The 288,358-nt window shown below is 41.8% G+C and overlaps 2 protein-coding genes across 5 annotated transcripts; both read left to right on the plus strand.

The window, feature by feature from the left end:
* Positions 1 to 27,463: 27,463 nt before the first annotated feature.
* Positions 27,464 to 83,946, plus strand: cacna1ha (calcium channel, voltage-dependent, T type, alpha 1H subunit a). 3 transcript variants are annotated; one of them, XM_085784644.1, is made up of 36 exons: positions 27,464 to 27,623; positions 29,021 to 29,154; positions 29,698 to 29,795; positions 34,277 to 34,436; positions 37,671 to 37,971; positions 41,967 to 42,059; positions 43,372 to 43,610; positions 44,179 to 44,744; positions 47,536 to 47,702; positions 47,952 to 48,146; positions 53,744 to 53,895; positions 54,638 to 54,823; positions 54,968 to 55,085; positions 56,828 to 56,983; positions 57,726 to 57,813; positions 57,930 to 58,213; positions 58,768 to 59,139; positions 61,270 to 61,373; positions 61,605 to 61,728; positions 61,894 to 61,962; positions 62,148 to 62,332; positions 62,559 to 62,685; positions 63,214 to 63,339; positions 63,518 to 63,607; positions 64,506 to 64,719; positions 67,490 to 67,641; positions 68,478 to 68,587; positions 68,950 to 69,083; positions 69,429 to 69,499; positions 70,831 to 70,909; positions 73,321 to 73,442; positions 74,354 to 74,512; positions 74,717 to 74,857; positions 75,103 to 75,271; positions 77,262 to 77,419; positions 78,249 to 83,946. In XM_085784644.1, the coding sequence occupies exons 1-36, from the start codon at positions 27,531 to 27,533 to the stop codon at positions 79,710 to 79,712; spliced, it is 7,200 nt and encodes a 2,399-aa protein (XP_085640770.1). In that variant the 5' UTR covers positions 27,464 to 27,530; the 3' UTR covers positions 79,713 to 83,946. The 3 variants fall into 3 exon arrangements, with proteins under 3 accessions (XP_085640770.1, XP_085640771.1, XP_085640772.1); XM_085784645.1 differs by having other exon boundaries at positions 64,506 to 64,698; XM_085784646.1 differs by lacking the exon at positions 78,249 to 83,946 and adding an exon at positions 75,973 to 76,029 and having other exon boundaries at positions 77,262 to 77,421.
* An 11,913-nt stretch (positions 83,947 to 95,859) lies between these two features.
* grin2aa (glutamate receptor, ionotropic, N-methyl D-aspartate 2A, a) lies at positions 95,860 to 236,583 on the plus strand. 2 transcript variants are annotated; one of them, XM_085784648.1, is made up of 15 exons: positions 95,860 to 96,047; positions 105,351 to 105,848; positions 187,447 to 187,613; positions 191,188 to 191,616; positions 199,973 to 200,087; positions 207,674 to 207,876; positions 211,587 to 211,758; positions 212,918 to 213,071; positions 214,093 to 214,218; positions 214,327 to 214,556; positions 220,432 to 220,592; positions 224,384 to 224,473; positions 226,052 to 226,149; positions 230,094 to 230,332; positions 232,270 to 236,583. In XM_085784648.1, exons 2-15 carry the CDS (start codon positions 105,354 to 105,356, stop codon positions 234,280 to 234,282), a joined length of 4,692 nt encoding a protein of 1,563 aa, XP_085640774.1. In that variant the 5' UTR covers positions 95,860 to 96,047; positions 105,351 to 105,353; the 3' UTR covers positions 234,283 to 236,583. The 2 variants fall into 2 exon arrangements, with proteins under 2 accessions (XP_085640774.1, XP_085640773.1); XM_085784647.1 differs by lacking the exon at positions 95,860 to 96,047 and having other exon boundaries at positions 105,345 to 105,848.
* Positions 236,584 to 288,358: the final 51,775 nt, after the last annotated feature.

A 288,358-nucleotide genomic window follows, 5' to 3' on the forward strand; every position in this document is an offset into this window, starting at 1 on the left:
AACAAACAAAGTAACACTGAGAACTGTACATTGCTGAAAATTGCTTTTAGAGGTAAACCATGCATGACTAATAGAAAATTAGGTAAAATATGTTCAAAAGCTGCGTTATTTTTCATTTAGGGGCATTCATGTTATGGGATGTCAGTGAGATGCTTTTACTCATACGTGAGGTGAAGAGAGTGAATGGGAAATCAGGGTCAGAGAGCAAGAGGGAGAAACTGAAAAAAAAAGTAGATGTGACAGAAATGAGGTGAAGGAGAGAAGTAGTGCAGCCATGGAGTGAAGTCAGGTGAATAACATTTAGTGTGAGTTGACGTTGGGTGAGGAGGGTGAGGAAGAGACACCAAGAAGAGAGAGAAGGAGGGAGAGAGAGAGAGAGAGGTGAAGTAATGGGTTTTGAAGGTTGAATGAACATCGTCAGGAGAGAGTATCAATCTGTGCCTCATCTCTTTCTGACCATAAAATACACGCCGAGGGCCAGACCGTGTGCACGTACACACACTCACTCACTCACCTATGCACACACACGTACACACACTCACACACAGTTGCTAATGCAGTGTGGAAGCAGCAGGCCATATGTGGTTTCTCTAGTGCTCAGTAACTCGGAGAGGAGAACATGCTGCCTTCCATTATTCAATCAAAACCACATTAAACCTCTTCCATACACACATCTCTCTCTGTCCGTCTGTTCGTATATCTTCTCCTGACGCCCCCCCCCCCCCATCCTCTGTCTCTTTAACCCTTTTTTTTAATGTATTCTCTGTTTAAGGCAGAGGTCGTATATTGCTGTGACACCACCGGCTAGGTCGCTGCCAAGTCCGCTGCGTTTTAAACGATTCCCCAGCACTAGCAGAAATGCTCATTCTAACTTTTAAAGTAATGGGCACAGAGATATGCTTTGGCGTCGTAAAAACGCGCTGTGTCCTTTTATTCACTGTGCAGGGAGAGAGTGATCAACGGAGAGAGAGGAGGAGCGCGAGAGAGTACAGCATCAGTTCATTCAGCAATAAGTGCCTGTGACAGAAAAGATAAATGTGACATTACAAATATACAACCATTTGTTTTGTTACAGCTTTAAACAAGTAGGCTGTGCATTTGTGTGTGTGTCTGTGTGTTTCTGTGTGTGTGTGTGTGTGTGTGTTTCTGTGTGTGTTTCTGTGTGTGTACCTATGAGCATGTGAGCCTGGAAGGTTATGGCAAATGACTCTCTTAATCATGTTCATTGCAGTGTTTCTTGTTCTTATTCAACTCTGCGGTGAATGCCACTCCTGTCAGGGGGTCTCTCTCTCTCTCTCTCTCTCTCTCTCTCTCTCTCTCTCTCTCTCTCTCTCTCTCTCTCTCCCTCTCTCTCTGTGTTGTGGTTTAGCATAAAGATGTACACACAGTGATGTGATGGGAGCTGATTTATCTCGGAGGAAGAGACAGGTCTGACCTTTAACTTCACTGCAAGGAGGGAAGGAAGGAGTGAGGAGGGAAAGGGATGGAGGAGAGCTGGAGGATGGATGGAGAGAGGCAGTAGAAAGTGAGAGGGAGAACGAAGCACACATTTTTTTCAGATGTCACTTACTTTATGTTCCTGTTGATATCTACCCAGTTCAGTGTTGATGTTGTCTGCAAACAGCTGTTATCTTACTACAGGGAACTGTGATGAATGTAAAGTAGAAAAATATACATTCATTTCTCTAAAAATGATACTTACTGTAGTTTTTGGAGTACATATGAGGGACGACAATTTTATGAATCAAGGGGACGGTTCACTTAAAACAGCAGTGTAACGCCCTGGTGCCGGTGGAGCAGGACTTGGTAAAAAATAAGGATGTAAGATGCTTGATCGCACTTTGACAATGCACAGCAGTTAGGGGAGGCTGCTGGTGACACCTTCAGATGGCTGTAAAGAGAGTTAATCAGCTGAAAGAGAAGGTCTTAATATATGCAAGGTGCTGTTGATGACAGGAAGTGCTTAGAGTCTGACGTTAAAGGAGTCATCACCCGGAAATCGCATTTTTCCTTGTTAAAACATGTATACTGGTGTTGGACCTCAGTGGAAACTTGCCTGAAAACCTGGGGTTTGAAAGTGGCTGAGTTTTTTGGTTTGGGCTCTTTGTTTAAGCCAGAGCAGCTCATGAGGCTGCGCACCACAAAATTACGAGATTTCGATTCTGCGCCTACGGTGACGTCACCGCGGCGCCTGCTTTCATAAACACACCTCTCTTCCACCACCCCGACTTCTGCCCTTCTGCCGCACCGCCATTACGGGTTGTTTTATTTCCCACTGTAGCGCTGTTATTTCGTCACTTTATTAAGTTTTAATAATTTTTCATGCGAGAAAGCAAGGGTTTAGATCCCCAATGTGCGGTTAGTTTATCCAAATGACGGCTGTTTAAAGTTTTCTCCGCGTTGGGAGAAGTGAGGTGCAGCCAGCACCAGAGGAGCGGAGGAGTGACTCCTCAACCCGCCTGCAGCGCTCGTTTACCTGGCCGAACGACATCGTCATGCCGCCGAAAGAAACTATCGTTAATTTATTAAGTTTTAATATTTTTTCATGCGAGAAAGTAAGGGTTTAGATCCCCAATGTGCGGTTAGTTTATCCGGATGACGGCTGTTTAGAAGTTAGCTCCGCGTTGGGAGAAGTGAGGTGCAGCCAGCTGCAGTGAGCACCAGAGGAGCGGAGGAGTACTCCTCCTCAACCCGCCTGCAGTGCTCGTTTAGCCGGCCGATAACAACGTCGTCGTGCCGCCGGAGGAAAGGGTCGTTAATTTATTAAGTTTTAATATTTGTTCATGCGAGAAAGTAAGGGTTTAGATCCCCAATGTGCGGTTAGTTTATCCAAATGACGGCTTAGAAGTTTGCTTCGCGTTGGGAGAAGTGAAGCCCCAGCGAGGCAGAGGAGCGGAGAGTGACTCGTCAGCAACCCGCCTGCAGCTGCTCGTTAACCGGTCAAACTACGTTGTCATGCCCACGGAGGAAACGGTCGTTAATTAACTTACCCGCAGGTTTGTAGAGGTTTACCGCCGACTGGTTCAATTCTTTTAAGGAGATAAATGTTTGTCTCATTGATGAAATCTAACAATTGTGGCAGTCGTATTAGTTTGTTTGAATGAAAAGTGAAGCTTCACGCAGAGCAGCAGCAGCAGCTTTGCACCGGGGCTCTGTAGCCTACGTACAGAAATCACCACATTTGCATCAATAAATACATGTTTTACAATGAACCGATACAATTTTGTTTTATTTTATTAAGTTATAACATGGTTACGGTACACGACAGAGCAGCATTTATGCGGTTTCCAATACAGCCTGCATGTAGCCCACAGGGCCAGCCACCATTCCGGCTCTGTCCTCCCTGCGTCCAATCAACGCGCGCCTCATTACATATTAATACAATGAACATCCGGACTAGTCAAAACCTCGCGCCTACTCTCACGAGAGAAAGTTGCCATATGAAAAAGTGTCAGAACAAGCTCTATGTTTGAATTTTTTTTAAAAAAATGTTTCCAATAAGTTTTAAGAACTGATTCAAAGCAATTTAAGGGGGATTGGATACATAAAAAACCAGGTGATGACTCCTTTAATCTTTGCAGCACGCCTTCCTGCTGTCGCTGCAATAATCTGATTCAGACATGGTGGTAGAGATACAGAAAAGAAAACTTAAATATGCAATGTAAACCCAAAAAACCCTGTTATATATTTGACAAGTACACATTAAACAGTGGGTTTAAAAAAAAAATATATATTCAGTTAAATTGAATTCACAGATCATGAGGAACCCAAAAAAAAAAAGGGGGGGGGGGGGGGTCATTAGGGGGGTTTTCAGGAGCCTGACAAGAAGTTATGGAAATGTGAGTTCAGGACAAGCTACATGATTTATGCATTTGAAGTATCTCTGAGAAAGAAGTAGCTACTAGTGCTAAAATACTCTGTATCTTCAACAAAAAAAAAGTAAACAGAAAAGTTGTGGTCATCTACTTGTGTGAATGTGGAGAGGTCTTTATGGGTGTGTCAACAGGGAGAGATGAGCTGGGCTTTAGGAAACGTGCATTTGTTGCATAGTAACAGAGCCTGGGAGTTCACTGTTCCCTGAGCCGACTGTTTTAGTACAGGTTGGATAAAAGAGACTAATTACGTGGATGATGAGTGTTTCCGTTTTTCGTCTGTGCGTGCTGGCGAGAACGAGTGAGTGTGTGTGTGTGTGTGTGAGGGGCAAAGTGAGTGTCTGTGTGCATAAAGGCTTTGTGCTAATCCTGTTGTATTCAGCTGGATCAAAGTTGGGTTTTGTGCTCTATTTGTAAAAAGTGTGATCCAGCTAATGGACTAATGTCTCCACACACACATGCACTGTAACTGCAGACACACACACCTCCGCCGAACAGTTGTGGAAATATTTGTGTTTACATGTTTGCACAGTGTATTGATGTGTGTGTGTGTGTGTTTGGTTGTATCTGTGTTTCTGTAATGTATTCCCATATGACCAGAAACTACCAGCCTGTGGCTGGAGTGGGCCACTTGTATACTGATATGCTCCACTAGTACACCCTGACAATAATTTATCTCTTAATACACACAGCAAACACACACAGACACACTTGCGCATGCACACATGTACAGCAGGAGGCTGTCAGGCTGGGCCGCTGTGTTCTGTTGGGCTTCCTCAAGCATGTGACAGCTCCCAGACAGGAGGAGAGCGATAAGGGTGGAGAGGAGAAGGCAAAGACGGTGGAGAGCTAGTGGATGGAGAGGGAGGCTGAAAGAGATCAGAATGAAAGAAGAGGAAGAGACAGGGTTAAACAAGAGGGGGCGGGGTTGATTGGATGGCAGCAGTGTTGTTGCGCTGTGGCTCTATACAGTGGCTCAATGGGCAGAGGATGGGGCAATAACAATGACTGTGAGGTTGAGCTTCTGGCATCCAGTCACATCTACAGTATATGTAGACTGAACAGTGCAGGGCTTATTTCTTCTTACAGACCTCCTACACACACACTCACGTAAACATACTATTACTGCATAGAGTATATACACTATACTATACCATGCACACATACAGTACATGTATGTTTGAATCTGAATGTATATCCCAGATTCATTGTTTGAGCAAATAGTTCATGATTTGAATGTGTGACAACTGACAACATGAATATTTGTAACAGTTAAATGGAAAAAAAAAACAACAACAATTTGCACCAAGACATATTGAAAGTAAGGCCTTGAAAAATATTTTGGTATTGTTTTGGTATCTGAGTGGAACTAGTTTCATCTTGTCATAGATCAGGCTCAGCGAGCAAGACAAAGAGGGAGACCACACAAGTTTGAAAGTAAATCAAGCCCAATATTTATTTGCAACTAAGATTAAATCAACATCGTACAAGAATCTGTAGTCTTTTAAGTCAGAGATGAATGCTGTGTTGTGTGTATGAATGGTGTGATGGATGAGAAAACCAAGAATAAGCAAACAGACCAAACAGGCAACAAGTGGTGAGAGAGAGTGAGAGAATGACCTGGGCCCAGCCTGCCCCAGGTGCATGTTATCCTATAAGCAGCTCCACCCAGGGTCTAAATCCAGTGTGCTGGAGGACAGAGATGTTTGCATCACATGTTTTTTTTAACTGATGAGCTATTGAGTTAAGTTGAAAAACTAAAATAACAGTAGGTTCCTCTGTCTAAAACCTGGGACCTGGTTGTTGGATAACGCTTGTGTTTCTAATATGAACAAAAGAGGCCGGATTGAGGACTGTCAGGCTGCAGTAGAGCTCCATCACTGATGTATGAGAAGATAAACAGAAAGGGTGTGCACCTGCAAACATCGGCGTGAAAAGCGAATCACTGTTTGGAAATACCATGTCGTCTCTGCTCAGCATGTTGCAACGCACTGGTCCCAGACTTGTCTAAGTCTTCCGGTCAACACAACTTTACTTAAGGGGAGATTTTATGCTCAATTAACTTCCGTTAGGGCTGAAATATCTCTGCACCAGCCAGGCTGCATAGATCTCTACGCTGACACCAGTGTAAGAGCAGAAAAGTTTTCTGGTGTCAGAAAAGATTCAAGTCTTCACATTAATAGTTTGTTTTCTTAGCTCAACAGTAGCGCTGAAAAGTTAACCTCAATACATTTTGCAGCAGATTTATTTGGATCCTTGTATTGTTTATTTTCTGGGTTAATTCAGATACCAGTTGTTAGGAGTCAAGAAGATGATAACTGACATTTGGAACCAATATACTAACCTGAAACTACAGCTACATTAATATGGACTTTGTCTGTTACTTTATCCTGAAGCAACACAACAATAATCACACAGTTGAATCAACAACGCAGCAGCAGCAACAACAGAGTGAGCAGTAAAACTTTCATGAAGGTGGCACGCTTCTTTTCATTTATACTGTATAGAAAGTGACTCTCCTAATGTTTATAGATAATTAATAACCACTGAAAGAGGCACCTTAGCTGAGTAGAATAATACAGAAGTGTTATGTTATTTTGGCATTACTTATACAGTATATCCTTATTATTGATTTTTTTCCCTTTTTCCTTGCCAAACAATTTAATGAAGTCATTAGAAAATTATTACACTGTGGATCCACTGGCAGCGTCTCCCACAGTGACAGGAAATTACATCAAACAGCAGAGTAATGGTGATGAGAAGTCTTGGTATTCTGACCTACACTTGGAGTTCATTAATGAGCCAGCCCCTACATGCTGTTACTGCATCACAGACATGAGTACTCAATCAAAGTTAATGAGTATGACACCCCCCCTTTTTAAAAAAAAAATATTTTTACCATCCCTTTTATTACTATCAACAGACTCCATGAAAAGACCAAAAGTAATCGTAATTGTATCCCACCAGCAGATACTGAATGTTTCCTGGTTCATCCTAATTTGTCCACTATCATGTACTTGTGAACAGCAAGCATCACTGTGTGTTTTGTCGTCTTAGTCTGACATGAGACACCAAATATATCAGTGAAGAGAGGTGAGGGAATCTACTTAGGAAAGAAAATCAGTTGTCTTTCATGGTAGAGTTGGATTGTTGATTTAGATTTGAAATGCTTGTTTGTCTTTTCCATCTCAGATAAGCACAGTTGTCAGAAAAAAAACACCAGACATCTCTATCTCTTGTCAGGAAATGGGGAAAAATAAATATATATATATATATATATGTGTGTGCTCACAGAGGCTGGTTCCATCAGCATCTGCAGCTTCAGCACAACCCGCAGCACAGATAGACTTTCTGTTTTGTTTGAACCCAGTGCTAAATATTTCTGTGGGAATGAGACGCTCCTGTCTGCTACAAAGTCGGGAGCATGCAGACAGAGCACAGTGCTGCACTTTGAAAAAAAAAAAAAAAACTCCTGCAGTTAGTGCCTGTCCGCCCACACCGGTTGGAGTATTATGGTATAGCTTCATTCACACAGATAGAGAGGCTAGTGTACATACTTTATCTGTTACTATGGAAACCGCAACTTGAGACGCAGTCAGCCAAGAAATCAATTCCACGTACCTGCCCCTTAGCCCGTCCTCCACTGTAGATGAAACGGCGTGCATGCACTGTATGCATGTGTACGCACGCACTTCAACACGGATGTAACAGAAACGGATGTGTGTGCACTTCCGTTCTCAAACACACACACACACGCACACCGACTGTACTGAGCACTAGACAGATTTGGTGCAGCAGTGCAGTCTGGTGTTGTCTCTCCACAATGTTTCAGCAAACTACTTCACATTATTGTGTGAAAAGGCAAAAAAAAATGATGTAACCTTGAAAACAATATAAGACAAGTCTGGGAGAGACAGAGGCATGTCTTTTAAGTGGGTGGTTCCGTCCTGACAGCACATCTAAGGGAAAAGTTGTTTCTTTTACATTTTATTTTGCAGAGATTTAGTTATGCAATTAAGTCAATAGCACTTCACCAGAGCAAGAATGTCCGATTGCGTAACACAGGAGTGAATAAGGATTACTTTTAATCACTACTGCCAAATAGCACTCATGTTAAACAATGCGGTATAAAGTGCTGAGGCGTTTTAAGATGTTAAGATGTTGGATATTGGAAATACAGGCTGCTACACTATAGTGAAACTAAATAACAGACTCAAGTACATCAGTCCTGGTCTGGGATTTGGAAACCTGGTTAAAATAGTCCACAGTTCCCTTTTGCTCTTGATGAGAGATTGTTCATGTATCATGTATGTGTGTGTGTTAGTGTGTGTGCTTGTCTGGGAGCTGGAGTGAGAGGAAGGGAGAATGTGGGCATAAGTAATGAATGTATTGTCACTTTCTATTTGCCATACCAAAGCTGCACTGCACTCTTTTCCCGCGGGAGGAAACGCTACCTACTTCGTTTAGCTCTGACGCTGGAGTGGAGGACTGAGGGGAGAGAGGGGGCGACAGGTGAAGCGGTGTAAAGATGAAACACAGAACGGCACAAAGAACAGAGGCAGAGAAGGATGGAAAAGGCTTTGGAGATGGACCAACGGCTGGGAAGAGGAGAGGAAACAAAAACAGAGGCGGGGGCAATTTTAATCTGGCATCCTTCACACAACTGTCAGATGTTTATGGACAGAGCAGGCAGGCATCTATTTGGGGACAAAAATGTTAACTTCACTTGGATAATAATGATAAGTGACACATAATATTTCAAATCAGGACACCAAGGAAAAAGTTAGCAGTCCCCGCCCTCGTCATGGATCTATTGGTCCTCGTCCCTACGTCACCACATTCACGCGCATCCCTTGGCTGCACACACAGAGAGGACCGCCCCTTTATGCCGTTCTCTCTCCTCATTGGATAAAGGTTGTAGGATACAAGGAAAGTTTTCTCCTCGGCTTACAGCAGAGCAGAGTGACTGACAGACCCGTGTTTCAGACCAAACACTCTATATAAGTGATTGCTGTCGGAAGATATAACTATTTAAGACTTATATTAACACAAATATTCTGCTTACTTCTGCTTTAATCAAACATAAAACAGAGACAAGTAAAATTCAATATCATCTAGTTACATACAAGACAAATTGAACATTCAACTGTTTAATTTTTAGCACAAACATCTGGTCTGGTTCTCCTGTGATACATAAATGACATTTGACTGAATCCTGTTCTGAGTCTTTTATTTTGCAGGGGTCAAAGTTGAATCATAACATGATGCGTGGAAACGGGGCCTGTATGTACAGTATGGCCTGTTCTGATCCACACCTTCCGCTCTGGTCATGAGAGGAAAACTCACATCTTATTCAAATGACCAGAACTAAGTAAATCACATCAGAAAAAAGCCGTTAACAGCAGGTGGTTGTCAAGGTCCAGATTCAAAATGCATCATATTTCCATGCACAGCTGTTCCGAATCTTTGTCTGGGATGCACACTTATTCATGTCTTTAGATGCTGCTTATAAATAACACTGCGTATCCCATTTCCATAGCAAGGATACGCATGTATCTTAATTTGGAAAATGCAAAACACAACAATTTTTTTAGCCTGTGATCCTGAAATGGCTTTTCCTGCTTTCTGTTCATTCTTGCAGTCCATGTAAGCTCTGTTTCCATGGTAATTTTCACTAGGCTTATGGCCTGTTTGTTAATGCAGAATATATTGGGATGTTTGTGATGTGGATGTAAGGAGGCATTTAAATTGTTCATTCTGCATATGAGCAGGAACAGAGCAGGAGGAGGCTCACAGACAGACATCAACACTTTCCTCTCTTTTATCTACACTAGTTAATATTAACGTCTGTACTTCCTGTTAACCCCACTCCCCCCGTGGCGCCATGGAGTGGTTACTATGGTAACCTGCGGTACCTGCCCCAGGTGCATCCCTTGTTGTCGGCCGTTGCCATGGTTACGGTAAATACAGTTTTACTATTGTTTACCGATCACTGTGTGCCAGCGAAGCCGAGCCAGGAGCTGAGATATGAGATAATTCATTTTCCCTGACCCTGGAAAACATTGAGTCACTGCTCAGAGTAAAATATTGTTGAAGCTGAGATGATACAGTAGAGGTCAGTGTGAGAGACACTGAGTTTTAAAGTAGCACATCAGGTAGGCTACATCCTTCTGCCGGTTTTCAATAATCCGATTAACAATATTAGGTGTGATCTAAATGTCTAAATGCCACTGTAATCACACACCCAGATTCAAAATATTTGAGATACAAAGGTGTTTAACATGAGAGGTGATAGTTGACATTGACTGTGTATCCACATTACACCTAGAACTCTAGGATACAGTAGAAATTCAATTGTTTTAGTTCCCTTTAATGAAAAGTGCTTTAGTTAAAGGGCCCAATTAAAAACTTGGCTCAGTTAGAGGCACATAGTTTAGATTTTGCTTTGGTTTAACATTAATTCTAAAGAGATCTAACTACGTATAAAGCTATAATAATGTCAAACTTCAAACAATATCATGAAAATTAATACAAATTAGGGAAGGAGGGGCAGATTTATGAGTAAATCCCCCGATTATTAAATGTAAATAATTAATATCCTGTTTGTGACGACAGTTCTGTCATTCTGTCAATGTCATTTTCCCATCATACAGAAGCCGAGACGGAGCATGAGAGGGGCAATGAGCATGTTCGCAATTTCTCTTTTGCACAGTAAACAGATGAAGGCGCACTTATCACATCGCACTCCATCTTGCACCTCAGACGGTACCTCAGCACTCTCGGAGGACGGGTCATTGTACATCAGAATCACCGGCAATGGAGCCCAGGGGGAAACTGGAGCGCACTCTTTCTTTAACTGCATTAATTGCACCTAATAAATAACAATTACAGGATGAGCTGTGCGCTCCAGTTTCCTCCTGGGCTCCCTTACCCGCGGACTGTGATCAACATTTTTTTTTTTTCTGTAATCTCACACCCACTGGATTGGAGGAGCGAAGACACTGTTTGTGTGTGCGTGTGCTGAAGGATGTGCTTTTATGGAAATGTGGTTCCTATGGTAACACGACCTCAAAATATGGAAACAAATTCAATTACTCTTTCTCTCTCTCTCTTTTTTTTTTTGCCCTTCACTGTCTCTGATCTCCATTTTGTGTGTGACGCAGTCGGTCCGTCTTCCTCCCGCTCCCCCTCACCCAGATATAGAGGCGATATGGAACCAGCTCGTATAGGAAGGAAGTTGTCACGTCTCGGTGCCGCAAATCTAGGCTTTAAATGAAAGAGAGCCTTGAAACGACACATTCGCCAATCTGTCTTTTTTCAGATTTTGGCGGTCTGTGTGCGTGTGTAGGTGTGTGTGTTTGTTTGTTTATGTTTGTGCATGCTTGGCTGTGCCGGGATGAGTGCAGTGAAGAGGAGTTATTTTACAGCTCTGAGGCAATAAGCAGAAAATTTTGTAGAGCGCGCCAAACCACGGTCAGAGTGTGTGTGAGCGTGTGTATGCGTATGCGTGCACTACTGTGTTACCACTGTGTGTTGGAAGCTCTTTGCTTTTCTTCTTTGTTCCTTTCTTGCAGTTTCCTTTCACATTTTTATCTCTCTGCAGTCTCTCTTGTTTTCTAGTTGGTCTTTCTATTAATCCAGCGTTTTATTCTCTGTCACTCTGCCTTTCTCCCCCTCCTGGCTCCTCCAGCTCCACCGCAGGACCGATCGTTTCTGTTCCCAAAATGAAAAACGAGGAGCCCAACAGAACAAGTTTTATGGAAGAGACAAATGTCATCTTTTAGTAATCCCAAATTTCTGCTGCTGGCTGGATTAATCCTTTCAATGTGCTTGTGATAAAAGGGACTTCATTATGCCTGAGGGCTTGTGTCTTCACCCTGTAACAGCAGAAGTGAAAGTGAGGTGCACACATTTACGGTCCACGCGCACACACGCGCAGGCATGCACAGGTGTTATCTGTGGTTGTGTTTTGCTTCACTGGTAAGGTCTGACACACAGTCGTGTCAGACTGAGTGTGGGATATTTTCAATTATGACTCAGCTGCAGCGCACACAGAAGTAAGAATGACTATATGAACTAGACATGCTGCTTAATGCTGCCTTTTCATTGGCTGAGCAGAGTCCTGTTCAGTGTTTACTGTTGTTCTCAGCGACTGCCAGAAGTCCACATTAGTCTGGTTGTTTCTGGCACTTTTTAATCGCTGCCAGTAATTGTGTATTTACTTACTTAAACCAAATTTGTGTTGCTAATCAATTTCAGCCAAACGTCTGCTTGGAATTTGATTTTTTTTTTTGTGTGTGTGCAACATCAGGTTATTGAAAATGCTTGTACAAAATGCAGTGAGTGATTTCACTGTTTAAGTGGCAGCTGTTGCAAAAAAAACCCCACCTCATACTGGTGAGTCGTTGAAAGGCATTGGAACCAGCGCCAGAACTGGAATAAAAGGAGATTTTAGTGCCTGAAACCAGCGGCCTGCAGAGCATGCAGCATTTTGGGTGCAACAAAAACTGTGCTTTGAATAAAACACTCAGTTTTCACAAACAGATTTTTGGCCACATGTTTGCAAGGTTCCCGACCCGAACAGCAGTAATGTAGCCTATCCACAGTTTTCCCCTCAGTCTCTGATCTCTGTTGACCAAATGCTGTTCATTTAGGTCATGAAAAGTCACAGTAAATAATATTATCAGCTCCGCTCCAAGCATGCACTCTTCAACACACTGGTTTCCTCCATATTGAAAGAAAAGTCTTATTGCTGAAGTAGTTGCATACAGCAGTGGATGCTGCTTTGTAGATTTTATTTAACTTGCATTTTTCAACTGTAAAAGTACATGATGAAACAGTTTACCAGATTTGGTGAGAAATGGTTATTGTATGAAAAGTAAACAAAAGAAATAGTGAGTAGAAGGACAAGGATTCTTAAATCTAAGTAGCTTGAACAACACACTTCATGTCACACTCTGTCCTTTACATAAAAGCAGTGGCTAATTGCAATTGAACATGTAACTCAGGCTAATTTGGTTCTACAGTGTGATGTTCCACAGTGATTATCTTCAGCACTAATGCACAACATAGACGTAAGATTAAAACCTGCGTGATGGAGAGAGGGGGGGGGTTATATAATAATTAAGTGTGATGGTAATGTGTTCGGCCATTAGAGGCTGTAGCCTGCAAGTGAATCAGGTGAGCTCACACACAAAGCTGCCAAGATGCCCCCCCCTCACACAGACACACACACTCAGACACACACAGGTTCACGTAGAGGATATATACACACACACACATACAGGTGAACACACAGATGCCATACAGGATTATTCTTGGATACAATATAGATTTTCACCCAGATCGTGGGCGCTGATTTGGATGCTGTGTATGTGTGTGTTTTTGTGCGGTTGGGTCACCTGGCAATGTTTGTTTGCATTTATTAATGGAGCCGTATGTTGTGCATTTGTGTGTGAATGAGCGGTGCATAATTATGAAGTGTTGATGTCGATATGCATGTTCATTTACATATACATGTTTGAGCATATGTATCTGCATAAAGGTGTGTGTGTGTGTGCGCGTGTGTGTGTGTATGTATGTGTGTGTGTGTGCAGCCCATGGTTTTGGTTTGTGTCCAGATGTCCATATGCTGCCAGGCAGGGCAGGGCATATGGCCATCTGGTGGAAGATAGAAATACAACCAACAAGCTTTGACCTTTTTATTTGGTTTCAGTAATGGAGCTTGTGTGTTTAAGGCTCATTTGTCAACCAGCTTCACATCATTGCAGTAGGCGGAGCCATCATTTGTTTTCCGTGTTTTCTGCATGTGCTCTGTTTCTGGGAGAAAATGAAATAAACTTCTTTATTTTTCTCCTCTTCAGATGTTTGAGGAGTTTTTACAGAATTACATGTGAACGCTCTGTTTTCCCTCTGAAATCTCCCAGACTGCATTTGAAGTAGTAATGCGGGGCAGATGCATGATGGGAGGCTTGTGCAATCCAGTGCTTTATGTTTCTCTAAGCTTCTAGACAGAACGATATAATAAAAGCCAGGAAGCGGCTCTGGCATCACTCTCCCTCGTCAGTCTGTGGAAGTCACTTTGACATCCAGGTCTTTGTTAGAATATTTTGAACTGAAAATCACGCAGCCGCCTCCTGACGTGATCCGTGCAATTGTTGCCATTGATTGCTTTAGGAACATTAGGTGTGTGCACTGTACAGGAGTTTGGTTTCATTTGTTTGTGCGCCCTACAGTACGTTTTCCAGCTAGAAAGGACCACACATTTCACACATTGTCTCTTTACACATTGATGTTCTCCAGGTCCCTTCACATTTGTTCATACATTGCTTTTTCAAAATGGTTGCTAAATACTAACATTTTAAATGCTGAACACTAATTCCAACATCACAACAAAAGCTGTATTCACATCACACACTGAACTCACATGACTTCTGTTGAGCATCTTTCTATTTTGCTGTATGATTTGATTTAGATAAACAGAAAATGGCTTTGAGAAGAATAAAATTATGTTTTTAGCTCAGAGGAGCTGCGCCCAACATTAATATTATTACACTTTTGATATCAGCAACATAAACAATAAAACTTCCTGTTTGTATGACTCCGTGCCTGCAACAGTCAGAGACAGAGGCATTTGGTTCAGCGTTAATTTTGACAAGAACTTTGATTTCATTTCAGTCTTAGTCACTCACCAAAGACTAGATTTAGTTAAAGTCACATTTTAGTCATTTAGTTTTGTTTGTTTGTAGTTAAAATGTAGTCCGTGGAAATCAGTTTTAGTTTTAGTCTTATTTAGTCTTTTGATGTAATTTGACAGTTTTGTTATACATAGATTTTGCAAAAACGATGTTTCTCATGGTAGTAAAAGCTCCATTGTAGGCATGCCTTTGTGTATAGTCATTTAAACTAAGAATGTACTATATTACTCTTGTATAAAAATAATGAATGTCTAAGGCTTGTTAGAAAAAGTGCAATACATAATCATGTCCTTCACAGGTTTATCATATCTGTTTATCATAGAACTAACTAACCAACTCACTCAGTACTCCTCCACACAGGCCGGCTCTGCGACGTGCTGTATCACTCCGCTGTTCAGCTGTTTGGATCATAGACATCATCAAGGTTATACATTAATTTACATTTGATCAAGTGAAATAAGGGTAAAAATCAACAGGGGGATAGATAGATAGATAGATAGATAGATAGATAGATAGATAGATAGATAGATAGATAGATAGATAGATAGATAGATAGATAGATACTTTATCTAGTAGTAGTTGGTTAGTTTCCCCATATGACACTGGTGATGTAACCTGAAGCTAGCAGTGAAGGCAAACAACCGCGAGGCAGTAATTCTATTTTTCTTCATCTCTGTGATTTGTTCTGCTCTCCGTCTGCTACTTTCCTCCCCTTGCAGCCACTGGCTCCATCGCATACAGCAGCCAGGGCGGCTGATCTATGAAACACACTGAAGCAGTAAAAACAATACTGTGGGGTCAGCACTGTGGTCCTCTTGAGAGCCATAAGACTCCAAAACAAACACTTGACTAGAGCACTGAAACAATGCAGCAAATGAACTGGACAAGTGCAGGAACTCCTTTTCAATTCATTATGAACTGGACCCCCTTTGTGTAATGCATTATCAGAGAGATTCAGTCCCCACAGTGTCGCTGTGATAGTGATGAACGATCCTCTGGAAGTTTAACAGAACAGTTTAAACAGGATTAACAGAAGAATACATTTAGGGAGAAGCTTACAGTGTTTTGTGTGCGTGAGACGAGATTAGAACTCATGTAATGCATTATACTTGGATTATATGACATGTATTGGTGACATGTAGTTGGCATGAGGAGGCAGGGAGTGGAGAGAAGAAAAGGGAAACAAGAGGGAGACGATCTTTCTCCTCCTCTCCCTTGACGATAGAGCATGAGACCCGTCCAGGGGGAGGAGGAGGAGCAGGCTGGGAGAGTGGAAGGACGGTGGAAAGGCTATGCATGGTGAAAAAAAACCCAGAGGAAACAATCATAGAAGATGTAAACATGGTGGCCAAAATGCAGACACAAAACACTCCTCCCTGTCCTCTTTTCTCTCTGTGGACACTTTGCCGGAATCCTTGGACTGTGGTCGGTTACTTAGCAACCACAATCCTGTCGAAACTGTGTCAGAGAGACGGGGAGAGAAAACCACACATGATAAAAGTGGCCCTCCTAATCGCTATAATCAGTCAGGATGTTTACGTCTTCCACGGTATGAATGTTGTCACCATTAACACACACCAAAGATATCATTTACACAGGCCCGAAGGAAATGCCTCCTATTACAGGAAGAGCATGTCATTACAGGCTGCATTTTACTTATTGTGAGCTACATTAGTTTCATTATAAGCAGTACTTTTTGAACCAAGCATTACTTTTTCACATGGAAATCAGTAAACCTATAGGTCTCAAATATGTGTTTCATTGGGAAAAAGTCAGTGTTATAAACCTGTGAGTGTATAAAGCAGCAGGACAGTGTTGTTAGTAGAGTCAGTTTCTTGTTGGCTCAGGTCTTTACATAGAATTTGTTTATTGTAAAAGTATATACAACATCAGCAGTGTTGAAAGAAATGGGTGATACTAACTTGTGTGTGGTGCATGCAGAGGAGCCAATACCTCAAGGTCGAGTTGAACGGTTGAACCATTTCAAGCATGTTGGGTAGCCTCCGGTGTGTGTGTGTGTGTGTGTGTGTGTGTGTGTGTGTGTGTGTGTGTGTGCGTGTGCGTGTGCGTGTGCGTGTGCGTGTGCGTGTGCGTGTGCGTGTGCGTGTGCGTGTGCGTGTGCGTGTGCGTGTGCGTGTGCGTGTGTGTGTGTGACAAGGTACAGGTTTAAGGCCAGGCCCCACCAGATGCAGCTGCTCTATTTAGGGCTCTCTATATCTCTCCTTCTCTTTCTTTCATACCCTTCTCCCTTTTTTTTCTCTTTGACACGCCATGTTACACACATGCACATGATGGGACAGATGCCAAAGGAAAGAGCGTCTCACCTTGGGATGCCTTTTGTTCAGGTGTGTTACGTGTCAGGATTGTTTCAGTCCACTACACCATCTGCACACTGCAGCGCAGCAGAGAACAAACACTTGTCTAAACTGTTTCTGTTTTGTTGCACCGGACTGAAAAAGACTGCTCTTTGTCAGAGAACACAGATTTTTTTTTTTCCTCCACTACTTTGAAATAGACATCTGAGGGAACCAGAAAAAGGAACTATCAGATCTATAGTTCATGTAAAGTTGCCCAGAAAACATTTCACCGTGAACAAAAACGGCCATAAGCGTGGATGATTAAAAAAGGCTGTGGAAATAAGTGGGAGATGAAAGAGCACACGGCGGAGAGACCATAATAGAAAGAGAGAGGGAATCCTGGTGTAAATGCGTCACTGCTGCCTCAGCCTCCTCTCAGGGGCGTTGGAGGAGGAGGGATGGAGGGATGCAGGGAAGGAGAGATGAAAGAAAAAAATAAAGAGACAAGGAGGAGAGGAGAGAGTTCAGGGACAGGCTGATTTATGAGTTTCTGTTTCTGAATCGTGCCGTCTTTGGGGACTTCGCTGAGACGAGCCAATCTGGAGTTCACACATACACACCGAGAACACGCTCACGCAGTCGACACACGAGCCGCATGCGGCTGTGCAACCAGTCATCCTACTGGCAAAACCCTGAAAGTAGTGGATCACAGCAAGGGGGGGGGGTCTTTTTATGTTTGAGGTAATGGTAGTGTGAGTGTGCACGTCTTGTTATCTGTGGCAGATGGTGAAATAAATGAACAATCATCCCCATCAAACACGGTTTGGAATCTGGATTGGAAGCACTCCGCTGCCATATCGACAGATTGAGACAGATCACTAGGAGGCGCAGAGGAGGAGAAGCAGAGATGGAGAGAACGGCAGAGTTGCCGAGAGATGAGAGAGGAGAGGGAGAGAGGGACGGAACATGATGGAGAGGAATGGCAGTTTTTGGTTGGAGCAGGGATTTACAGCTTTTGGGTTTTGATGGGAGCGATAGAGGGTAGAAAGGAGGAAAGGACAGCCGAGGGGGAACAGAGCTCATTAACAGGGGATGGAGTGAAGGAAGGAGGACAAACAGCCTATGATGGTCTTTAGGGTGATGCCAGCAGCTGGAGAAGCCCTGGATCCAGCAGGACTATTCATAGCTGCTGGGTGGTTGAGGTAGTAATAAGTTCCCTTGAGACTTTTTCATCAACAAATCACTGAAAGGTGTTTAAATAGTGTCTACAAGTGTCAATGTTCATGACACTACAAATACAAACAAACACATTTGAATCATCAGCATATTGTATAATGATACCAAAGTATTACAAATGACTTTCTCTGAAATAGGAGGAAGAATTTACAGATGAATAGATTTATTAGAAGTTATTGAAAAGCCAAATTAAAACTGGAGATATATCATAAATCTTTAATTTGGTCGTTTAAAATGAGTGTCAAGGAGTAATTGGCAGTATGAGTAAGCTGCTCAACATCTGGTTGGATCCCTGTTTTTCATTAATGTGAATTTTACCAACCTGATATACTCAGCAGGGCTGCAACTAACTGTTTTCATTACGGATTAATATGCTGATCCTTTTCTTGATGGATTGATAATATAGCAAGCTAAAGATAATAGCTTGGTCTGTAAAATTGTGAAATATGTCTCATTTTTTAAACCAGAAGTCCAAAAATTAAAGATGATTTGTCGACTAAATCACTTGTAACAAAGAAAAGCAGCAAATTTCCAATGAGCTGTTAATCATTAATTCAAGCAGTTACAACTCAAGTTTTCTGATTATCCACTAATGTCTTCATCAACTGATCATTGTGGTTCTAATTGTTTAATTCCCTCAGTGTATTCTTATTGTTTCTGTCTATTCTGTACAGCATATATTATATTTGTCAGAACGCATTATGTCAATGTGTTTTTGATCAAATTATCAAATTGACCATACTTGCACACCTTCATACCGAACGTTTCTGCCAAGAAAGATTGCGATTCATGTACAATATTCAGTCCTAGCAGCTAAAAAAGGATTAATGCTTTTATCATTCTGTTAAAGCAACTCGGACCTTCTGAGAACAGCATGGTCTTTACAAAGGTCAATGTGGAATGTGTTGACTTTTTTATATAAAACCAGAAACTCTCTCTTTCCTTTACCTTAAAGCAAGAGCCAGAACGACACTGGACTCTAAGAACTAACACCAGACCGATTCTCGATTTTGGACATAACTCAGCATTGGCCTAGGACTAGATGAGGATGTTTCTACTATTATATGTCTGCAAATTCCATTCCATTGATATTCCATGTCTAGATGCCACGGGTGTGAGACATTGGATTTTAATTACTTAGCAACACGAATTAGTAACCAACAAAGTGTCAGCACCATCTGCCGACAGTATTGTACAAAATTGATGTTGGCATTATACGTTTTCCTGACATGAATTGGAATGACTGAGTTTCAGTCATCTGAGGTCACAACCTACACTCATCCAAATATCAATGTCCAACGATGTTGGTGGACGGCTGCGTGCTGCTGGGTGGTCCCTGCTTTTTAAATCCTGGGCTGTGTGCACGCGACCATCCACCAACCTCCTCCCCATGGTTTGTGTGTGCAGTATTTTGGCATTTGACAGAGAGCATTACACTGTCAGGCAGATTTTATGACACCAGCTGGTACAAAGTAATAACATACACAGCTGATATGGAAAGGACAAATGACACTGCAGCTTAAATTGGTATGCTCAACATCACAAGCAACACGGATACATACACAAACTCACACTGCCGCCATGCTGATCGACCTGATTAGAGAATGTGATTAGATTATTACATCTGATGGGATTGAGTTTGCTCTCCTCTAATGAAAGCGAGATGGACTGTGGCATGAAAAACGAGGATGGGGCTGCAGAGAAGTGGATTGCAAAAGAGGGCGGAAGAAAAAGTACATGGAGGGGGAGGCAGAGATAAAGAGGGGGAGGTGAAAGGCTAAGAGGAGAGATGGAGAGTGGATAATGTAGAGATATGGAGGTGGCAGCAGGGGAAAGAAAGAGGGGACGGGGGGTGAAGGTGAGAGTCAAGGAAAAGTGGGAGTAGAGAGGGATGAAAAGGTTGCTGAGGAGGGGGGTGGAGCGTGGAAAAAAGGGGGAGTTAACCTTGTTTTCAGCGGGATGAGGTCAATATTCCTGCATGGTTTTGAATTGAAACCACCTATGACAGCAGCTGCTCATATTTGAAAATAAAATCAGCTGCACACAGGTCTCTGCATAGACTCAGAGCCAAGAGATAAAATGGATGGAATCGTCTGTTATTGGCAGAACAACATAAAAGCAAATATAAATGCTTATGTCACACAAATGGACCTCTTGGGAGAATCTGTTTACATGCAACGGTGTGTGTGACCCATTTCTGCTCTCTCACATACGGTAAATTCTACCTAAAGACGTTAGCGCAGTTTCACAATCCATCAGCTCAGCCTTTCTTCTCCTTTGTCTTTTTTTCTCCCGCTTGCTTCTCTCTGATTTATCAACGCAGTTAGCCAGAGAGCTCAGTTTCCCTCCAAACCACTTGAAGAAGGCGTTTAAGTTCTGCTCGCAATTCTGTCCCTCTCTCTGTCTCTCTTACGTTAGCTCGTACAGATGCATAGATTTGCTTCCACCAGGCCATCCGTCCCCATGGCTTAGTCAAGTGCTGTGACCGGTCACCAATCTTAATCTTAACACTGGCACTAATTACTGTACCTCTTTTAGGTCTAAATCCAGTGTAATAAGCCAAACACAGCAAAAACAAAAAAGACAATGGGTTGAAATTCATGCGCTTGGCTGAGAAATTTAAAGGGACAACGAGGAGTTATGGAAAGCAAAGTGTTTTCATACTACATTTACCATGAGCCTCCGCACGCATGGTGAAATTCTTGGACCAGGAGCGACGGCACTCTGTAAATTGGGACCACAAACTGTGACAAATGACGTCTGTAGAGAAACACTTCCTGGAGAAGATGCTGCTTGGACTGAATAAACAATGCAAAAGTGTAAAGCAATGGCATCACATGAGGACAGTTTTCTATGAGCACATCAAAAAAGAAAAGAGGAGGAAAAGGAAAGTTTTAGAGCTTTTACCAGGAGGGACGAGTTTAAATTGTAGCTTATGGTAGAACAAAGAGCTAAGCCGTGGAGCACAGAGGGATAAGTTCTGCTTGTGAGCTCAGACTTAACACTGTGGCTCCTCTGTAACACATATGGACACATTGAGAACCATGGCAGCTTGGAGGAGAGAAGGAGGGAGGGAGGGAGGAAGTCAGGGGAAGGAAGGGATGGAAGCAGGTAAATGGACTACACAGTAATACGGCCTTAATTTAGTTAAAGCAAAGTGACTGACTGTAGATGGACTGCTGTGATGGGAGACAAATGGACCTCTGGTTGCAGTGCGTCAGAGCTGCTGCTGCTGCTTACTGTTGACTGCACCCTCCTTCCTCCCCTCTGCGCTCCCTGGAGCCGCCTATTATGCACTGGCACCGGCCTGACAGCTCAACTGGAGTGGGCTTGACTGTGTGTGTGTGTGTGTGAGAGAGAGAGACCTCTCCAGTGTATTCATGCTTCTGTGCGTCCATGTATGCCTAAGAGCCTGTGTAGGGGAATTGTTGTTGTCTTGCATCAGCAGCCACTTGTGCCTAAATATGTGTGTGAGTGAGCCCAATGATAGTGAAGCTCTTTGGACCATGCAAAGGTGTGTGGTGCTACTGTGCCTTCCATGTCCAGCAAAACACACACACACACACACGCTGAGTATACACGTGTATACAAGAAGTAGTATGCATTTGTAAGTGTGTGTATGTTCACTGAGTGGCTGTGTGTAAGTGTTATCACAGTTGCTGTAGGTGTGAGACTTTGCTATCAAAGAGTCTGGTACAAATTTAACAGGCTCTTACAAATGCCTCATATTGAACTGTGGTATTCGTGTCTTGTTTACCTTGGAAGGCTTAAGGCTTGTATTGTTGCATATTTGCACAGCAGATGCCGACGACAAACACTGAGTCACTCATTACCCATTATACCGTACAGCGACAAACAAATGTAATTGATGTTTCATATCTGTCTTTTTCGGAGAGCTCTCCGTCCTCCACGCTGCAGTTTGTCTCTCCTTCGTCTCAAACTGTTTTAATTAGTGTGTGGACATGTGTCTGTCAGTCTGGTATGGATGATATGTCAATACTTGAACAAATGCAGTTTATAATTATACTATAATCATAATTATACTTTTGCTCCAGTAGATCAGCTAAAGAGCATTGTGGGGTGGGGGTGGGATAGTGAGAAAATAAACCAGTCGAGTAAAAATGTAAGTTTTGGCAACCAGGTGCTTTAATTTTTGCAAGACAGAAAATTAAATAGTCTATCGGTAACATCTGCTTCACAATCCTTTGCCTCTCAGTGGACAAATAAAGAAATAATCCTAGACAGAAATGAATTCAAGTTGTCCATGTTACAAATGTCTTAATGTTGTTTAAAACAGTTTTACGTCTTCAAAATCATTACCAAAGTTCCTGGCACTGAAATGTAAAGTAAAGCACAACAGTGCTCCCAATCCTAAAAGCAAATACACAGTACCAGTGCAATTGTGTCTTTTTTTCTATTAGCCATTGGTAGGAAACTACACAGGACAAGTGCTGTCTTTGTTGCTTTTCTACTTAAATGTTTTCACATTTCAACATGTCACATTTGTGAATCTATAATCATACTGTATATCCTGCTCTAGGTTTTATTTAACTTAGATGTCACTATTAGTCATGAGTATTTTCTTTCCCACTGTCACTGTTTCCCACAACAGGTAATGGATTTGTGACATGTAAACCAACCATATTTTATTTCAGACAAAAGCCCAACAGTAACAACCAAACCATAATGGGCCAGAACAACTGATTGTTAATGAGTACAGTTTTGTTTTTGAATGGATTTGCTTTGTCTTGATCCTGTGATTTTTGGGTGAACAACATTGAGGTGTATTCTATAGATGGGCAATAAATGGTTATATCGGACTCGCCCAGTACTAGACCTATGAATACCCACAATAGCCTACATCCGGTGTGACACGACAGAGGCCTAATTGGATTTGCTCAAAGTGCAGAGGCATAAATCGACCTTAACAAGTGAGGCCAGGAGCAGTGTGTTGCCAGGGCTGGATTTCTCACTGCCAGGGGAGAAAAGCCAGGCATTGTACACCATGTTTGATCTTGCCTATAGCAGCATAGGGCAAACACAACCCATACTTAACCATTTGTGTGTTTGGGTGCTTGTGTGTTTATGAGGCAGACGGCATACAGATTTTTAATAAAAAATCAGGATCATCGTTGTTTCCTGTTTACCGTGAACCGGTTCGTACGCAGTGCTGGCTTTGCAGTGTCGGACTGGATTGACTTTTAGGACTTATACATTACAGCTTATGTCTATGGATGCATACATCTGTGTGTGTGTGTGTGCGTGTGTGTGTGTGTGTGGGAGAGCTGAAGACAGAAGGGGGCTCAGGAGGTGTTGACTGCTGAGATTAAAAAGGAATTAGAGAAAGCAGAGCACAGGGAGGCACAGAGCGACAGGAGTGAGAGAGTGACAGAAAGAGAGAGAGAGAGATTCTGCGAATATTCAAATCTCTCATTTTAATTCTGCTGCAGATTACTGAATCTTTCATCTGTGAAGGAAGGATCGACATTACATTGCTTGACTTAGTATGTGTGTGTTTATATCTGTGTGTTTGTGTGTGTGTGTGAAGCACATACTGTATAGCGACAGACTGGCCCGAGGCATTTCCCATGTGACTGTAAATGTGCTTTTGTCTTTGAAAGAAAACACGTTGTAACTTAACACATTAACACAAGTGTTTTGTCGCTGCTCCCCTGAGGACGTCGCAATACATGTTTTACACCGATTTAATCTGTAAATACATATCTAACCCATTTGTAGACTGGATGTATATACAACACAACCAAACAACCCTAATGGCTCAGAGTGTGTGTGAACATGACGTGACCTCTGAACCGCACAGCCCCCTCAGAACACTACAAATACCTCACCCTGCCTGCTGCTTTTTTCTCTTTTTTTCACATCCTGCACCCTTCAAAACGGTCAATACTCACATGCCCATGGTTTATTTTTCCCCCTCATTCTTTTTTTTTTTATGTGTCTCCAGAGGATAAGCAGCAAGGGTTTGCATTTTTTCCACCTCGCACAGTAGCAGTGCTTCCGGTAACGTGAATATCCAGCTGTTTCATGATGAAGACCACAACGGTGGGAGTTTAGTGTATTGCCAGAAATCATCATTATGCATTAGATTGAAAAAAACAAAACAAAATATAAATTGATATGAAGTAGCTTGCTTTTATAAGCCCTGGATAAATATGATCCACATCATTATTAACAGATGTGCTTTATTGATGTAGAGATCCGTGTATTTTTCATCTCTGTCCTCAGAGCGGAGAGAGGAAACAGATAATCAGTGGAGAGAATAAAGGCGTTTGGCATTTTGTCAGAGTGTGTTGCACATTCATCAGGTTTGGTTAATGAAGCAGTCTGACATAGGTGAGTAGTGGCAGCCAGGGCTCAGGAAATCCTCTGTTTGACTTGCAAATGGGCCGGCATACAGATGATGTGTTGCAGGGAGCAGAGCAGAGGCTTTTCTGTGGAACATTTATTTCTGTTGTAGTATTTTAAATCACTCAGTTGGCAGTTTTGTCCTGTTGTTTATAAATTGTCGTAATATTAAAACCTCACTCATCGTTAGTCAATATGATCCATACTATAAAAATCTAATGAAAATCCACAGTGAAGCCGAGAAGCGTCAAGAACTCCATTGTGCATTCATCTCCATTACATCTTTGTGTGGCGCCTGCCTTCTTAGTAAATGCATGCGCACATCAGCATAATCAAATTTGAATATCACTATATATCACTCACATGTTGAACTGCAGTTATCTCTGCCAGCATGAAACCCATGTTTTGTGTCCATTAACTCTAGCACATCATAATGGAGGTTAATATTTCTCAGAGAGTTGGTAATGATCTTATGGAAATGTCTGATGTCTCATGCTCTCATCAGAAATTGTCGTAAGATCAGATGTTAAAACGTTAAAATCTCAAATGCTCATCAGTGAAAATGGTTATTACACAATTAGATTCACAGGAAATTAAAAGACTTACTGGAACAAACACTGGATGAAAAAAGTTTGAGGTCAAACTTTTCCGCTGATACACACTCCTGATCACAGCAGAACATCCCATCTGTGTGTGTGTAATAGATTTCTACAGCATCTGCCTGTATATTTTGTGGGTCTGTGTGTGTATGCCTCTGTGGTGTGAATAATGTAGATGACAGTGGTCACTCGTTTCTGCTGTATCTCCTTTTAATTAGAACAGTACCTCATCCCGGGAATATGTCAATAACACAAATCAGAGTGCACACCAGATCTCTGCTGTCTGTGCATGTGTCTGGGACAAAAGCCCAAGTAGAAAAACAGCAGCATCAGTATCTTTTTTTTTTTTTTTTTGTCTGAGTTGAGGAGACGTGATTTGCTCTTGTTCTCTTTTGTCATTTTCCTTCATCTGTTTTCCGCCTCACTCTCTCCCTCATCCTCTCTTTGCACTAACTGACTTACTTGCTTTGCACAGTATTATTTTTCTCATTATGATGATGGGACATCCTCTGAAATGACTTCAGCAGCAGAAGCCCTCTGATGCGCCGCCCATATACACTTTATTGCTTTACTTGTTTTTCTGTAGCATGATGTGAATTATTGTTTTGCATTGTGCTGTCAGTGATGGATTTATGAAGTTGTTAGTGCAGCCACGTGTTTGTCCTCATGATGAGTTTTCCCCTATGTTGGACTGGGTATAGGGCATCTCATCACTGGATTTTGGCTGTTTCATTCAGTCAGTAGAAATGAGGATGCAGATTTAGGTTCAACAATGTTGCTGCATTTAAACCACATCAAATGATTTCCAATGCAATACATAATATTCCAATGAGGCCACACTGTTATGTAGCACTCTTTCCAATAGACAGATGAACAGAACAGAGAATAAACCAAAATAAAGGAAAGAATGAAAGCAAAGACAATCTCACCAGTTAGTCCAAAACAGATAGGAAAGGAAGCAAGGGAGGAAGAAGTACAGAAGTTTACAGTTTCACACAACTCCTGCTGCTGCCATTAATCAGTATTAGCCAGCACTACAACAGGATATACAGTAGACATAGATCCATTAAAATGTTTATTTGTGAAACTGTGAAACTGCCTGTAATCAGATTAGCAGCCAGGCCCACTGGATCATTATTAGACCCATTAGGTGCATTAGGCTCGCACTAAACTTCCTATTGACATCCGCTTCCAGTGTTGTTAGTGAAACATTTGTTTACATGCTCTTACCATGGACCTAAGTTGCTTCATCCTCAATCTTTTCTAAAATGAGTTTGGATTAGTTTTATAGAAACATACAGTCATTTTAAGTTACTTTGAATTTTAAAACAGTCTTGTCTTTTGGGGGTTCTACAGTATTTACCTGTTTAGCTGGTGACCCCCTGTGATGATTCTGTAGCTCATTTAGTTGGATGACACTGTTAAACCACTGATGTTCAAAATGAGGATCAGCATCACAGGATTGTAGCTGTTCCCTGTGTGTCCACTCACTGACCGACACAGGTGGTTCCCCTTCTGCAACAACACCGTGCGACAGACACGTGGACAGGCCCATTTGGACCGTGCTGCCTCAGCGTGTAGCTCGCACCTGCTTGTGTCTGCACTGGATGCACCTGTGGTTCACACTCCACAGGTGGTGGTGGTGGAGAGAAAAAAACAACCTCCAGTCTCCAGCCATACCGATGAGGATGTCACATTAACTCATTGAGTGCCAGCCCTTTTTATCAGTGCCCTGTGCCAGCGTTTCGGGGCATTTTGAGTAATATTTCAAGACCCACAGAATATTTTGTACTATGACTCTGAAAACACCAAATAGCTCAAAGGAAAGAGGAGACTCTATATTTAATTAGGGAAAAAACATTTGTTTGTACCTTGTTCGATTCTTGATTTATCTTAAGTTGAAAGAGCCTTGTTGCACCAAAAAGACCACTTTTTTTCTAGAAAGCTGAGAAAAATGCATTTTTGTGAAAGTCTCTCAAGAAAAACAGTGATTTATCCGTTTTAATTTTGGCTTCAAAAACATGTAAGACATCTGAAAATTTCATTTCACATGCTTTTTCATTGTACAATAAAACAAAAAAAAAACAACTAAAATACAACAAGTAGGAGTCCAAGACAAGTAGAGTGATGCTTGCTCTCCTACTTCTCCTGCAGTTGCTGCCCCCTGACCCTCGCCCCCCTTTACCAGCCGCAGAAAACTGCGTTTGACGTATATATATGTCAATGGCACTCAAGCGTTGGATTGTGATTGACATATATGTCAATGACACTCAATGAGTTAAGATGGTTTAAAAAGGAGACTGGATTAAATAGTGATATGCAGTGTCTATTTGGATTTTCTCACTTGCTTTTCTTCCTTTGTGTTAAGAAAATCTTCTTTCTGTATTGTTGATCATTTCAAATCACATCCCATCATGGGTTTTGGCCTTAACCTTCTCTTGCACGTGGTTCGAGCATGTGTCCATGCTGGTGATCCTGCTCAACTGTGTGACTCTGGGGATGTTCCAGCCCTGTGAAGATGTCACCTGCCAGTCGGAGTGGTGCCGCATCCTGCAGGTTAGTGTGACCTCTCCCCTTTGCACCTGAACTCTTCTATCTTGTGGTTGTCTCCACACACGTACGTCACCACTTGGTGTCTGGTTTCACTGTAATCTTATCTTCAAGCAGCACACCACAAAATGTGTACAATTATGTTGTTATCATCTTAGAAATATTTCTAAAATCTGAGCATTTTCAACATTTAAAGGCCATTTTACACTGTCTTTTTAGTTGTGTCACCCAAAAATCCATTGATCGTCCTCTGCTGCCAGGCACATGATCGCCTCTCTACACTGGATCTGACTATGTTTTAGTATAGATTTTAACTTTTTTATTGATTACTTTCAAAGCTCTCCATGTATGGCATCTGTCCTGGTTGCATTTCTTTTTTTCTTTTTTTTAAGTATATTTTTTGGCCTTTTTGCCTTTATTTGATAGCACAGTGAGATAGACAGGAATGGGGGAGGCAGAGAGAGGGGGAATGACATGCAGGAAATGTCTGCCCGACGCGGGATTCGAACCAGGGACCCCTGCGTTGAGGACTGTAGCTTCTACATGGGGCGGCCGCTCTAACCACTGCGCCACGCACCGCCTGGTTGCATTTCTGACCTCTTAGTTTCCAATATACAACTACACAACTTGAGATCCTCGCGCCAAGGTCTTATGTCTGTCCTAGAGCCCTGGCTGAAAATGAAAGGGATTTTACAGTTGGGTCCCAAAGCCCTGGAGTCCCTTCTAAAAAATATACTTTTATCCCAGAGCTTTTCCTGGTTTGACTTTCCATTTTATTTCTCTCAACATGGCTCACTGGTTTTTATGGTTGTGATTGTTTGAATTGTATCTGTCCCCTTTGCTTTGAAATGCATAGATTGTATTGATTGTACTGTATTTCTGCTTATTATGATTCATTTTATAATAATGTACTTACTGATTATGAGTCAAAGTTTTGTTTGTACCAGGAACTGCTTCTGAATTCAATTTTTAGGTTGATGTGAGGAGTCCAGAAAAGCAGGTGGTTAATAAATGTTGATGAAAATTAGATTGATTTTCTTTTTCTTATCTCATTATATCAACATCATTATGCTTCAATGTGCTCTTACCGTTGAGCAATGTTGATTCTTGGCACAGTGAGATGTGCTCATTAAATACAGACGTTCTTTTTGCCATAGTAGATGTCTAATTAATTGAGACACAGCCATAACCGTGCTAAGCCAGAGCTATTCCCCGCTGGGATGGAACCAGCTAATGGAGACAAGAACTCTGATTCAAGAGCTCTTTTTCACTGTACTGATATGGAAACTCATCAAGGTCAAGAATGTGACCTTTTCCTTTTGGCAAGAAGTCGATTTCCTGTTGTTATTGTTGTTGTCAGTATCAAACATTAATTCCAACTGCACGTTTGTTTGTATAACCAGGTATTGGACGACTGTATCTTTGCTTTCTTCGCTGTGGAAATGATCATCAAAATGGTGGCCCTGGGAATTTTTGGCCCCAACTGTTACCTTGGGGACAAGTGGAACCAGCTTGACTTCGTCATTGTCATGGCAGGGTTCGTATCCCACAGTGTTTTATGGGCTCATCACCACAAATTGCTCAGTTCTCTCTGTCATCTGCAGCTTGATAATAGCAACATTTAATTTCTCTGTTACCCCGATGTTGAACATGAAGTAAACAAGCACAGAGGCAATCAACACACAATGTCAGTATATTTATATAATTGTACTATGTTTTCTATTTCTCAAGCCTCATCACACACCAATTGTGTCTTTAGTGGCATCGCCAACAGAACTTTTACCTGTAGAAAGAAAACAGGCAACAGAAATCTTTTGTTCTAAGTTGGAAACAAGCAAAAAGAGGAAGTCGGTTAACCTTTACTCCTGAGTTGATATATATAACACAACATTTAGCTGAGTAGCCTCAACATATGCTGCAAATGTTAGAGGCATAGTTATAAATTTTATGTTCTCAGTTTTCTTGTCTTTGGTTCTTTGTGTAGTGTGTGTGTGTGTGTGTTCTGTTTTGTTGACATAAATCACAGTACAATAATTAAACTTCCCTCTGCCTCTCTCTCTCTGACTGAAACTGTCTTCAGGGTGATGGAGTATTCTCTGGACGGCCATAACGCCAGTCTGTCTGCCATCCGTACCGTCAGAGTGCTCAGACCACTGCGAGCCATCAACAGAGTTCCAAGTAAGTTCATATTTTACAGTGTTTTTTTCTTTTCTTGTTTGATATACCTTTGGAGATTGTCCCAGAGCTCTACCTTTCCTGACTGATGGTGAGCACATGAAAAACCCACTTTACCTGTCTCTGTGATTATTTGCTCTTTTGCCTGTGCCCCAGAATCCTGACAGTTTTACACTTTAGCAGCTGGTGACTGAGCAGCACCTGAGATGTGACTGCAGTTAACTCAGTAAGATGGAGGCTTTTTGCATTTACTTTGAACTGTCTTTCATGAGCAACTATGAATATTCATCTGCTGCACAGTAAACAGTCTTTCATATCCCATCACTGTCTTACTACAACAGAGGATTATGCAAAGGTGTTTTAATATGAACTTGATATAATATTCTATTATTATTATTATTATTATTATTATTATTATTATTATTATTAAAAGTGTTCTGTTCTACAGAAAGTTATGCACTTCTCACGTAAAATTCTACAAGTCTCTGCAAGTTTTAAAATGACTCTAGCCACTTGTTATCCAGAAGTCTGTGTGGCAGCCTGAACCTGTTTGCTGGTATGTTTTATTTTGATATCTGTATTCGCACCACTTAACGGTAAGTTGACCAATGATCCGGGACTTCATGTTTGCTTTAATCTCACTTCCAGCGGTCGCACCGTGCCAGCATAGAGTGAGAACTCGCACATAGTTTGTCATTTTCCTAAAAGCTCTGTGACACAAGTGGCCATGAATCTACAGCTAAAGAGGATCACTAGACACTGGTGTCATAACAATGTACCAGATTATTAACCAGCATACATTAGGCAAGCAGCCAAGCTGTTTTTCAGACTCTGTCTGCCAGCAGCGGGAGCCATTTTATTCAATACAACTCTGTGACAGAGGTGGTTTTAAACATTTATTTTACTAAACTGTTTTAGTCTGATGTGAAGCTGATAGTGGTTAACCTCGTTTTATTGTTAATGAAACGATTGAAGTCTCTTCTTACATTAGAGAACCTATGAGAGGTTATTGGCACATATGAGTACTTGACTAAGTAGCCTATATGTTGTCAGGGTTATAGACATCTGGTTGCTGTCTGGCTGCAGTTAAAAGACTGTGTGTGTGTGTGTGTGTGTGTGTGTGTGTGTGTGTGTGTGTGTGTGTGTGTGTGTGTGTGTGTGTGTGTGTGTAGGTGTGTGTGTGTGTGTGTGTGTGCTTGAATAATGACCCCACTTCCCCAGAATATACCAGTTTTTAGCATGTGACACAGGTTGACCTGAGAGTCTCCCACATAGAGGATGACGTTATGTGTTGTGTGTGTGTGTGTGTGTTTGTGTGTGTGTGGTGGGGTGTGTATGCCTTAGGCGCTGCAGATAACCCAAACACAATCATAAAGCATGGCAGGTTGTCTGTTTCTCTCAAGCTATCATCACAAACACTCTCACACACAGGCACCACTAAAAGTCTATCTCTGTGAGAACCAGGGGGGAAAAAGGAAGAGAAAAAAAGAAAAGAAAATTTAACATTAACATTAACCTTAACCTTGTTGCTAAGCTAACAGCAGCCTTGAGAAACAATGTTTACAGCCACGGAGAAGATGAAGTGAAACATTTATTATTGTAACAAGTTTTCAGTCACTCCCTGAAGGGTCTGACACAGGGAGGTGGACGGAGACAAGCCGGAGGGAGAGAATTGCAATGAGGGTGACAATGAAAGAGGTATTACAGTACTTGGGGCTGGAAACTCAAGGTCAGTGTAGACACAGACAGACACCAACACTCCCTGAAGCCCACACACATGATAATCACAGGTACACACAACTAGAGAGACCTGTGGGATGGTTAGAACCAGTTTACTTTCTCCATTTTTCCCTCTCTTTTTGTCCTTTTGTTTACTTTTTTTTTACTTATCAGAGATCGAGTGTTCAAGGGTGCAAGCAAGCCAGGCTAATAGCCAGGCTTAAGTTTTTCTCTCTCTACTTAATGTCTCTGTCACACACCATCACCCTGTCCTGCCTGTTTGTCTTTCTGCCTAAGTGGAAGGGAAATATCTACCGTTGAACAGATGTTAAATGTGTTATTGTGCTGTATCTTAGATACAGTGAGCAGCGCTCTCTGTTTATTTCATGTTTACAAAGCTACAGTACTTCATGCAGGGGGTTCTGCAAACCCTCTGCCAACTGACACCGCATTCGCACGTGTGAACCGGCACGCACGGCACGGCTATGTATGATGTCACAATTCTTTTTAGCAGCACAAGGAGCTGGAGAGTAGATACTGTATTTTACCTGCCCGACAGCTTCACTGTGGACGACCTGGTAATTTACTTTATCTGTGTGCTGCAGCCACAGGTTCTTTGGCCACAGAGACATGGGTAATTACTCCGATATCTAATCTAAGAATCTGTGTTGTGGTTTTATCACAGGTTCATAGTTGAAACCCTCAGTCTGTAAATCCTGCTGCTTCTCGAAACGGCTCGACAAAGCAAACCCATTTTGATTCTGCTCTTTTTATTTCTTCTCAACAAAATAACAAGTCTCGTATCTTAGCAGCTAAAATAATATTTATCCTGTGTCAGTATGAGACATTGTGACCTGTGGAATCTTGGTTCCCTTGGTTTTCCTTTTTAAATGTTTTCAGTGGGCACCGTTACCCTGGGAGTAAATATGGTGTCAGTCTTTGTATTTTTGTCGTCTTTTTTTGTATTGTTCCAATCGGTGAAAGTCAGTGTATGGTTTCTGAAAAAAACAACAACATTATTCTGCGCTGGAGATGTCAGTGCTGTGAAATGTTTGTGTTTGCTCAGTAGATTTCTCTGCACACAGATGCATCCATAGTAAGGCATCTGTGTGTGTTTGCATAATGTATGTTTCCACGTGCTGGAATCACGCAGCATCTGAGCCTCTATAGTGCATCTCTGGGGTATGCACACAGATGTACTCTTCTCTAGCTTTATGATGAGAATTGAATACCATTTATATGAGTTTCAGGTTTACCCCATTTTACTGCTGTGTACAGTGCATCCTCTCTTGAGTGAAGAAGATAATAGTCAGTTGGCAGATATAAAGAAGCAGGTGTGTAACCTGTCACATTAAGAAAATCATAGGTGATCAATTACTCTACTGAACTATCCATGATTTTATAGTGCAACTTTGACCATTCCAGCTATTTCCATTCCTCTTCAAGTCTTGACTCTTGATCTGCAGCTGAACTGTGAATAATCCAGTCACTAAGGGAGGATCGATATGATAAGAGTAGACTACTTCTTAACTTTTCTGTCCAACGGATGTTGCGAAGAATAAAGCAAAAAAAAAAAAAGTCATCCCAGTGGATTTGATGCTGAAGCATGAAGTGTAGAAAATATGTCCCAGACAAAATCTTTGCAGCTAATGGGCGCACAAAGACGCACACATGGATTAACAAAACAAAAAGACACACACTGATGAGTCATTCCCTCTGAGCGGGAACAGTTAGTGCTCCAACATCAGGATCCTTTTCTACATTTGTGAACAAGAGGAGCCTTTCAGATCTTCATATTTTGTTTTCAGTGTTGACTAAATTTGAAATTGCAAGTCAATAATTATACATAGCGTTATTATATGTAATAATGCTGCTTTAAACATGTCATTTCATGAAGCCATTAACAACACATTTAGACTAAGTAACAGATTGCAATGTTCTGTCAAGATGAATAACTGCAGCTTTTATTAATTCAAAGAACAAGACAGTCAAGAATTTACATTATTGATTTCTATGTTTACTTATGTGCCTAAATAATTTATCATTTTCCACACAACTGAGTGAGAGTTCTTTACTGGAAAATAATATACAGTATTTAGCTTCTGACACAAAAATGAATAGGATCACTGGTGAGGTTATAGCGCGAATGTGACCCCTAAAATAAACCATTATGTCACCAATCATGAAACAATGGGGGGTTCAGACTTTTCTCCTGCAATGAAACAGCGCAAACTCTCTGGAGATGTTGGCGACTCAATGTTGGCGACTCGAGGAGAGCCTCGAAAAAAAACGCGGCACTGCCATGGAACGATATTACTGTACTGCGAGCGTGGTCAGTGCGACAGGGCTGTGATATATGTGAAAGGGGACAGAACACATTGTGAGGACCTCAGGGACTGGATCCCTGCTTCTGCTGACGCTGAGCCCATCTGACAGCTGGAGATAGATGCTGAACGCATGTGGTTAGATAATACTAGCCACGGGAAAGCTGCAAGTTCAACTCCCAGAGGATGAAATCATGTCAAACTGTCACTTTCACTATATTGTTAAGTGTATTGGCTGTGGGCATGAAGTTGTTAGTTCTAAGCTCACAAGATCAATAGAGGTTATCAGGGTGTATGGTCACCAAAGGGCTAGAAGAATCTCATGCCGTATCTATCATTTATGTCAAATTCAAACATGCATTTGCTCGCTCACGTGGTACAGTACAGTAGCACATGTCGAAATGATAACTGATGATTACATCTTTGTGTCCTGCTCCATAGGTATGAGGATCTTGGTGACACTGCTGTTGGACACCCTGCCCATGTTAGGAAATGTCCTCCTCCTCTGCTTCTTCGTCTTTTTCATCTTCGGCATCGTGGGAGTCCAGCTGTGGGCGGGGCTTCTGCGCAACCGCTGCTTCCTGGGAGAGGATATCAGAGCGTAAGGAATTTGGTTCTGTGATATACCATATTTTGCATTTCCTCATTTCCTGCGGTGGCTGGAGGTTGAGAGCAAATGGCTCGCAGGAAATTGCCTCTTCAAGATCTCAGTCAAATCCAGATTAGATTTGTGGGAAGAAGCAATTTTCTGATCACTGACAAATATAAACTCTATTAAACTGCCAAAGTCCACCAAAACTCTGCTTTGTAAGTGCCGTCCTCCACTTACATTCACATGATGACCGACTGTCCTTCCAGCGAGCACGTATGAAATCTTCCAACATGCCTCACTCATTTAATTCAAACAACGATCTTTCTTCTGGACTCTGACCCCTTTCCTTCTCTCCTTTCCTTTACGTCTTCCTTCTCCTCCTCCTCTCTGCTGCCTTCTTTTGCACTCTCTTTCATCATGTTGGAGCCTGTGCTGAGTTGTCTCAGGCAGTAAGCGTCAGCTGTTCCCCGTAGCTACAGTGCTGAAACTGTAACTTGTATGCAAACAGAGTCCTTTGGATGTATGTTGGATGTATGGACTCACAGATGTAGAGGAAAATGCAGATGCATAATGAGATGAGGATGTAATAATATCTCTGATAATACATTTTCCTGTAGTTCAGGAAAATCAAGAGGGAGTCATAAAATCTGTGTTCTTTGCAGATTTGTATTAGCTTTAAAATCATATGAAATAAAGCCTGAACATCATGAACAAAATTAATAATACTCCAGAAAAGTCCTGCCAGAGTAAAAAAAGATTGAATTAGCACCCAGGGTAATTGAAAAGAATAATATAACAACCCGGGAAATTGCTATAAACCGAAAGAAACACTTCAGACTTTGTGGAAGGATGTGATAAAATCCCCAAATCAATTTCATACTTATCCTGCTCAGGCCAGACCGTATAAAAAGGACAGACTGCTGAGACTGACCTGGAACGGAGAGAAATCTTAACAAGATACAAGCTCTGTCAACCTGAGATAGCAGCGAGTAGAAAAGGTTTGGCGCAGACAGACCTGTTGCCTGGAGAGGACAGCCTGTGTTCACACCTTCTAAAGAGACCTGGAGAGAAAGCTGTGGCTCCCTCCACACCGCACATGTTGTGAAAAATATTAGAAAAACCTATTTCCACAGGTTTGTCTTAGATCTTCTAGTGATGAAAGAGAGAGAGAGAGAGATGTGAAGACAATCATTCGCTCATAAATAAGGCAAACAAACCGTAATACAGACAGAGAAAAGATCAGAGTCATCAGTTTAGCTAAGGGGAGTGAAATTATACAAGAGACAAAGAGGAAAGAAAGCCACTTCAAGGTCCATAACCTCATGAAGCCAGAGATGTCACATTGAAATCTTTAAATCGTTCAACTATTTTCTTCTTTTTTCTTTTTTTTTTGATGTAATGGTACAAATTGTACTAGTGCTAATATGGCTGAATCCGTTCTGTGTGTAAGAGAGAAAGAGACAAAGACAGAAAGAGAACAGCGGCTTAATATTTCATAGCTCAGGCTGCTGTGTTGAACTCCTCCGGTACATTATGAATCTTGACTGTCTGATGAAGCTAATACACATGAATGCCTATAACCGTGCATTAGGTCTTAGTTAATTTTAGAAATCGCAAAGAAAACTAATATTCTCTACATGGCTGATCATATACGTCAGAGAGTTTGTTTTTTTCCCCCTGTAGCTAGCCTCTCAGATACTCCCCATTATATGCCTATTTAACTGTGCTACTGTGTGTTAGAGTGCTGTTGCTGCTTCTGGATATCATTTTACAAGATCCATCTCCAGAATACTACAAGTGCCTGGAGAGAAGCAACATAAATTTCTCTACCGGCAACAAGCAGGATTATGTGACCAGTTCAAATGGGCAAGATATGGATGCACATACTGTAGGATGCACTTTTCTTTTCTTTTTTTCTTTTTTTACAAAGATCAGCCCATTTCAGGAAGGCAGCAGTGAGATTGAAGAGTCTGGATGTAAATTTAAGGGTAAATAAAACCCAGAGCTTACAGGGAAAAAAGCAGGAATGGCTGTAACAGCAGTAGGATTAAAGCAGCAGACACTCACCAAGCGTTAGACCCTTTACTAAACCGGTCCCTCTGCAACTGTACTTGAAGAGCAAATGTCACTCTGCAGAAAGGCACTCACTGTGGTGGAGGGCTCTCCACTATAAGTGGGAGAATATAAATAAGCAGGTAAACTGTAGGGAGCATTAGCCACTGTCTACCATAAGTGGCAAACAGCTGTCACCATGGCTACTGCCTGATGGCTTGTTCACTGATCTCTTGACTTATGTGCTGTTTTCCTTAACGAGTATGATGAAATAGATGGTATGTTCACCATTTAATTGAAGCAAGACTGACTTGTGTTACGAAGTGATGGTTTCCTTTTTGCTATATTCTACTTTCTCCTTCAGAGATTCATACACAAATACACATTGAAAAGAGAGTATAAATAGATATTTTATATTATTATATTCTTCCGTTTTGGGTTAGAGCAGCTGTGACTCAGACTCCAGTCAGAGATGAATGTTCAAAAATCGTGACTCAACTTTCCAAGAATTTCCATCAACAACTTGGACTTGGACAGGGACTCATGGACTTTATGGTGTGATGGCTCATTATTGTGGTTTTGTATTTCTCTGTGATATAGAACAGTATATTAACAGAAGGAACATTATCTATCACAGTGTTTGTGCATCATCTGCACATAACTGGGATCTGTTTTCTGTGTTACATACAAAAAACTAATTTTGACTCTTAAAATGCTTTAACTTTTATCTACATGTTACTATGGCATTCAGATTCCCAGATTCCTTTATTAATTTGTCCATACATCTCAGTTGTGTATGAATAATGCCAAGACTCTTCTTGGGGACTCAGACCAGAACCTGAAGGACAAGAATTGGTGACTCAATGACACTGTAGGATGAGGAGCTGGTGACCAAAATGAGACTAATCCAAACTCTGAAGTTCCTGTACTCTATAATTTATTGATGAAAACTATCAACTAGGCAGTTTTCAACAAAACAAAGGATTAAATTAAAAGGATTAGATGTTAGGGATTTCTTTCTAGGGATTATAAAACACATAAGATACTGCTCAAGATCCTGCAAAGCTGCATTTTGGGCTACAATTAAAACCAAAGAAAATGAGTCATACATAAGAAATGTCTTATAGTAATGAATTGTGATGCCACAGTTGTGTTTTACACTTCTGATCTTGTTCTTTTTTCTCTCTTTAGAATCTACAACTTGTCCATAAGTTCTTACTACATGTCCGAGGAAGGCGAAGACAGCCCGTTTATCTGCTCGGCCCCCCGCGAGAATGGGATGCTGCGCTGCCACAGTGTGCCGCCATACAGCGAGGGCGGGGCGGAGTGTTCACTGGCTGCTGGGTTAGCCCCTTTGGTGGGAGGGGCCAGCGTCAATGGCTGTGTTAACTGGAACCAGTACTATAATGTGTGTCGCCCAGGGAACCTCAACCCTCACAAGGGAGCTGTCAACTTTGACAACATCGGCTACGCCTGGATAGCCATATTCCAGGTGAGCATAAAATACAAGTTTGTAAATGGAAGTTAAAGCACAGAACGCTGGGGGTGAACATTTCTTGTCCCACTTTTCAGTTAGCCAGCTTATATCCCAAGTCAGCCTGTCAGAAATTACTTAAGCCGTCAAAGGACATGTACTGTATCCTTACCTGAAAGCCTCTTCCTCTCCACACGCTGGCTCTGAGAATATGTTTTCCTTTTCCCTCTGTTGCTGATCCCAGCTCCCCATGAGACCGTGACAGGATTTTTTCCTATCACAGTCTTTGTGCTCATACTGTCTGCACTGTTGTGATATGAATTCCAGGCCTTCTAATAGATCTGTCCAGGACCCACTGATAGATCTGTCTCTGTGTGTAATGGGCTTTGACTTGCACAACATGACTTTCTCAAAGAGCTGTACCGAGTCTTACCTACAAATTACCCCAGAAATACTACACACACACACGCACACGCACACACACACACAAACAGACATACTAATTCCTGTTCTCAAAACTTTTCTGTGTGTGTGTGTGTGTGTGTGTGTGTGTGTGTGTGTGTGTGTGTGTGTGTGGAGGGTCTCAGCTCACAGTCAGTGGCTTTAAATATTTGAGTTGTCCTTTCTTTGTTTCTGTTGAGATGGGTTAGAAAGCATCATGTTGAGGCATGGATGAGATAAATATTCAAGTCATGTATGCATAAAATGAGATTTAATTTCATGTTAAATTTAATTTCTGACTCAGTTTACTATTTTATGATTCTGTTGTAGCTGCCAGTGTGGTAGAGGCAAAAGTTGCATTTCAGACACATGTGTAACACGATGAGCTCAGATCAGAAGTTTGTTTACATGCTTAGAAAAGGAGAGCTAGCATTTTCAGAGTGTTGTTTGAATATGCTGCAAGTGATAATATTTGGTTACATTTTCAAAAATCATAAGATCAAATGTTATTGCATTTTAATTATTTAATCTAATGACAGTATTGTATAGTATACATTATTTGTTGACATGAAAACAGTAGAAGATGATACAGAATAAGAAGAGGAATGGCGATTCAGACACAGAGAGATAGAAGGAATGTTAGATGTTAAATGAGGTGCTCGGCTTGTTATCCCAGTCTACAGCTTTACTCCCTCAGTATCTGTAAATATAAAGAACATGAATTATACATTTCAATGCAGGCTTTTGAAAACATTTCAGCCCTGGGCTCCAAATTGATTTAATTCAGGGTTACCCTGGGACTGCTGCCGAGTACAAGCTGTTAACGTGTCATGTTGGGTACCCAATACAACCAAGCCTGTGGCTTAATTGGGTCCCAACTAGCATTTGGCAATACACTAAATACACTTTGGCAGCTTCCCTTCTTGATTCCTTTGTTGACCTTAGAGGTACAGTATCTCTAGCACTGGTCTTTGGAGAGAGCCAAAGGAGTCTGGCATATCCAGGTTTGTTTAGGGTCAGGGTTTATGTTTTAGACCCTGTATTTCAAAACATTCTCTTGGACTTACCTTAATAAGGTGTTTGAGTCCTTTTAGCATTCACTTCATTTGATATTTTATTGTTTGTCATTTTTTTCTTGACTTCAGGGCAAAATTTCATTATGTGAGTCAGTGACAAATGTTTTGTTTAAATAAATGAAAATAAATGAATAAATGTTTTAAAAGCATGCATTAAATTTTGAATTCATGTTGGTTTTATGTCATTTGAGATGACATTTGAACCTTTTTAACAAAAGTAAGACAGAATGTCCCAGAAAATGTCAAATGGTGTAACCACAAAAGAATGTTAAATAATAAATATTTTATCCACTAGAGTGGATTTAAAGCCCCTACAAGGAACTTTTAACTGGGTATGGAAAAGTCTCTCGTTTCTGCTGATGTCTCTGTGTGACCTACAACAGCAAATGAGGACATCGGCGCTAAGATTTTTTAAATTTTTTAAATATATTTTTAGGGGCTTTTTTGCCTTCAATGGACAAGACAGTTCAGAGAGAGACATGAAATGGGAGGCAGAGAAGGGGGGGTAGACACGTATGATAGGGCCGCTCGACACGGGACTCGAACCAGGGCCACCCGCACCGAGGACAACCTCAACACATGGGGCGGGTGCTCCACCAACCGAGTCAAACACCGCCCCGATCGGCGCGAAGATTAGCTATAAATATTAGCCATTAGCTAGTGAAACCGGGAGGCAGTGGTCGGGTCGGTCCATGGATGAAACGATTTACGGCACTCATATAATCAGATTTAGTTACACCACTTGACATTGGGGTGCATCACATCATTGACCCATGTACTGCAAGTGACAGCGACTGATTTTTCAGAAGGATGTGAATTATCACTCAAACCCAGTCCTAACATATGGTTTAAACTCAGAGTGACAAAATGATTAAAAAAAGATGAGAGGAGAAGAAAAGAGAAAGGGACGTCACGTGAAGAGGTAGAGAGATAAGGAATGAGAACAGGCATCTAAAGGGTTAACAGGCCGGTGTTTCTATCAGCCTCCTGGTTAATGACTACTGACCTCCCACACACACAGACACACGTGTTCTCTGGCAGACGGTCCTTTAGTGTTCAAGAACAATGTGTTGGCTGAGTGACTCACCGTTGACACCTGAGAGCGTGCTCTCTGCTCCACACGCATGTCATTAGCATGAATTACAAGACCGAACGCTCCCATAGCTTCCTCTGATCTTCAGGGTGGGTCTGGAGCAGAGGATGAGGGTGAGCCTCGTGGTCAGAGAGTGATTTGTTCAGCTTATCGCCTCCGTCTCTGTTCTTAAATCACCAATGTCAACAGGGACTCTCTTCCTTTTCTTCACGATCATGTCATTGACAGTTTTACACACACATCAAGACTGACAGTCACGTTTACTCAACAGCTCACAGTCCTTCATGAACGGTTCTTTCTATTCTTTTAATTAAAAGAAAAAACATTTATTGCAAGTCCTTATTTATTGTATAGAATGAGTGTGTGTTTGTGTGATATGTTTGTTTTGATTGTTGTTTGACTAGAATGAATATATGCACGTTTAGAGGTGTGTTTGTATTAATCTAGTAGTGGATATTTCAGTGAAGAAGGGATTAGATTAGTCATCTCTTGGTCTGAGGGTGCACATGTGAGTGTGTGTGTGATATGAATGTGTGGTGTTTCTTTATGGTGTATTTGTGTGTGATTCTTTATCTACACACAGGTATGTATGCATGCGTTGGCAGGTGGGTTTTTGTTTAGTGTGTGTATATATCGGTATGTACTCATGCCATTGTTGTGTGTGTGTGTGTGTGTGTGTGTGTGTGTGTGCTCTGACTGTCTGTGCTGTCCGAGGTGTAGATGTTGAGGTGTGAGCGTATTATTGGTTTGAGCTGAGCTGAGCCACCGCTTTCATGTCTCAGCATCTGAACTGCTCATTAGCATTGTGGCTACATGAAAGAGCCGCGTCAGTCCCCTGGCAGGCGCACACACACACACACACACATTGGTCTTGCCACAGTTTCGAGGACCTCATGCATTACTGTAACTTGCCCCTTATCTTTAACCATCACAAGCGAACACCTAACTGTAGCCAAATCCATAACCTAAAATTAATTTGAACCCCAAAAAACCAAGTCCCAGCCATCAAACAGCCCTTTGAAGTTGCAAGGACTGGCCAAACTGTCCTTGCAATGCTAACATGTCCTCACAATGTTGGCTTCAATCCACGCAGCCACAGAAAGAGATGTGCACAGTGCACACACACAGAAAAACATATACTTACTACTAACTACTAAAAGGCTGGAGGGACACTACAAACTTTCTTCAGAGAAACAGTCATTAAAGAGCTGAAATGTCGTCCATTTGGCTGCTGTGTGCTTTGAATACTCTGTGAGCACAATTCAGTGCATGATTTGGGTGGCTTTGTCCCATGTTTTTTTTTTCTTTTTTTTTTGGGAGAAATAGCAAGCAACTTTGTTCTCTACTTCATTCAAGTCACTAATATTTTGTCTCTCTTTGTGTCTTTTTGCTTCTACCACCAGGTCATCACCCTAGAAGGATGGGTAGATATCATGTACTATGTCATGGATGCGCACTCCTTCTACAATTTTATATATTTTATACTGCTCATTATTGTAAGTACCACCTTGAGTTGACCTTTTCTGATATTTTAGTGTGTTTCTCAAAATAGCGGGAAAAAAACAATCTTTAGAGAATTCACATTAGATGTTGGAGTGGTTCCTAAATCTGTGCCAGATCCACGTGGACCAGCACGGTCCAAGCAAAAATCATTCCAGCATTTAATGAGCCCAAACCCAGCTCAGTTCAGTCTCTGGTGTAATCCTGACTTGCTGTCATTTTCTAAAACAACTTGGCTTTTTATTGGAGCAACAACTAACTGTAAATTTCACTCATGAATTAAAGGTGAAATTGGTTCAGAATTTTTAGTCATGTATGTGATTATACTTTAAATACTCACTTTGTAAACATAGCACACTCAGTACACTTTACAAGACTCGATTGATTAAAACTAGTCAGGATTTACCAAGACAACTTCTCAACCCAGTTGTGCACGAACCACTCATTTCTACAATCCTTTTCCTCTTCATACAGCTCTACAAAATTTGCAATATTTTGGTCTGAATACTCAAAAAAATGTTCATGTGTATGATGTGTTGTCATTTTTGTGTATTTGTACTTTAGAAAACCCAGAATAAGCCTGCTGAAATTAAGCACTAAGTTGTGCTTAGAGCTGAACTCCCTTCTGTCGGACCTTGTAGATGTCTTATCCTGTACAATTTCACTCTTATCGTGCTGTTGTGTGGGTTTACAAAGATCCCAGCTTAGGCTGTATTCTACTATTCTGTATGAGCTCCCTGCCCGCCTGTCGTTTGATGTAAAAGTGCTTATTATGCATTCAGAGGCAGAGAGGGAGGGAAAAAAAAGTGGGGAAAGTGAAGAGGGGGTGAGAAAGAGAAATGGCTGGAGGAGGGAAATGATGAACACAATGGTTCGTATAGAAACTGAGCTAGACAGGAATGAGGATATATGACAATGTCAGAGAGAGAAATCCTTTACAAAGATGGAGAGCGTGCTTGTCTAATCTCGTCTTGCGCTTTCAGTAACGCAGTGATAAGATGTTAGGTAGACGTTTCATGATACAGCAGATGAGATGGATGTTTCTAGCTTCCTGTTAAGGCAATTTCATCAGAGCATACAGTATTTCAAAACTCATAATTCTCTAAGTGAGTTTGATGACCTCAGTATCTGGTCAAACAGGCTGCATCTTCTTAATAGATAAATGATCATAACACAGCCTCTTATTACACTTTCAACACCTTGAAGTGAGTTGTTCCTTAAATAAATGGATTCACTGATGATGTTGCTACAGTGTTGATTTTCAGTTTCAGTTTTATCACATGAGCTGTTCTTTCCTCCCTCCACCAGGTGGGCTCTTTCTTCATGATCAACTTGTGCCTCGTGGTCATCGCCACCCAGTTCTCCGAGACAAAGCAAAGGGAGAACGCCCTGATGAGGGAGCAGCGTGCACGCTACATGTCCAACGACTCCACGCTGGCCAGCTACAGCGAACCGGGCTCGTGCTACGAGGAGATGCTGCGCTACATCAGCCACCTGTACCGCAAGTTTACACGCAGGCTGCAGAGGATATACTCTGGATGGCACAGGTTAGACACTAAAACCAAGGCGAATCACTTCTGCACTCAAAACAAGCTGAATGCGAAAGCTTCAATTCAAATTCAAATCAGTGTAGAGAGTAGTAGTTTGTCTCTCTTCCAATTTACATCATCGTTCAATAATTTTCAGGGTCATTCAAAAACAATTCAGAAATTGGCAGCACCCTCTTAATGTCTGCACCCCGCTGCCGTTGACATTACCAACTAGACCCATTTCACGCATGCTCATTGATTTTCTGTAATATTATGAAAATATCAAGAGAGGTTTCCCTTTATTGAAATAATAATCAAACATTTTCCCCTGGCTAAATTAATCATGGCTTTGCCCAGCAGTTCAGTCTTTGCAAGTCCTCTTGTGTCTGTTTGCAACACTTTATGGGTCATGTGGGGCAAGTAAAACGTGTTTTATTATGAGCATTTAATTTAGCCGGCTTTGGTAACTGTGTATCTCACGGAACTGTCTTGCGTAAATTATTTATAGAGATGCATTCAGATGTAAACGCTCAAAAACACAGAGCTGGAAGTAACAGCATGTTCATGTCTCGTCTATTCTGCCCAGTAAACGGCGTAAAAAGGTGAATCCTAATGGCACCGGCGGAGGCAGTAATGGTGGCGGTAATGGACACGGCCACGGCTCCAGCCGCGGCTGCGGAGCCTCGGGCCCAAACAGCGCATTGTGGCTGAGGCCCATCCACAACCTCCTGCAGCACCATCAGCACCAGCACTGTCGCCTCAGCAACGGGGGGCAGCACAGCATCAGCGCGGGAACCTCCGAGCACATGGACAGAGAGAGCGGTACCGGGGGAGGCGAGGAGCTCGAGATGAGGTCGCTTCCCGCGCGGAGAGGAAGCACGAACGGAAATAACGGCGACGGCAATGGTGGCGGCGGAGGCGGTGGCAACCCATCTGTTGTAACCCAAGGCATGGGGGCGTTGCTCGGGCGGCTGAATGGGGGGATGAACTATCCCACCATCCTGCCGTCTTTTGTGTGCAGCTACAGCAGTAAGACGCCACCACCTCACTCCCAGCAGTGCCGGCCCAGTCCTGAGCAGCACCCGCCAAACCACCCGGCGTCCGAGCACACGGAGACGTTGAATAAGCTCTACCAGCTCATGGGACAGCACAGTAAGACGACATACACATTGTACACATCTGTAATGTCATGGATCAACTTGAAAATATTTGAACGAGGCCCATGTCTGCTTGTAGTAGAATCATTTTAAATAATTTCCTTTTTTTTTTCAGGGTTTCTCTGTACTTTAATTTTCCCTCTGATTCTGAACTAGCTGCTCCACATTACCCTTGGGCTCCATTACATTTTTTGTTATCACTCTCACTTTTGTCTCCTGGTTTCATCTACATTTCTTCCTTCAAGTACCTCATCATGTCCTCTTCCTGATTTTGACCTGAGGTAGCCTGTGGCAACGTCTGCTGTGGCTGCGTGTGTGCGTTTGTCTCAAGCAGCACTTAGAGAGCCCTGACAGGAAATCCATGTCTCAAGTGTTACAATCATTAGCGCAGAGAGGTGGATAAACGGGAGGATTGAAGGGAATCAACATGGCGTGTGGGGAGTAGCAGTGGGAGGAGAAGTAGCCAGTGGAAAGCAAGATAAACAAAACACAGGTAAGAAAGGTAGAAGAGAGGCATAATGTATGAAAGATTCAAAGGAGAGGCTAAGAGAGGGAGACAGAGAGAAAAATAAATTAGATCAATAGTGAGAAAAAACTGAGAGAGCGGAGGGAGAGGAAGGCAAAAAGGAAGGTTAGCTCCGGGTACAGCATGAGGCAGAGAGAGAAAATGACAGAACAGGCACAGAGGAGACAACATGAACCAGTGTTTGTTGCAAAGGAAAATGAAAAAGCAGCAGCATTATAATAGACCTGTCTGTTCCGTCCCTTGTTCTTCAATTTTCTGGTGTTTTATTTGAGGTTTTGATGTTCATGAGAAGGTACATCTGGGGTTTGAAGTTCCAAAAACATGTACAAATAGTTTTACATCTCTTCTCTCATGCTTCTCTCTCGAGCTTGAGCCAGAACAAGATGTTTTTTGTTGGATTTTTTTCTCCTCTGATTGGCTGACTCTTTGTAAGACACGGATTTAAACATAATACTGCAGCATAATAAAACTCAGTCAGCATTGAAATCAGCCCAAATAAACCAAAGCCACTGCTCTCTTATATTAGTGTTTTTAATTAAAGTTAAAACAAAAAAAATAGTTGACCGATTAGTCCAGGTGAGCCATGTTAGAGGAGTGGCTGAGGACTGTGACTGTATCGTTGTGATGTCACAAAAGTTCAGAAAGTTTTGAAGCTTCTTTTACAGTTCTCAATATGGGCTGTGCAAATTCCCATGTGTTTTGATACTTTCAGTATTTACATAGAACTTAGTCCTGGTTAACAATAAAAAAAAAAGACAACTCACTTATATAGGACTTTTAATCGGGGTGAGACAACAGCAGCACACACACTCATACACAGACACTGATGTGTGTAAAAGATGACAAGATTTAGATTGACTCTCATCAACCGTGATTCAATTTGCGGCTGATTGAAAGTTTAAATGTATGCAAGGGAATGTCGTCTCCAGGCGCTGTCAGTCATTTTTGGATTTGTCCTCCAAATGTTTGCTTTTAGCTCTGTCAGATAAGTCGGCCCTAGCTAAATCTCGTAACGTAATCAAAGAGTTTGATTCCCGTTTGTTTGAATAGCCTCCTCAGAAAGCTTTCCCAGTGGTCTGAGGAATATTTTTCGAATTGGCGACTCTCAAATCTAATTGTAGCATAGATCTAATCGTATCTAACCTAATGTAATATAACATAATGTGGGGCTGGGTTGAATTTGACTGACCTTTATGCCAGACAAATCTTTTTTGCTAAAAGCATTTGTGAGCATGCAAACGAGCTGTGAAAAGTTGGAATCAAAATGCTTAGATCAACAGAGAGATTTATTCACAAAATAAAAGGCAATGAAACATAATTTCTTTAAACTGTCTAAAGTTTGTAGTATCGTATAGTTCTATAGTTCTAGGTATTATATAATGATGTAAACAGCGTGATGTCCTGTTTGAAGCTGCTTTTTGTGGAGCTGATGTTTCCAGGAGTCATGTTTTGCCTCTGTCTGTGTTCAGCTGTGCTCTGCAGTTCCTCCATAGTGATTTTAAGAGGATGTAGTCAGAGAACAGAGGGTGAGAGGAGTCAGCCAGGATCTCGTGGTGTGGGCGAGCTCACAGCACTCGCTGCAGAAACTTGTTTTGGCTCTGTACTGAAATAGGACATCCCCTCAGCACTGCATGTAAAATTTCACTGACATTATATTCCTCCAGCTTCATCATTAAACCATGGCGTCTCACTCATGTATTCCTCTTCCTCTCTTGTCCTGTTGTGCTCTGTTTTTTGTAACTGTTTTAAAATATAAAGTCTTTCCTTTGACACAAGTCAGAGAAACCACTAAAGCCAACATAGTCCAGATGAGAGAAGAGAAAAGTCGCCTTCAGTTATGCTGCACTCACAGAAATGAATTTAATGAGCAGCAGTGAGTGTTTTGCAGTGAATGATTTTCAGATTGTTGCCTCTCAGTACAAACAGCACGGTCTGCCCTACCTCAGTGCTAACGCTAGCTATGTAGCTCTAGCTATGTGGCAACAAAATGTACAATTATGTCTTTTAATATGATTCTGTTTGTAAACATTATAACCTAGTTTCAGATATAATTACTGCAAATACTGCATTTTAAAATGTGCACCGTTGGCTTGGATCCAGTGTAAACAGTGTTTGATCACAAAGCTGTATTTACACACAGTGACACATTGGTCCCGCTCAATAAAGCCAAACCATCACCATGACAAAAACATCACATGGACAGTACTAAGAACAATCCCTCTGCCATAGCTGATCATCTCCACTCATTTGCCCCCTTCAGGTCGCCAGAGGCTCCTGTACCAGCTGGCGGGCGTGGTGCCCAGCCCTCTGCTCCTGGAGCTGCTGAGCTGCCCTCTCTGTGCCCGCAGCCTGGAGACCTTAGAGCTGGAGCTGGGAGACCTGGAGGGAGGAAGAGGAGAGGTAGACGGACTGCACGACTTTCCCCAGGTCAGAATGCAAGCTGGTGCAGTGATAAGCAGTGATGATGAAGGTAGTGGAGGTAGTGGCTTAAATTAATGGTGGAATTAATGATGGAGGCCAAATTTCAGCATGTAGGTTTAGTGTGATTAGTATGATGATTTAAATCTAGTTGTTTAGCTGTTTGAAGGACTACTGCTCAACAAAACAATATTTATCCAACACATCACTAAATCAACATTTTCACCTTGGTTGCTTCTCTTTGAATGACTCATCCAGGGGGGGGATCTGAGAGGTAGAAGAGGTCGGTGCAGGCAGCGGGGGGTCGTGGAGTACAAAAACGGAGTGGTTCGGGCCTGGGTTAACTTCAGAGAAAAACTGAAGAGGATCGTGGAAAGTAAATACTTCAACCGAGGGATCATGATCGCTATCCTCGTCAACACTCTCAGCATGGGGATTGAGTACCACGAGCAGGTAAGAATACATACATACATATGTGCAGTGTGGGGTGAATGAAAGTTCTAAGCAGTAAAGATGAATGATAAGACTGACCTTAATGTCAAAATAAGCAGTTTGATGAGTGTTGATTGTCAGAAATAGTAATTGTGTGTGAAAATGGCATTTATCTCTGAGAGTCTAAATGAGAGGAAATGAGGGTATATTGGGGTGGAGGAGGCGGGGTAGACAGGGGTGGGAGACTGAAGGAAGGAATAGGAGGAATGGCAAAGTATTTCTTTCCCTTTTTTCTCACACACTCACACACAAATAGTCATCTAGGCACTGTCACACACTCCCCGGGATTAGGTTTCCAGTTTACCCTGTGTGGCCAACATCTGGGACGTATCGGCCTAATAATACCGCTTCCCAGTCCCCTGCTCTGCCGTCTCACACACTGACAAAATCTTGTGCGGTTGCACAGTCGCATTCATTTGAGGAGTTTTTACACCGAAGTCAATATATTTTATATGCACATGCACACACACAACCTTTTTCACTTCAAACCAGGAAAGCAGATGGATAAAGCCCCAAAAAGAAGATTCTTGTGCCTCCACTCAGTCCATCCCCTCCCCTCCTCTCCCCATCTCTATTTGCCTGCCTCTCCTCTAATACCCTCTCCAGAGGATATGTGTGTGTATGTGTGTGTGTGTGTGTGTGTGTGTATTTCTATCTTTGTGGTATAAACATAAGGAGTGACTGGGAGAGCCATGGCCTTATTGGGCCAATAACACACACACACACACACACACACACACACAGTCTTATGTAAGTTGTTCCTCCCCTCAGTACTCATCATCCCTCTTCTGTGACACCTAGCCAAACTTTATGAGACTATGAGTGTACATGTGTGTGAAGAGGTGAATGAATGTAGGAGGTATAGTGTAGACTGTGCGAGTGTGCAGAGGGAAAAAGAGGGAGATGATTGATGCTTGTTTTGGCTACGCTGATTTGGCTTACACTGATTCCAGATTGAAAATAGATGGTTGTTATCGAGTCTGCATGAAAGTAAAAGCCCACATGTGAAATGATTTATGTAAATTGATTCAAACCACATTGTCTGGCCACTTACATTTGATATTAAACTGCCTTTAACCTCACACTCTTCAGGACGTTGCAATTAAAGTTACATAAAGAGCATCACTAATTGGCCTTGACAACATAATAACATGACTCTGGGCCATGACATGCAACTAGACGTTGTTAGTTGATATGCAGATATTTTAATAATGTCTGACATAAGTCCAACTTGATCAATCATAAATAACAGGACAAGTTGTAAATCCTTAGACATGCCTGAAAAACTACTCAGATTTACCAGATAACCTAAAACAAAGAAATGCAAAATGTAGGCAAACACTACTGTAATTGTAGTAATGTATTATTTATGTTTAGTTGGGAGATCCAACAGGCAGCTTTTGTTTGTACTTACTTAACACTCACTCTACAGTATCTGTGTGTGCCAAACAGACTCAAGAAGAAAGGTTCCAAGTTTCTTTGTTCGAAGTCTGGCAGATTTACAATAGAATATTGCTCGGTACATATTGATCTTAATACCATACAGTAGTTAAGCATGTGTGAGTTTGATGCTATTTTGTTGAAGGTGGAAGTATCATACCCCTAATTTTGTTCAAAATATGTAGAAATTAAATATTTTACTCTGTCATCTAATTTTCGTGTCACTTACGTTTCATGGATTGATGATTAACAATAATAATATAAATAATAATAGGCTCTATTTGTCATAGATCTCATCAAAAAATACTTACTTTAAATTCAAAGGATCTTACATACACTACATATACACTCACACAACACTTAAGTAACTAGAACCAGAATTGAAACATAAAACAATAAAAAGTAAGTAGATAGAATAATAAATAAGCACAATAAACCATACCTTAGTGAGGGAGCTGTTCCTAATATTTTACATACTGTATGAATTAGGTTTGACAACGAGTTAAAGAGCAGCACAAATTCCAGGCTTCAAAATGACCATTTAAATAAATCAACGTCCTCTCCAGCAGATTGAATGAAAACTGAATATTATAATCTCCATTAGAGGATGATTTATTGCTGTCTGGCTGTAATAATTTATTTGTATTAATTTAATCAGCATGTGTCATAGCAACCCTTTCTGGAGAACTGGAGAATTTGTATTTTTACCGAAGAACTTGACTTGAAACTTCAATTAGGTACGGCATGGATTTACTTTACCACGGAGTAACATGCAAGAAGATTAAGGAAGTCGTTGGCAAATGTATTTTTACTTCAGCAAGGAAAATATTTGGAAACATTACAGACTGTAACAACAGTCTGTAATGTTAGTTTAAGCCATTTTCTCAGTCATACATGGTCGTTAAAGGAAACAGAAAATATACAACGTTAGATGATGCATGCTGAAATATTATGTGACCATAACAGCAGTGGTGCATAAATGACTTGTTCTGCCTGCTCAGAATCCTAATATATCAGGCCTTGGCTGGGGAGCAAAAGTAAACAAAACGGTGCTGTCTCTCGCTGTCAACATAGTGCTCTGGGATGCTTTGGCTTCAAGTGACTGTGCATAGCGGTTTTACTGCTGTGAGAGGCCATTTCCAATTTGCAAAGCATGGGTCTCTGTCTAAAATATTCCCACACTTCACATGATCCTGCACAGGTTTTGTAGCTGCAGCTCTACAAGCTCTGAGTGGGCACGTTGTTCATAACTGATGATGTTAGTTACAGTACATGGATATATCACCTCAGCCTTAATGTGGTAGCTTCTTTTTTATGTTTATCGAGAATTGCTCATCCAAAAAAAACTTTAAAATCAATACTGCACAGCCTTGGGTCATATGTTCACAAAGTTTGATCCAGAACATTAAAGGACAGATAGATGTAGTAGGGAAGCCACACTCCACTATCTATTGTTTGATGCACTCTGTGCAAATATATGCTGAAATATACAATTTGATTAACATTATCACAGTGTCTTTCAGGATTTTTTTTTAGACCAGTGTCCTGCTTAACAACCAAGGTTGTTCTTTTCTCAGCTCTGCCAGAGAAGCGGTGGTGTGTGTGTGTGTGTGTGTGTGTGTGTGTGTGTGTGTGTGTGTGTGTGTGTGTGTGTGTGTGTGTGTGTGTTTATAAGTGACTGTGCAACTCTCTGTTGTACTTTGTTTCCTCATAGTCTTAAGGGCAAGGTCATATGCTGAGCTGTATTCACCTACACAAACAGGGCAGAGCAGAGTATTTAATTGATTGATCACCTGGCCTATCAAACTTGACGACGGTTCAGTAAAAGCTGTGTCTTAAAGCTCTAGTTTTTAATATTCATTGGAGACCAGAGCAGGGTACATAAAGTAATTGACCATATGGTTAAGAGCTGATTTTGGAACCACTTAGTTTCTGATGATCAAGGCAACCTAGACCTCCTCCTACAAATGTGGTGAGGTAGCAACTCGAAGGCACCTAATGTAGATCAGATATACATCTGATCTACATTAGGTGCCTATGTGATCTACATTGTGGAGCATTCCCGTTCATTTTGCCCATCCACATTCTCCCACATCTGAACAGAACCTGCCTCTGTAACCCTTATGCTATTTTAACCAGCCATGTCTGGCATACATGACATTAAATTGTCACATGTGCTCTTTTGTTTCTGTAGTGTGGAGGCAGTAGTCTAAAGAGGTCATGAAAATACCACTAGTCTAATGTTAACTTAGTACTATATATGGGTATTGTGTTCAAGACAGAATAGCTGGCTGAGTGCTCTTTTAAAGCTTCTTCGAAGTGCTCTAAAATTTTTATGTGCCGCCTGACTAGTCAGTGAAACAAACAACCAGGGCAGTAAATGGCTAGTATCTATAGTATACTGTAGTGTGTGTTCAGCCCTTTGTGTTTTCTTCTTTCTTTTCAACCCATGGCTTTATTTGCTGAACACCACAGTTTACACTTCAGTCCCCTGACATCACATCTGTGTCCTTTTTTTACACTCGCGCACGTGTATCTGCTTCATGACTGTCCCAGTTCATTCAGAAGCTCATCGGCTGAAAATAGTAAACATGCAGCCATGTTGTATGCTTTTGATTACTCAGCCTAGTTAATAAAATTTAAAAAAAAAATGTACATCATACTGTACGTGAGTAACTGCTGGTCTTAAAAGTGGACTGAAAGAAGTGTGCTCTTCAGAGGAAGGTCTGTGTCTGTGTGTTTCTCGAGTTTCTTGAGTTGGAGTGAGGTGGAATGTGCTTTGTAGTATGGCGCCCTCTATCAGTGATCATCATTAGGATCCTCAGCAGCCAGCATCAGTGTCCTGAGTGGGTTGGAAAAGTTGTGCTTTCAATCAGAATGGATAATTATAAAAGACTTTTATGCAGACTAAAGGAATTTTTAATATCATACTGTATGATCATACATATGGATGATTACATTTTCATTTTGACTTTAAACCAGAGATGTAGTGGATAGTACAGACTTTATGTAATGTACTTTTATATAATAAATGTTTCTAGGTTTACTGTATCAGACTACAGATACCAGCCAACACAGTTTGTGCAGGAGGCTGATGGAGCACAGTAACACAGAGTGAAGGCTCACTCCTCCCTGTGATGGTAGCACCGTGTCCGGGATTTTATACATTAATCATGTCAGCGCGTTTATTAGTCCAGAATATGGTCGGCTTACTTTTATACACCATGGGCCAGGATACAAAATGGGCTTTGGGCCTGTTCCTTGTTGATCTCCCACATGAAAAGATTTGCAATTAGTTTTAATTAGTCTGCCTAGCGTGACATAAGAATTAAATAGTGGAGCAGAGAATTAAGTTTTTTTTTTTTTCTTCTTCTTCTTTTTTTTTGAACTGTTAGGCAGAATACAGCTAAGGAATTCATGGTTTGGAAAGATTCAGTCATCCCGGGTCATAATTATTCATTAGGTGTGAATTTTGGACTGCACAAAGTTTGTTACCAAGGAATAATGATACTGTACAAAAGAGTAATGGAATATGAAGAATAGGAGGGAAATGAGAAAATTATATAAGGTTAGAAGCAACACTTTCAAGAAGATGATATAAAACCCAGTCCTTTTTTCAAGCAGGCAGCAGGCTATATGTCTCATACATACATATGGTTATTGGCATGATACATTTGGAAAGGGTAGGTGGTGTGCGTCACATATTGTAAATCTATTTAGTATTTAGATCACTGATTCAGCTCAAGCCAAACTGCAGAAAGTTGTGCCTCCATGATGCATTTACCAGAGCACAAAATTGATGCATTTTCCTCAAAAGACTTGACTACATGCTTTATGAGGGGGGTCTCGGTTAAATCTGTGCTGGATCACTGACTGGACTGTGAGGTAAGTGGAGTGGATCAGCTCTAATAGAAGGGTGCTGTTGGTCCCGTGTGATTGATTGGCCCCAACTGCAGCTCTGAACTTGATTGATAATGTCTCAGTTCAGGGCACAAAGACCAAAAGGGTTTTTACAGCTCTGGGATAATAGCAGGGAGATATTAACTTTCTCTTCTCTCTTTTCTTCCCTTTTTTTTCTTTTGTCTCGTTTCTGCCTCCTCTCTCTTCTCTCCCTTCAGCCCGAGGAGCTGACTGACGTGTTGGAGATCAGTAACATAGTCTTTACCAGTATGTTTGTCTTGGAGATGGGCTTCATGCTGCTGGCTTTCGGTTTGTTTGGCTACATCAGGAACCCGTACAACATCTTCGACAGCATCATTGTTATCATCAGGTAACATTCATCCTTTGCACATACATGCACAAACAAGCTTTAAACAGTGAAAGGCAAACTTTAACATGGGTGACACCTATGGGAGCTACTGTAGTAATCCATGCATGCTCCTACAGTTACAATTACTCCAGGTTCAGTAACTACCATTGCATGCAAAGACACATAACCCACATGTCAGATCAGCTTCTCTTTAGAGCCACCCCCCTGGTCTTATTTCTTCTCCCACTTGTCAGTCATTAAGTTTCCAGCGTCAGGTTCACTACTGCAGCATCCATCTTTGCGGGAGCTAGGATTGACACAGTCATGATGGATCGCACAGGAGCAGCTTTGCTGCCACAGCAGATTCTTGATCCTGTCGGGAGTGGAGGTTCAGTGTGTGGCTGTCATTTAGTTTGATAGAGCTCATATCGGATCAGAGGTCTTTTTTGAAATGTGCCGTTGTGCTACTTACATTACTGAAGGGGCAGTTACCTCAATAAATACAACTCAGCTTGTATGTTATAAATTCCAGTAGTGCAATAAAATTTTAGATTGAATTGGACCGACTACATCTGTTTCCCAACAGCAGTATGAAGGATTAAATGTAAAATTTCATTAAAAATACTAAAGATAAGAGACTCTATCAACAATATATTCTTGGTGCCATATAAATGATGTATATAGAAGTGATCAAATAGAAGCTCAACTATATTAAATATGCAATAACATTTTAAGACAAGGTCGACTCGTTTGTGCTTTTCAGCGTGTGGGAAATAATAGGGCAGTCTGACGGTGGACTGTCAGTGCTGCGAACATTTCGCCTCCTGCGGGTTCTGAAGCTGGTTCGCTTCCTGCCTGCCCTGAGGAGACAACTGGTCGTGCTGATGAAGACCATGGACAATGTGGCCACCTTCTGCATGCTGTTAATGCTTTTTATCTTCACCTTCAGGTATTCACACATAGCATCAAAACATAAAACCTTCCCCACATGTCTATCCTCAGAAAAAAAGGACATTTTGTGCTATTATATGACAATCTAATCACATACAAAACATTACAACTCTAATCTCTGCACTCCCTCATTCCTCTGCAGTATACTGGGTATGCATCTGTTTGGTTGTAAATTCAGCCTCCAAATGGAGAATGGAGACACAATCCCTGACCGCAAGAACTTTGACTCTTTACTCTGGGCCATCGTCACTGTTTTCCAGGTAAGGAATTTTCTTGTATCCATAATTTACAGATTGCTCCTGTTTTCCAATTTGGATCTCAGTTCAAATGTTGTTTAGTGTCTGCTGGTCATTATTCACACTTTCCCCTCTCAGCTTTTTCTTGGTCTCATTTATTTTCCAACACTTAAGTTACTCTGACATAAAGGAATAGTCTGATATATTGAGTAATACATGTATTGCATCTCCTTCTGAGTGATGAAAACATTGATACCAAAGTGTGAGAGGGATCAATCTTTTCATCTAACTCTTTAGTAGAGAGAAAAGTGAATTCCACAAAATATCAAACTATTCCTTTAATGGAAATGTTTGCTTTGTTTTTGTCATATCATCTATATAGTCTGTTGTTTTGTTTAATGTCTCTGGTTTGTCTATTTGCAATCCATCAGCTTTGAGTGTTCTTCCTCAGTAAATCATCACCACTGCCTCATTTTGTTTTGTTTTTAAGAATATTCATATCAGCGTGCTGCCTCTGCACTGTATTCAGACATGCAGTAGATGAACCCGGACAGGTGATGTTGCTGTCAAATATTAGCTGGAAAGGTTTCCTGCAGTGAGACGGATTTATAACCAGCTCCCCTCCAGAACGAGAGCTCCAACATCCTCCTTACTGTTTTTTATTAAAACCATATTGAGTCAGGAAAGATGGGGGGAGGGGGGATGGCAGCGAGAGCATCACCTCCTTAGTGCAGTACACTTCCAAAACACACACTGGGCAGTGTGTGTCTTGTATTTTTATCCCAACATAGACCAAAATCACAACGTCAAACTGAGCTCTCAGTATGGTGATGTGTACACCAGTGTTTGTGTGCGTGCATGTGCGTGTGCCAAACTTAACTGCCAAGTTCTGCTCATTAATAAAATGCTGTGAAATGTGAAATTCTGCTTATGCACACCCACCTTCTTCCCTTCACTATAATTTCTATTTTTTGCTCTCCCCATGTGGAGAGATATTGTCCAATCGCTCCAGATAGATTGTCCTCTTTTCTATAGTGGATGTGTCAGCAGAAAGGTAGAACACAGAACGCTGCGGACTGCCTCACTGTGTGTGTGTGTGTGTGTGTTTGCGTACAAGAAGCTGAAGAAGCATTTTATCCAGAACTTCCTGTCATGTGGAGAAGTAATGCTCGCTATACACTTAGCATAGTTTTTTGTGGAGTAGCTACAACACACACAAATCCATGCAGCACACATGCAGGTGCGTGCACACATTCGCACAGACAGCACAATGAATTGCCTTCCTGCCACGGCCTTTAAATGAGTGGGCAGTGACGAAGTGAGCTTTCATGCTGCATCATGAACGCCGTCCTAGTTTTAAATGCTTTCATCACTCACATTGTATGTAAACACGGGCACACACATACACACACCCACATATACAGTAGATTCAGTCTCAATGTGTGGCAAACCAATGTATGGAGTTAGAGTATTATGGCAGGATGGCATTAAAAGTAACTCAGTGACGGGTTTTATAACATACATACAGCCCCAAAGCAGTGTAAAGGCTAATATCCCTCATTTCTTTCATTACCTTTCCATCAGTGTCCCTCATGTCTTTACATCCATGGACCTTTTATTCACTTTCTCATGATTATTATACGCCTCTGAGCCTCACATCCCCTGTCTCCTTCTTTGTGTCTGCCTCTATTCATCTCTCTGCCTCCATCTCTACCTTATTTCTGCCTAATCTCTGTCTGTGCCATTGTGTTTCCTGCGATCTTCAGATTCTCACCCAGGAGGACTGGAACGTGGTGTTGTATAACGGCATGGCCTCTACCTCTCCATGGGCGGCTCTCTACTTCGTAGCTCTCATGACTTTTGGCAACTACGTGCTCTTCAACTTACTGGTTGCCATCTTGGTTGAGGGTTTCCAGGCTGAGGTGAGTGTGACTATGTTGATTTTTTTCTTTTTCTTTTTTTTTTCATACAGTGTTTACTCCAGTGTCTTTTCTTCACGTTACACCTGTCATTGTTTAATATGCAACTTTAAAGCTGCAAAGAATAGAACAAAAGAATCTTTCATTTTCTTTTTTAGATGAAGTGAATTTTCAGATTTGAAGCTTTGTGATCGCACCTCACAAAGATTTGTTTTTTCTTTTTGAGAGAGACTTTCACATCACTTGGTACCTCGGGGAGACTCTGTAGATGAAGTATCGATGACACTGGCACAGTGCAGTTCTGTTGTCAGGATTCATATTGTTTTGTGCTTCCACACTACTTTGATTTGGTCAACACTGTACAGTACATATGTATAGTTTCTGTATTTTTTATCACATAGTTGGTGAAGTAATATCCCCACTGACTTTTACAGATGTTCCATCTTACGCATGCTCCAGTCATTAGTGCACAGAAATTGAGATTTATTCCAATTACATTACTGATTTCAGGAGAGTGAGTAAAGATTATTGTCGTATGATTAATTAAGTCCACCTATGTGATAATTATAATAGATTCTTCTTCATCCAACCCTGTTAGCTTCTGTACCCCTGGTGTCATCCATGCTCAAAGCAGTGCACTTCAGTTTGTTTAAGTAAAAAAAAGAAGAAAAAACCTAATCCTGTGCACGATGCTTCACTCAGAGGAAATAATACAGTAAAAATATTTTGTGTGTGTGTTGTGCAGGGTGATGCTAATCGGTCTGAGTCAGATGATGAGAAAAAATCTGACAATTCTGAGGAGGATGAGAAGGTGGAGCAGCTCAGAGACACCGGTAGGGAAAATGATAGATGATTCATTTTGTTTATTTGTTAACTTTCATTCATTCTTATGACTGACTAATTACATACTGATCATAAAAATGACTTTTTCTCTTCTTCTCCTGCACAGAGCTAAAGATGTACTCCCTGATGATGACAGCTAATGGTCATGTTGACCCCAGGGGTTCAATGGCTCCTCCTATAATCATGCGAACGGCTGCCACACCCATGCCCACCCCTAAGAGCTCCCTGGGACCTGAATCCATCCTCGGGGAGGAGCTCATGTACAGAGAGGGGGTGCCTCAGTATGGAGAGGTGGGACTGGGGCTTTCTGAGGCAGGAACTGATCACGGAGGGTCTCGCCGTGGAAGCTCCGCCTCCCTGGAGCCCTTAGCCTATGATCAGCGTTCTCTAGTGAGTTTGAAACGCAAAAACTGTTATTATTGGTCTCTTTATGGTCATTAATACATTTAGATGAATATAATTTTAAAAAATCGTGGGGTGTGGACCATTTAAATCTTCCTCCTATTGGCAGCGGATTTCATTGGTCCAGCAGTAGAGTAAACTTTGTTCCTCTTCCTCTGAAGTGTAGACGGAACATCCCTTTCCCTGAATGATTCAACCTGCAGGTGCCCCAGAAATCAATTAAGCAACTGCCATGGCAGATGTATTGATTCTCTGAATGCTGCTTGGAGGAGACAACTACTTCTACATGATTAGTCAACTTTGTATTAGTGGTATTGCATTTTCTGGAAGTTCTTGTCTATGATTAATTCCTGTCTAGACAATATGGAGCCTTGTGGAAAATATCTTCACAAAAAAGCTTTTTGTCATTGACTGCAACAGACTGACACCAACATCGAATTGATAGAGCATTATGATTCTGATTGACATTTAGAAACTACTGTGAGTCTTGCAAGTTGATTTGAGCTACACACTACGCTCACCACTATTTTCTGTCTCTCCAGGGCCTGTCGAGTCCCGGCCACCGCTCCCCTCTTCCCGCCCGTGGGTCCAGCAGCTCGTGGGGAAGCCGGCGCTCCAGCTGGAACAGCCTGGGAAGGGCGCCGAGCCTCAAACGGCGGGACACCAGCGGAGAGAGGGAGAGCCTGTTGTCCGGGGAGGGGGGAGAGGAGGACGACGGTGGGGAGGACAAGGGGGAGGCCGGGGCAAACAACAGTTTACGGCCGGGGTCCTTGGAGCTGCTGCAGGCGTCTACTCTCTTGCCTTCAATAATAGCAGAATATGGCGACTGTAACGGGAGGAGCCTGACTTACGACCCCAACATGAACTCCGATTCCAAGGAAGACTCTTTGCCTGAAGACGACATGGACGATGACGTGAGTTACCATGAGTCACGGCTTTTCAAATTTTGTTTAGACAAGCCCTTAGCAGGAAATTGTGAAGCTATAAACATCAAACCAAAGTAAACGTTACAGAGATATTAAATTATATGGCTTATTATTGCAGTCAAACAAAAGCACAGCGTGGATCAAATAAAAATACAGAATGTAAATTGGAGGACATAAGTAAAATCATAAAATCATACAATATCTGGAAATAATAACGCAAATAGTTGTTGCACAAACCACAAATAAAGTACAAACAGATAAAAGCCAGAGTTTGGTCAGGCAGATCATGATGGCAGTTAAGAGGCTTAAAAAAAGAGGAGTTTTAAAAGAGGTTGTCAGGTGTCGGCAGCGGGGGAATTGTTAGTGGTAATCTGATCCAACAACAGCTGAAAATGCACCATCACATTTGGTTTTGAACAGGGTGGGTAGAGTGGAGAGCCGTCAGCAGGTAGGAGAGGTCTGGGGGTGGAATCGGGGATGAGCAGTGCAGAGATGTAACCTGGTGCCAGTCTCTGCAGTGTTTGGAAATCAAATAAAAGAAGCTTTAGATTCCTTACCTCACTGGTTTCCAATGGCGATAGGTTTCTTATCTCAGGTCTGCTGACTGTTGTGCTCTCATATAAATTCTTCATCTTTAAATATCCCCCTATTGTATTCAATTTCTACCTTTTTCCCCTCCCTGTCTTTCCCTGCTCATCCGGTTCTTGTTTGTCTTCTTTGCCCTTTATCTCTCTCTTACTTGGAGATATTATGGGGTGTGTTTTGTGTTCACACTCTGAGGCCTGCAGGGACGCTAATTGTCATGCTGTAATTGATTGGCTTGAGCAGTAATTGTTTTCTCAGCGGGTACAAAACAACTTGCGTATGTACAGTCACTGAGGCTGTGCTTTTGTGTGTGTGTGTGTGTGTGTGTGTGTGTGTGTGTGTGTGTGTGTGTGTGTGTGTGTTGGAGGGTGTACTCCCCCGGTGGTTTTGGATGACCTCTGTCGCAACAGTGTTGATGGTTTTATTGGCTCCAAATTGAGTTTATAAACCCATGAAATCCACTGAAACAAAAGGGCTCTCCCTGGGCACACTGAGTATAGAAGCTTAGCACGGACCCTCTAACAGTGTGCGCGTGCACGGGTGTGTGTGTGTGTGTGTGTGTGTTTGCATTTGCACGTGCGAAAGTATGCATCAGTGTGTGATCGTATGGAAGCAGGAGGAACAGCTGAGACGTGTGCATGCATGTGTTTTTTTTTTTGTGTGTGTATGTGTCAAGGATTATGGATCTCAGCTCTTAAATTTATCTGAGCAATAGGTTCTTTTCATCCACACTCACTCACACTTGGACACACACACACACACACACACACACACATAGCCTGCCAAATAAGCAGTGTCTGTAGGCTGCTTGACTCTGGGCTGTTTTTAATTAGGATCCCAAAGTACAGAAGTTGTGCACCTAAGTGTTTTTCTGTTGTTGTTATTGTTGTTGGATCACAAACTTTAATGAGTTTCACTACACTTTCTATTGAGGTCAGGGACTCGCAGGTCTGTCTCTTATCGTCCAGTTGTCCCCAACCCTCTGCAGGCGAGATTTAAATGCAGAGAGAGAAGCTGACGTCAGCAACGCCGTGGAACAGTCTTTAATTTATTTAATGCAAACCTTTTTCGTGCACCTGCAGCACAGCCTGTAACGGTGTTGTATTTAACACACAGTATTTAAGCATCTGCCACTGATCCCATAGTAGATAATATGTATGCACATGTTTTATGACTTCACCCTCAGAGAACTGAGTGTGGGTGACAGTGTGTGTTAAATACAACACCGTTACAGGCTGTGCTGCAGGTGCACGAAAAAGGTTTGCATATTTATATGATTGATTGATTTATATAATCAATCCTGAGACATGATAGATAATAACTTGTCGTAGATATATGGGTAAAATTAACCAAAACAGTTTAAAGTTAATGCAGCAGTCGCGGTGTATTGCTGCATTTGGTCCTGGGTGTTTCTTCTGTGGCAGTATGGTATTGGAAGTGATCGTTATCTCCCTCTCTAATGATGAAATGCAAAGAAAGAATGATCTCTGATCGTTACTGTTGTTGGTGATGTGTGACCTTTCACCCCTGCAGAGTTCCCTGTGCTACACGATTAAGAAAGAGCTCCGTAACATGAAGCCCCGGTGGTGCAAAGAGCACGAAGACTGGACACTTTATTTGTTCTCTCCAGAAAGCCCGTGAGTCACACACAAACACGCACACACACTATTTCAGTATAAGTCATTGTGGTTGTGTCATCCATTGGCTTCTGTTCTCTTTTTGTCTCTCCTCTTCTGCGTTTTTCATGGCTCTACTCAGTCCCTCCTCTCGTTTCTCTTTTCTCTCTGCTTTCTAGCTGTTAATTGTTTGATCAATAGTTTTAATCGACCATGGATTTTATACATGCTTCTGTGTGTGTGTGTGTTTAGAATCCGTTTGTGGTGCCAAGCTGTGATCAATCACAAAATGTTCGACCACGTGGTTTTGGTTTTCATCTTCCTCAACTGCATCACCATTGCTCTTGAAAGACCTGACATACAGCCGCATAGCACGGTGAGATGCGCGCGCACACACACACACACACACTCTGATTTACAATATCAGGGCTAGAAATTACCCACAATACAACTCTCTCAAAGCACCAAATGACACTACTGACTATTCCATTCAAAGATGGTGCCTGTATTGTTTATGTATTCATTTCTTTCTCTTCTGTAGGAGCGAGTGTTTCTGAGTGTGTCCAACTACGTTTTCACTGTGATCTTCCTCGCTGAAATGGCCATGAAGGTAAAGGTTTTTATTCCACTGGTGTGCTGAACAGTTTGGAGTATGTTGAGCTGAGTTTTATAAATTGAATTCTAGATCAATAATTACTTAGCCGTGGCTTTGATTCGCAGGTCAGGTAACGTTTGAGCGATTCCATGTGGGTTTCAGTCTGGCTCAGTGTTCTGTGCTTTTACATTTTACACCAGGTTGTAGCTCTCGGTTTCTTCTTCGGGAATCAGAGCTACCTCCAGTCCAGCTGGAACGTTCTGGATGGTTTGTTAGTGTTTGTGTCCCTGGTCGACATCCTTGTCTCTCTGGCCTACACCGGCGGAAACAGGATCCTGGGCATCCTCAGAGTCCTCCGCCTGCTACGAACACTACGCCCCCTCAGGTAAATAGTGTATTTATATTAGTGTGTCTAGTGTAGGTGCTTTTTTTTCATTTGTTGTTTGTGCACATGTCATGCACAGTATGTTTGCATGTAAACATTAGACATACAGGAGCCACCCTACAGTATTTCATGCTTCGATCCATTTTATGTGTGTCTGCAGGCACAAATAACATCTGTATGTCTACATTGTTCATAATATCTGTATGTCTACATTTGTGTTTTCCAGGGTAATCAGTCGAGCCCCAGGACTGAAGCTGGTTGTGGAGACTCTCATCACCTCTCTTAGACCCATCGGGAACATCGTCCTTATCTGCTGCGCCTTCTTCATTGTCTTTGGAATCCTGGGGGTGCAGGTAATTTGCATTCACACACAGTAACACACACGAACTGCGGCGCGCCTCAAAGAAGTCATATTTTATCATATCTAGATCAAGATCCAGTGCATAAGCTCCACTGATGAATTCCTCGTCGTTTTCCTTTCCTTAGCATAACAGCAAAGCATTTTAACCTTTGCAGCTTAAATGTCAGTCGTGTTGAGCAGCTCCGTATGTGATTGCAGCTCGAGGGACGACTGGAGGTGTCTTGAGTATCCAATAGACAATAAGCCTTTGTTCTTTAAGAGCGTGAGTTTTGAAAGAATGACAATTAGGGTAAGTGTAAGAAGGGACAACAAAACCCCAGGCCAGCTTTTAGCCAAGCACTGTGGGGAAAAATGTCTGATAAGAACGTGCTCTGAAGCTTCCTTTTATTCCTGGTATTAATAAAGGAATGTTTAAAAAGCCGAAAGCTCCAGCGCGATTGTGATAATGTGTAAATGGCAGCTTAATAGCCATGCATACCTCTCTTTCTCAGTCTCTGTGTGTGTGTCTCTCTCTCTCTAGCTATTCAAAGGGAAGTTCTACCACTGTGAAGGTCTGGATACGAAAAACATCACCAACAAGTCAGACTGTCTGCAGGCTAATTACCGCTGGATACGAAGGAAGTACAATTTCGACAACCTGATCCAGGTACAGGCCAGCAGACTCAACCTATAATGATAATACAGTCTTCAATGCAAATTAAATGAGCTAAAAGTAACAAGTGAATCATTCCTCAGGACGCTTGTGTGTCATTCTTACTCTCTCCCACAGCTATATTTGAAGCACATATCCTATGTTGAACTCCATCTCTCTGTTTCCTCTCCAGGCCCTGATGTCATTGTTTGTACTGTCTTGTAAGGATGGTTGGGTCAACATCATGTATGACGGCCTTGATGCAGTGGGTGTGGACCAACAGGTAATGATGTGAGGAACATACTGAGCCCTGCGGGTCTGCAGTCAGAGCCTAATCTTTTTTTATTGACTCTATATCAGATACATTAGGTCCATGTGTGTTGTAATCCATATTAATCCTCACCAAGGAACTGCATCCACTCTCCTCGGATGCTCAACAACACTATACGTCAAATCTGTGATTGATGCTGCTGATTTTATTGTGAACCTTTCAGAAAAAAGCACACTGCATGAAAACCCAGTAAAATTAAGCATTAAGACTTAATCCAGCAATAAAACTGTTGTGGAAATAGACTTAATATGTTAGAACTTTAAAACATGTCAGTGTCACTGTAACCTCCAGTAGAAACTCGTCTGAAGTCAACACATGAAAATAACTGCCTCAGAAACTGCCATCCCACCATTCTCATTGTTAGATCAATTTAGAGTATAGATTGAAAAGGAGACAGAGTGGGTGTGAACAATTGAATTAGCATTTCATGAAAGAATAATAATAATATTAATAAAGTTAAATGGCAGTGGTGTGCCTGCAGATTCTAAGTAAGAGCAAACTCAAAAGAGGAGTTTATAGCTCACGCTTCAAGTCCTCAGATCCAGGACTGCCTGTGGTGTAATGTGCTGAAATAGTGTAACATTATATTAGCTAGTAACATTTGCAAGAGCACAATGAATTGAGTCACTTAAACCCAAAGAATGAAGTCTTTTATCTGTGATATCATCAAGAGAAATCTTGTAAGCGCTGCACTTCTAGTGACATAATCTTTTTAAACTCTTACTCACTTTTATATGTAAGGCTTCTTTGTGTCTTGTGCATCCAACCATGCACATCAGTAAACGCTATTGAGGAAGATAATGTTCTGTTCTGTTCTGTTCTGTTCTCTCTTCTCCTCTCTTCTTCTCAGCCTGTGAGAAACCACAACCCTTGGATGCTGCTCTACTTCATCTCCTTCCTGCTCATCGTCAGCTTCTTCGTCCTCAACATGTTTGTCGGCGTGGTGGTTGAGAACTTCCACAAGTGCCGGCAGGACCAGGAGGAGGAGGAGGCCCGTTTACGGGAGGAGAAGAGGCTCAAAATGATAGAGAAAAAGCGCAGGAGTAAGGAGAATGGAGGGGCTGGTCGGTAGTCTATTTTTCTGAGCACTGCCTGCTTTCAGAGCCTGACAAAAAGAGAAAGAGAATGACAGAGAGAAAAAACAGAGACATCCAATGAGAATTGATCATCCAGAAAAAAATAGAGGGAGAAATTGAAGGACTGACTAGCTCACGCAAACAGTGACTGATCACTGACAGAAAGCGTGGGCTATTCCAGTCTGATGCATGTAAGTGCATGACTGCAGCCCTCCCTCAACCATCCCCAACACTGCATGGAGAACTTACGATACGGTTCCATCATAACCAACCTCTCAACAGTACTTTTGTTTTAAACTTACTAAAAAACTGTATGCTCACTCCTTTAACTATAGAACTGCCAATAGTGTAGAGTACAAATGATAATAGCAGCAATAACATATTCAGTAATCACCCCTTTATTTTTTTTATACTCTAACAAGTCCTGTTTTGATGTCATTTTAAATACAGAATAAGACCTATTGATATGTGTGATAATTAGACTTTAGTTACAAATTTCATCGCTGACCATTCCTTCTGCATGTGACTCTAAGTGAGGTTGCTGCTCTCCTCCTTGTTTGTCAGGAAATTGATTTTCCTTTTTCAGTAGTATACCAAATGCCCCGTCCCTTTCCCTCCGAGCGCATGCACAACTTTGACTCCAAGTCGTCTCGACAGACGGACAGAAGAAGGATATTTCCTGTAAACGTGCTTTGACTGGCAGACTCAGAAACATAGCAGACGTTTTGGCTGCTATACCTGCAACTATCTTGGGTAACAGAACTGTGACAAAGGTGTTAAGTTGGTTCAATAAGGAGATTTTAGATAAAGCTTGTAGAAAATATTAGCACACGCTGAAGTAGAAACATCAGAAACACACCACCTATTGCAAAAGCCAAGTCCAAATCCTCACAGTAGTGTGTTTTTTTTTATGAGGACTTATTCCATCGTTGTGGTGATATGTCAAGCTGAAGAAAGGAAATTGGTAGAAACATATGGTTTGGATTGGCAGCCGCAGTTTGGCCACAACACAAAATTATATCCATCTACCCAACACATCAATCACAGAATTACACTAGAAGGCAGTAAATGGTGTGAGCAGAATCTTGTGTTAGTGACATGTCTCACTGGTCTAAAACTGCTGAAACGACAGACAAATGTTACGTAAACTATTCAGCTTTCTCAAAAAAAATGAAACTCTGGTGTTCGGCCATACGATCGGTCCAAACTCACACAAATTCCAAAGTTTTAGACTAATGAGATTCATCTGCAGGGTTAAAACTTCTAACAGAGAGTGGCTTCAGTGTTTGTTCAAAATCACAGTCATGTCCTTAAACTTGAAATTTCCTGAAGCAATGTTACCATTGTGACTATAAATGATTAAGCCAATATAAATATGGGGTTTATTCATAAAGATTTAACTCATTAATAGTCATGATTGTGAAAAGTTGTGTTGTTGAACATACCCTGTGCAGCCCCTCTCAACTGTAGATGTTAACATCAAAGGCATGTAAGCATGCAGCAGACAGACAGGGCATGGTGAACATTGGGACATTGCGGAAGAGAGGGGCGGGGGGGTGACATAGACGTGCTGCACGTATACGCACAAAATCATCAACATGGACATGTGAGTACACAGTCAAAACATAGCTGGACAACCTGATAGAAAAAAAACGGTCAAAAGCAGAATTGTTTTATAAATCTCTGCTTTGTGTGTGGTCACACCTACATGTCTGTTTATCATTCAGAGGCAGGGATGTAGCTCACAGTTTCTCTCTTTAAAGCAGCAGCAGCAGCAGCAGCAGCAGCAGCAGCAGCAGCAGCAGCAGCAGCACACCCATCAGAAAGTATAGTCTGTAGTCTGCTTATTTTAATTGATGCCACGCAGACACCTCTCCACCCTGACAAGAATTTAATTATTAGAGAGGCAATGAATCCTGTAAAAAAAAAATGCCTCAATTAAAGGAGAACTCTGACATATTTCACTGCAGAATTACACCTGCTTGCTATTTTAATTGGATTCAGAAAAAGACTAATGTGAACTTATTTTAGTCCAATACAGTGACAGGTCAGGGATCTGTCTGTTGGATTAGATGTTTGTCTTTCTCAGTTACACTTAGTGTCTTCTTGTGTTACCACATTAGTAATAGTAGTAGTTTCCTCAGAGAGCTGTCCCAGTACAGTGTCTGCATCTAAAGTCAACAGGTCACTTTGGTTTCCTACAGTAGTTAGAAGTTGTAGTGTATATCCTATGAAATCTGTGACTCTCATGTCCACTTCTGTGTGAGTGTATCACACAGGCAGTGTTGTGCAAAGCATCTGAGAAGCAAGGGGGGTTGGGGGGTGAGGGCGCAAAAAAAGGGGGGCATTACTACCACTGTGTGAGCAGGGTTATAGTTAGGGCTCATTTTTGTCATAAGTTCAGTGCAGAGTGGTGCTTGAAATGATAATTCAAGAGCCACTCTGATGTGACATGCAGCCAAAAATAGTGCCTGGGTCCTCTCAGGGGACATACTTCATATCCTGGTTTAATGAAGGCATAAAACAAGTCGGCATTCTCAGCATCAAGGCAGTGGTAGTCGCCCTCTCACCCCACCCCGCCCCCCTCCTTGCTTCTCCTTGTCCTTGTGCACAACACTGGACACATGTGATGTTTAAAATTCAGAGCAGTCACTCACAGTTGCCCTCTGCTTCTGTTTTGCGTTCTAACTGTTTCTTGCATGTTTCTCTCTCCTTGTGTTGGTCTTTGTGTGTGTGTGTTTGTGTTTGTGTGCTCCAGAGGCCAAGCAGAGGCCTTACTATGCGGACTACTCTCCTGTGCGTCTCTCCATCCACACACTGTGCACCAGCCACTACCTGGACCTCTTCATCACCTTCATCATCTGCATCAATGTCTTTACTATGAGCATTGAGCACTATAATCAGCCACAGGTAACGTGTGCACATGAGGACACAAACATGAGAGTCAAACAGTGTGATAGTATTTACATGGGTAATGGTTTACTAGTTAAAGCCAAAATATCTTTAACCTCCATTTAAATTCCCATCACCACAGTTTCATGCATAGAACAGTCTAACAGTCCTCTAAAGACGGCTGGTGTGTAAACTAGCTTAATTTAGCTAATCTGGTTTAAAGCAGACAAAACAAAACAAGTGCAGTCAGGTAACACTAGAAGTGTTTTGGGTTTTTCTAAACTCTCTCTGCAGCTCAGTCCGCCTCCACAGCACGGGTGTGTTTGCAAGCAGCTCCAGTCTCCCTAAAAACAACATGACCAGTCCACACAGTTGTTGTCAAGGGAACACTCATTTAGAGATTAAAAAACAATGCCTGACAACTTCAGCCAGCATCAGGCCAAATGCTGGTTTATCCTCCTACTTCCTGATTCTGTAGATTCTCCTTGAGAACGCTGACTGGAGAATACCCGCACACTGTCTGCACTTGCAATAAAAGTCAATTTATTAGACTACAATGTTTCGGTCATGGACCTTCTTCAGGTAGATTTTGACAGAGTGAGAACAGAGTTTTTGACTTTGTTTTTTTGTTGTTGATGTATTTAAGTAGAAAGACACCACTATTTCCTGATAACTTTGTTTTCCCTCTTTGTCTACTCAGTCTTTTTGAATGTCAGTTGTAACTTACATACTGGTGCCTGTCTTGGTTGTTAGATAAAAAAAAATGTAGTATTGACATGGAAAATGAAAAAACAACAACATCTGTTTAGTGGTATTCATGATAATGATGTGTCTGTGTTGGTCTGTGGTTTCAGTATTTAGAGGAGGTTCTGAAGTACTGTAACTACGTGTTTACCATCATCTTCGTCATCGAGGCTCTGCTCAAACTTGTGGCATTTGGCATACACAGGTTCTTCAAAGACAGGTAACACAATGGGATGGTTGTTGGTGTTTAGATTTAGAAATGTAATACTTACTGTCCATTAAATGATATGATATGTAAGGTTCTTAGCTGATTATGTCAGTGCACTGAGTTCAGGTGTTTGGTTGGTGACAATTCCAAGATGTCATGGTGGAGCTTTATTAGGAGTAAACTCAGTGTTTCTCCTATCACAGAGATTAGGTAGCATCCCTAGCAAGCTTCCCTTCCTGTGCTCCTGTACATCTTTTCAACCGACTCACAGTAGCAGTTTTGAAAAAAAAAAAAAAGACTAGTGTGTAATTTCACTTTGTGTCTTTATGTCTTTTTTTTTGTTTTTTTTTTACAATGTTTATGTGTGTGTTTAGGTGGAATCAGCTGGATATAGCTATAGTGGCATTGTCTATCATGGGCATCACCCTGGAGGAGCTGAAAATGAACGCAGCACTGCCCATAAACCCAACCATCATCAGAATCATGAGAGTACTCAGAATAGCACGAGGTACACACACACACACACACACACACACACACACTAACCACTCTATAGCTGTTTTATCTTGTACATAATAACAAGGTATTGGTTCATGAGTCATCGCTACAGACAGCATCATCGTATATATAGTGAGTCACTTTTTATTAACATATTATTTCATGTATATTCTTGTAATTCCAGCTTTAAAAATCACGTCACAGGTCCTCCACCCCCGGCTTACAGATATAAATATAAATCTAAGTGTCTCCCCACAGAGCAGTACTGCAGTAGTATCGTGCTGTGCCATTGTAAATTCTGCAGCAAATAAAGACTGTTGACGCTGTTAAAGGCCGCTCTTGTGTCTCCGTGCAGTGCTAAAACTTTTGAAGATGGCCACAGGGATGAGAGCTCTGCTGGATACTGTCATGCAAGCGCTGCCACAGGTAAACACCGACTCTGCAGGGTCCTGAGCACAATGCAGCTATTTTGATTTGCCTTTTATTTATGTTTTTTTATGAATATAGGATCAGCGTGAGGGTTTTCTTTGGAATAGAAATTGCTCTGAAAGATTTATGCCTGTTGATGAATATTTAACGTGGGCTTTCGTACGCTGACCCGAAAACGTCGAATTTTGTACATTTCTTCCCCGTACCTCTGTACAGTTGGACCGTGCCCTCCATTTGATGTGTTGTTTAATGTCTATGAAACAGTCCAACACATCACATATGACACAATCCTTTGGATTTCCCTTATTGAGCCAAGTCAGAATTAGTTGATGTTGGTCAATGTTCTTTTTTCTCTTTAGTCAACACACTCCTCTTAAAGTGTGTCCACAGATGTTGTGGGAGTACCTCAGGTCTCTCTCTCTCTCTCTCTCTCTCTCTCTCTCTCTCTCTCTCTCTCTCTCTCTCTCTCTCTCTCTCTCTCTCCTCCTGCTGCCTGGCACAGAGTAGCATCACTAACGATTATGATGCACATGCAGTGACAGACTCCATTGTCCATTGCTATTTTCTAAATGTCAAGTGTACAGATATAACACTCAGGGCACAGAGTGCACAAGCACAGTTTTGACGGTGCAGGATAAAAGACAGCATGCTGGGAGCTTTCTGAAGCTGTGATGCAGATGCAGTCAAAGGAAGTGCTCAGGATTTGCCCAGGATCCATCACGATGACTGCCTTTTTTTTATTATCATTATTCTAAATATATCAACTGTATGTTCATTGCCTGAGACTCTGTGTACTGTGTAGAAAGCTCAAGCTGCCATCAATAACGCTATTTAATGCAGACGTACTTTGTAGAGAATGTCAAACAACACAGAACATGTCTTTTATTTAAAGGGATAATTCTGCCTAAAACAGTGCACGGTTTAAAAATGTAATGCCAGGAAAGGAAAGTGCTGTTAACATCGGTAGACACAGTGCTGACAATATTCTACATTCTCAAGATTGAAACAGATATTGGACAGTTGTGGTGGTTGTTATGTGTGGTTGTCTATAGGCAGTTTATAAGGTTTCCTGTGTGAAAATGAAACTGGTACAGGGCAGCACAAATATGTGAAGGCTTTGAATACAACTTCAGCCTTCAGTATGTACAGTTCAGTTTACTGTGCAAGTCTAGTCAATAAGTTCTTTCCATTTGAAAAAAAAATGATGATGTTACTAAATACAGTGAGATAAATCTTTATACCTTCTCTTCCCTGCAGCTTTTAAGAAGTAATGTTGACTCTGTAGTGTTTGGTGTGTGTGAGGATCTAACATGCATTTTTGCTTCCAGGTGGGAAATCTCGGCCTCCTCTTCATGCTGCTCTTCTTCATCTATGCTGCACTGGGAGTGGAGCTCTTTGGCAAACTGGGTCAGTCGCACTACTGACAAAACACACACACTTACACACATACACCCTGGTCTACAAGCTTCGGTAAAAAGAAAAAGAAAAAAACACTCATTACTGCCACAGTCACGACTTACAGCATATTTCCCTCTCTGAACAGTCTCTGTCAAATCCTCCCCCTCTCTCCCTTCCTCTCTGTCCCCACCATTCTCACACCAGAGGCCCGGTTCAAACAGGAGAAAATGACATTTGCATGATCACGTTTATTTCTCAATAGTCCAGCTCACCCTCCCGAGTCCCTACAGTAGCTCATTTTCTCTGAGAGTGCAACAATGTGTTAGGGTGGAGGATTAACAAAATGGCATCCGGAGGGGACAAAACGAAAACAACTCTGTGATGAAGAGGTTTGCATTTTGTGGAATGTTAATATGACTCTGCTGAGAGAGCGCTGGGAAAACAGAGAGAGATGTCTGTATTCCAGTCTGGTAGAGTCAAAGTGATTGCTATGATTGTTGATTGTCTCTGAGCTGCTGAGTGAATTCAGTGTAGATGCTGTTTTAAGGCTTACAAAGCTGATACAGGCATGGTGGAGAATATTATTGTACAGCTTGTTGAAAAGCAGGAAGCGCTGCTATCGCTCTACATCCATGATTGTGTTCCTGACAGTTTTTGCCTTGTCACTAGCGCAGGTTACAGTATTTTGGGCTTTTTTCTGGCTCACCTCATTCATTTATTTATTTATTAAGCTGCTGACATCTCACCTCGTTTATTTATTTATTAAGCAGCTGACATCTGAAATAGCCAAAACACGTCTCTTTGCTGCTTTTTAGACTGTATATTTCCCATGAAAGGTTTCCAATAAAAGGAACCTGGCTTGTTCCATCAGAGGGCCAGTGTCTGATTGTTTGTGAGCTGGCAGATGACACAGAGGAAGCAGCTTTAAAGTAATAAACCACTTGTATGGGTTCTGGCTCTGTCTGTCACAGGTGCAGACATAAGGACAGGTTGTCCGTGTGTCCATCCATCCCATTCTTTTTGACACAAGACCTCAGTAACACCTTGATTTCATCAAATTTGACACAAACCTGCCTTTGGATTCCGGGATGGACTTGATTTTTGTTGGAAAGGTGAAACGTTCTTGTGAATTCAGTATACGATAAACACCCAAAGTCATCATGGTCGTTTTCATTGGGGGTTATTGTAGATTTCTACTTGCTTGTTCCACTCTCCACTTACATCAGTGGAAAAAAAATATTTCTACTCTTTGGAATCAGTGAAAGCACCATGAGTAACTGGTGTAACTGACTCCTGACAACTTTCTGTCCTCAGACAAAGACAGTGTCAGATGAAACTCCGCTGAGAGACATAGGACATGGGTGATGCTGTATGTTGGCGCTCTGGGGGTCTTAACTCTTTGCCTCTGGCGTCTGCAGGAGGCTGAAGAGATAAGAGAAGGTCATAAAGAGGATATAAGAAAAGAGATGGAACGAGGTTTGTTGTTGGATTCAAGCTGTTGGGAGTACTGTATGAGTTTCGGGCCTGGCTGATTTTTGAAAATATTTTGATTTGAGTCTAAATCAAGTTATTGATCACTTGAAACTTAATGCCCAGAATAATCCAGTTCCACCCCCATCCTTTTGCCACTGCTTCATGACTCAGATGTGGAGAGAGGGAGAGAGAGTATTTCTATCTGCCTCAGGAACTGCTGATGATATGGATATTTTTAGTTACACAATCAAATACTCAGTCACACGGGTTTTATTATGTATCTTCTAGCTTGTTTAACAGATCTGATCTGTCTCTCTTTGATCTATCCCCACTTTTCCTCTGTGTTCTTTTTATATTGTGAAAATCCGATGGTATTATTATTCTTTTGTCTCTTACAGATATATCGTCCCTTTCTTCGTGACACTCTCCTTTGTATTCCAATCTTGCTTGAAAAAAGCAATAAGAGTATAATCTGATTCTCTGTATTCTTATGGAAATTTCTCCTATTTGTTTCCCCTGAGCCGCATGTTGACATTAAGTTGTTTCGATTGTCTCCCGCTGGCTGATACTCAGGATGAGAAACAAGTCGCTTAATTCTCCGAGGACAGTCTGGCTCGTCTCTAGCTTCCCCTTGCAAAGGAAAATATTGTCCCTTGGATTTTAGGATTGTGTAAACAGGCTCCTGAGGGCTTTATGTCAAACTGACCCTGAAACTTTCCCTGTCCTCCAGAAGACAGCTGTCTGTTCTCCTCCCCGGTGTTGTAAGCACACATACAGCTCAGCAGTATGTGTGTGTGTGTGTGTGTGTGTTTGTTATATGCAGCTTGCCGTCCGGCTGACACACTGACACCTGCATCACACACACACTTTGATCCATCTTATTTTTACCTTCAATGACATGTCTGTAGAGCAGTGTAATTAATGTCTGTGTTCTGTGTGTTGATTAGATTGTAACGACAACAACCCGTGTGAGGGCTTGAGTCGTCACGCAACTTTTGAAAATTTCGGGATGGCCTTCCTCACTCTGTTTCGAGTTTCCACCGGAGACAACTGGAATGGGATTATGAAAGTACGAACACACACACACACGCTTGAACACACTGCCTCATAAGTGATGACTAGATTATCTCATAACCACAGAGAGAGCAATGACCTCCAAAACCAATTATAGAGTAATAAAGAAGCTTAGCGCTGAGCAATGTCACATCTTAATTTTTACTCTATTAAAAAAATGTGGTTTATGACATAATCGCTTCAGACTGCTCCAAAAAATATAGAGTGAAGTCCAAAAGTCCACGCTCCCATTCACAGTAAGTGCTCCCAGACTTGTGGACCACATTCTTTATAATACAACATCTCATTAAAGAAGAAAAATCTACTCTTATGGCTCTCTGTGTTTAGAAACAATAATAATCAGAATAATCCATTGCTGATTTTTCATCAGATTTTACATTGTGTTACACAGTGTTACATTTCTTTGGAGGTCACATCATGTCGGTGTGTGTCAGTGGTGGCTGATACAGTCCTGTCACACCCCTACTGTAGATACCAGCAGAGGGCAGTGACAACTCCAAGCAACACCACACACCTTCTCAATTTAACCTGTTCTATAAAAGTAGATGAAATAAATGTCTGTCTTTGTGCGAAAGGAGGATTTACTTATTTACTGGATTTATCATTTATAATTTAAGTGATACAGCATGAGATCAATTTTAAATAGTTTTTAAAAGTCTGTATTCCCCCATTCAGGAACCTTTGGTAAAGTAGATATGTGGATGTCACCACACAGAGTGTTGAAGAAGTAACAGCAACAAAGTGTCTACAAGTGTCGGCTGTAAAGTTTTAAAGACGTAAAAGAGTTTATTATGTAACTTCTGACCTGCATTTGATCAGTTTACATACCCTATAATAACTGCTAATGTGTGTGTCTGTCCCTTTTATTCCCTTTCTCTCCCTCTGTCTCTCTCTGTGTCTCTGAAGGACACATTAAGGGAGTGCCATCCAGAGGACCGCCACTGTCTCTCCTACCTGCCCTTGGTCTCTCCGATTTACTTTGTCACCTTTGTGCTCATGGCCCAGTTTGTTCTGGTCAATGTGGTGGTGGCTGTTTTGATGAAGCATCTAGAGGAAAGCAACAAGGTATTCACTAACTAGAAATTAAACTGGGTTAAAAAGAATGTGTCTGTGTGACTGTTTGTAGCCAGGTTGTCCCCAGAGACATTTATGAAATGAATATAGTGTTTACTGTCACAGTTACTGTCTATCTGACAGTTTTTTCTGTGTTGAACTAAAATGGGATGCACCGTCACATGTACTGTAAATCATTGTATGTATTCTTTGCAGGAGGCTAAAGAGGATGCAGAGATGGATGCAGAGATCGCCTTGGAAATGGCCTTGGAGAGGCAGCGCAAATTAAGCACAACCTCCAACAACAGCTCAGTGGGAGGAACCTATGTTGGGCCATGTCCACATTCACCTGGACAGGTACAGTAGGAGGGGCGTCACCTTGCATGTTGGTCAGTCAGGGGACTAATAATCCTGAACTGCACTGGATGTGTAGGCCATGGTGCAAACGAGCGGAGGAGCATCAACTTCTGGGTTCTCAATATGTCCTTTCATTTTAAAACAGTGTGTGTTGCAGTGTTGCTGAATAAAACAGAACACTTTTAGGTGGTGTGTGTGTATGTGTGTGTGTGTGTGAGCTGTATGGTCTCTGTCTCCCCCTATAGGAGGAAGAGGTCCAGTGTGAGGACCAAGACCTGCTGTCAACAAGGAAGATGTCCGTATCCAGGATGCACTCCCTGCCTAATGACAGCTACATGTTCCGACCTGTGCGGCCCGCCAGCGCCCCCTACCCCCTGGAAGAAGTGGATCTCAGTCCCCAGCACCAGCATTCAGGTAGCGTGCCTGTTGCGGATTTAAATATTAAGCATGATATAACAATTTTACTGTATTAACATGGAGTTGCAGTGCTTTGTTTTACCTTAGTGTTAAACAGCCACTGAGATTATTCTAACAGGCACAGCTGCTAATCCTGTTCTCTTAACTTCATGCTGTGGTTGCTGAATAAAGATTTGGAGATGGATTTCAGCTCTAAAAGCCTCTTTACGCTGTGTGAGATGAAAGTTAACAGCTGTGAGAGAAACGTGGAGAAATCACTGGTTATTAGTTCAGTATGGTGGTTTTACAGACGCGTCCACCAACAGCCAATCTGGTGCTTTGACTAATGCAAAATTTGGAGATGGTCAGAAATATGGGATCAAATTCTGACAATGTGACTGCTGCTACAACACATACCAAAGAACCAGACAAATAAAATGTAACACAATATGATGGAGGATACACCTGGTATATGTGTTAATGCTATTATTGAATAAGGTTTTTAAAAAAGGCACTTCTCCTCCTCCCTTATGCTTTTTAGATGTTTCATGATTCACATCCGTTTGGAAGAAGCAACACACCTCAAAATTACAAAAACATAGCATCATTTTATTATTATATTATTTGTCTGTCCTGATGCAGCCGCCTGTAAACAGTCACAGTAGAAGCAGATTAAAGTTGCTGAGAAGAAACACTGATAAGCACTGTTTTATCTGCAGTCAGATTCTAATGGCAGGTTGTGGCCAGGCTCTGGACAGGCCCAGCTCTGTCCCAAGGTACTCACTGTAGTGGATGAGCTGATACACGTCACAGGCTCATCTGCTCAGCTGCGGAATGGCTGAATACTCAGCTAGAATGATAGTTGACTTCAAGGCCAAGCTGCAAAGTCATGAAACAGTGTGTATGTAATCATAACGCAATATAATCCTAACCACTGTGTTGAGTTTAAAAGTGATAGTTTCATAATCAAATGGCTTTTCAGCTTGGACCAGAAGGACTGACTTAAAATGAACTTGTTTAAAGAGGAACTATGCAAGATTTTTACCTTTTATTTAGTTTAAATTATTATTTATTAAACAGCTAATTGTGATGGTAAAATGACTTGTTACGGGGAGAATGGAGTGCTTGCAGTGTCCCAGCTCTCGTCTCGGCGGCACCACAACACGTAATTGCCTTCTGGTTTGCCAGAAGAACCGGATCGCCTTCTCGTTGGCTTCGTTAAAAATAAATGCATATGGCCGGGGGGAGGGATGAGGGTTAGCAAAACAGTGAAAAAGCGACCTGACTTGCATAGTTCCCCTTCAAGATCTAACTCTGACTTTGCTGAAATGTTTTTGAACATGTTTTCCTTTTGTTACGTCTGCACACTCAGCTCTTCTGGACCTGTGTGTGCAGAATGCCTAAGACCCTGGTTACACAACTTAAACAGAGATTGATGGAGTCCTTGTCTCTTTGCAGTCACACTCGCATTGTGTGCATTAGACTATTATATACTATCAGGACCTTAAACCTTCCTGGTATGACTGTGTACATACAGCCACATGGAATTGTAATGTAACCAGGATCTAATGCAGATAATTACATCCAGAAAACTGAACTGTATGACTCTGCCCCTGATATTCAGTTCACTGCTGCTACTTTACTGACAACATTTCTGTTTTCATGAGAGAATAATATACTAATGATCTCTATTCAGAAAACACTTTATTTTGATATCAGATTTGAAGACTTCTAAATAAAGTGCAGGAGTCAATTAGAAGATTAAGTAACATTTTAATTCGATTGTTATCACATCCAAAGATGCTATCAAAATAAAGTGTTAGCAATAATGTTTTCATAATGATTGCTGAGATGAGAGTTTAGATCCAGTGTAATGGGAACTTGTCAATAGGTGTGTATGTGCCTTAATATGCATGTGTTTGGGTGCAAAAATGCATGTGTTTGCATTTACAGTGTGTAGGTGTGAGTGTGTCATGTGTGTGATTGAAACCCTCTGCGTTCACCTCAGGCTCGGTGACGTCTGTCCACTCCCAGCCATGTGAGAGTCGCGCTCTGCTGCAGGTACCAGACGTCTCCCCCGTCCACCCTCGGTCGCCTCCCACCCTCACGCTGCCCCGCATCGCCCCGCCCACACCCAGCCCCTCCCCACATGCCCTGCGCAGACAGGTAAGAGCTGTCAACACACACACACACACACAACTGGGATAAAACACATAACTATCCTTGGTACCGTGACATGAAAGCTATTTTTAGCGAGGCAGATCAACAGCATATTTTCACTAATGGTTTGCATTGTAATGTTAATTTTGTGAAGCATAACTTATTTCTTGAGTATAAAGAAAAATGGGCTAATGATATCTGGTTTAAACCAAAGCTCAGAACCTACTGCCAGTTGAAAAATGTGTATTGTTCAGAACCCTATGTGACTTTGCCACCGGATAGATCCAAGAGATCTTTATGTGCCCAGTTGAGAGCTGGGATTCTCCCTCTGGCAATAGGAGTAGGTGCATAGGTTTAACTCAGTACCTGAGGAGGGAAGACTATGCACATTATGTAATTTAAATGTAATCGAGGATGAACTGCATTTTGTGTTTCATTGTCCGTTATATGACGAAGCCAGGCAGTTTTTGTTTCAGAAAATGCAAAATGTGAAGCCTGAGTTGTTTTGGGTTGATGACGAGGTAAAGTTGGAATGGTTCTTCAGAAAAGAAGTCTTTACTATAGCTACTTTGTGCTGGTGCCTGGTCAATAAGAAAAAGTGAATTATTTATGTGAATTCCATGTGGATTTTGTTTTGTCTGTGCTCTGATGATTTTGTTTGTTGTCTAAATATGAAATGTGTCTTGTAAGCCCTTATAGGCTGGACGCCTTAATTGGTGCATGACACTTATATAAAGATAAATTCAATTCATTCACACACACACACACACACCGTCACAGAGGTGGTGTATTGACAATAAGTCACCGTGGTGTGTTTTTGTTTCTCCTGCTGCAGGTGGCGGTGAAATTGGATTCGGTGGAATCCCAGGGTTACGAGCAACAGGAGAGGCCAAACCCTATCCCGCCTCCCCTGTCACCCTCACCCCTCTCTCCTCACATATCCTCTCCATCTCCCTTTCCTCCCCCTCCTCCCTCCTCCCCCTCAGCCTTCTCGCTCCCGCCCTCCTCCCCGTCTGCCTTCCCGCCCTGCTCCCCGACTGCATTCCAACTCCCTCCTCCCTCTCCGTCTTCTCTCCCCCCTCTGCTGCCTTCCCCCTCTTCTTTCCCGCTTCCGCCATCTTCCCCCACACTCCTTCTCCCGCCGCCTCCCTCCCCGCGCCTCCCCCTGCGCCCGCCCAGCCTGCGGAGACCCAGACCGCCCTCCGCCGCCTCCCTCTGCGACCCGGCCGACGAGGAGGTGTATCACATCACCAGCTCGGCCCGCCACAGGTGGAAGGACGAGGAGGGAGGCGCGCAGGAGAGCAGCAGAGGGAAGGCCGGCCGCAGCCACTCCCTCTCCCCTTACACCTCCCCGCACTCCCTCGACTTCCCCCTCCCTCCTCCCCCGCTGCTGCCTTCCTCCTCCAGGAGCACGCTCAGTCTGCTCGCAGCAGGACTGAAGGACCGTGACTTTAGGAAAGGCTTTAGTGTTGACACCCAGGGCTTACTGGATAAGCCGTCGTCATTGGCCGTTGGTAACCCTGACGACCAGCGCCGCCACTCCATCGAAGTCTGCCTCCCACAGGCCGTCATCACGGGTGACAACCAGCTCTTCCCGCAGGAGGCCCATCGCTGGGAAAAGAGTGGACAGGCGTTTCCTGTGCGTGTGCAGTCGGTCGGCGGCGGCCACAGGAAGAAGAAGATGAGCCCCCCCTGTATCTCCATCCACCCGCCCTCAGAGAGGGAACACCCCCAAATGGCCTCGCCCCCAAAACTGGCCGACTGCAGCATGATGCTGAGACGCAGGACGCCCTCCTATGACTTGACCCCACACACCCAGTTAAACGCGCACACCCAAGACATCTCAGCGGACACACCGACACACACACAGACGCACTCCCCGATGCACACGAGGCTAACACCCATCCACGTGCCACTGCAAGCGCACTCGCCGACTCGCGCGCTGACTCCCTCGCGGGGATCTACGCCGACGCACACTCCGCTGCACCCGTCCACGCCCACGCATCCGCACATCCCCATCAGCCCAAACATCTTCATCCAGCCTCACGCGCCTCTCGTCCAGAACACTATGCCTTTCTCACAGACACGCTCCCTCTCCCCGGCCGCGAGGCACTCCTCTCTCGCGGGCGACTGCATCTCCCTCCCCCAGTTCACCTTCGACCAACCACAGTCCAGATACATGAGCGGCCTGTCAGCCGGCCTGTCAGACACTGACACAGCCACCTGCTCTTCCCCTTTCGACAACAGACTGGGAAGCGGTGCGGGATTCAGTGCAAAGAACCGGAGGACCGCCCAGTGAACATCGAGCTTTGCCTTCAGGAAGTCAATTTTATGCTCCAAAATCTCTGAAGCTGGAGTTAGCGGAGCCTCGGCTGACCTCGGCTGACCTCGTCTGAGAGCGGTGCTGGGGGAAGAATGAGAAGGAAGTTTACAAGGAGGGGGACTTTTTATTGTTTTTGTTTTGAAGGATACTGAAAAGACATTTATTACTCTTTCCACAGAGACACTGGTAAGGTCCTGCCCTAGAAATATACACAATGGATCCATTTCCCTGAACCCAGTGTGAAGGACAGCAGATCCACCAAGGCTGTACCAGCCAAACAGTACCCACTGTACATGGTGTGTGCAGACTAATACTAATAACACACCAGGACTAAAGCCACCTAACTCCGTAGCCAAAGTTTTTTTGACACACTGTCCCTACCCACGCTAGCCAATCAGGAAGCAGCGTCTGGCTGACAACCTCTGACCTTTTACAGGAAGCGGTTTGAGAAATGCAAGCGTGGGGGGAATTGTGGGATATGCAACTTCAGGTTTTCTACAGAAGTTCTTCTTGCCCCTCCTCTGCTCCTCGATCACATTGATCAGAGCAGAAGTGTACGTGTGTGTGTGTGTGCTCGAGTGAGTGAGCGTGTGTGTGTGTGTGTTTTCCTATGTGCGAGTATCGTCAAATCTGTTGTCATGGAAGTCGGCCATGTTATTCTTACGTCTGCAACGACAGAGTGGAGGAGCAGGGCAGAGCTGTAGTGTACATTTATCTGTGTATCTGTGCAGTGTAAATAAAGGAAAATACTGTATTTGGTGAGATTAAAAATAGCTCTATCCATATGCACATATTTTTATAGAAATCTAAAATGTTTTTTGCACACAAATTTGAAGTTCAAGTTGCTTGTTTTTCCTCTGTTGTCCTCTTGTGAATGTATGTTTCTTTTCAAAGCGGAGAGAGCAGTGACGGAGACGAACCCTCCTCTCAGACAGACTAGCTGAGGATGAGGAGTGGGATTTTATTTTTCTATTTTGGAAAAGAGAAAGGAGAGAACAGGGGTGTCATGTGTTTCTGTAGCTTTGTCTCAGACTTCTATGTATCTGGTGTCCAAATAACAGTCTTAAGAAGTGGGCTCAGTGGTGCGAGACAAATTGATTTTGAGATATTCCTCCTCCTTGTCTCTGCAGAGAGTACAGCTTTTAAATTTGTGTCAAGGTTTTAGGGTTCAAAGTAAAACATGTGTGCTGTTACAGCAGAGGTTTAAATCTAAATTTGACCATTATTCCAAAAGATCAAACAAAAAAAAAGTCAAAAGTCAATTTTACCCAACACAGAAAAAGACGACTGCTTTTGTTTTTAATTGATCCACATAAATCATTAAGTAAGTACTCACAGGCAGTTAATATCTCTGTTAGCAGCTGCCTGTGAGACCACATACATCATAAACAAAACCCAGTCTTCTACTCATGTAACAAGCATGACATGGCATCACTGAGCCTCTCTTCTGCAGCTGTTCTCAAGCTGAATCAGCTCTGACACCACTTTCGTTTCTGTACATCTAAAGACAACCAAACTAACTAACTTACTAAATATGTGTAGCCAGAGTGCAATAATAATATATACTTGTGGAAAATATAGTGACATCGACACTATATAAAACAACCACACTCTTGTGTTCGTACATACTGTAGAACTACTATATATGATATAAACCCATTTTTATATGACAATTGAGAGTGTTTCTATCTCTAGTGTTCATGCTACTATAGGTTATTTGCCCCCCTGCGTGTGGCGGCGGTGGTGCGGGTGTGGCTGGTACTGTAGATGTGTCTAGAAGCTCAGGCCCACCTGCCGATGATGTTATTGTAAGCAGAAGAGTGACATGCATCCCTGCTGATGGCTCAATAAGTCATTCATCACCTCTCTCTTCTTTTTTTGATCCCAAACAACCTAGCCTGACTTTCAAACACATCAAATCAGCATATATCAACACATCATATTTATTAAGTACATATGAGTTATGGTTAATGAACCTATCCACCACTGATGACATCATCTAAGGTGTGAATGACAAAAGTATCGCAGGCATTTTTCCTTCCAGTGGATGGATGTTCTTTACCAAAGCCATACTTTTAATCCAGCACAGCACAATACCTGTCTCTGTTTTGTGCACAATCTGGTTTGGCACAGACACACAAGAAGCATGCATGTAAGCTGCTTGGTACTGATTCTCCTTTCAAAGGCAGCTGGCTTGAAAGATGTCTTTATGTCTTTTTTTTTTGTTTTGTTATTGTTGTTTTTTTAAGATCAGCATGTAAGATGCACAACTCCTCGGTAATCTGAGTGAAAACCAAAGTGCTTTGATGCTGTACCATGATCACTTCAGGCTTAGTTCTTCATATTTATAAGGAAAAAAAATGATCTAAAATGATCTATCATTCAGGTGTTGCTGGGTCAAAGACTCAACGGTATTTTGACGGTTGGACAGGCAACATTTATGTTTATTTCTCAGATACACAGTTGGTCTTAAATCCACCTAAAACTGGCATTGTAAGGCCATTGGAGTTTGCTGATACCTGCAGAGACTGTCGTCATCCTTTGATCATCATTCTCCTTCTACTCTCTCATTAGCTCTTCATCTCCCAAGCAGTATGCATGTAGAGGGCAACGAGTTGAGATACAATATACGGAAAAGGACAAACTAAAAGAAAATTTAAAATATATATATATATATATGAAATTGTATGTTAGCTTCATTTTGACTTTTGTGTGCTACAGCGCGGCCCTGTGATTGGTTGGCACATTCAGCAGTGCAGCGCTGGTGCTGTCAGTTCCATTAGGCAAAAATAACAGAGTTAGTTAGATAAATGATGGAATGAAAAGCTCTCGGGCAGGGAAATCACAAATTGATAACATTGCCGCTGATGAATGCACAGTCGGTTCATCCTTTGATCGCACTCTTCTTCCAGTTTTGACATGCAGAGCCTCATCTGATGTCGGATTCTGAGATGTTGTCCTCCCTCCTGAACATGGCACAGTTGGTCCTTCCCTGGTTTAAAGTCCTTTTTTATACAGTATGTGCTTGAACACACTGTTATTGTGCAACTGCTTTGTCCTGTTTCATGTCCTCTTCCTGCACAGAATGTCAGTAATGGGAGGTTTGAAGTAGTCTGAAGACGGCCTCTTCCTGTCTCATTCTTATTTGACTTAGTGCAGACAACCCTGATCTACAGCATATTGCCATAGTAATCAACACAGTTTGGTAGAGTGACTGCATTATTGTTCTTACTATTTACAGATCTTTGGATCTCAGTATTTAAATCCTGTTTTTGAGGAAACAGTTTTGACTATTGCATGTTCTGATTTAAGAAAAAAAAAGAAGCTTTTGGGAAAGAATCATCTGGATGTTTTAGAGATTTTGATATTTGCATTTTCAGATGTTTCCATTTGTAGATTGACTACCTACTTGCACTGGGCTCTTATTAATTGGTATCTGATATAATACTGATTAAATGACCATATTCTTTATTGTCCAATGCAATACTGGGTGGTTATTTACTGTATGAGGACTGAGCTCCTCTTTATACAGTTTTATAGAGAGATGGAAACCTAGTTGGTTCTATTTTGTTTGGAACCAATGTTATTTAATGTTGAGGTGAACCTTTTTTCACATACTCTAAACATGGTAGAACTCTGGTGATGGTGAAACTAATTAACTGATGTACATTTTATGTAGGAGTAGCCTCCACCCTGATGCTCTGTAACGGACAAATCAGGATAGTAATTAGTTGTGTTTTCTGGGTTGACTCTGAGCTGGTCCAGCCTCGCGCTGAAGCCGATCACTCTCCCGACACAACAAGTTTTACCACAACAGCAGACTCCAGGAAGTTCAAACTGTGATAGAACTTGACTTTGATGAATCAGAAGCCTTGTGATTTCTTTTCTTTCTTTCTTTCTTTCTTTCATTTTTTTTATAACCCTTCAGTGATTGGCCCAGACACCCCCCACCCCCAAACCCCCCAAGCCTTACAAGGAGGGGAGGAGGTGTGTTCTGTTTGTCAGAGGAGAGCCAACGTGTCTGCAATAATAAGCCCTCCGTTATTCCCCATAACAGAGGGAGAAGGGAGGGGACAGAGGTGGTGTTTAAAGGCTCGGCACACAGTCGGACTCTACATTGTATCGTTGCTGATTATTGTGTGATGACCAACCGTTGTCCTGAAGGATGTTTCCCTGTCAATTAAAAAATACAAGATTTTTTTATTCCTGACACATGTTGTCTGCTTTATTTCTTCTTTTATTTTATTGATTATTCATTTCTTTTTGTATTTCTTTAAGTTAGTAAGTAAAATTGTCTTAACCCTAACTCCAACTTTAACCCTGTGGCAAATATTTGCCATCCATCCATTATCCAAACTGTCAAATGTGAAGAGCACCATTCTGTCTGGTTACAGTAACACTAGAAATTCAAGTACAACTGCATTTTGAGAGGAAATTCCTTAAGTTAGCTCATTGTATGTTTTGATAGACCTACTGCTACATAGCTAACATTTATCAGACAAGAGGAAATAACTTAAGTATCAAACCTTGTTCTTATGCAGGCAATAAGCTGCTTGCAGTGGAAAATCATAACTTTCCTGCTGAAGTTAGCATACTAACCAGCTAGTTCCAGCTTGTCTAGTCACCTCCTTCTACAATAACTCTAGCCCCAAATTGGCCCTGACAACGTAGCACTGCTTGAACAGTACGTTGTAACCTCTTACCTAAACTTAACAATGGCTAAAGCTTTTGTCAAGCAACAATCACAACGGCTCCTGGAAAAACATTCAGTGGCAAAGGTGTAAAAATGTTGTAAAGAGAAGGAAGGACTAGAACTGGACTCTTTTGGTAGATGTTTTGGTGAACTGTGTAGGCTATTATGACTTCAATGTTGAGAAAGTAAGCAGTGCAAGTTGACACAACTTCTACAAAATCTTACCATTTGCACATTCACAGACATCCTTGTTTTTGCAGTATGTGCTTATTGTTTTATCAGAATTTTCAATTAATTCTGAGCTTTCTGAGTTCACAATCTGCAATTCCACTCTGGCCAACCCTGTAAAGAAAATGTAACCACATGTAGTAGGCTAGAGATAGATCAATTGCTTTACTGTTTTGCATTTTCTTTAGATTGTGTTCACATGGTTTTACATTTTATATTTTCATTCACAGAGATGTGAAATGCATAGCTGCAGTGACGGTAAGTTGGCCTTCCTGTTGTGAGATATGACAAACTCTTCACTGGTGTCTGCGTTGACCATGATGATGGATGTCTACCATGATTCACCAGCAGTGACTGGGGCACAGGCAGCAACAAGAAACACACACCTCAGAGTTCCTGATACGTCTGGTTGGTACTGTATCTGCAGGTTTTCAGGGTATCCAAATCAAATCTTCACTGTAGACTCTTATCAATTTTTTTTGTCTTTTAGAACCATCTCAGTTTCACAAAAATGGAATTGTCTCCCCTTAAGATTCAATTTGAGAGAGAGAGAGAGCAATGACCTGGATGAATGAGAATATTCATAGACATCTCCCCTTAAGAGCCCTCAAAAATGGCAAGAAGAAATAACTAAGTTATTTTTCTCATGTCTCATAATCAAACCACAGAGTAAAATAAATGTTGACTTTAATAATCTATGCATGAAAGGGTTAAGATAACATAAGTTACATAAAAATGTGGTCACAGGTAAATTATTCAACTTTATTATTTCGGTAGAAACGTGTCCCAACCACTAGATGGCCATGTTTGGTTGTCAAATAAGTGTGTGTAACTTGGTGAGAGCGCAGTGCAGTGCTTAGTCGGTGCTTTTTCACTTTGTCAAACTTTTACATAGACTTTTAACTTGGCTGTTTCATATTGTAGATCCAGTTGGTCTTTTTATCAGTACATATAGATTACATTCATACTCAAATGTTTTTGTTTAGATACAGAAAATGTGTCCCTAACTGCTTCATTTTACTTTACATTTCACTTTTTGAATAAACTTTGTTATTGTAACTTCACAAATTATAAGGTTGGATTGAATTAGAAGAATTAATGGCGAAGCATTTCAAATGAAACAAGCAATGCTGTACTGTAGAGGTGGGAGTGATTTAATGCCCTTCAAACATTCTAATTATCATATTTTTGGAATATTTCTTTTTACTAATATGAGAGAGTAATATATTTGCACATTCAGCTCATCACATGATCTATTGCTGAACAGTGATACCTCAGGAATGTGACTTCACTAGTACAGTATGTTCATCCAAGACAACAGTAGATGGTGCTGTTGTACATGATATTCACCAAGATAAAATGTGAAAACGCAACCCTTCTAGTTCTGGGCATGTGTGTGTGGTGTGTGGTGTGTGCACGCGTGTGCGTGTAAGTCAGAGTGTGCATGTGTGGGTGTGTGTTTGTCAGTGAAGCAATGTCACTTGTAATATGTTCCTGTGAGAAGTAAAAGGTCAAGATGACAGATCCCAGAAAAAATAAAAAGCTTCCTGTCCGTCCTCCCCTGAAAGAAGCAGCAGTGCCTGCTAACAGCTTTTCTTTTAAAATGCCAATATTTATTCAGGCCTTTGTCTGGTTGTTACAGTTGCACATTCAATTCTAATTTATTGTCCATTTGTAATAAAATCATTCCCAGGCTTTGTGTTCATTTCACACAGTAGCACCTTTTGATATACGCTAAAAGACAGATTCAGGCTGTCAGTGCAGCTATGCCTTTCCCTGTTTGAAATTAGCCAGTCAAAGCTGCAGTCAAAGCCTGACTTTGCCTGTGACCATTAAAGCATCTCTCTTTTTTGGCTTATATTCTCTTTGAAGCCTGTTTAAAAAGGCAGTCTTGCAGATAGACTCCCACCCATCTCCATATGTCTCTGCACTTATCTGCTGTTCAAACAAGTCAGTCACCTGTCAGCCAGCCAGGTTTTCCATCTTCATGGTGTCATGAAACATCCGCTATCAGCCTTTAATTGGATATCCGCGTTTCAGCTGTTCAGCAAAATGCTCCACAAGATTGGTCATACTGTTCTTCACAAAGTTTCCTCCTTCAGCACCTGCTTTGACTAGGTGAGAAGTTGCTTTGTCAGGTGGTGATATGACAGCTTTGTCTGTCGGGACAGCAGCTATAACGGTACAAAAGAAACTTTGCATCTAGCATGGCAGCAGGTAAGCCTCAGTTGGAAAGGCTGATCTGACATCCTATTGAAGGCGGGAAAAAGAATAAAGATCCATATATTATAAATAAATTCTGGTGGATTTAAAGCTTTAGGGGACCAGCTATAGGAACCAGAGTCTGTTTCCAGTCTGTGGGAGGCATGTAGCATTTACTCTGCAGCCAACAGATTAAAAAATACAGAAAAAGGCAGAAGATGGATGACCTGATGTGTTAAGTCAAGAGGGAATCTTTGTAAACTTTTAGATACCATTTTGGTCACGCTTGGCGTATCAGTACTTCATTTGAGCAATTTCTGAGACTGGTTTGATCTGTGGACGGAATTAATCATTTTTCAAAACAAAGCTACAATCATCAAATATGAGACTCTGGACACGGAGGTGCGATTCTCCAGGAATAACCCCCCTCACTCTTTTTTTTAGAGGAAAAACTAACCTGAAATGTTATAGCCGCCACTTTCACCCAAGAGACAAATATGGTGAAACAACATGTTAGAATGTGCCACTGAGATATTCAACTAAGTGATCCCTTGTTGCAGGAATTCTTTGTTCAGCCCCAAGTGATGAGTTTCAGACTGAGTCACATTAAAAGAGAGAGAGAGAGAAAAGAGTCAGAAGCCATTTACCTGCTCGGAAAGACTCTTGCCTTAAGGCTCCCTTGGGAAATCAAGGTTATGGTCACTGCAATTGCCCCATTATTGTTATGATTATATGAATATGCCCCTTTTCATCCATGTGGATCCACTGTTGCACAGCACAGCAATGCTCTGAGAGGGTGTTATACGTAAGTGCACCACATGGTCTATAAATATTGTCTGTTTTAGCATTGTTTCCTTTTCTTCCACGCTGCAATTTCACCTTTATGTGGTCTATACATTTTCATTTTTCATCCCTTATTGGTATACTGTATTGTATGTAGGTTGTGTGTTCAGTTGTAGGACACTGTCTAAATAATTTATGATCCGGCTTTGCACAGCATTAAAGGGTGGGTGCTGTGAAATGCTAAAAAGTGTCTGCAGAGAAGTGTATTTGCTAGGGGTTGAGGGGAGGGGGGGCACATGATGATGAGGCTGTTTTTCAGTGGAGGGAGGTCTGCTGGTGAAGACGCAGCAGTGGGTTAACTTCATATACTCTACCAAGAATGTTCAGTGTTGCTAAATTTGACTGAACTGCTGTGGGCGTTTTGATCTGTGGTGCAGCTAACGTTCAGTGGGGTCAGGTAGACGTAGAACCAGTTGTCTGACGCTTGACTTGTCATGAGACTCAACTTAACTGTCTGTATCCTCTGGGGCAGAAGGATATAACTCATATGCGGTGGCTGCTGTATCAGAGGGTAACACATAATCGTCACCTTGTACCAGTGAGGTGCATTTTGGCTGGTTTGCTTGGAGACTTTGCTGTGCCGTCTGGGCTTTTGCTTCAGGTTGCTGGCCCTCCAGATGTTCCTCAAGTTGACCTCAGGTCTCCTGAAACTCCTCTGTTTTTCTGCTCTGTCCGCTTGGACTCATGAAGAATTGATCAAACTTTCGTTGCTAAACTTTAAGCTCATGATGACCTCACAAAATGCAGTTTTGGCCTTTGACCACAGTACTGTATCTTAAGAATTCTTCACAATTCCTTCATGGTCAAAGTTTAAAAGTTAAAAGTTTCAATATGACCACACAAAGATTTTTTAGCCACAGCAGTTATAGCAACATTTTCATTTTTATGTAATTCTGGGTCAATGGAGATAGATTGTGAAACTATCATGGCAGAAGCAGAGGCATCCAATTGCAATAAAAAGTTCTCTTCATACTGTATACTGTTTGAACACTAGAGGATACAGTCCTCCCCCAATTGGTAGGCATTCACTTCATAAATGAACCAACATCACATCTCTGTAAATGTTATGTATAAGATATTTCCATGTAGCTTTGCTGGGGTAACATGTTCTGTCACAATATCCTGTGGTTCTTAACCAAGACCAATGAATTAACTGACGAAGAAACGGAAAGACAATTAAACGCTGCAAAGCTGCACCTTTACAGGCACGTGAAAGCTTTTCAATGGAAAAACACAACATATAGTAACTGGCTTGATGGCATGAAAAGGCTTTATGTTCAGAGGTCACAGATTAACCATAGCAGGATGCAAGAAAAGGTCAAGATTTGTGGTATTTCGAGATGAAACCAGTGGCGCAGTAACAATCACGGATGAAGTCATGCTGCTTAGGGAAGTGGAATAATTTCTGATCTCATCATATCTTTCCATTGCTAGCTAATGAGGCTTATAGGTACTTAGTCTGGAAATGCTCAGAGGAAGGTGTGGGCGGATGCTGAAAACCTGACATGGTGTTCTACTCATCGCAGCACAAAATAAGAATAAGAACAGTTGTCTCTTACATGGCAATGAGACTCCGAAATAAGCTCCGAAAGACTGCACCTGATTGTTTTGAGAGTCAGTTACAGGAGATCATTTCTAATTTACTGTATACCACTTCAGGAGGACGTTAAGTTAATTTAACACTTTGGAGTTTTGTCAACCAGAGGAACCATTTAGCCTCTAATCAACCATTTTATGTCATTCATAAAACAAATTGCTCTCTGTTTTTGCTCATTTTTATCATGCATCTCTCTTGCTTTATTTGAACTCATTCTTGGCCTACATACTGTATATTCACATATCTGCCGTCCTATTGACCCATGTTTTGGTAACCCTTTAATTTACAGGCCCTAATTTATGTGATAATGTCAAGAAATTTCCAAGAAATAACAAGTAATTTTGTAGTAATGTCAAGAAATAGCCTAGAAATAACGGTCAATTTCATTATAATGTCATGTTTTTCATAAAGGCAGAAGATTACACATTTTTTACACACTTTTCATGCTTTGAATTTTTTGGGAAAGGCCAGAATTTTCCTTGCAATTGTCAATTACAATCAATTACTATAAAACTGACTGTTATTTCTAGGTTATTTCTATACATTATGAGACAATTACTTGTTATTTCTTGACATTATAACGTAATTAGCCTCTAAATTGAAGGGTTACCCATGTTTTTTATTAGAATATTATGTTTGTGAGGACGTTTCCTCAGTGAAAGCTCTTCATCAAGTGCACTGTACAAGCATAGATGAGTTGTGTACTTGTATAGATCAGTGCGTGTTTGTGTGCGATAGACAGAGAGAGAGAGAGAGGGAGAGAGAGAGAGAGAGAGAGAGAAATGAGGAATTGATTTCTATTATCAGATTAGTGCATCTGGAAAACCACAGGAAGTGCTGAATTATACTCTCAATGAAAAGAAAGAAACAAATTGACCTCCATATGTTGCGTTGTGGTGGTGTGTGTGTGGGAATGTGTGTGTTTGGGGATGCTAGATACTGTAGCATCTGTTTCCCTATCTGTCAGTCTCATATTTGTGGTTGGGTTACCCTCCATGGGTGTGTGTGTGTGTGTGTGTGTGTGTGCACACGCACGTTTGTGTGTGCGTGTGTGTCGCACACCCCTCGCGGCCATTCAGTCTCCCAGACAGCTGTTTGGTGACCTGGTAACACCCCTCCTTTCCCTCCCACAGCATGTCACACACGCACACATATACATACAGAAACACACTCCCACACACATGGCAGCCCAGCATGTCTGCCACCACTGGTACCCCCGAGCCATCTCACAGAAACACACACACAAACACCTTCAGTCCCACTCAGTCACTGCTCTGATCATCCAGGTTTGTCCATTCATAGCTGGAGTCAGAACACAACATTCTGTCATCACGTAGGCCTTGATGATGATGATCAGCGCTGGAAATAGAGCAGGTTCTCCTTGATGGTACACGAAGACTCCAGTTTTGAAAGGAACCTTGCATGAGGACACCATCCATGGCCAACTGCTGCACTGAGGGCTGGGGATTTGCAGGTCAACTCAGATAACTCAGCTAGATACAGCCCAAATAACACACACTGAAAGGCCGACAGCTCTGGGGGTAGAGCTCATGTTGTCATTGTGAAACGACCGTGAAGAGGGGGAGCCTGAGTTTATTTGTTGGGTGGTGACTGCTGGTGCTTGAGTGGATGCTGTGCACAAGTAGCTAAACTTGTGTTTGACAAGTTAGCAGCTTGCAACACCACAAAATGCAGCATGGCAATTCCAGGGACGTTCCAGAGGATAGAGGAACTCGGATCCAGTAGTTAAAATGCGTATAAACGCCCCAAGTTCTTAAAATGGATTGCATGAACTTACTGGAGCTTGCTGCTGGAATCTCGGGACATGAATTAGCATTTTTGGCATTTCGTCAAATGCACTTAGATTAGGCACCAGATTCCAGTATGGATGTGCCATGCCGCTATTCCTAACTGTGACATTCATGCAGAAGAAGGTGCAGCCAAACTGTCTGGAAAGTGTCCAATGTGAAGGCACCAGGGTGCCATCTGACATTGTCCTTCTGGCTTCAGTGAACCACGATAGCTGATTTGTGCAGGAGCAGTTTTCAGCAGAGTGTGACACAGTCAGACTGAGAAAGCACCTTCACATCAGGTACGAACATCAGCATGTGCAGCTCCACCTACAGTGGACGTTACTGGGGATTTATGAGTAGCTTTTCCTGACCTGTTGTCTCTGCAGCCACAAGGTACGCTGATTGTATCATACTATAAATATTCTGTTCCCCCCTCTAACCTTTAACTCTCTGCATTACTTCCATACCTGCTTCTGTCCTTATAGATGGAAATCTGACTCTTGACTTTGCCTTTTTACGTACTACCTGTCACTCTCCCTGTTATCTTGTGAAACTGAAAAGCCATTACCATTATCTTTAAAGAAGATGAAGCACACTGAATTTGTTCAAGCATCACACAACATGGTAAAAAAACAAAAAAAACAAAACAACAACAACAAAACAATAACATAAAGAAGAGTGCATGTTGATTTGACCTGAGGGCTTCTGTTACCTCCCTGGCTCCATTTGACCCTTTCAAAGGACTGAGCTTGCATTCTGTGTAACCCCAAGCTTCACTAACAAATAAGTGGAAAACACTGGTCAAATGTAGGCTATTGCATCTCCATTTATGTGTCAAATCAATACTTTATGTGTCAAATCAATATTGAAAGAGGATACAGTGGAGTTCCTGAGCAGGCGGGACTGGATTGCATTGTGGTAAGTTTACACAATGAGGACTATAGGCTACACCTCCAAAGATACTGCATAGCAGAGAATATCATAGCACTCCAAGTCACAAGAATATTGTTATTATATTCCTGTGGGGAGAGGGAGTGTGGCTTTATGGTCCCTCGCTGCATCTTTCCTTCTACTCACTTTGCATGGGTATTTTGTATTCATACTGCACTTTGTAGGACTTGATAGAGCATTTTATATCATTGTAGTATTATTAATCCACCAATTTAATATATTTTAGTCTTCCTAGAGGAACATGCATGCACTATAAACTATTCAGTATTCACATTAAGTCATCTTATGGCGCTTAACAGTAATCAGATCTTTGATTGTATAGTAATACTCCTGTAGGGAGACACTGTAATATGTTTGTGATTCCCAATAACGAGTCCATAATGACCTGTCTGGGCCTTATGGCATTTTTAATGTCACAATGGCATTTTGTAACATTGTTTTTTTTTTCAGCACATCCTTGCTACTTACAGGTTTGCTGTGGTATTTATGTGGCCAGTGCTTGGAGTTCTCTCTTCTAGTTCAGTAACAGGCTCAGTGGTTGATAGAAAGTTGTTTGTTTACTATCCTCCAATATAAGAGTCAGCATGGTGCCTCATGGCTGCATTATAAATCCTACAACTACATTTCTTTAAGCTAACACACGCACACGCACGCGCACGCACACACACACACACACACACACACACACACACACACACACACACAGCCTGCTCTGTGCCTCTCCAGTCGTTTGATAGTCGTTTGCTCAGTCAGGTGTGAATTGTGACTATATACCCATTTGTGAAGTCAGTATTACTGCGTGTAACACGCCCTCCCTCCCTCCTTTTCTCTCTTTCTCTCTGATGCTCTCTCCACTCTTCCTTGCTCCTCTGATCGAGAACGAGTGTGGGAAGGAGAGGGGGAGAGAGGAGAGAGGTTGTACAGCAGAGAGATGTGGAAATTCACTCGACTGCTCTCAAGTCACGGGGAGGTAGAGATCCACTAAGGATGAACCTGCTGCTAGATGCAGCAGATAGATAGATAGATAGATAGATAGATAGATAGATAGATAGATAGATAGATAGATAGATAGATAGATAGATAGATAGATAGATAGATAGATAGGAGGTTCTGACCTTCTCTGATGGGGAAGTTGAGTGGAAGTGGCATCTGGCATTTGGCCTGACATTTTCTTGAAACCCCTCCCACCATATCATCTATAGGTGGGAGGATAGGCTCCTCCTTCTAATTAACTTATATATTATTACTGATTAACAGAGCATGGGCACTTATAACCTGTATTACTGTATAAACTCTGAGCTCTGGGGACTTATAACCTGTATTACTGTATAAACTCTGAGCTCTGGGGTAGGCTACATGTTATCCAAAGAAAATATGATGAACAGCTTCTAAATGCTGCTAAAAACCCAAATAGGAATCCAGTATTACTGTAACTTCAGACAGTAGCCAGATGTTTCCATGTTGTCCTCTTTATCATTTCTCATGACAGTAACCTATTTTTTCACTGCAGCTGAAAAAGTGTGCTTTGTATTCTATAGGGGGAATCAGTTTATCCATATACAGTCTGTAGTTTATCCTCATTCATCTTAAAGGAGGACTTACTGTACGTACTGATATGGCCAGTTTACTGGTACAGGTGTTTAATGTGAAATGTGACAGTTTGAGAGGATTACTGTAACCACATACAGCTAGGTACTTAGCCTACGTTATGGAGACTGGAGATTTGAGTCTGTGCACTGGCGGATGCGTCTTATTTTTTAATTTATTTATGATGTAGCCTATTGTGGGCCTGTTGTTTGCTGTGTGTGCAAGAATCAAGTCGACCCTGTTGTCTGAATGTTTCTAATAGGCCTACTGCTTCTCCCTCAGCTTAAACACAGCCATGAAGAGAAATAAAGTGGTTTGACACGGGTGAAGCCAAGATGACGGAGTTTTCACGGAACAGTTGAACGCAACAGAGGTGTCACCTGTCTCCAGGACGGAAGCGCGTTGCCACCCGGGAAACTTCACCTGATAACTACGAGGAGCTGAAAGAAACATACAATATGTAAAGGAAGAGTAAAAACTGTCTGCCAACCGCCATAAAAAACAGAAGAAGGAGAATGCAGGAAGACTTCCACACACAACAACAACAACAAAGCACTTCCATGGGAATGCACAGGTAAACAGCTCACTACATGCAGGTGAAGGAGGGAGAGGGAGCTGAATCGCAGGTGCTCATGAGAAACTGGGGCTCATTTATCTGCATAAACACCATTTTCACTTCTCAGATGGTTTTAAGTGTTAGGCACGTTACTTTAAAAAAAGTAATTAGGCCTAGTTATAGTTAGGCCTGCTAGTTACAGTAGGTAGGCTACTTCCCCCCCAAAAGTAACTGAGTTAATAACGGAATTAAACCTTCCATTTTTCTGTCCACGTAGCGTCGCGGAGCCTGCCTGTGCGGAGGAATACTGAGTGAGTTGGTTAGTTCCTGATAAACGGCTTTTACTAAAATGTGTCAGGCTAACGCACACTTAAACGGGTGTATTATTTTGTGACGGGACTTCTTGAGTAATAATAATTAGGCTATTAATAATAACAGCGAGTAACGGCGCAAGGCACGGTGAAACGTAGGCCTAGACTAGGCTCGTTACTGAAAAAAGTAGCCAATCGCCAAAACGCCTTTATTTTAACGCCCTTATCCCCATCACTGTTGCTTTGAGATAACATTTGAAGTTGTTGTAGCCTATGTTGCAAACTTATTGCTTTCTGCTCTCACTCTCACAGCCTGTCCCTGTGTGTGTGTGTGTGTGTGTGTGTGTGTGTGTGTGTGTGTGTGTGTGTGTTTTCCCCACATTTTGAACTAATCCATGGTGGTGGGTGAAGGTGGAGCTGCTGACTTTCATTTGCCATTTCCAATTAATATTGTATTAGCTTTTGCACCACTAGTTGGTGTGTGTTATTTTGGTGGAGCCTTATCTGCTCTGTTGTGCTCCAGTTTTACGGATGGATTGACTGCATGAACATCCCAAAAGGCATGAATGGAGGCAGGCAGCTGTTGCCAGAGAGAGGCTTATTCTTGACAAAAAATGTGAATGGAGATGGTCAAATGTCCCGAAGAGGAGGGTGAAATTGTTGCCTGAATCATTTTTTTTTTGTGTGTGTGCGATTTAGCCCAACTCTGCGTGTATTAGTGTGAGCTGCTTCCATCCTGAAGGAGCTTTAGCGCAGAGCGCAGGAGAGAGAGAGAGAGAGAGAAAGAGAGTGAGGGAGAGAGAGAGAGCGACAGACCGACGGACCGACAGTCCGTCTTTCTATCCAGCTGCCCCTGCCTCTGCAGAAGCGCGCAGGCATACACATAGACAAAACGCCAAATCACACGCACGCGTGCACATTCAGCACACCAGTACACTGTCACGCACACACATACACACGTGCACGACGAGAGAGAGAGGGAGAGAGCGGGGAAGAGAGAGAGAGAGAGAGAGACGTTGGGAGCGGGTCCCATGCACGGTTTGCAGGCTGCCGGAGCCTCTGCTGTAGTAGTCAATGTGCGTGTGCGTCTATGTGTGCGTCCGGCGGCTGCTCGCCTGCCTCTTCCCTCCGCTGCGCTCCACTCCTCGCCCGGGACAGGAATAACAGGATACCGGGAGCTCTGATCGTACAGAGGCTGGTATTAAGCCCACACAATGCGCGGGGCCAGCAGATATTGCAGTGGAGAATCCGCGGTATAGGCGCACACACAATGAAGATTGGATTACAACAACAGTGATTTATTCGCCGCTGCGCGCCTGTGAAGTGCTCAAACGTGGGATTTCATTCAGCATTTTTCTTTCTTTCATTTTTTTGGGGACACGGTGGGAATAATTCATTGCCAGAGATTTCGGTGATTTTTTCCCCTCCTCCTGTGCAGTGTTTGTGAGAGTGATCACCATCAGAGGCTGCATGGTTTCTCAGAGGAGAGAGGGGACTGTTGCAATGTCATCTCAGACTACTGTTTTGGAGCTCTGTGGAAGGGAGATGCTGTAAGTACTTTGCCATGTCTGTTATTTCTCTCTGAATTTTTTTTTGGGGGGGATTGGGGTGATCGTGCGCCGTCTCAGCCAACCCCTTGCCTCCCCCTTCTCTCTCTCTCTCTCTCTAGCTCTCTCTCTCATCAGTCGTGCGGGTTTTTACCCACAGGCGTCCCTTTATCCAAAGTGCGGCACCCACACCACAGAGAGCACAGCTGTCCCTAAAACACTGTCAACTGGGATTTAAACGACACCAGACAGGCACTATGTGATGCAAACAAACAAACAAACACATAAAAACAAATTCTTCTCCCTCGGCTCTTGTACGTCAAATGTTATAATTTCCTCAGAATCGGTGCGGCTGGCGCAGTGAGCGGAGCGCATGCAGGCTGGCTCTAAGCGCATCTGTATCCAACATCTCTCAGCCGGCCAGGGCAGCCTTAACACGTGCATTCCTTGCAACACAATCGCATAAGCATTATTAAACTGGCCGCACAGGTGAAATACACAGAGCTGTGCAGATTTGGTAGTTGGGCACTTGCACAGCATCTCCAGTTATCACCTGGTATGGCTGGCCACAAACAGTGCGAATTATAGGTTTTGCCCACAAAAAAAGATGAGCCTAACGCAGAGCTAAATGAAAAATACGGGTAGTTCTGGTGATAATATCCAGAGGTTTGGGTTTACACGTTGCAGTTTTCGAGTCGCGGCAGTGGTTGGCACAACTTCTAGCTCCTCTCCATCCCATACCAGGACGGAGCAGCAGCGTCACATCAGGGAGATTCTCTGTCAACAAAGCGCCTATAAGGCTTCATGTTGCGATGCGATTTTCAGGCCAAACCCTTGTGTCCATGTAGGCTAATGCAAGAATCGTGACAGAAAGTGAACAACGGGCTCGGCTCTAAAAAAAAATAAATAAACTAGCCTGTAAGGAGCGTCTTGGCCACGAGTGGAGGAGGCAGGCCCTCGCTGCACCACTAGGGGTCGCACTTGTATTGTGTTGGCTCCATTGAACCGAATGGAGTCTGAATTTATATCCACTCTTCCCCCTCTCTCCCTTTCTCTTGTTCTCGGGACTCAGTCACGTTGATGAAGCGCAGTTCTCCTATCACAGAGAAGCTCTCTCTCTCTCTCTCTCTCTCTGCCTCTCTCTCTTTATAAAGGCGTCAGCCGCAGCCCATGGAAGGGCAATCCATATTTTTATGACAGCAAAAGGAAATAGCCTAATGTATTACAGTGTAACCCACTACCTCTACCCATGTAAATTGTGAATCCAGGCCCCTACCTGCTTGTACTTTTTTTTGTGTGTGTTTAGGACAGATAGAGTTTTTGATTTTTTATTATGTATTACTGCATCCATCCATCCAATCATACATCAGTAGCATTGTCAAAGACAGAAGCAGCGAGTATGAAAGATGAAAGAATGGAGGAGTGAAAACTGTGTGAGAGGGAGAGAGACGTGGATGAGATTGATTTTTAATAGCACCTTTATTTACATATAGATGAAGCTGACCACAGCCCCTGAAGTTATTCAGTCAGAGAACGCTTCTTCTAAAAAAAGACATGTAAAGGGTTAAAATTCAAGTTGTCTTCAAGTAGAACAGGCTGCTCCTGCAAAGCAGCACTGACGTGTTTCAGATTTATCTGCGTCGTTCATGGCTGAACAAAACCTGAAATCACCTCTGACTCTGGCCTTCAGAGATGGGAGTCCTCTCTTACTGGGTGAAGACTGAGACTCAGCAGGTTCAGGAGAAGCTCCGTCGTTTGCTGCAACAGCAAAACAGACAGACAACAAATAACCCGCCAAACCAACATCTGATGGCTCCGACTGACAACTTGTATTTTAACATTACACCATAATGGGTCATAAAGTGGCATAATCACTTTCTGTATGCTTTGGCAGCGTGAATGTATAGTTACATGTCACGCCAATGAAGCAGAGAGTAAAATTCAGAAATAGAGACGATGGTCTGATATGGGCCTCCTGCATGTTAATGAAGCAGAAAGTGACTGATGCAATTAGCACTGAAAGATCTGAAAATAAAGGAGTGATGAGACACTGTAGTACAGAGTGTCATCCTTCTGTGTGGCTCAGAGGCATAGGTGTGTATTGGGCATCAGGTGCAGGAAAAAAAAGAGAGAGAGAGCACTGTTCACCTCTATTATATAAGAGAATACATAGTGATCTCACTTCTTTCTTTGTCTGTTTCTGTCTCTCTCCCTCTTTCTCTCTCTTCCCCACACACACACACACACACACACACACACACACACACACACACACACACACACACACACACACACACACACACACACACTAGGTTTGTAGGGAGCTAAAGAGGTATGTGCAGTGGGCAGACAACATGTTGAAGCCTGAGTGGTAACAGACGATTACTTCCACTGGGCTTCTCATGGGCGCTCATGCACACGTCAGGGCACACGGAGCAGATGGCTGGGGCCTGAGAGAGAGAGAGTGAATGAGGGAATGGCTGGGAGAAAATGGATGGAGGAATCTGGTGACAAAGGAGAAGAATGTCAGAACAAGAGATGGAGAGTAGTTTCTCCATGTCAGGGGTTCCTTCAAGGGGTGAAGGTTAGTCCTTGGGTCAGCCCTCAAAAACACTGCATCCTACATTTCCCATAAAGACTCCCCATAGCATCTTTAGTTCCACTCCCCTTGCTCGGGTATTGCAGACCCCTAACTGCCAATTCACAAGGTTTTTACAAATGTGTAATCACCCCAGATTACATCACTATACAGTAGGGTTCATTTCTCAGAAAAGGGTGTAAGAGCCCCTGAAGTCATGCAACTGTTTGTGCAGACTGTGTTTTACTCTCAGTGATAATTAAACGGGTTTTACAGTGTAAAATCTGTGGAGTAGCCCTTTAATTAATGCACCCACTGTGGAGCTCCACAGTACTTGCTGTCATGCTTTAGAGCAGCATTTAGATTAGCTGTGTCACAAAACAGTGTAGGTGGTACTGGGACATTTTGTCCTGGGACAAATGTTGAGCTTCTGTAGGTGGCATGCTTTTCTTTATCTCTTCAGCCAAAGCGTCTGTTTCTGGTCGTGCTAAATATTATGTCTTACATCGACTATGTCAAACAAACCAAAGCAGCTGCTGTAAAATGCATCACTTCCTGTGCAGCAGAAGAGTTCCCTGGGAAAGAGTCTACTCTGGACCCAAGTGCTGAGAATCGTACATGTGAAAGCTTCTTTTGTGTCATATTTGTTGACTATATAGACTATAATTAAATAAGAACTATGATTCTTTGTATATGAAGGCTTAGCAAGGTCCAGAAGTAAGCAGTACATTGCATTCATACAAAAAACGTCGAAAACTGTTGGAGATAATAAGGTATGGTAGGACTCAGAACCTGAAGATGGAAGAAAAGGGGAATCATCCAGGAAGAGTGATGGCAGAGAGGGGAAATAGTTTGGGATGGATGAACTAGACAGATGAACAAAGGGAGGCAGAAAGAAGAAAGTTATTTTTGAATTAGGGTTTGTATCATTTGGCAGAGAGTTGGAAGAGAAGAATGATGGAACCACTTGATTATGCACAAGGATGGGAAAAAAGAAGAACAGAGGGAAAGAAAATGAGAAAGATGAAAAGGGGGTGGCTTCACTGAAGATGCAGTTTTATTATAAATAAAAAGATCCCAAATAAGGCCAAACGCCAGGAACAAGCAAACAAACAGTCAAATAAGTCAGACAATGCTTAGCCAGCAACGTGGCTGCTGAGGAAAGGATGAGCAGCTCACAGTGTGACCATGAGAGAAGTGAGGAAAGAAATGAGTGTTTGGACTCTGCAGAGACGCAGACCTGAGAGTGATGCTTGGAGATGGGATTACGTAAGCAAAACATGGGGCTGTAGCATCTCTTTGGCCATGGAGGGGAGGTGCTGTGTATGTGCAGCCATGTTTCAAGTTCTGCACGGCACCAAAGGCTGGCTGGGGTTTATCACTCACTGAGAAGCTGCTTTCTGGTTCCCTGTCACTGCAGCTGCCCACCAGGTGTACAGTTCTTTATCTTCTCTGCTATCACTATTAGCACTGATCCTCATTAGACACCTACATTTGTAGTTTGCACTGGGCTATGATTGTGATTATGTTCTGTTTTTTTTTTGTTGAATCTGGTCCTCAAAGAGCGGCTGCGAATTAAAATGAATGAAACATTATGCGCTCAATGCAGTGGGAAAGAACAGGCGGAGGAGAGATACTGGGATATGAAAGACGAAAGGAAGGATGGACAGATAAGTGAGTAGATGAATGGGCGATGAATGAATGCAGAGTAATGGAAGGAGCCAGTGAGAGATGGAAAATACATACAATATTAAGGAGGGAAGGTATGCACATATATATTTATTTATATATATATATATATGTACGCACACACGTGTCCTCTGGGCCGTGACATAGTAAAACACACACTTATCATCCTCAGTATCAAACTGACTTTGTAAATAAATCATACCCATAGAGTGTGCACACTATGTGAATCTAATTTTAATGCCATTTAGGAAGAAGGAATGCGATGGCAGCAGTAAATGCAATCATATTAATCATCATGTAAAGATAATGTGGCTGAATTATTGATGCATGTGAAACCTAGTTGTATGTGGACCAGAAATGCGGGCTTTGTGGCGGCAAAGCCTTATGGGAATTGTGGTAATGGTATAACAAGAGATTTCACTGCTGGAGTGAGTGAGTGAGAGTGTGTGTATGTGTGTGTGCACTGTGTTTCATATAGAAACGAGAAAAATAAGTAAACCTTTGTTTTATTTTCAGTTTCTTCTTCACTAATCACTGAGACAGTGACTGATTTTAGAATAATACATGCGCAGTTTGTGCTTTGTGTGAGGAAATATGATATGAGTTTGTGTGTGTGTGTATGTACGTGTGTGTGTGTGTTTGTTTGTGTGAATGATAGCCAGTACTATGGATATGCCTGCCAAACATCATTTACTGTTGTGGTGCCAGGAAACGGTAGCCTTTGTGTGACGACAAACTGCCCCAATCCGATTTGGCTGGGGGATACTCTCTCCTCTCCCTCTTTCCCTCACCCTCTCTCTTCTCTCTCCCCCACTTCCTTTCTTTCTTCCTCCCTCTTTAAAAAAAAAAATCTATCTCTTTTTAAAATATTACTTCTCCCCCACAGTTTCTGTGTTTTTCTCCTCCTTGGTGCATTTTCCTCCACCATCCTTCTCTCCCTGAAATCCCCCAATGATGCTGCAGAGTTGAGACAAGGAGAGGGAGAAAAAAAAACTCTTTTGTTAGTCACATTTCCACACCACCCTTTGGAACTGAGAGATAATCTCGTCAACAGTGGACTCGCCTGTTACTATAAATACCATAATACGTCAAATTGGTACCAGTTTAATACTTTTTTCCTTTTTTATAAATCGGGTTTTGCCAAGCATCATTACTGCACTACCTACCGTGTGTGTTTTAAGGCACATGCCCTGAAATTATCTAGCCTCTTTCCATCACTCGATGTATGGACAGTATACAGTATCCAAAAAAAAAAACAGGGCTTTGCTACCTATAGAAACATTTCCCTGAACCCCTGTGTGTGCAGTGTATGTGTACAGAATATATGGAGTCATTCAGGTAACAGGATGTTTGTTTAGTATTCTGAGCATTTCTTATTCAGCTCCTCTGCCTAGATTTTCTTGACTTTTTAACTCTGCTACACCCTCCAGAAACTGCTGATGAAATGCATTTTAACAGAGTTTGATGGTCTCAGTGATACTGTGATATTAATATTGAGACATAATATATAAGGGATGGCGGCAGCTCCAGCAGCAGCAGCAGCAGTGGGATATGTCTAGTAATTATGACAGTCCTTCAACCGGAGTCCTTGAGTTGAAACCCTCTTGACAAGAAGACCCCGTCCTGTTTAAGTGTTCTACGCCATGACTTTAAATGGGCACCATCACCATGGGTGCTGTTCTGTAGCTAAAAAATGTATGCAGCTAAAAGACTGGATTTCTCCTCAGGGGTCAAAATGGGAGCAGTGACGGTTGAGTGGTCAGTGAGCTAGGCTGCACTCTGGAGAGACGCTGGTTTGATTCCCTGGACCAGTTTGGAAATGTTCATTGGCGAAGATTATAAATGACAGTTGTTATACACTGTCAGGATGAAAAAGTCATGTAAACTATGTAGTACCTTTTTTATAGATGAATGGATAACTATTTTTCTTTTTAAAAAAACAAAGTATGTGGTTGTAATGGATATCCGCCCTGTGGATTTAATTGATTTCGCCAGATGCCATCATGTAAACCTGCAGCAGTTTCAGGATAAGGAAGATGTTGACTTCTTGACAGAGACAATAGGAATCCATTAGGCGTCGGTGCTCTCTCTGCGGTGAATGGACTGAGATTTGGATGATTCATCCTCAGGTCTGCTCTAACGGTATTTATGCTCAGTTGGGTAAAGGGGGGGCTGTGGGGGGCACAGTCCTCTGCTTGTTTAAAGACACAGGGAGCCCACATGCATTATTCAGCTCACAATAGAGTCTTCCACTAGAGTCTCAATTTCACTGCAAAACCACCAGGTATGACAAATCCTAGCCTAAAGAAAATAACCTAATCTACAGCTTTCTCTCTTTATTTGAGACAGACAGGGTTTGAGAAATAACAGAGAACTTAAAACATACAGTTAAAAAAAAGTCTATTAATTTAATCACACTACTTAACAAAGTATAAAGTAAAGTAGTTTTCAGATCAGGAGCCATATTAAATGTTTTTCCAGGATGTCAATTAGAAGGTGCAGGTGGCACAGGCAACAGTATGGAGGAGATTGTTTAGCGAAAGATGGATATGACATCATATTGTCCCTCTAGTAACTGCACCATGTTTTTGTTTGCTATTACATCTGGTGCTATTTTTGTGTCTGTTTCTGAGAATACATCGGTTAGCAACATGTGGGCATCCCGCTGTGTTCAGTGTTGTTTTGTCAATTACGTTAATGGCTGGGAACGGCGTGTAAATGAGACAAGTTTCTTATGATCTCATGATCTCTGCGCTTCAATCTTGCACTGCCTCCAACAGTGGCATGATGAACGACGTCTCCTGGGAATCAATCACGCGCCAACGGGCTCCACGCCGACGTGAAAACGCGCGGCCCCATCGTCGGTGAATCCATAAATCTTCAACAGTGCGCATGGACACATTATGTGACCATATGTTTCATGCCCTTCTGATTTTGCTCACGCTCTACTGTTCAACACACCTGCTCTGTGTCTTACACATGATGATAAACCTACACACACACACACACACACGCTCGCGCTCACTCACTGTTTCATGCTCCCTGAGCACTGGGTGTCGAGGCCAGTGAGTGTTATCTCTGTGGGGAGAGGGGTGGTGAGGCTTCTGCGAGATGATGATGTCACTTCACTCCAGTGTTTCCTTTGCTGCAGGATGACCACTGTCACTCTTTTACCTGTCGATCTCACTTTTACCTGCTGCCACAATCTCAAATGCACACACACACCAACGTTTCTTTCAAACGAGGAACCCCCTACAGTACCGCTTTCTCCTCTCCTCCCTCTTTTTCTCTCCCAACCTTCTGCTTCCCTGTCCGAGGCCTGCAGTGCTACTTCAAAAACGAAAGAGAACGCTATCTGGCATCCCCAGCTATTTATAGCCCTCTTGTTTATATTAGTCTGTTCTTTTCAGCCTTTATGTAATTTGTCTCTTACTTACCTCTAGGGACACAAACAGAACTCTGTGAATTTGACAGCTGTGTCACCACCCTATGCATTGGATCATTTATATAAGAATCGAGTAAATACAGGTGAAGAACCAAGAAGGGGGGAAACATCGGCATATTCTTTCATTTTAATTTTATTCCATGGTCACATCAGAGTCTCTGGATGGGTGGATTTCTGTTATCAGTTCTTATAAACAACTCCAAAATGGTTGTGCTTGCAATATGATGCCCCTTCCATTAGGAATTTAATTGAAAATGTGGTGTACCACTTTTTGAAAGTTTTTATACTTTCAGTGGAGGAGTAAGTAAAACTGTCTGAATATATAAGGGTACTGTAGGTTTAGTGCAGTAAGGATATAATGTTTGAGTCATCATTTGATTCGTGTTGGGAGGCTGTGAGTGGTGTGTCCACATTGGATATACAGTACTGTGAACAAGACCTAAAGTTTACAGCTTAGGCACTCTGTGAGGCCGTACATAATCATAGTGATGCTTTGATCTAAACATCATAATGACATAATAACATCCTCACAAGGACAACACTAATAGAAGATATAAAGATATGTTCGTACCACCATAAAGGACAGCAGGCAGATCGGTGTCTGTTTTGCAAAGGTTGTCGGTAGTAAGCAAAACTACTGGACAGAAAGCTGCTGATGGAGCCAGATGAAAAGTTAATGGATCACCAAGGACATTACAGCTCATCGGGGGATCCTGAGGGGGGGAAATGAATGTGAAATTTTATTGCAATCATCCAACAGCTGTGGAGACATTTCATTCAAAAACACAAAATGTGAACCTTATGGTGGCACTAAAGGAAAACGTCACCTGGGAAACATTAATCTGTCTAAAAATTTCCCCAATCCATCCTGCAGATATTGAGATATTTAAGTCTGAGCCCACACAACAGTCGACCCGGCAACGGACAGACTGAAAGGCTGATATTGCTAGCCTTTGAGTCATAAAGTATTTTGAGTTAGAATTTTTTAGGTAGTTTTTTTTTCTGTACTGTACTGTGAGATTAGTTTCAACTCCATAATAGGAAAATCAAATGACCCATTGTCCTGCAAATATCATTGCAAATGTAATTGAATCATCCAACTGGCAGGAAGTATAATACAATCAAAAGGATCTGAATGTTCAGCATAGTTTCACTGACTGTCACTCCAGCTTCCTCCTCATAAGACGTGCGTCAATCCATCCTGAAGGTGGAGTGTTGAGATATTGCACTTGTAAACTGTATAAATGTCTGCCCGCCTCTTCTGAATAGCATGGCTTGCTTCTGAATCATCTGCACCTAGCTGTCGTGACCATAAAGTAGATACTTGTTAGTCATCTTTTCTTTCTATCACCCCTCCGCAACTTCCTCTCAAGGCCACCTCCCTCCCCGCAAGGTTTATGTGTTTAATAACGTTACAGGAAAGTAGAATAAAGAAGAAGGATGCTACCTTAGTGTGTGGGCTTGTATTAACAATTTTTCTCCCCTGTCTTTCTGTCTCTACCATCATCTTTCCACACCTCTCCCTCCCATCTCCTTCTCTTCTTTCTATCCGTCTTCATCTGCTCTGTTTTCCCCTCATCCTGTCTCCATGCAGGGGATGAAGTGGTTTGGCAGTATGTCCCTCAGCAGCAAAAGGAGTAAGAGGAGGAGCAGAAGGAGCAGCAGCTGTAGCAGCGGTGGTAATAGTGTGCTGCTCCCCTTGGCCCTCCTGGTGGTGGTGACCCTCATTACGGACCCCGCGGCGGCCCAAAAGCAGCGAGGTGGCGGTGCCTCGGAAAAAGTGCCTGTCCTGAACATTGCCGTGATCCTGGGACGCACTCGCTACATCTCCGACCGGGACATCCGGGCGCTGTGGAGCAAGGAGGACCCCATCGACGTCAACGTGGTCACACTGCTGGTCAATGAGACCGACCCGAAAAGCATCATCACTCACATGTGCGACCTGATGTCCGGGACCAAAATCCATGGCGTGGTGTTTGGGGATGGCACCGACCAGGAGGCCATTGCCCAGATTTTGGATTTTATTTCCTCGCAGACGCTTATACCCATCCTCGGCATCCATGGAGGGTCGTCCATGATCATGGCTGATAAGGTATGTAAGAGTGTATGAAGGATCAGGGTGTGGTTGAGTGATGTTTGTTGATTGGTTGATTGCTGGTGCATGGATGGTCAAGTACAAAGACTGAATGGATGAGTGGATAAATAGATGGAGATGGGTTGCTTTCGTTTGGAGTGAATTGTCAAAAGGTCTGGGTGCAGCTGTGGTGGATGGAGAAAACGAAGCACACACTAACTTGTCAGTTTATACATATTTGGCTGCCGCCTGAAAAGTGGCAGTAATAGACTGCGAGGGGAGCCCTATAGATAGAGAAACCCAGGTCACATTGGTGGGAAGAGGTGATGTGGAGGAAGCAAAGTAAGGGTAGGAGGATGAGGTAAGTATCTGCAAAGAAGTGTCGGAAGAATGCAGGTGGAGAACAGATGGGAGGGAAGAAGAAGTGACGAGTAAAGACAGAAGGGTGAGAAGAGAGGAAGAAACACGGAACGAGTGGGTGTTTGAGCAGTCTGACTGGTGCGCTGAGCTATAATCTAGGAAGCCTCCATTCATTGTGCAGGATTCCCTCAGACAAGGAGCGAGAGTCTGGATTGGTTCTCGCATCTGAATAGGGCAAGCCCCTCGCCTGCCAGTCACTTTGAACTGTGAATAGGCCCAGATGAAGAGCACGATAGTGTGGATTCACTAGGCAGTGCTTAGCTCTTGGAATTCATCAGATTCACAATGGGGATATTCTTATCTGTGTCATTTGCCCAGAAGATCAAAGCAGGCTTACCAGACAGTGTGTTAGACAGACTAGCCTTAAAGATGCTACATATAGCATTTCTGAAGCATCAATGTATCATTGTCAAGCAGTTTATAGCACAGCACCTTGGTGAAATTACAGTGAACAAATGCAACAATGGTCAAGATGAGTTGTGATCTTTTCTTTTCAAAGTAACCACCACACACTGTAGCTTTCCTCCTACAGCCCACTGCCCCTACTGTGTGTTGGTCTTTTCCTTGCAAGATGATTTATTTTTTCTATAAACCTTTCTTTTTCCGCAAGACCTGCCAATGCAAGAAAATCTTTAGCACCAGTCGCAGTGGAAGAATAACTCCCTACTTCCTATCTCATGCCACAAAGCAATCTCACTCTTAAGTGGTGCAGCACATTTCCCACCAAATCCGACCTCGTTTCCCCACAAAAAAACTTTCAGCGTGGGGGTCAGTGGAGAACCTCCCAGCAGTTATCACGTTTGTTTACGGCAAATGTACAAATGTCTTAGTTAGTGCAGGATGATGCCGTACCAGATGGAAGAGAGGAGGGAAGGAGAGAAAAGGGTAAGTGTTGGAGGAGAGGGAACACAAAGGAGGGAGGAGGTGAGTGCTGGAAAAGAGGACATGGAGAGGGGAAGCAGAGAAATGAAGGGGTGAGGGATAATCCCTCAGTTTGACCAGAGGCGAAGGCTGAGTGGTGGGGAATTACAGAATGTCCTAACTGGCACCTGCCACACAACATCTACACACACACACACACACACACACACACACACGTTCCCCGTCAGCGAGTGTCATTGAAACAGCAGCAATTGAGCTCCTTGCAGCAGGAGTGTTTCCTCCTGGAGCGGAGAAGGGGAAAATGATCCACTTTAAAGAGCTCGACCCACCACTTTGTCTCGTCTTTGTTTTGTTGCTCACCTTTTAGTTGCTGCCTCACGTCCTGTCGGTCTGCGAGCTTCACATCTGCACACTGATGCACATGTGCAGCCGTCTCTCACTTTTCACACTCACTTTCAAACTCAGTCGCCTCCTCATGCCGTTGAAACGTTTCAAACCTCTCGGGTTTGCTAAATTTTTGCAGAGCCACTTGAACCAAATGTGTGTAGTCATTTTCAACCGTCAGTACTCTGTGCCAGAGGTTTTTATCCAAAAGGTCATCTGAAGAGGTTTAAATTCTGTAAGAGAATTTATAATAGGGATTGTATGTAACAGGACATTTGAAGTTTATGACACTTAAAAATTGCCAGAAATTGAAATTTGCATCTGCAGTGCTGGAGCGAAATTTTGAAATATGAGGAGTAAAGTATCACGGTCCCACAAATCATTTATGAGCTGTATTTATGGCAACTGGTTATCCTTATGATCTGCAGGTCAGGAGTGTTGATTGTAACTGCCAAAACCCCAAATCAAGATGATAACAAATACCACCAAATATATGAGTAGTCAATTATCAAAAATGCTGTAGACTAATTCTCTGTCGTATTTTAACATAACTAAAACTTAAGCACTAGCTGCTACATATTTAGAGTAAATTGTTATACTCATTTATTGAAGCAAAACTATTTTTCCATAAATGTCTTAAAAACAACAAACACATTTAAGAACTTATGATTAGAGACCCTACCACTTAGACACTGGATCATGGCTGTTATGGTGTTAACGTATATGATATCTGCCACTCAAAATATACTGTAAGCGACAGTTAAATCTGTTAAGTGAATGATATAGTGTGTGTTTTTCTATCCCAAACAAGGATTAGGATTCTTCCAGTGCATCATATCCTCTCCTTGTGGGGTTTACATAGGCTTTTTACCCTCCTTTTAAAGTTTATATAACTCCTCACCCTCTGTAGGTTAAGGTTTACACGGTTACCCTCTGAAGTGTAAGTAGCAGAGCCTTTCTGCCGCTTGTTCCATGCAGATTTTCGCTAATCCTCATGTGAAATATGAGGAGAAGCTCGCCTCCAATGATTACGCCTTGTAAGACCCTCAGTGTGTTTGTCTATTCACGATTACGCCTTCATACTTGTGTGTACAGAGACGTGTAAGAAATTTCCCTGCATATATGCTTTAATGCCTTTGCATGCACTGAATATACTTTTACTCTCTCTCCCTCTCTCTCTCTCTCTCTCTCTCTCTCTCTCTCTCTCTCTCTCTCTCTCTCTCTCTCTCTCTCTCTCTCTCTCTCTCTCTCTCTCTATCCATCCCTGTGTGTGTGTTTCCTTTGCCTGTCACTTGGAGCCTAAATCTCTTGGTGCTGATGACTTCCAGTCAAAGCCGTTTCCATGTGAACCTCTGGAGAATACTATCTGAGAGCTTCCCCTTTTAAAAAAAAATAAAAGATGCTATTTACGCGCATCTTTTCTCTCTCTCTCTCTCTCCTTTTCCTTTCTTTTCTGTTTTCTTTCTCTTTTTCTGTTTGTTGTCCCTCCACCCATCTCTGCATCCTTCTCGTTAGCTTTAATTTTTACTTGTTAATTAGATAAATGTTGCAGGACCTCCCAGTGTTAGCCCCTTACATACATCTCTCAGCCTTTGTTGAATAATGCATCACTTGCCTGTATTGAAAAGAATACATTATTGATTAAGGAAAGAAATGTCTTCTCTTACTGCATTCTAAGCAGTTCAGCTTGGAGGTACCACCCTGGCAGCCCCTTAAAACTGGGTGGGAAGGAAAAGGAAGAAAACATAGTTTGTATTATCTTCATTGCTTAAGTTTCTTACCTTACACTGTTATTCCTTTTATCTTTTATTTGTGAATTTGTCAATTTTGTTTTCACCTTTCTCCCTTGCATCAACTTTTCAAGGCCTGCACTCTCTCATTCCCTCACAGGCTGTAGCTGCGTGGGTGGGTGTCTGGCCTGGCTTGTTGATCAGCTTCATGTTATTCTCATGCTAAATGGTTATTGACTTTCTCAGAGGTCGCTAATGGCAACTGGATCATGTTGGTCATGGACATTGCTCACTCTGTATTTCTCAAGTCTTTGTCAGTGTCTCTAACTCGGAGCTGCCCGTTGACACGTCCAGTCGGATCTGTCTGATGCTCTCTGATGTTCCTTTTTTCTCTTGGTTTTCCCTCTGTTTTCAGAGCCCACCTCATGAATTTAATCACAGTCTGAATGCACCGGATGTGTTAACAGCAGCGATGGGAGACGCTTTTGAATAAAACAAAATGTGTTCAAAGGGTTGAAAAATATTGAGATGATCTTTAATGTTTCCCAGTGATGCAACACTGTAGGTATGATTGTATGTGTGTGTGTGGTGGGCGTTGGACCCCACAGGTTTAAATGGCTATTTGGGAATTAAGACTCAGCTTTGGCGTAAGCAATTGGTTAAGTACAGTATGTGTTTAGGTTAAGTGCACTCGTAATGGTTAGGTTGGTTGGGTTAGGGACCCAGGGAGTGCATTCCTGATGCCTTCACTCCTGCACAGCAATGTGATTGTAACTGCCACGTGGACACACAAACACAGAATTTATCCCTTGAGTGACTTAAAGCAGAAGTAAGCGGAATGTTTGTGTTAATATAAGTCTTAAATAGTTGTATCTTCCAACAGCAATCACTTATAGAGTGTTTGGTCTGAAACACGGGTCTGTCAGTCACTCTGCTCTGCTGTAAGCCGAGGAGAAAACTTTCCTTGTATCCTACAACCTTTATCCAATGAGGAGAGAGAACGGCATAAAGGGGCGGTCCTCTCTGTGTGTGCAGCCAAGGGATGCGCGTGCATGTGGTGACGTAGGGACGAGGGCGGGGACTGCTAACTCCATCGGCTGACAAGAAGTTAGCCAAAACGACCGGATCGCTTACTTCTGCTTTAAAAAAGATGAAACCTCATTTGCATGGGCTGATTAATTATTTAGCAATTCCGACAAATTAATGAATATTGTGCATGATGCTCAGTGGAGCGTGCATTTCAGATGCTTTGGTATTCAAAGCAAAGCCTAAGACTGAGATGTAGATTGGATATAAAAATAAACAACGACAAAAGGGAATCCAGGGCAGGAAAACCGTTCACTTCTTCCCTCCTTATCTTCATGATGTCTGTGTGAATCTTGAAAAAAACAATTGCTCCTGATATTTGCCAGAGCTTTACATGGTAGTGTGTTGCCACTGGTGTGTGTAAAAGTTTTAATAGTTCTGTCGGCACACCACAGTGTACACAGCTGTGTCAGTCAATTTCTGATCCGTACTTAAAAAAAAAAAAAAAAGAATTTAACAAAGCTGCTCGCTTCTCTGGCTTTGTGGGAGGATGAGCTCCCTGTTCGTACTCAGTGTGCACAACCCCAGACCTGATTCAATCCCCTTAACAAATCACGGATGTGGGCGAAAGTTCAGGTGTTTGAAACCAATCGATACGAACATCAATATCTACAAAAGATGATGACAGAGCACACAGCTGACTGTATACAGTATGTACCAAGATTTTAAACTTTGGGGAGAATTACTTGACCAGGGAAATGTTTGATATTTTAAACGTCGTTTATCCTTGAGAATGACTTCACAAGTCATCTGCTGGAAACGCACACTGTGATTGGACGGACAATTCAGATGGCTACCCCCTTCATCAGCCACTGTTACTCAGTGTTTCCATTTAACTCATTAAGCAAAGAAGCACTGACTTGCATCCAATAAACACATGTCAAGACACTCCAATCTATCTATGTGATGTATTGATCTGTAACAGTGAGATTTGTCAATAGATCCCAGGATAAGGACTTTTTTCTCTGGCTATGTGTACTGATAAAAGATAAAGACGTACTGCTCATGTCTTGAGCTTGTAAATGTGTATGTGTGTTAAATAACAGCTGTCATGGAGGTTGGTGGCTGCAAAAAGTTTGTTATATCAACTACATGTAACTACACACATCCAATGTAACTGCCAAAACTGATATAGTCAATGCAAATGTTTGTGTGTGTGTGTGGTGTTATTGTGATCAAAGGACATTATTCATCCATCCCTGTTGTTGTCTCCCCTCAGGCGGTATAATTATACACACACACACACACACACACGCACACACACAGGCACACACACGCTCACTCTGATGTTTGTTGCTGCCTGCTCGTGTCAAACAACAAATCAGAGTGGAAGGCAAGGAAGGAGCGAAAGAGACGGAGAGTGTGTGGGTAGAAATAACATTTTATTATATCATTTATGAGTTTGTCCAATTAGTGTGAGGAGACGTTTGGTTTTGTTTGGCTTAAATCACACTGTCATTTAACTAGAGCATCTTCAGCCTGCTGAAACACAGGCCTCGCCACACTGGGACACACCTCTCTGCAGAAAATATTCAAGTGTGTGTGTGTAATAAATGAGGTGCGGATGTGCCTTTGTACCGTTTTTTTTTTGCACTTTATCAATACTGTACCTTGCCTACAAAGGCAATTTGTGCATCTATAGCTGTGTATGTGCTTGTGTGCTGGTGTGTGTGGGTCCAGACTGCGATAATGACATCACTGGGGTGCTGTCACATATCCTATTAACTCAGTAAGACTGTCCTCAGTGAAATTCCCATGGTAACACTTTACTTGTTAGCTCTCCCTATTTTGTATACTTTGTATGGTGTTTGTGTGTGCGTGTGTATATGACGGTGCCTGTGTGTGACTGTGAATATGAAAACACTTATGCGTGTGTGTGTGTGTGCTGTATCTCTGAAAGTATGTATTATTCCGATAGCTAGATGCAGCTGTCGTGCAGATGAGAAATTGCCTCTCACTTCTCAAAGGGAATCGATTTGAATGAATATGAGGGACTAGAGGAAACAGACCTGTTAGTTCTTTCTATGACTATATTTCCCTCTTCTTTCTCTCTCCTTTATCTCCCTCTTCTCGCTTATACTTTCCCAAATGGCATCCGTTCCAAACTGCACAAAGTTTGTATTTGTATAGCGCAGAGCCTCTCACTCCGTCTCACTCTACCCTTATTCCTCCCCTCCTCTTCGATAGGCTCTCCTTTCTCTCCCTCTCTCCTCCCACCTCTGTGTCCCCCACCCATTTTTGCCCTCCTTCTCTTTCTCGCAGCGTCTATCTCTCCTTCTCCTCAGGAGAGCCTCAGCATCAGCATCAGCCTCAGGTACAGCAACAGTTTATAAAGAGTTGAGAGCAGCAACAAACACACACAACCTTGCATACAGTATTACACAAGCACACACAAAAGAAGAGTGCATTTTAACAGTGACAGCTGTTATCCAGGTTGACCAGTCAGGTCAGCAGCTGTAAAAGCCCTTTCCTGTAATAAAACCCACGGAATGGGTTAGCCCTGGCCTGGTAAAAATAAAAGTTATGACCCACACTGCAGCATCCAAGGCAACTCTTAAATTAATTGACAAAGCTTGAGATGGGAGGCCTAACACTCAGTTCTGTGATAGCTAAACCGGAATATAAATTGATTTTGATGTTATACTCGTGTAGGCATTTACTTTAGTCTTTAATCTCCTTATGTACTTCGTCTTCTCCATTTTATCCTTCTGCTGCTACTTAGTCGTCTTTGTCACCGTTGTCTTTCTGCAGGAGCGGCTCCTGCTGCGAGAGATGCTCTAATGCTGCCCGGACCGTGCTCAGTGAGCTTTTTTGATGGGCGGCAATGTGCTGGAATTGATCAACCGGGATCATCAGTGCCGCGCTGCAACATTAACATCTATTCAGAGTGTTTGTTTGGAGCTAGTGCCATTATCGTTGTACAAGTGTTCTTTGTACGTGTATGCATTGTCATTCTGTGGTGTCGTTACAAGGGTAAACAAACGACAGCCCGGCTAACATCTGAATAATCCTCTTGTCTGTTTGTCTTTTTTCTGTATGAGCGACTGTCGGCCTAATGTGTGTGTGTGTTTTTGTGTGCGTGCCTTTTTGGGGTGGGTCCGTCTATCCATCTTTTTTGTGTTCTTGTTGATTAACCCAAGTGTCTAAGCACTAAATTGAATTTCTGATCTGCTTGACTCGACTCTTGTCAGCCACCATAAGCCAGGAGAAATACCCTACAATAAATATAACGTAAGCTTGGCGACCGAGAGACTGAAGAGGCACATGGAGAATAACACAGCCATCACAGCTTTGGAGGAGAGAATTTTGTCGTCTCAGCTTAAGCCTGACTAATATACAGATAACACATGCATGCAGTTGCAGGCTGTGAAAGTCTTTTCATTCCTCATCTTTGTGTCACGAGGCAATTGCATCAGCGTGGAGCCTTCAAAGACACATTCCCTCATTTTCCAAACGTTGAAATTGTCCGATTAAATTGTCTACACTCAGTTTTTAAACTGCAGAACCTCAGTGGATCATAATTCCCGGTGCACGCTGCAAACTGCTTCATTATGAGCGACAGCTACTTATTAACTAGAAGCATCTTTCAGAAGGACTTGTCAATCACAGTTACGGTAGAAGGAGAGAGACAGAGATGTGAGTGAGAGGTTGGTTTTCAGACTGTATTATTACCACCTACTGTCACTCATGCTGCTGAGATACACACAGATAAATATCAACTAACTTTGCCCTCAGGGATGTTGATCTGATGACTTATTTATGTCAACATGAATATGTATTGTAACACAAAACGCATCGCTCTAATTGTTTTCATCCATCACGACATTCAGATGGGGGAGAATGGATTGACAACTCCCTCGAGTTGGATAGTTGACCAAGATTATAATTAGGGTTTAAAAATTTACCACCCACATGGACATGCATCTTGATATGACTCCAGGACAATCTCCAACAAAGTTTGACCTTTTGTTTTCACATGTATGTAAGGAAACAATGCAATACAAACATTTTTTGTAAAATAAATTAAAATCCACTCAATTAATGAAAACAGTATTTAAAACAAATTGCATCATTACCACCAGAGAAGTGAAATAAAACTACAAGTGAGTGAAAAGTGCAATAAGTTGTTAACTTACTGGTCAGGATCAAACTTAATTAATTTATTCACCAAAATCTGTGTCCAGTGGTGGAAACCAAGACAAACATAAACTCTTGTCTATTAAAGGGACAACGAGGAGTTTAGGAAAAGCGAAGCGTTTTCACACTACATTTATGAGCCTCCGCGCGCACCGTAAAATTCTTTGACCGGCGCAAGACGGACTCATGTTTTCATTCATCAATAATTAAAGTCAGAGGTTGGAAGACGATCACATACCGTCGTAGTTCCGACCATAAACGGCGATTCGGCTGCGTTATTCTCATGACTCGCCACGAAGGAAATGCTGGTCGGCTCGACCAGCATTTCCGCCACCACTAATAATAACAAAATAACGATAGAGACAGAACGATATATTTATCGAAAATAAAGGTACTTTATTAGTCACATATACAGCTAGTACAGTGAAATTCTTTCTCTGCATTTAACCCATCCCTGAGGAGCAGTGGGCAGCCGCGGTGCAGCGCCCGGGGACCAACTCCAGATTATGAGCCAGTGCCTTTGGTCAGGGGCACTGACTGTTTTTTTAGTGGTGGGGGAAACCGGAGCACCCGGAGGAAACCCACGCAGACACGGGGAGAACATGCAAACTCCACACAGAAAGGCCCTGGGCGGCCCGGGGTTCGAACCCAGGACCTTCTTGCTGTGAGGCAACAGTGCTAACCACTGTGCCACCGTAATGGGCCCATTAACAAGTGTGGGTAACGGAGATTCATCCAAATTAACGTGAGACTTTTTTATAACCGAATAGAAACTCCTCGTTGTCCCTTTAAGACTTTTCTGCTACTTAACTTAATATGTTAACCAGCTAGTACCCATCTGGTTTGTCCTTCTCGTCATTTATACAAATCACTGAGTGTCCTGTCCGCCCTGAAGAAGTAGCTCTGCTCAGAGGGCATGAGTGACCTGTTGAATTATAAATGCAACACTGTGGGAATCTGTTGGAAACAGCTGTTAACAGTAATACTAGCTATGTAGCACTAGCCATAGTGAAACTCACAAATAACTGCATCTACAAGTAGGCCAGTGGCTTTTTTTTGTTGCTTCAGCTGATAAATTCACCTGCTGGGTTTGCAAATTATGTCTGAGTATGAGACTACTTTTACAGTACAGTGACAAAGACAACACACCGCAATGCCCCAAAATACTGTTTTTGAATCAGCATAGTTTCCAAATTTACAGCTTGTTTCTCCTCATGGATGTGTTTGGGCCATTGCAGCATGTTTGACCTCGTTGGCCACTGTAATACAGTCTCCTTGATAGTTCCCCAAACTTGACAGCAATGTGAATTCAAAGAGGCAGCATTGGAAATCAGGTCAGATGGACTATTACTGTAGGAGGTTTAGACCTCAACATCAGTAATAATGAGGGAAACCTGGGAGCCTTTGATAAGACATTTCACTTAGAGTCTCTTACTTTGGCGCAGTGTAGTCTCTTTGTACTGTGATTATTGGTGCACTCTGTTCTCCACTTGTGTTTCAGCTTGTGTTTTATTTAAAAAAAAGAAAAGAAAACATAGTAAAATGTCTTCCCTTTGAACAGCTTTGGGATTTGAATTATAATCCACTATGCTTGGGGATCAGGCAGTAGTCACTCGCTCTAATTTTGATCTAATTAGACAAGCAAGAAAAATGGACCTCCCTCTCCTCAAGCTCGATGTTGGAAGGTCATGAGATGGGTGGGAGATCGAGCAGGAGACATTTCGCTGAGGTTTTATCCAGAGAAGACCAGCACACACACTGAGGACAAAGCCGCTATGAATTGAAATATCACCTTCTTCAACTTGTCTTTGATAAGCAGGAATATAAAGGAGGCCAAATGCAACATTAAGAGGAGAATTAAAGAGCTGAAAAAAAGGAATAATTCTTCTGTTCTTTAACACAGTGCAGCCTGTCCCATTTAAAATCTTATTTTGTTACAGCAGAATATTCACAGTGCTTCTGGGTTTTATTTTTTGAAAGCAGGTTTTCCTGCATTCCTCTGTAGCTTTCTTTTTCTATCCTCATCTCCTCTCCTCATCCGCCTTTCTCATCTAATCTTGAAAGTCTATCTGCCCCCCCTCCTCTCTCCTTCTTTTTCCATCTTGTTCGATCTTAAGTGTTTGAAGATTGTTGTGAGAGATTTCTCGCCGTATCGAAGCCGTGTCGAAAGGAGTTGGCAACAGCTGCACGCCACGCTCCCTTTTCTCTCTATGCATGCGTGCACATACACACACATACACACAGTATGTAACAAAGCTATGTCCCATGCCATTCTTCCACTGCTTTAGGTTTCAGGAGCAGAGAGTTTGATGCAGCTATCCTGCCTTTAATGCCTTTTCTCTTTCCCTCTATTCCTTCCCTTTCTCCTCCTCCATCTATTTCTGACTTTAAAGAGCACACACACACACAACCGCACATACACACAGTGATACATACAGCACACACAGTCATGCAGAAATGCTGTGGCCACATTACTCTGCAGTGTCTGCAGTGAACGAGCACAATCATGTTAGAATAGGGCTGGCTTGCTTCTCTCGCCTGCTCCCTGCATCCTGTGTAGAGCCCTTCTCTCACAGCAACACAATTCCATTAAAATGGACCATAGTCTCTCCCTTAGCGTTAGCGTAGTGTAGCCTAGCCCAGCACTGCACCATGTTGGGGGCAGTGAGCTGTGCTAAAAGACAGGGAATGGAGAGATGCGGGCAGTGAGAGTGACATGAATTAAATATCCCTCCGACGAGCCTCTTCCTTGTTTCACTCGTCTCTCCATTATGATGGAAAGCCCTGTGGAGCATGAAGTCAACCTTAATTGTTCTGAAGTAGCGCAGTAGATGGGCGCAAGGATGGATGGATGGATGCATGGAGAAGAAAAAAAAGGGATAACTTGTAAGAACGTCCCTGTGTGACAAGCAGTGAACAAGCTGTGAGCACCGTGGGGGGCTCTCAGGAAAATGGCATTATTCATGTTTTATTGGCACACTCAGTTTATTTGTCTCTGTCTGCCTCACTTCTCCTTCACTTCCTCAGTCAACGTAATGTACAGCCAGCACTTTGCTCTTAAAACTTCAGCTTTGAAAAAAAAAGGATGCCGCATTGCATCCATTAACATGAAAGACAACTTAAGAGGTCTTGTCGAGCCTGACGAGAAACTGGAGTGTCCTCTAGTGTGACAGTGGGCTGGAAGCTACAAGTGCTTCAAACTTTTCATTTTCTAGAACTCAAAGTAACAAAATATTAATACTTGCAGCTCACGCTTTTATCCACCCTTTGGCTTGTTGTGGGTTTTAACTTGTCACATCTAACGTGTGGAAGAGATTTAGACTGGCATTTCATGTGTAAAGTTAAGGTATGATGCATGTACTATATGTTTCATATGAAACCTGGGGGGCAGTTTGCTTTAAGTCAGTGTGACAGCTACATGATTTGCAAGTATTCTGCGAACACTGTTATGCAGTAGCTTATAATGTAGGCCTCATTGACTATGAATGCGTCCCTCTACATTTTTGTCTTCCTAGTTTAAATGCTGCAGTGAATGACTTTTTGGAGAGAACTATTTTTAGTTTTCAGGTCATTTGCAAGTTGTCTCAGCACTCTGGGTTCTTTTTAACTGCAGAGTCCTTAATATGTAGTCCTTAAAGTGTCGTGTCACATCATGTAACTGACTTAGTGCAGTGAGCTTGTCTCTTTTAGATCGTAGTGTTGTAGATTTCAGTTCACTTCAAAGATAAAGGGGAGGAGAATGGGGGACAATGAAAGAGTGACTCAACAGCTTTCACCTTGAAAAAGCAACGCGGGAAGAAAGGAAAAGAAGGAATGAAGGAAGGAAGGAAAGAGAGTGCACCAGTGAGACATTTACAGATAGAATAAGAAGTGTGTAGAAAACCGGAGAGTGGCTGTGGGGCTTTTAAAGAAGCAGCCTTTAATTAAGTTGATAGTGTGTGGTTATTAGCGATAAGGTTTTACTGAGAAAAGTCAGTGTGCATCCTATTAATGTACGCAACCTCTGCTATTACCAGCACTGTGTGACCCTCAGATCAGTCCTCCTCCTGGTGTTCAAGGTGACAAGACCAGCTTTACAAAAGTTAAATAAGTAATACCATTGAATATGTTTTAATCTTTGGTTCTTTTCCCCTCTGGACAAATAGTGTTATTAGCTTGAATTATGTAATTAGATACATAATTCAAGCTAAACTCACAGAAGAAAAGCTTTACGGCAACATTAATAGAGGGTAAGAATACTGACATCACCTTGTTATGTTGAACATGTTGGGGAAACAGTTGCTTGTTTAAACCTGGTTTGAGTCAATGCTGATTAAACACAACTAAACTGTGTTGGCTACATTTCCTTTGTGATTTAAATGGAAAACTGGTCAATATTTAACCATAAGTTTACTCCCCTTTTAGCTCCATTTTGATCTCCACCAACTCCTCCTTTTTGACAACTAAATCTTCCACTGTGTCCACTAACATGGTGGAGTGAGGCTTATGTAGCTTCTTAGCTGAATGCATCTGCCTGCTGTGGCAATTGGAAATTATTTTTGATGAGACTGAATGAAAATAATGAAGCCGTGGGCTGTACAAACCAAAATAATTAGCCGGAGAGTGTTAAATTGCTCCATAAAGCCGAGGGGAACTGCAGAGTCAGATGATAATCCTCCACGATGGGTACAGCTTTAAGATTTTCTAATAGCAACCTCATTTACACGCTGCACGATATGAAACTGTTAAAAAAGTTCATCCCTTTACGACACATTATTTTTGCTATACGTTCCAGTTTGGTGTTCCACTTCCCAGCGTCTTTCCAGCATCAGCTTCAGTCTTCTTCATCTATTTCTCCCTTTCTCTCTGTCCTTCTCCCTTATCCTCCCCCTTTCTGTCCATCTTATATAGCCTCTGGCGCTTTTATAGCCTTTTTGGGAGGACGGGCGTACAGTGAGACATGTGCAGAGGATTTAAAAATAGCAGAGGTACCAGAGGAAGAGAGAATGCGAAGGGAGGGAAGACGGATGGAGGGGGATGGAAGGAGGGAGTGTTTCAGGGTCAGCATTGACAAATGGGTCTGCGGAGTTAGCCGGGGCTCCGGGGAGCACCGACAGTTAGGTCAGTACTCCCTAAGGGGAACAGGGAAATGGGGTTTTTACCTGCGAAACACCTGAGAGAGAGAGAGAGAGAGAGGGAGAGAGAGATAGAAAGAGAGAGGGTGAAACGAGAGAGGGAAGAGGGACTGAGAGAGTCCGTAGTATTTGTGGTGTGAGGGAGGTATTTTAGCCTAACCCCCATATTTTTTAAAGACACAGCAGCGAGCAGCGATGTAACCTTTCCATGGGGCCATAGAAGTGTAATTTACCTGAGCATCCTTTCTGTGTGTGAGGTCTTTTCTTTTTCTTGAAAAAAGAAAAGACTCCAGTTTTGTCAGGAAGTACTGCGATATTGTAGTAAATTATTTTTGCCCAGTGGCAATGTTTGCTGCCAATACGGCTTGAATGTGTTGTCTCTACCAGCAGTCAACAGAGGCCCGTCCTAATTAAAAATTAAACATTATGCTAATCTTTCTTTAAAATGAATGTATTTCAGTTGCTTAAATAAACCAGGCCTTACAATTCTTTATTTAATGGGACCGTTTTCTTTCCTTTAAATGGAGCTTTTGCCATTTTGTTGGCCCACACCAGACCCAAGAACATGGACACCAAATAATTTGATCTTATTTGCACAACTTTTGTATTAATTATAACAATTGAACATTCAAGACTGAACTGAAAAGAGTGAAAACACAGTTTTACATCTGTCTCATGACTTTCTCTCCTTATTTATCCTCCTGTTTCTATGCACAGCTATCCATTTGATTCTCCATTTTCTGACATAGATGCATGAATGTCTGTTAGAATGCGATCACACTGACATTGCAAACAAATACAGGATGTGGTCCAACTTAGAACTTATTGCACAGTCAGTGTTGCGGGGCATGAGTTGAAACCAACCAGTTACCATATTGAAGCTGCAGGGGACCATCTTCAGATCAACTTCAGTGTTTATTTCAAAAATCCTGTCTATGGTCCTCTACTACAGACGTCAGCAAAGTTCTTAATGGTTTATGAACTCGTACCCATCACTGGTTTGTGAAAAGGTTGTTTTTTATAAAATGTTATACAGGGGGAGTAACTGTGGCACCCTTGCACACTCTATTCAAGATATCTTATTCCAGAATTTGAGTGACAAGCCTTCACAACCTTTGATATGATGATACACGTGCACCTTTAAAGTGCAGCTTTTGCCCAACTTCCCAGCAAACCAACTCCTTGTCCTCGGGCTGAACTTCCTCCTAACACCGTCTCCAGATAAACCACCACTTTGTGATAGCTTAGGTAAGCTGTCCTTGAGAGAAGTGATCCTTTGTTCTGTTCACTGCAGTAAACCCACTCTGCCTGGCCGACCCTGACTTTCTGTGCTCAAACACTGAAACTCCTGAATGAATACAGACTGCAGTTTGAATAAATCGACACTGCTGCTGACTTTTTTTCTCATTTGGAACGGCTGATGAAGAGTCGTGATGAGGTGACATATTGCGTGTTTGTGCGTAGATGGAGCTTCTTTGTATGTCTGAATATGTGTGTGTGTGTGTGTTTGAAATCTTTGTTCAGTCCAACCTTGGCGAGGATGGGAGGGCATTGTTAGTGCAGATCCACTGAGAAATATGCTGTGACAGAGAGAGACATGCGTGCTCACACATAAAGAACACAACCCAGCTATTTTACTAAACATCATCCGCCTCCTAACGCACACACATAATGACTGCACAGATTTTCCAAACATCATTTACTTCCTCATTTACTTGAACAAGCAGCAGAGTGGTACACTGGTTAGCACTGTCTCAGGAAGTAATATCATTTACATGTTCTCCCTGTGCCTGTGCTGCTTCTCTCTGGGTTTTGGCAACTCTGAATTGCCTGTAGGTGTAAATATGAACACTATTCATCTCCCTGTGATCCAAGGTGTACCCCGCTCTCACCCAGTGTCATCTGGGTTTGGTTCCAGCCCCCTCAGCGACCCTGCAAAGTACAAGTTTTTGAGGCCACACACCACATGCGACCACTCACCAAGACACACACATAATGTTAAGCACAGTTAGCTATTGATAAAGACTAAAAGCTCCCTCATTTAACTATGGTCTCCCAGACGCACAGTGACTTTCATTTATTACTGTCTGTGAACACACATAAGTGATGGCTTTGCGGCACTGTCACTGCAGACTACGGCCGGCTGAAGCTCTTTGTTTAGCATTCTACTTAATGCATGCATACCTCTGTGTAAGTGTGTGTCTGTGAATGTGTTCTGCATCTTAAAGCCTAACAGTAAAAACAGTTTCTTATTCTATACAGTTGTTCATTTATCCGTGCTGACTCAGCTCCCCTCAGTCCAACAATCAATGCAACTTTACTAGTGAAGAAAACAGAGGTAACTAGTGCTGCAAATTGGTCTTTGTGTATTTATTCCCAAAAATGAAGATAAATGATAACCCTTTCTTGGGCACTTATTTAGATACTTGGAAATTCAAAATTTCAACCCCGGACCAGTATTGGAGGGTATTAACTCATTGAGTGCCGCGCTCCTTTCCAAAGTTTTAGTCAAGTGTACCGGCAATTTAGACCATTTTTGACTTTTTATTTTAGAGCCATAGTGTATTCTATATTATTGCCACCAACACATACTGTAGCTCAATTGAAAGGTTTAACTTTATGCTTCAAGTGACCACAAACCGTTTGTTTCTACGTGCCTCCGTTCCTGAGAAAAGTCAAGCTAAACATGGCTGGGTTTCACCAAAATCCCTCCTTTTTTTCTAGAAAAGGAGATAGAGCGTCTTTTCTGAAAGCTGCGCTGTTTGTGCCTGTCGCTCTTCTGACACTCGCATTTCTGGATCAAAGGGCTCGTATAAGATAAATATATACAACAATTGTTGTTCTATTCACAAAACCACCATCGGGGGCGGGGGGGGCGCCACTAAACAACAATAACACAGACGCACCGTGCCGTGTCACAGCCTCTCGCCGCGGAACGTGAGGCTCTGCCGGCCACAGCGGCTCGCGAACACCGGTCCCGCCGGTGGTCGCGGTCCGTCTGTGGTACGGGTCGGTGACGGCGGTCTGCTTTGGTCCAGAGACCATCAGATTTTACCGCGGGAGGACTTTGGGGAGGACACGGTGTTGCTCCAGATGAAGACCGGGCGGACTGTGGGCTGAGAGCTTCCTGTTTCTGCTCTGAGCTGCTGGAGCAGCTGGAGCAGGAGCGCAGGTGAGGGCGGAGCAGCAGCGGAGCAGCTGCGCTGCATCTGCGCTGCATCTGCATGCAGAACTCCGTTTGCAGAAGCTGAGTTATGATAAAAACTTCCAGATCATGAGCTGTCATGTGACTTTGATCGTCATCTATTTCAGTTCTCCTCGTCGTAGAGTCCCCAAATTTACATATAATGTGTATTAAAGTGTCTATTTTCATAATTTAAAAAAAAAGCAAAAAACGAAAAATTCCGTTTTTGGCACTCAACGCATGGGAACGAAAAACGAGAAATTACGTGGTTGGCACTCAATGAGTTAAAAGAGTTTATTTTTTTATTTTTTACTTTATTTTTTTGTTGTTGCTGCAAATCATTGTCAATGAAGTTAGCATATTGTTCTTCACCTTCGAAGGTAATACTTTTTCAATGTCTATATTTACAAAATATTTTGAAACACACAGATAAAGTAAAGGAACATTTATTAATACTTAAAAATGTGTAAAAAGAAAAAAAAGAAGAAGAAGAAGCAACTACTTATTACTTACTTATACTTATTCTAAACTTAAAGCAGAAGTAAGCGATATTTTTGTGTTAATATAAGTCTTAAATAGTTATATCTTCTGACAGCAATCACTTACATAGAGTGTTTGGTCTGAAACACAGGTCTGTCAGTCCCTCTGCTCTGCTCTGAGCCGAGGAGAAAACTTTTCTCGTATCCTACAAGTTTTATCCAATGAGGAGAGAGAACGGCATGAAGGGCTGTGTGTGCCTGAATGTGGTGACGTAGGGACGAGGACCAATAGATCCATGACGAGGGCGGGGGCTGCTAACTCCATCGGCTGACAAGACGTTATGGTGCGTTCAAGGCAACTCGTAACTCGTGTTTTTCTGACCTGTGAAGTCGTACCAGTTCGATCTGGTACGAGTTCACGGGTCGGAAGTTACGAGTGGCCGTTATAGTGACTTTCACAGGTAAAACAGGTCGGAAAAACACAAGTGGGTTGCCTGGAACGGAACGCTACAAAGTCGTAAGTCGTGACTTGAAGCTGTAATTTACTATTTCAAAAGCCTGCCTGGAACGCAGCATTAGCCAAAACGACTGGATCGCTTACTTCTGCTTTAAGTACTTATACAGTAGCTTGAACTTAAGTAACTTTAATATATATATTCTTTTGTCAAAAATAAGTTACTGAATGTGGTCACTTGGCCGATAAAGAGTAAAGGCAACTACACCCTTATGGGTAAGACAACAGCTGTCATGGTTAAAAGAATGTTTAACACATTAGGAGATAGCAAACTGAGGCCTGCTGTATCACATCTCCCTATGCAAGAATGAACATAGTGTAACTACTTGCGTCAATGCAAGAAGTTGTAATGACTGTGTGTAATTTCTGTTATCTCAGTTGTGCCTGTGTGTGTGTGTGCCACAAGAATGTGACTCCTGCCAGATTGTCCATGTGTTGTGTTGCATTTTCTGCTCTTTGTGTTGAGTATCGTTTTCAAGTGACAAATGTCCATTGATAAAAGAGATAAGAGCTCAAAGTCAAGACAACACACCCGTAATAATTCATTCATTCACAAGTACAACTGTACGACTTTGCGAAATCAGACAACTCTCTCAACAATTAATTAGAAACTTTGTACAGTACCTGTCACTATCATCTGACAAATAATCTGAGCAGAGTCTCCAGCACACATGTGGTGAGAGAAATTGTTTTCTCGGTTATCTCTTTATCATTTGATCTCACAAATAACATTTGGAATGACACGTCATTTATGATTTACTTTAAAACTAAAAACAAAAACAAACAAAAAAAAAGAACATAAAAACAAGAGTAGTGCGTTTAGAAGGAGTTGCTGAAACTTTTGCAGTATTCTCCAAAGCAAATTATAGGAAGAGAAAAAGAATGATGGAATCAAAGGGCTGAGACTGATGTTTAGAAACTGTGTAACTGTAGCATGTGCAAAAACCAAATTCACATAAAAGTGTACACACACACACGCACGGAGTGTGTGATTATTCAGCCAGTATTGTGATGGCTAAAGGAAGGCAGTGGGGTGTGGCGATAAAATGGCCTAATGGGATCACAGTCCTCTCCTCTCTTCTCCTCTCATAACTGAACAAATGAATACATTCAAAAAAGAGCCCAGAACATTTATGATGGGATCTCTCTCTCTCTCATCATCCTTCCCTTTGTGCTTTTCTTTCCCCATTTTTGCCTGCTACAGCATTTCACACTCACTCTCTTTGTTATGTGTGTGTGTGTCTATCAAAGACAGAGTGAGAGTTTATGTGTGGGCCTTAAAAGATGATAAATTGTTTTCAAGGTTTTTGTTTTGCTTGCACTCACATATTCTGTCTGTGTGCGCGTGTGTGCGTGAGCTGTTGGGCGTTCCTGACCCTGTGGCGAATCATCTGTCTGATCCTTAGGGGTCGTCGGCAGGTGCATTCTAAACAGGCCTCCCCCTGGACACCTCTGTCCTTGTCTCTGTCTGAAAGTATGCTTATCTTTCTCTGTCACACAAATTGTACATTGTGTGTGTGTTCATCTCTCTGTATGTGTATACATGTGGTTTTCTTGAAGAGTGTCATCACTAGATTTTCAGTTGAAAAAAACAGTGAACCATTTCCACACTGTTGTTCTACGGCAGACAGGAACCATTTGCAACAGGAAACCTTAGCAGCATAAAATTAAAGCAGAAGGAAGTGATATATTTGTGTTACTATAAGTCTTAAATAGTTATATCTTCCGACAGCAATCACTTACATAGAGTGTTTGGACTGAAACACGGGTCTGTCAGTCACTCTGCTCTGCTCTGAGCCGAGGAGAAAACATTTATCGTATCCTACAGTTTTTTATCCAATGAGGAGAGAGAACGGCATGCAGGGCTGTGTGTGCAGCCAAGGGACGCCGTGAATGTGGTGACGTAGGGACGAGGACTGTTATGGTGCGTTCAAGGAAACTCGTATTTTTCCGACCGTGAAGTGGTACCAGTTCGATCTGGTACGAGTTCACCGGTCGGAAGTTACGAGTGGCCGTTATAGTGACTTTCACCGGTAAAACAGGTCGGAAAAACACGAGTGGGTTGCCTGAAACGCTACAAAGTCGTAAGTTGTGACTTGAAGCTGTAATTTACGATTTCAAAAGCCTACCTGGAACGCAGCATTAGCGAAAACGACCGGACCACTTACTTCTGCTTTAATTCAGACATTTGTAAAAAAAAAAAAAATTCAATTAAATCAGTCATTTACAAAATATTCAACACAGTTTTTTTTCCTCACAATTTCAAGGATTCGATCACCTTGAAGTCAAGTCATACGACAACCTGACCCCAGGCAGGTGTGTTGGTGACTAGCAAAGGTAGATATAGTGGATAAAAAAATTACATATAGACCTAAAAAGTAGCTCTTATGGAACACTGTTATTAAACATAGAGTAAAAGATTTATAGAAATATAACGGCCCATCAATAAATGATAATGTTAAATAATTTAAATTGTGTATAAAAAGAAACAAACTTACATAGGTTTTCTACAACAGCAAAAACAAAACGCCAATACCACCACTCAGTTGATAAAATAAATAAATTTAATATATTTATCCTTCACTAGCTTAATTGTAATGACATTCTGTTATATTTTTGGCCCCTCAGATAGCTTTTTAAAATGTTTATTTAGTTTCTGTGTTTGTGGTACTACTTCAAATTTAACAAAAAAAGAAAATAGAAGAAAAACAGGAGAATAATGAATGTCAGTCCCAAATGCCAAACAAAATAACTCCTGTAGTCTGACAGATATTTGACAAAATAATTCTGTCATTGTTGAAATTTATGAAAAGTATTTCTGAATCTATCTATTTACTGTAAAGAGTAACTAAACCCCTAATCCACTTTTTTCTGCTGAAAACATATATATTTGGGTATGAAGTAGTGTTGTCGATTGATTCTGGTCTAGCTCTTGACATGTTAGTCAAAATATTTCAATTTGGTGTATTTTGTTGTAAAAATGTAAGAGTGACTGCCCTCTATGGGTTGAAACCCGGCTATTACAATCAAATTTAGCTATTGGCTGAGATGGAGGCCGATGACGTTTTTGGAGGCAGCTTTCGTCACGAACCCGGACTGTTAGCCCCGCCCCCTCAGCACCGGGCTGGCTGGATGTGGATCTTTTGCGGTTCTGCCCCGGCCTATGGCCCCTGCATGGGCACGGCAGCGGAGCTGGGAGCCGGCAGACCGACTGTGGATGCTGCTCCTGGAGCCCCGCCCATAATCAAGGCATTTTTTGAATTTCCAGCTTAGACGCACGTCATCCAAAACTGAGGGGTTTAGTTACTCTTTTAAGTTTTATAGGAATTTATAAGAAACCAGTATGAACAATCACTATGACAACACATTGCTGTCGTAACTTTCAGGTTCAGTTTCTTCCTACCTGACAGTGGTCACAGGTTCATTGTCAACTGGGATGAAATTAGCTGTAATAGTAGAACTGGTGCATTGTTAGACTGCAGAAAGAAAATCTCACCTGTTGATGCTGTTGACCTGTGAATTTCCCACATTTTGACATTTCATTTGCAGCTACATTTATTTCTCCACAATACCTCGACACACGCTGATGAGACAAGATAAGAGACCAGATACCATGCACTAACTCCAGGTCCTCCTTACCAAAAGCTTTATAATTTTGCATTGTATGGCTGTACCACGGGGACAGAGATCAATTCCACAGCAATGCAGGCAGTGGGGATAATGAGGCTTTTCCATTGATTAGAATTTAATTGAGAGGCAGCGATGGGCTGAGAGAGGGAGGAGAGGCTATTGAAGTCACTCAGTGCTGAGGCTCCCCCTCGCATTCCTCCATTTTCTCCCCCCCTCTTTTTTTTTACTGCGTCTTTTCCCTCAGTCCCTCACTCCCTCGCTCCCTCCGTTCCCTGGCCACGTCCGTCTCCCCTGTCCATCCCCTCTCTGCCTGTCTCTCATATTGACGGTATATAGAATCTGTCTCCATCATTGTTCCTCGCGGTATCTCTGAACCAGGCTGCTGGAGATGATGCAGCTGAGTGATAACCAAGTCTGGGCGCAATCAAACCTTCCCAATTTACAACTTAATTCAGCTCAGCTCACTCTCAGTCACTCGAAATCTCCTGTGACACACACACTCACACACACACAAAATAGACTCCTTTTCCACACACCTCCACCTCCTCCGAGGCAAACTGAGCTCAAACCATATCCCATCTTTCTCCCTCTCTTTCTTCTTCTCTCTGCATCTGTCTTTCTCTTATTCTGTTTCGCTCCCTCTCTCTCCTCTCTGCCTATATTGCAGTACTGATGGCACAACACTTCATCAGTCTAATATGAAAACATCTCGCTGGTCTTGTACACGGAGTAATTGATCCTCCTCTCTGGGGTTTTTGTTTTCTACAACTGCACCCGCTCAGAGTGCTGATAATAACAGAGACACACAGACTCGCAGGCTGTTTTCTGTCCATCTGCTTTGTGTGTGTGTGTGTGTGTGTGTGTCGGAGTGATTCACTGCTGAATCAGATTCAGATACTTTGTTCTCTTTTTACATCTAAGGCATTACAAGTTAGCTGCAAAACACATTTTTGCACATGTGGTTGTTTTTGTGTTTCTTCATGTTCCAGTTTCACTTTTGAGTCCTGTCTAGTATTGTAGTATTTGTGTACATTATAAACATTCAGATTGAGTTGTTATTGCACTAGACATGAGACACACACATATGCACACACACCTTTTCTAGTAAACGTGTGATACTGCTGAATAGGTAATTTGCTTGAAGCCGACTGGAATGTTCCCAAGGACATGTGAAATTGCATTTCATGTCCCATAGTGATGGACACACACACACACACACACACACACACACACACACACACACACACACACACACACACACACACACACACACACACACACACACACACACACAGTGGCATAATAATGAGGGTGTACTTTCTAAAGAGCGGAGGGTATCTCCCAGACATCTTTTCTGGGGGTGTCATTACTGTGTGTGTGTGTGTGTGTATACTGTTGCAACACCTATTTGCACAAAAAGGTCACTTTCACTTTAAATTAGGGAGAGGGAAAGTGAGGGGGAGACGGCAAGAGGGGAAGGTTGGCAAACGAGAGAAAGAGAATTAGGATATTGAAGCAGAGTTGTGGAGGAAGAGGACGAGTGGGACAGGAGGGGATCTGGCTGGAGGAATGTGGCTAATTGTAAATGAGTAAAAGAAAAGAGACGGGCAGGTGGAGAGGAAAAGCAACAGGAAGAGAGGAGGAATGAGCGCTGAGGCGAAATTTTTAACTCTCCTCCTTCCCACGCAGTCTTTTCATTATTTCAGGAATGTAATCACAATCTCTTTTCTCCTCTTTCTAACATCTTTCTCAAGATATAAAAGAGTGATTGAGATGGGCTGAAGGAGAGGAGTGGAAGAAAGGAAGAGGAGTGGAGAGAGAGAGAAAAGAGAGAGAGTGGCAGAACATATCAGCGAGTAAAAACTGTAATAAAACACAGATTACACAGTGTCGTCGCCTGTCCTTCAGCTCTTGGCAGGGCTACTTATACCATAATCTATATTGTCTCCTGTGTGTGTGTGTGAGATTGACCCTTAGGGGTCACACACCCTTAGGTAATGGCTCCATTAGGAAGACAAAAAGCTGCCCTGCTGGCTTAAACACAATCACTCTCTCTATTTCTATCCCTCCCTCTCCCATCTTTTCTTTCTCTTCTCACCTCACTTACTCTCATCCTTTCTTTTGTCTTGCTGTCACCGCCTCCCTCCATCTCTTTCTCTCTCTCCGACAGGGAGGCCTGTGTGACATAAAGAGATGGAGCAGGACAAGAGGTGTAGCATCAGCCGGCTCATCAATTTATCATGTGCAATTTCATCACTCTGACCTGTGTGTGTGTATGTGTGTGTGTGTGTGTGTGTGTGTGAGAGAGAGAGAGAGAGAGAGCGCGATCTAGCTGGCCTTGTGTTGGAGACAGTCATTAACCCTCTTACCCTCTTCTCGTTATCTCTCCCACCCCTCATCTCCCCTCTGACTCAGTATGTATGTATGTGTGTGTGTGTGTGACAAACATTCATCTCAATAAATCAAGTTTCTGTCTTTATTTTGAAGAGATTGGTTTGGGATTTGAACTCTCATCAAGTGGTGATTAGCGAGGGCCTCTAACCACTCCAGTCATGTCTCTGTGCACTCCACTGGGTCACAACCTAGAATGGGGTTATGGGGGAAAACGCTTGTAATTTCCCTTTAAATGCCTGCTTTTTAAATTGCATTCTCTATTGCATTACATTCTTATTCCGATAACGTACTGAATCAGTCTTGATATTAACTGAAAGCTTGGAAATCCTTGATTCGGGAATCGGGTGGGATAATTAAACCCGCTCTGCTGCTTCAAATGGGCAAATCTGCTGTACATATTTACTGAGGTGGTAGTTTCCAATACTGACGCCTTCTTCTTCTGGCACCTTTTGACAACACTGACACGACACACAAGTTACAGTACAGCGAAATGGGAATATTTGTCCACGGAGACGTAGTGATACAGAGTCCTAATGAGCACATTCAGCACTGATTGGGTGATTGGACTTTGTTTTCTTCTGAATATTCATCTCCCATGGAATCAACAAAGTGTCTTATTTTATCTCAGCTGTCTCTCCTCGTGTTGTAGTTATATAAGATAAACTTTTTTTCTTTTTTTTTCAAATCTCTCCATTGAAACAAACTGACATTGTGTTGCTTTGTGTCTCCCTCTCTCTCTCTCTCTCTGGTTGTGTGTCTGACTGCACAAAACAGCAACTTTAGCCATTATAAGTATTCATGCTTCATTTACATGTTGGATCGTCTAAGAAAGCAGCAGCATCAGTCATCAGCACCGATGGCTGATGTTGGCTCTGTTTCCACATTGCTGGGGATATTATGTTGCTTAATGAGCCAACAGGTCAGGGAAACAGGTTTAATTGCAGAACGTTTATTGGTCAGACCTCTTTTTTATGTTCTTTCTTTCTTTTGTCAGTGAGGTCTGCTCTGAGAAAATGTTTCCAGAGAGGGATAAAATACATTTTCTATGATGCCATCCATTAACATGTGAAGGAGGAGGAATAATAACGCTATAGGGTTACAGAGAAGGATGACAGGAAGAGAAGGTATGAAAGGTAGGGAGGACGAAATGGAGGCGTAGAATACTGACAAACATGTTGCCCTCAGTAAACAGGAAAAGCATGTAAATTAGCTGCAAAGATAGGAGTCTATGCTCGGGTAGTTTTTCTGAAGCAGATGTGAATAAAAAAGGGTTTTTTTTCCTACAGCTTAGATATACAATTCCCCACCGTCATCTCTCCTTTAAAGAGGAATTACAGTCCCTTTGTAGAATAGTGCAGCTTTTGATTCAGTCCCCAGGGTAACAAGAGAGGGAGGATGGAGGGATGACCACACCTTTCTCTCTCTGTCTGCGCTCAGTGTGAGAGAGGACCATACAGCAGAGGAGAGAGGAGTTAGTCACAGAGAGTGAGTAAGATGGTGAAAGAAGAAGCTGCAGTGCTGCTATTGCCTGCAAGTGTGTGTGCGTGCGTGCGTGCGTGTGTGCGTACGTCAGCCTCCACATAACCCCACATGCCAGCTTAGACTACTCTGCTGACTCGTCGTTCTCAATACAATTACTTGAAGGAGTGCAAAGTGTGTGAGTGTGCGTGTGTCAGTGTGAATGGGTGAATGAGAGAAAAAAATCTTCTTTTGAATACTTGGGGTTCCTAATCTCTCTCACTCTTGCTGTGTATATGTGAATGTGTGTGTGTGTCTCTCTCTCTCTTTCTGAGTGTGTGTGTGGATTTAGGTTTTTGCTGCTCTCTGACTAAGCCCGTGTGAGGGTGTGTGTGACGTCACGCATGGAAGCAAGTGTGGGAAATCAGATGGAGGAATAAGTTTTGTTTTAACGGCATTAAAGTAGCCTCCTGCATATAGTAGTGAGCAGCAGTGGTTCACACACAATACAAACCATAAGTGCATGCAAGTTCCCTGCATCTGGGTAGCATAGTGAAATGTACTGTATGCAGCACCCTGTTGTATGCAGCAGTAGCATAGCTGATATGTTGAGGACGTTCTCAGTTTTCTCCACTAAGATTTTGTCTATTTTGTCACCAACAGGAAATGACAAATTGAAATTCAAAAGCAGAATGTAACTGAAATCAACAAGTCGGCACTTAACTCCTGATTTTATTATTTACACTTTAACTGTACATTCTAAACTTCATCAACGCTTCACTTTATGCACATATTAATACAATATTTGGACTTAATAACCAAGTGTTCTCATTCAATAGAGGCTTCTATTGTTAATGTATCTTTTAGACAGTAATGTAAAGCACATATTGCACTAATGTATTCGCATTAATTTGACAGGTTGGGTTTTTTTGTCATGAGGACTCTACTAAGCCCGTGCCATATGCTGTGGAGCTTTCCGTGGCATTACAAACGATCTCATGAAACGTACTGTGGAGCCGCGGGGATTTATGGGAAATGTAGCACCTTGTGTTTTTGAAGCTTGACCCGTTCTAGAGACTAACACACCAGACATCTCGAACCTCTGCCGCTCCTGTTTTAACCAGTCTTGTTTAAATTAGCCTCTCGTGAATCCACCAGTTTTATGGAGGTGTCTCTTTCTAAATGTGTGTTTGTCCTCTTTTGATTGAAATCATAAAGTAAAAAAGAAAAATAGAAAAGAAGAGATTGATCTACAACGCTACAGTTCTTGTGGGTAATGTGATGGAAACCACATTCCAAAACATGACTTATACATAAAAACATGACCATCTCAGTGGAGTTGCCATGTGGTGAATGTGAGACCATGTTTTATTCCTGGTTTGTTCGACCCAGTGCTATAGTGTATAATCAGTTTGTTTTTAGCCTTTTTTATGGTGGGCGTGAAATGACAGCAGGAGGGACACAAACAGTACGCATGAAGTAAAGTAAAGCTGAATAGAGCTACAGATATAGATTATTAATAATCATAATGAAACGATACAAGAATTGAAGCATTGTGACTGACTCAATGTAAGAAATATTATTGTGAGGAACATGAGTAAGTAGGTCCTGAGACATGTGCTTATTTAGTCAGTCAGGACAGCAGGTCAGTGCCAGCCTGTGGACTCACTTTAGGACACAAACACACACACAAACATACACAGATACTATACACATGGGAAATGACTGATTGCACCAGTGTGCCATAATGTATTTCTTTCATTGGACACAGAAGAAAACATAGAGAGCAAGCGACCAAATGACGTGTTTCTGTAGCTTTGAGGACGCTCACTGACATGATGCAGTCTCATGACCTTTGACCTTAGCAATGACAGCTAAATACCTAACCCCCAGCTGTGACCTCATTTCAATCAGAACTCTAAAACCAAACAACTAACCCTAAAGTGAGGTTTTTTTTTGTTAGTTTTTTTGCAGTTGGTAGGATGGACAAACGTCACAACAGAGGTTTTGAATAAATACCTGTCTAGAGAAAGACGTACACACACACACACACACACACACACACACACACATTACATCCGTGTGAGTCACCGCGATGACACATTGAATAGTATCTCTTGGAGGCTGAAAAATACACGCAAATGAAGACACACATGGGAAGGAAGCGAATGTAGGTTGTGTTACGTCATCGCACACGCACACAGAGGCTCAGAGGAAAACAGTGAGGAGCAATTGGTTTTGTCATGACACACATAAATGCTCACATATACACACAATTTTCAGCTTACTCTAACGTTGTTTCTATTGACATCATCGGCACATACACATGTATTAACAATGCCTGCCCTGCCTTATTATTAGGCTTTCTCCACCCCAGCAGCAAATCAGGTTTGTTTCCCCTGTGACAAACACACACACTGATACAGCGTGTGTTTGTGTGTGCAGACAGACACGTAACTCGTGCAAACAGCACAGCATGAAGTCAGAGCAGCAGCTCAGAGTGTCACTGGCTGGCACAGAGGAGAGAAGAAAGATGGGCAAAGCAAATGGCAAAACCAGAGGTATAGAGAGAGATGGAGTGAGAGAATGATTTTTTTTCCACTTTAGGAATGAATTTGTTCATCACACATTTTGTTTTCCTTTTTATTATTATTTTTCCTCACTTTCTTTCATCATTTGCTGTCTCTAGCTCCAGGTACTGAGTTCACACCATTCCCTCTTTCCCTTTTTTTCCCCTTTTCCCTGCATTCAGACAGTGATTGTGAAACTTTTGGAGGTGGTTTCTATTTATAGGAATGTATTTAGGTTCATTGTGCAGAGATGAAAAGTGAGCTAAACGTACTGAATAGGATGATTCTGACGACTCCAACCTTCTTCTTTGTTGCGAAATGCAAACGACTGAGGGAGGAAGTGGAGTTGCCCATTTTAGGTGTCGGACCGCTGTTTTCGGGCCAGGAAACAAGCGCTCTGTCAGAAAACTCCTGGGGAGCGGAGGTGACAGATGACATTTTCAAACGCGTTTCTTCCAAAGGTCCCCTTTCACATTCAGTTCAGAGGTCACAGCTTTAACAGCTGCCAGACAGTTCTGCAGGAGTTCACAAGCTTGTTCAAGCGTATACAGTCCAGGGACTGTGTATATGCATCCAGGATGGGTCCGAATTCAAAAGCTCTTCCCTCTCTACTTACCCAATTTCGATGCGTCAGTCATGTGAAGTGAAATGTAATAAAAACCACAATTACAACTACCCCCAAGGGATGGGCCCTCAACTGCTCAGGTCAAGTAAGTCTTATTGAACAAGGCGTTTTCTATTTAAACCTCTGCTATGAGAAAGTGCTTGCCGTGGAGCTCTCCATGGTGCTGATTCTGAGTCAGAGGTGGAGGAGCTGTCCCTGTGAATACCTTTTGTGCACAGTGGTTCCAGCTGCAGCCATGAGAGACCACGTCTACCAACTTTTTTCTCATGTTTTTTGTGGGCAAGATGAACCCTGTGCTTTTTTCCAACCGTTTACTGTCATAAAGTTTAATGTTTTGGGCTTTGGCCCCTAATTTTACAGTAAGCATCAAGATCAGTTTCATTGTCACAGCTATTTCCTCTCAGCCATTTTTAAAATGATATTTTCTTTTTAAAGTAACTCAGATTGAGTTGTATTTTGGGAGGTGTAGCATACAACATTTTAGGAGCATCATCCACACTGGAGAAAAGAAAGTCAGGATATATCAGCCTCTGCTGTATCAGCTATGACATTTTTTTTTTTTCAGTCTGTCTTCTGTGAGTCCTTCAACCCCTGTCTCATTCTGCCTCTCTAAGAACTGATTTACATTTATAAATTCTAGACTTATGTTGTTAGTCCACCTGTAGCATGGGCTAACAACACCAGATCCTCTAAAGTCAGTGGGGATATATTTAAGTGTTTATCTCACTTTTAAGGTATAAGCAGGCACTAATCTGAGGCTGGGTGGGTGTCTGTGCATTTTGTTTGTGTGTAGGTGTGTGTATGCATACAGTATCTACTCTTGTGCCCAAGGCTAATTGCCTTAAAGATGCTATCACAGCTGCCATACATATATTGAGCCTCTCTAACCTGACAATCGATGTATGAAAAAAAAGTGGCCTGAGCAGAGAGGACACACACAAACACACACACACACACACATAGACAAAGCCCTTACCTTTCTTGAGCACGAATATTTCCACATTTACAGTCCGCCCCTGCCCATACTTCACTGCCCTCCACTACACACATTAGCGCGCACATAACCGCACACACACATGCACATGCACACACTGCAGGTTCATTTAGATCGATGTAGAGATGAGGGCTACTTAATTTATTCATCAGAGCATCCCAGCTAGAGGTCCAGGTGTCATCCTATCTATTGGCATGTGGTGGATTTAAAGTGTATTGGAGTCAGCACTCCTCTCGTCCTGGCCTCCTGCATTAACACACATAATGCTAAATCAACAGCTCTGTGAGAGCCGCTAAGTCCAATAACCCCGTAGACAGACGAAGGAGAGAGGAGGAAAGAGAGAAAGTGAAAGGAACTGCAATGGGGTGTGTACTACGCACGCACACACACACACACACACACACACACACACACACACACACACACACTCTCACACAATCGCGAGTGCTTGAACGTTTTGAAGCTTGTGATATTAAGGAAGGGCACAGTGGAGGATAAAACGCTTTGTGTTTGGACAAGTGTTAGTTGGGGACCTGGGAGAGAGGGGGAGGGAAAGTTCTCCCTCTCTTCGCTAATCCTCCCCCCCTTTTTTCTCCTTCTTCTTCTCATCTTTTTCTTCCTATTCATCTCTGGCTGAAATTCGAGCAGGGGAAGTGAGGCCTCAATGGCATGTCACGGCACAGGAGCCTAATGGCTAATCATCGCAGACTGGAACAATAATGGCCAAAGACTGTCCTGGGACCCGACTCAGCTCTGGACTCCAAAGGGCATGAAACCATTGGGCTCTCTTCAGGCAATAAGGACAAGCAGCTCTGGCAAAGAAACAGACACAATATCTTTTGCCATTATTTAGGTTTTCATTTAGTGTTGTGATTGAACAGCTACGCCACATGTCATGGTGAGGTTTAGCTTCTCATTTTTGTAAACCAGTCTGGATGAGTGTGTAGTATAGCCCAATAATCCTTATTATCTACCTTTTTTACAGTCGCATTGAGCACAATATTGAACCGTGGCTATATTTGGACATAGAATGTGATATTAATGAATAACAATTCCTATAAGGAAACAAAAGACCTTTCCTTTTCACACATTGTGTGTTTTGATCTTGTGGTTTTGAGGCACTGACACAGCAAACGTAATGAGGTTGAACAATAATTATATGGTGGTTCTTAGAGTCACATACATTCCCACCGGTGCTTGAACTGAGCTTGTTGGGATAACATATGAATAAATTCTAAACAGTAATAGTCTGTACTATTTGATAAGGAGGTAATTACAGCATAGAGCTTGATTGAATGGCTGATTCAACAGCAGAATCACATTTTCCACAATAAACTGGAAATGTTCTTTTGAACATTTAAAGGAAATAAAGCAGCCTGAATATCTTTGACTTTGTACATTATCAGTCCCACAGAAGCTTTTGAACATGTATGGAAAATGAGGTCTTTAATATGAAAATGTGGTAATGTTATGTTAAAATAAAGACGAAGAAATGCAAGGAATTTCTGCTTAATTTATGATCACTGGCCACGGTAGGTTCAGAATAATTATATGAACTTGAATTAATTGCACATTAAGATGTTTTGGCTCGTGGGGTTTCTTAAACTTTCAACACTTTTTTGGCATCCTTTATTTCCTAGAGAGTGTGAGAAATAGTCATTATGGTACTGTAGGTGAGTCTTCTTAAGTATGTCAAGACAAAGATGTTATTAATCATTTCTTTCCAAAGAAGAAAATTAAGCAAATTTGGGTCTACTGTACATTATGGGCAAAAGATGGATGGATAAACATCTGTGTCAGCTTTTGCTGGCATTATTCTTGCTCATTTCCATGCTTACTCCATGTTGTGTGATATTATACTAGCTACTTCAGTTTTACCTCATTTCTACAGGTGTTTAAAGCTGTGAAATGTTGGTGTTGTCCGTGCTTGAGAGTTTGTGTGTGTCTCTAAACATCTGGTGGTGTGGTCTGTGTTTACTGTTTGTGTGTGGCGTTTTGTGTGTGTGTGTGTGTGTGTGAGTGAGTGAGAGATGGTGATGCCACTGTTGGTGCTAATGGATACACTGAAAGTAACACTGCTGGCCATGATGTCAGCAGGGGTGTGAAGGCAACGGAAGGGTGATGCGTGTGTGTGTGTTGTGGTGTTGAGTCAAGGGAAAACCTATGTGAACACTTTAATCAATTCAGACCAGCAGGAGTGAGAAAAATACAAGAGAACGATTAAAACGAGAGGTGCTTTCTACTTTGATAGAAAGCACGGAGAACGAGGGAGAGGAGAAAGGAAGATATGAGCAACGGACTGAAGAGAATTGAGGATGTAGACTTGATGTCAGAATAATATGGACAGAGATACAGGGTTGTTATATTTGAAAAATGTTTTAGAAGAGCAGCAGAGGGAAAAGAATCTTAAGGGAGGAGGGAGGCACCTGGATGGAAAAAAGTAAGTGATTGATAGGGAGGGAGAGAGGGGTGGGTTATCCTTTATCCCTTATTATTGTAATTTACAACAATCATAACAATTTTAAATAATTCTTAAATTGAAAATTAGAGCACATCCACATGTTGTGCATCTACTTAAAATGCATGTTACAACTTGCAGTGTGTCGAAATAACCTAAATCTGTGTGCAAAAGTAACATAATTGAGCATGGTGCAGTTTTGAGTTTTTATATTAATGGTAGGAAAATGATACTAATTATTATAGTTTCACAGGCAACTGTTAGATGTCTGAGATGGCACCCTCCCATTTGGGAGATAACCAGTCTGACAACTGGTTAAGGCCAAAATATATAGGAATGAAGAGGGAGATGGATTATTATGCAGAAACTGAAGAATGAGATAAAGATCAGGTAAAATGAAGGTTAAGAATAATGAGCAACTGATGGTCCGGGGGACTAATTTTCTGTTGCTTAACCTCAACTCCAGCAGCTCTCATTGGCGAGGAGGCAGGGGAGATGTGATATCAGTTCACAATGAGAGGACAGTGTTGAGCAGGGAAGAACGCAATAGACTCAGATAAGATGGCAGTCGATAGGAGAGTTATTAATTTCTGAGTCAAAAACTAGACAGCGACTTAAAAGAATCTTTGAAGGCTAGAGATAGTTGGCAATATTCTGTAATTTTGATATTTAGTAGTGTATGCAATACACTTAAGATACAGTATTACTTATTCATTTATGGCAGGTTGTCCACTGTTGATTTATAATGATGAACTGTAGGGCAGATATCTGCTTTTAGTGTAACAACATAATGTAATGCTTGGGTTGGTATAATACTTGGTCTTAAAGCAGCTTAAATGAGCTTTTTTAAACGTCTGCTATTGCTAAACACTGTTAGAATTAACAATTGTTTACTTAGTTTTCCTACCAAGAATTTCAACCAACAATGTATTTACAATACAATAGGTTATAATACACCCTCTTAGCAGTACTGCTCTCTCAGGGTATGGATGCTATAATGACTCGGTATTGGAAAGTGATGCCATGATTCTACTGGGTCAGAGCTACAGTAGCTGGGTAGCTGGGTAGCATGCTAACTTCAGTGAGGAAAAGAAAGTGATTGAAATACAAGCAAGGCAAGAGCTGTTAGTGAGTAAATAAATGAAGTTTTTTTTGCAAAACTTGGTGTTAATGCTAATGTTGGCTATGCAGCGCTAGCAAAATGCACAAAAGGTCCTTTAAAAGGGTAAATAAACACAATTTCAAATGACAGAAAAAACACAAAAACCCCACTCACAATTAAACATGAAATGAGCACTATTGTGTCATTATATTATATGTAGGTTACCTTTATCTTACAGATTCTCACAGTTTGTCCAGTTTGATGTCATGCATATGCAGACATCTCAGGAAACCATTCAGAAAAGCACACATCTGCACATAAACTGTAAAGCAAATCACTGAGAGAAAAGGACAGAAACAAGAGAGTCACACAAAGAACTGAAATACTGAGAAAAAAGACAGCAGCAGAGGAAATGTTGTGTTGTTGCTGTGAGTGTGGGAAAAAATCTCAGTGGAGGGTTTAGTCGTCGATCCAACACAAAGATGTGTTTAAACAACTATAACCAGGAGAGCATTGTGTGTCACTGGTTACACACATTTACTCTTCTTCTGCACATGCATGCGTGCATATACAGTATGTGTGACACATTATGCAGCTCTGCTAATAATTAAATTATCTCTGTGCATAGATTTTTAATTAGTTCTCCTTTGATATTACACTGAATAAGTAATATCATTGAGATATACTGTACCCAGTAAATAATGAAGACAAAAATTTACCAGACTTGAAGCTTATGAATCACAAGCAGCTGGTGATATACAGTATAGTTCCACATTATGGTAATTCACTGTAAGATATTTATTTAACAGTGTTGTCATGTAAAAACCTCTTACATTCAATGCACTTATTTTCTCTTGTTAACCCAGATTGACCAAATAAACTAGAATTCAGATGAGGATGATGATCTTCCTTTTCAAACAAAATTCTCCTGCCTACAGTATTTCTTGTTACTGTGTTGAGAGAACATTTGGCTGTCATGCTGAGCTGACTAAGTACAGAGTACAGCGCCGTAGTGAAAGCCATGAATCACAGGCTGCTGTTGCATGGGGCTGCCTTTTCCCTCCTGTGTAATCAGCCTGATCGACAAGTCCCATGGAAGTATTTACACGAGTGCTGAGAAAAATGATGTCCCCTGTACATGCTGCACAGTAGGCTAATGTGACTGAACAGGTTTAACAGGTGTAATATTCTGAATGAGACTCTATGCAAAAAAAAAGGTTGGCCTTGGTCATGTGAGGAAAGGTTTTATGAGAATAAACCACAACCACATTTAAACTGTATGTGTATCTTCTCTAAAATATCAGACTTGTCAGGTTGGTTGTTCGGTACTGCGTTCAGTATCTTGTTCATTTGCTGTGGTGGCAGAGCTATAAGTCTGGATGGGCTTCAGTCACTTCTCAATTTCAATGACGTGTAACAGGATGAAAAATATGAAAGCACAAAGCAAAGGTGAACCCCCCCCCCCTCCCCAACTCGACCTCCTCTCTTCTTCCTCTTTCTCCCTTCGCCATTCATCACGTTTACAGCGTTGACACGTCTGCCCTCCTTGCTACCAATTAAATATGCTGTCAACCATCAGATCCCCTGATACTCTATCTATCCTCTCTTCTCATCCTCTTTGTTTAGCAACCAAATTTAAAACTTTGCTCCATGATGTTGAGGGTTGCCATCAGCAGACTTTTCTTTTTTTTCTGCAATATTTTGAAAATTTTACCAAGCTGAATTGTGTTTTATAGTGATTTTAATGGTATCTGAACATTAAAATTACACGGTATACGTCTCTGCTGCTCACTGTGTGATGCAACAGCCTTGATCCAGATGAGATAAATATCATCTGTTGTGAATGTGCAGTTCAGAATTGACACAACCCGAGCCAAACCGGACTATTTACGGCCAAGATGCACTGAGCAAAGCTGTTTCGGGAGGTAGAATATGAGCTCACTGTGATGAGAAGTGCCAAACCAGGCCGCGCTGTGCTGCGCTGAAATGATAAAGGAAGCACGCCACAGCGGTAATACCCAAGAGGGCGTCCATGATGACATTAATACACATTAAGAAAGAAGCATCTGCATCTCTGCTTTTTATGCAATCGCTAACAAAGCCAGCGCACTAATTGAGTAGTTTAGCTTCAAAATAATCTGCATACATAAAAATGGCAATCGAGAGAAGACAAAGAAAGGTCACTAACTAGCTGCACTTACTGGGGAGCGTTGCCATAGCAACCTGTGAACTACAGTTACTTTTATAGGAGTTGTCAGCACACTCGGAATCGCGGATTTCGGATATCTTGGCTGAAATTACGCGTTGTATAATTTACTACCATATCTTTTTACTCAGCACAGCTGTGCCAGTGTCTGGGTTTTACTTGGCCGAGGCGGAGTTGGGATGAGCGGTTGTGCTGCATCACAACTGGAGCCAATTTGAAGAAGAGGAGGGGGACGAGTCCTCCTGTTTATTTATTCAGCTTTTAATGTTAAGCAGGATAAGTTGGCTTCACCCATTTTGTCTGCGTGAGAGAGTTTCGCCTGCCAGCCAGTCAGGGGGGGAATAGTGTCATCTTTTGCTGTGAAGGAAGAGTGTATACAGTATAGTTTACGCTAGAGGAGCTCTGCAGCAGCAGTGTCTTGGATTTTACATATACTGTAGTGCACCTTCATGAAAAGACAATGAAAAGAACACAAAAGTGCACGAAGGAGACGGTGAAAAGACTGCATGTGTTCCAGGGGGTTTCTTCTTGCCTCCGTGAGACCTGTCAAGGCGCGTTGCAACATCTATCACCGCAATGATTGTTTCAGCCTCAGGGAAGTGCATTAACCAGTTGCAGAAGCTGCCCCCCTGCACATCACAGTGCATCAACACACAACCTGCACTAGGCTCTGGCACAGCCAAGGATTTTCCAATTACTTCCATGTGGATCAATATAGATTATTGTGAGAAACGCCAACAAATATGTACAGTATAGAGTGTAACCCGGGACAGCTTCATCTGTGTATCTTTTATCATTTTACATAGGAGCAACTGTGCATGCTGCGCCATTCTGCAGCGTGTTCACAATCTATTTAGCGCGATGCTAGGCCTTTTTCTAACATGCGCTGTGCTTTGCTCCATTGCTCCAGTGTGATGTGTGCAGTGTGTGGCTGTGAGTCTATAATTCATAGACATATGCACTCTTCTCTTTGAAATCTATCCATAATTGATTCTGCCAGTCCCACTGTTGAGATGGTTAGGGGGCTATCTATCGCTATGTCTCACTACTGAGCGTGTGTGAGTGTGTGCTTGCGAGCATCTGGGTGTGTATGCTCATGTGAAAAAGAGACTTGAAAGAGGATGGAGAAAGACTCATAATATGAGAAAGGAGCATGGCGCAGTGCAGTGTAAAGCACGGTCTCTCTCTCTCTCCCTCTCTCTCTGTCTCCCTCTCTCTTTTTCAAATACTTCCCTCATGGGTTTCTGAGCAAAACAAAGGAGCTTTACTCACCTCTCTCCCTCGCTCACATGCTCCCCTCCCTCTCCTCTTCCCCTTCGTCCCTCCCTCTTCATTTCTCTGGCTGCATTTCTGTCATTTTCTATTCTTTTACTCTCCCCTCCCCGTCTCCCACTTTCCTCTTTCTCCCTGGCTGTTTTGCTCTACAGCTAAAATGGGTCCTTATAGTCAGTGACTCTGGAGCCATTAGACTGCACTGAATGGCCTCGCCAATACGCTTGATTTATCTTTTTTATTAATTATCTATTATTTATCTATTTACTGTACATCCATGTGGCATTGAACCAACAAAGTGCTACTATAATGCTGTGGTTTATCTGGTGACTGGCACTACTGTAGGCCTGTGTCATTAATGCTACTCAGGCTATGATGCAACTTGTGGTAACTCATTGGAGGTTGGTCATGCAGTGAGTGTAGTATGCTAAGTGAGTAATGGGAAGTTTAGGGAGTAAGATTTTCAGACCTTGGGTCACTGACCTGTTTCTTGGTGGATTCCCACCAGAACATGTGCATGTTTTGGGGAAGAAAACAGTTCAATGGAGGAAGAATTAAAATGATGGTGTTTGATGCTGCCCCAGCAAAGAAAATGAATGAATCTTGAACTAGTGGAGTCAAAGTCATCTCAGGTCATGCATCACATTAAATTTCTTTTGATAAGTGATGTAACATTTGTGTTTCAGGGATAAATGTTGACATTTTCTCTTTCACTTTCACTATATTTAACTATGTATCAGAATTGACATATTATTATGATACAATATGATTATTTTTATTTGATAAAATTGTGCAAACGGTTTGTTGCAGTATAGCTCTGTGTCAATATATCATATGTATCAATGAATTACCAATAATAACCAGGTGGTTTTTTTAAAGACCCACTCCCGTGAAAATCGTGTTTTCTGAGCTTTTCACATGTTCCTGTGGCATTTTTCTTGTGTTAGAGCACATATCAGCAGAAAAGGAAGTGCAAAATTGCATTTCAGAGTTTTTCTGCCTTCAAACTGCTGTGAACCAATGGCAGACGCGAACTGGCAGTTTCAGGAAGACTGGAGTTGAGGGTGTCACAGCTCCAGGGGAGGGCACTAGTGCTACAAGCTCCCGCCCCGCTCTGCATCTGGCTCAGAGGTGAAAGCCTTCACAGCTCGGTGTAGCTGTCTAGGTATAATAGGTATAGCTCACCTGGTAGAGCAGCTTGCACCATGAGCAAGGACTATGTTCCAGTCTGGGATCGAATCCCAGTGTGGAGTTTTACGCTAAACGCGCTGAATCTGTAATTGTACAATGTCCAGCTGTCAGCAAGCGGGGGGGTGGGGTGCGAGGAGGTGGCTGGGCGGGTGCAGAGCAGCGCAGTCTCCGCCCACCCCCCAGAGGTACATTGCTAATGTGCATGGCTAATGAGCTGGTTTTAAAATGGCCGAAAAGGGTCGCGGGAGTGGGACTTTAAAGTATATTTTTTGGGGCTTTTTGCCTTTAATTGATAGTATAGTCGAGAGAGACAGGAAATGGGGAGGCGGAGGCCCACCAATGGCCAGCCGAGTTAGGATTCGATCCGGAGCCAACTGCAGCGAGGACTATAGCCATTGCATATTGAGTTCCTGCTCTACCCACTAAGCTAAAGGGCGCCCCTGCAGGTGTTTTTTACATTAACACACACATCTGAAAGACTCTCTGATGTATGAGTGCTGCTAATCTTGATACATAATCTGCGTATTAAAAGCAGGACTTTCTGAAACTCTCTGAAACCATCCACCTCTGTTCAGTGGAGTTACTCTGTGGATCACTGGCCAGATGTTGGTGAGCTACCATCATTGTTGACATACTGTATTTACACTGAAACAAGGAGGAACAAGAGCAATTATATTCTGGCACTGATAGAGATGAAGTCCATGTTGGAGAAGCAGATGTTTCACCACAGGTTATTTGTCTAGACTGGAGTGTGTTATGCTGTTTAAAAAAACAAAAACAAACCTATGGTATAGCGGTGTTTACTAGGTGTGTGTAGAAATGCAGTACTGCTGCTTTATTACACATAGAATAACATTAGGAAAGGTCAGGTCGTGGTGAGCTGGAAGTGACCACACCAGCACATAAAGCAGGTAATAATGTTGACACTTGGTTAAATAACACTGAGTTATATGTTTGGGTGAAGTGAGCGTTAGAAGAGGTGATTCCAGAGCTAATGCTGAGGTGAGTTCAGGGGCGTGTGTCACTGATGATGTATGCTTGAGAGAGGAACTGGGCTGATGGCCCAGGGAGCTAACGATTCCATCTGCTCTGCTCACACACACCATTAAAACCACAGCTGGAGACACACCTCTCCATGTCTGTTGGTGTGTGTCACTCTCACCACATTGTCAAAAGTAAAAATTGCTTCACTGGCATGAAACGCGAAAGCATCCATCTCCGCATAACAAACAAGCCACAATTAACAGGGGATGTTCAATAATATTATTCTAATTGATTACCAAATTATATGATACCTGTTTTGCATCACTTGGTTTTAATTGTTAATGTCCCTTCTGTCTGAAGTTGGAACAGCTTGATATGTATTTTCAGCCTCATTTGTCTCTCACTGTCTCTGCATCTATTTTCTCTTCCACTTGCATTATCAGTCTTGTTCTCCTCCTCTTTGACAGTATGTTTATGTCTCAGTTTGCTTTCTATTTTTTCTACCCACCCTCCCCTCTCTGCCCTAATTTCTCAGTTTTCTTCCCTGCACTTCGATGTACGCACAAACACACACATGATTTCCATATTGCCTTACCTGGTTGCTGCCGCAGTGTTTCTGCACCCGTCTTTTTGAACATTTTATTTCATTTTTTAAAAACAAATTATTTTATTCCAACAACCAAAAACTGCAAAAAAGAGGAATGGTTGTTGTTGATTGAAAGATACGTCTTATTTTAAATATTTTGTGATACATTTACACCTCTCAGCTCTTTCCATAGCGTTTTCTGAAGATGTGCTGCATTTTGATTCCAGATTTAGTGGCGGAGTTGCAGTTTCTTTTTTTGACTTAATACCACAGTTCTTCATTTTATAAAGGTAAATTAGTGAATTCACATTAGATAATTATATCATTATATAGACCTATTTGAGCTGAAAGTCACATGGAAATTATATTTTAAAAAATTACACTGAGGACACAGAAAAGAAAGGTTGTTGACGCCTGTATCATTTACCTGTGACCTGATGCTGACTCGTTTTTCACGCCTCTACCCGTCCCGCATCATTTCTTCCTCCGGCCTGTTGGTACCCTGATCGCCCCTGTATCTCTCTCCCCACACACTCACTCATATACACTCACAGCTCTTGGCAGACAGAGGCCCTGCAGTTTTTCTGCTGACTCTGCCATTATTGCAACATCTCTACTGTTGAATAATTCACTGCAGACATTGCGCACACACACACACACACACACACACATACGCACACACACCTAGTACATTTCCATTCACTGGCACATGCATTACACATGCCCACACACAGTCTCTCTGTCTGACACCAACACACATACAGGGACGCACACGCCCACACACCAAGACGAAGACATGTGCTCGAATACGTACCATACACATACACACACGCGCGCGCGCACACACACACACACACACACACACCGCTTCCCATTTCTCTCTGCAAAATGGGACAATGGGGAGATTTCATTACCCTGTGTAAAACGCATGACAGTTTAACAGTCTCTCAGTACATCAATCCTTCCATCCCCTCTCTCTCTATTTCTCTCTCTTCCACCTACCACCACCCGCATCCCTCGTTTATCTCCATTGTAAGTTAATTACCCCATGGAGTCGCGCATCTCTGTGTGTGGAGCTGTGTATGTGTGTGTGTGTGTTGTTGTGTGTCTCTTGCCATCGTGTGTACAATACATGAGAAGAGGAGAATACAGTATTTGTAGATCGCTGTGGCACCACACATGTCCAGATTTGGCTGTATTGACCTCTCTGTAATGGATGGACTGACTTTTTAAGAGGAGCATCATAAACCTATACTGTTTGTGTGTGCCCCCTCCATCTCCATGTAATATTATGAACTACCTACCTCCATATTTGTTGTTCAGCTTTGTTTGTGCATCTCCCAGATCACCTCTCATTTCACCTATCAGTTGCTGCCCACTTCTTTTTCTCACTTCCCCTTTCTCTCTCTCTCTCTCTGTCTGTATCACTGCCCCCCCTCACAACCATCCTCCATTACTGTTGTTAAAGCCACCACAAGACCCTGAATGTGTTCCAAATGAAATTGCCAAAGCTGCAGCATAAGATAAGGCTCACCGGCATCGCAGGAGTAAAGAGAGCTTCTTATTAAATCACATTAGCTCCATCGATTTCTGCGTTGGCTCGCTCGACTTTTTGTCTCTTTCACCAAATGAGCTTTTAACTCCTGGCTGGCCACAGCATTACTTAATGTATTACTGTAGACGGACAGTAATGGTACTGTAAGTCAGGAAGCGGGTTGGAGGAAACGTCTCCCACTTCATCTTTGTGTTTTTGAATTGATATGTTTTTCAGGAGATTGGATTTTCTTGTTTTATACTCTCTTCGAAGTTGCAACTACTGTGTGTGTGTGTGTGTGTGTGTGTGTAACTGCAGGGAGTTTTTATTGTTGTGCACCTGGATTGAAAATTTGAGTATTTTGATTAAATGAAGGCACTTTGATGATTCTATAAGAGGACCCATCAAATAACAGACTGTTTAGAGCCACAGCATCTTAATAGCAGCAAAATACACACACACACACACACACACACACACACACACACACACACACACACACACACACACACACACACACACACACACACACACACACACAGACTCTGACAGAGACGCTGCCTCTAGGGGTCAGAGCTTTACTCTCTCTGTGATGGTTGAGTGGATAATAGATGATATTTGTGTGAAATGTGGTTTTGAGGATTCGGTAGTTTATTTCTGATCTGCAGTAGGCTGTGTGTTCATCCACAGTTTATCCACAGTCACGTCTCAGTGTGAGCCTTTTTCTGAGTGATCGTGTATATTATTACACGCGTTTGTCTTCACATGGCTCTCATGTATTTGTATTAATTTATGCACTCAGTGATTTCACCTTTGGGAGATTACTGCGTGTCAGGCGGGACAAGCTGAGTAACAGATCAGTAAATGACAGATGTTCATGTCTTGTTGTATTGTCAGACACATCACAGAGAAACCTGGCTGCTCTATTCCCAATGATGTAGAAATCGATGGGAGTGTAATCGATAGGTGGTCTGTATTGACAAACCAGCCAGGCCCGTAGTCCCCAGCTGACCTTGTGAACTGCTGTATGCGGACCGAGGCAAGGCCGTTATCACACAGAGGAAATATGTTACTTATGAGCTGAGATTACAAAGATTTTTTAGTACAACGCTGTAATATATTTGAAAAATAGATTTCATTAGATATCAGCAATAATGGTGTGCTTGTTTGTCCAGTAAATCTCCTGGCCTTTACTTCTCCAACAGTGCTGTTGTATTCAAATGTTATTCTAATATGAACATAAGTTATAATAATATAATATCATCAAATAAAATGATATGATAGTACAGTGTATTACTTTTTTGTCTGTCTGTCAGTTTATTGAGTTTCTGTCAGCTGTAGAACTGGGTGTCACCATGCACAGGTGAATACCACCTTATCAGGTGGACGGTAAAGTACAGTATGTGGCAGTTTGAAAGGACCTGTGCTTCATTATGTCTTTATAATTGTATGATTTTTTTGGGGGGTATTTCATCTTCTTTAGATTTTGTGTATAATTGATATTCTGTTTCATCAGGTCCTTTTAATGAGAGAAACGTGTGTAGGTGTGTTTGCACGGGAATGCAGGCGCTCACATGCCAATGAATGCATATATAAGTAGGCTGACAGTCATGTGCACATGCATGAGTAGGTTCAGCCCATGTCTTCTCAGTGCTGGGTGTCTCTGTGTGTAGACTGTTAGATAGCGAGTCAGCGGGCTGCGGGTTCGTCTTCACCTCAACACGTGTTCCCAACAGCCATATCTACTATGGGGTTTTGTGTATCTTAATGCTCACACAGTGCACATGTACAGTATGTAATTCCCATAATGAATCATATCAAACACGATCTCTGCAATCCCCCCAGTTCTTACTTCGTAGCTCGAGCTCCTCTCTTGCGCTGACATCCCCTCCCCCTTTCCTGCTGCCCATCCTTCCAGCTCCCCCACCGTCATCTTCCCCTCATCTTCTTTTCCCCTCAACCATCTTCTTGCTTCCTCTTCTCCTCCATCATCCACTCCGCCGCCCCAACTTTTGTGACCTCCTTCCCTCATCTGGTCCCCTGCCCCCTCCCCCACTCCTCCCCCATGTCTTCTCCTCACCTTATTTCACCTGACCTGCCATCTGCCTGTTCCTCTTGGGGGCTGGAGGATGGGGGAAAGGGAAGAGGTAGGGGAATGATAGGTTGAAAAAAAAAGAGAGGTAACAGAGAAGGGGCCAGTAGAGATGAGCGAGACCAAATAAGGAGGAGGAAAATGTAGGTCTCGCCGTATGGCTTCATTAATTATGCTCGCATCATACAACATGCCTGCGGAGTGAACCAGGATTTGTTTGATGATGGGCTGCTTTACTCAGGTTTATATGGGTTGGCCAGGATCCAAATATTCATTCATGTTGTTGGTGTTGAAAAGAAAGACTGATTGGACTACAACATTTCAAGTCATTTTCAAATAGTGGAATACCTTCTCTTTCTTGCCCTCACGTAAGAGAGAAAATGAAGATGAAAAACGGTCCTTTGCCCTACAACAAAAGCAGTGGAAATGTAAATTCAGACAAAAACACAAAGGTACAAAATAATGAAAATGGATACTATGATAGAGTAAAAATAAAATGCTCAGCGGCAGTTCAGAAATTAATATCCTTTATTCATCTCTCAGATGTACCAAACACAAACAGTGCGAGGAAACATTACAAAATGGCTGTGACTGCTCCAAATATTCAGGGTTGTATCAGCCGTCAGAGATTCTAGCTCACCATCAGGCTGATGTTGCTGACTGAGTTTTCAAGCGCAGTGATCAAGCTCAGTTCAGCATTTCACATCGTCTCCTGTCAGAAAGTAGGGTGAGAGCCCCACATTGTGGCACTAATTCTGCAGCAGCTTCTGTTTGCGCGGATCGAGGTAGAATCAGGTGGGTGGTGCTACGGTGGAGCCAGCAGACGATGACGCTACATCTGACATTATTAATGCAAAAACTGTGCTGGATGAATCAGAGATCTCTTTGTCTTAGGCTCATGTTTGGACATCCACAACTTTCATTGCTAGTTCAAGTCCAGTTTGACCAGTCTGTCAGATACCAGAAGAGTGTGAGAGCGCATGATGAGTCGGTACAGTCATATTTTTATGCTTGCTTAAGCATTTGCATACATACATAGAGAGTCTTAGCTTTAATACGTTCCACTTCTCTACTGTATTTTCAGGTGTCAAGTAATTATGTGCGTGCATATAGTTGCATTTGTGTGTGTGTGTGTGTGTGTGTGTATGTGGGAGAGAGAGACAGACAGAGAGAAAGAGAGGAAGGAAGAGAAAAAGTGTGTATGTGCATGTGTGTTATTGTTAATTAAATCTAAATTGAGGCAGAAGTGCTGTGGGTGTTACAGTTCTAAAGAGACTGAGAACACAACTAACTAGGTCATCTTCTTTCTCTCTGCACGTACACACACACACACACACACACACACACACACACACGCATACACACACACACACACACACACACGCAGTGTACCTTTAATACTGCAGGATAAAGTAGATTTAGACTCTCAGCTTTCTCCTTTATACAGCCCTCTCTGGGCGCTCCTCTCCATCTTTTTTGTAGATGGAAGAGCAACTAGAATGAAGCCTCTACGTCTCCTCCAAGCTGATCTTTAAAAAAAAAAAAAAATGGGTGGCACTAGCACCAAAGTGGACAAAATGGCCTTGTGCTGGGAAGGTCGCCAGTTGGACACTGCAGCCTGAGTGGGAAAACCTGCACAGGGACTGTTGGCGTCTGTCACTGTCCCATTACCTCTGCACTGACTGTAGAGTTTCTACTGAGAGGCCGGTTGGGCAGCTGCCCTGTGTGAATGTGTGAGACTGAGAATGTGAGACGGGCAGGCCATTGGTTGGAAGAAAAAAAATAAAAATCATACATGCTCAGTGAAGCCTTTCAAATTTCAGTGCCAGAGAGGAATCGAGGAAGAAAGAGAGTGAGGCGATTCCAGCCCTGCACATGGACAAATGCCCGAGCTCTTGTAAGTCATGACGGCTCCTCAGTGACCAAGGCCAGAAGAGAGAGTGCTAAATATTACTAATGCTCCTTTTTTTCTGGATCATTGTCATACATTAATTTCTTCGTCCAACAACAACATTGAACAGAAGCATGACTCGATCTGGAGCAGTTCCCAGTATGCCTCCATATAAAGAAAATAATATTAATAATATATTATTTTTTTTACCCCTTGATTTGGAATTTTCTTATTCTCTCCACAGAAAACTATTTTGAGCAATGACATAATACACACACACTGCACACAAGTGATTAATTTTCACTTCTGAGATACTGTTTAAACATAGGAACAATGGACGCCTGCTGCTTCAGACTGCATAGCCTACTCTATTTTTCCTCTGATCAAAGGCCGCTCCATTTTCCTCACTGATTGCAATCATAAGTCCCCTCCCTAATCCCACCCTCTTCATATCTTATAAAATGAAAACCCTGTTCATATGACAAAACAGACACTCATATACATTTACTGACATTTTGAGGTCTTTCATGTCATTATGTCTTAACCGTCACCTTTGCAGTAGACGGCACAGCATGAGATCGTCAATAGTTTCCTAATTGATCCTGGAATGAGAATGGCCTTTATCTTTATTTTCCCTCCACAGAGAGGTCAGAGGTCATAGGGTCAGATAGAGGCAGATGAGAGGGTTAAACTATAGCAGTTCACCTGCTTTAACACCATAAATTGAATCCATCTACATGGTAGTGATATCCTGTGGCAGTACATGTAGGCCTATTCAGGAGATTGATTTTTTTTTTTTGTACTGTGGATTTCATTACCAAACTCACAGCATATCAGCATGCTCTTATCACAGTGTGAGGGTGTGTGGTTAGGGCTGTAGTTACCCTTGCTGACCACTAGAGGCTCCCTATTACTCACATCTGCTTCACAGATCACACTGTGTTACATGCAGCAGCACACTGCTGATGCTGATGCTGAGTTTAGGGCTAGCTCATTATCAAATTTTAAACTTCAAGCTTCTCAGCTGCACCCTGCTTTCATCTCCACATGTCTGCATTTAGTCTTAGTTACTCAGTTATTTAGTTAGTGAATCATAAAGGCAGGGAGCCGCAAACAGTGATCAAACATGTACAGTTCATGTATATGAATTATGAGATTTCCTGCAGGATCTGAATCGTGCTTGGTATAATATGTGTGTGCTACTGATCTTAGAAGTGGGTGGAAAAAGATCTGGTGATTAGTCATATCTTTATGAAAAGCGGAGCAGGCAAATATCTTTAAAAAATACCAGAACATATTTTCTCTTTATCATTAAAACAACTTTTTTTTTCTAATCTAATCTTTCACACATCACAAATACTGTATGTGTCTTTTCCCATAATAATCAGCTCCTGCAAAAAGAGGGGACCTATTTAGAAAGGGAAAAAAAAATCAATTTCATTCAATCCGGACTAAAATAGAAATAAAGAAAACCATTTGTTCAGCTAATGACAAAATGTTCATTCTCAATTATTTAGAAACACTTATGTGGAAAAACCTCCCTCATGCTAGATGATGGAAGTCAATATTTGCCGTTTACATCCCCTCCCTGGAGTGACAGAAAGTGAATTTAAGACATACTCTGCTGTCTGCCAAACATTTCTACTTAAGTACTAAAGTGCAGCACGGACACTGGCTCTCACTGATCCTTCAGTAGTTGGAGTCAAATCATAGACAACCCCCCTCTTTGATTCTCTGGATCATTTCACTTAATCCATGTTCCTGCAACTTGGCTCTTTCTTACCGGGTTTGAGATTCTGTCAGTAAATGGATCGCTGAAGTGAATGTGTGTTGACCTTTACCTCACCTGTCTACCTCTTGGATGCGGTTACTACTTACAATACACTCACTCCATTTTTATTTTTTCTGTTGAACTGCTTCACCTCTGGCCATTTTATGGATGTTTTCAAGATTTCCTCAAACTCAGTTGTTATTGGATACCATTATTAATGTTTGGTCAGGTTTATTGTAGCCTGTTTGAGCCTTCAACATATTCCCCTCAGTGAAGGCCAGTTGTGTTGTGTTGTGTGTTGTATTTTTGACACAGTCATTTTCATATTACAACTGGGAGATGACAAAAAGTCAGGAAATCACATCATACACTTGCTCAGATCAGTAACCTGTATCCATTCCTGCCACTCGTATTTATTTATTGGATACACTCATGGCAACCTGTCATCTCCACGGCTCCCATGAGTTTTTGGCGGCAGGAGGGAGTCAAAACAAATCGGATTCCCGTCGTTGTAACTTCAGCTAAGCCTGATGGACTTGTCTGTGCTTTTTGCTGTAATACTGTCTGTGGAGTTATTGCAGTTTTCTATGCAGTGATTTAATGTTGATTTAGACTTAATATCTTAATAGTCCTGGTGGGGTTGTTCACATAAGTCCGTTTTTATTGTTCTGAATGAGCTCTCTGATGGAGTGAAAGGTCCCATGGAGCCAGAAAGCAGTGATAGTTAAGCAATAAAAAAGAAAAAACAAAACAAAAACAAACACCTGTTACAACTGTTGGTTGAGCTTTAAAAACACATTTTTATCACAGCCAGATTCTGTCATTCTTGGCTGGACACGTAATAAAGAAAAAAAAAGCAAAACAAAAAACACAGCACACAGAACTGATGGATTATCCAATGAATGCAGACAGATTTTCTCTTCCTTTTCCATGGGATTTCTTTTTCCTTTTTTTGGCCCCTGCCTACCTGTGTGGTTGTGATGTATTCTTTATTCAAGCAATAAATAAACAGTGTATATATATATATTTTTTAAGAATTGTGATTCCCATTGGACCAACCAACCAGTGTCAATCAAACATCCAGATAATGAATCCTGATCAGCGCATTGACAGAGTGGAGTGAGACTCACGGAGCAACAAGAGGCTGCTTTAGTCACATCAGCATCCTCTTGGTGGAGTCTGAGATGCTACTTGATTTCAGGGAACACCCAGGTGTGTGTGTGTGTGTGTGTGTGTGTGTGTGTTAAAATAGATAACTCGACCCGGCGATTTGTGCTTTTATCACAGCACCTAAAGCTTGTTTCTGTGTGTGTTTTCTGCGATAATGTGTTTGATGCATGCTCCTCCTGACAGTGCCGTACATGTTTGAAGCTTGTTCGTGTGTCTTATACATACAGTATCTGCATCCTGTGTGTGTGTGTGTGAGTGAGAGAGAGAGAGAGATTGTGGGTGCCACTGCGTTCGTTGCGCTGCTCTGTGTCGCTGTGCTCAGAATGCTGATGTGTCACGCTGCAGCACTGCCCCACTTATCCAGCTAACCTCTCTTCCCTCCCTTCTTCCCCCTGCGCTCTCCTCTGTTCCCTTCCTTCTCCCCTCTTTGCCTCCCTCACCATCCCTCGCTCCTCATATTTTTTGCCTTATCTCTTTTCTCTGTCTTTCATCTTCTCTCATCCTTTATTCTTCTGTCCTCTCTCGTCAGCCCTGCAATCACACCTCCTTTATTTCTCCTTTCATCTGTCTCTCCTAGTCAGTTTTTTTTTCTTCACATTTTTCATGGCTGGCTTTCAGACTGTGTTATCGTGCCTGTGCATGTGTGTGGAAGATACGTGCATGTTTTAAATATGTGTGTGTGTGGGAGATGATAAGTGTGTGTGTGTGTGTGTGTGCGTGCGTGAGCGTGTGTATGTGGGTTTCGTTGGGTGCCGCTGTTGGTTTACAGATGTTGATGATGCAAAAAAAAAAAAAAAAAAGCACACCTATCCTCAACTAACCACTCTGCTTGTCTTCCTCACTCTCTCACACTCACACATGCACACACACACACACACACACACACACGCACACACGAAACAGCTCTGTTCTTATCAACCAATCACATCGACCCCATCCGCTCGCATCAGCTAGCTCTGAGAAGATCTACAGCCTGTGACAGCCGCAGCCCCCGGCAACCCACATATGTCCATGCCAGAAAGCGGAGGCTAGCGCTGCAAAGCTGTCTCTGTGTTGGCAGCATCTGTCGCTCTGCCGAGCAGAGCCAGGTCCCTGATAATGAAATCTGACCACAGTATCTCACCATGTAAGTACAGAAAATAGTACACTAATGAAGATTTTTGCCCCGTGATTTGTGGCGAAATATTGTCAGTGAGCATCTGCAGCTGGTCCAGTGGAGCCCCGGCTGTGTGATAGTGAATTTATTAGAACGGATAATGAGGCCTGATTGACAAGGAGATATTCTGTGTGATATCCTCGGTATTGCAGAGAACACGCCATGTCTGACTGGTGAGGATATAAAAAGGATCAACCTAGTGATGAATAAGACTGTTACAACACAATCCATGCATAACACATGCCCAGATTAAGGTCTAATACTACTTTAGTCAGCGTTTCACACAAGGTTACTTTTCACACGGATTTCCATACAGTAGATAGATAGATGAGATGAGAGCTGCCATAGAGAGAGAGACCGGGAGACCAAGAGTTAGAGAGATTTCTTCTCCCGACAGGTGAATGAAATGACTCTGAATCACAATTTAAAATCAGTTGGAGAACAAAACTGCAACACACAAACAAGTGAAAATCAACTTTCACACTTGGTTGTTTTGATTAGATACAGTAAATGAATGAAAAAGAAAATGTCATATTTGAGCACACTGCGTTGGCCTTGAAGCAGTTTGGTTTCAGTTTCTTCCTCTTCAGATGTTGCCTGTCTTAAGTCAGTCATGCTGTAGCGACAGACAGAGGGACCTGACTATCACCAGTGTGAAGCTTCTGTCGTGGATTGTTTTTTCCTGTCGCATCTGTTCTGATTTTGACAACATCTTGGAACAGGCTTTTCCAGCAGATGTTAAGGAACCTGAAATGTATCGTTATTGTTATTTGTTAGAAGTAGCCATCCATGTTGGTTGAAGTTCCAGTGAAAGAAGAAGCTCAGACAGCCTTCGTCCCTGCCATGTCCCCTAGCTCCTCTTGGATGATCATGAGGTGTTCCCAGGCCAGATGGGAAATGTAATCCCTGTGTTCTAGGTCTGCCCTCGGGGTTGTTCTCCAATTGGATGTGTCCTTCATACCTCCACAGGGAGGCATCTTGGTTGCATGCTGCTCCTCTTTCTTTGTGAAGCTCCTATACAAATCCACCAGCTTCACAGCAGGGGGACTTCCCCGTGTAGTGGTGTCATCTGATTTGAGAGACCTCTGGTCCAGACAAAATGTTTCCTATCAGTTGCTCAGATACACTTGTCTGGCTTCTCAGATCACTTGAACTCCTTCAGTAGGGGCAGGAGCTTGCTCATAGCCTTAAAGGGCCAATTCACTGTTTTCCTGCAGAGAAAAAGAGGGAAGTCACACAAAAAAACCCATAATAGCAACAAAAAATGAGTGATCAGACACAGATGTAGGAAAAAAAAAGAAAATGACACATTTGTGAGATTAGTGTACTGTAGATACGCATCGCTCTTCTGTCTTCATATACATATATGTGTGTGTGTGTGTGCGTGCAAGGTACCTATCACAAAACAATGGAAACTGCATTTTATTTCAGGCAGCATCACATCGACATTGTGCCAGTCGCAACAGAGACGCCTGAGCGCCGCAAGGCTGCATTACTGTGGATCATAGTCTCCATGATAAGTGTGTTAGATACGCCCATGAGTGTGCATGTGCTGTGTGTATGTCAGAGCTGTACTTGAACATGGGGTGACTGTAGGAACATCCCAAGTTTAAAGCATGAGGAGAAAACATCCTACACACACACACACACACACACACACACACACACACACACACACACACACACACACACACACACACACACACACACACATTCTTGCTCCTCTGCTATGTTGTTTCCTGGTGGCAAAAGCAGCATGACGGAGTTTGGTATCGACCAGAGAGAGATGTGTAATCCACTCTGTGTGTGTGTGTATGTGTGTAGATTGTTCCAGAGTATGTTGTGTTTTCTTGTGTGTCTTGTGGTTGCTTCCAGAGTGAGTGTGGCGTGTAAAGTAATTATTCAGACAATAAAGCCTGCTTCTTTTGTCTTTCGCACTCAGCAAAAGATTTTGTGTGTGTGCACGTGCACGTGTCTTGGTTGGTGTGTTGTTTGCCTGTGTGGGTGTACAGGCAAGCGCTTTTCATTTTGAGTTTGAATCTTGAGTACTAATGACAAGGGTGCCTTGATAATATAACTATTGATACAGCAATATGTGTGTCTTTTTACACAGTATTGATTTTTCAGACGAGGAGGATCGATGCTAAATATAAACAAAGTCGTCTCCCTTCTCTGTGTTTTGCAGGAAAAAAAAAACAAATTGTCTTCTCCCATTTTCTGCTACCATACCACAGCATTATCGCCACTTACTGTCATAAAAGAGATTAGCTGCAGTAGTGCGTTTTATATCCTCACTTACCCTGCTTAACCTACACAACACTCACTCACTAACGTCATCAAGAATATGGACTTTCAAAGGAGGAATGTGACAAAGTGTAAGTGCTCAACCCTTGTATTGACACGGCCCCAGACTCTGTTGTTATATTAACAAAGTGAGATGCACTCTGATTCAATTTTGCACAGGAAGTTCCCAGTAAACCATATCTATTACTCATAACCAGATTTTAACAATGGACTGCCTTTCTCACAGCAGATATTTTGACGTGTCACAGCAGGAAAGTCACAGTTGCAGTTAAAACCATCATCAGTGGCATTTTGAACACGCTGGTTCACTTTTATGACTTCGACATGTGAATGGAGCAGCCTTCATTTATGTCTCCAAAGTGCTTATCTGTCACATGATGGGACATAGGTATAGTTATTGATTTATAAAAAGGACTGGGATCAGCATTTTCCATGTCCTGTGTTACATTATATGGCATTAAATCAAAGATTACGGCCCTGTCCCATTTTAACCACCTCCACTCGATTTTGGCCCTACAGTAGCACCAATTCTAAGAGCAAGGGGAAGTCTTTTCCAACCCTGTTTTCTGCATTTCTTCTTCAAGAGTCAAGAGACTTACTTGCCATTTGTGCACGCACACACAGTTCGGGCACAGAGGACTCGTTGGTTCATCGAACGAAAAAAGTCTCACAACTGCTGGGGCTGGCGTTTTCAAACCTGAATGAAAACCCACTACAGGTTGTGGCTCCTACGTCGTTGCTACGCATGATCGAATCAAATCAAAGTTTATTTATGTAGCACTTTACAGAATCTAATGTAATGATCAACGTGCTTTACAGAAGATATAAAATGAAAATTAAAACTTAAGAACACACCAAGAATAAAACAAACATTGAAACACTAAACAGAAACAAAATCAAATCATGTAAAACAAGAAGATGTCACAGCATCACTCTGTGTTAAAAGCCATTTTAAATAAAAAAACGTTCTGAGATTGGATTTGAAAATTGGCAGATCATTCATGGCTCCTAGTTCTGGGGTGAAAGTGTTTAGGAGTGGCCACAGTTAAAGCCTGATCGCCCCATCGTATACAGCAAGTCATGGGGACTTCCAGGAGGAGTTGATCTGATGAGTGAAGAGCTCTGCTGTGCTGACGGAAAAATTCTGAACTTAACTAGAAGCCAGTGGAGGGAGTGGAGGACAGGAGTGATGTGATTGTAGCGTGAAGTGCCAGTTAAAAGGCGTGCGGCAGTGTTCTGAACCAATTGGAAGCGGAAGAGTGAAGATTGTTTGACACCAATGTACAGAGCATTACAATAGTCCAATCTTGAGCTGATAAAAGCATTGATCGCCATCTCCAGGTCCTGCCTGTTAAGGAAAGGCTTAACTGTGATGTAGGTGAACACGGCTCGGCTACGCTAAATGGTGTCCCATTTCGTAGGGTAAGATCTCCTCACTTCATCGTCAAGGGGTTAGGGTTCTCCCTCGAAACCAAGTGCTAGTGTTAAGGGAGGAGAAATGGGACGGTATGTGATGTTAATGTCATAAACACAAGTTTCAGTTGAGTAATTTATTTAGAGGCTGTTCTATAGGCGACATCACTTGATATGGGGTCGTTTAAGTCAAGTACGTGCACAGCAAGCAATTCACCAATGATCAAAAACATTAAAAGAAAAACATGGATTTTTGAAGTGACAGCTCCATCTTGTTGAGACTTCCTCCCACCCTTTGCCTCCAGTGAATTCTGAGTGAAGCTTTGTGAATTTCAAGTATTTGTTTGGAAGGCGTGTTGCTTTATGAGATAATGGAGAGCCTCTCTGTCTCTGCCCTGGTTATGGAGACATGGGATAAACAGAAGATAGAGGAAGAGATAGCAAGGGGGAAACCTGAAGCACAAAGGTCTCAGTGAAGCAGGAGGAGAGAGACAAATGAATTTTGGAAGCAAAGAGGGTTTAGTCACAAACCAGATTTGTTTCTATAGTGGGAGATTACTGTTTTCATGGAGAGCTTTTCTTTTTCTTCTTCGGTGGAAAGAGAGGCTGTGATGGGACAAGAGAGTGGAAAGGGACTTGAACAAAAGAAAATAAGGTTTAAATCTGAAAGGGCAAAGAAATAGAAGAAAAAAAAGACAAAGGGGGGGAAGAATGGAAGCAGAAGAGCAGCACGAGGAAAGGCCAGGCAGACGGCATGATGGGAAAATGGCGAGAAAGGAGAGTCCCTGTGCATCAATGTTTGTCGGGCCAACTGGGATGAACTGCCTTCAGGCGAACTGACCTTGGTTATGAGACAACGACTCGCACACATTTAACCCATGGCGCACTCACACACAAATATATTCCTCACACACTGTCCGAGTTCACCTCTTTAGTCTTTTTAAGTGGTTTCTCTCTTTTCTTTCTCTTGTGTCTCACGTCTTTCCTTCCCCTCCTCCTCTCTGTCTCTCTCTCTCAACCTCTGTATCTGTAGCATCTCCGTCTCCTCCACGAGGGAAGGAGAAGGAATGCGGGGCATCAGGATTCGATAACACTAACCTTTATCTCCTCCATCCACAGTGTTCATAATGACAGCCTCTTCTTCCTCCTCACCTCCTCGACCCGCCGCCCCTCCCTCCCTCCCTCCCTCCCCTGCCTCCTCCTCCCGCTCCAGGCTGCTCTCTGCCTATAAGCCCAATTAGCCTGTTGCGGCTAACGAAAGGATGACTGTGTGTGTTTGTGTGTTTTTTTTCTCCTGCGCGTGTGTAACAAGCATGAAATAAGATTTGGCCATTCACCCGATCGGCTCCCGTTGAGTCTTTGCCTCCTTCAACCAGAGAGAAACAGGAGGGCACGGAAATCCACCAACCTTGGCCACAAAGGGAGAGATGGCTAGAAAGATGCCTGGATGGGCTCAGCTGAAATAATCACTGGTTTATCATGACTGTTTGGGCATTTATGATAACGGGTAACTAAAAGCTAGAAGTCTGGTAAATTTTACAAGCAGCCTGTGGTGCTGATCTACTCAGCTCAAGTGCAGAGCAAAATTCACACATTTCCTATGTTCAGTATTAAGTTTGGTTATCACTGAGCAAAGTCTGAGAGCAAGAGCAATGATGTATGAGCTATAATGGTGAACCGAGTCTTTTATTTTACCACCTACAATCAGTTTTATTGCAAGTTAGGGCAAAAAGTGTTATTGTGCATTTGAATGCTATAACCATTTCATCTACGTAGCTTACTGCAATAGATTTTGTAACCCCATTAAATTTGTGAAACTGCAAATTACTGTCACTTTTGATATTTGAAATTGAAATTTCCTTGGAAAAAAAACCCAAACTCATTTACTGTGTAGAGATAGAGCTCTGACACATACAGAGGCGACTGTTACACGATCCCCTAATCCTGTAAATATCCTGGATTGACACTGCTGCTGCTGCTGCTGCTGCTGCAGTGTGTTAGAGCAAAGGAGGTGTTTGAGTGCAAATCGCCTCTGTGAAGATAATGTATATATTTAGTTATCGGTATCATATACATGTATTGTGGAGTAGAGTAAGTAAGGGTTGAGCCGTAGGGATTAGACGGAGGGGGAATGCATACCAGTGCATTAAAGTATATAAGATCTGCTGTTACTGCTGTGCTTTGCATGGCAGTGCTGTGAGCATGCTCTCTGCTGGCCAAGTGTCAGAGAGGGACACACACACACACACACTGCTGCTGCAGGGTCATCAGCCATCTCTTAGCTACAATGGCCAAGTGATGGATTTGTGTACGATATATTGTACCTGAGGTGCTTTTGCGGACATGATTCTGTGTGAATGTGCGTTTTGCCAAAGGATCAAACAGTGAAAGTGACAGTAAGAGCATGTGAGATATTCAACTTCAAATTCTTATCAAGGTTTTTGGCGACTCTGCATAACAAATCAATATCGACTCTATTCATATTCACATTCTTGACTTTTTGGTGACACCTGCAGAGATTTCTTTCATACAATATTTCTACAGTGTAGGAGAAAAAAAATTACAATATCTTGAGGTTTGAGCAACTCGCTGTGACAGTAATGACAGCAGCATTTACTGTAGCATCAGAGGGCAGCGCATTTGTTTTATGAATGTCAAGATTACATGTTAAAAATGAAAGACTGTTCATTAATAGCAGTTATTGTTTATTACTGCATTGTTTCTTGATAAACATGGTGTTTTATTTATAGGAGCTCACACTGCTACACACACACACACACACACAAACAAGCAGCGCTCCACCCCCTATCTAGTCTTTAGTCATCAATATAATCTATCAAATTAGCCCCTCTATGATCACTGACACCCACATAGGTATTGAACCTTCAAACTCCAATTGCTTGTGGGTGTGTTGTATAATTGGCTAATAACTGCCTTGTAATTTCAGCCAGCAATGCTGGTTACACGTCCACTGATCAATAGTTAACAATCATTGTTGTGTTTTTCTTCGTCCATGCCACTGTATTTTTTTGTTTATGTATTCATTTATTTATGACAGCTGCCCTGTTTCTGCTTTGTAGTTGCTACAGTAAAAACAAGAAAAGACCCCAGCTCATTAGAAATCTGTTATTGCAGTGTGATTATTCTAAGGGAAGGAGCCATTCCTGTTTTTTTCCGCCCTCCCCTTCTTTGCTGACCTGCCCCACAACATCAAACATTTAGTCACAGGGACACAAAAACAGGTGGAGAAGTAAATGCCCATGACAAAGACGGAATTAGCAACATAACGTGTCTGCTGCAGTGCAGAGCAGCTCCCTCTTCCACCTCTGTGACTTTTTCCTGTTGTTTCCACAGGAAGACAAGACCTGAAACAAAAGGCAAAGAGAGTGTGGGGAGAGGGAGGGAGGGAGGAAAGAGGAGTGTGAAGAAGGGGAGGAGGAGGAACTCATTAGTGAAAGAGTTTAAGTGGAATGATGAGAAGAAGCTGGAGGGAAGGACAGGCTGAGATAAGACAGGATTTAGAGTGGGAGAGAGGGAGAGAGAAAGAGAGAGAGAGAGAGAGAAAGAGAGAAGGAGGGTAGGATTTTGGAGGGAAGAGAAGTGTCACTTTAAACATTCTTCACTGTGGAGAGATAGGAATATCATCCAAACCTTAATCCTGGTATATATTTAGCATCTAAGATACATGCAGATGAAAACTGTGCCTAGTGCAGCTGGAGAATAACTCACTTTTTTTTTTTAAACCATTAAAACAATTACACGCTTAGCTTGACAGGTTTCCACATTAGATAATCAGTATTTTTAGAGATAGTTTGTCCTAAACAAGGATTTATCAGGACAGTTTGGGCAGAAAATTAAAACAATTATCAGATAAACAGTCAAAAAAAATAAAAAAAATATATATATATTTTCAGCCATCTAATTCTGTAGTTATCACACTTTTTTTTCTTACCAGTTGAAATAAATGCTAAACTGATAAAAATTCAGAAAAATATCCTCTTAATCTTCTCCAGTCATTAGATGACAAATCCGCTGTTATTCCTATATAGAATCATTTATACTGCCCAGTTTAAAGGGGTTAAATTGCTTTGGATTATTATAGTTTCTTTGACGCAATGTCTTGGTTGTCAACCAACAACTCTAAATCTTTTATTAAGCTCCAATAGCAGCTTTATGTTGGTGTGAGCGAAGTTCACTTAAGCTTATTTAGCAGTGACGGGTCAGCCATTTTGTTATCTTCTTCGCCACTTGACTTTCCAGTAAAGTTTTGAATGTCGTGCTCTGGGTGCAAAAGAAGCTGGGACTGTGACAGAGTCCAAAGATGTCCTGAGTCTGTGTACCTCCTTTTCAGATAACTCTCTCTCTCTCTCTCTCTCTCTCTCTCTCTCTTTCTGACACACACTTGCATACACACACACCTGGGTCCCTGGTGAGTCTGCCTCTCAAAGACTTCCTGAAATACCCTGTGATTGTTGTCCCATGGGGCTTTGCAAGCAGAGTGATGTGATTTTCTCAGCTTCCTCCCTCCTTGTGCCACTTTAACACACACACACACACACACATGCAAGCAAACACACGGATGGACAAATGGGATGAAAGGAGCTTCATCATCCCTCTAGCAGTCAAGTGTGTGTTAAGTGTGTGTGTGTGCGCTCGCACTGTGTCCTGAGACTCAGAGCTGCAGGCTGTCTCAGTACTGTGGGAATCAATCGTGATTCTTTGAATGTAATTATGTTTCAAGGCATGTTAACTGTAGTCATGTGTGTCTACTAGGTGTGTGTTCATGTATCTTTGTCTCTATTTGTTCCTCCCCCACACCTCTTCAGTGGCCCACTCATTGCTAATATGCATCACACACTCCCTGTCTACAGTACCTTTATAAAAACCCTCCTGAGTTGTTTGATTTTAATGTTCCACCCAAAAAACTTGTTTGTCCTTAAAAGACATAATCATGTCTGTCATGTACTGCAATCATACCACTGCTGCCTGAAGGGCTTGTTTATCAAATACAGATGCAACTGTCATCAAAATCCCACTTTATTACACACAACCTGCCGTGTGTGGGTGTGTGTGTTTATTTGTTGGATTTAATGCAGTGAGTGCTACACAAAAGGTACTGCCTTATTTTCTCTCTTTCAGTGTGATTGAAAGGTTTGCACTAACAGTATTACCATCATAATGACAAGACAACTCTGAATTGATTATTTTATATCTAGCAGAGTTATTATAGTGCACGGGCAGGTCGCATGATAATAAAGATGATTCCAAGTTGTGTACGGTTTATCAGAGGCACCGCAGCACACTCCAAGAGCTGCAATCATCATCGATTCACAGGCTGTTTTTTGATGTGTACTTCATTCTTTAGAGAGGTGGGATCCTGCCCTTTTTTCTCTTGAAGTACATTTTGAAAAAGGAAATAAATCTGGCAACTGGGATGTGGATCTGACAGCGGAGTATTTTTTAGTACACAGGGATGGTTGATAGGGTCATGCAGCATGTTTGAATCTAAAATTTGTGTTTCCCATATCAGGCTTTGGTTGCAAAGACACATCAAGAATTTCTGATAAGGCTGCAGCTAGAGAATCGAGACTGGAAACATGACTGCTAGTTAATCATAGTTATTTATTAAGTACCAGCACTGCAATGGAGAAAGAAGTTTTTGGAAGGCTGGTGGCCGCAGGGAAGTGGAGCCAGCGAGAGTGACCATTGGCAGGTAGAAACTATGCACACACACACACACACACGCACACCGAGTCCAGTCAGGGTGATTCTCAGTATCCCTCTATAATTATGTTGAGCCATTGCCCAAATACTTATCGATTGCCACTGAGCCTCTAGTGAACCTGACAACACACGGACACACACAGATATGTGCACACACACACGCAGTAGAGAAAGAGTGGGAAGGAGGAGGACTGGCGCACGGTGTGAGATGAGTGATTGAGGTGAGAGAAAAGGAATAATGGGGGAAGAAAAGGAGAGAGGAGAGGAATGGAGGGAAAAAAGAGGGGGTGGGGTACGGGGGAGGTAAAGGAGAAGGAAGTGAGATAAAAGAGGAGAAGAGGAGGGAATGAAGACGTATTGCTATGCAGAAGAGTCGAACTGACTATGCAATTTTACATGACGTACTCATAATTGGGGAGTTGTTGTTAGTATAATTATATTACTAATTACTAATATTTCCTTTCTAACAGAACAATTAACAATCTCCTGCACTATTTAGATTATGTCATATATTAGTAAAACACCAATAGCCATAAACTTTCAGATTTATTTTTGACAACTGCACCAAAGTTGTAACTGCTTTGTTGTGCTCTTTTAATGTGAATAATGAACCAGGAGAGCCAATGCTGACTTTGTACTATAATCTTATCAGCTCTGCATGTTTCCCCTCACAATAAACCATGACTAAAACGGCCATTTTTCACTCTGTTGTGATCCAAACCCCCTGTAGTAAATAAATAGCATTTGGCAAAGCAAAGTAGGCCATAATACATTATTGTACCATTGCCTAAAATGGGGTTCACTGTTCTGTTGCATTCACCTTATTGTTTGAATGCTATGAAAAGTTCAAGACTGGGTCAGCTGAACAGATTACAGTGAACAAAAAAACAGACGGAGGGAGTTGGGGAGACAGAAAATGGAGAGTGCAGGAGAGTGAAACGAGGGTAGTGTACTGTAGATATTAGAGGGAGATGAGGACATTTTTTGTAGTAAGATAACCCCCCCCCCACACACACACACACACACACACACATACACACACTTGCTCTCACAAACACTCTCAGACACACATTCCCACAGTTGCAGTCATAGCTGCACCGATGCAAAGCTGCTTAATAGCAGAGTGATGAGGGTGAATTGGCTTATGGAGTGGAGGGAGGGAGAGAAGACATAATGGTGTCAATCTGGCTGCTGCTCGCACGCACATGGACACATGCATGTCGCACACACACACACACACACACACACACACACACACACACACACACACTGATAGATACAGACCAACATCTCCTCTCACTCTCTCACACTTTCCCTGCTTTCAACACACACACGCAAAGTTGAATAAATGAATGAGACATGCAGCTACAAGATTTTTTTATATTATGAAGCTTCATGCGGAAATGTTAAACTATCTATGCTGTATGTATTTTGTATTATACATTAAGTAAGAGGGAAAAAAAACGTGGATAAACTGATAATGAATAACTCCTCTTCAGCAACTCTGGTCTTTTCTGGGTGGTTTGCCTCCTGTGTGTGTTTGTGTGTACAGTAGTTTGCAACTGTTTGTACCAGTGGGCTTGTTCTGTAGTCATTGGTCTATCCCTCATCGATTCTTGGCAGACGGTTCTGGGCACCGGGAACTCTTCTGTCACGCTCTCTCTCTCTCCATCTCTCTGCCACTGTATTTTGGGTATCAGCTCTTTGTTGGGGTCTGCGTGTTGCTCCAGAAATTGGACCCGGTGCAGCCTCAGCAGTATTCAGGCCAGCAGCTGCTACTATGAAAAAATAAAAAAGTGAGGATAAAAAAAGAAAGAATAGAAAAGTGACAGCAATGGTCATCTGTTCAGATGATGAACAAATGTGTACTCTTACCTGACAAGGACCTTTTGTGGCCATGCAAATTATGTCAGTTGTCTCCCAGAAGGAAGATAGTGTGATGTTTTTTATAACCCAGAAAACCTCTGGGGGAAGAGGTCAAGGTGGATGATTTGGTGTAAAAAACAAAACAAAACATGTAACTTGGAGACAGCTTCCCATTCCATCTTTCCACAGCAGTTTTCTTTTCACTGTGACCTCTGTGTCTCTCTTAACCAAGTCATGTTTCTGCCTAAAACACTAGACATCATCTTTGAATACTTTATGTAACATGTAAACACAGATAGCAGCAGCAGATCAGAGATGACAGACCAAACAGTTAAAGTGTGTGCCGACGAGGAGAGGAAACGAAAGAGATGTGAGGGAAGAGGAGGCAAAAGCGGCAGTTTGCAAGGTAAAGAGAGGGCGAGAGGGAGCGTGCAGCTTAGTAAAAGCTGCTCTCATCCTTTCAATGGAGGGTGTGATGGAAGGTGATACTCTAATAGGATACAGGACGGACAGATAAAGAGATCAGCTCTCTCACTCCCTGGGAGCATTCCAGTCGGCCATCAGGTCCCCATGCAGGGCTCGTCAAATAAAACCTCTACTTTATTCAGAGCCCTTCCCATCAGCGGGGACTGCTCTGGGTCGCTGCCAAGCTACCTAGAGCACCTGACAGAGGGATAGAGATAGTCAGACCAAGCTGGAATATCGTGGAGATACAACAGGAGAGGCAGTATGTATCAATCTGCAGCTCTTGATAGTGGCTTTTATGAGGGTATCATCAGCGAAAACAAATCACACCAATTAATCTATGCTGAATCTAAAACCATGGCTACAGTAAATAGCATTTTACTCATACACAATATTGTAATGACTGAAACACAGGACATTTGAGACAGGCTACTAACCTTTAAATCATGAATTCATACATACATGGATACATAAGGGCGTATACTGGATGGATAAGTAAAAGATCAATAGTGACAGAGCTATTTGTCACAGCCTTTAAAGGCATGGCCCTAAATATACAGAATCTCTTTTTAGGACTGTCCTGTAAAAGACAATCACCTTATTATGACCCGTAATGTGTTGTAATGTTTGGCGACTTTGTAGCAGCTGATGAAAGCAAAGGAGAAAGAGGTATTTGTCTCCTGGGGGAAGCTGATAATCCACAACCATTTGGCAAACCTTAACCACATGTTACCACCATAAGGTCTGTGCATCTGCTGGTTGTACACTCCACGGTCAAATCCAAAGACAGGAACAAAATGACCGAAATGATCATCTAGGTTGGAGGACTTGACCCTATCCGGTTAAATCAAATTTCGAGAGGTGCTAACTCAGAAGCTTTCAATGTCACAGCTTCTCTCCTGAGCTGTTTTTTATCTCTAGAAACCAATGTAAACCTTGAGCCATTCAGAAGACCTTCACTGTGCACACGTGCTCACACTCAGCAGCAGTTGGTGTTGCCCTATCTCAAATTCCTGCTGCACATCAACCTGTTATCCACCATGTTCCCATCTTCTTGCCTAAAGCAAGAAGGCTGAATAGCTACTGTATGAAGGAAAAAAACAGCAGCAGGAGGAAACACTGTCGAGGTTGTTCTTAACCATTAGTTTTGGCAACAACATGAATGCAGCACGGAGTGGATGACATCAGCAGATAGCTAGGTGAGCAGACAGATAAATAGTTAGGACTAATCAGTCACTGGCAGACAGGTGCATGCTGCAGAACAAAAAGGAAGTGATAGCGCACAAAAAAACAACCAAGGAAGGAAAAATTGGAGCAAGACAAACTCAAAGGAGGAGTAGAAAAAAACAGTATGATGAAAAAATGTATTCATTGTTGAAAGCAAGACTGAAGAGAGGGGGAAGGTAAAAGGGAGGGAGAACGGGAAAGGTTGGGAGGAGAGTGGCGCTAAGTAATGTATCCTGCCAGTTTTCATTGTGTCTCAAACTGCTCCACAGACACAAGGAGGCTGTAATAGGATAAAGACTGTACGGCAGAGGGAGAGTGGAAGGACGGGAGGAGAGAGGAGATGGAAATATAGGAATACCTAAAGAGGGAGGAAATACATTGGAGGAAGAGAGCGACAGACACGTGAATGCGAACAGTCATGAGTCAATTATTGGTTGTGTAACCGGGTTTAACACTCCACCGATCGCTGGCTTTAGCAGCCTGTTAAAGGTTAGGTGTTGCTCTTGCCACTCCTTTACTGTGCCCTTTCTTCTATGCAGGCCTATCACTTTCAGTTAGATTGCAGGGGTCTTCCCTGGGTTGTTGCAAAGAGGATCTACTGTAAGATTCCACTGCATTGTTAAAGCAGGACAGACAGTCAAGTCTTTTTTTGTTTCCTCCCAGTTTTTTTTCCAAAGGAGAGAAGACAGCTTATTGTTTGAAATCAGAGGCGGACAGCGCAGTGTGTTTGAAAAGAGACCACTGCTTGGAAAATGGAGCTGTGGTTGTTTTCAAAAGGGAATGGGGAGGTCACAGTTGACGCGCACAGCCGCACACTGCTGTCAGCGCCAGCGTTGGTGATGTCCACAAACATGGAGGGGTGGAAGTGGTGGTGGTGGTGGGGGGTTTATTCACGCAATGACATAAAGGCCATGTACTTCAACCTTAATTTTCACCAGCTTACTGAACCGGGGGTCTTGTGATTTGCTTGTGTTACTTGCTTTAAAAAATCATGTATTTCAGTGTAAAGCTCCATCAGAAAAATGTTTCCAACTTGCAGAAAACCGAGCTTCTAGATTATGGATACACTAAGGTTAACTGCTTTCTTTCTCCGGGGTACTTATCTTCAGGAACTGCCAGTCTGTCACTGCCAGGTGTTGAAATACTAACCTTTCAACTGCTCAGTACTGTCTGTCATCCTGCCAACCTAAGGTCCCTTCTATTTCTCTATTTCTACTCTATTTCCAGGATGGCAGAGACTAAGCAGGCTGTAATGTGCTGAAATATGCTATTTCTGTACACGTCTATACTGCGTCTATGTGTTGGGTTATATGAGCAAAGAAAAACGTAACCTTATATTATCAGTGACATGTGAGATCATCACATAGACAGACACATTTAAAGTAATAAATGATCTCATTAAAAAGTCAGACGCATAATATAGCTCAATCATAATCCTGTTACCTGTGCTGTTAACACAGTTGATCATGCAGTTTTAATTGAATGCCCTAAGCACTGAGTGCCTCTGACTCAGAAGGTAGCTGACTCAGTTTGTCTTTATAGGGAATTTTAAGCAGACACCACTGTGGGGTTCTGCAGGGCTCTGCTGTGGGTCTCTTCTTTCTTTGACTCGTCTTGCCTCTGCTTGTCTGTTAGAGATTCAGAAAGATATAAAAAACAAACAAACACAATTACATAATCACATAATGTCCACTGTTGTTTACACACTGTTAACTACATGTATGTGCTGGAAATAGTCTTCTTTCTAGCATGTCAGGCTCATTCCTCATTGCATGCGGAGACATGATGGCATGTGTGGTGTGTACAGCCTCCAGACAGTGGGGGGGAGAAGATGCTGTGTGTGCAGTACGCGCACACATGCACACACATCCACACAAAGAGGGGAATTTGTGTGCAGTAATGCCAACACTGGAGCCTTAGCCTTAGTTTTATAATTGAGCAAAACGTAAACAACATTTGTGTGTGTGTGTGTATGTGTGTGCGTGCGCCTGTGCCTGCGCTTGTGCATCAGTGTTGACCCATAATGGCAATGCCCCCAGAAGGAAAATATAAGCGGTCTATTGTTTCCATTTCACCTGTCTTCTACCTCAGCGTTTTCTCACATACACACACAGTAGCGATGTTACAGGTATAGACCTAATGCTGCTGCAGGGATAATGATGACAGTAACCTTTTTAGGCTTCCTCCACAATAATAAAAACGATATGCACAATGCACTATATGAATATATAGCATATATATGAAATAGAACCCCTAATGCTAGAGTCAGAGTAAGAAAAAACAAACAAACAATCAAAAACAAAAAACACACATGTGAATTGATTTCTCCTTCTTGGCTTTAAGTATTTCTCTTTAGTCTTAAACTGTTGCACTGAAACAAGCAATAACCCCATTTAAAGGCAAAGGTAAGGTCTGTGTTAGTTTGTTTTAATGGGATTTCATTAGCACCAGTCTGCCTGGCAGCGTAAGTAATCAACCCAACAATTACCATCTGACGGTGATTACTGTTCTTATATTGTTGAATTCTGATTAGTGTGTGAAAATACTTTTCCCAAAAGAGTCCACCTCATTCTAAATCAATCAGAAAAAACACAAGCAGAACACAGAGCCAGACACATGTAAATATCTCCCTTACCTGGTACCTTGGTCGAGTATATCCACATACTGTATAACTGTATAAAATGAGGCTACAGTATTTCTCACTATAGACTGTCAGCACCACTAAAGTGCCACTGAGAGAAGCCCACTAAAGGGTGATGTGGAGTTTTTCAAGCTACCAGTTGATGTGTAATGAGGTTTTCTTAACATGTATAAAAAATATATCAGTGTGTGTTGACATATTGAGTGCTGAAGTGTGAAATACTGTATATTGTTGGAAAGAACTCCTTTCACCAACAAGGATAGAAATAACAGTAACTCAAGTTTAAGGGTAGTAAGGGCAAAGTAGACTTCATTTTAAGACCACCATTTTACAAACAAGCAGCATGATGCAGGCATAAAACTGGGGAATGAAAGTGAAGTAAAAAGGGGAGAAGGAATAAGAGAGAAATATTTTCCCCTTTGGCTGATTTGGCTATAAATATGTGACTCATAATGTCTTTGATTTGCAAATTAGGGCAACTGTTTTTCCCATAACTGTACTCTTTCTTTCTTTCTTTCTTTCTTTCTTTCTTTCTTTCTTTCTTTCTTTTGCTCTTCTCTCTCTCTCTTACTCCACTCTTCAATCTTCCCTCCTCTTGTCCCAGATGCGGTGTGCGTCACTGTGACTGTATGTGTATGCATGTTCATTAATGTCGCTGCAATCTGCAGGACTGTGATGAGGAGAGAAAAGCTCCATAAACAAACACAGTCTTATCTCTTATCTGGCCCAGCCAATCACATGCTGATCTTATCACTGACACCAACAAAACGCTAAGACAGAGAGTGAGCGGGCCAGGGAGGGAAAGAGAGAAAGAGAGGGTAGAAGGAGTGAGGGACGAGTAAAGGAAGAGATATACCAACAGAGGTTATGGGAAGGGAAAGGAAGAGAATAGACCAAAGAGATGAAGGAGAAGAAAAGCAAAGATAAAAGAGAAAGACAATGGGAGGAGGATCAGAGGGACGAGGAATGAGAAAGTGGGTTTTGCAGGACTAAAATAAACCAAGTCAAATGAGAAAACTAACAAACCGTATCGAGCACTACCAGAAGTGTGTGTGCCTCTCTGCGCGTGTGTGTTAGTGTGGTTCAGTGCTGCCATTATTAGGTGATGTAAAGAGCTAATGCGGTGTTAAATAAAAGCAGCACTCGGTTCATTATTCATGGTGTCTGGGGTCACAGGCTTGAGATTGTGTGTGTGTGTGTATGCATGTCTGTATATGTGGTTGTGCATGCATATAATGTATGTATGATGAGTACGTGAGTGTATGTGTGTCTTGCCAAATTCTTGGCCACAACTCACTCTCTCTTTAAAGAGGATTTGAAACTTTGGGAGCTGTAAAGTGGGTCAGCAACTTTGTCTCTCCTCTCCTCTCCTCTCCTCTCCTCTCCTCTCCTCTCCTCTCCTCTCCTCTCCTCTCCTCTCCTCTCCTCTCCTCTCCCATGATGGTCAAAATGCCATTTTTACAGTGGCCCAGAAGTGCAAATCCAAACAGCAAATCAGAAAACACAACAACAAATTACTAAACACAACAACAAATCAAAAAACACCACAACAAAAGAGAAACAACAACAACATTAACCAAAACAGAAAAGGTAGGTACCCTACATGAATTGTTGCCGATTGGAGGGAGGAACTGGCCCAACTGGTTTCTGGTTAACTGGTTCCTTTATTCAACAGCTGCAGCTGAGCTGTGCTTCCTTTTATCACAAATTGACAGTCGTACACAACATATTACCAGTGATTTTCAAGTCTCAGTTCACATCTACAGTACTGCAGCGAATATGCTTCTGTGAATGATCTCTATGTACCAGCCACATAAAAAAACAGAAAGTGAAGAAAATATCACTAAATGGTGGACTTAGGTCCAGATAAAAACCATCACACTTCCCAAGTCGGACCGAAGATCAATCTCTAATAAATTAACGAGAATAATTCTCCTGGAGCTTTTTTTTCCCGACACAACTATAGAGAGAAAGAGAGAGGAGACGACTGACGGAGTGACTTCGCTACCAATATTTAAACTTTTTTAAACAATTTTCCTAACTTCCTATTTTTTTTATGTGGCTGGTACGTAGAGATCATTCACAGAAGCATATTCACTGCAGGGCTGTAGATGTGAACTGTGACTTGAAAATCACTGGTAATATGTTGTGTACGACTGTATGAGAAAGGGAAACGCAGCACAGCTGCAGCTGTTGAATAGACATGTCCTTCCGGTTCAAAGGACAGACCAGTTCCTTCGTCCAATCAGCAACGATTCATGTAGGGTACCTACCTTTTCCGTTTTGTTGTGGTGTTTTCTGATTTGTTGTTGTGTTTTCTGATTTGCCATTGTGATTTGCACTTCAGGGCCACCGTATATTTGATATGCTTTGCAAACAAAATAACTGAAAAACACCAAATCCTTGTGAAAACATTAGCGTCTGCCTTCACAAACCCATGTAGCTCAGACCTTGCTGTACAAAATGTGTCTGCGACCCAGTTGAGTCTCTCTCCCTCTGTGGTGTGAGCAGTGATCCACAGATGCTCCTCTCCACTCACGACTCAAGTCAGATAGTCTTACTGTCCTCCGTCCTCGTACGAGAGATCACAGCGGGGCCACGTGAGGACGACCCTGATCCTCCAAGATGTTTGTCAGCCTCAAACCAACGTCACAGATGACTCATTTTTATTTTCTGTCACACTTGGATGTTAACTCTGTGACTGCATTACACTTTAGTTAAATTGCCTTTTTTATTATTCATTTATCCAGATAACGTTGTCTCAGTATACTGATCTTCAACACTGCTCCTTTTCATATTCACACCATACATCTCCAATTGACAGCCACTTGTAGCATTTATATACAGATGCAACAGAATGTTTCCAACATTTCCTAGCTGACAGTGGGCTGACTAGTGGTGTGCATGTACATTACTTTGCTCCACTCTGCTAGTTGTTTTCATCATGAATGAATCAGCCCGTTATTTTCATGTTTAATTGATTTTGTCTTTGCGTCAGTAGTTCAAAACCCACAATGTTCAGTTTGACAAATAAAAGCATCACATTTTTACACATGAGAAGCTTGAACCAGCAAATCAATGAGTTGTCTATAATCCAAATAAGTCAATTAATCTCTAATGAAAAGCAACGAAAGATCAACCGAAAAAATTAGTCAAACACCGCACCACTGTGAGTCTGGATGCTGCATGCTTGAAAATCAAACTGGAAATATTTTTTTGATAAATTAACGCAGCTTCCTTGCACTGTAGTAAGTTTTACTTTTTCTGCGTGTGGAATAACAAATAATGATAGGCTGATGACAGTCACAGCCCGCTCTCACCCACTTCCTCTGATACTGATTCAAGATGCTGAGGTATACAAAGGCCTGAAGGGTCCCAAACGCAAATTATGTCATTAAGATTCACAATTTGCATGAAATAATATTTATTATTAGCTATAATTATTAAGTATAACTCAGACTTTCCCAACATGCAAACAGACCCTTCCAATGTGACAGAAATGACATTGTCCACACTGACCTATTGACACTGGACACTGGATTGAAAAAAATAGCTGCTCTTTTTCTCTCTACATGGACACACACATCGAAAAATTATAATGAACATAAATATCTTGCAGTATTCTGTTTTTACCACTTCAGACAACTTCACATAATAGCAACATGTGGATTAATATGTCAATAGATAAATGTGGGGTATTGTTTAGCTTTTCCTCAGATGTGCAGACAGCAGTGTGCTGAACAGGACTTTACAGTAGAATGAAATATGAATGTGAAAGTGATTGCTTTGCTGCACAAGACACTATATCCGCATTGAACAAAATGTGTACTTTACCAGTTGCCCCTATCTGCTTCACCCGGCACCTTAAGGGAATAAAAGTGAACTCAAATGTTTGTTTCAACCCTCCTGTGATAAGGATGGATTTTTTTTCTTTTCCTCTTCTTTGTCTTTATCATCTTGACACATATGCTGTTGTTCAAAAGTTTAATTCAAAGATAATGCACAAAAAGCTGCTTATGAATAAAAGCTACTTAAAAAGAAGCACTAAGCCAAAAAATGGATGGATTTAATGGAGACTGTAATGTGACACGGTCCGGTCTCCACAGCTTTTGTGAGTGAATGGCTGAAAATGTCATGAAGTTTATGCATTTGACCTTCAGATACTTTGACGCAACTTCTGCCAAATCCACAACCCTGGATTCCACTGCAATGGGTCTGTAGATCAAAACCAGTGAACTGCATTGTCATTTAGTGAGTGAGAAATAAATCAAATTGCTCATCAGGCTTGTCTTAAGATCATGGAGTCGGCCCCAGCAAAAAAGAGGAAATGTTCTCCACTGCTGTTTTATAGTATCTATACCAATGGAAGGGTTAATTAGGGGTAATTGTATAAAACCAGAACACTTCCACAAACAAAAGAATGAAATGAAATCAGAATTTCACTGCATTTAGGGGTGCAATATTTCAGACTGTTACATAAGGTTTTATCACAGAAGTCATTTCAATGCTGCAGCCCGAACTGACACGACTGCACTGTTGCAACTTATTCACATAATTTTATCGATTCACAAAAAAACAGTATTTGTCTCATAATTAAAAAAATTAAAAAATTACCCAGCCACTTGTTGGCTGTTTTGCCTTAACTCTGCGGTCCAACTAATCCCAAACCATCTCAGTTACTGTAGGTTTAGGTCAGGTCACAGATAAGATTTTTGTTTTAATTAACACTTTTTTGTTTACTATAATTCTATATGTGTTCCTTCATGGTTTTGATGTTGAAGTATGAATCTACAATGTAGAAAGTAATAAAAAAAATAAAGAAAGATCAATGAGAAGGTGTGACTGGTAGTGTATACTATATATTAATAATATATTAAATGTGATATATTGAGAAGTTAAGTGCAGTAACCTACATCACTTGGGAATGTTAGTCAGACTGATGTAGAGCTGTAGCTGCAACTGTGTATAGAGACACATTAATGCTATTAAACTCATTTTGTGATATTAACTGTGGAGATCATTTTGCACACGTCTCTACACAGGCAGATACTCGTCACACAGATGTGGTGAGGGTCTGAAGCCCTGCTGTGGTGTGCTTTCCCTGACACTATACACCTTTTCAAATCTTCCTCCTCCATTGTCTGTAATTCAACATGATCATTTTTCCTCAGAGCATTGCTACACAGTCACACAAAGTGCAGCCTCAGAAATAATTTCCTAATACTTTTTCAAGTCACTGTATATTAGCTGAAATACAGCTGAACTTTTTGTACTCTGTTCTCGCACTTCCTTTATTCTTCCTTATCTCGTTTTATCCAATCCTCCGCGCTTTTCCTGCCGTCCCCTCTCCTCTAATCTTTTCCACTCCACTTTTCTCTCTCTCTCTCTCTCTCTCTCTCTCTCTCTCTCTCTCTCTCTCTCTCTCTCTCTCCCCATCACTCTTGTGCCCACAAATGTAAGTGACCCATCTGTGATAGCAAAAGGTACATTAGGCATTAGGGAGTTCCCCTCCGGCCCTGTGTGTGTGTATGTGTAAAAACTCTGTGCGTCTGTACGCATTGTTAACAGATATAGCACGATGGACTCCTCCCAGGGGTGCTGTCCGTCTGCTTGGCCAATGAAATGCAGCCAATTACTCTGCAGGCCTCGCTGGCAGCCAATCAAATGGAAATGGGAAAGCTTAGAGATGATGATGGAGTTTGGGGCATAGCACTTATATTGCTGTTGGTTAATGTAAAGCAAAGTTGGCGTGTGCACAAGCTCATGTATCCACATGAAACAACTTAGATTCAGTCTTTCTCTCTCATTGTTATGTTTTGATGATGAATACTTCAGAGTGTGTGTGAGCGTATTTCAAAAACGTGTTTGTTTTTCACTACTGGGCAATGTGCAGGATTTCCTTACCATTTGGGAGATATTGTAATTTGCTTTTTTTTTTTTTTCTCGGATGGAGATAGATTACCGAGAGACCATAGGTCAAACAGCTGCATTTCTCTTTGTATGAATTAAATAAATTCAGCAGCACTTCTTGCAGCTTTGCCCTTGCCTCCTGCCTTTATGCTAACATAGGCTAAACACACAAGCTCTTACTGCAACACACAGAGACAGCAGATAAAAAATCTTCTCATCCCATTCCGCAACATGCTGAACTATTCCTTTAATACATAATCACCCACCACACTTCTTATACAGCGCCCTCTCACCTCCATCCTTCATCTCCCGCCCCCCTCTTGCTCTCCGACATTGCTCCTTGCTGTCTTCTGACCACTCGCTCCATCCATCCATCCTTTCTTCCTCCCTCCACCCCTCCCTCCTGCCCAACTGTCCCGCTCTGTTTCGTCCTCTTCAAAGTAGATCTCGCAGTGTCACTGTCTGTCGGTGGCAGCGGTGATGAATCACTGATACTGCCAGCGTAGTTAGTGATGACCATAACAGCTGACTGATGCATCTCTGTGGGGGAAACTATCAGCACATTATGCGCTATTGATTTGCCCTCTCATAGTTGTATGTCAGAGTAGAAGCAGAGGGTAATATGATGGGGGTTGGCATGTCTTTTACACTGTCATACGTCTTTCCTTCTATGTGCTTCGTGAATTAAGAATGGAGAAGGCTATAAATATATATCAAAAATACATACACTAAAATATTTATTTTAGTTTTTTCCTGCATGGTTAAAATCAATGTTAAACAACTTGATTTCTATATACATCAATTAAAACCCACAGATAAGAGCTGAGAGCAGAATTGCAACTCTGGGCATTTTTAATGGTTCCTGTCTTTATGCTAAGCTAAACTTACCATGCCTTGGCTGTAGCTTCTTACTGAGTAGACAGATTTGAGAGTGGTATTGATCTTCTCGTCTAACTTGCCAAAAGAAAGTGAATAAGCATTTTCTTGTATGTTGTAGTTGAAAAACGGTGGCCTCTGGCCTCAGGCCTTTGTGGCTGCCATATCTCTGCTAAACAGGATACTGCTGGATGATTTCAAATTATTAACCACCCAGTTAGCAATGTCCATCTGAGACGGAAGAGGAATGGTTGGACAAAACTCAGAAGTGAGTCACACTAATGCACAGTTTACACAGCTTCTGCAAGCATGTGAAAAAAAACAAACAAAACAACAGTATTTAGCGACATGCCAGAGGTGAATGGTCACACGAGTGCATGCACAATGTTTGCAATCTGATGTGACGGTAATAGTGCATGTTGAAATATATTCAAAAACAGTGTTGACGTGTGATGATTAAATTCCGCTTCCACTGAACTATGGGTGCGATTAAATGTCATCACAACTTTTATTTTGGAAAAAGTGCTCAGCGCTAGTGTCGGCAATTTGTTCAACATCAAAATATGTGCCGTGGTGTTGACCCGGCACAGTTCATTTTCATTGAATTTCATTGGTATTTTTTTTTTACTGTAACTAGAAGATTAAACTCCCTCACTACTGTGCTGTGCAGACAATTCAGCTAAACTACTCTAATGTTGTTCCTGGAAACGTGACATTAAGATAAAAAATGATTTCCCCCCCAGGACTTTTGCTTCCTCACATCACCTCAGCCTGTGTTCTGCGCTGCTTTATGACTCCATAGATGTAGGTCTAGGTGTTTTGTTCTGTGTAAATCTGGCCTTTGAGGCCTTTGATTTTCTTGTTTTTCCTGGGCAGTCGGTGTTATCCATTCTGTTTGAGCTGAGGTTTATATTATGTTGTTTGTGTCTTTGGAATGAACTCAGCATGATACACAGCCCTCTGGCACAGATGCACACACACACACAATTTATAAATCCCTTTTATTTTGAGTAGAGAGAGAGACTATGTGTGTGTGTGTGTGAGAGAGAGAGCGAGCGCGCGAGCGAGAGTGTATCACAGTGTGACCACATACACAAGCGTTTGTTTGTGCCTTTATGTTTGAGTTAATGTGTGTCTTCCTCTGTGAACTGCCTCTTTCTTGTGCATTATCTGTCCTAATAAACAGTTCCTTAGATTAGGTTCGCGATTTCATCTCTCTGCATCCTGTTGCCTTCCATTGAACTCCCTTCCTACTGTTAGTGCTTCAATTCTTTAAAACCCCATAAGGCTCACAGAGCGCCTCCATACAGGATTACTTTATTCAATACTTTTAAAAAGAAAACATGTTTCAACAAGTAATCCTGACAAAGAGGTTTCATGTTGAAATATTACTTAGGTATTCACTGTGTTGAGGATCAGGATGTGCTGCGACTTCTAATTCAAAGTCCTATTTCATTGTGATTAGCACCTTTACTCATCCAGTGGGATTTTTTGCTCTTTTTTTTTTGTTCATTCAAAAATGTGAGATTAGACTGAATGAAGGCAGTGACGAAAGAAGTGGGAGAAAATAACTGAAAATTTTAAATAAAAAAGAGGGAAGGAAGGAAGGAAGGAAGGGAGGGAGAGAGGAAGGAAGGAAAACGAAGGATATAAGGGGAACATGCTGGGACAGCTTAGATGCAGTGATTAATTATGATGGTTATGGCAGTTTTTTATCTTATTTTTTATAATGATGACTCCATTATGACTGTGGAGGCTGTAATAATGATACCAATCATCTCTGAGCATGTGGCAGGTGTGAGATGCACAATATGTCAAAGTCTAGTGAAGGCAGGCATAATGATGCAGAGACACATAACAAGCAGAGCTTTAGAGGATAAAGTAATCGGATTACTCAGTATGATGCAATTTAAAAGAGAAATTATGGAGGTGTTCACCTTTTTGTGACCCCTTTAAACGAAGCAGCGTGTACTGGCCTTGACTAGTTCAGCTCAAGGCCCGGTTGTCCTGCTTTATTAGCATATTTGGATGCATTCACTAATCATCTCTCGACCCCTCTTGTTTATCTTCTTACCCCTTGTGAGGGTCTTGACCCTGGGGTCGGGAACTATTGTGTCACATCTAAATATAGGCCGATTGTCAACACTGTACTACTAAATAATAATTAGCCACAGTGGGAATTCAACAAAGACAACTGAGTATTTTGGGGGCATTGCATCAATTGAAGCATCATGCCATTTTTATGTGTCTGTTTATTCTACAATATCTGGCTAAATTGTGAAGTTATCCTCCCACACTGATAACAGCCATTCCTGCTTAGATGTAAGGTTAGGTCCCAGAGGAATGTAGCAGAATATTGGCCTTATTAGAAGAGATAGGGAGTGGGTGGAAGAGGGCAAGATGGATAGAGGGAGGTGAGAAAAGACAGAGCCCCTGGATAGAGAGTTAACGAAAAGAAAGGGAGACACAGAGAGGAAGATATTGGACTTATTAGAGAAGAGAGTGAGTGGGAGAGGAGGGCACACAAAGACGACGGTAGCTACACACAAAGAGAGGGGAGGGATGATGTTATTTTGTCAGTGTTTCCCCGTGGGGGCTCGACTGCTTGTTAAAAAGTCCTGACAGAGGAACCACAGCCATACACACATGCAGACACACACAAATGCACATGCACGCAAACAGACACTGGTCCTGTGTGATAAACTTTGCATAGGTCTCTTTCTCCCTCCGTGTGTGTTATCTAAAATGGACTGCGTTCATGCCAAAAATATTCTTCTCTGACGTCAAACACAGCCTTGTTTAATAATCTGTTTGTGCGTAAGTGTATGTGTGTGTGCAGCCTATATTGCAGCTGAAAGCTGCTGTTTCCCTGTAATCATTATCTAACACAAACAAAGGATATATGCTCCCCTCTGTTCACACCGAGCAGTTTATTAACACCCGTTCGCCACAACACACAAACACACTTAAAAGAACAGACACTCTTATTCACAGTGGCACTGTGAGATCTGCTCCGTGTTTAAAAGACTGTAATCTAGCAAAGAGACAATGAGCTCCGCACTTTCATAAGACTCTGACAGAGCCATTTACAGAGGAAACTTGCATAACGTGCTGTAAGTAAAAGACAGTGAAGAAATGTTGTTAGAGCAATCATATTTCCTTTCTGGCCATTATGAAATGGTAAGAACAAGATAAAGAGGCATTCCTCCTCCACAAGTGCAGTTGTTTGTGTCTCTTCTAAATACACGCCTCTGCCAAGCAGCTCTTAGAGGGACGCAGGTTTCACTTTCTGCTCCAAGAAAAGGTGGTAATATCTATCTGTCCATCACAATACGGTTGCTTAAATCCCACCTGTGACTTTATCAAAGCAGTTTGTCTACATGTCAGACGTCTGAGTATCAGTGCTCTTCCTCCTCCACATGATGAATAACATTGTTATGGCTTGATGCCATCAAGATGACATTATCAAAGTGGTTTTAAAGAGTATCATAAAGCAGTGAGTTGAGTCCACAGAGAAACATATAATACTTCAGCATGAGTGAAAATAAACTTAAGCTGGTTATTATGTTTTCAGAGGCAGCTGTTACGACTGAGACTGCGATGTGTCTCCTTTCTCACTATCCACTGTGCTGTTCAAAATGATTTATATCGCAGGATGTGATGCTATTGAATTACAGAATAAGTGCATTTTAAAGAGCTCCACATTAGATGTTAAAGTATATAGATCTTAAGAGGCTCTTATTCAAGTACCATGCTTTATATACATACAACCATCCTAACTGCACATTCAAAGAAAACTGTTGCAGCAGAGCGGGATCTCATCAGGTAGACTTTTTACTGTCTTTGCATAATATTAGGTTTCAGTGCATTGGTCTATGCCAGTAAGATGAACGACCCACATGGAGGTCGCCTTGCATCGCCTAAATTAGTCTCCATAAAAGAAGAGAGTTATGGGAATTGTGAATAAAACATCACATGTTTCACTTTCTTGTATTAATTTGATATTGTTAAGGAAAGAAATTAAATTCTGTTTCATTAATTCAACAAATGAAGTGTTGTTAACTATTTTGTGACAATGTTTTATGGTACCCATGTATAGGTGCAGAGTCAAACATCTGTATTTGAAAAAGTTCGACAAGAGCCAAATTGTGATGGCTAGATGACTGGGTCTGGTCGGGTGTTCCCAGTCTGCAGCGGTCTGTAACTTCTGAAAGTGGCCCAAAGGAAGGAGCAGCGGTGAACCAGCGACAGGGTCATGGGCCGCCAAGGCTCACTGATAAACTTGGGAAGCAAAGGCTGGCCCATGTGGTCCGATCCAACAGACAAGATACTGTTGCTCAAAGTGCTGAAGAAGTTAATGCTGGTTCTGATAGAAAAGTGTCAGAATACACAGCGCATCGCAGTTTGTTGCGTATTTGGCATCAAAAGGGCGACGAACACAATATTAGAAAGGTGGTCATGTTATAATCGGTGTAAAGCTGATGATGTCACTTCCTCCTGCTGGAAACTGCCAGTCGAGTGATGTCGTCTATTTGGAAAACATACAGAACACACTGTGGAAAACATATGAATATGGCTCATTTCTTTAGCCTGGGATGCATTCAAGTCACAAAGCAGCACTTACTTCGGCAAAGTTTAGCTTCCCTAATTGGCCTGTCTGTTATTCCTCTATTTTCTTCCTCTAAAATACACAATGGGAGACAGGAGCGAGTGGTGCCAGCCTATAAGCTGACACATTTTGCACATTTTGGAATTAGTGTATACATCTTCTACACTCAGTGGATCTGTTTGGCACTAGTCTATCTAATATTGTATCAGTGCCAGACCAGCCCTGCAGACACACAGATACTGTAGACCTGTTTCATTTGCCAAACAGCAAAATTAAAAAGTGGCTACAGTAGATTGTCAAAAGGACAGTTTTAAAAAGATTACAGCGAGGCCAGGGTGCAAAGCCAGATTCAGTCCACAGTGTGTGGGATGCTGCACTTTCCATTGTCATATTGGGTAATCGCCTGTCATGATTTTTGGCACCAGGGACATTTTACACTTTTGGTGATCACAAACGGCAGAAAATTGCTTTTCGAAGTTTGAATGACACACATTTGCCTACAGCTATAAAATGTTATATCAGCACAGACAACACATTTCAGTCAGGTCATAGCAGACTTAGAGTGTTGATACAGTAATCTGTGGCTGTTTCTGTGTGGATTACATGGTGAGTGCTGTAAACTTGGCATTTTGAATTTGTTTCCATAGACGTTTCTCCCTCTTTTGTTTTGCCGCCACTATTTTTATGCCAGTCTGTTTATATTTAGTAACTGGCCACTGAGGATTTTTTGTCATATCGGTGTGTTTCTCCTCCAGTGGACACTGCGGAGCTGTTAAACCCAGCAGATAACAGGATATCTGCGGCAGATTGAGGCGATATGCGGATAAATATGACATCTCCTACATGACAAATATATGCAGGTTTTGGCGTGCACGTGTAGCTACTATCAGCCCTTTATCTTGGTGAGTGTGTACCTCCCAAACTCAACACGCAGTTCACTAGACACTCATCTGTGTGTGTGTGTGACTCCTCTGTACATGTGTGTATGTCATCAGACCAGACAGTGCATGATGCTATCAGCAGAAGAGGATATGAGGACTACTATTTATAACTCCCCTCTATCTCAACTTAGACACACTGTCCTGCCCTGCGGGGCAGGTGCGTGTTTGCATCATTTTAGCTGCGTGTAAGTGTGTAAGTGTGCGTGTGTGTGGGGAATTTGAGAGTTGGAAGACTGCGAATGTGATAGACAGGGTGAGTGGGATGACAGACTGTGTTTATGTACATAATATTGTGCGTGTGTGCATTTGTGTATGTGGGCGCCGCGAGCTGAAGGTGTGAGTGGGAAACGGAGACATGTCACACTTGACAAGGGTGAAATGAGAGGATATGATTGGCTGTTTTCTGATGTCACGGATCGTGAGCCGTCCCAATTAGAAACAATCATACGCTGCTTAGTCACTCCATCAGTCCCCTCTCCACTGCTCTACCCATCGCCTCTCTTTTCTCTCATTCTCTCTCTCTCTCCGTCTACCCTGCATCTGAATCCCCTCCCTCTTTTGTCTCTAATTTCATGTCTCTGTGGAACTTTCTCTGTCTGCCACTCTCAGGCTAATTTGCTTTCTTTCAGTGTTTGTGTTGCCAATTCTTTATCATTGCATGCTTTTTCAGTCATTGTTTCTTTTATGTTCCATCTGTTACTTTACAATTTGTTTGCCATACTCGTTCCTTCCTCAGTGTCCTCTTGCCTTTACTTTCTCACTCAGCTTCATTCCAAAAAACTGTGAAGCAGTGTAAATAGGCTATAATTGAAACATACTGGATTAGATAATGATTGGACAGCAATAAAGCTCCATGAAATGCAGGGAGTCCATTTTCATGCCAGAAGGAGAAACGTGGGGGGAGTCATCAGGTGGCAGAAGGTGTGGTTGTCCTCTCTGCCTGAGACAGAGCAGTCAGTTTTATTCAGGCCTTTTTAGACTCCTGTCCGCAAGAGTCAATACTTGCGCATCAGTCAAGTGCTCAATAGAGGCGACTGAATTACAGGTCATGCCAAAATAAACTGTCATTCTTTAAGATAAAATAATGAGGCTCATTCCAGATTGTGCTGGGGAGATTTGAACCAAGTCTCTGCGATGAGATGCAGTGTTTGTGGCCTGCACAAACATGCTCAGTCTAATTTGAAACCAGAGAAGAGTAAATATTTTCCTCAGTGGAAGATTTCTATTTGGGTCTCTGGTAGATTTTAGCTCCCTCCCCTGAGGTGCCTGATGCTTGAATCCTTTCAGATGGGGGCACAGACAGGCAAAGACACAATCATACATTCATGCACACATGCACGAAACACTGACACAAACACAAAGCACTGAATAGCAAAACGCTATTATTATTCATAACCAGTGGCTGATTTTGCAAACTTAATTGTGCACAAACGGTATGAATATATTGTCACTGTTCACTAATAAACAATGATTAAGATTAGAATATTTTTTTTTCAGATCAACTAAAGGAGTGAATACTGCTTTTTGTACATGAACAGAATTCTGCTATGTCTTGAACTAATAACCCTGTTGCAAAATTCACACTGAGGAAAATATACAAATTCAGCGTGAGCAGTCTTCAGCACAGTGGTGTAACAGAAACAGAAAAACTCCCTGCTGTTGGCAGGTGTAGATATCAGCATCTAAACAGCAGAGGACAAAAGGGGGAAAAAACAAACAGTTGTCATGACTGCTCTGTGCTCCTTTTGGCCCTGTGCTGGTCCCAGTCCTCTGTATGTTGGAGCAAAGAGTGGGATTATAGGCCGCTGCTGTGATGAAGACAGGAAGTGACATGTCTTATAGCATGACCTCTCTCCTATCCCACCATGCTCAAGCATTGCTGCAGTTTCTAGCCCATTAGGACACACACACACACACACACGGCTGCAGAGAGAGCGTCTGAAGAGCACTTGAGTCTGAGCATCGAGTCGCCCTGCCTCACATACAGATATACTACCATTAAAGAGCACTCACGAGTCTTGATAGAGGAGACACTATGCACACTCACACACATATACATACACACACACAAATAATTCAAACAGTGAACACTCACATTATTCAGAGGCTATCAGCACAATTGAAAAGGAAATGCCAGGTCATGCATGTAGCGATGAAATTACATGCAGCACACTGATATGGCCACAAATACCACTCACTCACTACACTCGGCCCATGCTTTCTACTTGTATCTATTTCCTTCCCCTAATGCCCTCCTTTCTTTTACATGTGGAAATCTGTCCATGGGAAAAGAGCTGCATATTAACAGACCAGCAGACCAGGGGGGCACTGACCACAAAAATATAGAAAGTTAATAATTTAATAAAAAAGTTTCATACACTTACATGCAGCATCAGTCACTGACAACCTTTGACGTTTCTCTGTCTTGATAGACTCATTATGTGTCAGCAGTTACATAATCCTGCAGTTTTCTCTTTGAATCAATGTACTGGATGTGTGTGTCTTATCAGCAGGACAGCAGATGCAGTTTCTTTTAGACTTATTTCCTCAGTGAAGCAGACTTGATGGCAAACTGTAATCAGAGCCTACAGGTGTCTTCTAAAGGGAAGGACTAACTCGAATGCTGCTGCTAGTGTTTAGCAGTGATGACATATTATTGATGTTTGCAGTGAGCAGTGCAGATAGAGAGTGCAGTGTTGAATGTGTGAAGCTGCATGGTTGAAGTGGCCCACAAGCTTCAGACAGGTGCACCCACCGGAGATGTTAATGTCATCTGCACTGTGGAAGGAGGCTTTGTGGCACCAGTAGCTGAGATTCCATCAGAGTTTTGCACATCATAGAAATAGTTTTACCTGTGTATTCATTTAGATAATAGAAAAATGATGTGAATAAAGCTGGATTTTCGCCGCTTGCAATATCATTTGAGTTAAATGTGAAGAGGGATTTCCAGCAGTCTGCCTCCATTAGACATGACACAGGCACCAACACCTGATTGCAAAGTGTTTCTATTTTAATTTTGCAACACATTACTTTGTGAAACAGTCTGACAAACCACCACACGCAAGCTTATACACTGTTTTATGTTATTTTTTATTTTTCGACGCAGATACCCAATAACAAATTAACAAGGTTAATGTAACTGCACCAAGGAAGCTGTGACTCACATTGCACCAGTGAATATGTGCTTTAACAAATGTAGCCGACAATAAGGCTGCAATTACAGCTGGAGATTACATCAGTAATGAAGCTACCTTATTAACAACACCACATTATGTTTTTATGTAATTTATTTTTCCTTTAAGATGTGTTTTCAACGGGGATTTAGTATCAGTGCTAATACACTGTAAATTTGATCATACACTAACTCAGTTTTTAGTCACATGGTGGATGAATTACTGCAGATACAGCCTGCAGGCAGTGTGTACATGCAGCGCGTGCGTTTACGTGTGTCGCTGTTGTGTGTGCAAGTGCATGTGGTGCATTTTTTTCGTTTTGAGAGCAGGTGTCATCTCACAAAGTGACACCGGGGCAGAGTCACTTATTCTTCATTTGTCAGTTATCTCTCGCACCAACCTTTTGTTCTGTGTCTCTTAGACCTCATGCTTTTTTCTTTTCTTTTCTAGCTGTCAGGTTGCCACTGTGCGCGCACACACATGCACACTCACTCACTCACTCACTCACTCACTCACTCACTCACTCACTCACTCACTCACTCACTCACTCACTCACTCACTCACTCACTCACTCACTCACTCTCTCTCTCTCCGTATGCACACCACACACAACAACCTGCAAGTCTATCACAATTAGACTCCCAAAGACAAGTAGTGTCAAGATAAGCCATGTGTGAACTTGACATTTCATGGTAACAGAAATCCACAACGAAATCCACACACACAAAGGCACCCACATACACACTTCAAATCACACAATAAACAACCAAAGACAAGGCTTGTCTTTTTCACTCCACACATTTTGTGATGCTTTGTGCTTTTGTCTTCCCCTCGTATTTTTTTTTTGTCTTTGTTATGTTTTGTTTGTTCACCTCCACCTCCACACCCTAATGAGTCACTGAAAAGGAAACCTCGCAATATAAATGAATAGAGTTAATTTGTCCACCTGTAATGGTGCTTGTCTGCTCTGTCCAAGCCCATGTCATAGTTTGGCTAAATTAAGTGGCAAATGATTCTGAGTCAGGTTTAATGGAGTGGATACGAGTGACTCAGAGTGAATGCAGCCCTTGTTCCCCCAGAACCAGGCCCACAGAGTTCTGCAGCCCGCCAGTACTGCACCAATCCAATTTGGACTTAATTGAATTGTTCTGAGCCCCTCATCCATATATTTCCTCCACAAAGAAGCTTATTACTCTCTATCTGTGTGTGTGTGTGTGTGTGTGTGTGTGTGTTAGTGAGAGAGAGAGAGAGAGAGAGAGAGAGAGAGAGAGTCTGCATACTCATAATGTGCCAATCTTTAAATGCTGCGCTATAGATTGATTTTTTTTAAAGATGCAGTTTGGTGATGGAGAGTGAGACAAAAAAAAGGAAATCCAAATAAATCTTTAACTAAGTCTCTTCTCTCCTTCCCTTTATCCTCCCTTTCTCCTTCCCTCCTGTTCTCTTCTCTCAGGATGTGAAGTCGACATTCTTCCAGTTCGGTGCCTCCATCCAGCAGGAGGCTCTGCTGATGCTGAACATAATGGAGGAGTACGACTGGCACATCTTCTCCATCGTCACGTCGAAGTTCCCTGGCTACCAGGAGTTCATCAACATCCTGAAAACGACCGTGGACAACAGGTAGGATCTGTCATTTAGCATGGCCCTCCACAGGTTGACCTTCTTACTGTAAGTCGTATTATTATTCATATTATCATTATTCTTTTTCACAACAGTAGCTGACAAGATGGTGTTGCAGCATAAAGCTGTTGCTCAAGATGTGACAACCATGTGGTACCTTTTCATTTGGAGAAGCTCAGGGTAGAGGATAGAGCACAGGCTGAGTTGGTCAAATAAAGTAAAGTAAAACCAAGACGGGTCCTGAGAGGCTGTGCTTGGACACAGCACTACTGGAGTTAAATGCTAACATCAGTATGTTACCATGGATGCGATGCCAGTGCTAATATGTTGATGTTAAGCTGCGATCGTGTTGAACATGTTCACCATCTTTGTTATGGTGTATTGTTTGCACACATATAAAGTAATGGAAGAATAGTAAACTTCACAAATAAACAAATGCATGCACCAAATTTCACGGCTGTCCACTCAATAGCTGTTGAGCTTTGACCAAAGTGTTGGATTGATCAACCAACAGACAGACACTATTAAAATTGATTTTCACTGATATTAAACATGAAACTTAAATGCACTAAAACATAAACTGGTCCACAAATGTAATAAGAAGTAAGCAATAAAACCTTAAAACACTGGCAACATATTATCTTAGTGCTGATAAGTGACTGTATATGTATATGCACTTATATATATGCAGTATAATTACATAACCTTTTGGATAGAGTCCATTCTTCCCTCTCAGTGCCAACAGTTTGCAAGAAAAACTGAAGATAACAGGAACTGTAGGTATGTTTTCTAAAGAGTTCCCATTGCTGACATTTCTCCAAGCCTGTAATCTTCTTTATTATCACTGCAGATTCCCCCAGAGAATGGGCAAGTTTTCTTTCTGTGAGAATTATTGCATGTTTTGGCTTTTTCTTCCCCTCTCCTCCACTTATGTGCTTCAAAAACAGCAACCTTGAAAGGATTTTATCAGCCTTCTTAAAATGAATGTAGATGGCAGGTGGCCTCAGTGCACATATGGTTTGGATGTTGTTAGCTGCGACTTTAGGTCATTTTGACTGATACAGTAGCTCTCCATAGGGAGAGAAAGCAATAGATAGAAAACTGCAGAAGAGAGCAGCAGGGCCATCATTTGTGGCAGAAAAAAAATGTCAAATGAGTGATACATGTTCAGTAATACTGAGATGTTGCCAAGGGTTGGTGGCTGCACTCGTGATATATAGAAGCCCAGCTGAGGAGGGTCTTTTTCATTAGCAGTTACTCTTTATGTCAAATTCAGCAGGAGCTCAAAAACTCTCTGCCTGTCTGTGTTTCATGACACTTAGAGCTGCGATTATTACAAGCCGTGGCAACAGGTCATTACATGTCTAATTAAAAAAGATTATAGGAATTTGTCCCCATAACAGCTGTTGCTGTTGTTATTGAAAAAAATGAACAAGTATGAGTCTGCACATTTAAAATTCATCCATGTAAGCCTGTGTTTCAAAAAGCTTTGGGAGAGAATGTGATCAACTTTAACACTTTGATTCTGCCTAATGTTTTAATTGCTGATGTAGGAAACCACATACACATGGATGTATAGATCGACCTCATGTTTACTGCTCTGTTTTTCACACCAGATCATGAGATTTACTGTAAGGAACAAAAACATAAAGAAAATTGTGAATGTGCCAATAATTTGGGGAGCAGAAAGCAAAGTCAGAAGGTTGGCCAATTAACTGACTGTAACAAGTTCCCTGTTGTTTCTTTTAATCTTATTTTACCCACATGAACCTGCACAGTGGTATACTGCTTCTTTCAGAAAATAAATTTACAAAAACTGTTTCCAGCTTGAAAGTCCAAGGCTCCTTTGAGTAAGGTTCTTTACATCAGCATACCCATTGTAACATCAACATGTAGTCCATATACAGTAAATGTGTTTACACTAGATTTGAGAATGGGATATGCACAGGCTTGGAATAAAAAAAGACTATATTACCAATTTATTAGAGGTTAATGTCAACATCTAGACCCTCCAAAAGTGTTGTTGACCTCCTTGTGAAAATAACAGACAGTCATCCAGGAATAAAGAAATGATTATCCCAATTACCTGCAATAACCTGTTGTTAGTTCCTGTGTCAGTGCTCGGCTGACTTAGTCATAGGAAGACCGTTTTAACACCAATTAACTTCCATCATTCACATCAGAAAATTAGACCAGCCAACAGAGTGAGTCAAGACTTTACCATTTAGACACACTGTATTAGTACCTGTAGCACTGCCAGATAAATAATGCAACGACAGAATCTGTATTTTGGTGGTGGCTACATATAGAACAGAAGGTGTAGGCCATCTGCTGTCTGTCATCCTGTCTGTACAATGTGGTTTTGTATTGAAAGTGTATGATCTGGATCATCTCTGAACATTCTTTTGGACATACCTGTATCATATCCGCCCTTAATTGTTCTCATTGATGTCTCTCTCTCTCTCTTTCTCTTTCTGTCTTTCTCTGTGAATGTGTCTCTGTGTGTCATTGTGTCTCTTTACTAGTTTTGTCATCTGGGACTTGTAGACCATCATCACTTTGGACAGCATGAAGAGGACAGCAAGTCCCAGATCACTCTCATGTTACACTACCTGTCTATTGTTAGATTCTTACATGAGGGTTAACTGCTCCTCCTCTTTTCCCTTGCCCCACGCATCCCACTCTGACAATATAACGTGTGCGCGTGTGTGTCTGTGCGTGCATGTGTTCGCGTGTGTGTTCTTTGTCCCTCACTCTGCCAGCTCTTCCATGAAGGACCTGTGCTCCTGACACCAGAGCACGCTGCCAGTTTATGACATATTATGTTCTTTAATTTCTAACATAACTGTCATTTCCTCTGCTTGCGCCGCTCTTTAGCCTTGCGCTCTGGGAGCTGCTGGATATTATCGCTCTGGACATTGTGAAAAAGAGCAGTCAGTCCCTCTGGATGAAAAAAGATACTTAACAAATGCATTATCTTTTTAATGAGCACTTGTTACATTTACCCACTGTAGCTAACTGGCTCCAGAACTAGAAAAAAAAATCTGTTTTCCTTCACAGTTGCTTTGAACATTATAGTCGCGACACTCCACAAAGCTAAAACTCGATGTAAAACAGCTGTCTTCAGCCACATGGTTGTGCAGGTGCAATATTAATGAGCCTACTTTTGTGCAAAAGGTGAGACAGAAGCTCACGGTCGCTAACAATGATGATGTTGATAGCAGCGCTATTCTGTGATAGCTGTTGTCACCAATTAGCACACTGACCACAGGCACTGCACCGGCCCTCTCACATTAACAGGCCAGCGTTTGTTCTCCTTGTCCTTTAGTTGTGTGGGCTGGATCCTGCTGAGCGCCATTATACAGGACCAGCTTTAGCATTTGCATTCCATTTAGCCTTAATGTGTTTCCCCTGACAATAAGCACTTTACACCTATTAGTATTCGCGTCACACTTAACAATGATATTAATTGTAATGGATAATTATAACTGCCCTTGCCAGCACCTGAGCAAAGTTAATAGTCTATTAGTTAAATATTAACATTTCACTCCTGTCCCCTTTATTCGTGCTTTAGTTTTGTGGGCTGGGACCTGCAGAATATCATCACTTTGGACGCAGTGGAGGAAGACAGCCGGTCTCAGATCATGCTCAAGAAGGTCCAGTCCCCAGTGGTCCTGCTCTACTGCTCCAAGGACGAAGCGGTCTACATCCTGGATGAGGCTCGCTCTCTGGGCCTCACCGGGTTTGGATACATCTGGATTGTGCCGTCACTCACCACTGGTAACCCTGAAATAACGCCCGACGACTTCCCGTCAGGAATGATTTCAGTGTCGTACGATGACTGGGACTACCCGTTGGAGGCGCGTGTTCGTGACGGTCTAGGGATCATAACGTCAGCAGCGGCAGCCATGTTGGAGGAGTATGGCGACATCCCCGAAGCCAAAACATCCTGTTATGGCCAGATGGAGAAGACAAGCAAGCTGCCACCCAGCGCACTGCATAAGTAAGCAAAGACAGTGTGTGGATGTGTTTGTTCTGGCATCAATGTCTAGTGATTACCGTGAAATACAGTGAGCAATGGAGAAGGGCAGTGTAGAAACAACAGAATTACAATAGATTAGTATTTTCATAACATCAAAGAGTGTGGATGCATATGTGTGTGTGTGTGTGTGTGTGTGTGAGAGAGAGAGAGAGAGAGAAAGAGAAAGAGAGTGAGAGAGACAAATGTCAACCTACAGGTTTCTGGCCTCTACCCTCACATAGTACACTGAAAGTAGCTGAGTCTCCTAATATAAGCCACACCTATTACAAAATATGTAAAACCTATTTTTTCAAAGTCCTCTTCGAAGATTCAAAATTCAAGTCCAATCTGCACTTTGGACACAGAATCTCATGCTCATGTTCAAAAGTTATCAACAACTATTATTTCTTTTAAAAAAAAGTCACATTACAAAAGAACAACTTCCTGTAGCAGGAAGTGTTGCATATCTTTGGATAAATCACTACTTTCACTAGGAAACTTAGGGCAGTAGTTCTTAACATTACTCCAAGGTATCTGTTCATAATTTGGCACTAATTTGCTGCAAACTTGCCACAAACTGGTCCGACATAAACAGCTTGGGGGACTTGGACCCCGCTGATACCTGCTTGCAGCTCTAGTAAGTATGTGGCTTCCTGTAACAGTCTGTTTGTTTACACCTTTGTCCTCAGTAATTAGAGACTTCCACCAAGTTTCCACCAAGTTTGCTTCAAGGATCGAGACTGAAGAGTGATGCAATTACTGGATGAAAGACCAAAGGATTGAGAGTTAGAGCTAAGAGAATAGAGGAGGTGTAGGAGTCAGAGGAAGACAGGAGAATGAAAGAGGTGAATGGGAGTTGAGGCAGTGAAGGAAGAGGGGAAAAAAAGAGAAAAACTGAGACTGGAGTAGCAGCGGGAAGCCGCTACAAATGAGTGCTCTCCAAAATTGAAGCGCTCCTTGATGAGTCCTTCTGTTCCTCTTCTCATGTATTTCTCCATCTCTCATTCACTCTCATCTGCTCTCTTTCTCATCATGCACTCGCTCCCCAGCAGCCAGTGGGAGATGTTGCAGGTCTTGCCAGCACTGTCTGGCTCTCCATCTGGCAGAGGAGAGAGAGACACACATGACCTGTGTTTACATCCAATATTGTATTTATTTTATTATTTTTTTTAAAGATTTGTGATATTTAAACTTTACATTTCTCAAAATTCTGAAATATTATGTTATCTCACAATTAAGACGGTTTAACTAGAAAATTATGAAAAAGAGCATATTTTTCCACCGTTGAAAGCACTCAAATGTGTTTGCTATTTAACAGTCTGCACAAAATTTTGGCAAAGATGGCACATAAATATAATTTTGGTCTATTTTGTAAGTAAACATAAATCACTTTAGTCTACTTTTGTGTCAGAGGGAAGCTTGAAATACAGCCAAAATAACCAACATTAAAGAAAAAACAACTTGTCCAATGTGAATCAAATTTTTTTTTTTTTTTTTTGGGGGTGGGGAGGGGGGTGGGGGGGTTGTATTCTGGAGGCTTAGTTGTTGGTTTTTACCCATAATCCCCTGAAATGCTTGTGTAACTAACAAAGTCAGATGAGAGGCTGAGCGAGAGTGATGCAACAAGGGATGAATAATGCAACAGGTACATTTAGGGCACTTAGTGTTTTGGCATTAGTGTAACAACAGAACTTTTGGATCAGATTAGGTCCCAGTTATTTCCTCTGCTAAACTAATATTAGTTTAAGTCAAGATTGAACACTAGAATGTTCTTCTTCAGGCAGTTTACAACAAGGGTCTATAAATTTTGTCTAGCCTAAAAAAGTTTTCATGTCATTGCTCAATAAATCAGAACTCTTTTGGCTCATGTACTGGAACATTACATCACTAGTTACTTATGCGAGTAGCTAATATACTGCCTGCTACCTACTACATCAATATTAAAGATGTTTTTTAGTCTGATACACTTTCTGGCTTTCAACCAATTTTGAGTCGGGGTTTTGCAGAAAACAAACAAGATGCATTGTGCACTGTGAGTAGTTCAGGAAGCCTTGGAGATTACAGCATTTACTGCTGGGCTGACTCTTGACTCAGCCTGTTTAGAGAGCTTAAAATCGCAGTAGTCACTTAGGGAACAGAGGAGTAACCGGCATTGTTCGGCAACATTTATGAGCTCCCTCTTCTCTTAAATTATGGTCATTCTGTGCAAAGAGACAGTAAAGTATGACTGATTGCAACTTTAATAACCTCAGCAGGACTTTAAATGGCAATTCACCACAGATATAACACTCGTTTTGTCAGGAAACACAGGTAAACCGAAGAGAATTACCAAATATCTGGAGCCAGCTGACATTGTTCCCAGCATGCTCTGCTGCCTCAGGTTGTTACCCAGGTGATGAGTAGCCACAGATGGCTCTGTTGTGGGTGAGAGAGCCCAGCCAATAGCGTTTCAGGGCCAGGACATGAGGAACATGATTGGTCAAGCTTAGGTCGGGGCGACGAGCCAGTGTGGGTTGTTAGACCATCAACGGCTGTCAGGGGAGATAGTAGAACATGACCAGTGGGTGCACGTACATGAACACACACAGACACACACACACTCACTCGGTGGTTTACAAGCTGTAAGAACACATGTATAGCACCAGTGTGACACATTACAGAGCTGCATTATAAGACTGTGGTCACAGTATTATAGGCAGGTTCTTCTGTGGATCTACTGCCTTGTTGTAAACAAGCTGTCATTTTACTAGTGATCAGCTTCATGTGCAAAATGCATTCATTTCTCTGCTCGAACACCTCTCAGACTGATTTGTGACAACACTTTGATTCACAGTGGCTAAGCTGCATCTGTCCTTGACTGAGCCAAAAATGTGTCACAACAGAGATAAACTTAGTTTGATGAGAATAAAATTGATAGTCAGTGCTGAAAACACAGAAAAGTTTGTTGTTCTGGTGACTTGAACTGTGCCGTGTGGTCTTTCATTGAAGTTTTACCTCACTCACGCTGCCTGTGACAGCTGTGATGATAAATCTACCGTGACACGTCCAAGATGAATATGTTTTGCAGAGTAATAGAAAAATAAAATTAAATAAAAACAGGAGACAAATGACCGACTAAGAGAGCTGGCCAGTGCAGCAATCAGACCAAGTGACAACTTGTGCTCCATATAAATTATGGTATGTGTATGTCTGAGGGTTTGTGTGTGTCTGTGCTCGCATGTGTGTGTATGTTAGAAACATGAAAAATATCCCCCCCTTTAGAAAATGTTCTGTCATGACCGATTTACTGTGTCCTGCTCTCCTTGCTGTGGTGAACAGTGTGCCTTAAAAGACTTAAGCACTTATTTATCTCTCTCACTCTCTCTCTTTCTCTCTGTGAGTGTGTGTGTGTGTGTGCGTGCGCGTGTGCATGTCTGTTTGTTCTGACAGGTAATTTCAGTCTGTAGTTGTGATATATGAGGGTCAGAACTCAAGAAAAGCACACACATACAGGCACATACACATAACACACACATACTGAGTCCTGGGCCAGCTGTCATATGAGCTGTGCTCACACAACACACAATGCAGCTGAGAAAGGAAAATAGGGTATCCCTTACATAATTTATGTTAGTTGATAAGATGCAATCACAGAGTAGTAATTTTCCAATATATATATTTGAATGTTCATGTTGTCTTTATATGTTGTACAAAAATTGCTGTTTTGTCATTTTCCTCAAGACTCAGAGACATAACCTGTGAATATTTTCTGTTACAGGTGCGAAACAACTGCTCTTAAATACTACATTACTGCATGACTGATTGCTAACTCTGTGTGTGTTTTTAATGGTATTCAAATCACATTTATGTCAGCAATTGATGGGATTTGTGAGAAATACCTTTACACACAGTAGGTGATCAGGAATTTACATACTGTACCGGTATACACTGTGAAAGGTTGTTCACATTCAAACAATCAGCCAACCTGAATGTCCATATCAGTTTGCACCTACCTATAAGACTGTTTTCTAACATAACACCCCAGTGGTGGCAGGAGCGCTGTGCCTTCATCGTTATAGTTACAGTAATAATTATGTGGGGGAGAAGCTTATCTCACCGAAGCTGAACGACAACCGAACCTGATGAAGCTAGATAATGCAAGGTTGTGGAGCTGTCATAGTTAGAAAATATAACGATGATTATTATTAGTCTAAAATGGACTTTGTTGCTCTTTGTACTATGTAACCTGACTGACTTCCTCCCTTACTTTTATTATAATTACTATGGCTACCTCCTCAAATCCCCCTGTGCTGGTACAGATGAGCTATGAGCTCATGGTGAAAATCATGAAACAAACAGTTTCACATCTGGTGTGTCTAATACTATTGTTACTGTGTTGAAACTAATCATCACAAAAGCAAATATAAACAAGGCACACAATTTAGTTCTGTAAACGCTCAGGTTTTTGGAGATACAAAGCTCCAAACACTTCAGGTGAGTGAGTGAGAAGAAGCACTAATAGAAGTCAAAGTGGGAGACTGAGTCGTTGATACATTACACATGCTGCGTGTACGTGTGGGTGTGAGTGTGTGTAACTGCAATCATGAAAATCAGCAGCTCATCTTACCCCGCAAATATCTCTTGTCTGCTTGAGCATTAGCTTCCCCTGTAGGTAACAGTCTGCAAGACAGAGACTGAATCTTTTTTAATCAAATCAATGACATGGCAAATTCACACAGAGCTACATTTATTTTACAGGGAAAAAAAGGCAGATGCTGCTATTTTCAATCCAAACCAATATGTCAATTATAGTCCAACTATTATTGCATTAGGCAGCTAAAAACAATTTCACATTTGGAAAATGCATGGATTATCTACCCTAGGATAAGTAGGTTTAAGGAAGTATAGTATCTAGTGTCAGATTCCCTACTATAAGATATAACTACTGTCTTATGTAGTATATTAACTTATATTGTTAAAATGTTAGATCTTTAAAGCTCATTTTGGAATTACAAGAAAAAAGCTGGTAAAGTTACTTCACTAAGACTAACTGTGACTAGTGTAGTCAAATGTAACTACTGTGTTTGGCTTTGTAGGCTGCAACTGTTGGGTGCATGGTGTTAAACACCATGCAATCAACAGTTTTTGCATTACATCCTAAAGATTTATGAACCATCAAGTTGTTTTTGCTTTGAATGCTTAGAGAAGGGAGAGATAGGGAGACATGGGAGGGAGTATATTCAGTGGCTGTGTGAACTACTGCAAATCCCAATGCACAGGAAGATTATTAATTTTTCATCAGTGGAAACTGGAAAGGATATCTAAGAAGGTGCTCTACAGTTAGGCACTGATTCCTGTCCTTAAATTGGATTTGCATATCGGAGAAAACCCATGATATTCCAACTGAGCCACAGTATAAAGGATCCCAGGCCAATACCCACATAAACCCTATTGTGTGCAACAAAGCAAATGCTGCTGAGGTTGCAGTGTGGACACGTGTTGCGTTTTATAGTGCAAGTGCAAGCTTAGAAAAGACAAAATGTAATTGTGAGCATTAATCTTGTGCTGCTGAAACTCAAACAAAAAAAAGGAGGAAAATTACTGCACACAAACACACACGCACACACCAGGGGCCACAGGAGGGGCCTACACACTGCTAAACTAGCATCTGCTTCACCTTGTACAGTCATCATTCATCATTCATTTTAATATATTTGTGGAGGCTCTTCCCTGCAGTGGAACCACTTCAGATAAGATGTAGCCTGTATTGCAAGCTAAGTCTGTCCAAACATGGGGAGATCCAGAGCAACTTGGAGTAAGTGAACACTTGAGATATTATATCATATGTGTCAAGAGCCCTTTGACAAGGAGGGACTTAAGGCTGCGTCCAGAGGAGCCGGCAGTTACGGAGAGTCTGGTCTGTGTAAAACACAATGACCGAGTACATTTGGAAATGTTCACTGTCTTTTATTATTAACGGCATTAATGCTCTGTCATTGCTCAGTGGAGAAGGATTAAGGAAGCAGCGCAAATGCAGAGTATCTGGCACTTGCTGCTGTAATGCAGTGTTATGTGTCTGCTCTTACTTGCGTGCTGCAGTGTATGTTTAGCGCTGGTTAACTCTGGTGCAGTGCCCCCCTCCCATCGCAACCCCATTTACTCCCCCAAAAAAAGAGAAAAGAGGGAGGAAGGAAAAAATAACACAGAAGATATTTTTATCCTAACTCTGTCGAGGCTTAGTTCTCCTCCCTCGTCATACTTCTCCTCTTTCCATCTCTCTCACTTGGTCTCTCTTATCTTCATGCTCTCTCACACTTTTTTTTTGTTTTTTTTTGTTTGCCCCTTCTTCGCTGTCTGCTACCTCTCCTGTCCCCCCCTCCACCCCCAATGAATATAAAGATTACTGATATAATGGAGGCTGGGAAGTGAGAGGAATTGGATCATACTATGATCTTAGTGCTACAGGAGAGGAAACATTACGTGGAGAATGGTTGAGGTGTGCGAAGTAATTGTCTGTGTTTCTCTTTGTGCAGGGATGTTCATCCAGGGTTATTTAGGGTCATCTTCCGGCATACACACTCCCGTCTGTGTTTGTATCCTAGCAACGCCCTATCAGGTCCACCTGTTCAGTGGCCGTCAGCCCAAACATACTTGCAGATATGAACACACATACACGTGCAATCTCCTCATCCTGTCTGCATCCTGCTCTCGCTTACAAACACAAATTTGCCACTATTGAACTACGACGATGTTAAAACACATCAGGGTCTCACATCAAGACAGAGAGGGATTAACTGACCTCACCAGCTGCCGCAGAAAATTATTTTGTTTACAGACTCACCTTACAGGATGCCCCACTCATTCTTCTAACATCAAGCATACGTTTCTACACAGCTGTATCAGACTAACCTGAAATGCTTTCTATTGGATCACTGAACACCACTTTCTTTGCAGGATTGTGTCAAAAAAGAGATTCCTGAAGAAAGAGCAAGGAAATGAATCAAATGAACAACAAAAGAGCGAACTGTAAAGTAAACAAAGGGGAAAAAAACAGCAAAGGCTTCCATTGTGTTTGTGTGTCTCTCTTTGTGTGTCTGTGTCTTCCACATACATGGCTACAAAGCACAGAATGAGCTGTTGTCTAAGAGAGCAGTCTGGATGCTGGTATTGATCCCAGTCCCTCTTTCGCTGCTGTAGTCGCACATAATTGGGTTCAGCGCTGCATCCCCACCCCGTCCAATCAAATGCCTTAATACTTTTCACCTGGTTGTTCATAGGCCAATCAGATCATTTCAATCACAACACCCACTCAGTGCCCTATTGCCTTTTCTGGCTTGTGACTCATTGTTATATTTAGCGAATTTGGCATTATGTAAAGGAAAAGAAAAGACCACATTAATTAACCCGAATAGATACGGTAGAAATGTGCCTTCTAATCAATTAATTTTCTGAATGAAGTAAGATATAAATCTCTGTCAAGGCACAATTTGTACAACATCAGTAGTTCATATAGAGCCACATTCCCGTATGATGTCCTACACTGTGTGAAACTGCTCACCTGCTGTGGATTTTCAAAGCCACATCGCATGTACATCCATACTTGGAGTGTGTCCTGTCGGCACGAAGCCCCAGAATGGAGCAGAAGAGGAGGAGAAGAGGAGCCGTCTCTGCCGTGTTGTACATGACCGCTGACAGAAGGAGTGAGGGAGACAGAGTGAGGAAGGACAGCCATGATTAATGTGGAGGCTATGTGGACCCAAGAATATCTTCCCACTGCCCTCCATCTTAGCTAATGTGACCTGCCATGTGGGTCACTCGTTACTGTGTGTGTGTGTGTGTCTAGTGATAGTATGGACTATCACTACAGTGTATGTGCTATTCATTCTCAGACTTTTTCCTGTGTCTGTAGCTGATAATCCTGTAATTTAGAAGTGATAGGAACATTTTTAGAAATTTTGGCCACACACAGGTGCACACACAGGCACACACATTTTTTGGATTTGAATAGATCCCTCACTATTACACATTTTATACTTTGACTGTCCTGTCCAATTGCTTTTTATTTCTGGAATATAATTATAATGAATGAAACATGGCCGTACAACTTTCAATGCAAAACAGCCTGTGTGAATATTTCAGGATAGCAATACTAGGAGATTGTAAATGGATTTTTTTTCTCATGCTAATGTAATTCAATATCCCTTTTCCTCTGTTTTTTCTCACTTGCATTCATTTCTATGCCCTACCTCATTCTCTGATTTTTCAACCTTCACCTCTTCCTTCTTCCTCATCGTATCTCTTATCGCTTTCTGCCCCACTACTCCTCGCCACTGTCCTCCTCCACTTCTCTCACTCTCAGGTACATGATGAATGTGACATGGGATGGCAGAGACTTGTCATTCACAGAGGATGGCTACCAGGAAAACCCAAAGCTGGTGGTCATTGTTCTCAACAAGGAAAGAGAGTGGGAGAAGGTAGGTCTCTGTAACTGCTTGTATCTTGGTTTGGTGCTTGTATGTGTGCAAAAGTGTGTCACATCCCTGTCACAGGGTTCGAGTCCACCTTAATATTTCTAGGAATTTGGAGGTTTATTCTCCACATGCTGGATTTTTAAGATGGACTCTAATATTTTTTGTCCTTTTTTTAGATAGACTATTTTATTTTTTGTATCATTTAAATGAACAGAAGGGAACAACATTTACAACAGGGAGCTCAAAAATGAAGAAAATACAATTGAATAGTGCAATAAATTAATGAAATGTGAAATTTATGTCATTTTTGGCGGGAGCACAGGCAAATGTGACTGAGTGATAAGGTTCCTACAACCTACTGGGGGACTCGTAACAAAAATCCTGGCTGTCTTTCATCTTGTGTTTTCCTCTGCATTTTTATTGCTTTTGTTTATTGTATGTTTCTCCATTTTGCCTTTTCATTATTCTAATATCATTCCTTACTATTTATATTTTTGTTGTCCTTTATCTTTCTCTATTACATCATTAATATTATTATTATGTTGCCAAACGTGCAAATCTGAGTCAGCAGTGATAATCATGGTGGCTTAACAGACAAAAGGTTGTTATCTGTAGAAACAGAAAAAAGCCATTACACTAATGTCTAAAGCCATTGGCTGGCAGGTGACCTCAGAAATAAATTGCATGAACAAAAGCAGCAAAAAGTGCTGAAGACCAGGATTAAAAATGATGCCACTGTCTCATCATGCAGCACTTGATGTTGATCAATGAGCTCATTTACCAACAAGCTCATAGGTTTCTTAAACTGGTTAACGGGAGGAAACTTATATAAAGAATGGCCACTTTAAATGGCTGACTATTCTGGTCATTTTAATGGACTTTAAATGGCAGCAATGTATCTTTATACCTACATCTGGCTGGGCTTCATGCAGGCTTAAATACCTCATATTTAATGCCCCGATTGCTCATAGCTCAGAGTGGGTGAGGCTGAGAAGACAAGCTTGAGAGAAGAATAGCAAAAAAGAGAGGTGTGGCTAAAGATAGGATTTGGATAAGAAAGAAAGGAAGATGGATGTTGTCTCTTCGTCTTTTCCTTCCTTTACATCCCCACCACATTTTGTCTCCTTCCTCCCACTGTCTCTTTCTCTCATGACATCTTGCATCCTACCTCGCTGTCCCATCTGTCTTCTCCCTCTTTCCCTCTCCTCCTGATCTTCTTTGCCCACCTCTTTACTTCTCCTCTCTGCCACAACCTTTCCGTCATCACTTCCATTTATTTCCCTCCATCCCATCTCCTTCACTTTTTCTCCAAAGCCAGATAATCTGGGCACTCCGTCTATCTTTAGCTGTCGTGGTCTCTGAAAGCACCTCAAACTACAGTTAATCAAAACTTTAGACCGCCATTATTGGGATGGCGAAGGGTCACTGCTCCTGTTTGTTTGTGTGTGCGTGTGTACGTGTGTATGTTTCCCCGCCTACACAGGTTATTGACAGAAACACCATTCAAGGGACTTGTGTTTCAACCAATCTGATTTTTATTCAGGTCACATCTGTGCGTGTTACAGTATTCGGTTTAGTTTGCCGCAATCCGCACAGTCTCCACCCAATCTTTGAGACTCACTATTTCATATTTCATACTGACACACACCCACCCATACACACACACACACACACACACACAACTTACACACACAAAAGACCCTTTGTCGGTGTGCTGAGGGGAGGTAGAGTGTGTTGTTGTAAACAGAAAGCCTGTGAAATTGATCAGTACCACTTCGCTCTGGTGCAGAGAAAGAGACTGAAGGCAAGAGAGACACGGAGACCCAAAGTGGAAACATAATTGGGAGCTTCTCTCTCTCTCTCTCTCTCTCTCTCTCTCTCTCTCTCTCTCTATCTGGTGCAGCCGTCCCACCCATGCACCAGAAATCAGCGGCACAGAGAGAGAGAGAGAGAGAGAGAGAGAGACTTCCATGATGATCAAGAGATAAAAATTCAGTAACTGCACTAAAATATGGATATGCACTAAAAATATAAAATGTGTCCCCTTGGGGCAGAGGAGGAAGAGACAGAAAGAGGGGAGCAATATGGAGCGTTACCGAGACAAGCGAGCGATAGAGACAGATGGGCCGAGATAGCAAGAGCAAATGAGCACAAGAAAAAGGAGAAGGAAAGAGGAAGAGAGGGAAACAGAGGAAGAGAGACGTGGAACTGAGCAATCGCCACGTGTATTCTCACCCACTACAGGTGTTTAGCACTCAGGTTTTCAAAGCACCTGCACCTGCTGTTCTCTGCAACACGTATGCACTTGGTGAGACGGTAGATTTTTAAGTTTCGGGAAGAATGTCATTTAAAGTTGCAACCGCTGTTTGGCTGGATGTGTACGGTGTTGGAATGTTTCACCAGTAAATTACAGTTTAATTCAAAAGAGGCACCGATTGCAGCATGTCATGTGGGTGGCTTTGACTGGATCCAGTGTGGCATTATGAGGGAATTATCCCAAATTAAGCTTTTATCTGGAAGAAATGTGCTGAAGAAATCACAAGATACAGTATCAGGAAAGAAGATGAGATGGATGTGGCCTTGTCAGCAGGCGCTTTCCAGTCTGTGTAGAAAAAGAGATGGTTCAAGTTTATTTATATAGCACAGTTAAAAACAACCGTTGTTGAACAAAGTGCTGTACAAGTCATATCCGACACATAATATCAAGATGGTGCATGCTATGATTTTTTTTAGCAATATATTAATCGAGTATCAAAGAGTTTTAAGGCTTCAGTTTTACTTTGAGGATAAAATCTACACACATACACACGAGCGGAGAGTAGGTTTGGTTAAAACTTTCTTTATAACTCCCCTCTCCCCCACCCTTTCCATATTAACATGTGCACAAACACATGAGTGGCTTGACTCTGCAAAATGTTTACTTCATATAATATGTATTTGCCTTTGATCTGAATCTGAATATGTAGCTTTAACTGAATATTCATAATCCCACACATTACTAGTCTTAAAGATGATAAATCTTTGGACTGATCCCAGAACAGTTGAGCTGTTGCTTCCTTATGGTTCTTCTTAAAATCAGGACATGGTGCCCTAATCCTCTGTACTAAATGAATCTTTAACACTTTATCAAACTAGTAAGTTTTATAGAAAACGCACAAACCCATATGTACGGATCTGTGATTAAAATACATATTGAACGGTTTTGTTATCATTGTTCCATCACTTAAAATGCCTTTAAGTTACACTTTTAACACCCCCTATCCCCCTTGTAAACAAAATGGCTGTTCGTCTCAAGGGGATATCCATAAAAACAATTTCAAAATTCAGTCAAAAAAGCCAAAGTGGGGCTGATGTCCAGGATGCTGGTTGTGGACCAGACCATGTACTAAAATGTGTAAATATGTATTAAAACTAGGGCCGGGACTTTAACGCGTTTATTACGATTAATTAATTACACAAAAATCAACGCGTTAAAAAAAATAACGCATTTTAATTGCACGTATTAAAAACATTTTTATTTTTTTATTTTTTATTTTTTATTAATTTTTTTTTCTCACGTGTGTCTATGTGCGGTGCGCCCGCATGCGAGAGAGGCAGCAGTTTGAGAGGCTGACTAGCAGAGATGAGAGCTGGTGAAATGCTAGCATGATTATTTAAAACACCATCTCTGATCTCTGCCTGCACATAGATACACAGACACGGGCGCACGCTAAATGCGCTATATAGCGCTAATTGCTCAGCTGCAGCGCTATATCTATGACCTGTCACTGTCACAGGTGCAGCTCATCTCATTATGATAGGACTTCACCCTCAGAGCTCTGTCTTCAGACTGTCCTGACCTGTCCCTGAACATCACACAGGGACAACATGAAGCTGCCTGTGTGATTGGTTACTGAGTTTTATTAATGTTTACATCAGGCTGAGTTCAACAAATAAGTTTATGCTACTGTGATTTAAGTAGCCTAGTTAAATACTACAGTAATCATCAAGTTAATAATCAATGGTATGGCAGAAATGATTATGCATTTCTTTCCTATATTAAGAGTTACAGTATAACTTCAGCAACTGGATGAGAAAAGTTTATTTACCGATCAGAACCAGGATGTTGTGTTTTATTCCTGCTGAGTAGTTGGAGTGTGTAAATTGCTTCAGGAACTGCTGCAGTGTTAGCAGCCAGTTCACAAAATAATTATTACAGACAGCATGGGATTTGTGCTTGGAGAATCACAATATGGAGAGCAGACAGGCAGAAAAGCCCACGTGTGTCCACACAAATACACACACACGCACTCCCAAATTGACGCACAAACACGCACATGCATTTCCTATTCAGGCATCACTGTTCTCTGAGTCTTAATAAAAGAGCTTGACTTTAAGAAAAGATGTCTTAATCCATGCACGCAGTTTTCTCTCCGCTCTTCCACTCCGTCATCTTCTTTCTCTCTCTCCTTGTTTTCTCACACACACATACAAGACACACACGCACGTGCATGCTTGCACATGCATGCACACAGGCACACGCACACATTCACACATATAAACAGAGCGAGCGTAGGAGAGGGAGAGCAGAATCCATTTTGCCGACATAATTTTGTCTGACAGGAGTGACAGATACTGTTTTATGACTGAATGGGTTTCTCCACGCTATTAGGAACTCATTCTCCCATAATGCAACTTGCCACAACGATAACTCTCCCAGTGAGACTGGCACAAAGAAGGTGCTCAGTGTAAGAGCCCCGACCCTTGTTTTTCTTTATTCTTTTATCAGTCACTTGTTTAGCTGTGTTTTCGCCTGTGCGTGCGTGCGTGCGTGCGTGCATGTGTGCGTGCGTGCAGGTCAAAAACACTGTGACAGAAACTGTGAGAGAGAAAGAGGAGGGTGTGCAAAAGATGAAATAGAGAGCACGACATGCAGGAACAAAGAACAAGGCCTTTCAAAAAATAAAGATAAAGAAAGACAAGGGGGAGAACAGAGAGAGCAGAATAAAGGAGGCCAGGTTTGAGCTGACAAAAGGAAGAGTAGTAGATGAAACAAAACACAGCTCTTCTGGGGCAGAGTGTCATCTCATCACCAAGTGGCTCTAAACCCGTCGCAGGGTGATGATGCGATAGGATTGCCGCGATGGGCTGTTATAATGCAGTAATCCCACAGGCCCTATCATCATAACCTCCCACTGGCCTAACTGTCACTTTACACACAAGCACATGCACTACTTTCTTGTGTGTGTGTGTGTGTGTGTGTGTAATATCTGGTATTTCATATCGGTAGATTCAACATTCTGCTGCCTGGCCGGTCGATAGAGAGAGAATCCTCTCCCCTCTCTCCGGGCATTAATTTATAACCCCTCTTTCTTTAATTAGAGAGAGGGGGAGAAAGAGAGGAAGGGGGAAGAGGAGAGCAGGAGGACAGGAAATCAGAATAGCTGCTGAAGTCAGCTTCTTCTTACCCTCCTCATCCTCCTCCTCTTCTTTTCAAACATCTTCTGAGCAGAGCATTTATCTCTCCTCAGAGTTTATTGACTCATCCAACCAAATCAGGGCCACTCCTCAAAAGCTTATGTAATGATTGAATGCTTCAGATTTGAGTTGTGAGTTCAGTGTGCGTGTGAGGTCTGAATAGATGACAGTTAAAGGTGTAACAAGTAGGGAAACCAAGCCAAAAAAAAAAGTGAAGATGATGACAAATTGGGCTAAAACATGTTAATTTAGAGTGTTAATTAAATTACACATTATATTGTGTAGTTCAAGCATTTTTGTTTCTGTTTTTTCCCAGTCCCCTTTTATTTCTGTCACACAAGTTTTGCCGTACTTATCGTGCACACTTTTACATTGCCAATCCCTTTTCCTAATTTTTCTCTCCACCCCTTTGAAAGACACCACACGCGCGCACACACACACACACACACACTATGGGCGTGTGTGCAGATATGACCACCAAACTCACTCACTTGTGAAATCCAAAACAGCTGGGGTAAGACAGATAGACAAATGCGGCTGCTCCCTGGAGAGTGAAGGTGACACACAAGAAACAGCACACATGCCACCTCAGCGTACCGTCCTGCCCTTCCCCTCCTCCCCTCCTCCCCTCCTCAACACAAATGCCTACACACACACACACACACACACACACACACACACACACACACACACTGAGAGATGTAGCCGACAGCAGAGTGAGCTGTTGACAGTGGTGCCGTCTAAGAGCGGAGAAAAGACTCTAATCCCTGTCAGAGGATAGAAAACCACTCAAAGCAAAACAATTAAAATGCTAATTTCACTTCCTCCTCTCTGCTCGCCTGTTAATGACTTAGCCAGGCATGCAGGATAAGCAACTTGTGTGTGTGTGTGTGTGCGTGTGTGTGCGTGTGGCTAACAACCACTGTCCTGTGGCCCCGGGGTCAGAGAGGTTACATATTAGCATTGCGATATTACTGTATATTTATGACTCATGGTGTGCGCTTAACTTTCTAATACTTTCCAAATAAGATTTTACTCACACATGCACACATGCTGAATGTGTTTATTAGTGCAACACACACGCGCGCACACACACACAAACTGGCTATAAAGTTATCCACCTCACTCCACACCGCAGCTGTGTGAATATTGGACTGAGAGAGAAAGAGACAGAAGAGAAAAAAGAAAGACTTGTGAAATGGAGGTAGAGCCAGAGCGAGGTTTTGCTATTTTCTGGCTCCTGTAATATTAATAATTGAGAGTTGAGCAAAAGCCTAGCTGCCTGCTGCTGTCTCTCTCTTTCTCTCTGACTCCCCTGTCTGACAAAAACATACGTAAATAGCGTATGCGCACTGACACACGCGCGCACACAGTCACATACATGCACTCACTGACAGCTGTGGATAGGTAAAGAGCATCCATAGGGGAATGTGTGACATCACTGCTCTGAAAACTTTCTAAATTATTAACAGCATCACAGCACTATCATACTGCAACCACCCCACTTTCTTCCTTATATATGTTTGCATTCAGAGCTATACTGCACAGTGTTATTCCTGTGTGTGCATTTTGTCATGCATCCCTAGACACCAGGCTTTTAATCTGTTATGTTGCTCCTACAGCCATACCAGAAGCCACATTTATTATGGTCTGTCAGCAGCATGTATTCATATTTGTATGTGTAAGTCGTAGGCAACACATGTAACATTGACAGCTCTACTTCCTGCCTGGTTTGAGTTATTATTTATTACAGGTGAAGAAAAGTAACACTCTGTTTCTCAAAAAAATGGTGCCGTGTTATGATCAGTGACTGGTGGACATAGTTTCCCCACCACTTCCTGTCTGCTTAAATTTGTTCTGAGGGCTGTGGGATATAAATGTTTTGAGACACTGTCTTTTCAGTGTGAGCTCATGGCTTGAAATCCAGCAACAGCCAGTTCCATTGTTACAGAAAATGTCTTCAGGCAGATGCTGACTCCCAGCCTGCACAATATTAATGAAGTATTGGATAAATACCTAAAATGTGAATTCAACTGTTCTAATTTTTGGCTACCTCACTGCCTCAGTGAGAGACTTTGCAGCGTATTTATTATAATTTCACCTTTTTTCCCCCTCATTCTTCTTCCTTCCAGATGGGAAAACTGGACAATGGCAGCCTGACACTGAAGTACCCGGTGTGGCCGCGCTTCAACTCCTTCGGTGATGCTGAGCTTGATGACAACCACCTGTCTATTGTCACTTTGGAGGAGAAACCTTTCGTTATTGTGGAGGACGTAGAGAGGCTCACTGGTACCTGCATGAGGAACTCTGTCCCCTGCAGAAAGCATATCAAAGAGTAAGTCTGCTCTTTATCTATCTACATAATATGTTCAGAAAGGATGCTCCGGACAAAATAAAGTACCAACGCTTGATGGTGTAGATAACCCTGATAGACAGATTTATCACTTTGAAATGGTGCACCGGATAATGTCAAATTTAGTTTATTATCAGTTAAAGTGTGACTGACTCCGCTCAGCATAAAGCTACAAGCTAAATGCGGTGAACAACTATCCATCGTCGGTGTCAAATGTGGCATTGACCTCCAAAAAAAATGTAATGCGTTGTGATTAAATGAGAAATTCCACAAATTGTTTCACACTGTGGTACTGTGGGTTCAAGGCTGTAACTTTTATTGTTCGACACAGTGACACAGACCAAAATATAATGTCACATCCATCCAAGTGGGACTGAGCATGACAGAAATTTTAATTCCATTTTGCATCAGTGTATTTGGTAATCGCAAGGTGATAAAGATTACATTTTCCATTTTCCCCTGCACTGTGTGTGTCCGCTCTCTCATGAGCATGGCAAGAGTGATCTATGCAGCCGTGTCTTTCCTCCCCCGAAAATGGAGGCAACTGCTGAACTCAGCAGTGTACTTCCTTCCTCACCAATTTTCTCTCTAATGCCCAAATTTCTAGCCTCCCCCTATAGTATGTACTTTGTGTACACAATCACAGTGAGAGTAGCTTACACACACTTACTATTTTTGTGTTTATTGCTGAGCTTGAGAGTTTCTGAAGGAAAGCATTGAAGGCATGTTGCAATCCTACATACTGTACCTCTTATTATTATTATTCATTAGTTTGGGAGCTTTGAGAAAACCCAGATAAATTATAGATCCAAACATGGCCTGATCAGGAATGGTGTGCCATGACTTTTCTCAGCAGAGTAACCATGGTGAAAAGCAGTGAGAGTTTTCCCATAGAAAATGAATGGAAGAGATATTGTAAAAAATTGCAAAACCCACCTGTTTGGAGACTTACTGCTATGTCATACTTTAACATAAAAACATCATTTAGACCTAATGCATTTTTGCCGCAAATCTGTATTTCAATGGCTATGGTTTTCACAGAATACAGTTTACACTTTGTGTCATTTTCACACATTTTCAGGTTTTTGTTGGTGTTTGAGTTGTAAGCAGCGATGAAACTTTAATCATAAACTCTAGTTACACATAAACACCATCCTCAGTCCTCACATAGTGGATATTCACTTTCAAAAAAAGAGTCTCCACTAGGTAAAAGGACATAACTTGAGGCTTTACCCACAGACCTACAAACACACGTTTCAAGTATGCCATTATCACTTCTGATGTATGGCTTCAATGTTGTGCTCTCTCATACCCATTTGCAAAAATACTACAATTTTTCTGCACTGGGACATAGATGTTACACTTTGTGTCACTCTTATCAGTATATACATGCATGCATGTACACAAAATGTCTATAACTACTACACACATGGCCACACACACACAGAGAGCTGATTAGGCGGTAATAGGGTCCCAGGGAAGAGGCCAACAGAGATTTTCATCCAGAATCACTGTGAAGTAGGGCGGAGGATAAAGCATCTCCAAGGAGGAAGACAAACACACAAGCTCATATACACTCTCTGTTGCCACATGTCCACTCACTCACAGGCCAATGCATCCGGGTGCATTCCTCCCTCCCACAGCGCAATTCCCACTCAAGCATCCATACTGTCCATTTGGAGAAAGACGGATAGATGGAGGGAAGGGAAGGGGCAGAAAGAAAGAGGGAGGAGTGGGTGAGGGGAGGTGTAGATGGGGGTGGGGAGGGGGGTGGTGGTGGGTGGACTATCCATGCATGCGGAACCAACAAATTCACTCATCCAGGCTGGGCCTAAGAACAAGCCATACTCAGAGTAATACACACACATATACACACAATCACACATATACCCACACTGCCCTCTCTGGAGACCCCTCAGGCCCTGTAGTGTTTCTATATCAAGTTGGCCTGGCAACTTCACAAACAGCCTCCATAACATCACATGCTCTCACTGCCTGATCTGTACTATGGCCTGCCTAAGTGGGTACACTGTGTTCATAAATGCAGCTATTACAGCTCTGGCCTATATGCTTGCTCTGCCACTGCCCTGCCAGCTGAACCTGCCGGAGAGCTGACTTCGTTGTCCTTGTTTTGCTATCACAGATTCCATTCCCTGCGCTCCCCGCCCACTCTCTGTGCCACTATTTGTCATGTAGTCACAGTAGCGTAGCATAACATAGCGTAATAACGTACCATGCTTAGGAGTCATGTTTCTTTGGTTTTCGGCATAGAAAATGAGAGATCGAAATTTGATTTACTGAAGTTATTGAATGCCTTTCAAGTCGCCTATACACAGTGAACCACAAGCCACCATAGTCCAGCTTTGTAACTGTCCGTTAATCCATGTTGCCTTATCTTATTGGAAGTTGTTACCATAACGATTGTGCTACATTGGAAGCTTTGTGCAGCAAACACATGTCACATTACAAAGGATTTTTTTTTCTTCAAAAGTCTTAATTTTTACCCTTTGATGAGGAACCACAACCTATAATGGCAATTAATTAGCCTGATTTTGTTGACACATGGCTTGTTTGAGAATTTGCTTATTTATTTCATTTTAAATGAGCTCCAACAGCTGCTTCATATACTCTCTGGTTACATCCGTAGAAAACCCCCCCGGGTGATTGCAACATTTCATAAAAAAGAGTCATTTACAACTGCTGACTGATCAGCCAGCCAGCAGTGTTTCTTTCTTTTCTTTTCTTTTTTTCCCATCTTTTTTCAAATGAACCTATTCTGTCTTGTGTGAACCTATTAGACCATAAAGAGGAAATTCCTTTTAAGTTTTGATACAGGAAAGAAAAAATCCACTTGGGATGACATTCATTTGACAGATCGATGGTGACTACACAGGAGTTTGCACTTGGGGCGGGAAAAAAAGAAAAAGAATTTCTGGCGTTACAGAATTGTTTCAAAGTGACAGAGTTTCGGCTCTGAAGGTAACTGCAGAGTCACAGCCGCATATGTGGCATGTTCTTTTTTTTTCTCACTTTCCATCAAGTTTGTGCCCAGGTTGTTGTTATACTAAAGGGCGAGGCTATCTTCTCCTAATTAGCACACATCTAAAAGTTAAATGAGAGTCCCAGGTGGCTGAAAGTTGATGTGCACTCTTGTGTGCGTGCGCGCGTGCCTGTATGTGTGTGTGTGTGAACACTGTCTGAACTCTCCTGCTCTCAAATTCATACACACAGATGGTACAAGGCTTGCAGATGCAGTGCCGTCACAACCCCCTTCTCTAGAGACACAGAGAGGTAGAAGGAGAGGAGAAACATATTTTTCAAGTCTTCTGATGTCATTTCTAAGTAGAACAACTTCAACTTAAAGGTGAAAAAGTCCCAGGGTGACATTTATTCACTGATGCATTCAAAAGAAATTTAACAAGGATGATGGAAAGAGAGGCAAATCCTGTTTTGTTTGTTTTCATCCCATGAGTCTAAAGTCAAAACACGGATTTACATGGTCAGTGTTTTTCTTCACAAAGAGCGGATTCACTTCACACTCAATATAAGTTTAATGTGGACTGTGTGAATTGTTCTGTTCCCTGACATTTCCCAACAGGGGTGAACCAAAGACGATACCTGACTGAAGCAGCTGCTGTTCAAAATCATCATCTAATGATGTGTGGGTGTGTTTCTTGTTTGTGTTTCTGCAGCAACACAACAGAGGCTGGTGGGACATACATCAAGAAGTGCTGCAAAGGCTTCTGCATCGATATTCTGAAGAAAATTGCCAAATACGTAAAGTTCACCTATGACCTGTACCTGGTAACCAATGGCAAGCATGGCAAGAAGATTAACAATGTCTGGAATGGGATGGTGGGAGAGGTAAGATGGACATGCCTCAATGTGTGTGTGTTTGTGTCTGTATGTGTGTGTGTGTAATTCAACCTAAACCTGAGTTCAGTCAATAGAAGTTTTTTCAGACTCTACTAATATGTAACCTGTCTAAGCAGAGTTTATTCTATTAAAGAGGTGGCAATGCTTAATGCCGAACTGATGTGGAACAATATTATTCGTCATCACTTTAATTTCTGTAGGACATTCGAAATGCAAAATACAAGCCAAGGATATTCTTGCTCCTTTTGCTCCAAAAGAATGTTTAAGTGTTGACTTTGCAAAACTTTCGCAGGGTTAAAAAAAGAAAATCATCTATGAGGCTTCTGCAGCAGCTGTAAATGCTCAGAAAGTAAACATTCTTAGCTACTCCAGCAGAAAACTCCTTTGCATAGCTTTAATTACCAGCCTCAACTTGAAGGTAAATTTTAACACCATAAGCTTTATAGCTGTCCATATATTTTATGGCACCTTTATTCACTTCAGTTGAAGTTCATCTCATTCAGTGTTGACGCTTGTGTGCATGTAGATTATATTGATTAAGAGTCAACCTCAGATTAAAAACTTAATAATGTGCAACCAATGAAATTCACATTCTGCTGCATGGCTTTGCTTTTTACTTTTACTTTTTGTTTTTATTTTTTACTGTACTATCCTTTAAGATGAATTAGCAGAGGGTACATGGAGTTTGTAGACTACTGCAGCGTATAACTTAAGAGCTATCTTGTAAAAATCAGTGTCAGTCTGACGGTTTGTTTGGCTGCCCTTTGTTCAAATCCTAGTTCACTTTTTAGTCACTTGATACAAACACAATAATGAGTGTACTGTAGCTTCATGTGGTGGCTATGTCTTTTGAAATTATGTTGATTTTTTGTTGCATTTGAGTCCCTCTCTTGTGGGAAACCACTGTGAATACCTGAACAATATGATGTTAATGTTCTTCCTTTTATTCCCTTCTTCCACCCCTCCCCACTGCTTCTCTACCATTTGTCTTCCTCCTCTTTCTTCACATCCATCTCCCAACTTCTCCCTGTCCTCACCGCTTTCTCCTTCCTCCATCACTCATCTCTCTCATCCACCCATCCATCTGTCCTCCCTCCCTTTATCCCCACGTTCCTCTCCACTCTCCGCTCTCCTCCGCCCCTCAAAGGTGGTCTATAAGAAAGCCGTCATGGCCGTCGGATCTCTGACGATCAATGAGGAGCGTTCTGAGGTCATCGATTTCTCCGTCCCGTTCGTGGAAACCGGGATCAGCGTCATGGTCTCCCGTAGCAACGGAACCGTCTCCCCGTCAGCCTTCCTCGGTAACTGCGGCCGAATAATTGTTGCTGGGTTTTTGGAGAGAGGGAGAGAAAGATCTGTCTTATTTGCTTTTTTTCCGTTTGAGTGAGTGCAAAAGAGTATTTGTGTGTGTGTGTGTGTGTGTGTGTGTGTGTGTGTCTAAGATACTGTACAGAGATGACAACACAATTCAGTTCTGTTACACAGCTGTCAATACTTACTCTTTTATCAGAAGGATTTAGCTCCACTCTTGCTTTCTGCAACAATGACTCCCACTTACCTAAGAGGGACTTAACTGCAGGATATTAACCTGAGTGACCATGGATATCCCTGTTATGGGATGCTCAGCCACGTTCAATTGACGCATAGAGTTTCGGGAGCAACATCCAAACCCCTGCACACACACATACAGTACAGTATAAAGCAGTGCAGGGAGAAACCAGCACACACAGAGACAAAGACACACACACAGGTATACACGCTGACATGTATGCAGCATGCAGTTAGTGCTGTGAAAGTGGCAATTATAAGGGCTTAGCAGGAAAACCTCATAATGGCTGCTTGCCAGCACACACACACACACATACTTGGACACACACAGTGTGCAGCCCTGTGCCGGTAGTGCTCTCCCATACATTAGAGCAGGGTTTAATCTCTGCAGTAGTGTTGTGAGCTCTGAGGGAGGACAGGAGTGCTGACACCAGGGCTTCCTATACTGTACACCTCCTCACACTGTCAAATAGGAGGGGTGCTTGTGTGTGTGTGTGTGTGTGTGTGTGTGTGTGTGTGTGTGTGTGTGTGTGTGTGTGTGTGTGTGTCTAGTGGGGTGGGAGGGTGGGGTCTCTGTGAACATGCAGGAGTCAGCTTGTTATCCATGCAGTTCTTTCCCCAGTGTGGGTGTGTGATTGATTTATTCATGCATTGCATGGAAAGACAGTAAGGAAGTGAAAATTAGAAGAAAAAAAAGTGATATGTGAGATTTATAAATCTAACCCAACACGTATTAATACTTAATCTCTTTCCTCTTATTTCTCCCTCTTTCAGAGCCATTCAGTGCATCAGTGTGGGTGATGATGTTTGTGATGCTCCTACTGGTGACTGCAATGGCTGTTTTCATGTTTGAGTACATCAGTCCTCTGGGCTTTAACCGAAACCTGGCACAAGGAAAAGGTGGGCATCAACCAACACATGCCACATTCAAGATATTGCATTCTTTTTTAATGTCTTCCTGAATGGTCTAAAACCATCTTCCATTCTCTCCCCTGTCTGTTCTCTCAGACCCCCACGGCCCTTCCTTCACCATGGGCAAGGCCGTGTGGCTGCTCTGGGGTCTGGTCTTCAACAACTCTGTGCCAGTGCAAAACCCGAAAGGCACCACCAGTAAGTTCATAGTGTCTGTGTGGGCCTTCTTCGCTGTCATCTTCCTGGCCTCCTACACTGCCAACCTGGCTGCCTTCATGATCCAGGAGGAGTTTGTCGACCAAGTCACCGGGCTTTCTGACAACAAGGTAATGGAGTCATTCATTGACTTGACAGACTGGTTTGTGGTTTTTCTGTTAGTTGAGAATTTATCTTTGAAAAAAAAGAGCAAAAAGACAATTATTAAACCTTTAAACGTTTGCATTTTAGTTGCACCCTCCAAATACCTCCAAGGTGTTTCTTAATTTTAAAGCTACGGCCAACCTTTGGTGATTTGGTGGATTAATCCATCAACCTCTGTGGGCCCCTCAGAGGCTTTAACCCCCAAGTGTAACAGTCTTGAATGTAACTTAATTTACAATACATTGCACTCAAGGGTAACAAGTTCTTCTTGCTATTGCTAACATGTAAATGTATGACATTAAGATGCTGTATGTACTTAATAAGTTAATACCAACCATTTTGTGAAACATCTGAGATTATTCATATAATTCACTTCAGCATTCTACACCACCGTCTACATTATGTATGTGTGTGGAGTATGAATTTTGATTGGGTAGTGTCAAATCAAACACAGCTTGTGTATTTTCCAGAAATGACAGTTGCTGCTGTTAGCTTGCTTGCTAATTTATGTGTTATTTTTCACAATGCAAAATCATCAGACAAAAGAGCCGTGTAGACATGTATAACTTAAAGTTGTATGGTGCGGTGTCGTCTAGCATTGCAACCACTGCAACTGCTGCAGCGGTTTCAAAAATCTGTCAATACGTAGCTGGTCCCTCCCTTTCTGTTACAAAGCCAAGGTGGCGATTAATGAGGATGAAGAGGTTCCAGGGTATCACACTCGCCATTTGTGTAATCATTGTGCACTGCATTTTGCCATAATTGTTAGTGTGAACACACTTGTTCACTCAAAATAGCAATTGAGGTGTGAAAGAATACAAAATAAGAATAAGTGATATTGTAGGGAAAGTCTAGAAAATCCACCTTAGAAAACCTATAGTTATGGACTGTGCATGTCAAGAATTTGAGTTTTAATACAATACAATAAAATACAATTCAATACAAAACAATACAATACGATACAATACAATACAATACAATAATTATTTTGCATTGCTTATTGTATTACTGATGTTTCATAAAGTGGTTGTAAGGCATCATACATAATAGGCACTGAATCAAAGAGAGGAAAGAAGAGGAAGGTAATATAGAAAAGTGGAAAAGGAGATTGCATAAGAGGAGGAAGACAGCTTCAAACATAAAAGGAAAAAGGGAAAACTAAATGCAGAGAAATGGAAAATAAAAATGAAATAAAAGCATAAAGAGTTCCAAGAGGAGAGGGCGACAGATGTATGGGGAGATGCTACCTAGGAGAGAGCATTTGAGAATGATGTAGAGGGTTTTGACAACATACAGAAGGAGCGAGGGGAGGAGGGAGGGAGGGAGGAAGGGGTACAGCAACTGGCAGGAGGATGACTGAGGAATAGCGAGAGGCCAAGACACACAAGATGTTACAAGACAACAGGCGGACAGATATGGGCCAGGTTGATGGCTGAGGTAGGGAGAAAGGAACGGCATGAGGAGAGGAGAAAGCAGAAGAGATACGAAAAGACAGAGAGGGTCAGGGAAGAAAGGAACCAGACAAAAAGGGTAAATGGCCATTCAGACAGATATGCTGAGCGAGGCTGGACGTCGTGACAACTGTGACCGGCAAAATGATGGAGAAAATTCCCCACTGAGATGCCTGACAGTGAATGCCCCTTAAAACTGCTTTTAACTGGTACCACTAGAGGGCTGAGACGCTGCGGAACAAACCTCACAACAAAGACGCCTCAGACTATATCAGGTTATCAAGTTCTTTTAGCAAACACGTTGGCAAACAGTCGGCCACTCGCACACCTTGCAGACACAGACCGACACATCCCGCTTCATCCCACTGCAGATGTGTTTTAAGGAAAGTATTTTCAGCCCTGAGTTGGTCACACATCATTTGAGAACAATATTGCAGTGACTTGAGCTTTGTGTTGTTTTGCACTGTTTCTGTTCTGGGTACAGTGTGTGTACATTCTGTGACTTTGGTCCCACTTACAGAAATGCTAATTGGATTGGTTGTTTCTCCAACCATGCAAACATTACATTACACTCTGCAGATGATTTATTTTTCCTAAAGCCTGTACAATCATTTTAAGAAAAGTGGATTGTGGTCTAGAAACAAACATTCACATGTGGAACACAGGCTCCAGAAAATCTCAATCCCAATCATATATATTGCATCATAGACATACGAATGGCTATACAACAGGGCTATACTGTACAGTACGTGGAGAGGTATATTAAAACAAATTCCTGGTTTAAAAAAAGTTAAAATAATTTCTTTAAATCAGTTATAAAGACAGAGAGAAGAGCAGGTCTGTGTTGTTTTAGGCACAACAACCAACAGTGATTTCTCTTTACAGCATTGCCTTATTTGTCTATGCTTGTTGAAGAGGACATGCTGTTCTCAACAGTGGATAGCAGAGCATGTGTTTAGTGACACAGAAGAATTCAAACTTCAGCTAACAAGTGCTGTACTGGGGTTCTTGCGCTTTGTCACAGTGACACGATAACAGCAGTAAACAGGTTTTGAAACTTCCCCACTTGGATCAGTCTAGAATCTGAAACACAAAATCCAGATAGAGACAAACATCTGCTGAGTTCTGCTGGTCCAGCGACATGAACCATACAGCAGATTATTAAAGCATCTTGTTTTTTTATTCCTGAAAAGCACCTCGATCATCTTTCCAGATATTGTAAAGCGCTATATAAATAAACTTTGAATTAAATTGAATTGAAAATTCAAAATGTCAAGAAAAAAATAGTAATAACCAAAAGGTGAGACATGTTTCAGATGCTGTATAATGTCAAATAACTGTGCTTTGAGAAGAAGAATCTCACAACTTCCTATAAGTACTTCAAACTGGAACTCAGTCTCAGCATGGTGTGTAATTTTTCACCATCGATCTACAGTACTGTGTCTTTCATTTCCAGTATCTGTCTTCAAGTGCTGAAAGATGCATTGGAGAAGCATTAGCGTTGCTTGTAAAGATCAGCTATTAATCCATTTTCAGATGCAGAGCATAGCTTCAAGGTTTCTGTGGATACAAAGAAAAATCCAATTTAAGAAAGTTTAAGGACAAAGACTGTGTGTGTGCTAATCAAAGTCAACATTTTGTGACATGGCAGTGCTGATTAACACCAAAGTAATGATGAAGAAAAATCACACACAAGGTCCTTGAGAAACCCTGCATCAAGAGAGATGGAAGACACACACAAGAACACACACACAACATAGACAAAGAAACTGTTCCACACACATACAGAAGGAAGTCCTTTGGTTATATAACAGCAGAACTTGCATAATAAGGAGATGGAAGAGCAGAACGAAGGAGGAAGAGGAGCAACTAAAGAGATGAGAGGAGAGAGGAGGGCAGATAGTTGTAGAGAAGGCTGGATGAGCTGAGGTGGCATGATGACAGGGTGGTGCCACTTGGGGTCACATGACAACCTCTAAGGAGCATACAGTACATTGACGTCTATACTGTATATCCGCTGCATATGGCTGCACGCCTCTGCGCTGTTGGAAATGCAACTTAAAAGCACTAAAATATGTGTAAGGAGAGAAGGATCTCTTGGTAGGAAGAGCTGCAAATTAATCTACATCATTTGTGAACAAAATCTATCCATCTATCTCCTCAGTAGTTTGGCGAGAGTGCGATGCTGTCAGTCCTGACCACGTAGCTGGGCAGTGAGCACTCTTAACTCCACCTGTCCCCCTTCGGCCTCTGCTCTTTCATTTTCTCATCATCTCTGCATCAAGCATTCATTAGCAGCAGCTGGTGCAGCTCTCAAAAGCCCTTCACTGGTAATTATCCAGCAAGAGAAGAGCGCCTCCCCAATCTGCATTTCCCCAGCTAGGCCTGGCGATTCGAACCGACGATGACCCCCCACTCCCCCCCTCCAATACACACATACACACATTTCCCACATGTGCCCTGTTCTGACCTCAAACTACCGCTCCACAGTAAGAGAGCTACAAATGAGGGGAAGATGAGGGGAGGAGAGGGAAACAATAGGAATGACTGCGTGAGGAGAGAGAGAGCCTCCTGAGGGCTATCGCTTGTGATGCTGACACACACACTGCGTGACATCATTCCAACACATGCACAGTAGAGTTTGACTGATCAACGCACTGCCTCACCCTGACCTGATTACACAATAGAGATGTACATATGTGCAGACAGATACGGTATGCATGCATATCTGTAAATATTTACACATGTATTATGTAGATACATTTGTGCCGTGAGTAGTTCACATAAACAATTGAAACTCCGGCAACGTAAACACACAGATGATTATTACAGATGTGCAACAGACAACGAGCAGAACAGCAGTGCTTATACTGTACTATGCAAATTAAATCCAGTTGAGTACTTGACTACTGTGTCGTATGAATATGTGAAAGCAAAGCAAAACACAAGTGTATGTGAAAACAGCATCAAATATTCCCTTACAGAACCATTTGGTTAATATGTAGTAAAACCACTCCTCAGTGCCAGACAACAACCTCACACACACACACACATTGCGGTTAGAGTGAAGCTCATAACACACACTTGTAATTGATAGGGTTCGCCTGTTTCTGGCACTGTGGGCAGATTGTTACCGCAGTGCTCGAGGGTGGGTTGTTACCGCAGCGACAAGCACACTACTACAAAACCCTTGACCTGTACACTGACTAGATTATACCTGAGAGAGACCCGGAGGGGGGAGGAGGGAGATAGGGACATGAAGGGAGAATTTAAAAAAAGAGAAAACTATCAATTAGAGGACGGGAGGGAAGAGAGAGGGAGAGGAAAAAAGGCCTACGGTCGTGTTCGATACGGTGCATGGTCAACAACAAGTAAATAGATAACATAATGATGTTCTGTAGATGGGAAGAGGCAACTTGAAGAGTGAAAGAAAGTATAGGTGAAGTGAGAGAACAGTGGAAAGGTGCCAAGTCTTTGAATATGATTATTCAATGTGAAAAAGGAAACAGAATATTGAAGGTTAAGTAGGAATATTTTAAGAGAGGGGAAAAAAACTTTAGGAACACAAGTGTTGTTTTGATTGATCTCCAGAACTACTAGGGCAAATTTTTCCACCCTGTGTAGTTGCTGCTGTGACCCATGGCTCAAAATTGCTTTTACAGATACTGCAGTATTTGCAGTGCAAATGTATCACACTGATAAATAACAGTCTGACATTTTAGTCTACACATAGAAATATAGGACTAGGATTTGTAGTTTTTAAATGATGAAAAAATATGACCAAATGTTAAAAACTTGAGTGGAAAAGACATGAAGTCATGAGACAGTCATATACAGTACAATGCATTATAATAATAACAACACTTATTTGGGCATTATAATGGATTTCACTACGATGAAGTTGCATTATGAAATACAGCAACTCTGATCATCATACAACGATGATAGCTGTACACAATACAGAGCATACAGGTTCATATGACAGTATGTTTGATTTAAATTTACATGTAGCTATATTATTGTGTGGGTTGTATGTAAATCCTTATAGGCCAATTTAATAATAGCAATAATTGCAAAATAATAGCATAATGGGATGGTTTGTAAGGTGAACACATACAACATGGACTTTACCTGTCATGTCAAACCGGGACATTTTTTTCTGAACTGGGGAACTCTTTAAACATATATTTTGCCATTCTCTGTAACTTCTCTGTTATCGGTAGAGTACAATATCCAAAACTACAGGTCTCTTGCTCAAGCACATGCATACACACACTTATGGAATTGATATTGTCTCTCACCGGTTCTTTGATCTTTTAATGTTTAACCTTTCCCTCTGTTTGTCTCCCTCTTTATTTCCTCTCCATTACTCTTCTGTCCTCTACCACAGTTTCAGAACCCGTACGCATATTCACCTCCGTTCCGCTTCGGGACGGTTCCTAACGGATCCACCGAGAGGAACATCAGGAAAAACTACCCTGCTATGCACCAATACATGGTGAAATATCATCAAACTGGTGTCGTGGACGCACTTGTCAGCCTCAAAACAGGGTGAGAAAACAGTGTGTGCATTTTTGTGAGTAGGCGCACTGGTCTTTACTGATACATGATCAATGTAATTTGACTAATGCAAAATATTCCTTTGTCTACCTGACTTTATGTGTGTGCATGTGTCTGTATCCTCACATAAATGTGTGTGTAATTGCATGTCTGTGAGTGTACATGGTGTCACATGTGTGTGTGACAGCTCCTCGGAGATTGGGGATGAATGGGCTTCCTCATTGGGAACAGCAGGAGCTATTTTTAGTAGCCCTACTGGTCTCTATAATGGGACTGGTGGTGAAGGTGTATGTGTGTGTGTGTGTGTGTAAGAGAGGGAATAAGGGGGGCAGGGTTATCGCACAGCTAACCAAGGACAGATTGAAAGAGTGGACCACTTTTAGAGGGTTGGATGGATAGAGAAGTGGAGGTAAAGACGGTAAAAAGAAAAGGAAGGAGGAGAAGCAGACTCTCATAACACTATCACATGGGAAAAAGGGAAGAGGGGTGGGGTTGGGGGAGGCAAGGGCAAAAGTGTCTGATTGGAGGAAATGATGGAAAGGTGGAGGGCAGCAGGAGGGGAAGAGAAGAAAATGGTAATGGAATGAAAAAAGGGGCCAATGGAAAAGGGAAGGGGAAATTGAGGGTAAGAATAGAAAAGGGAAGGAGAGGTGAGGTGAGACAGGGGAGGCAGACAGGAAAAGAAAGGGGGTGGTGTCAAGGAATGGAGAGAGGGGAAGGAGAATAAAAAAAATGGTTAAGGTAAAGGACAAAAGGTTGATGAAATGGTATGACAAGAAGAGCAAAATTTCCGATTGGTTAATGGCTATGGTGTAGGATCCAATCAGTGTTCTCAGCTCAAAGGACAGACTACCCCATGGGGACAGAGGAGGGAAGAAAAACACACACACACACACACACACACACACACACACACAACAAATAGGATATGATTCATGATCCGTGATTTTTATGCAGTTATGTCTTCCAGCTCATTCCTCCTCATCCATAAGTCATAAATAAACTGGATGTAAACACAAAAACAGCTTAAACCACTCCAGCTTCTATAATACTATCTGCCTTTACTGTTGCATTAACATACAGCCTATGTGTAAACCTGCATACACACACAAATAATCGGTAAACACGCACATAAGAAACATGCTCGAAAAAACCCCACATACTCTTGCGCACAGAATCAGCTGTGCAGCCTGTAATACCCTCATTGATAATTCTATTCTGTGGTATTAGTAGATGAGCAACAGTGCAGTGTTCAGCTGATTGAGGCTCAATGGCTGGATTAGCTCTCATCGCACATAATGCTGACAGGCTTAGTATATTACTACAGTATAACTTTGTTTTGTTTGTTTGTTTTTTACTTTTTTCCCCCTAATTTTCTCACTTAAATATAAATGTGATAAAGGAGCAACTTGTAAAAAAAAAAAAGTATATCAAATAATCATAAAATCACCCGGTATGTCACCAGAGACTCAACAATCATGTTAATTTGAAATACTGATCTAACTGACAACAACAGTACAGCCATAATATTCACATTTAAAAATCATGTTTATGTTTTGATACTGCTCACTCTCCCAATCACAAAGTCAGTAGCATTTCGGCATCCAGGTTGCCAGTTACCGCTGAGCTGCAGCTACATTATGAATTATGTCTGACGTTACTACCATTAAAAGACCTCGCTATGACTCTCAAAAACGTATTGAGAAAAGCAGCTATCTTGCGACCTCGGGTCTGGGGGGGAGGGGAGGGGAAACAACATGCTGCAGTATTTTGAAATTGACTGCAGCAACTGTTTGGCCATAGTCTTACATATAGCTCTATAAAATAAAATATACTTCACTATTCTAAAGTATATTTCATATATGTCAACACATTGTTGTATTGTTTCACAGTGTTTACGCTATCTGATGACTTTTTTGGGGGGTAAATTAGTAATTGAATGTTAACACGTTAAACTTTTGCATTCATATCTGGTGCAAATATTATGTCAGCAAGCTGCAAGTGAACAAACTTAAAACACACAAAACACTCTTCATTAATTTTCGATGAGACTACCGTGTTAGCTGTGTGGGGATTCTAAAAAAAACAACAGGCTTTGGCAAAAAAAAAGAAAAAAAGAAAAAGGTTATCCTCGCTCCATTTACCAGTAAAATACATGCAAAAACACACCTACCGAAATATCTTGCACTGTGAACCATACACTCCGCAAATTAAAATGTTCACCATGCAGATGTAAATACATGGAGCAGAGGATTTGTTGCTGCTGTGACTGTAACTTTGCAGCAGAGAGGTAAAATCCTGCCTCAAGCCAAAGAGTCTTGGCATCTCAAGAGCCTTCAACCTGAACTGTTTGCATTTCATTTTCTGTCTGGTAACACGTAGCCACACCAACGCAGCCCCTCGAGTTTTTTATGACGCAGTGCTCTTGTCAGTCTGAAGACAGCCGTGCATGTTTTAAACTGTTTTTTTGTGTGTTTTTTTTTTCCATGTGTGCTTGGGGTTTGAGGCTGTGATCTTGCAACATTTTTGCATATTAAATGCCCCGGTGAAACTTTCAACTCCTCAAAAAACTTTCTGTGTGGGCAAAATGTTGCATGGCTCTTGTGAAACGACTGAATTAGTGATGTCACTATGGATTAGGATTTACAATGTAGTTGTGTTACAATGTTTGGGCCCAGATGTTTTTTGTGCTGTGGTTAAGCTGACAGGTACTGTACTAGTAGTAAAGTGTTGCCCTGTAGTGGCGTGAAATACGATTTAGAGTCACACCAAATGGCCATTCTGCTGCGTTAAAGATTTCATTCAAAGGTACAGAGGGAAAGTGGTGAGAAAATCTGTGTTGCTACTTTTTATTCAAAGGTGTGACACATCAGCGATTGGCCGAATCCCTCTCCAAGCCATTAGAGCTACAGTATGTCTGGCTAACGTCTGCAAACCTGCACGCACAAATCCATGCCCACAGACACGCACCAGTGCACAGCCACATGTGCGCAATCACACACATAACTGAAGCATACACACATGCCTGGCTCCCCACATGTTTGGCCTGCGTGTGGATGGAGCCAGTGCTGGGTTAAGCTAATTACACAGCTAAACTATCGGCTGTGAGCCTCCGTTAGAGGGCTGGGTCTGACATTCAGTAAATGCCAGCCAGTCACTGCACTATTAGCAAGGCTCTCCATGTGTATATGTCTGCGTACGGGAGTGTGTGTGTGTGTGTGAGGGAGATAGAGAGAGAGTGTGTGTGTGGGCTCCAAGAGAGTGAGAGAGCAACGGTTAGTGACAGCATCAGTTACATTCAAAATGTCAGTCTGAGTCTGAGATCTTTTTTACGTTCTACTTCGCAACCTGCTTGTTTGTGTGTGTGTGTGCGCGTGCGTGCGTGTGTGGACAGAGGCAGAACGAGAGAGAGAGGGAGAGCCGGTGTAAATGTTTGTGTCTGTTTATGTGTTTGTTTAGGTCGTCCATGTGCCTCCAAGGTCCTATCATCAGTGAAGCGTGCTGTATTGAACCGCAGCCACTCCCCACTGTGTCCTCTGTGTGTTTGGTTATGCTTGGATTGCAGTCCTATTGGAGATGATTTAACACTTTAGAATTGATCTGCAAACAACACGTTCAGGAGAATGAGGCCCTCTTCTGCCGTCTGTCTCTGTGTCCCTGTCCACCTCTCATTCACTCTCTTTAAAAAAAAATGTGAACCCCCTGATGCTTTGTCTTCAACCCTTCCCTCTGTTTGTTTTCCTCTGTCTCTCTCCTCCGTTCTTCTTTCTCTTCCTTTGCAGTAAACTGGACGCCTTCATCTATGATGCTGCAGTGTTGAACTACATGGCTGGCAGAGATGAAGGATGTAAGCTGGTGACCATTGGCAGCGGGTAACTAGAGCTTTAGTTCCTTAAAAATACACTTTCAGTGTGGATTGTCTGCAGGCCAAGGTATGATCCTGACATTCTTTGGTGCAAACCACAATGTAAGTTGTGTAAAGGTTTTTAAATGTTTTGTATCATCACACATAAAAAGTTCAGGTTTTGCGGGGATTCACTCTTGGTCAGGAAGTTCCTGGTCCTGAAGATGGAGGCTCTGTGACATCACCTATACTGTAGGTTTCTGAAGAGGGGGCTGCTCCGCCATTATCATGTGCCCAACCCTGCCTAACACCCAACCAATCCAAAATTGGGGGAAGAGGACAGGTATCTGTGGAGCCCAGACTTTGGTTCATGATGTTTTTGACAAGCATTCAATCACTCACTTGTCATCCGAAACTCCACAGCCACAGCCTTAATAAAATCTAGACAGGTGAGTTATACAAATTCACCCCTGTACGGTTACTCACCCATTTAGATTTTATTAAGTTCTGAATAATTGAGGTTGTGCCACTTTGAGTGACAGGTGGCTGAGCGTATGTTGGCCACAAACTAGTGTACACTGAAGTTTGGGCTCTACACATTCCCCTCCTCCTCTTTGCCCATTTATGAATGAGCCTTAGTTCAGTAGAGTCAGGCACTATCAAGATGATGATAGCAGAGCAGCCCACTCTGAGTTTCAGGACCACTCTGCGGAAACCTGTGGGTCACTTCACAGAGTCTACATCTTTATTTCTCTGTGGAAATTAAATCACTATTTGATTTGTTTATTTCTGCTGTTAAGTTCTATATTTTTACACAGGAGGGAGTGACTGTCTTTTGGAGTCAGCCTCAAGTGGCCAATCGAGAAACTGCAGTTTTGCTCACTTCTGTGTTGGCTTCATTTTTCAGTCTCAGGGCATCGCTCTTGTCCTGAGCAGAAACTGTTGGGCAGATAACCCCACCTCTCTGTTGTTCTCACACCTTTGTTTTTGTGTGGTGTGAACAAATGAGATTCAACCTGTAGAGGTGCTGGCAGCTAGATTTTGTTGATTTTGGACAAACACAGGTTACCTGTTTCCCCCTGTTTACAGTGTTTGTGCTTAAATGAAGCTAATTACCTGCACATATTCATCAGATGTCAAAATGTAGCTTATTTTTTACAATACATTCCCACATTGTGCTCTCCAAAAAGCAGATGGATATTCTCATTAAAATGTGTTAATTGGGCTCTAATTTTGATTATATTTGGAGATAGGATAACTTGCATTAGTCACTGAATTTTAAAAGTGAATAGAAATGAGACACTTGGAATTCAGATATGCAATAATAATGTCATACAGCTGCTACAGCTGCATGGGATTATTTACGGCCAGGGACTTGGGCTGCTTGTCTCTGAGCTCAACCAAGAATACATTTGAACAGTTTTAGTGATTTTAACTGAGAATCTTTGTCCCATATTTCCACTTCACAATGGAAGTTTATGGACATCATTATGCATGAGGTATCTCCTCAAAGATATTTTTAGTGACACCATTTGCAGAAATAAAGTTTCAAATGTGTGTGTGTATGTGTGTGTGTGTGTGTGTGTGTGGACGTGTTTGTGTTCAGGTACATCTTTGCTACAACTGGTTACGGCATTGCTCTGCAGAAAGGTTCCTACTGGAAACGACAGGTGGATCTGGCTATCCTGGCCATCATCGGAGATGGTGAGAAACACACTCTCACAGTGTTCTCATTCACACAACTTCCAAGTGCATGAAGCTATGCACGGAGGCAAAAGGTTACATTATTCCTTGGCAGCACTGTAAAGTCATGCACAGGTACTTGCACTCTCTCTCACACACACACGCGTGCACATCTCTACCGCCTTGTCTGCTGACAGCAAAAAGGGAACGCAGTGAAGTATAAATAGTCCTTTGATGTTATTCTGGACACAAAAGGCTGCTCTAAACAGAGGGCAAAGTGTGTAAGTTATTCTAATATATTCCTCTCTGCAGCACCAGATTTGTGTGTGTGTGTGTGTACACATTACTCTATCTGAATCACCACATTCCTTTATTACAGTAGCTTCAGAAGTTCTTACATAAACAATTTCCCACTGCAAAACAGTGAGGAAAGTGAGACAGCTTGAGCTTTTAGTGACAGATTCATTTACATTTTACATCGAAAGCATTTTGCTGATGCGAGTGTTCACAGCCACTCACATTAAGTGCACTGAAGTTGATTAAATGAACATTGGTGTCACAATAATCCTCTCTAACCAAATCTTATCAGGGCTGCAGAGCATGCAGGCAACACTCCATCATATTTCATGGCTTGATAATTTTTGACAAAAATCAGACTCTGTGTTTTTGTTTGGCTTTGTCTTCTCCTGATCATTAATCCCATCCAATCTTTTCATACTTGTAGCTGTTTAAGCCATGCCATTCAATACAAATATGCACTCTATAGATGTTTAAAATCTATATGACCTTTCCTAAATTATTAAGAGCTAATAAGTAAGAATAGCCTGAGAAAGAAATGGAGAGAGGGAGAAAAACACTGTGTCTATGTGTGTGATACGGCCAGAGTGAGGTCGAAGAGAGGATAAGACGGGGAGCATGGGATGAGGGGAACACAAGGAAAGAGTGTGTGTCAGGGAGAGAGGGATGGGGAGTGAGAGGAGGGCAGGTTCCTTGATAGATGACAGTGACTCGGTGTCTTGGCAGATGCTGCTTGATCAGATAGACACAATGTGGGTGGAGAGCATATGGCTTCCCGCGGACAGAGAGGAGACAAGGAGAAGATGTGGCTTCTTCCGAGGGTGGGGAGGGGGGGAGCAGTGGAGGAAGGTGAAGAACAAAGAGACGAACAGACAGACAGAGACAAAACAGGCTGTCGGGAAACACATGGCTGAACCAGCTGCAGGTCACATTCTGACAGTGAAAGTTCCTCTTCAGGCATATAAAAAAAAAACTAAAAATTTCAGGCTAATAATCTGCTTTGATTAACATGCAAATTAAAAAAAAAAAAATGGTTAGCTAATCTCAGCAATGCATGTTGCAAAATGGGTCCATTTTTAAAAAAGAGGGGCTCTCCTGTCCTTATCGTCTCTGCAGGAAGACTAACTTTCCCACGCTCTGAAAATCACAGGAAACATGGGAGGGAGAGCCACATGTTTGAGCCTCAGTTAGCATCTTATGTTTGTCATTGTGTTTGTTAGCTTAGCTTGTAACTTGCAGTTCCTGTCAAAGATTTAGTAGTTAGTAGTAACTCTCATGCCCTGTAGGCTACTGACAAGCTAGATTTCAGGTTACTTCTACCCTGACCTCTTTGAAAAGTTTGTGATAGACAAGGCTGCTTATTTCACTTATAACAAATCCACCACATGGACATGGTTCAAAACATTGGGGGTCTTATCTTTAGATAAAACCTAAATGTTGTCAAAAATAAACATGCAATGACAATACCTCACTGCCATATCCAGTACCTGTCAATAATTCCTACTCCCCCAACTAATCCTAACCCTTGTTAATCCTAGTTTCAGTCAATACTGTCCTGATCAAATGAATTAATCTTTGAACAGTGGCAGTCCTCCAAATTCATAGTGCTTAGACAGTGTGGCAAAGCTGTGATCTGTCAGAACTAAGTACTGTATGATGAGGGTGAGGGTCAGGAAACACAGTAGTTGCTTGAAAGTGCAGATAAAGGCTTCTGAAGAAAACTTGGAGTAAGTGAGCGTCCTGAGGTAGAATGGATTTCGTGTTTGTGGTTCATAATAATGTAGTGGAGGAGATACACTCTCAAAACTGTGCTCATGTACTTAAAAATAAATGTTTTTTTCATTTGTGTTTTTTTTTTATAGGTGCTTCAACTAAAACATTTTAAAAGCCCTGAAAGTGTGGATGAAACTTGTAGAGACTTGTGTTCCTGTGTTCCAGCTGACTGGCCACCAGACTATTGCCTGAGCCGCCTGGCTGCTGAAAAGAGAACAAAATTTGAATTTCAGCAATACTTCACCCCCGGAGTCAGAGCAACAGTGCAGACAGGAGCAGCTCCCCAAAGCCTTTCCCTTGAATGCACTCGATTTATAAAATAAAAAAACGAAAAGAAAAAGAGAGAGTGTGAGCAAGACAAAGTGACCTGTTGATACCTAAAACTCTTTTATTTTAATTTTCTTCTGCAGCCAGTTCCAAACATGTCATATTAAACAAAGATGTAGCCTATCTGCATCTATTAGGGTCTTTGCAAGTCTAACTGGAGGCAAATTCTCTTCAATTGTCCTAAAGGGTTAATGATGTCTTAGTGAGTCTGCAGCCCCAAGACATCAAACTGAACCCCCCCACGATATTTGTCTTTCCCCACTAGCAGCCTTAGTTATCCAGCCCTGAATGACACAGATTGGATTAGCCACGCGCCAAATGTCACAGAGGAAGCCAGAGAGGGAGGGGGAACAGGGGGAAGGGAACACAGACCGAGGAATGAGAAAAGATAAGGTCTTTGTTGCTTTCTACCTTTCTTTCATTAGCACTCAACAAACAATATCTTTGCCCCTATCAGGAAACATAGAAAGGACTGGAAGCCCAGTTGCTTGGTGATGACCAAAGACATTTATTTTAAACCACAGGAGCCACCCAAAAAAATAAAAAATAATAATATACACTATTCAACTTACATATACAGGCTGACATAATTTTCCTTTAAATCATTCAGTAGGAAAGGCGATATCTTAAATCTGTGATATATTGAAAATCTCATTAAATTCTAATTGGTGGACTATGTGTTTTATGTTTTTAAAATAAGACAGATGTTCTCAAACATTAACACAACTAATAAAAGAATTAAAATGCAAGAAAGTAGCAAAAAGCTTTCAGATGACGTTTTTATAAACATGCACAGTGACTTGAGTAGCTACTGTTTTGTAAGGTCATCATGGCCTTGGCCTTTGGCCTCCAAAATCTATGTAAACATTTCATGTTCCAGACCAAGTGAACATTTGAGCTATTTTGAAGGGATTCCCTTGTGGAGCTCTTGAGATATTGTATTCACGAGGCCAAAATCATGTTTTGTCAGGTCACAGAGAATTTTGATTCTGACCAACAAATCAGTTCATATGAAGACAGACGAACAACCTAAAAACACTATATCTTCAGTTCTGGCTGTTGTCAGCGCAGAGGTACAATAAAATAGCAGTTAGTGTAGCTGTTCAAGAATAAAAACAGCTCTGATGATCCTACGCTAATTAGCTAACTCTATCTTCTGTTATTGTTTGACTGAGAGATCCCTAAAAGTGAACTTTGCTTACAGCCTCTAAAGTGTGTGATGATAGACGACGTTAGCTGACAGCTCAGATACTCTTTCACTGAGGTCTGCTCCGGCAAGCCGCTCTTCTTTTCTCCATCAGTCGGGTAAGGCCTGGTTTGTGTGTAGGCGGTGTATGTTTGCCTGTGCAGACATGTTGAACAAGCATTGTTTAGCGTGTTTTGTGTAGAGCTTTACTGCATTTTTAATGAAAACAAGACATAGCGGGACACCGTATGCAATGTGGAAAACCCCGGAACAAACTTGTATATTATGTCTGAGCCAAAAATTCACTCTCGGTCACACCTCGAAAAGCCACTTTGTAAAGGATTTGAGTCTCTCTGTCTCTCTCTGTTCTTTTGTTTTTCAGGTGAAATGGAGGAACTCGAAGCTCAGTGGCTGACCGGAATCTGTCACAACGAGAAGAACGAGGTGATGTCCAGTCAGCTGGATGTGGACAACATGGCTGGCGTCTTCTACATGCTGGCCACAGCCATGGGGCTCTCCCTCATCACCTTTGTCTCGGAGCATCTCTTCTACTGGAGGCTCAGATACTGTTTCACTGGGGTCTGCTCCGGCACGCCAGGTCTTCTGTTCTCCATCAGTCGGGTAAGGCCTAGTTTGTGTTGAGCTGTATGTTTGTGTGTGTGGACATGCTCTAAAAGCATTGTTTAGCCTGTTGTGGGGGTTGGCAGAATGACAAACCTGCTACAACTTTACCGAGAACTGAATTTTTAATGGAAACAAGACACGCAACAGTCTTCAGCTAGGCTCAATAGTCAACTGACTGAAAACAGGCCATTGAGTGTATGTACAGTGAGCGTGTGTGAATATCTGGGCCTGGGGTGGTCTGACTGGGTTAACAGTGGTCGTGTTCAAGACTAGAAGGTGCAACGAAGCACTGCAGCTGTACTGGGGGCTAATGCTGCATTATCGGGGTCAGACAGGCCTGTCTCAGTTCCATTTTCTATCAGCGGAATAAGGGAGCAGAGCAAGCATACACACACACACACACACATACACATGAGCTATTGCTAAACTAAGAAACTGTGAAACAAGGGGGAAGGAGGGAGGGCTGCACAGAGGAGGATAAGAGAGAAGGATGGGGATGGAAGCAGGAGGGGGGATCACGCGGCAGCCCTGAATATAGACAAAAATAGATTTTAATTGCAGCATGTTTTTTTTTTTGGGTGAAATCACGGCAACCCACACTAAATCAATCTATCCTGTCTCATTCTGCTGAAAGGTCAGCATTCTCCCTTGTTGTGTGTGAGAACCGAAGACATGGACGTGCATCCCTAAAAGCACTGCAGTGTCTCTGCACTGTTTTTTGAGGCAAAGAGCGACTGTTTGCAAATTTAACAGATAGGGATGGTAAAGAGGGGGAAAGAACTTCCAGAAGATAAAGCGAGGTTCTCGAGAAAGAAGTTATTTCAAACCCATTCTCATGAGTGATAGAGGGCAAAAAGACTTCCATAGTCTTGTGTTGATAAGGCCCACAAAATGCGAGCTAAACTGAAAAAAAGACTTAGAATTTGTTAAAGTGACAAATCCATTTGAAGGATGTATTTGTGAAGAGGGAAATGGTTGCAGTGATTTTTTTCCGAGACTTTTAGACATTAGATTAGGAGTTGCTGTTTAGTAGTTTGCCCATGTAAAAACCCTATACTTTATTTAATCTCCCTCAAGGTCAAAGTGATGCCAGTTTCTGCTGTTTACTCTGCTGTTTTTTTCACAAAACAAAGTGTAAACCCTGCACTGCCTCTAAGGGAGACAGAGGCTCGGGGTATAACATTCTGAGACATATTGTGATGTTTTGAGAGGACCGTTGATTTAAGTTAGTTTAAATGAATTCGACTTCCCGTGAGACACCGGTACATTCTCACAAAATACAGGTTTTCAGATGTAAAGTAAAGCTGCGCTTTAAAATTGATGGACCTGTCAGCAGACTTGCATCGTTGCATTGTATTACATCACATTTGGTCTGAGTGTCCCATTTAGAAAATATACAGCATTGTTCTTTGGGTTATGATGGACAGGTGTTTGTGCCGGCAGTGAAGCTAGAGACAGTTTTTCTGGCTGGTTGGGTTAAGGTTGTGTCTTTTGGTTTTTATGATGAATTTTGAATTTCTTTCTTCTCAAATACTTCCTTAATTATTATGTTGATTTTACTACAGCAGCCTCATAAATCAACCATGGTTTGTTAGAAGATTCATGTCTTCAACAAAAATAAGTTTCAAGTTTGAGTTATTGGTTGTAAAGATTTGCTCAGTCACTACCAACTTAACTTTTAACATTGATCTAATGAATTTCATTTAAGCATACAGATCCATATGTTTGGCCAGAGTAGATAAATAATCATTATTCTGCTTTTCTCTCTGCATTCCTCTCTCACTCCCTTTTCATGTTTAATTTTCCCTCTCTTCCCGTTTTTTTCATTCCCCCTCCTTCTCTTATGCTCTCATGTTACCCTTCATTTTTCTGTTTGTTTATTCACACCCACCACCCTCCATATTCCACCTGGTCATCCATAAATCTCCATGCAGGGAATCTGGAGTTGCATCCATGGAGTCCACATTGACATGAAGAAAAAGACAGATCTGGACTTTAGCCCTCAAGACAAAATGCTTAAACTCATCAAGTCAGCCAAACAGATGACCAACATGTCAAACCTGGCTGGCTCGCGCATGAACTCACCCAAACGTGAGTTCATGCACTCAGCTGGCCCGATGATCATGGATATGATGGCAGAGAAGGGCAACTTCATCTATGCTGACAACCGAAGCTATGCTCCCAAAGACATGATCTACGGGGATACGGGTGATCTGCAGTCTTATCTTGCTAACCGCCACAAAGACCACCTCAACAACTACATCTTCCAGGGAGGCCAGCACCCTCTGACCCTGAATGATGCCAATCCCAACACAGTAGAAGTGGCAGTCAGTGCTGATGCTGTCCAGACCAATGCCAAGCCACCCCGGACCCTGTGGAAGAAGTCAGTGGACACGCTGCGTTCAGCGCCACCTGGGCCCGCTCCGATGCCTGACATGCTGATGCCAGATCCACGAATGTCCATGAAGACACAGCGCTACCTCCCTGAGGACGCAGCCCACTCCGACATCTCCGACTGCTCCAGCAGGGCAGCCTCCTACAAGGACCCAGAAAACAACAAGCACCTGAAACCCAAGGACAACTTAAAAAAAAGATCGGTGACGTCAAAATACCCAAGGGACTGCAGTGAGGTGGAGCTGTCCTACTTAAAGACTAAGCAGGTCAGCGGCGTACCCAACCAACCCGGGAGAGGAGGGGTAGGAGTAGGAGGAGGAGGAGTAGGAGGAGAGAAAATCTACACCATCGACTCAGACCGAGAGCTGAGCTTGCACTCAGATCCCATTCACTACCGCGAGAGTTGTGGCCTCGCTGCAGACGATTTGGATTACCCCGAGATCTACTCTGACCACAGCGACAACTTTAGGAAGTGTGAGCAGCCCATCATTCATCTGAATTCCTCGCCTTTGCATCACACAGACTCAGACCTTCTACCAGACCCGACTTACTCTAAACACTACAATGTGAAAGAGAAAAACCTTTCCCTGTCCCCACATGAATCCATTGATCGCTACAAACAGACACACTGCCGTTCCTGCTTGTCCAAGGTGACTGCTAGCTACCCACCAGCAGGATCGTACACGCCTACTGGGACTGCCTCGGCCTCTGCCACTCGCTCGCCGTATAATCGGTGTGAAGCATGCATCCACATGGCCAACCTGTATGACATTAGTGAGGACCAGCTCCTCGCAGACCCCTTGGTCAGTCCCACCTTGCACCATCAACAGCAGCAGCAGCAACAGCAGCAGCAGCAGCAGCAGCAGCAGCCAGACGAAATGTTTGGTCTGTATTGGCCACAGACGGATGGGCCACATGTCCAAAAGAGAAATCGCTTGAGGCTGAGTCGTCAGCATTCCTTTGACAACATCATGCTAGAAAAGCCCAAGGATGTAGACCTGGGTCGACCGGCGCGTAGCGTCAGCCTCAAGGAGAAGGACCGCTTCCTAGACTCCGCATCTGATTCGCATTATGCGAACCTCTTCGGCATGCGTCCCTACTCCGGCAGACTGTTTGGCACCGGCTCAAAATCAATGCTGTTTAACCACAACCTGGAGGAGAGCAAGAGGAGCAAGTCCCTCTACCCGGCCCATGGCTCGGATAACCCCTTCCTCAGCCATTCGCTGAGGGATGACACCAGCAGCAGACTGGTCCATGGGCGTAGCTCCTCTGATATTTACAAACAGCTGGCTTCGCCTGCATCGGTCCTTGGAGCGCCCCCCATCAAAACACGCAACGATGCGAACAATCTCCGCTCCTCTGTTAAATCCACCACTTCATACTGCTCACGTGACGGGCGGATAGCTAATGACATGTACAACAAAGAGCATGTGATGCCTTACTCAGCCAATAAGACTAGTGCATACCCGGCCCCACGTGGTGTCCTAAACTCAGCCCAGTTCAGCAATAGACGGGTCTATAAAAAAATCCCCAGTCTGGAGTCAGATGTTTAGTTGATGTAAGAAATAATGTGTTCTCTCCTCCTTACTCCTCTCTGGGTTTGTATTATAATTTATCAACTATGTTATCCACTAAGGGATGCCATAGCCACACTACATTTTTCTTCTTCTCTTTGACATTGTAACCCAAAAGAACTTGTGCCCACTTGGGTATGACGGTACTACTACTACTCTCTTTGCAGATGATATCACCATGTATGTCCATCCTCTGCCATGTACCACTGAGTTGGCAGCATGGCTGGCACTCTGCCATAAGGTATGCGGGAGTAAGTGAAGAGGGGGAATCATTAACCCTCTTAAGTTTTGGAAAAGGGGTAAGAAATGGCATAGTCCCATTAATGGGACAGAGAAGGCCTTAGTTTTGGTTAGGGAGGACTCCCTTACTTAGTTGATTAATGATTGAAATGAGTGAGGAAGAAGTGAGGAGGATTGGAGAAGTTATACGAGAGGAGAATTGAAGTGAAAGAGAGAGAAAGAAACTCTCTTTCAACCCCTCCTCCTTCTCTCCTTTTTCCTTTCCACCTCCACTGTCAAGCTTGGGGCTCACTTGTAGAAGAGAACGGGCCTGACAGGGAGACCAGATGGGCACGTTTGATGTCACGGCCAGACATGGAGGTGTCCCAGGAGGGCAGGGGCGTCACACTGAGCTAGTCCAACGGTCTGCTGCTTGTTACTCTGACAAATATGGCCACCGAGACACCTGGCAGTGCAAGAGGAGAGAGGGAGACAGGAGATGAGTGGCACAGAGTGGAGCATCCAGTCGTTTTTGCCAGTTAGGTTTTGTGTGTTCGGTCAGAATTTGGTTTTATGTGTTACGCCCATGCTAAAGGACACGGCTGTGATGAGAAAGAGAGAGTTATGTAGGTGCTATCAATGAATAATGTTTACAGACAGACGGATATAAAGGACAGACTGACAAAATGACTGATAGAAAAGGCAGACAGGCAGGAAGACCTGAGGCATTTGATGGGCATTTCATTTGTGGCACTGCACATAGAAAAATAATTGCAAAGTATTGCTTTTTTATTCTATTAAACTATTAGATTTATTAGGGATTCTGGCATCCGGATCCCCTTATGTAGGATTTTAGTGTTAGCTTATTTGGTAGCACAATAGCCATTAGTTTTAAAACCTCTCTCCCACATTTGCTTTTTAAAAAAAGCATAGCTTTTGGAAAAAATCCATCAAGTGTAGTAGATTATTTTGCATGTGTTGATTTTTTTCTGTGTTGGAGAAGAGAAAATACACACATATACACTCTCAGACACATATTTTACATGTTTTTGAAAAGGGACTGTGTCTTGCCAGATATGGTGGATGGATACTTGTACAATCGAAACCTTGAACCTTGACCTTTGTGCTTAGTAAATCAGTGTCATGCTGTGGCTCCTGCTGCAAAAGAGAATGGCGGAAGGGAAGAGAGCAAAAAGGAGATAACAAGGGAGAAAAAGGATGAAATGACAACTGTGTCCATCCCCACCTTGTTTGAGGTGTGGGCACTGATGTGCTTTTTTGTCTTTTGACCTCCCTGCCAAACAGGGTATTATCTATATATATATATATATACATATATATAAAAAAAACACTGACGATTCCTTCCTTCTTTCCTCCCTCCTCCTTCCCTTCCTTGATTAACATGACACATCACCAGAGTGTTGAGTAACTGTAGAACCACTTCACTTAATTTCTTTGGGTTTCTGTAAAATTGAGCTTTGGTTGACTGGTACAGCAGTAGCAGTGCTACACTGTGCTATAACCACTACACTTTAAATGTTAAAAAATAGATCATCAATTATGGTTGATGCACAATCAACCAGGCTCGTGAGGATCTGAAGACTACTTGAGATGGATCTCTTGTTTACCTTCATAGCATTGTTTGGGTGGGACTTGGGATGGGGTGGGAGGGACAAATGGAGAGGAATGGAGCCGAAGCGGCTCCTTTGTTATGTGCTCATCAATCATGTATCCATCTTAGTGTGGATTAAGTCGTGTGTGTGCATGGCAGAACTTGGGTAAGCTTGGAGACTTAACCAGAACATTTTGTTCCTAATGTCATTGTTTATGCATTTGTTTGTTTGTTTGTTTGTTCTTTTTGATAACACTTGGCAGAAAAGACTTGCACATGCACATACTTTCAAGTACACACGTTCCCACAAAAACACTTTTTTTTGTAGCATTATACTGTACAAATTGTACAGTGAAAAGAAAAACCATGTAACCATATTAACTGACTGATTTGCTTGATTGATTGGATTCACAAAGCCAAATTGTATCAAATAAAATACCTCAGGATGATTCTGTGCGTTTTGGGGGAGCTTCAAACGTAGCAACAGAACATGATGCGGCACAGAAATTTTTTGTAGAAAAAAAATATTAAAAAGAAAAAAAAAATCAAAAAAAGAGGAAAAAAAAACCAACCACAGAATTTATAGTGGCCGCAAAGCAGGATCAAACTTTTCTCCTTTTGATGTTTACCAGTCCAAGGTCTTCCAGTTCGGCTCTCTGCCCAACCTCATGCAACCCAAGTAAAGAGAGAAGAAGAGGAAGAAAAGGAGGGAAAGAAGGGATGGTGGTAGGAGGCTTAGGTCGCTCTGCTCAGAGAGGGGTGTGTTGCATGCAACTCAACTCGTTGCCAAACTGAGCACCCTTAACAGAATGGATGTTTTTTTAAACATCCAAAATGTATAAAGCCTCCCTTATATGGAATACTCTAACAGGAATCTCTCTCTTTCCCTTCATGATTTTTAATGGCAGTCGTCTGCATTAGCCACTGTGTTTCAATTGAAGCTCCATCTTTAACAACCAAGGTCATATCGCCCTTTTGTACTCTTGGAATACTGCAGCGAACCTCTCCTTGCCTCCCAATCAGCTTACCCAATGTTGACTGACGAGCAACATTTGTCCTTTTTTGCATCTTATCTGCATATTTATGATTATTATCATATTTATCTCCACATGCTTCTTGCGAGAGCTGACAAGTGAACAATATGCACATGTAAAAAAAAATATCAAACGGCACCCTTGCATTTTATGAACTCATGACAATTTGTTCTATTCGTTCTACTTTTACAGAACTGTCATGTATACTGATGCTGTTTTATGTTCAAACACACACATACACACACACACACACACACACCCAGACACACACACACGCACATACACACACACACACTCTCACATACCCAGACACACCCTTGTGATGACAACCCTGCTCTTTTTAATGACAAAAATGTATTTTAATTACATTTAATGATAAATAATGAGGTGATGGCATGCAACCCCAGATGTAACAATTTTAATGTTTTATGTTTGTTTTTTTTTCTTTTTGTTTGTTCTTTTTGTTATGATGTTATGATCACTAATGCGTTGTAACCAGATGTGAGTATATACATATTTGAGAGAAAAAAAATTATCTATGTTTAACACGATGAAGATGCTGCTGCTGTTTTGGGGGAGAAGACGAGGACTTGACCCTCGTGCAACTTCCTCATTGGGAAGACTGGTCATTATCAGACCATGTTTTGTCCAGTGGGGTTGTAGGTCAGGGGTCAGGGGTCAGGGCTTGGCTTGGTATGGCGGGACATCCTTGCTCTTCCTCCAATGGCAGGTGAGAATTACTGTATCACCAGCTCTGCTTCTCTCTTCCCTCTCCTTCATGTGTAGTCAGGACTTCAACTGTAAAGAAGATAAAAGAAAAAAAAAGCAACCCTCTACTTTGAGTCTGCTATCCCTCCAAAGATACGAGACCTCTTTCTTTATGGTTTGCTGTAAGAATAGAGCTTTTTTTTAAACTAATATTTCCTCAAAGACTTTTAAGGAACTATTTTGAATATATTTAGAAATGACACCTGTATACATCGCTTGTAAATTCATACTGGAATACATCATCATGGAGAATTATAAATGATAAAGAGTAAAAACAATATTTTTTGTGTGAATTTCACAGAAGCTCTTCTGTACAGTGGCACTGTCTCTCTCTCTCACTCTCTCTCTCTATCTCTCTCTCTCTGTCTCTCTCTCTTTCTTTCTCTCTCTCTCTGTAGAGCGACTAGAATAAAACTTCACCATTCACAAGGTTTGCTGTCCTGTCAAAATTCACAACATGCACACCAGGCACCGTTTCTCACCTATAACTACTTTTGTCAGTTGATGCTGGCTGATTATTTTACAGGAAAAGTTTTTCTACTGATTGGTTCTTGCTCGTGAAGAAATACCGTTATATCAGTTCAGAAGCATTTCACATTCAGGAGGAAATCTGTCATTTTCATCAAGTGTCTACTTTAAGTATAAGTCTCTTTGCTTGTCATGGATTAGGTAGGCAGCTCCAATTCCAAATTCTATTTTTGTGATAAAACCAGGTAAGACATGAGTTTTAACAACTGCACAGCCAAAATCATTAAAGCAGCAGTATTTTTTTCTTTTTTGCTTGTGCTACATAACTAATAATAGCATTAGCAGCTGTTTACTTACCAGTTGTACCAAGAGCTTTAGCCTTTGTTGCATGTAGAAGACAACGGGTGTAATAACACACCTTCAGATCAGATCTACTTATTTACATCATTCATAACTAAAATAACTTGGTATCTGAAAATGATAGAACTGGCTGAGCTAGCTGGCTAGTTAGCATGTCAATTTGAATAGACTAAGGAAGACAGGAGGGTCGCCTTCCACTGCTGTAGATCTTAGTGAGGGAATAAAATTGGTTTTAATGCTGAACTCACATTAGATGTAAGTAAACAGCCATATGCAAACGATGGCTGTAGCATCTTGAAAATTTACCCATAGGCCTAATGTGTAATTATATAATCTACAGCATTTACTTATTTATTTTTCACAGTTGAGATGAATGTAACCCTAACCCAACTTTTTTGAATGCTCAATTCTTCAATCACAGAATGGTAGCCTAATACAGGGCTATTTGAAGGCAACATGTTTGCTTAGAGGATCATTTTTCAGTCAGTAGAGTGGCCACCCACAACTTAAAAATGTGCGTGTTACTGAATTTGGACACTTCTGTCAGTCTTGTCAATGTCAGTCTTGTGCAATTTCTACAAGACCTAAAACAAGCCAAAGCCAACATGAACTCTCTTGTTATGTATTTGAAACACAAAACTTTGTCATACTGGTACATACGTGTTTTTTATTCTGTGATGGTTTTCACTGAGGTGGTAATTTCACCTTAGATAAATGCAAAGAGGTTTACATGTAAGTAGCTTGTTGACTTACTCTGACAAGATGACAAAGATGCATTCTCCAGTGTTTTTGTACATCGCATGTGCACAGGTGATGATCTGGGTCTAAGTTGTTCCAGCAGGGAGGCCATTGTGTTATAATGGCTTTGACACAATTGCACTTGTGTGTGTGCGTGTGTGTGTCTGTGTGTGTGTGTCTGTCCTTCCAGTGGAACATTAAAAGATTTGGGTGACATCTTTTTTCTTTTCTTTTCTCTTTTCTTCTCTTCTCTTCCTTGTTCTTCTATCTCTTACCCATTACCTTCCATTAATTTCCTTCCTTTTATGCACCATTTTGCTCTCTAACAAACACATCTCCTTCCCTTCCTACCTAATTATCTTTCCTTAACTTTCTCTTCAATAAATGAGAAAAAAACACTGGTGGTTTGATCACTGCTCTTTCATTTCCTCTCTGTGGGTCTTCCATTTGTAATCTACTGTATTACCCAAAGATTATTTTAGAACAGTGCTGATACCTAAGAGTGTGCTTTTCTGCTAAAGCAAGTACAAAGTGATGCAGTCCAGATTTAAAACCGTGCGGGTGTATTTGCTGGGTTGCAACATTCTGCCTGTCCTCATTCATGTGGCCTCTGCAGCACTATTTGCTGCTGTTTCGTGCCTCTTCCTTGAACAGGTGTAAAGCTTATTCGCTTCATAATTATTGTCAAAGTTCCTCCACTGATTACCTTTCTGGACAAGCTTAAACAGAAAAATACTCATGGACATGTGTTCAATGAAATGTGAAAATGCTGTTTGGGGAAATTAAACTCATACAGGACGTAGAAATGTCCAGTGAAATAATTGAATGATAAAATACTAACTCGACATGACATACGTCCTGGAGCACAAATAGATGATAGGAGCCAGCGTCCATGTTTCTCACAGACTGCTGTCTACAATTTGTTTTGCCTCTCAGTCTACACAAATCCAACAAATGAAATTACATTTGTGGACATTGCTTTAAATGTTCATCCCTTGACATTTCCTGCTAAAGTTTCATTTTAAGGGATAATGACCCTCTGTAAAAGCCAGAACGCTGCAGTAAACAAGATGGCTCCACACTTAGAGGTTTCTCCGTTCCCCAAAATCCTTTGTGATTCTAGGGATACCCCAAAAGGCACAGTGCCATCTTGTGGCATTGCTCAGGCACATTATCATTTCCACCTATATGAAAATAGTGCATAGCTTTCATTATATAGCTTGTGTATTAGTTAGCATGTAGCTTTAATGTGTAATAGGTGCCTAAAAATAGTTTAATATTGGTTATGGGTGTACTATGGTTGTATACCCTATTTTTTGTAACTTGGTAGGCTATTGACTTGCTGAAATTGATGAAGCCATGTTAAAGTGTGGATGCCACTCTAGATCTGGTTTTTCAGGATTTCTTAGATTCAGTTGTAAGGTGTTTCTGCATGCGAGAGAGGCAGAGGAGGGGCAATAATTGAAATGGGGATGTCATTCATCAGATCACACAGAGTCAACAACAGCGTGGTCCAAAGAGCGCTGTGCAGAGGAATCTCTCTTTTTGTGTGTCTGTGTGTGTGTGTCAGCCAGCTCGACAAAAAGACTGTGGCAGATCATTCTTCTTCTGCAGAGAGACAGATGAAAGAAAGAGAAGGGAAAGAAAAGAGCACTCGTTTATTTTGTCATTTCCCATTCTCCCCTTTGGTCCTCAGAAAATCACCTCCCATTTGATTCTCGGAGACAAACAATTGGCACGGTCAGCTCCCCCCTGGCCCTCCCTGCTTGTGCGTGTTTGTGTGTGTCCACCGAGTGTGTGTCTTAGTCCACAAGTGTTTGCCCATAGATTTTTTTTTTAATCAAAAGCTTCTCTGCATTTCATATACTGTATCCAACCAGTGGGTATATTTTGAGCTGTCTCCTCAGACATACACATGTTCTCACATGCTGTCCAACTAAATTCATAATTATTCACAACTTGTTTAGAGAAGCCCAGGGAAGAAGAAATGGGTCTGATTATTACAGTAAGAGGAAAAATGGATCAAAGTACTGTGGTTTAGCTCACTATACCTTCCCATCAATGGTCTGCTCTCACAAAAGACCCTCGCCTTTAGAAGAGCCTTTGAAGGGTGAATGCCGTCACACTTTTTTTTTTTTTTTTAAAGGGATATTCCTGGTTAGTTCAGCATGCGTGTTATAAAAGCACATCAATTTATTCAAGGTGGACCTTAAATTCAGAATCACTTCCTGCAAATGGAGGATACAAAAATTAAATGGACATGCATATTTATGATAGTAGAAAAAGCAGGAGTGTTGTGAGCGTGCTGTAATGAAATGTGCAGCTTAAAAGATGGGCTCATCACATGCTCACAGAAACACTGAGAGAGTCACTAATCACTGTTATCATTCCTACTGTCTCTGATGGCCTTGGACCAAAGTTGATATGTGGCTCCAGCAGTTGTACATTGAAAAAAAAAATCATAATTATGACTGTAATGATAACAAAGCTCAAACAAGCATAATTAAATGATAAATGCCATGGCTGTAAGAAAATTATAATGGATATACTGTATACTGCTATCTGATAATTATGATAATCTTGTAATTACATGATCTTTTTGTTGTGAATATAAGTGAGCAAACAAATGCAACAGCAAACAAACTTTGATGATAAATCCTCAAATAAATGTCTGTGGAGGTAAGATGGTAGACCTAAAGAGCAGCCAGAATTAGATCTGTGTGTTTTGGTATATGTCACACTGAGTAGTCCCAAATGGTTTAATGTTGTCCCACTCTTGATGATGCTATCTTGATTAGTCAGTGACATCAATGGTTCCCAATGCCTCAAACCATGAAGGACATAAAGGCAAATGAAGGTACTGCAAAGTGATTGGAGTCCTGTTTTCTCAGCAGTGACTGATGACTGTGGTTTTAATGAGAAAATAGGGCAAATGGAATGCCAAACCACCACAGTAGGTAAAACTAGTTATCTAATGTATGAACTGAGCCCCCGCTGTTCTGAAAGCGCTGATTAAATCTGTAGGTGCAGTTTAGTCTTTGTTTCTGGGTTTTTTCTGTGCAGTTAGGTGAAAAATGCTTTGCAGGGGGCATCTCCATCTCCATCTCCTTTTCCTGAGGAAGTTTTTATGATCTATAAAATAGAAACACTTTGACACAAAATATTGTACTTGCAAGTGCTGTTTATATAATTTTCAACACCTCATTTTCTGTATAGGAATCATCCAGATTTATGGCACAAGACAGCACTAGTTTCCTCTTCAACAGACTGGTTGTTTTATGTGAGCATTTTATTCTCCTTCTACTCTGTGCTAATAATTTCTTTACCTTAAAGCTACACACACATTTGTTAACTACAACCAACAACTTATGGCAGCCAACGGGGGACATAGTCACAGTCCCACACCCATATGTACTGTATTGCCTACATGTAATTGAAAATAGGATTTAAGAAGCTCTTCTGTGAAAGTGTCAGAGGCATTTCTTGATTGGTCATTTTAATTTCTCAGGGATTTAATGAGCCTGTTGAGGTCTTTGCCCTTAGCCCCTGTTAATACTGAAAAAGGCTCAGCCACTGCTGTCGCTTTTTATTGCCACACTGATAGCAGTCTGTTACAACCATAGTTAAGTCCAGGTCATCTGTCTTAGTAAATTTATTTTAAGGCTGTGAACCACTTATGTTGGGATTGTTAAGCAATTAGAAAAAGGACATCAATATACTATACAGCTAAATTTAAGAATGACCGTTTCTCAACGATGGAGTAAAAGGTGAAACCCATAGAAGAGAAATCATTTGACTGAAATCCTTTGATGGCACCGTGTTTGTCTAGGGTCGAGGGCAATAATGGAATCTGATATATGACTCAGTAGAGAGTGATGATGACAGGAGTTGAAAGACAGACAGGAGGAGAGGATGGAGAGAGAGAGAGATGGATGATGGGTGCAGGGATGAAATGTTTTGCATTGTTTAGGTTAATGGATTTGTGATGCCACTCAGAGAGGATTGATGGCGGCTTGTTGGTGTCTGGTAATGGAGGAAAGAACGCAGAAAGGGAGGACAAGAGGAAGAAAGAAGGCAGGGAGAAAGGGAAGAAGGAGCTAACGAGGCATTCAAACGGTCATGTAGGAACTTAGTAAAACTTGTTGTGCAAGAGAGAAGAAATGTGACAATAAGAGGAAAGACAGATGGGTGAGGGACAAACAGGAGGGAATAGGAGGTAGACAAAGTCAATGAAAAAGAAGAAAAACTTGAATGATGCAGTCCTACTGTATTAACTATCACTATGCTTGCACATGAATACAAGGAGGAAAATCACTGAGCAAAAAAATTGGATTAAGAACATATCATTTTTTATGTGAGTGTGTCAAACACAAACACACTGAAGGATCGGGAGTCTGGGGCATGTATCTGGGCTAATGGAAATCATAATTTCAGACAGTTCTATTCTGAAATGGCTGCAAGTATTTATAAACAAAGAAGTTTGATTATGAACGTTCTCATTTTAGGAAACTTTACTTTAAAAAGACCACAGATGTTTCCCTTGTACTGTAGGTACATGTGTGCATGTGTGTGTTTGTGGGACATGTGGTTGAGTTACTATAACTGTCATGTAAACGTGATTAACTAATCTTTGTGTTCTGTTTTATTGTATGTTTCATCTCTGTAATAATGAGTGCGTGTGTGTGTGTGTGTGTGTGTGTGTGTGTGTGTGTGTGTGTGGAGCAGGTGGGCCATAAAAGGTAAACTGTTGTTGCACTGCTGTCTAACTCCATTACAGTACAAAGTGTGTGTGTGTGTGTGCGCATGTGTCTGCATGTCTTATAATCTCTCCTCTTCTCCAGCTGTAATGTCAGTAATAAAGTTAATTGGGTCTTTGGTCTTCACCATACAAAACATTTTGTTGGTGTGTCTGTAGATGGTGTTGGCTGGTTTGTCTGGTTTCAAATAATGCTGAGACTCTAATTCACCACAGGGGAAATCTGGATCGAGAGCAAAACAAAGAACTTAGCTTGTGACTTGTGTCTATGTGGTGTGCGTGTGCGTGTGTGTTTGAATTCCCTTCAGTTTAAAGTCTTGATGATGTCTTTCAAATAGACTGTTTTGCTGAAAATTGTCCTGTATACAAAGTTGTTCTTTCTCACTCTCTGAGCAAACAACACACAAATTACAGTGTCTTATTCTCACGTCTGCTGTAGAGTCTCACTGCAGTGAACTGATTTAGGGAGTTGCTAACCTAACCATGTTTGAGACAATAAAATCCTCTTAAGTTATAACCATAATTTTATTGCATATTAAGTAAACTAGGAAAACAGCATTCATCCTCAATGCCGTGGTAAGCTACAGTGTTGTCAATCGTTTTCTTCCTTTCACATTTTATTAAAAAGTGATTCACAACATAAAATTAATAATTTGAAAGTGTCTGACAGTGTGATGATAGCAGTGACACAGGCTGGATCAGGAAAATTACTTAAACGCTGCATGATAAATGTCAGGTGAGGATACGAGACAACCGCTGTCCTCACACTGCAATTTGAAAGGCGAGGCTCCTGGTGTTTTGGTTTGTTTGCTAATTATTAAAAGTAATTACCACTGAATGAGGCCATGTGCCTTCAGTCTGCTCATTTCAAGTGCCGTTGTTGTTTGAAGTATGAATGCGCTTCAGTTCTCATACAATGATTGAGTAATTACAGAGAGAGGAAACATAGGCAGCTAATTGCCACCAGGCATTATTTGTCTTTCTCTAAGAATGAATGTGCGGATTTGAAATGCTGTAAATTAGTAACTGTACCTGTCTGTGGCTTGATGTGTGAACACAATGTGTGCACTATTCAGTAAACAGTTACATAGCCATACAGGTTACATTGATACAGGCACATACATAATGTAGACCTATATACAGTCATGTGAAAAAATTAGGACACCCAATTTGGTTTACGCCAAACATGTCCTCTGTTCTGGTGTCCAAATAATTCAATTTTAGACTCATCTGTCCAAAGAACGTTCCAGAAGTCCTGGTCTTTGTCTGCGTTCTCCCTGGCAAACTTCAGTCTGGCCTTCAAGACTCATTAGAGATCAAAGGTTTCCTCCTTGCACACCTCCCATGCATTCAGAAAACATCAGATCATGTGCACCTAATGTGTGATTTTACCCATTTTTAGTGGGAATAGATGTGGGGATGTCCTAACTTATCCGTCAATCACTTTTTTTATTTATATATTTATTTTCAAATAAATAAAGAAATAAACTCATAACATTCTTTTTAGATTACATTTTTTTTAGAAAAAGTATTTTATTCAGTTTTGGTTTTGATTGTTTAGTTATATTACTTGAATCTCCCAGTATTGTTAAAACTGATATTAAAGGTGCCATATGTAAGAATGTGGCCAAAAACAGTTACTGCAGTCAAATTCAAAACACAGTGATCTTGTTTTTTCTCCCAGTCATAGCGGCAGCTCAGTGGAAGCAGACCGGAGGCTGAAATGCCACTGACGCTGCGTGACTGGGAGAGAGGGCTAGGTGGCGCAACATGCCAACACGTAAATTCAAAACATAAACATGATTTGCAGTCTGCAAAAAAAGATTTTTAATGCAAATACTCTGGCTGTACTATTGTTGTTGGTGAGTTCATCATGTTATATGAACATTATTCCTGAGTCTCTGTGACATATTAGGAGGATTTTACGGCCAGTTGCTTTAGATTTCTTACATATTGTACCTTTAAATATCCATATATTATATCCATATAAACACACAGGTTTTCAAGGGGTGTCCTCATTTTTTCACATGGCTGTATGTAGTTACTGTATGTAGTTAAAGATGGTTATAAATATATTGTTAAGTATTTGCCTTCAGTTCAAGAAGAATATAAGCTTTTATTTTAATTGGCGCCATATACAATTTGTTAACAGTTCATGTGCACTTTTTTAAGTGCACATGCAAAAGGAGATTTTTTAGTAAATGAACTTTTTAAACAAGACATTTTTTTTCAACCTGGTAGGTAAACTGTTTTTAGACAGAAAGAAAGAAACCAAGCAGGCAGCTCTTGTGATCTTGTGATTTATTAAATCGATATTCTCATCAATTCCTATTTCAAATCAAGACAAAATTGTATTGGACAGTGTTTTTATAATCATCTTTTATAACTCCACTTTTATAAAGTGATTTTTATGGATAGTGGAGCACTAACTAATTTAAAACAATTGTCGTCATTGTCTGAGATGAGGCCTCTTCGATTGAATTGTTCACAAAAGAAGGCATTTCATCTGCAGCCTGGCTCCACGTGTCTAAAACAAGTGTCATTAAGTGCTGTCTCATACACTTTGTGGACATGATGTGATTGTATTGATCTGTTCTGGTTGTCTGATTACAACCCTCTGGGTGTAATATCACTAAGAGCTTTAAAGCCATACAGATTGACTTTAACCTTCTCGCCATCACCTCCAACACAGTTACACACCTTATCATTTGTCTTGTCTTATGCTACAGTCATAGACCTGAGACTTTACCCTGTAATAGGAATGAATCGAGAATTATGGTTTGCACTTTGTCTTTTTACTTTTAATTTAACCTTTAATCAACCAGTTTGGCCTGGTTCAAACATGACTGTTTCTCCTTTCCCTCCTCTGATGCTGAGAAAGTATCCTTTCTCTGTTTATTCAAATGTTTCTACCACAGTTTCCTTTACTATACTGTAAGAGTATTTAATCTTATTAAGTATAAAATGGAATCCAGTGGATTGTCAGGATATATAAGTGTAATCTTTAAACAGATAGCCTATGGCTATGACTAAAACTGTTTGTTTAACAAAGTGATATTAAACTCTGAAAGTTGCCTTGAAAAAGAGATACCCTGGCATGAACTGTGATACGGACCATATACACATTTTCCCCACACAGTCCATTAAAACGTGCCTCGAACATCATCCTTCTGGCATAGTGATATTAGCCTGAGGAATCATGTCCCGGCTGACAGGAACAGGCTTGTTCCCCACAGCAGCCACTGTTTGCACCAACAGCCGTGTGTCCTGCTTTGCGTGTCCTTGAGCAACACACTGAAGCACTGCTACCTGCTCCACTTTTCTGTTTAGTGAGAGCCTCAGCGAAATCACTAAACTTGTAAAAGCCAAAGTGTGTGCATGCTTTTGAAATCACAGAGAGTTTTTGCACATGTATTGTCCTGGCAGACAAAATCTCTCACGCAGGCATAATGGATACAGTGAAGTTCAGCTCAACATAAAAATAATGAAGAGTTTTTTTTCCCTCTCTCTCTCTGTTGGGGATGAAGAGAACAGAGGGAGAAAAGAGCCCATGGGCACAAGCAACAGAACACGCAACAACAGTCCAATGTAGGCTAGCATCTGTGTGTGTGTGTGTGTGTGTGTGTACTTTCAAGGCGGATTTTGAGCAAGGCTAACTGCAGCTGTGCTTAATGCAGATTAAACAAAATGAAAGTTTTCTGGGCTTTTTGTTCTTGTAACTCATCTGTCTTGTGTCAGAGCATGATTTCACTCACTTTTTCTTTTGTATCCCAAACTTGACCTATCAGTGTTCTGCATCTCCATAAAGGGCCCCATAAATCACTGCAGGTGTCCGTAATGTGCCTGCAGGTAATTAATTGCTGTGGTCTTTGAGCCAAGATGAGCTGAGTGCACAAGGATGAGACGGGAAGAAAACACAATGGATTTTTGTTTTGTCTCTTGATTCTCTTGATTTGTCTCTTTCCTTCTTTGATTTTCTGTCCATTTTACTGTTTTTTTCCTCTTTTTTCCCGTGTCTTCTCATTGTACCATTGTACAAACGTGATCTCAGTGATGTGTTGTGAATTGTTGGTCTTGATGACATTTCAGCTGGTGGGTCACTGTCACCCAGATGGTCTGGGACCTCACTCCTTCCCCAGAATTTCCCACTCAAAAGCTTGATTTAGGGCAGTTGAAGGGAAACATTTGCTGCAGGTTAGCAGCCTTGAGCAGAGCAGAAGTGTGTGGGCTGACTTTTTTATGCCTCAGTGCCGGCAACAGTCAGAGCTGGAGGCATATTGGTTTCAGGTTGTACGTCCTTCTTATGGGCATATTATTTTAGTAACTCTGTGACATGACTTCAAATTCGACATTCAGTGGAACTCAAGAATGAACTGATTAGATTTTAGAAGGTAAAGGTCAAGTTCATGGCGACCTCACAAAATATGATGGTGTCTGTGTAAAGCCAATACTTTGAGAACTCCAGAGAGGAAATTCTTCAAATTTGGTACAAACATTAACCATTGTGGACACAGTAATGTGGACACAGGTATGCACTGCACTGATTAGATAATTACATATTGGTGGTCCAAGGTCATGATAATCTCACAAAGTGCATTTCCATTTCTGGCATTATGAAAACATAATGCCATAGTGTTTTACTTGGTGGTAGTTCTCTTTTTTTTTTCTTTTTTTTTTTAGCATCTGTGAGTTCTCAACTAGCACATGTGTTTTAAAAAGGAAAAAGAAAAATGTCTGTATGGTTTAATTTCAAAAGAAGAGGTGAGTCAATGGACTAGGTTAAATTTAATAATAGCAGAAGAGACAGTGTAGAGGTTTGTTCAGCCCTGTAACTACTTTAAAATGAACACTGTTACTGAGCAGAGCCAAGAACACTCCTCAGTGATGTAGTGGATTGACTCAGTAGGAAGATAAAGCATGGAAATGGACAAAAAGCAGGTGGTACGATGAAGTGCCCCATAACTATGCTTACCTTTGTGTTCCCATCCCGTTAAATTGCCCTTGCAAATGGTGTTAAACAAGCACAATGGGGCTAGAGGCTAATTGTGTATAGGCTAATCGCTAACATAGGCTAATTACTTGTAGCCAAACTTACAGCTCATATGATTTCAGATTACTGCAACTGTGTGTATCTGTGTGTGTATATCCATACTTGTGTGTATTGTGCGCTGTGGCTGTGGCTGGAAATTGGTGCAGGGCAGGTGTGCTGCTATGTGAGCACTCATGTTTGATTAAAAATATCTAGCTTGATTTCGGTATACCAGAGGGAGACTGAGGTGTTAATTGGCTGTGTGTTTTGTATGTGTGTGTGTGTGTGTGTGTGTGTGGGTGCGTGTGTTTGTAAAATGTTTGCACATAGAGAATCACAGTGCTTAAATAACACAATCAAAGAACGCCTGCTGTGGATCAGTCTGCCACAACAGGAAACACACACACACACACACACACACACACACACACACAGCAGACAGTGTAAATCAGTGTCCTAGGAACCATATGGCATATCCTGATCCTTAACTTCATCATGTGTGGATGGATCTATAATTTGTGTGTGTGTGTGTGTGTGTGTACGTGTACGACGTGTACGTGCGTCTGTGAACAGGCACTAACTTGATGGTACTGTAGCTTGCAGTCATACCTACATTACAGCAAGTGATACAACGGTGCAACGAGGCGAGATGAGAACGGCAGATGATGAGGATGATGAAGTTGAGGTGATCATGTGCATGGGTCTGTTTTGTGTGTGTGTATGTGTGTGTGTGTGTGTGTGTGTGCGTGTGTCTTCCCCCTGCTGACTTAAGCAATTGTGATGTAGAATTATGTGCAGAGACTTATTTGGGTATCTGGGACAGCCATTCAGATCTCTTGCCTGCTGGCTAACATGCACACGTACATGCACACTAAGACGCACAACATAACTCTACTTTGCTCTTCTCCCTCCTTTCCCTTTACCTCTTATCTCTCTGTCTGTCCCCTTACCTCTGTGATGTTATACTAGATAAACATGGGCCATCTGGGTAACTCCACCAGTTTCTCCTCTTGTGAGCATTAAACATGTAGCTATTCTTCCTCACCAAGTCACAGCCTTCTGGTAGCAGAAACAATCACATGTTTTAAATATCTTTATACGTTTTTTGTTTCACCTAGCCATGGATCTTCAAAAATAAACAACCTGGAGAGCAAAATACAGTTGAGGAGTTGTACAATGACACTATTCAATGATGATATGACTTGTGATAAATAAGCAAATACTCAGGTGTGCATATTAACCATACAGTTCCTATGTCTCTCTGAAAATGACTCAATATGCTGTAGTACGTACACCAGGCCTGTAGTGGCACTGTAACACTGCCACACAAATAAACCAAAAACAAGACGAGTAGAAAGCTTACACACTGTAAACAAACACCAAACATTAAGTCGACTAAACACATGAAGTCGTGCTAAATATGCCGATCAATGCCGCGTGGATGCGTTTCAGGCACGGTGTCCAAGGGACCTGATGGAAGTCCGCCGTTGTTGTTATGTTATGTTATGTCTAGGGATGTGGCTCAGGTTACATGTATGAGGTGCAGTGTGAAAGCATGGCGTCTGTAAATAAAACTAACTCATCGCATTTCAGAAAACCTTTTTGCGATGTGTTTATTGTGCATCTTGACATTGTGATGACGATGAAAATAAGATTAAAGGTAGGGTTTTTTACTGAATTGCTTGAAATCATCTTCACACCCCAATTGCAACCAAGTAATTAAATGCTTTCACACACAAATGAAAAAAGTCAGTCACCTGTGGAATCCTGTAAAAGCATCATCCAATCATGTTGAATGCCACGTTGTAATGTAAACGTTGTTTAGGCTTCCACTTCGTACATAAATGGGGGCGTGGTTATGTTAAGTGACAGGTTCGCTTCAATTACCGGCCGTTAATTGGTTGCTCTCCAAATATGGAAAGTAGACTGCACTAAAATCCAAGATGGCGCAGTTCAAATGCCCAGTAGGAGCATAAAACAGACTCCCCCAAACCAATGGGTGACGTCACGGGTGCTACGTCCATTCTTTTTACAGTCTATGGTAAATACAGTAAGCCATGATAAATAGCTGGCACAAAGTTAGTGATGCTACGCATGATACCTTCGTATGTGAGCGATGCAGCTTACCGCGATACTGTCACCTAGTGGTGCTTCACCTTGATGTGAACCCAACGCTGAACAAGTGTTGTGTGTTCTGCTCTTTGGAGGCGTGGCCTCGAAGAGAAGTCTGAGGAAAGGGGGCTTGAACTTTTGGATTGTATATTTTCAAAATGTACAAATCGTTTTTCCAGGATCTCCAACCCTACCTCTAATTGGTCAGCCCTACTTCACAAGCAGGTCATCTTGGACCATTTGCATTTTACAAGGTTAAAAATGACTCATGTACGTTAGTAACAGACAGGAACTAGACCTGTGGGACTGAGTTTTAGACGTATGTCTCTAATACCATTTTATTTGTGTGAAAGGTTAGAGGAACGTATATGCTCTGCATGGAGACTATTCACTAACATAAATAAATAGAGAATAAAAACCTCAAAATGAACTAGCTTCAACCTTTTTCCAGCTGTTCCTGGGGAATCCCATAGTGCTGCCCAAGCCAGATTAAATCTATAATTGCTCCTGTGTGTTTTGGGTTTACCCAAAGGCCTTCTACCAGTTGGACATGCCTGGAATACCTCCAAAGAAAGGTGATCCAGAGACAGCCTTTACAGATGTCCAGACCGCCTCAACTGGCTCCTTTTGAAGCAAAGGAGCAGCAGCTCCCATTTCAAGCTCCCTCCGTCAGAGCTTCTATAGGTCCAGTCACTATCCAAAGCACATGACGATATGTCAGGGTCAGATCAACTGATAGAAGAAGAGCTTTGTCTTCCTCAGCTCCCTCCTCACTACAACAGTTTGGGCACTTTACTGCTGATGCTGCACCAATCCATTAGTCAGTCTCCCACTCCATCCTATACCCTCATTCAGGAGCAAGACCCCAAGATAATTTGACCTGGGCAGAAAATCCATATGCCAGTCAGATTACCTTTGTGTGATAATACTTCAAGAGGGCTAATTGGACATTAAACAACAAGTGTCAGCCAGGCTAATCACTTTTTAGTGTCCCTTTTTAGTGAATTTGCAGCAGTTTGGTAAATGTGCATGTTTTGTGATGCTTTGCAGCTCAGCTGATGATGATACTTTTTCCCCCTTGTGTTTTCTTAAAGCAGAAGTAAGTGATATATTTGTGTTAATATAAGTCTTAAATAGTTATATCTTCCGACAGCAATCACTTACATAGAGTGTTTGGACCGAAACACGGGTCTGTCAGTCCCTCTGCTCTGCTCTGAGCCGAAGAGAAAACTTTTATCGTATCCTACAGTTTTTATCCAATGAGGAGAGAGAACGGCATGCAGGGCTGTGTGTGCAGCCAAGGAACGCCGTGAATGTGGCGACGTAGGGACGAGGACTGTTATGGTACGTTCAAGGAAACTCGTATTTTTCCGACCGTGAAGTGGTACCAGTTCGATCTGGTACGAGTTCACCGGTCGGAAGTTACGAGTGGCCGTTATAGTGACTTTCACCGGTAAAACAGGTCGGAAAAACACGAGTGGGTTGCCTGAAACGCTACAAAGTCGTAAGTTGTGACTTGAAGCTGTAATTTACGATTTCAAAAGCCTGCCTGGAACGCAGCATTAGCGAAAACGACCGGACCACTTACTTCTGCTTTAAGGCAAAGTGTGTTGAGTTTCCAGGACCACCATACAGGGTCAGTCTCTATTAATAACTTTTTCTCAGCTTGTCTCATTTTCTTTTCTGCTCTCCATTTCATATAACCATTTGTCCAAAAAAGAAATCTATAACTCACTTTCACTACAGTTGGATATGACCTATAATGGTATATCAGAAGCAAGCATACCAGTTGTTTGTCCTCGTGATAAATATAGGATATGTAGTTACTGTATGGTGATATACGTAATAGTTTGTTTTGGTTTAGGCACAAAATCCCTTTGGTTGGGTTTAGATTCTGGAAGGGAAAAGATTTGGGACATAATGGTATATCCACGTGGTTTATGGACTGTGCCTTAGAGAGTAGAGCAGGTCATCCACTAATTGTTGATGGTTTAATTCCAGACTCCCTGAGTCCACATAAGAAGTGTCCTTGGGCAACAAGACACTGAGCCCCAAATTGCCCCTCATGTGTCATCAGTGTGTAAATGTGAGAGGGTGAATGTGACTTGTTGTGTAAAGTGCTTTGAGACAAGAAGACTAGAGAGGAGGTCCATTTACATTACATTTCCCTGCCAGTTTCACAGGGAAACAAACTGAGGACTCATCTGAAAGTCCTGCATCTAGAGAAGTGATCAATCCACATGGACTGCATGACACAGATTTTGTCACTCTTTATATGTCACTTTACATCCTCCTTTGTTCTTGTCATAATTAAGACAGCTGCTGGAGGTCGCCCAATAATAAAACATTACAATGGGTTATAATAAGCTGCTTGCACAGATGACCCTTTGGGCTCGTATTTTACAGGACAGTCGCTTTCATAATACCCATCCTTCCTATCTCTCTACACACACATACACATACACACACCCACACACGCATGTTGGTGTAGCCCAAGTATCGTTGTTTTATTTGCACAGATAAAAATGCTTAGCTGTGCTTCGCCAGCCTTGTTACACAACACCATTACACTGCCCAAACTCTGCTTTGCCTCAGTAACGACACCCCCGTGTGTGGATTTGTGTTTGTATCTGCAAGGATACTGCTGGATGTGTGTGTGTGTGTGTAACCATGCAGTGATAGTCTCAGTTGTGTATATTTTTGTGTCTGTTTTTGTTTTTGCTACTAGTCTGTATTTTGGCATTGTCCCTTGTGAATGAACGCACTTTATTAGGAACACCGTAGTAATAATCAGTAGGGCCTCTCTTTGCTCTCAGTTCTTTGTGGCATGGATTCCACTAGATACTTGAAATATTCCTTAGAAATTCTGGTACATGGTGACATGACAGTATCACATAATTCCTTCGGATTTGTGAGCTGTGCCTTGATGTAGCCTCAGATGTCTGTTACAGCATTGGAACCCTATTGTATAGTCCTCTGCTCTTGCAGCCCATCCACCACAAGGTTGTACAGTACATGTTGTTCAGCCTGAGATGCTCTTATACTCACAACAGTGATTACCTGATTTATTGAAGCCTTTCTGGTCATTCTCTTCTGACCCCTCTTATAAACAACCAATCTCATGCAGGGGAGTTTCAGAAGTACTCAATCAAGAATCAATCAAAATTAATGTCTTTCTTTTTGGGACCTTGATGTTTGATGTCAACATAAAGCTCTTGACCTGTACCTGCAGCATTCTGTACATTGCACTGCTGCTACAGAAGCAGCTGATTGGCTGATAGGAGAAGTGGCTCAGTGAAAACTGTGCTTGATACACATGTGCCTAAGATTTTTTCAAACCAAAGGATGCACATAAATCCACTAACACTTCACAAAGTGAAGTTGGGCTACATCTTCAAAGCCCACGCATGTAATGAAAAATAATATTAATTAAAAAGTACCAACTTAGAATATAGAATCCATTCCACTGAAGTGTAGTGGTGAATCTCCGTCACAACCTCAGGCAGTGTTCTGTAACTGATGATGACCTCTAACCTCAATGTGGAAGTAAATATACAAATTCCCTTTGAGCATCAACATAGTGTCTCCTGTCATCAAGCCAAGCTAATGTTTTGTTGCCAGAAAGCCACTCGAAAGCCACTGCATCATATGAAAAATGTATGATGTTTCGCAATATGAAAACAAGGCTTTTTTAATTTATTCCTTAATTTTTAGAGAATACAGGATGAGGATGAACCAGTTATGCCACACATAATATCAATAAAAAGATTATGAAAGTGCATGAACATGTGTATTTGGATAGGCAGTATGTGTGCTTGCAAGCCACATGTGTGACAGTTTTTTTAAAACAAGGTTCCTGCCTGCAGGACGTGTCTTAGCATCTTAGTCTCTATCGTCAACCACTCTCGTAAATAGATCAGGTACATGAATCCCATCTGACACACAGAGGAAGGGAGTGAGCAAAACAAGTTGTGAAAGTGAAATGAGTCTCATGTAGCACCTCTTTGTCTTCTTTTGTCTCGTCTTCTTTTCGGAGCAGCATTGGGAAATGACAAAGAGTGCCAGAAGAAAGATGGGGGGGACATCAGCAGCTGTCATGAGTGTATAGAGAGCTAATGCAGAATAAATGGGGATCCTGTGTAATGACTACCAATGTGGGCCGAAATGAATCTTCACTACCTGTTAAAAATCTAATTTGCCGCCTTGTCGTCTTTACATGGGGATTAAAATGGAACAGAATCTGATTTTTCACTGTTTAGATAACAATGAAGAGATAAGGTTTGTGTTACATGAGTGGAAAAATCTGATTTGAGCAGTCACTGCAAATCCTGCCAGTGAGGGGACGAGCTTCATTACAGATTCCCTGCGGCAATTTTACCATGGATGACACGTCCAATTCCTGATCATCCCACATTCTCCCCTCCACTTTTTTTTAAATGCAACAGTGGGCTTTGGCTATGAGGAAACGAACAGTACCGCAGGGATAAATAAAATGACCTAGTCTGCCATGAACGAGGCAGTGCGTCACTCCCAGTTTTGCTGCTCTTGATGTGTGTTTCTGTTTTCTGTGTGCTCATGAAAGTATGTGTCAGCGTGAGAGGGATTGATAATAACATCATCATCACAGCCATTTTCTCTCCCCATGTCTCCGCAGACTGGTGTTACTGAGCTTTCACTCCCCATCACATCACACACGATTTCCCACCTCCCTCCCACACCTTTCCAGCTTGCATCTTCATGCAATCTCTACCAGCGTGGTATCCTGAGTGATCACCACAATACTGTGTTTATGCATTACCAGTAGTCCTGAAGGGAGCTTCTTGTAAGTTTTACCGTTCCTCCTCCTTTTGCAGCTATTTCCCGGAGTGGGGAGCAGCACTGTTGACTCTAACCGGCTAGCTTTGGCCTGTCTCACGACTTCCTAATAGAGAATCTCTGTAGCCCTGAGGACAAATTAGCTACTATAAAAAACCCTGCACTTTAACATAAAGCGGTGCTGATTTGAAACTATTTGAATAGAGCACAATGTAAATTTAATGTAACATTACCTACCTTCCAACCTTGTACTTTTTTTCACACTGCGCAGGAATAAATGAAAGCAAATTGCTTGGTCTGACTAGAGGAAAATGAATGCTTTAATCTCAAGCTGTGTCTCCATTAGCAGGAATAATATAAAGGACAACTGGCACAAACTGGCACTCATAAAACTATTTGCATTATTAGTATCCTTTCAAACCTTCAAATTAAATGTGAATTGTGGAAAACAGTAACCTACTTATATGGTGTTATACTGAAGAGCAAGCACTCACACAACAGAAGTGGAGAGCAAGGGAAAAAGTCCTTCAGGTGGGTGAGCTCCTATGATGAAAACAGAAGGGCTGAAAGAGAAGTGACACGGGCAGAGAAACTGAGATGAAAGAATAGAGGGAAGAAAGAAATTATTAAAAAGAAATGATTAAAAGCCATCGTCCATGACCATAGGTTTCAATTTAGTTCGAAGGGGATGCACATGTCTGCTTCAGCCCTTAGACCCCAGTGTCCTCCCCTGCCCTTTACTCTACCTCCCTAATATCAAGTGGGAGTGTGCTTCACCACCACTGCTCAAAACTGACCCTACGGACATGTGATATTGGAAAAGGAAGATAAAAGGTAGAAACCAAAGACAGTGTATGCATGAGAGAATCTGAAATATTGAAAACTTCAAATATCTGTAATAAAAGTTAAACAGAATAGAGACGGAAATAAACCAGGACAGACTATAGGGTGGTGGAAAGAAAAACTCCTCACCTGTGTGGTGAGGTAACCAGTCCTCATCTGGCCAATATTGACTTATTAACACCCGCAGGTTGTAATCATCCAATAAAATCCTTTAATAAGACAAACAGGAAATTACAACAGCTGAGTACTGAAGCCAGTACAACAGTACCTTGAGATACAACTCCTCTCATGACTCATCATTAAGGTAATGCGCAATGCCGTGTTTTGTTCTACAGCCTGCGAATGAGACAGAAACATAACATCTGTTAGAAGAATGAAAAGAATGGAGAGCAGATGTTTCCCCTAACCAAAGTTATCACTCTGAGTTTATTTTCAGCATTTCTCTATTTCTGCAATTGGGGTTTCATCACAGTCTGCTTATAAACTGCAAATATATATGAGACCAGTTAACACTCCTACATTTAGCTTGTGTTCAGAACCCTCTGTGGGAGAAAAAGGTCTAAAACATCTTTCTCATTACAGCTTTATGACCTAGGACCACTGTCCCATCTGCCAGTTACTAAATCATCGTGAAATTTCAGCATCTACAATTCATTTAGATCTGGGAACCGGGCCGAGGTCAAGTGTCCATACTCGCTGTTCATATGGATTGCAGAAGCAGAGAGATATTTGACTGGAGAGTTAAGCCAGACGTTGCTGTGCTAAGACATAAATAATTATAAAACTGTTTTGTTTTTCCTTTGACTGGCCTATGTGGCTCACTCCTCAAGCTGAATTAAAGAGGAGGAGAAAACAATTAGTGTTGTAATCTGTGTCAAACTTTTAGAGAGGGAGTAAAATTCACCTCCAAACCCCCTAAAATAGACCTCATCAAAAAAAAAAAAATAGAGGAAGGGATGAAAGCCTTGGTTTGGTGCAGCTTGTCTCATTTGAGTTATAAAAAGTATGATTTTCAGGGTCTGCTGGAAGATTTTTCGACTGACTGAATGAGTGGAACCACTAGGGACTACCTTTCATGAGGCTTTCTCAGCTGGATTCTGTTCCACTTTAGCACATCCTTCTTTCCCTTCCTCTCTTTCCCATAAGTGGGCTCTCTGGTGAAAGACTTTCAGATGTACAAAAAAGGGCCCCTCTGCTCCTCTGTGTGAGAGCAATTCTTTGAAGGAAGCGAACAGAGTAATTAGAAGTGGATTGGCCCTCTCAGCTGGGACAGTCCTGCCAACTTCTTCCTCTTCTGTCATTGCATCCGAGTAGCGAAAGTTTTGAGCAATGTAAGCAGCACAGAGATTATCAATACTTCCTCAAACGATATTACTTTTTTTATGACTGTAATGCGCTGTAACTGTTCCCACACAGTCAGTATAGTTCACATCTTAAATGCAGCCTATTATATTGCACACAGTAGAAAGATGTTTGGAAACTAGATGAATCAGACTTACAGTAAGAGGAACTAAAGCGTCTCATAAACCACTGACTTTCTTACAGGCAACAAATGTTGTATGCTGCAGAGCTAAAAGATGGTTGTGGATAAGAAGTCAAGAGGGAAAATAAAAGTTTACCAAGTTAAGTAGCTTGCTAATTCGCTTGCTGTTTACTGCTGACATAGTTTAGCTCTGTTGCTAACAGTTGTTGTTTTTAGTGAAAGTTAATTGTGTAAATAGGCTATGGTAGCTTCCTCTGTGGATTCTGCAGCTCTCTGGCTCCTCAAAGGTCAGCACTGTCAGTTCAGCTCGGTCAGTAGCGTAAATTCATGTGTCAAAGTTCACAATTGAACTCTATGTGGAACAATGTAGTGGATTCATTTTGCCTCCTCATGCTGATTTTTCATTTGAATGAATGAATTTTGCTTCAAGAATGTGCTGGTTAAACTCCTTGCGTATAAAGGCTCTGACGCACATAACCTCAGAGAATTTGTTTTACTGCATGAGAGTCTCTTGAATAAATCTCTGGATATATAAGAACAGTCATATAAGCAGAGCAGTGCAGACACAAAGGGCTCAGCCCCTCAGCCTTCACAAGTGACTGACAATCAGGCCATCCAACTGGAACTGTGGACAGGAAACACCAAATGAAAACATGACATAATTTGGACATATAAAAGGCCTTGTAGGTGAACTATGACTGAAAGGCAAAGAATAATGTGTTCAATTTTTCACTGAGTTGTAACACTGGGCCATTTGACATCATTTGAGATAAGAAGAAATTAAACTTTACTCATACCAAAATGTGACAAAATCTCACCACAGTTTGAAAGTGTTCATATCTTTAGCCTGTCAGTGGTAAACACAGTGGCCCTGAGCTCCCTGAGCTATTGCAAATTTAGAATTATTTCCTTGCTGTATGATGCACACCTCAAAACAACCAGTTAGAGTAATGCAAAAAGACTATATAACATACTGTTTATTCTATAGAACTTAAAATCTGCACATAGACACTCATGTGCTAGACAGCCCAAGGCTAAACTAAAGCAGACAGGCTGCTATACATGTTCACAGTAAACACAGTTAGGATGTGAAACTATCTTCTATCTGATGACGGCTTGCCGTTAACCTCGCTCTTGGGACAGATATGTTTAATGTTGGTTATGTATGCGTGTGTTTGTTAGCAGTGTCTGTGATCTGCCTTAACTGAAGAGTCGGAAAGAGGACAGGGTAAGCACATAGCCAGTAGCTACAGTATGTCAGCATTAATAACACCACTGAGGAGGAGAGAGAGGGAAACATACAAACACAGACGCACACACTGCAGGCAGGGCCCTGTGTGTGTGTGTGTGTGTGTGAGAGAGAGAGGGCTGGAGATAATCAACCCTCATAAGGTTCAGTGGAAGATGAGCGCTGACCCTATTTCACCTGGCCTTCTCTCTCCAGCTTCCGCCCCCTTCCCTCTCTGTCTCAGAAGAGCTTACGCAGGTCTTTTGTAACACTTGAGGGATACTTGCTCCTACTGGATCTCAGTTTCCCTGTCATTTAGCCAACACTTTGCTCCTGTGCTGAATTTTTTATCAGCAGCAAATTTTCTCTGGAAACAGAAAATGCTGGCTCACTCTTTTCGCAAACGCTTGGCGTGCTGGAGATTCACTCACAGTATCTGCCTGAGCAATATGTACGATGTGCAGCTATTAAATAATGAGACTAATGCTGGCTCGACTTACTACATAAGCCTAGTCTCATGATTTAACAGCCACACCTTGTACTCACATGGGGTGTGTGCATGTGTATGTGTGTTTGTGTGCATGCAGTGTGTGTAGTGTTTTTGTATTTTGGTTGATGGCATCTTTTGGGAATTCTTCTCTTTCCCCCTCCTCTTCCTCCTGTCTTGTCCTCTTTTCACTTACAGGGTCACAGTACACACGTGCAGCAGCTACAAGAAGGAGTGACGTGAGGCGTTTTGCTGCACAACATCCTTTCATGTTTAATTAGATGAATAATGTTTATTGTGTTAGACTGTTTCTTTCTTTTTAAAATCTTTAACTCTTAATGTTCTCTGTCACCTTTAGAAAATTACAAAGAGACACAAACTCTGTTGGAAGTCTTTTATTGTTATGGGATATTTCTCTGCACCAATTGCTATCGTTAAAATACTAAAATGAAAGGTCGTTTCAGGCTTTGAAGGCTAACTCCAACACCATTTTCACACTTGCAATCTAAATCTGTAATTGGATCTGATGTGACCCAAATTTAGCCATTATTCATACAAAGCTGCCACTTAATTCATTTTGCCACAGTCTTAAGACAAAGATTGCCTGAACTAGACTGCCACCTTTGTTCTTTCCAAAATCCACACAATGGCTGGAGGGTCTGTTCTTCAGCCAGGTCTCCTTACTTTCTGGTTTTTCACAAGACCCTCCAGTTCATCACACCTGTCAGCCAGAGAGTTGGCATTTTCTGATGATATCTCTGTCTCCCAGCTTTTACCTAAGCATCCATGGGTCAGGTTCCTCAGCTTAGGCAGCATGACATGTTTAATTCCATGACTGTTACACTAAAGCATGTTCTCTCACACATGGATTATTTTCTCCATCATCAGACAAAAGAACAATACAGAATAAAGACAGAAATAAAGATACCAACTGACAAAAACAAACTACCAAAAAAACTAAACAAAAAACAATTCAACAGGTATCCCTTTGCGCAGAATTTGAAGATGTAGTTGACGCAGGATAAGTTTTGCAGTCAATAGTTTTTTAACAGCTACATTTTTGACAGATGTGGGTGAATACAGATTATTTGGTATTGGTGTTGTTGTTGATGCCTGAGTACCTGCCAGCTTGTGTGGGCTGCTATACGATCTCTTCCCCTCCTGCAGCGTTGTTGTCAGAGTATGTTGGTCGATCACTTCAGCACATTATAGGCAGCAAAACTGAAAAAGTTGAAGCAACTTCAGATTTTAGTCTGAACCCCATGATGTCACAGGTTGTGCTAGTTATTGCTACAAAATAGATAACAAAGCTTCTTTTTTTTAAAATATATATTCATTTGTTATACAGTATTGCATATTTGTTGAATCGAGGGCAAATTAATTTAGAACACCATGTTAACCTGATTGAATATTTCATATCTACTCTGTAGTGATGTAACACACTTCCGCTTCCATCCCTCTCTTCTGGTTTCTTCTCTCTGCCCTTTACACCTATATGCCTGACAGAATATACCCTCTCCTTCCCATTTCTCTCCTGCTCCTCATGTCATTGCATTTGTATCTAATTCATTCCTCTCCCTCCTCTTGTCCCCCTCTCCCTCTCCTGCTCTCCCAGTTTTTCAGATGTATGATTCATGGTTTCAGCGCTATGACTGAGATATGAATATTTTACAAGAACCAAATATAATTTTTCGATAGAACAGAAAGTGAGGAGAAGGAAAAGACTAAGACTCGGGGGAAGAATGATGGGAGTGAAGGGAGATGAAGCTAAATGAAGTAGAGTGTGTTGGGTAAAGGCTAGGGGTTGACACAATTTCTTGTTATCTTAAATGTGTAACTGTCATGTTCCAGACATAGTGTGCAATCTGGCAGATTGATGCAACAGATAAAACCAACTTAAGTACACACTATAAATGACTGACAGGTCAGGAAGGTTATACTGTCTATCCATCCAAACCATGTTGGATTTGATGGCCCACATGGATGAGCTCAGCAGGGAGGGCCAGCCTATTGTCTGCCGTTCCTGCAGTGCTGATTTCTTATGAGGATTTGCAGCTAACAGGAAAGTGGTTATAAAGTGCAAGGGGAACAGTTTGTTCCAGCAGTGGGGAAAAGATGCCACAAGGGAGCTTTATGACTGACTGTCATTCCTCAGGTGTGTAGTCCTTTGCAGTCATTTAAAATGCGAGAGGTGTGATACATTTCCTTGTTGCTCTAATGTGCACTGAAGATTCCTCTTGACACGTCATGAAACCTCCCAAACAGCAGAGATATCTGTGTCTGCATGGTGTTGCATTCTTTCTGACAGTTTCTTTCACCATGTTGCATTGGGATTTTTGTAAAGCTGCGAATGCACACACAAGAAAAAGTGACGGCTTTTATTCATCACATTTATTGATACATTTCCACCAACTGTGTAGCAGAAAGGTAGAAATGGAGGTAAGGGACACCACTTTTTTCTATTCAGATGGTTGAACTGTTGAATAGTTTCTTATGAACTAAGGGTTAGGTTAGCATCTTTTTTTCTCCATATTTTTCGCCATATTCTCTTGTTTGTGTTTGCTGGACTATGAATGGGATCCATCCACTGGAAATATTCAAACTGTCCCCAACCTTACACACACAGGCACAGTATGCAGTACTGGACAGATGCAGAAACCAGACATTATTTCCTGTTATGTGTCCTACTGCTGTAATGGTACAGTGTTGTAGCGTTGAAGCTCAGATAGTGAGAGGAGAGATGTCAACAGGGAACTGAGTGACTGACAGTTAATGGGGGAGATAGATGATCATCAGCCTATAGAGAACAGATGGTGGCAGGGGATAACCAAGCACACACACACATAGCGGCACACACATATGCACACACAACTATGGTACAAAATGATTACTCTATCAAGGGCAACTTGTGTTACTGGAGAATATGGGGATGTGTACACACACACGCACACACACACATGCAATATCACTAAAATAGATGATGCCGACTCAAACTGTCAATCAAACTGTTCCATTTCTTGCGTAACTAAACTTACAGATATAACTGGGAATATACTTTGGACGAAGGTACAACTTGTATGCTGTGTGTGTGAGAGAGAAGCTTCTGTCTGCATCATTTACAGTAAGCCAGTCTAACACACCTTTTAACCTGTCTCACCTCTCTGAGCTGCATTCTCTCTCAATCTCCCTGCACAGTCACATCTGTCACTGCTGTCTGTTCTCTTTCTTATTTGAACTTAATGTTCTTCACTGCTCCTCTCTGTGCAGTACAATGGCACTTTAGCCAGGCTCAAGTGATTGTCAGTGATATGTGAGGTCACTACTGACCTGGGTCAATTCCCTCCTTTCAGCCTGTTTATAATGCCAGATGTGTCTGCTTTGCTATATTAGGACTGATTATATTATCCATTAGTTGCACAAAACAATCTGAAATTTATAGATTTACTTTAAAGGGTCAGTTAATCCAAATCAAGATTAAAGATAAAACTGAAGGCGAGCCATGCAAAAGGAGATGCCTGCACCACCTCCCCAACAGAATTGATGCTAGTGGAGTTTTGCTAAAACCTATATATCGTTATGTATGTATCCTGGTTGGCCAACCACATTTTCACAACACAAGATTAAAGATGCAATACAAGGGGTTTTTGTGATGCTGTTGACTGGTGTTGTTTGACTTTTGTTGTTAGTTACCTGTCCAGGGTGTACCCGATGGAGGGATGGATGGATGGATGGATGGACAGATGGATAGATCTTACTGTATGTTGTCTTTTCAAGCCCCACCTGTGTTTTACCTTACATTTATACTATAAATGTCTGGGATGTAACATCCAGTTCACCATGACTGCCATTATACTGTCTATACGTGCAGACCAATTCTACACAAAGGGGCTTAAAGTCAACTGAAGAAATAACATAATGGTGCCTTCATGGCTAGTTGGAAATGACGTAAGTTAGGCGTAAAGATATACAGTGTATACAGTATAGTGTTTGTAACATTCCATACTCCCATCTATAATATTCTGACCTATGTTTTAAACAGAGAAATGGCTCCAATAACAGTTGGGCTATTGGTTCATATGGTGAGAGGTGGGGTAGTGGATGTATGTTCCCCTGCTGCTGTCTTTTTCTCAGTATCTTCCATTGCCAGCCTTGGCTTCTTTGGGTGTAAGTAGCAAGTCATTACTATGACCAGATTATATTGGCTTAGAGAGAAACCGTCTGCATTTAGTCTAACTGATTTCAACGGGACCAGATGGCAATCTGCCTGACTCTGTATTTATCTCTTCCCATTATACGCTCTGCCTCACACACACACACACACACACACACACACAAATATGAGCAAACCCCCTCATCAGGCGTTCAGCCATACCATCCTACACTTCCCTCACCTCCATTTCTACCTTTTCTACACAGTTGGCTGCATGCGGACTTAAATGAGATAGTGAACAGTAAAGGAAGAGAAGGGGGTCACATGAAGGAGAAAATGACAGAAATGTAGCCAAAGCCAGATGTGGGTGATGGAGGGCAGGTTGGCAGGTGAGGAAAGGAGGAGAGAAATACAGTAAGGTTACTAGAAGGAGGAACAGGAATGTTACTATGCAAAAAGTGGTGAAAATCCCCAAAGTGAATGTGAGTTCCCAGCCAGTCATAGCTACTACAGTAATTCATGTCCATTAGCTGAGAAAATATTGATTAAGATTTGGCATTAGCCACATGATTGTGTCTCAATTCAACAGGACTGGGAGATCAGTGTAGGAATCAATATTACAGCAAATGATCAAAGAGTGGAAAAAACCCAAGGGACAAAGGACAGTGAGATGAGGATGGAATGAGTGAGGTGATGGTGAGTGTGATGTTGAAATGACAGGAGATTAACAGGAATAAAAGGAAGGTGAGAGGGGAAGAGGAGGAGATATTAAAAGAAAATATGAGAGGATAAAGGGATAAAACATAAGAGAGGTTGGGAGTGACAGGTCACAAAGGTGAGTGGACGGGTGGAGAGAAAGAAAAAAAGGGGCAGAGGGAGAAGGAAGAAAAAATTGCAGGGGGGGGGGTTATAAAACAGAAAAAAGGGGAGGGCAAGAAAGAGACGGAGAGTGGCGGATAGACACAGAATGAGAGAAAGAGAGGAAATGTTAAATATTAAATCAGGTTTTGGCAAGAAGAACGATAATCCGTCTTTTTGTCAGCTGAATTATGCCAGAATTGCAGGATTCTATTTTACTACCCCTAATCTGTTTCCAACCAAATAATAAACTGTCTGTCAGTACAGGTTCGCATTCGCAACGTCTAGCGCTGTCTCATGTTAGATAAGGCTCCACAATGGGGCTGACAAATAGGACTTTTTCTTTTCTTTCTTTTTTTTTTTTTTTTGAACATACTCTCATGCAGAGAGAAATATTCTGAATTGCGCTTAGTTGAGATCATGTCCCAGCAGCCTGATATCTCTCCAAGAGGAGAAAGAAACACAGAAGGTGGGGGGAACAGAGCAACTACAGAGGAAGTAGATGTGAGCAGAGATGAAGGGATGAAATGTGCATGTGTGTGCCTAGGTTGCGGCGTGCAGTTGATCTGCATATACACGACACAATCTCTGGTTAACACACAGATTACACAGCGACTTAGCCTGCTTTGCCACTGTGACCCTGCTAAGCCATGCTAACTCTAATAGCTAATAACCATTATGCGCCAGCTGCCTGCCTGCTTCAAACTGTGCATGGCTGGCTTTATGTGTGTCAACTTTTCCTCCTTTCTCTCACACCCTCGAATGCACTATTTTGCAACCTCACTTGCTCCCACTCTCTCACTTGCTCCCACTCTCTCTCTCCCTCCCTCTTTCACCTAAATCCATTGCTGCTTACAACAATCAGATTTTCTACCTTCCTATCCTGTTTCTCACAATCAGTCCATCACACCCTATCTTTCTGTTTACCCCTCATTCACCCCTCTCTCTCTCTCTCTCTCTCTGTTCCCCTTCTGTGAACGCCTCTCCTCCCCCCAACCAGCAGGGGTGTCATGCCTTCTCTGGCACGTGAGCCGAAGCCCAGATGTCTGTGTTGGCTGCTGCTGGAAACTAGGTCATGTGGAGAGAGGGAGGAAGAGAGAGAGAGCGATGGAGAGAGGAAAGAGAAGATGTGACGAAAGGGGAGGAAAGTAAAAAGGAAAATGGAGAGTGGGAAAAGGAAATGCATAGGGCAAAGGGAGAAGAAAGTGGGGGTGAACCAGACAAGAAGAAAGTGCAAAAGGTGAATGAGAGCACTCAAAGGCTGGAGTGCAAGGTGAGAGGAGAGGGAGTTTTAAAGGGGGAGAGAGAAAAGATCGTTTCTACCTTACTGGGGAGGAAAATGGGAGGGGTGAAAGTGGCCGGGATGAAGAGAAAACCTGAAGTGAGGCATGAGATGGGGCGGGTGGGCCGTGTTCATCTGTACACTGCTGTAATATCTAAACTCTGAGGCTAATAAATTTCATGTCAACTCTTTTGTCTCTCTTCACAAAGAGCAATTAAGTTTGCTGTTCAAGTGGTGATTGGTTCTAAATGTCTGCACTGCAATGACCAGCAGTGATAATATAATTTTGACAAAACATTAAGCAAACCTGGAGTTGACACCACTTTTAATGAAGTTGGCTATTAATATGATGTAGATAATAAACCAGTGTAAGAAAAAAAAACATGTGATGAGAGTCATTAAATCTACAAAGTATACACGATTAAGTCTCCTTCATGGAAATATAACACAAACTCCTCCTTGTCCATGAAGAACAGGAGCCACAGACTGTAAACCGAGGGAACACTGCCCCGCTGCTTCAAACACCACATGTGAGCCCAACTTTGTTTATCAGTGTCTGTCAAAATTTAAATATTAATCAATCATTCATTAAATACAGTGGACATGACAGTAAATGAACTAGGCAGTAACACAGGACAAGACAGGACAGGACTGATAAATAGGTGCAGATTGAATGTAAATTAAATTCAAATAAACTCTGGTGAGAAGCTTTTTCAGGCTGATGATCACTTTGGAAGCAAACAGCCCACATTGACAACCACGTCGGCCCACATTTACATCATAGACATTATGTGCAGGGTTATTGACAAAGACAGGAACTTTAAAACAATTTTTCCCCTTACTGTCGTATAAACGGAGCAGGAAATCTGAATCTACACTTGATTAATTTGGACTGAACTATCCATCAGTATATGAATAAGCATGGGGGTTGTTCCTCTAGTTCTTCATTTTACTGACCTCCCAGGAACAGAAAACTACCTTCCAAGTACACGCTCATATTTCCACTTGGTTATGGGTTAGTTGCTTGCTGAGTGTCCCATTATTTTATAATATTATATTTCTTTAATTTGCTCTAATTTCTAGGAAGATATTCTGCAAAAATGCTGATTCAAGTAACTTCTGTGGACCTTGTAAACACTTGCTTCAGGTTCTGTAACACATCCATTAAAACTTCAGTGTAGCTCCAGTTACAAGTTGGAACAGTCGAATAACATGTTGGTTGTCTTCATACTGTATGTCATGGCAGCTATGAATATAACAGCAATATGTTTACAAAATTAATTATGCATTCCAGCTTTTAAGGTCACATCTGACCCCTTGAAGTTTAGGCTGTTCGGGGGTTTGAGAACAGACGACTCTTTTTGCATCATTTGGCAAGGACAGTTTATATAAATTTGGTAAAATTACAACCACACAGATGTCTGCAGCCACAGACTCAAACACATACTCAATCACTCACAAACACACACAGACACAAACCTCCACTGCACACATGCAGACTCACACACATTTAAGCAACCCATTACATTGATAGATGGCCATAGCGGTGAGGATGTCTAAATGCATCCTCAGGCATTATTCAGAGTGGCACTGACTGAAGATCCACACACTTCATCATCACTACCATTTATATAGACTACTTAAATGACTCCCAACACAACACACACGATACACACACACGCACACTGGCCTCAGTCATACACACATGTGAACAAGCTTACACTTGAAGGCAAAATCCGGTCTGTAACATAAGAACTGACACACAGTATACACACAGATCACACAGCCACATGCATTGTGTTGACACATCATTAACACAGGTAGTCACAAATTACATAACTGTATGAGCATAGTGCTAATAAGGAATAATACTGAGAGCTTTGCCACATCACAATATGAAACAGCAACATTTTGAACCTGCAATGATGCAGCTTTGTACCATGTACAATGTCTAACATCTGGCTTTGTTGATGTTGTGTTAATAGAGCATCTTCTTTTGTGTATAATAATAATGATAATAAGTAACATGCAATCATTTAAGCAGAGTTCAATTTGTGCATTGTGTGCACAGAAAACACACAAATGTAACAGAGCACCAATGTATTCAAATGCTCAGCCCAGCTTCCTCTCAGACAAATATGTGGCTGTTGTTCAGTGTGAAAATGATGGGAATCAGGTAGTCTGGATTACAGACAGATGTGCACAGAGGTATTAGTAAGAGATCTCATTTACCGTGCTAATCACTTTCTCTATGAGCGAATGACTCTTACCATGTCGAATGTCTCTGATGCGCATCAACACTCAGCTCATCTCTCCTTCCATCTGTTCATCATCTATCCATGGCCATTTTGAGTATTTTATTCAAATAATGTCATGCTTCTCTGCCCTGTCTTCCTTTTTCTCGCCTCATAATTTACAGTCACAGGCTTTTAGCTAATGCTTTATTCACAGTGACGTACAATCAATGCAGCAGCAGAATAGTCACAACAGTCAGCAGCAACTCAGTGGCGAGAAGAAGCTGATTGAATGAGAAGAAGCTGGGAGAAAAGGGGAAGGATAAATAACACTGGATCACACTGGATATGTGTTACCCACCCTTATTCCTTCAGTCTTCCATCAATCAACCATGCTTTCAGTCCATTCTCTCTCATCCTTCCCCTTGTCATTCCCCCTTTCCTCCTCTTTTTCGTCTATCTCCCCTCTGTCATCCAGTTCTCATCTGTTTTCAGGTGCTACAAAGTTTGTGAGCAAACCAGCCATTGCGCCAACATCATCATCATCTCCTCACTGACACAAATCCACTCTCTTTTCTAATTATATACATTTTCTCTCAATGTGAAAGAAACTGTTAAAGATAAAAGAGGGGAAATAGGGGTGGATAAAGAGGGGGGAAAGAGTCTGAGTCTGAGGAATGAGATGATGATGGAAAATGGGTGGCACTGCTCAAGAAGGAGTGGGTTGCAACAAAGACACTTTAAAGGAAAGGAAGGGAAGGGAAGGGGAAAAAGGAAAGGAAAATGGGGAATAAAAGATAGTGGATGAGGGAGACAGAGAGTTGGAGACACTGCGGCGTGCTTACAAGGGAATGGCTGTGTGATAAATAAAGACAGGAAGAGGGGGTAGAGGGATGGGGATAGTAAATAATGATCCAGTCTCAGAGATAGAGGCAGAAGAGAATCAGGGTAATTAATGAAGGAAGGACAAAGCGAGAGGGGGGGAAGAAAAATAAATAAATAAAGAGTAGATAAATCACACTAAAGAGAAACCAAGGATCCCTGTGAGAGCAGCATCAACAAAGGATAAGTTCTAGTCTACACATGACCATTGAATCTAGACAACAATATGTTCACACATCTGGACATGAGATGCCCTCAAACGTACCCTAAAGCTGATACTCAGCACTTTACAGTCAGTTATTGTTTATTTGCAATGTGCAGAAAATATGTCACTGCCATATAATATTTATGGACTACAGTGAAAAGGCCTTACAGGTTGACCTTTTGGTGCTGTTCTCTTTGTTAATGCTATAATGAGGTGTCTTCAAAGGGACAGTTCATCCAAATACCTTTGTTTGCAATTACCATATTACAAAACATATTTCCTTACTTACCTCTAGGTAAGTAAGAGTCAAAGTGAAAAAAACAAAAACAAGCTGATGTGGCTCTCTTTCGTGTTGTGTTTACCCCCATTGTTTTTCAAATCTAAGAAATCAATGACTCAAGACTATACTGTAGCAGATTAAGCAAACAAAATCAAAACTTTGTCTGCGTTCTTCATTTCCTCTCCCAAAGTCCTTTCCCACTCCTGGCTGATTTATGTTGTGCCACTTAGAGAACAGCATCTTTAGGCCTTCAGGAATATGGGCAGTATAATTTTATTCCTAGGCTGATAAATACGAGTGGGAAAGCTTGTCAAGCTAAAATAACTGGCTCAAAGACAGAAAAGGAAATGAAAATACTGCAGACGAGTGGTGTTGCATGAAACTATGAACATTAGTGTTTGAAAAGATAGAAAGACAGTGCTTCATGTAAATATCAACATGCTGCCGTCAATGGCCCCTTGAAAAAAATTAAAATGCTTAAAGAGAAAAACCTCCTGGAAAAGTCAATAGCAGTGACGATATGCTTAGAAATGCAAGGATAGGTGTAAAATGTGTGATTGCAAGACCTTGAAAGATTGGAATTTGATTTGTTTTGTGAACAATGAATAGTCCTTAGACTATGTATGATACAGTATGTGATATCGTGTAAAGTCTGCACCTTGTGCAACGTCACTTCCTGTCACAACGGGAGGCAGAGAGCCACAGGCAGACCTCAGCAGCAGGGTCAGGGTGCACACCTAGCTTTTTCTAAGGTGTATAATTGAGGGCTCTAGTTTTGCAGACCAGACGCAAGCGAAGCACAGTGTCAGGGGCGTGTCCACACGCATTTTGCAAGTTCCGTGCACTCCTCTTTCCCACCTCTGTCCCTCCTACCGGCGCAAGTGGGAAAGAGGGAGGGGAGAAGGCGTGAGTGTGTTTAACACAGCCAAGTCAGATCTTCACCATCAAATCAAGCTCATCTCCTCACAAACCAAGCCTATTTTTTAGGCCTTTTCTCGAAAATTGCATATCCATAGTAAAATGAGCACAAGGTCTATTTGAATACTTTTGGTGTCATAGTTAAGGGAAATAATTGAGAAATTGCTGAGATGTGTAAATTATGTGTTACTGGTGAAGAGTAAATGAAGATGACACACAGAAAAAATTAAATAAAATTAATATTTGCCTAAATAAAATCATATTTTTTATGAGTGTCCTTTAGAATAATGCTAACTTAGCTCAAACTCTCTATAAAATCATTGTACAACATATAATCAGTCTCTGCAGTGGTTGATTCTGATTAATTGAAGCAGGACAAAATTATTGAGATTTTAGGCTACTACAAAATATTCAGGCGAACTTTCCAAAATGTCCATTTTTGGCACAGCTTGGAACCACCTGCCACTATAAACCATTGTTTAATCTTTAGTATCACACAATTTGCATAAACTAACTGAAAATGAATCAATTGTGACTAAATAGGAACTCCAATCCAGGCCCTCTCTAGCTGTGTGTCTGCTGTAAAAGCTGCACTATTTGGGCAGAGGCGTTCCAGCCTCTATCTCTGCAGCGGATTGGTTGATTCGAGTGATCGACGGCTCATTCGAACCGTTAGAGCCAATAGAATGAAGCTAGACCCACGTGGATGTGATTGGCCGCACTGGCAGCCATCAGCCAATCAGAATCAGCAGAATCCACGCGCAGGCCAACGTGGTGTTGTGTGCGCTCGGCTCATGCAGGCTTCCCCCGGGTCCTAAAGCCCGTCGGATCGCGGCCGGACCGAATTAGATGTAGCCTAAACACTAGGCAGAGTTCAACTGGAAATATTGTGGATTTACCCATAAAACAACCTTTTCACGGCAAAACAGCAAAGGTAAGAGGAAATGGACAACCATGGACAACTCGACTTTGCTCGTTGTTGGCTTCTCCCTCTGCCGTGCTGCTGTGTAGCTTCTGTGTTAGCGACGGTTGCTAGTAACGTCCCAATGTTTGTAGCCGGCTCTTTCAGATGAGCGGTCACTGATGTGTTTTGCATAATGTACAGTAGTATACCAGCCAGAAATATGAAGACTGGGTCCACACAGAGATGCTTCATGAAGTTTGATGTTTAGTTGTTTGTTTGAGTAGTGTTTGGGCTGTGTTTGGGTCATATAAACATGGTTTTTACACGTTGTAGCCCAGCTTCTGCTGTTTAATTTGACATATATGACTATATTCTTTCATAATTGTGCAGTGGCTCTGTGGTTGTTCTGCATGTCTTAAAGTCTCCCAATTGGGGGACTTTGGTTTTTAGCAGGTTTTGAATGTGCTGTTACTAATAGGCTATCGTTAATCAGGTTTGACCTGATACACTGAGAACCGCTGCCCACACCCTTTTTCCATGAATAAAGACGCTTACATTTCGTAACCTATATTTAAACCTACAACATAAACAAATAGCATGCGAAACAAGGATGAAATCAGAAGCACCTGTGCGTAAAGGATGCATCGCCAAGTTCCGTGGCCTGGCCCCTTGTTTGCGTGCGTCGCTCTTTTACTCTTTTCTTTTGAATTTTCTGAGATGGATGCCAAAAATATACAGTACTTACTATCTGATGCCGAGACTGTTTGTGGTTGCCTGAGAGAGATGTGAACTCATTAGTACACATACTATCAGAACATTAAGTTGGAGAGCTCAACTTTAATTGACTATTTCTTTTATCTTTATTTTGGGTAACCCCATTTGGGTAATTTCAAAAGTACAGCAGAGCTGTAAATGTTGAATGGTTGCTATGTGTTAAAACTCCAACAGTTCAACCAACACCCACTCCTTTTGTGAGTAAAATTAAGGCGTAACTCCTATCGGACCTAGATTGATGTGAGTATCTTTACCAGCAAAAAGGTAAGGAAGAGGTGTTATAATATCAAATCCAAGTCCAGCGTTTTTCTTACATTGATGTCGGTGGCTTGTTGTGGTAAGCATGCAATCCTTCAACTGTTGCTTCTTCCAAATAACAACAATGGGTAATTTTATGACCTAATTTAAAGAAAAGTGTTGATAACCCTTTAGATTTCCGAAAATACCCAAGGGTAGTAGTAGTAAAACGTCTGAGCTATAATAGTTAATGGAAAACAGAAGAAAGACAAAAATGTAACCAAAAATGAAGTGGAGCCTGCATTAAAACTTAGGAACCATAAAAGTTACTTACTGATCAAGTGTGCTGAAGCATATTTAGAGTGATTATTTTAGGAAGGAGTATGTACCCTGGAGCTGGACACGCAAACAACAGCATCATGAGCACATCTGTTCACTTGTGTGTATGTGTGTGTGTGTGTGTGTGTGTGTGTGTTAATCCACATGTACTGTGCCTGCAGTGCTGCCCCACAGTCCCAGCCACACATAATCAACTTCTCACTTTCCTTCCTAAATGCTTCCCACACACGTACAACACAACATGCCGCTGGGGGAGTGTTACAGAGAGGAGAGAGAGATGGATGGGAGAAATGGAGAACAAGAAAAGGGGCTTTTTTTCCTACATGGGCAATGATGGTCCAGACGAGACCTACCATGGCCTACCATGGTAGGTCTCGTGCGCATGAATAGGGGCAATCTAAAATCTATTTTAGGTCTGATGTGTAGTGCACCTTACAAGCTAATATAACTTCATTTAAAGGCAGTAATTGACATTTTAATAACAGAACTGGCTATTAGAGGATAACTAGCCATTTATAGAATTTGAATAGCCTATTCCTATATTTCATTGTCAGGGCTGTTGGCTCCAGCATAAAAAAGCCTTTCAGCCACATGGGATAAGTGTTAACAACTCATATTTTTTTCTAATCTGCAAGATGCCCTTGAAAATGAAAATGAGGAGATGTTGTGATTTGTACGTCTGTGTATGCGGAATCAACAAGGATCTATATTTAGTTCTTACCAAGTACATGCATGTATGTTAACATGTTTGTGTTTGATGGTGCATTTGCAACAAAAAGAGAAAAAAAGAAAGATGGATTGTTGTGTGTGTGCATGTGTGTGCATGTGTGTGTGCACGTCCCTCAATGGTGCACAATGGCACCGTTGAGGGCTTTTCTTGGCAGACTGACAGAAACACTGATGACAAGTGATTGGATAAACCATGCCTGCAGGAGACACACAGACTTGCATGCATACACAAAAACACACACACACACACACACACACACACACACACACACACACACACACACACACACACACACACACACACACACACACACACACACACATTCATGATCCATGCTCTCCAATGCGGCATGGTTTTTCACTGACCCTGATTTTATGTTTGTCACTCTGATTGGACTCCATACTCATCGCTCTGGTGATGCTTGTATGTGATTGGCTCTCACTGTAAAGGTCATTTGTTCAATGGTCCAGGGTCAGGGCTTGAGATAGAGATTGATGCTTGTGAAGCCCATATAGGGTGTGAGGCTGCTTTATAACTTTCAGTGACTAGTATGATGTATGGGGTCATGGCTGATCTCTCACACACACACACACACACACACACACACACACACACACACACACACACACACAGAGACATACACAATAAGTGAAAATAAATGAATGTGTTTTTCAGAGAAATTGACTTACTGCACCTTTCCTCCCTCCTTCTACGTGATGGATGTATTGACAAGTAGAAATTCAGATACATAGGTGTGTATGTGTGTGTGTATATGAGTGTGTGTACTTGCTTGTTTCCTGAATATACAGTGCAGTGCATGCATATAGATTTGTGTCTGTATATGGATTTAGGTACTTTTGAAATGTACATGATTTTGTTTGTGTATATGTGTGTGTGTGCGCACGTGTGTGTCCCTAGATCAATAGTAGTTCAGGCCAAATGTCAGAGTGGAGGCGGCAATGAATGAGGCCTTGATCCATATCAGTCAGTAGCTAGTCTATTCTTCATTACACAAACACACACAAATGCAAACTTCATGTGGCCCAGAGTACACACAAATCAACAACACACTTATCAGTACACACACAGATATACGAGCTCATGCACCCATAAAAACAAAAGTAGTCATTAACAAATCATTAAAGTGCATACATGGACACATACAGTGCATCAACAACATGACTCATCCCCACTACATTGTCAGTGATGTAAATGATCATCGACACAGCCACACACACATCACTTATCAAGCTTAGTGTGCCTGATGACTGACTGCTGTAGGCAACGAAGAGCTCACACAGTCTCTCTCTCTATCTCTCACACACACACACATTTTTGGACTTGGTAATCTTTCAAGTCAAATCCCTTTTATTGACCATGGAAATCATTAGAGTGAGGCCCAAGGGTGCATGTGTGTGAGTAGGTCTGTGCACGTGCCCGCTGTATTAATATGCTCTTACCTGTTTACTCATCAGCTTTTACTGCATGTGCGTTTTTTTGTTGATGTATGGTGGCATGTAAGCGTTGCAGTCACATTGCACTCTGACATTAACTTTGTTCGTAACATTCATGCGATGTAAACATGCTTCATCAACATAGCAGTGACCTTTCAGCTGAAAATCAAACATCAAGGACTGTGAGTGTTGCTCAAGCTACATCTGCAAGATTGTGGTAAACTGCAGCAGATAGATATCTACATAATGATGCTGTTGTTTTAGCTGCCCATTAGTGTGAACCTAAAAAACCATAGGTGCCCGCTTGTGTATAATATATTTCAATTAAACCTTTAGATAGGAAAAGCATACCCTCATACACCCTTTGTCCACCGCATGAGAAAAACCCAACAGGTTCCTACATATTGCCCTGAAAGCCTTTATCCATTAAGTATGACATCATATCCTGCTGCATCTAGCCTATATTGGACCTTGGACCACTTGCAAGAGACTGCAGCTATGGTGAGTGTGGATGTCAGATGTTTTTTTTTCTTCTTCTCCATTTGTGTGTTTATGTTCCTCTTGTTAAGCTGCCATGTGCCTGTAAGTTGCAGGCAGGGGTTTGGTAATCCTGTTCCCCCTCTATCCCCTTTCCACCTCTTATCTCCGTGCTCCTCTCTGATCTCTAACCTCCACCCCTCCTTCTCCTTAACCCTCCAACCTCTCCGCTCTCTTTATCCTCAAGCCTTCCGTCATTTTATCCAGATTCCCCTCTGGTATCCCAGCAGCCCCCACATTTACTGTCGTCACTTAACCTTCTCTTTCTCGGAGCTACATTTTACACCAGCTACATCTTTTACTTCTAAACCACTTTTCTTCATAGGAAGCTACCCTGTCGCCATGGGGCATCAGGCACTATCATCACATTTAGAGGAAATCTTGTTTTAAAATTAATTGCTGCACTTTTATTTCACCTCCTGCTTTGTGTTCACATTGCAAAGTCTCTTTTGGAAGCTCCAAGCTCAACATTTATTAGGGCTAGTTTTCTCTTTTATCAGGCACAAACAGACTCAATTAAAGAGGAAGAAAAAAAAACACTCTAAAAATCTCTTGGATTGAACTTTTATGTTCCTGGGAGACCTCTGCAAATTCCAGGAGCTGTATTTTTCAAAGTAAACAAATCTTTATATTTGAGAAATGAGACTCTTAACTAGGAGAGACCTTGAATAGTCGACGATTCGACTAAGAACCTCGTTGTTGAATCTTCGTAAAATGTGGTTGATAAAAAGGATCGTACCATTCTGAATATAGGTGTGCTCATCGCTGCTGAACATCTGTTTTTACTTAGAATTTCTCTCTCTTTTTATAGTAGGCCTATAGGCAAGACTGTTTCATCTGTCTCTCTCTCACATGCAACTCTTGATGTCATTTCTCAATGGAGTGATAATTAAATTTGGGCCTAAAGTTTTATTTACAATATTAAACAAAGGATGTATTCTCTCTCTATTGATCGCAGCACCTGCACAGCGCTGTCCATGGTGTTGTGACACTTGACCCCTGAACCGTCTTCTTACAAGCACTGATGGGACTTAATGTTTTCATCCACTATACACACTCGTTCATTCACAGCACACACTCATACTCGTCATCGCTGCACCGTCCCCGAAGAGAGACGGTGATGTCGTGCACGTAGCCTAATGAGTGAGATCAGGAAAAGGATGGATGGAGAATGACCTGTTATTGTGATCTTAGCCTACGCTAACTGAAGAATTAAATTTGTTTATTTGGGTGCTTTAGCTCTTTTCTCCGGAGCGGAAAAAGACGCAAATGAGATCAGGAATCAATGAAGGATAAAACAACATGATTTGACTATTAGTCGACTATGGGCAAAATCTGACGAATCAGATTCGACTATAAAAATCCTTAGTCGAGGACACCCCTACTCTTAACAGTGTATCCCTTTTTAAAAACCTATGTCATAGCACAGTGTTGGGACTGTGATGTGTTACCGGGGAAGAGTGTGTGAGAAAATGATCTTGTTTGTTGTTTGTTTGATGTTTGTTTTAGTGTTATATTATGTTTATATCTTGTAATGTTTCTTTGTCACGAGGAATAAGTGTCGTGGACGCAAGAAAAATTTCAGAAGTGATTCTGACAATAAAAGTACTCAATCTCAATCAAAAGAAACTACACATCTTTTAGACATGAACAAGACACATCCCAAAAGGTCAAACATGGAGGTTCACGTTTGTGGCAGACTAATTAAATTAATTCAACTGCAATTAACCACAAAAGGTTAATGGATGAAATCAACAGACAGGGGCCCAAGGATCAGGGGGCCTCTGGTCCAATGCCTCCGTCGAAGTGTTTTAAGTCTAATATCTTGTGATAGAAAGTCAATCAACAACCACAATGACACAAGTGGCAAAAAGAATCAAATAGAAAAAGAAAAAGAGCTAAAAAAAGGGGGGGGGGGGGTTAGGGTTGGTAAATCAACTATGAAAAGAGACAAAACACCACAAACTTACAATTACATTTACTCATTCTTGAGCATTTACTTTATGTCCCTTTCTCCAGGCCTGTTCAGATAGTTAGAATCTGTCTCTGTGATCCTGTCTCTCAGTTCTAAACTCAGGTGTGAATGCACCCATACTGCATTGAGGACACATTTGAGATCCAAAAAGCTTTATAAAACACTTTTAGAAAGGGAAAACTCAGGAAAGCATTAGAGTTCCTCTTTAATTCATGTAATTTTCTATTTATACTCCTGCTTGAAATTTTACCTTTTCATTTTTTTTTTGGCACAGTGTGTTGGTGACGTTTTTCTTTTATGTTTTTGAACTCTACATGGCCTACAATTTCTGATCCTTTCAGTTGCCTAATGATGAAAATTGCTCTATTTTCTAACCCTAAGTACAACAGACAAAGGTTTCTCTCAACAGTTGCATTGAAGTTACATTAAGAAAAGAAAATTAAATGAAAAAAGCCACCCATATGAATTATGGGTATTTTTTTCTCTAATTTTAAATGTCTAGGCAGGATATTCAAGGAAGAGTTAAATAAAAATTCTCTTTCAATATTTTAACACTGTTGATCAGCTAGAGTGATGCAACAATGTGGCATATTAGGAAGCATTTGTCACCCACTCTTTCCCTCACTTACTTCAGCAACTTTTTTGGTCCTAGAGCAGTGATGAGTAGTATACAACCATGGTACACCCAGCACTGAGTCAGCTCACCTGGGTAAGAAGCAGTGCTTCCTCAGCCTCTCTCTGTCTCACTCTGCTGCTACTTCTTATCAGCATCCTTCCAGTTGCCTCAGCTGAGAATCGCTGTAACTCCCCTGAACATGTGTTATCCAAACAGAAGAGCAGCCGAGACGGGCAGCTGCTGACATGGCTAGAGTTCAGGTGTGTTCACATGTGTGTTAGATTTGTTTGCATGTGCGTTTTCATGTGTTTCTTTTTGGGCTTCATTTAAGCTACACAAGAGAGGGCTGAAACAGCGTGACTGCCAGAATTACACACGCCATTTTCGCATTTTATCTGCTCCTACGTTGCTTTAATCCTACACGGGTGGTGTATGGCTGTATTCAGTTGAAAATACCAGTTTGCAAGAGGTAGGGAGAAGGATTACTCACCTGCATTTCACTTTCTTTTCTTCCTCTGATGATAATTTAATTGATCCTAAATGGTTTTTAAGTGTGCAGAAAGACATGCTGAATATTCTATGAGCCAGAGGACATGGATTTAGGGATTATTTTTAGGGTATAACTCAAAGTGGAATGAACACAACATAGGGATCTAAATTGATGGTCCATGTTTATGAGATTTATGAAATATCCAATTATCTCAAAACTGAGGTCTGTGGTTAAAATGGTGTACCAGCTGGGATAATGAAAGCCCCGAATCCCAAAAAGTGGAATTGCTGACATAAAAAGTTAGAATTATTATGACAGGTATGTTGTATTCCATTTGTACAATGTTTTGTAGGATTTTGTAGGGGGTCATTTTCAGATATTCTTAAAGACAGTGATGAAAACACTGAAATGCACCTTGAAGTTGCCCTCTAGCATTATAGCCCAAATTAGAGAGGTTTTTCATTTTGTAACATGGAAAAATGAAAGAAAAAGAGAGAAGTAAAAAAAATTCTAGTTGCAAATGGGAGAAGAAAAAAAAGAACAAAGGCAAAATGGTGATGTGGGAATAAGAAAATTGCAGTGAAGATAAAAGAGAGGGAATATCACTATTTGGAATTAGAGCCATTTAGGCATTGATATTTGAGTAAAGAAAAGAGAACAGGACAGTTTTTCTCCATTAAAGTAAGCTATTGCTTAAAAAAAGAAAATAGCCAGGATGAGACTGAGAAAGGTGATCATGATTATTCAGTTATCTGGATGAGATCAATAATGAGCTTTTTTTTTAATGATTATCCACTCAATATGCTTTTCAATACTGCCTGGAATCTGGCCTCTGCGTGTAGGCGCACACAAAGGGACATATATATAATGGAAATCTACAAGATCCCTCCCATACATACTTGTAATTAAACATTAATTCCATGTATATTGCATGTGCCCTTGTGTGTGAACACGCATAAGAACACACAAACACGTTTACAGTAGAACTGCATTCTTTAAAGATGTTGAGATCGATGCTGAATAATGGGTCTGAAGGCCACGTCTTTCACTTTGACTGTGTATGTGTGTGTGTGTGTGTTATGTTATTTCACAGATGTAGCCTATAAGTGATGAGCAGTTGTAACATTGTTGACTTTTCTGTCTGCATCTTCAAGTGTTTTGTCATGTATTGTTGTTACAACTCACCCTGACTCTAAACATTAGCACTGACAGCTAGCATGAAAGCTATCTACAGTATACGCATGCTGTGGCTTAATGCTCCAGATTGTGACTGAACTGGACCAGTGAGTCCCTGTAATGTAAAGGAGCTGCTACTGACAATCCCACTGAGAATCAACACTCGGCTCTGCAGAGCAGTGCAGATTTTAGCTCCGCACGGTTTTGTCCAACAAACCATAACAATGCCAGCTCGTTTCAGATTTTGGACAGCATCTCCCAGCTCACAGGCTTATACAACTCCACTGAGTCCTACCTGCCTAGCGCTGAGTGGCAGAGAGCCAACGTGAACAAGTGGCCCATGAGGAGAGTTGGACATCTTGCCAGACAAAGAGACCCAGATATTTTGCTCATGAGCTGGCAGACTGAACTATGTGGGGCTGAACATAAGTGGATATTGGACTTTCAGTTAACAGTTGTTGAGATAGATGAGGTCCATGTTGTCATGTCTGGGATGTAAAAGGTTCAAAATTCAAGGGTTTATTCATCATATGCTGCAGTGAAATGTGTGAGCTGGCCTGACCTGCTGAGTGTCGAGAAAGGGAAGAAGAGTGCTTGATTGGAGAGTAGTAACGGTCCAGAGTCCCACCACTCTTGGATATGTTCACCCAATGGTATTGGGGTCATTTTGAGGACAGCATCCAGGTACCTTGTCCAATGCCATTAGAGAACCCCATGCAGCTCCCTCAATGCTGTGCTGGCACCTGCTGTTGTATGTTCATATTAGAGATGACAGCCAAAATGTAGTCCCAGGGATGGATGAATGGACAGTGCAAGACCATTAGATGCTCAAAGTTAGACAAGCAGGAGATGAGGGATTACACTGATTGTTGTATATCATGAGACAGACTCCACTACGGTTGTACCTGCCAGACTTCTCCGTCCCATCCTCATGAAGACAAGGAAGGACTCCTGTGGTTGAACAGCATGATCTAGCATCAGGTGGAAGACCCATATAGGGGTTAAACAGGAAATGCAACAGAATAACAGTGTCCAATCCTTGCTTTAAGCCAATTGTCCAAATATTATGCAGTGAAAAAATATATACTGAACAACTCACACAGATAAAAAAAAATGTGTACATGTATCATACACTCCCAATGCACATTGCTTTACAAATCAAAACCAAGTCATCCAGTAAATTAATTCCTTATCAAAGCTGTTGAGAACAAGTGTCCAATGACTTGAGATTGAAAGGGTGGATGCAGAGGATACTGAAAACCTTTTGAATTCTCATCACTAATGCAAAGGGAGCACTAATTCTGTTGCACTTATAAAGCCAGTCCCCATCCATTTCATGCCTATTCTAAATTTGTGCATAATAAAACATTAATAAAATACCACTAAAGTGAAAAAGAAATGCAAAATATTCCTAAAGCGTTTTAGTTTTCCTGTCCTTTCACTTGGTTTGTCCTTTCAACGCTCACTTCTCTGCCTCTCTCTAATGGAGGTACTTAGCATGTGTAGCGTGTAAGCAGTGCAGCGAAGTGTTGATTCTGTATTCAATTAGCTATGTCTGCTGGGGGACAGGTGAACCACCCCAGCTTCTATCTGTCTATCCACAAAGAGAAGGAGAGAGAGGCTTGAGGAAAGGTTGCGGGTTAATTAACAAATCAGTGCTGTATAGATTCTTACGTCATCATTTTAAAACTCTCTCATTATTCCTCCAACAGCCAAATGGGTGGAGTCTCAGTGGGTATGTCATTGGCATCAGTGTGTGTGTGTGTGTGTGTGTAGCCTATTGCCAAGAAGAGGAACAGATAACTTGTCTAAATCACTATTCTACGTGATTAATTACACTGCAGCCCTGCTCATTCCTTATAACACAAACCACCTCTGTTTACCTTTCCCTCCCTCTGCCCCCTTATGTCCCTTCCCCTCCTTTCTTTCTCTCCATCTGTGCCGCTCCCTTTGCTTTTAGCTCTCTTTGCTCCTCCCTATCCATCTCTTCCTCTGTCTCTGTTTCTTTCTCTCACAGTTTTTTTTTATCCTAAGTACACTGATGATTCATTATGGATTTCTGTGCACTTAGTGTTTCACACATTTCACCCTTCTTTTTGTTGGATGTTAAATCACATTTTCAGGAGGGAACCTATTATTCATTGGCCGAGTGAGAACATTTGGCAACATATTGGTCTAACATTAGAGCACAGTGCACCATGCACTGAAGAGTGTATTGAGACCTGGTATCAGCAGGGAGTGCAAGGGGAACCTTTAAACATAAAGGTCAGTTTACTCATCATGGGGATCACTGTACAGCCAGAGAGAATAGTTGTATGGTGTCCTCTGTTGTGTTAGCGAGAGCCACGGAGCTCTTAAAATTACCCTGAAGATGTCACCAGGCCTATTCAGAACCCCCCCCCCCCGCCAAAAAAAACCAAAACAACAACAGCTTTTTAAAGTGGTGGCATCAAGTTGCTTTGTTAGAAGTGACAGATGCAGTGTTTTTAGTGCTAGAATCATACTGTAACAGGGACTGTAATATAGTGAGTCTACAGACCTTTCTCCATACTTGACAAAGTTTCAGATTGTGAGAAACAAACTAACAACAGCCTCCACTTGTTCGGTCAATGACTTGGCAAATGAGGACGTAATATCTGCAAGGTCCTCACTGTAGACTCCAGGTGAAGACCAGGTGGTCTTGTGAAACTTTGTCAAAATCATAATTGTGTAGTGATTTTACAGATAACACAAATAGTTATCATTGCCTTTTAATGTTTTAGTGTTTTTTCCTTGGGAAAAAAAAGAAATCTGCAGACACAGGCACGGCCCTTCATCCTCCTCCTCCTCCTCTTCTTTTAGCCTCTAAATATTAGAAGTCCAATATATATTCTGTGCTGTCAGCTTTACATTATTTATGCCTCTTTACCAGGTGTTTTAGGAGATAACCGGACCTTGTGTAGTATCTCATGGTCACATACCCACCTAACCTTCTCTCTTCTATCCCTCCATTACTCTCTTCACACTGTACAAACCTTCTTCTGTTAATCTCCTCGGCTACAGATACAGACACTTCTGCCTGCTTCACGTTTTCGCTCGCTCTTTTCATTATTCTTTATCTTCCCATATTTCCCACCTGGAAATTTGCATGGTCATGGCACACTTCACTCTCACAAACACTGCAAGGATTCCTCCTAGCAGCTTGAATCAACGTCACTGCCAAACATCCACTGCAGCTCACCCTCTAGCACCACCTTGCAAGTTTGTAGTTTCATTGCAAAGTTTTTTTTTATGTTTTAGCCTGGTTGGTAGCTCTTGGCCTCAGCTTTTGCCATCTTGTTATTGTGGCCATGTTAGTCCTTTTTGAATCTTTTTCTAATCTTTGAGTATTTTTTGTAGTTTTTAACGTAATCATTATTTATATAGCCCATTGTAAATATCCATAACATGATTTCTCCCAACATCACTAACTCACCAGGCACTTCACTTATTAGACACTGCATTTACTCTGTAGTGTTAGTTACATTTTTAAACTGTATTTGTTACACTCAGTTTTTATACTGTTGTGTTCTCTTGAAGTACAGATTTGAGATCCATTGAATCGAAAAAGTCACACCTTCTGATAAGAGATTGATAACAATAATCAATCAAATAATTTAATAGTTTTTTTTAAATAAAGACTTCATTGTCTATACGGATTTTTTATTCCACACTAATAGTTGGTATAGACAATAGATGGATGGATGGATGGATGGATGGATGGATGGATGGATGGATGGATGGATGGATGGATGGATGGATGGATATTTTGGGGGGAGTATTTCTGGCCAACACTAGGTCCAATGTGATACACACTCTACCAGGTGAGCCATCCTGAAAGTTAGGGTGCTTTCACACAGGCAGTGTTTAGGTTGACCCAGTTGAACTTTGGGCAGTGTTGGACACCGACACAACGGTTGCACTCAGCGGCCGCACCAAGACAAGCCTGAAGGGGTCGGTGCGGCCTCAGCCGAACTCTGGTGCGGTCCATTTGTTACCTTGGTTTGCACCAACTGTCAGGTATACGCCACAAGTTTTAGCTATAAAAACGCTCCATAAGTTTGCTCCCACAGCCACGCTTCATTCTCAAAATCGATTATCTGCAGTGGTAAATAGAACGATCTAAAAGAAAATGACCAGCGCTACAAATAACGCGCCTCCTTGTGTACTGCGTTACGTGTGTCTCCATTAGTGTTGTTTCTCAGGGTTTCATTTTTACAATCCAGACTCATGTAAACATGACGTAACCATGTTTCTTTTTCCGGCCAGTTGTCATGACGCTCTGCCAGCGGTGCAGTATTTGGACCAGGGTGTATTATTTTGCTCTATGCAAACACCTTCTCCTGTAAAAATATGTGAATGAATTAATGAAGGCATTAATGTTCCTAAGCTCACAGTGATGAACTCTACCTCCTGCTCTCCTCTCTCTCTCTCTCTTTCGTCTCACCCCTAACCAGGTGCTTTGGGAGATAACTAACCTTGTATGGTCTGCTTTTATGTCACGGCCAAACTCATTTTTGCCTTTACCTTCTCCTCTCCCTTACATTACGTCTTTACACTCCTCTTCCCCCCTCCCTCATTCCCCTCCCTCTTCACCAGGCCTGTACTGTTCTTCTTCTCTCCATCACCCCCCCCCTCCCCCATTTTCCTTTTTCCTCCTCCCCATCATTCCTTTCCTTCCTCACTTGGTTCTCTCCTGTGTTTTAACAGTAATGGTGGTGTGTGTTTCATCTGACAAAGCCCAGCTTTTGTAGTGGTGGCCTGCTTTCCATATCAAAGGCTGTGATGGCATGATAAGGCTGCTTAGATTAAGCAAGGGATCTCTCAGAGAACAAAAGAAATGTGTGTGTGTGTGTGTGTGTGTGTGCGTGTGTGTGTGTACTGCATGCATACCAGCATGTATTAAAACAGATTTTAGAAAAAATAGAGCAGGTTGTGGAAAAAAAAAGCTTAATTGTCTGCATAGTACTCTACATGTGTCAGTGATTTTCTCCGCACATGAGTGTCAGTGTTAAAGAGATGGTAAAACCAGTTTCCCACTGGGCAATAAAATGTTTTGCAAACTCTTTGACAGATTGAGAGGAGCTCTGTAAAAAATTTTTACACAGATACGTGATGGCAACCTGTAGTAGAGAAATAAAGAAACTAAACTAAAAGTGCTCAGCCCTGAAAATGAACAAGGTATCTATCATTACCATTGCCATTTGCATTAGGCTAATGAAGCACCTTGTTCATGCTGATGTTTGGTCCTTGATTATCTTTACTCTTAAGCACTGGTGTGCAGCCAATTGCCATTATTTAGTTATTTAATTATTTATTTTCTTTTTTAGAAAAAAACACAACTTTTCTTGTTGCTTTACAAAGTACTTCACCATGACCTCCACCAGCAAATGTTGAAACAGCAGGCCTGCAGGCCAAATCACAGCCTCTATGTATTCTGCCTGTGAATGTCCGTGACTGTGTGTGTGTGTGTGTGTGTGTTTTCAGTGAGATGGAACAGAAGAGCAAAGTATAACCAAGAAGGCAGATCAATAGTCCTGAGTTGGGATTCCTGATGGTTTTAAGACAAGCTAATGCATACAAACGTACTCGGACACAGATTTGTTTCAGTGCAATGTGAGAGCTGTATGCAATCATTGCCATTATAACATCCTTAACTTCTACTAACTTTCTACTGCGTTCAACCATGACCTCACCTTAAACCCAGCAAAGAAAAGTGTAGTCTCAACACTATGTTTGTGTAATAATTTAGAGTCACAATGGATGAAAGGTGAAACAGTCTTATCTTGACATGATCACATTCAACTCTCTTTGCACTATATTTAAAACAGAGATTAGAATGGATCCTACAGGTTCTAGTCAACTGTGTCTTGTGCATGTTTAGCTGCATGTTTACCTGACTTTCTGTCGACATCCATGAGATTTGATACAGATATTATGAACCAGTGTCCGGGCTATCCATTCTGTTGCCGCTATTTTTTTGATTACACCATCTAATATCACATGGCTTACTGTTATGTACAGACCTGTGTATCATCTGTTCTGTCTTACACTTAGCTCACTGCGGCTGTGGAGGATCAAAAAGAATCCTTGTAGCAGACACTTTATCCATTGTACAATTTGTTTCTCTTGTAGCCTCTCTCAGTTTTATTACAGTGCTTTAGGTCGGTATCATTGGGTGCAAGACAGCAAAGCAATAACCTCTCATCAACTAAAGTGTTGCCAAGGCCAAGAAAAGCAACACTCACAATGCTTCAAAAAATGTTCTTACTTTGGAACATTTTCAGCAACTTTGTATTCTTGTGAGTACATTTGTCCAAGGAGAGACGAGCAGCAGGTGTGACACACGCACGCACGCACGCATACTGACAGTGTATATTTTTTATACAATTTGGTAGAGATGGAGTTGCAAGGCAATAGTTGTTGTTTGCTGTGTATCTACACAGTATGTAATCATTTCTCTCTCTCTCTGTTTTTACCTCTGATTCTCCTTCCCTGTCTCTCTGTTTGTCATGGGTGTGTGTGTGTGTGTGTGTGTGTGTGTGTGTGTGTGTGTGTGACTGTGTGTGTGTGTGTGTGTGACTGTGTAAATGTGTGTATGTGCTTTTGTTACCTTGTTGGGATCTTTTTCACTATGAACACTAACCTTGTCAAGACCAATAGTCCTCATTGGGGCCAAGGCCTAATGAGGCATAATGTTATTTCTGATGTCCTGGTTAGGGTTAGGCTGTCTACAATGATTGAAAGTCAATGCAATTCTGTGTGTGTGTGTGTGTGTGTGTGCGTGCGTGCGTGCAAGTGAGAGAGAAAGAGATCGAGAGATAAAGAATTTCATCTACTTGTCACAGTTCCACAAAGAGAGAATCAATCTTACAATATGCCCGAGATGAAAATTAAAATGGTGGCATAGCCCTCTCCTTTTTCTCAATTATCCAACCACATCTAACACACTAATCAGACGGATCTGAGAGGAAAAAAAACTTCTAAAGTAATTTCTGCTTACAGAACTTAATTAGATTGCACACATTCCAACATCTGAGGGTTTTATTCATGTCCACATGGCTTAAAACTAAAGAGGTGCAGATGTCTTTATGTTCCGTCAGCTGTATAGTGTGTGTCCCTTTGACCCACCTTGAAGTAATGAAGAATAAGAGTGAACAGGTACTGTAGCTTCTGTATTCTATAGACTGATCCCAAAGTATTGTATGTTCACAATGCGTTTGTTAATTTTTTTCTCATGGAGTTTAGACGAAGGTCTGTCTCTGGTATCCAGACAGTCTTGCATTCTAATTGGTCAGACCTCTGCAGACGAGAGACGAATCAAAAAGCTTTCAGACACCTCCATGTTCCTCTTTCATTGCAACTTTTTTTTTCTTTCGCCTGCTTGTTGTCGCCCTTGTTCCCTTTCAAACGCTGTCTTAGCTCCCTTTCTATGCTAAGCCTGCTGAGACCTTGGCAAAGGCACACACACACACACACACACACACACACACACACACACACATGCATATTCAAATACACAATCTGAGTCATCTTCCGCTGCCACAATACCAACCACATCATCCATATTTTATTCCTTTAAAACAAATTCAATGTAAAGCACAGACATGGTTTTTTTCAACCACTCAAAGGTCAGACATGTCTGAAACAAAAAAAGATGACCTTTGTCTAAAATGTCTCGACTGTGCGTGTGTGTGTGTATGTGTGTCTTTGTGTGCGTGTGTGAGGAAATGTAGCTGTGTTTCCAATTGCCTGTTTCTCTCTTTTGGCCTGTGTGACTATGTGTGTGCACGTGTGTGGTATGTTCTCCTGATCAGTCTAATTATTTTTCCAGTCAGGCAAACACTTGTCACACACAGAGACACACACAGAGACACACACACACACACACACACACACACACACACACACACACACACACACACACAGTGTGAGTCCTTGTGAGAAGGCAGAGTGGGGCAGAGAAGAGAGCTTGCTAAATAATCCACACACACAAAGATCCTTTACCTGTACCTGCCGCAATGATCAGTGCAATTACAGGACT

The sequence above is a fragment of the Trachurus japonicus genome, chromosome 8, assembly GCF_045865225.1.
Source record: "Trachurus japonicus isolate A0001 chromosome 8, Traja_1.0".
NCBI classification, from domain to species: Eukaryota; Metazoa; Chordata; class Actinopteri; order Carangiformes; family Carangidae; genus Trachurus; species Trachurus japonicus.

Bases quoted from the DNA above. Each gene is read 5' to 3' on its own strand.
- cacna1ha (XM_085784644.1), top strand. From the start codon at position 27,531: ATGCTGGTGATCCTGCTCAACTGTGTGACTCTGGGGATGTTCCAGCCC. The intron at 64,720-67,489 runs GTCGGTAGTCTA...TGTGTGCTCCAG, and splicing joins TAAGGAGAATGGAGGGGCTG to AGGCCAAGCAGAGGCCTTAC. The intron at 74,513-74,716 runs GTATTCACTAAC...TATTCTTTGCAG, and splicing joins ATCTAGAGGAAAGCAACAAG to GAGGCTAAAGAGGATGCAGA.
- grin2aa (XM_085784647.1), top strand. From the start codon at position 105,345: ATGCAGGGGATGAAGTGGTTTGGCAGTATGTCCCTCAGCAGCAAAAGG. The intron at 213,072-214,092 runs GTAACTGCGGCC...TCCCTCTTTCAG, and splicing joins CTCCCCGTCAGCCTTCCTCG to AGCCATTCAGTGCATCAGTG. The intron at 230,333-232,269 runs GTAAGGCCTAGT...ATCTCCATGCAG, and splicing joins TTCTGTTCTCCATCAGTCGG to GGAATCTGGAGTTGCATCCA.